The 288,358-nt window shown below is 44.1% G+C and overlaps 2 protein-coding genes across 4 annotated transcripts; one reads left to right on the forward strand and one right to left on the reverse strand.

Annotated features, from left to right (window-relative positions):
* Positions 1-49,559: 49,559 nt before the first annotated feature.
* On the reverse strand, positions 49,560-191,601 carry LOC121003239 (brain-specific angiogenesis inhibitor 1-associated protein 2-like). Of its 3 annotated transcripts, none has more exons than XM_040434918.1 (15): positions 191,558-191,601; positions 188,246-188,444; positions 148,458-148,533; positions 130,343-130,429; positions 105,641-105,702; positions 103,203-103,274; positions 102,951-103,088; positions 83,298-83,450; positions 81,678-81,887; positions 78,168-78,405; positions 73,092-73,293; positions 56,216-56,287; positions 55,795-55,966; positions 54,382-54,422; positions 49,560-53,411 (listed from the first exon to the last, which is right to left on the reverse strand). In XM_040434918.1, the coding sequence occupies exons 2-15, from the start codon at positions 188,291-188,293 to the stop codon at positions 53,339-53,341; spliced, it is 1,644 nt and encodes a 547-aa protein (XP_040290852.1). In that variant the 5' UTR covers positions 188,294-188,444; positions 191,558-191,601; the 3' UTR covers positions 49,560-53,338. The 3 variants fall into 3 exon arrangements, with proteins under 3 accessions (XP_040290852.1, XP_040290862.1, XP_040290846.1); XM_040434928.1 differs by lacking the exon at positions 191,558-191,601 and adding an exon at positions 188,653-188,682; XM_040434912.1 differs by lacking the exon at positions 191,558-191,601 and having other exon boundaries at positions 188,246-188,490.
* LOC121003254 (NADH dehydrogenase [ubiquinone] flavoprotein 2, mitochondrial-like) lies at positions 138,405-139,201 on the forward strand. The gene is given in 2 exon segments (XM_040434943.1): positions 138,405-138,561; positions 138,563-139,201. Coding segments are annotated over 2 exon segments (696 nt in total). The 5' UTR covers positions 138,405-138,433; the 3' UTR covers positions 139,131-139,201.
* Positions 191,602-288,358: the final 96,757 nt, after the last annotated feature.

The following is a 288,358-nucleotide window of genomic DNA, read 5'->3' on the forward strand; positions in this document are numbered from 1 at the left end:
TTTTGGAAATATTAGTGGGTCTCAGAGGTGATATGCCGTCAGTGTCTGAGCTGGGAATACTCCTTTAAGACTGAAACTAAGCATGCAGTTATTGTAGTTCTTGACTAAGAAACTAGTGCTAATTACTAGTCACCTCTCTGTCTTCTCTATCTAACTTGCCCCACTGATGGTGATAGGGATGTAAGGCATCTCTATTATCCAACCTAACGTGAAGAAATATATACCTTGTCAATATAGTTTACAGACATCAAGATTTATCTGACATTGTACCGTTTCAAAGATAAAATATCTTAGTATATATTAATCCTAGATGTGTGGTTTTAGACATTGAAATATATATCTGAAAGCCACATGTTTGTATACTATGTATATTTACTGTATATATGTGTGTATATTATATATGCATGTATAATTACAATTTACAGACATGAACATGAATAACAACCTGCTAAACCCAGTCTTTTTATAGAAACAAATCATGTATCTAGTACTGCTTCTTTAAAATATAATAGTGGTAAAAGTCAAACCGAAACTGATGTCTGTTCGATGTTCAAAATGTTGCATCGTGAAAGTCTATGAAGATGTTGATCTGTTACTATGTATGATTAGGAAAAATTGCAATGAAATGTACGTCCTTCAGTCCTCTTCTGTCAAATGGTTCAAAATTTCATTCATCCAATTCAGAACCTGGGAAAGCTATTTGATAACCCAACATATTACCTGTTATGACCTTCTTAGCCAGTGAATGGTTTATTGCCCAGTTTTCCTTGGCAGATGTTTCCCTCTCTAATGATAGGCAAGCTGAGAGACAACAACTGTGGAATTTCTTATGGTGGCCATCTTAGATATCACCCAGTATTCCCAGAGACAACTAGAGGGATAGAATGGGTTAAAATAGTAAAATAAATAATACTCACCGATCCTCCGCTGTTGCCATTTAAATGGTTATTGTGTTACCAATGGTCTCCACTTCCGAGTCCGAATTTAATGCACAGCAGCAGGCATCTTTTGCCGTTTCCTGGGTGCCAGGCCAGGAGTTGAGATCAGTGGGGTTCATTGAGTTGAACCAATTCTAACTAAAATTATCTTGCCGAACGACCCATATAAAGCTAGAAAGAGGATAATAGAACTTGACAGATGAAAACATCTTATGGACTAAAGGTACTCACACCCCCAATAGCTGTCAGTCAAACGCTATCTACAGGAGAAAGCCGTTGACAGACTTCTCTATTGGCAGCTTTTTTTCCCTGGAGGACAAAAGAATTGTGCATTGAAATTCAACGGGCACAATACTATCCATACACATGTTGGCCGGCCCAGAAAACTCTAATGTGTAGGGGTACCTTAAGGCTTTCTTCACAATGATGATTCATTTCAATTATTGATGGTTCTGCTTCTAATGATTAGAAATTCAGAACGTAGCAGATAATAGCTGAAGCTTTCCATGCATTCAACCAATTATTTCATTGACTTCATGATAGAAATAACTGAATGGCAGTTCTGTGTTTAGAATGGCATAGCAGGCTGTGCTATTGTGCTCACCAAAAATGTTTTCTGATGGAATAGGCTCCTGCAATCACAAAGTGCTTGCAAATTATGAGCCAATATTAGTTAGATATGTACATATCTCCTACTGAAAATTAGGTCATGCTCTGTGTTACACATGTGTAAGGTCATGTTCAGAATTGTCATCAGAAATTAAGAGGAGGTTTGTCAAATCAACTCTGTGACATTTACAACAACTGATGTACCAAGGAGTGATGTGGCCACATGATCAGTTAGATGTTGGCACACTTATTGCTTGGTTTGGGTTACTGCACTTTTCCTATGCAACAGTATTCATAAATATCCACCTTTGTGTCTTTGTTGACCGTGCAGCACTCTAGAATCAACTATATATTTTCGGTTGACTTCACTTACGGTTCCATGATTATAAGCTAATGGCATGTGAATCTGAGGTGAACTAAGACAGACTGACCATCTTCAGTGTAATAATTTTCTGCTTACGGGAGGTATAGTAGGTGACCACTTACTAATCTTAGACATTTGTTGATGTTGTGTTATTAAAATGTCCCACTTATTCTAACGAGGTTTTGGGCAGAAGACAGAAATATGGAATGACTTTTTTCACTGTTTGTTTCTCATTAGGTTCTATAAGATCTGTAGTAGGAGAGCTTTAGCAGATGAGGGAATACTGCCCCTTCCATCATGTATAAAATGGGTTAAAAGAGTATAAAAATATATATATGTAAGAAACCATAAAGACTGCAGTATTATCTCTCAGAAACTCACATTATTTTTACATGGTTAAAATGTGATGTATTTTGACAATTTGTCTGTAAATAGATACATTTGCTGTTCTTAAGTGCAAATTGAAACAAATTTTTTTCATTCAAAATGGTGTTTGTTCGCCAAAATAATGTTTGCCAAAAAGGGAAAAAATAACATTAAAATAAGATCTTATACTGACTGTCTTGCTTTTTCAGTTTTCTGTATCTGCACATTTCCACTTTGTAAATGATTATGTAGGACATAGTAAACTTTTGCAAGAGCAGATATTCTGCCTGTTAACAAGCACCTATTGGCAATAACATCATGTTGATTGGTGCTCGTTAATTGACAATTACATGTGGCAGTGATTTTATAGAGAAGAACAATCCCAGTTTATGTGGGGTGATGTGCTGCTGACAAACAATCATTTTTACTGCCTCATAAAATATGTGATCACTTCATTTATTGGGTAATCAGCAGCATGTTCACATGGGACAATGATCAGGAAAAAGTATTGTTCTTCCCTGATCAGCAGCCAATGTACAAGGGTGGTAAGTGTCTGATAGTTGTGGCTTTCCCCTGATGGTTCTGTTTATGGGTAGTTTAAGTGTGAAGCTCCCCAACCACCATGTGACATTATAATAATAGTGTTCTCCTGTGTGATACAGGGGCCATTGGGAACCTTTAAAAGACCGGGTATGGCTGCAACCTCTACACACACTATCATTATTCCAGTGGTATGTAGTCAGTTACCAGTCTAAGTTCCCCAAGGTATGAATATAGAACATAACCACATCATCTGCTCTTGCCATTGCCTAGAGCCACCTTTGTGTTTTGAGCCACCGGCTGTCTACACAAAGAACCAAAATTAAGCAGATTCAGATAATATGAAGGGTGATTTAACACCCAGATGGTCCCCTGCGCTCTTGGGTTATTTCCATTGATGACATGGAACATAACCACTGCACTGCAGCCAATAAATGGACTCAGTGATAATGCTAACTTGCACGGCACAAGACTGCTGAGACCAGTGATGAGCAGCAGTCATACAGATGTAAAACACCACCGAGGACTAGAGATGTCGCGAACATAAAATTTTCCGTTCGCGAACGGCGAACGTGAATTTCCGCAGATGTTCGCGAACGGGCGAACCGGGCGAACCGCAATAGGCAGGCAAATTTTAAAACCCACAGGGACTCTTTCTGGCCACAATAGTGATGGAAAAGTTGTTTTAGGGGACTAACACCTGGACTGTGGCATGCCGGAGGGGGATCCATGGCAAAACTCCCATGGAAAATTACGTAGTTGACGCAGAGTCGGGTTTTAATCCATAAAGGGCATAAATCACCTAACAATCCCAAATTTTTTTGAACAACGTGGTTTAAAACATCCAGTGTGTGTATACGATCAGGTATGATGTTGTATCGATCAGGTAGTGTAAGGGTTACGACCGCTTCACAGACATTGACAGACCAAACTCCCCTTTTAATGCACCTCAAACAACTGCAAACAGTCCATTTGCCCAACCGCAAACTCCCCATTTGCAGAAGGTTGGATACCAAGCTAGCCATGTCCCGTTGATGTCATTGAAGGTTTCTTCCTCCAGCCAGCCACGTACAACACCAAGAGAAGACAAGAGGAGGGGAGGGGCTGTCACCGCGGCACCTGAGGAGTTAACTACCGCGGATCGCAGCTATCGCTCATAGAGGTCGGGAGTCGGCTATGTGATTCTGCAGCCAGCTCCCGCCTCCTGTATATGAATGAATGAAAGGCTTATCTTCATTGGTGGCGCAGCGGCCACAGCCCCTCCCCTCCTCTTGTCTTCTCTTCTGTCATTGGCGGCAGCGGCAGCAGCAGCACAGGGGGAGGAGACACTGCTTCCTTCTCCCCTGTGCTGCGGAGGGAACACAGAACGCGCTGAGAGCAGCGCGTTCTGTGTTCCCAATACGTTATCGGTATATCGGCAAAATAGATGCCGATACCGATAACGTTCAAAAACCTCAATATCGGCCGATAATATCGGCCAAACCGATAATCGGTCGATCCCTAATATATATATATATATAAAAAAAAAAATTAAAAAGCAGACTGATGTACCAGCCCTGAAAAGGGATTTTTGGGGTGCTGTCAGGACGCTGTCCTTACAGCAGATAAGTCTGTGGACACAGAACACTGCCCTAGCTAACGCTTTCCCTATTGAATCAGCAGCAGCAGCACTGTCCCTCCTCTCACTGAGAATGCAGCTTCCGAATGAATCTAAAATGGATGTTGTCCAGGAGGTGGGAGGGTCTGGGAGGGAGGGTCTGCTGCTGATTGGCTGCAATGTGTCTGCTGACTGTGAGGTACAGGGTCAAAGTTTACTCAATGATGATGTATAGGGGGCGGACCGAACATCACATATGTTCGCCCGCCGCGGCGAACGCGAACAAGCTATGTTCGCCGGGAACTATTCCCCTGCAAACTATTCGGGACATCTCTATCGAGGACCCGTGAAGCAGCAATCTTCCTGCTCTTAGCTTAATTTTTCAACTGATGATATCCCCCTGAAAGCAAATCGGTAAAATTCAATAAAACAGAATATTTTCTTAAAGGGGTTGTCTCACTTCAGTAAGTGGCATTTATTATGTAGAGGAAATTAAGCCACTTACTAATGTAATGTGATTGTCCATATTGCTTCCTTCACTAGCTAGATTCATTTTTCCATCACATTATGCACTTTAGGTAGAGGACCGCGCTGCTTCACTCTCCATCAAGGGATAGCGTCTCACAATAGGATTCTTCTGCACTTTCCAAATGCAGTGACATATGAATCTTCCCATCCGCTTTTACCCTCCTGCTCGTTTCTATGGTTATAGACCACCCTGCAATCCATCAGTGGTGGTCGTGCTTGCACACTATAGGAAAAAGCCTCTCTTGCGGCCGGGACCATGGGATCTCACATAGGCTAGTGCTTTACCTATATTTTTCAAGCATGATCACCACTGATGGATTGCAGGGTGGTCTGTAACCATGGAAACGAGAAGTGTATAATGTGATGGAAAAAGGAATCCAGACAGCAAAGGAGGGAAATTGGATAATAACAATATACTGTATTAGTTAGTGGCTTGTATTAACTTTCTCTACATGATAAATGCCACTTTGTGAAGTGAGACAACCCCTTTAAGTTCCTAACTCGCATTAAATAAAATCTCTAGCTAAATGAACACAATCAGAAATGAGACTAGGAAAATGATTATGATGACATTTAGGGGACTGATTCATTGTAGAAGAACAAACCCAATACATCCAGTAACTACACCACCACCTAGTGAGGATACTCTTTGGTTCCACAACTAGGATGTTTGGTTTCAGGGGTCAAAATTGAAGTTCTTCGGCACCAATTCAAAAGCCTTACAAGTCTTTGCAAATGAGAACACTAAATACCAGCACTCCCAGGTGTATGTGTGTATACAGTCCTGATCAAAAGTTTAAGACCATTTGAAAAATGGCAAAAAATAATATTTAGCATGGCTGGAAGTGGTGAAGACGGCCGCGCGAAGGCCATCTACTGTCTGGAACTGTTGTCCATTTTTGTAAACTTCCCTTGCCATCCATCCCCAAAGGTTCTCAATTGGATTTAGACACTGGGCCCTACATTGCGACCCCAAATCCTTTAGTAATCTTCAAATTTCATGATGCCTTGCACACAGTCAAGGCACCCGGTGCCAGAGGCAGCAAAACAACCCTAAAACATCATTGAACCTCCACCATATTTGACTGTAGGTACAGTGTTCTTTTCTTCGTAAGCCTCATTCCGTTTTCAGTAAACAGTAGAATGATGTGCTTTACCAAAAAGTTCTATTTTGGTATCTACTGCCGACAAGACGTTTTCCCGGAAGGATTTTGGCTTACTCACGTACATTTTGGCAAACTGCAGTCTAGCTTTTTTATGTCTCTGTGTCAGCAGGGGGATGCTCCTGGGTCTCCTGCCATAGTGTTTCATTTCATTCAAATGTCAACTAATAGTTCGTGGTGACCCTGATGCACACTGAGCCTTCAGGACAGCTTGACTGGGGCTGCTTATCCACCATCCGGACTATCCTGCTTTGCAACCTTTCATCAATTTTTCTCTTCCGTCCACGTCCAGGAGGATTACCCACAGTGCCATAGGTTGTAAACTTCTTGATTATGTTGTGCACCATGGACAAATGAACATTAAGATCTCTGGAGATGTACTTGTAACCTTGAGATTGTTAATATTTTTCCAGTCCTCAGACAGTTCTCTTCTCCTCTTTCTGTTGTCCATGCTTAGAGTGGCACACACAGACACACAATGCAAAGATTGAGTCAACTTCTCCCCTTTTTATCTGGTTTCAGGTGTGGTTTTCATATTGGCCACACCTGTTACTTGCCACAGTTGAGTTTGAATGAGCATCACATGCTTGAAACAAAGTTGTTTACCCACTATTTTGAAAAGGTGGCAACAATTTTGTCTGGTCCATTTTTGGATTTTTGTGTGAAATTATGTCGAATTTGCCTTTTTTCTCTGTTTGTTTGTGTTGTTCCAATAGACACAAAGGGAATGAACATGAGTATAACAAAACATGTGTAATTGCAATAATTTACTGGGAGAAATACTTTATTTTATGGAAAAATTTCAGGGGTGCAAACACTTTCAGTCCTGACTGTATATATCTAATATATAAAGCTGAGTGTATGTATGTGTGTGTGTATGTAAGTATGTCCGCTAAAGGAATCCGCAATGTCGCATTTACAATCACGAAATTTGGCACACAGGTACATCAGGTGTCCGGGAAGGTTTTAAAACGGGTCTCAGCTCTCTAGCACTTACCGTTACTGAGATATTCCCAAAAAAATGCCAATATGGCACATCACATGACACACATTAGCCACTAGAAGCCTGCAGGTCTTTCTCTTCATATCCCAACTGCCATACACACGGTCACGTGTCCCTTATCAGCCAATAGAAGCTTGCAGGTCCTTAGTTTCCACAAACACACAGTTTTACACCAGGTTTCCATAACAACCCAGCCATTTTTCTTCACTGCTGCAGGTCAGCTTTAAAGGGGCAGGGCGCTGTGGATGACACTGTAAAAGGAGCAGAGTGCTGTGGAGGTCACAATTCAGGGGGCCACCCTCAAAAGACAGACTCAAAAACCCCGCCCCCAGGTCCTGCTAGGCCACGCCCCTTCCACTCCACAGCCGACAGGGATTGAAATAATGAAGGTAAAAATCAACTTCTGTCAGCTGCAGGGGTGGGAGGTACAGTGAGTTTCTCCCTGTAGCTCACGCTTACCCAGCACAGTGCTGCTGTCTGAGATTGAGCTGTTCAAAAGGACATTCCTGTGTGAGATATTCCCGAAAAATGCATTAGCCAATAGAAATCTGGTCACATGACCCATATCAGCCAATAGAAGCTCGCAGGCCCTTAGTCTCCACATACACACAGTTTTATACCAGGCTTCCATAACAACCCAGCCATTTTTCTTCACTGCTGTAGGTCAGCTTTAACCCCTTAGTGACTACCCATACGTGTTTTTACGGCGGTCACTAAGGGGCCTTAGGCTGGAATGCCGCCTTTTTATGGCAGCACTTCAGCCCAAGCTAGCCTTACAAAAAAGTGCAGGAGCTCTGGAGGTAGCTAAGGGCTGGGGGCAATTATCAGAGACCAGGGGCGTAGATAAGGGGGGGATAGGGGGGTTCAAACCCCCCCCAGAGTGTCTGTCCTCCTAACCTGCCAGAGAACGGCCAGGGCGTGCCGCTGCCTGCAATAGCGGCGCGGGCAGTGCGGCACACAGAGAGGTGATGTAGGCTGCAGGGCGGGCAGCATAGGCGTGCGCACGGGGTGTGCCGGGGTGCCTGGGCACACCCTAATCACACCCCTGTGCTCCGCCTCCTGCACTGCCGCCTGCCAGTCCAGCACTAGTGTCCGACCGGCGACCGCATAGATGGTAACTATGACACAAAGACACATACAGACAGTGTATTCAGTCCACCCCCACTGCTCCTGGGCTCCGCCTCCGTGACTCCGTCTCCTGGCGGCTGGCCACGTAACGTCACTCACTCCGACATCACGCGCCTGCTCCGCCTTCATTAATAAAGTGGGAGGAGCATGAGCCTGCGGCGTGACGTAGTGAGTGACGTCACGTTACGCTGCCGCCGGCCGTCTAGTTTTAGTGTTTGAAGAGCGGGAGCCAGCCTGGAGCCTATCTGGAGTCCTGACAGTCCCAGTCCCAGTAAGTTAGTGATAGATTATTAGATAGTAGTAGTACATATACTTTGCACAAGTAGCTCACTTAGTCACTTACATAAGGAACGGCGGGTCCGTCTTACAATAGGGACACTGTCAGGGACACTGTTATGGGGGGGGGGGGAGATATCTGTGGATGTGGATGATGACTCTTATAATTTGAGAAAGCTGAACCCCCCCCCCAGGAAAAAAAAATATCTACGGCCCTGTCAGAGACTGTGACAAGGTCTCTGATCAAGTGATAGCCGTGATACAGTGTATCACGGCGATCACCGAAAATGCCCCCAAGTACCCCAATTTTTATCTACTCACCAAACTAATGTGGACGTCACCAATTTTACCCCTTATGATTTTTTTCATTTATTTGTGGACGATAAAGTCCTGGAATTAATTGTGCAGCAGACTAATCTGTACGCCACACAATTTGCTGTACAAAAGCCCACGTCTATTTATATAAGACGGTGGACCCCCACAAGTGTCCCTGAAATAAAAAATAAATTGCGGCTTACCCTGGACATTGGCATTGCAAAAAAAGCCATCTGTCCGATCCTATTGGGCTGCAAGTACTGTCCACTGAACCCCTGTGTTTGCAGCAGTTATGTCCCGAAACCGCTATGAAGCCCTAATGTGGTTTATGCATTTTTCACATAATTCCCAAGTCCCACCCAGAAATGACCCAGCCTACGACCGCCTAAATAAATTGAAACCCCTTATTTCCCTCCTTAGGGATTAATTCTTAAAATTATATACCCCTGATAAAAATCTGTCCATTGATGAATCCCTTTTTAGTTTTAAAGGGTGCCTTTCCTTCCGTCAGTTTATTCCCTCCAAGCGTGCCAGATATGGGGTAAAATGATATAAGGTGTTCGAGAGCACAACCGGCTACACCCGCAGTCTGTCTGTATATGAGGGCAGAGACTCCCAACTTAACCCCCCAGGCTGCCCCAAAAATATTGGGACATCGGGAAAAATTGTCTGGGATCTATCTATGCACAAAGGGTACTACGTGTAGACTGATAATTTTTATACCAGCATACTCATTTTTAAATCCCTCCATGCTGCAAACACAGGGGCTTGTGGGACAGTCCGTAAAAATAGAGTGGGAGAGAGGAACATCCTTTGCCCTTGCAAGTGGCCAGCTGCTTGGAGTGAAGTGGAAGGACAGGAAGGATGTCTACATGCTCACCACCGTGCATGCAGACACCACAGTGGCAGTTAGGGAGATGGGGGCTACTGCTGACAAACACAAACCAGTCTGTGACTGTATATAATACATTTATAAGAGGTGTAAACCTCTCGGACCAGGCACTTTAACCCTACCTGGTGAAGCGAAAAAACAGGGCCTGGTATAGAAAGGTAGCAATCTACCTCATTCAGATTGCTACCTATAATAGTTTTGTTTTATTTAACCACCTCCCATCTGCCCATTGACTATAAACGTCCGGGAGGTGGTTCTCTATCTCTGAGTGGATGTTTCTGAACGTCCATTCAGAGATTGCAGCTGCACGCTAATCGTGCAGCTGCAGATCGGGTTGCCCTCTGTCAGTGACAGCAGGTCAACCCAGAGAGAAGGCAGGGACAGTTCCCAGGTTTCCCTGCCTTCTAGATCGCTGTATACACAGCACTCACCGAGCGCTGTGTATACAGAGCAGGAAGCGCCACGCGCTTCCTGTTCCGGCCCGGCGGTCATGTGGCCGACCGGGGCCAGAAGAGTACAGGAGCTGTCGGGTCTTTCACAGACCTCGATCAGCCCTGCACTGAGGCTTTACAGCGCAGTATACCGCTGTACAGCCTCTCTGGGGGGGTGTATTTCCCCTGTAACGGGCTACTATGTCAGCCACAGTTACAGGAGAAAACAATAGTGAAAAAAAAAGTGAAGTTAAGTGTCCCCCCAGAGGTCTTCTATGACCTTATGGGAGACGCAAAGTGTAAAATAAAAATAAATAAAAAAAGTGTTAAAATAAAAAAATGAAAAAAAGGTTTCACATGTAAAAAAATAAAAATTCCCCAAGTAAGGAATAAAAAAAAAGTTGAAAAAAATTGAAAAAAATTAATAAAATAAACATATTTGGTATTGCCGCATCCGTGACGGCTCTATAAATATATCACATGATCCACCCAGTCTGATAAACACCATAAAAAAAAAACTGTGTCAAAAAAAGCCATTTTTGTCACCTTACATCACAAAAAGTGAAACACCAAGTGATCAAAAAGGCATATGTCCCAAAAAATGGAACCAATAAAACCGTCACCTCATTCCACAAAAAATGAGCCCCTACATAAGAAAATCTGTCCAAAAAAAAAACTATAGCTCTCAGAACATGGACACATTAAAACATATTTTTTTGTTTCAAAAATGCTATTATTGTGTTAAAGTGAAATAAATAAAAAAAAGTATAAATATTAGGTATCACCGCGTCCATAACAAACAGCTCTATAAAAATATCACATGACCTAACCCCTCGGGTGAACACCGTAAAAAAAAAAAAAGTGGCACCTTACATCACAAAAAGTGCAACACCAAGTGATCAAAAAGGCGTATGTCCCACAAAATGGTACCAATAAAACATGAGCCCCTACATAAGAAAATCACTTAAAAAATAAAAAAACTATGGCTCTTAGAACATGGACACATTAAAACATCTTTTTTTTGTTTCAAAAGTGTTAGGCAAATTTATTTGCCGTATTTGTGGGAGAGGAGGCTGGTGAAAGGCGCTATTTAGGGCTGTCCTTGGGCCCTACGAGACGTCAACACGCCGACTTTTCCCTTCCGGGTCGGCATGCGGGCAGTCCCGGCAGATTTTGTGGCATCGCACACCATCGGCGGTTTAAGTGCGTGGCAAGAGGGGAGCGTTTTTCCAGCGGTAGGAACCTACGGCTGACTCGGTAGAATCGGGGTTGGTGGGTGGTTGGCCTTACATGTATAACGCCAGCGCTGGGGGCGAAATATTGTTGCGGGCGGTGGCGATCCCGGCTTGGTGCAGCGGCGTCCGTGGTCTTTGCTTGGGGATGTCTTGCCCTCCCTGGAGCAGTGCATTCCATGGTGCCCTGCTCTGTGTTTCCCAGCGGTGGGGATCAGCAGGGCAGGTGTCACATGTCACATTGTATATAAAAAATAAATAAAAATCTGATGTAGATGTCTTAGTAAATACAGTCTAATGAGCCGGACCGTGTGTTCTCGCATTTGCATAGGAAAGCCACACGTAAAACAACATGAAAAAGGAAGAGTTGGTGGTCAGCTCAGGGGGTGGTGGATATGCATGTACTGGTGAAATGCAACATCTGGCAGTCATATTGCCTTCGAGATTTCAAAGCTCTGCATCTTGGTGGATGCCACATGCAAGGAGGCACATGATTCACACAAATAAATCCATGCAGGATACTTACCTTCTGCAGCGTTGCCAAATCGGCAGAATCTGTCGATGATTCGCGGAAATGGGCACACACGCGACGCACCTTCACCAGTAGCTCAGTAAAATTGGGGTAGATTTTGAGAAACCGCTAAACCACTAGGTTAAACACGTGGGCTAGGCATGGTATGCATGTGAGCTTGCTGAGCTCCAAAGCCGCCACAAAGTTACGGCCATTATCAGACACAACCATGCCTAGTTGTAGGTTAAGTGGTGAGAGCTACAGCTCAGTCTGGTCCTTTATCCCCTGCCACAGCTCTGTGGCAGATCAGTTTATGCACGGCCTGTTGCCGATTCCCCACTGCAGTGCTACACTGCTTCCAGCTACTGACTGATGTCTGACTGGTGCTGCAATATGATAATTCAGAGGTGGACGTGGAGGAGGAGGCGGAGGAGGAGAAGGGGGGTTGCAGCCACTAACGTAGGTGTGGCGACGGAAACCCTGATGGAAGTAGGGCCCGCAATCCTTGGCGTCGGTAGCACCTGTGCCATCCCAGGGTACGACTCGCTCCCGGCCTCCACAACATTCACCCAGTGTGCCGTCAGGGAAATGTAGGGACATTCCCAGTTGGTCAGGGCACGGGGGATGTTACGGGACACATGCTGGTGTAAGGCTTGGAATGCACACTGTGATAAATATTGGCAGTTGGGGACAGAGTAACCTAGGACGGCCACCGCCATCAGGCTCAGTGTCCACAAGCCTAAATGGCAACATTTCCAGGGCCAGCAATTTGGAAAGGTGCGCATTTAATGCTATGGCCTGTGGGTGGGTTGCTGGGTATTTGCGCTTTCGTTCAAAGGCCTGGGGTATAGACATCTGTACGCTGCGCTTGGACACAGAAGTGGATGTGCTAGCTGAGGGTGCTTGCGAAGGTCCAGGTGCATGGCAGGAGGCATCCGGGCTTGCGTCTCGGACAGGGGATTGGCCAGCAGGTAACACAGGGGAAGAGGAGGCAGTGGTGTGACCCGCAGACACTGATTGTGGACCCAGGCGTTCGGCCCACCTATTAGGGTGCTTTGATGCCATGTGCAGGATCATGCTGGTAAGGTTGCTAGTGTTCATGCCCCTGCTCATTTTGGTATGGCAGAGGTTGCAAATGACAATTCTTTTATCGTCCGCACTTTCCTCAAAAAAGCGCTAGACTGCGGAACACTGCGGTGCTCCGGGGAACAGTTGAGGGACTGTTTGGTGTGGCCCACCTTCTCCCTTTTGCCACCCCACTGCCTCCTCCAGCCTATTGCGGTGCTGCAGATCCCTCCCCCTCTGTACTGCTGTCCTCGCTCGGCTTGCCACCTTCCCAGGTTGGGTCAGTGCCTTCATCGTCCACCACCTCCTCTTCCACTTCCTCACTCTGGTTATCCTCCTGACTTGCTCACCTAACAACAACCTCAGTTATTGACAACTGTGTCTCATGCTCATCATCAACCTCTTGAGACACTAATTGCGGTTGACTTATTGGAAACTGTGTCTCATCATCAACATCCACCTTGTTAACCACCTCAGCCCCCAGTGCTTAAACACCCTGAAAGACCAGGCCACTTTTTACACTTCTGACCTACACTACTTTCACCGTTTATTGCTCGGTCATGCAACTTACCACCCAAATGAATTTTACCTCCTTTTCTTCTCACTAATAGAGCTTTCGTTTGGTGGTATTTCATTGCTGCTGACATTTTTACTTTTTTTGTTATTAATCGAAATTTAACGATTTTTTTGCAAAAAAATGACATTTTTCACTTTCAGTTGTAAAATTTTGCAAAAAAAACGAGATCCATATAGAAATTTTGCTCTAAATTTATAGTTCTACATGTCTTTGATAAAAAAAAAATGTTTGGGTAAAAAAAAAATGGTTTGGGTAAAAGTTATAGCGTTTACAAACTATGGTACAAAAATGTGAATTTCCGCTTTTTGAAGCAGCTCTGACTTTCTGAGCACCTGTCATGTTTCCTGAGGTTCTACAATGGCCAGACAGTACAAACACCCCACAAATGACCCCATTTCGGAAAGTACACACCCTAAGGTATTCGCTGATGGGCATAGTGAGTTCATAGAACTTTTTATTTTTTGTCACAAGTTAGCGGAAAATGATGATTTTTTTTTTTTTTTTTTTTTCTTACAAAGTCTCATATTCCACTAACTTGTGACAAAAAATAAAAACTTCTATGAACTCACTATGCCCATAACGAAATACCTTGGGGTCTCTTCTTTCCAAAATGGGGTCACTTGTGGGGTAGTTATACTGCCCTGGCATTCTAGGGGCCCAAATGTGTGGTAAGGAGTTTGAAATCAAATTCTGAAAAAAATGACCTGTCAAATCCGAAAGGTGCTCTTTGGAATATGGGCCCCTTTGCCCACCTAGGCTGCAAAAAAGTGTCACACATCTGGTATCTCCGTACTCAGGAGAAGGTGGGGAATGTGTTTTGGGGTGTCATTTTATATATACCCATGCTGGGTGAGAGAAATATCTTGGCAAAAGACAACTTTTCCCATTTTTTTATACAAAGTTGGCATTTGACCAAGATATTTATCTCACCCAGCATGGGTATATATAAAATGACACCCCAAAACACATTCCCCACCTTCTCCTGAGTACGGAGATACCAGATGTGTGACACTTTTTTGCAGCCTAGGTGGGCAAAGGGGCCCATATTCCAAAGAGCACCTTTCGGATTTGACAGGTCATTTTTTTCAGAATTTGATTTCAAACTCCTTACCACACATTTGGGCCCCTAGAATGACAGGGCAGTATAACTACCCCACAAGTGACCCCATTTTGGAAAGAAGACACCCCAAGGTATTCCGTGAGGGGCATGGCGAGTTCCTAGAATTTTTTATTTTTTGTCACAAGTTAGTGGAAAATTATGATTTTTTTTTTTTTTTTTTTTTTTTTTTTCATACAAAGTCTCATATTCCACTAACTTGTGACAAAAAATAAAAACTTCCATGAACTCACTATGCCCATCAGCGAATACCTTGGGGTCTCTTCTTTCCAAAATGGGGTCACTTGTGGGGTAGTTATACTGCCCTGGCATTCTAGGGGCCCAAATGTGTGGTAAGGAGTTTGAAATCAAATTCAGTAAAAAATGACCTATGAAATCCAAAAGGTGCTCTTTGGAATGTGGGCCCCTTTGCCCACCTAGGCTGCAAAAAAGTGTCACACATATGGTATCCCCGTACTCAAGAGAAGTTGAGGAATGTGTTTTGGGGTGTCTTTTTACATATACCCATGCTGGGTGAGATAAATATCTTGGTCAAATGCCAACTTTGTATAAAAAAATGGGAAAAGTTGTCTTTTGCCAAGATATTTCTCTCACCCAGCATGGGTATATGTAAAATGACACCCCAAAACACATTCCCCACCTTCTCCTGAGTACGGAGATACCAGATGTGTGACACTTTTTTGCAGCCTAGGTGGGCAAAGGGGCCCATATTCCAAAGAGCACCTTTCGGATTTGACAGGTCATTTTTTTCAGAATTTGATTTCAAACTCCTTACCACACATTTGGGCCCCTAGAATGCCAGGGCAGTATAACTACCCCACAAGTGACCCCATTTTGGAAAGAAGACACCCCAAGGTATTCGCTGATGGGCATAGTGAGTTCATGGAAATTTTTATTTTTTGTCACAAGTTAGTGGAATATGAGACTTTGTATGAAAAAAAAAAAAAAAAAAAAAAATCATCATTTTCCACTAACTTGTGACAAAAAATAAAAGGAACTTGCCATGCCCCTCACGGAATACCTTGGGGTGTCTTCTTTCCAAAATGGGGTCACTTGTGGGGTAGTTATACTGCCCTGGCATTCTAGGGGCCCAAATGTGTGGTAAGGAGTTTGAAATCAAATTCTGAAAAAAATGACCTGTCAAATCCGAAAGGTGCTCTTTGGAATATGGGCCCCTTTGCCCACCTAGGCTGCAAAAAAGTGTCACACATCTGGTATCTCCGTACTCAGGAGAAGGTTGGGAATGTGTTTTGGGGTGTCATTTTACATATACCCATGCTGGGTGAGAGAAATATCTTGGCAAAAGACAACTTTTCCCATTTTTTTATACAAAGTTGGCATTTGACCAAGATATTTATCTCACCCAGCATGGGTATATGTAAAAAGACACCCCAAAACACATTCCTCAACTTCTCCTGAGTACGGGGATACCAGATGTGTGACACTTTTTTGCAGCCTAGGTGGGCAAAGGGGCCCACATTCCAAAGAGCACCTTTTGGATTTCATAGGTCATTTTTTACTGAATTTGATTTCAAACTCCTTACCACACATTTGGGCCCCTAGAATGCCAGGGCAGTATAACTACCCCACAAGTGACCCCATTTTGGAAAAAAGAGACCCCAAGGTATTCGCTGATAGGCATAGTGAGTTCATGGAAATTTTTATTTTTTGTCACAAGTTAGTGGAATATGAGACTTTGTATGAAAAAAAAAAAAAAAAAAAATCATCATTTTCCACTAACTTGTGACAAAAAATAAAAAATTCTAGGAACTTGCCATGCCCCTCACGGAATACCTTGGGGTGTCTTCTTTCCAAAATGGGGTCACTTGTGGGGTAGTTATACTGCCCTGGCATTTTCCAGGGGCCCTAATGTCTGGTAAGTAGGTAAATGACCTGTGAAATCCGAAAGGTGCTCTTTGGAATGTGGGCCCCTTTGCCCACCTAGGCTGCAAAAAAGTGTCACACATCTGGTATCTCCGTACTCAGGAGAAGGTGGGGAATGTGTTTTGGGGTGTCTTTTTACATATACCCATGCTGGGTGAGAGAAATATCTTGGCAAAAGACAACTTTTCCCATTTTTTTTATACAAAGTTGGCATTTGACCAAGATATTTATCTCACCCAGCATGGGTATATGTAAAATGACACCCCAAAACATATTCCCCAACTTCTGCTGAATACGGAGATACCACATGTGTGACACTTTTTTGCAGCCTAGGTGGGCAAAGGTGCCCAAATTCCTTTTAGGAGGGCATTTTTAGACATTTGGATACCAGACTTCTTCTCACGCTTTGGGGCCCCTAAAATGCCAGGGCAGTATAAATACCCCACATGTGACCCCATTTTGGAAAGAAGACACCCCAAGGTATTCAATGAGGGGCATGGCGAGTTCATTGAAAAAAAAAAAATTTGGCACAAGTTAGCGGAAATTGATTTTTTTGATTTTGTTCTCACAAAGTCTCCCTTTCCGCTAACTTGGGACAAAAATTTCAATCTTTCATGGACTCAATATGCCCCTCAGCGAATACCTTGGGGTGTCTTCTTTCCAAAATGGTGTTATTTGTGGGGTGTTTGTACTGCCCTGGCATTTGAGGGTCTCCGCAATCATTACATGTATGCCCAGCATTAGGAGTTTCTGCTATTCTCCTTATATTGAGCATACGGGTAATGAGATTTTTTTTTTCCGTTCAGCCTCTGGGCTGAAAGAAAAAAATGAACGGCACAGATTTCTTCATTCGCATCGATCAATGTGGATGAAAAAATCTCTGCCAAAAAAAGAAAAAGGAGGGGAAAGGCGTCTGCCAGGACATAGGAGCTCCGCCCAACATCCATACCCACTTCAGCTCGTATGCCCTGGCAAACCAGATTTCTCCATTCACATCAATCGATGTGGATGAATAAATCATTGCCGGGATTTTTTTTTTTATATATACAAAGTGTTTGCCAAAGTATATGAACACCGCCACCTCCTCAGCTCATATGCCTCGGCAAACGTATCTTTTACTGCAGAGGAGAAATCTCGTCTTGCAGCGCCGCATACACCGACTTGCGTGTAATCTGACAGCAGCGCAATGCTTCTGTCCGAATGCACATCAGTGCTGCAGCTAGTCGATCGGTTGGTCCACCTGAAAGGTAAAAAAAACAAAACAAAAAAGAAAAAACCAGGCCGCAAAGCAATAACTTTATTAACTGTTGAACAGAACATAGAAACTTTTTTTAAACTTTTTTAACTGAACATTTAACTTTTTTACTTACCGGTATTTTTTTTTTTGTTTAGTTTTTTTTACCTTTTATAGAACAAACCTCTCCTTCCCCATGGGACAATGTGCAAAGCGCAAATCGCCCAAAGATGTGGCGAAGTACATTATGCACTTTATCCCAGGTGAAAGGAGAGGTTTGCAGCAGCTGTGAGTGAATGGGCCCTAATAGCCCTGTGTGCCTGTCCTGGTGAGATGTGATCCCTATGCTAAGTGTACCTGTGTGTGGTACTTCCGGAAACACTCTCCATAGCATAGGGCAGGGTGGTCAGCACAGTCAGGACAGAAAAAGCGGGTGTCACGCCTTATTCCACTCCTGCTACAGACACGACATCTTTTTCGGGGTGACGGTTGGGTTGAGGTACCAGGAACGACACTGGGGAAATGTCGCTCGTGTAGACGGCTAACTACACTGGTGGATGGGGCCACGGAACCTCCTGGGTAAAGGAGGTTCTCGATGATCTCTTCCTGGAATTTGAGGAAGGATCCTGTTCTCCCAGCCTTACTGTAGAGAACAAAACTATTGTAGAGCGCCAATTGAATTAAATATACAGACACCTTCTTATACCAGCGTCTGGTTCTGCGGGAAACTAAATACGGAGACAACATCTGGTCATTGAAGTCCACCCCTCCCATGAGCGCATTATAGTCGTGGACACAGAGGGGCTTTTCAATGACGCGGGTTGCTCGCTCAATTTGGATTGTCGTGTCTGCGTGAATGGAGGAGAGCATGTAAACGTCACGCTTGTCTCTCCATTTCACCGCGAGCAGTTCTTCGTTACACAAGGCAGCCCTCTGCCCCCTTGCAAGACGGGTGGTTACAAGCCGTTGGGGGAAGCCCACGCGACTAGTTCGCATGGTGCCACAGGCGCAAATCCGTTCTAGAAACAAATGCCTAAAGAGGGCCACACTTGTGTAGAAATTGTCCACATAAAGATGGTACCCCTTGCCGAATAAGGGTGACACCAAGTCCCAGACTGTCTTCCCACTGCTCCCCAGGTAGTCAGGGCAACCGACCGGCTCCAGGGTCTGATCTTTTCCCTCATAGATCCGAAATTTGTGGGTATAGCCTGTGGCCCTTTCACAGAGCTTATACAATTTGACCCCATACCGGGCACGCTTGCTTGGGATGTATTGTTTGAAGCCAAGGCGCCCGGTAAAATGTATTAGGGACTCGTCTACGCAGATGTTTTGCTCAGGGGTATACAAATCTGCAAATTTCAGGTTGAAATGGTCTATGAGGGGCCGAATTTTGTGGAGCCGGTCAAAAGCAGGGTGGCCTCTGGGACGGGAGGTGGTATTGTCGCTAAAATGCAGAAAACGTAGGATGGTCTCAAATCGTGTCCTGGACATAGCAGCAGAGAACATGGGCATGTGATGAATTGGGTGCGTTGACCAATATGACCGCAATTCATGCTTTTTTGTCAGGCCCATGTTGAGGAGAAGGCCCAAAAAAATTTTAAGCTCGGAAACTTGGACTGGTTTCCACCGGAAAGGCTGGGCATAATAGCTTCCCGGGTTAGCGGTTATAAATTGTGTGGCATACTGGTTGGTCTCTGCCACGACTAAGTCCAAGAGCTCCGCAGTCAAGAACAGCTCAAAAAATCCCAGGGCCGAACCGATTTGAGCCGTCTCAACCCGAACTCCAGACTGGGCGGTGAAAGGGGGAACTACAGGTGCGGCTGAAGTTGGTGACTGCCAATCAGGATTTGCCAGCACCTCAGGGACTCTAGGGGCTCTACGGGCCCGTCTTTGCGGTGGCTGCGACGGGGTAACTATTGCACGTGCCACCGTACCAGCTTCAACTGCCCTTCTGGTGCTCGCTACTTCACCAGGTTGTACGGCAGTGCTGGTACTAGGTCCAGGAAGGGCTGCGCTGCTGGTGTATGCCTCACCACGTGATCCGGCAGCGACAGCCCCACTCTGCTGCTCTTGAAGCGGATCCTGCGTAACCTGTGGTCTAGCGACATGGGGCCGGGTACGCCTGGTGCTGCCAGGGACCTCCACCTCCTCGTCCGAACTTTGGGTCAGAGAGCCACTGCTTTCCACAGGTTCATATTCTGACCCGCTAGATTCGTCAGATGAGGGTTCCCACTCCTCATCCGACTGGGTCAGAATCCTGTAGGCCTCTTCAGAAGAATACCCCCTGTTTGACATTTTGGACTACTAAATTTAGGGGTATTCCCTGAGACTACCCAAGAAAAAAAGCAAACCTGTCTTACAAAGGGGAGGCTAGCGAAGTACCGGAGGCTGCTGCGGTTGATAAAAAATATCAAAACTGATTTTTTTATCGCCGCAGTGCGTGTAAAATGAATGTGCAGTGATCAAAAAATAATAATTTTTTGTCACTGCGGTGGGGCGGGCGTGGGTGAACGCACGTGTGGGCGACCGATCAGGCCTGATCGGGCAAACACTGCGTTTTGGGTGGAGGGCGAGCTAAGGTGACACTAATACTATTATAGATCTGACCGTGATCAGTTTTGATCACTTACAGATACTATAAAAGTACAAATGCTGATTAGCGATACGCTAAACAGCGAATAAAAGTGACTGCGGTGCGGTGGGGTGGGCGCTAACTGACGCTAACTACCTAACCAAGGGGCCTAAACTATCCCTAAAACCTAACAGCCAATACCAGTGAAAAAAAAAAAGTGACAGTTTACACTGATCACTTTTTTTCCTTTCACTAGTGATTGACAGGGGCGATCAAAGGGGTGATCAAAGGGTTAATTGGGGTGCAGGTGGGTGATCTGGGGCTAAGGTGTAGTGTTGGTGTACTCACAGTTCAGTCTGCTCCTGTGCTGGATCCAACCGACGAAAAGGACCAGCACAGGAGCAGACAAGCCATATAACAGATCATATTTACTAATATGATCTGTTAGATGACTTTGGATTGGATTTTTTGAAAATCGCCAGCCTGCCAGCCAATGATCGTTGCTGGCAGGCTGGTGACGAACTTGTTCTTTGAATTTTGCCGGCCCGCGATGCGCATGCGCGGGCCGGCTTGGAGCGAAATCTCGCGTCTCGCGAGATGACGCGTATATGCGTGACTCTGCGCAGCGCTGCCACCTCCGGAACGCAATCCTGCGTTAGGCGGTCCGGAGGTGGTTAAACTGTAATTGCCGTTCCCCACCGTCATCTTCTTGTGACTGTGGATGCTCAATAGTTTGGGAATCAGGGCACAATATCTCCTTATGTCCCTCTTCAAGCGGGCTTGTCGAGAGGCCCAAATCAAGGAATGGCGATGAAAAGAGTGTGGGATCACTTGTTTATCAAGACTCTCCGTGGTGGGAGGAAGGAGTATCAGGGTGAGGATTCTTGGCTACTGAGACTGGACTTTGTGGAAGACAGGGTGGTGCTTAACCGACTGGAAGCATTATCTGCTGCAATGCAACCAACCACCTGGTCGCACTAGTCTGACTTCGAGAGTGGTGTCCTGCGCCACCCTGAAAACTGAGACATGAAGCTAGGTATCATGGATGAGTGTGTTTCTTGTGCTCTGGCAGCAGTCACAGTTTCACTGTGCCCAGGGCCACTGCCTCTGCGTGCACCATCAGCAGCACGGCCACTTCTCCGTCCCTTACTGCTTGCCTTGCACATATTAAATTGTATATATGCTTGCAAGTATGTCACACGTACAGTAGCGCAGGTTTTGTAAGTGTATGCGCAAATAAAGTACACAGAATGTCACAAATATTTTTAGAATGCGCACACTTTAAACAGGAGATGTAGAACAGATAAAGTCGCTGTCCGCAGTATCTATGAAAAAAGTACACTGAATGTCACAGATAATTTTAGGATGCGCAAACGTTATACAGGAGGTATAGCGCAAGTAATGTCGCTGTCACCAGCGGCTAAAAAAAAATTACACTGAATTAATGTCACTGATATTTAGGATGGGCAAACATTATACAGGAGGTATAGCGCAAGTAATGTCGCTGTCACCAGTGGCTAATACAAAATTACCATGACTGCGCTAACGTTATACTGGAGATGTAGCGCAGGTAATGTCACTGCCTACAGCAGCAAAACATTTTTTTCAGAATACCACAGATATTTCGGATACGCAAACGTTATACAGGAGATGTAGCGCAGGTAATGTAACTGTCCGCAGCGGACACCGTCTACGGAAAAAGTACACTGGATGTCACAGATATTTTTAGGCTGCGCACACGTTACACAGGAGATGTAGCGTAGATAATGTCGCTGTCTGCAGCGGCCAAATAATTGCAAGCTATTTAGCGCAGGTTGCACTAAAAATATATATTGCTGCCAGATACAACAATAGTCCTTAAAAGGACTTTTGGGTCTCTCTAACAATTCCAAGCAATTTAGCGCAGGTTGCGCTAATAATTATATTACTGCCAGATACCACAATAGTCCTTAAAAGGACTTTTGTGTCTCTAACAAGTTTATTTAATAAAATATTACTATTTCACTTCTTACACTATCTTTCCCTTCTTCAGCACAGCTCTCCCTGACTAAGACTGAGCCGAACACGTGTCCCGTCAGCCAATCACTGTAATGCCAGTAGCCAACATGGCTACGGCATTACAGTGAATGGCAGTACTTGCCTGCATTCTTATTGGTTGCGTAGCAGCCAACAAACGTGCGGGGAGGATACTCGAGCATGGCGCTCGAGCACACACGGTGTTCGGCCGAATATCGCGATGCTCGAGTAAAATTTGTGTTCGGTTTCACTTCTCATCTGTATGCGCCACAAAGATTAGAATGTGGCATATTTCTAAGAGAGGAAAGACAAAGGTAATAGTGGCTCACTGTACCTTTAACAAAGGAGTGGTGCTACAAAGCCCCGTTGATTCACCCAACCAACACAATTATAAATAGAGAAAGTTAAAGATTGGGCTGAGCACTCAAATACTGGAATGCTGCATATATAAGGTAATACATTAAGAATATTTATTCTCTGCAAGGTATACACAATAAAAGCGATTTAAAACTGACATATAAGAACAAACACGGACATATAAGTCCTAAAATAAAACCTAAAATAAACTCTGCATTATATGGATCCAAATAAATGTGGCGATATATTGCAATATAGTATCAGTTAATCCTCTCACATGAAGGGGTTAAAATACATGAAGTAGTAGAATCAGCAAGGTTTGGTATGTATCCACCTCAGGTGGTAAATGGTGAGTGTGTATACACCTCAAGTTCAGTTTGCCAGTGTCATTAATTAATGAATCGACAGGTGTGTTTATCCACCTGCAGGAAAATACCCAACTGTTCCAGGACAGATTAGTAAAATGTGAAGCGGTCATATAATGAACTGTAAAACAGTCATAAAATAAGGCGATATAGCAGAAGGATTCGCGGTGTATTTGTGGCGTCCCACTGTACCGCACTGCCTAAAACGCCTTTTACCTTTCCGGACGGTTTCTATTGCTGTAAGTATCCTTAGTGAACGGGCCCGTTCATATGGTCCTCAATTGACCAAGTTTATGATGAGTAATACATTCAGATGTTCGCAGAAATTTCAAGGTGTATAGTACAGCCAGTATCCGGCAACACCAGGGAGTCGGTGGGATTTCAGAGGGATATCTTTCAATCTGCAATTCTTCAAAGAAGACGGTGGATAAATATACAGTTGCTCATCCTTAAATATAGCAGGGTCTGGTCAAACGCGTTTCGGGGTTTCCACTTTACCCCTTCCTCAGTGGTGACCTGCTGGGGCAACTAACATGCCCTTTATACCTCTTGAAAGGAAAACCAGGATTCAGGTTCCAAGTAAAATCAGGAGTGGATTATCTTAAAAGTAAAATCCGGAGTGGATTGTCTTAAAATGTTCAATATTCTGTGAAATATCAACCAAATAACCATAATCTTCAACTTGCATATCTAAAAACAAGATAAATGAACAAATGCTGTCTAGATTAATGAACAAATGCTGCGGTTTTGATGCGTTTTTTTCTCATAAGATGCGTTTTTATCACCAGAACTGCTTAAATGTAGCATAAAACATTTTAAATGGATCCAAATATACCAGAGATACAAAAAGTGCAATAAATTATATAAAAATGTGCAATAAATTATATAAAAATGTATCAAAAACCAGTACACATGTATTCATAGAGATATTCATAGATGTTCTTTTCATAACCTTATATCCAAAGTTTCTGCATATCTAGGAACAATATAAATGAACAAATACTGGCTAAAAACATAAAAACGCACATGCGGTTTTCATGCGTTTTTTTCTCATATAATGCGTTTTCATCACCAGAACTGCTTAAATGTGTCATAAAACATTTTTAATGGGTCCTAATATAACTAAGATACAAAAAGTGCAATATATTATATAAAATGTATTAAAACCGGTATACAGTTGCAAGAAAAAGTATGTGAACCCTTTGGAATGATATGGATTTCTGCACAAATTGGTCATAAAATGTGATCTGATCTTCATCTAAGTCACAACAATAGACAATCACAGTCTGCTTAAACTAATAACACACAAAGAATAAAATTTTACCATGTTTTTATTGAACACAGCATGTAAACATTCACAGTGCAGGTGGAAAAATTATGTGAACCCTTGGATTTAATAACTGGTTGAACCTCCTTTGGCAGCAATAACTTCAACCAAACTTTTCCTGTAGTTGAAGATCAGACGTGTACAATGGTCAGGAGTAATTCTTGACCATTCCTCTTTACAGAACTGTTTCAGTTCAGCAATATTCTTGGGATGTCTGGTGTGAATCGCTTTCTTGAGGTCATGCCACAGCATCTCAATCGGGTTGAGGTCAGGACTCTGACTGGGCCACTTCAGAAGGCATATATTCTTCTTTTTAAGCCATTCTGTTGTTGATTTACTTCTATGCTTTAGGTCGTTGTCCTGTTGCAACACCCATCTTCTGTTGAGCTTCAGCTGGTGGACAGATGGCCTTAAGTTCTACTGCAAAATGTCTTGATAAACTTGGGAATTCATATTTCCTTCGATGATAGCAATCCGTCCAGGCCCTGACGCAGCAAAGCAGCCCCAAACCATGATGCCCCCACCACCATACTTCACAGTTGGGATGAGGTTTTGATGTTGGTGTGCTGTGCCTCTTTTTTTCCACACATAGTGTTGTGTGTTTCTTCCAAACAACTGAACTTTGGTTTCATCTGTCCACAGAATATTTTGCCAGTACTGCTGTGGAACATCCAGGTGCTCTTGCGCAAACTGTAAATGTGCAGCAATGGTTTTTTTTTGGACAGCAGTGGCTTCCTCTGTGGTATCCTCCCATGAAATCCATTCTTGTTTAGTGTTTTACGTATCGTAGATTCGCTAACAGGGATGTTAGCATATGCCATAGACTTTTGTAAGTCTTTAGCTGACACTCTAGGATTCTTCTTCACCTCATTGAGCAGTCGGCGCTGTGCTCTTGCAGTCATCTTTACAGGACGGCCACTCGTAGGGAGAGTAGCAGCAGTGCTGAACTTTCTCCATTCATAGACAATTTGTCTTACCGTGGACTGATAAACAGCAAGGCTTTTGGAGATACTTTATAACCCTTTCCAGCTTTATGCAAGTCAACAATTCTTAATAGTAGGTCTTCTGAGAGCTCTTTTGTGCGAGGCATCATTCACATCAGGCAATGCTTCTTGTGAAAATCAAACCCAGAACTGGTGTGTGTTTTTTATAGGGCAGGGCAGCTGTAAAGAACACCTCCAATCTTATCTCATTGATTGGACTCCAGTTGGCTGACACCTCACTCCAATTAGCTCTTGGAGATGTCATTAGTCTAGGGGTTCACATACTTTTCCCACCAGCACTGTGAATGTTTACATGGTGCGTTCAATAAAAACATGGTAACATTTTATTCTTTATGTATTATTTGTTTAAGCAGACTGTGATTGTCTATTGTTGTGACTTAGATGAATATCAGATCACATTTTATGACCAATTTGTGCAGAAATCCATATAATTCCAAAGGGTTCACATACTTTTTCTTGCAACTGTACATACAGTACAGACCAAAAGTTTGGACACACCTTCTCATTCAAAGAGTTTTCTTTATTTTCATGACTATGAAGGCATCAAAACTATGAATTAACACATGTGGAATTATATACATAACAAACAAGTGTGAAAAAACTGAAAATATGTCATATTCTAGGTTCTTCAAAGTAGCCACCTTTTGCTTTAAATACTGCTTTGCACACTCTTGGCATTCTCTTGATGAGCTTCAAGAGGTAGTCCCCTGAAATGGTCTTCCAACAGTCTTGAAGGAGTTCCCAGAAATGCTTAGCACTTGTTGGCCCTTTTGCCTTCACTCTGCGGTCCAGCTCAACCCAAACCATCTCGATTGGGTTCAGGTCCAGTGACTGTGGAGGCCAGGTCATCTGGCGCAGCACCCCATCACTCTCCTTCATGGTCAAATAGCCCTTACTTTCAAAGTTTTACCAATTTTTCGGCTGACTGACTGACCTTCATTTCTTAAAGTAATGATGGCCACTCATTTTTCTTTACTTAGCTGCTTTTTTCTTGACATAATACAAATTCTAACAGTCTATTCAGTAGGACTATCAGCTGTGTTTCCACTTGACTTCTCCTCAACGCAACTGATGGTCCCAACCCCATTTATAAGGCAAGAAATCCCACTTATTAAACCTGACAGGGCACACCTGTGAAGTGAAAAACATTTCAGGGGACTACCTCTTGAAGCTCATCAAGAGAATGGCAAGAGTGTGCAAAGCAGTAATCAAAGCAAAAGGTGGCTACTTTGAAGAACCTAGAATATGACATATTTTCAGTTGTTTCACACTTGTTTGTTATGTATATAATTCCACATGTGTTAATTCATAGTTTTGATGCCTTCAGTGTGAATCTACAATTTTCATAGTCATGAAAATAAAGAAAACTCTTTGAATGAGAAGGTGTGTCCAAACTTTTGGTCTGTACTGTATATATTCGTAGATGCTTTCATAGACATTCTTTTCATAGCCTTGTGTTTTATTGATTGGAGATGTAGGCGGAGGCCTTAACCGAAGGGGAGAGCCAGAGTACGTAGAAGCAAAGTACCTCTGCTCACCCGTCAGGTCGAGGCGCCCACCTATAGAAAAACAAATATCTCCAATTCCGCATTTTAACCACCAGGTACCAGTGAGTTAAAATCAAATATAAAATGTGACTCTATACGAGACATTTTTCTACTAAAATTTCCTCCTTTCCAATCTGGATTTACACTCTGTATGGCTGCGTAAGAGAGACCTGAAGGATCCTGGTTGTGGTGGGTCTTAAAGTGTTTGGAGACTGTATGGTTCTCAAAACCATTCCTTAATTTAGTAAGGTAACCCTCTTCTTTAGAGTTTTTTTTGTGGGGCCCACATATTGCTTGTTTCAATACATAGATAACGCTCTTACTATTACAGGTTAAAAACTCGTTTATCTCATATTAAAATGAGCTAGTCGTTGATGAAATCTTCATTGTTTTCTTAGAGAAGTTAGTCACTCTACAGTTACTGCAGCTGTTGCATCTGAAAAAGCCACTTAACTGCAACCAGCTGCTTATAGGGTTCTTTCGCGATTTTTTGGGAGGTTTGATTGTTGGTGCAACTTTCAAACTTAGATTCGCTGCTTTTGTGTAGACTATCCTCTGTGTTTTACTCATTTCAGGGCCTATTACTCTATCCTTCAAAATAAAATGCCAGTGTCTGTGTATTATCCTTTCAATTTTTTTTATAATTGGCGTTAAATGGTAGAATAATCTGTATGGATTCGGAATCTATTTCTCTATTAGAGGGTCTTTTATCAATAGGTTCCAGTTTTCTAACTTTTTCAAGAGATGTCTTTATGTGTTTAACTGGATAATCCTTAATTTTAAATTGTTCTTTCATCTTGAGTGCCTCCAGTTCAAAAGCAGTATTCTGAGTGCAGTTGCGTTTCAGGCGTCTGAACTGTCCTGTTGGCACATTAAGTAGCCACCTAGGAAGGTGGCAACTAGAGTGTAAAATAAAACTATTTTTCGCTGTTGGTTTATAATACGTGCAACAGTTCGGTCTGCCTGAATCAACTTTTTATAGTAAGATCCAAAAATACCACCTCTGTCCTACTGGTACTCGCAGTAAACCTTAAATTGTAATCATTTTCATTAATATCCTCAAGGAAATATTTCAAGGATGCCTCATCACCCTTCCAAACAAAAAAGATGTCATCTATATAATGATGTGGGGGATTGAGTCAGCACAACCTTTATGTAGGTGCACATCACTATGGCGAAATACATATACAAACGCAAAATACAAATGTGATAGCACTCTGCAACCAGCATTCTGCCCTGCCTCTATGCTGGATGAGGCATTGGTGTACATTTTGGCCAAAGCGTAACAAGCCACTCACCACGTCAAGGTCGGCTCTATGGAGTGGTCCCTAACACTATTTCCTACCTGTTTATGATGCCATAGCACCAGGTCCGTCCCCAGTCTATGCCGTATAATGTGATCCTCCCAGTTGGACATATAGAGGTTAGCGTAGCTGGGGGCGAACCTGGTGCCCATGGTGGTCCCGGTAACCTGAAGAAGAAAATCTTATTCGTAGTAAAAATAATTGTGTTTTAAGATAAAGTCTACACCTTCTGCTATATAGTCTATTTGATTCATATAAAACATTTGACTTTTGTCCAGTTATGATTTAAGGGCCATTTTTCCCTGTTCATGTTTGATACTAGTATAAAGTGCTTGGACATCTAGTGTTCCTAGAGACCATTCAGGGTCAAAGTAAAGCTTTTCAATGATTTTAACCATCTGGGTCGTGTCTTTAATATAAGATGCTGTTTGTTTCACTACAGGTTGGAGTAACCTATCAATATATTGTGAGAGGTTGGATGTTAAAGGATATATTTTTTTTTGAGTATTGGATTGTGGTGATTAATATCACCTTGGTGGCCCTAATTAAACTTTTCACTGTGTATTCAATTACCCCTTAATTCCACATTTTTGTTCCCTGTACTGCCTACTTTTACCTGTGCTTAAAATAGGGTTGCTAGGCATGGTCCGTCTATCTGTTGAAGGACGGAGGACGCTGAAGCACGCAGCGTGCAAGGTCAGTGTCATGGTCTTACCTGCTTGCTGCTCTCCTTCGTTTGACATGTGCTGGCGGCCATCTTGGGTCCTGGGTTTCTTGTAGCCTTCCACCCTGCGGCTCCTCCTTCCCCTGGGAGGAGCTGGATGCCTAGCTCATATATATAGGAGGTCTGTGGCTTCAGTTCCTTGCTTGGTCCTCTTGTGTTCACATGCTTCTAAGACTGCTGCTGCTTCTGGTTCCTGATCCTGGCTTCGTCTGACTACCCTGCTGGTTCCTGATCCTGGCTTCGTCTGACTACCCTGCTGGTTCCTGATCCTGGCTTCGTCTGACTACCCTGCTGGTTCCTGATCCTGGCTTCGTCTGACTACCCTTCTGGTTCCTGACCTCTGGCTTCGCAAAGACTCTGCTCGGTTTCACCATCCGTTTGGACTTTTGCTTTACAGCTTTATTTTCAATAAAGCCTTCTTATTTTCATTTATCTCTTGTTGTACGTCTGGTTCATGGTTCCGTGACAGTCAGATTACTGACAGCCAGGGACTGTAAGTAAATGATTAAAGCCAGGTCCTCCCCAGCAGCTGATAACAGTGCCTGGGCTGTGTGCACTTCTCCCTGTCCCTGCGCTTGGCAGACGCTCCCTCACTCAGCAGAGCTGGACAATGCAGAGTTGGAGCAGCGCAGACCAGGGAAGGGAGATCTGCCATCTGCTCAGTGTATAAATGAAAGCAACATGTGGTAAGAGGAGATGAACCCTTTAGGGGGAGAGCTCTGGTTACTGACACTTTTGGGGGGCTATTGTTACTGGCTAGTGAGGGCAGGCGGGATTAGCCTCAGGGTGAGGGCAGTGGCGGCCATCTTAACTGAATAGTGAAATTGCAGTTTTATGCAGACTGGTTGCTAAGGGCTGAATCTTATTAAATATGGGGTAAGTCAGTCTAATAGTAACTGATTCTGGAATATCATGTTATTAGTAACTACACATATGAAAATTGAAATTAGGGTCTAAATGTGACAGTTATCCTTTAATGATCCAACCCCTGACACAATTGGACGGTTATCAAGCTGCTTGTGTACCTTTGGTAAACAGTAGAACATTGGTGTTCTACATTGTGTACTCAAAATAAAATCACTTTTGCGTTCCAACAATAGATTTTCTTGTAGACCCCTTTTACAATAAGCCTCTAATAATGGTAAAAAGTCATCTGTTGGGTCCTTATGTGGTTTTTATAAGTTTCACTGTCCATTAATTGTCTATCACATTCCTGTTGGGTCCTTATATAGTTGTTTATAAGTTTCACTGTCCATTAATTGTCTAGCACATTCCTATTTATAGGAGTCAGTATCTAAAATAACGATTGCTCCGCCTTTATCAGCGGGGCCAATCGCTATATTCTCCATCTTCTGCAGCTGTTTTATCGCAGCAATCTCTTGATTAGATAGATTATTTTTAGAATTACTAGTATTCATACTTCTAATACCTCTCTCTACATTTTTACGAAAGGTCTCAATTTCTGAACTGATCTCCTGTCTAGGGAACATGTGTGACTTCGGCCTAAGTTTAGTGTGTATATGGGTACTTCCTATATCTAAATTCACAAAAATTTGATTTCTTTTAAAGTATTTCTTCAGGCACAATTTCCTGACAAATATTTTGATACCGATATAAGTATCGAACTTATTAAGTGTTGTTGAAGGGGCAAATTTTAAACCCTTATTGAGGAGATCTATTTGGGATCTTGGTAGATGCGTCTTACTAAGGTTAATGATTAAGTCTGAGGTCACATTAGTATCTATAGTCTGGAGTGATTTTGTCTTTTTACGTTTACTTCTTCTGGTTTTTCACTTCCTCCTTGGTAGCGGTGTCTTCTGTGTCTCTACTCCTGTCCCCAATCTTGCGTGTTCAGATCCCGGTGATAGTGTTATTTGTGAGGGGATGTATGATGTGATATCCTGTGTTCCCAATTCTGATTCTCCTGCCTGTTCCGCAGGTTGTATGGACGTGACGTTGGTGATGGTGTTCTGTGTGATCTGTTCGGGGAATATGGTGACAATTGGTAAGTGGATTGTCTGGTGCGAGGTCTGTGGTGAGACGGGGTGCGAACTAAAAAATGATCGCTGGTTAGTGTCTCATATTTTTTTTTAGAAACAGGTATATTGAACTTGAATAACAGTAACAGGGTTACCTATTTATATTTTTTCAGTTTATGTGAAAGGCCCCAGGTGCTCCTTTATGTTTGGGCCCTGCCGTGTGTCAAGACATAAGATTAGGGCCACAACGGGGATATTTCTTAAGACAGGAGAAATGGGGTGATACATTTTGGGGTGTACTTCTTCATTTTCATGTGCTCTGTACACTTTTGGGTAAAAAAATAAAAAATTTTGTTTTCACCTGCTTAGCATTAATTTCTACAAAAAACTACGGTGTCTAAAAGCTCCCTACACCCCTAGATGAATACCTTAGGGGGTCTAGTTTTCAAAATGGGGTCATGTATGGGGGTTTTCTATTGTTTTGGCAGTTCAACGCCATTACAAGTGTGTAATGGGACCTAAAACATTTTCAAGTAAATTTTGTGTTCTGAAAGCCACTGGGTGCTTCTTTATATTTGGGCCCTGCCGTTTGTCAAGACATAGGATTAGGGCCACAATGGGGATATTTCTGAAGACAGGAGAAATGGGGTGATACATTTTGGGGTGTACTTCTTAATTTTTATGTGCTCTGTAGAAATAAAACTGTCTTTAAATTGACACTTTTGTGTAAAAAAATTTTTCACCCTCTTAGCATGAATTTCTTTAAAAAACTATGGGGTCAGAAAACTCATTACACCCATAGATGAATACGTTAAGGGGTCTAGTTTTTAAAATGGTGTCACTTTTGGGGGGTTATATTATTCTGACACTTGCAAACTCTGCAAACTTTGCTTGTTGCAGGAAAAAATATGTACTTCAAAAAAATTTTAATGAATGTAAAATGGTTTCCTAAATTAAAAAAAAGTAAATGTTTTTTGTAAGTGCAACCAAAATTAAGTAAAGATGTGGAAATTTCTGATAAAAATATTGAATAGTATTAATGTATGTATGTGAAATATTGCAGTTGAAAATATGTCAATTTTTACAAAGTTTTTTAATAAAGATACGCATATTATATCAGTAAAATTTTACCACCTAAGTAAAGTACAATATGTGACGAGAAAATAATGTCGGAATTACTTTTATGTGCAAAACCTTTATGAAGTTATTCTTTGCTAAAGTGACACATGCCAGATTTCCAAAATCTGGCTTGGTCATTAAGGCCCAAACAGGCTTGGTCACTAAGGGGTTAAAGGGGTAGGGTGCTGTGGATGACACTGTTAAGGTAGCGGAGTGCTGTGGAGGTCACAGTTCAGGGGCAGGTAGGGTGGCCGTACAGGCCACCCCCAAAAGATGGACTTAAAAACCCTGCCCCCAGGCCCGCTAAGCCACGCCCCCTCCCACCCGGCAGTCGTCGGGGATTGAAAAAATTAAGGTGAAATCAACTTCAGCTGCAGGGGCGGGAGGGAGGGTGACTTTCTTCCTGCAGCTCACGCTCAGACAGCACAATGCTGCTATCTGAGAGTGAGCTGTTCAAAAGAACATCCCTGTGTCCGTCCAGGCCCTACGCCAGATGGAGAAGCCGGACTGTCCAGCCTAAAACCGGACCTCTAGACACCCTAGGGGCAGGCTGCTGTGGAGGTCACAGTTAAGGGGACGGTTAAGAATTGCTAATTAGAGATGAGCAAATCAACTGATGTAATTCTGATTCATTACGAAAATCACAAAAGTTTAGGATTTCAGCTAATTTGAAACTTTAGGGATATGGTCCAAATGAATTGCTCAAAATGGCAGCCAACTTTTTACAGATAAGACAGAGAAGGATCACATGACCTTGGATAATGTCCAAATAGGCTTCCCCATAATTCCTAGCATAGCCAATCATGAGGGACGATAAGTGTGAGCAATTAATGATCAGTGGTTGCATCATGGCCACTACAAAAGGCCCTTTAAACCACGGCACATCGGTGGCCGCTTCGCGGCTATCACAGTGCCGTGGCTTACACCTGAGCCACACCAGCACGCCAACTCTCAAACTAGAGAAATACGGCCTAGGCAGGCTTTATATTTCTGGTGCTATATACATTATCAGCTCCTAATGAAGTGCACTCACTAGTGCACAGAAACGCGTCGAGCCCTGTATTATCTACACTCTGGCCGGGTTGTGCTGATGGTTGGCTGTGTATGAGCCACATCAGCTGTCCACCTCACTGGCCTGAGCGAGGCACCATTGCAGTTGTTCTCAGTGTATGGCAGAGTGCACAGCCATCCGCTGTGTGACAATCGTGTATCCAGTGGCAACTTTATTGTGGTTACTGTATACTGCGCTGGGTACTCTGCTCCAGTCCAGAGGTTTGACCCCATTGAATCTCTGGGACGTAGTGGCATAACATACATTATATGCCACGCATTGCCCAATGTGATATATTTATCATCGGGGTCTTAACCTCTGGTATTGAGGTCCAACCACAGAACTGTGTTCATCCATTGGGCATCTATGATATAGTGGCAATATACACACTACAGACCACAATTTGCTCAATGTACCACTAGAGATAGGGTCTGAATATATAATTGTGTTCACACGACTGGCAGATGCTCTATTGGTATTGAGTGCTAAATCAGTGCTATACCTAGGCAGTCGTAGTGGTCCTCACAGATTAGTTATCTGACCCTTAGTCAGCCCATTATCTCGTACGGTTTTAGGCCATACACCTTTGTTTTGAGTTTTTAATCATACGATCATTATTAAACTTTTTTTGTTTTAGTTTTAACGTCCTTCACTATATATTTGCTCTATCTATGAATTACATGGACGTATACCTTTTCATCACTTCATAATTTTTTTTTTTTCCACTACAAAATAGCCCAAATAGGAAATTCTGCTGCTTGGTAGGGATATACATCGGCGATAGAGGATATCAAACATAAAAAAAGAGATAGTAAAATACAGCTAGATATTTCATTAGCGCTAGTGAGTATGTTTGTTAGTGAGGATAAAAGAATTGATAGTTAGATTTACAATAAATTGATATACATATATTTTACTCCAATGGAGCTCATCAGGTCTCTATTAGTATTGTATTTTTCAGACTATAAGATGCATCTGACTATATGAAGAATTTCGAGACGGAAAATAATAAAAAAAAATATTTTCCATCAGATTTCAGAGCAGTGGCGTGCTAAGGGGGGGCATTGGGGGTGGTCCACCACAGGTGCCTGCTCTCAGGGGGGTTCCAGAAGCAATGAGCGCTTCCATCAATGAAGATGGAAGCTCTCATTGCTGGAGCACCGGGAGCTGCGGTCCTGTCACTCACCGACATCTCAGCTCCCTGCACTCCGCCCCTTCTTCATGCCAGCAGCACACAGAATGGTGAAGCAGATCACGCTGCCGGCCTCTGTGGGCGGAGGCCTGAAGTCTGGGAATCTGCATAAGCTCCACCCACACATTGCTGCAGAGTGATCTGTGTCTGCAGGGGGGAGAGGACTGTGAACTTTAGGAACGGACAAGGTGAGTAGGTACTGTTTTTTGTTTGTTTTTTTAACACAGAGATGGCACAGAGAGGGAAATACTGTGAAGGGGGCACAGAGGGCATTACTATTTTAAAGGGGACACAGAGGGCATTACTGTTTTAAAGGGGGCACAGAGGGCATTACTGTTATAAAGGTGGCACAGAGAGAATTACTGTTATAAAGGGGCACAGAGCGCATTACTGTTATAAAGGGGCACAGAGGGAATTACTATTATAAAGGGGGCACAGATGGCATTACTAATATTAAGGGGGCACAATGGGTATTACTACTGTGAAAGGGTCACAATGGGCATTACTACTACGAAGGGGCACAAAGAGGGCATTACTATTATGAAGGGAGCAAATTGGGCATTATTACTATGAAGGAGGCACAGAGGGAATTACTACTATGAAGGGGGCACAGAGGGAATTACTACTGTGAAGGGGGGCACAGAGGGCATTACTACTGTGAAGCAGGTGGGCATAACTATTATGGAGCACAATGGGCATTACTACTGTGAACTACTGGCTATTTGTTGGACTACTGATTACTCACCTGATCCTGTTCCCTGACGATCCTTTGCCTGCTCCTCCTGTACTGCGCATCCCTCCTGGTATTGTGACCTCGGCTCCCAGCTGACTACTCTTTGCAGACTCCTCTGGTACTTCTCTACTCTCTTGGTATTTGACCCCGGCTTCTCCTGACCATTCTTTGCTTAACCCCTAGTACTGCGTAGCTCTCTTGGTTCTGACCCGGTCCGTTTACATTCCGTTATTTGTATTGTCTGTCTTCCCAGCACGTATCCTAAGTTAGGGACTGCCGTCTAGTTGTCCCCTGTCATTAGGACTTGCGAGGCAAGTAGGCAGGGCCAGGGGTGAGGGTGGAGCGCAGTGGTCACTATCCTCCCCCCTGTGTGTAGTGTACGTGACCGTCACAGATTAACAGGCCGTAACCAAACCACTGTATCATGAATCCTCTGGTGACTCTGACTGACCATGTCTCTAACCTGACGCAGATGGTGCAGGAGCTAGGGGAGAAACTCTGTTCTTTTTAGCTAGGACAAGGTACTTCCATCCCTCAGGCCTCCAGTCCACATTTAGAGCCCCAGATTAAGCTTCCTGAGCCCTTTTCTGGAGATCGGAAGAAGTTTCTTTCCTTTAAAGAAAATTGTAAACTTTTTTCCATTTGCACCCCGTATCCTCTGGCCCCGAGAGTCAACGTGTGGGCATTGTAATTTCCCAGTTACAGGGTGATCCCCAGGACTGGGCATTTTCTTTACCTGCTGACGCCAGTTGTTTCACATCAGTGGAGGTTTTTTTTCAGACCCTGTATGATGAACCAGACAGGACACTGGTAGCCGAGACTGCTCTAAAGGTTCTGGTTCAGGGCGATCTACCTGCGGAGGAGTATTGCACCCAATTCAGAAGGTGGTGTGTTCCCTCAGGATGGAATGAACCAGCACTTAAGAGTCAGTTCAGGTCAGGTCTGTCTGATAACTTAAAGGATCTTCTAGTGAGTTATCAGCTTCCAGAGACTCTAGAGGAGATGATGACCCTTGTAGTCCGACTTGACCGACAGGTTAGAGAGGAATGACAGTTCTCTTCTCAGATGGTGGTCCAGCCTGAGGTCTATCCCAGAAACAACACTGAGGTCTCTACCGAGGAACCCATGCAGGTCGGCATGACTCAAGGGAATTTGCGCCACAGACGTGGAGTGTGTTTTTACTGCAGAGATCCTGACCATTGGATCAACCAGTGTCCTAAGAAGGCCCTCTCCGTTAAGTCTCCCAAGGCAAGGCAACCTAAAGACCAGGTACACCCTGATATTATGAAATGTAAGCTTTTGGTACCTATAACAATATCTCTGGGGGTTAATAAATGGCCGGGTAAGGTTCAGCGGCCAGCTTTATTGACTCTGAGTACGCCATTATACTAGGTATTCCAATGTTTTCTCTTCCTACACCTATCCATGTCATGGCTATTGATGCCACTCCCCTGTTAGGTGGTATGGTGAGGTCATGTACCTCAGAGATTTCTTTAACCAAGGGGGTGTGCCACTCTGAGAAATGTTCCCTCTTAGTCCTGGAGAACTTACCGGTCGAGGTGGTACTAGGGTTGCCTTGGCTCCGATTACACAACCCCACTATTGATTGGTCCAGGGGGGAGTTGGTGAAATGGGGACCTAAGTGTGACTCGTGCTTGTCGGTGGTACAAGCTGGGGTCTCAGTAGAATATTCTGATGTGTTCTCATCACCTACCCCGGAGGTTCTACCACCCCATAGACCTTATGATTGCGCCATAGAGTTAGTAGAAGGTGCCAGGTTTCCTAAGGGGCGTATTTATAATCTCTCTAAGCCCGAATGCAAGGCCATGGAGGATTATATTAATAAAAGCCTCGGTAAGGGGCACATTAGACCTTCTGTCTCTCCTATGGGAGCGGGGTTTTTCTTTGTTAAGAAGAAGTATGGTAGTTTTAGGCCTTGTATCGATTACCGGAAATTGAATAAGATCACTATCCAGAATAGATACTCTCTCCCATTGATTCTGGATTTATTTAACCAGGTTCTGGGGGCAACCTGGTTTTCTAAGATTGAACTGAAAGGGGCATATAATCTAATCCGAATCAAGGAGGGAGACGAATGGAAGACGGCGTTCAATATTCAGGCAGGACACTTTGAATATCAGGTTATGCCTTTTGGACTCAGCAATGCCCCAGCTGTGTTCCAAAACTTTATGAATGATATTATTAGAGAGTTTTTAGGTAAATTTGTCATTGTCTATCTTGACGACATTTTGATATTTTCTCCTGATTTCAAATCTCATGTGTCTCATGTTAGACAAGTATTAGAGGTGTTGAGGGAGAATCAGTTGTCCGCTAAACAAGAGAAATGTGTCTTTGGTGTACAGGAGATACTGTTTCTAGGGTATGTCCTGACCCCTCACGCCTTCAAGATGGATCCCGGTAAGGTACTAGCTATTAAGGAATGGGTAAGGCCTTCATCCTTAAAGGCCTTACAACGGTTCTTAGGTTTTGCCAATTACTACCGTAAATTTATTAAGAATTTTTCAGTAATTGCTAAACCGTTGACTGACCTTACTAAGAAAGGGGCGGATTTGGTGAACTTGTCTACTAAGGCCATTACTTCATTTGAAACACTAAAAAAGACATTCAGTAGCGCTCCCATTCTGATCCAGCCAGATCAGGAGAGACCTTTTATTGTGGAGGTGGATGCGTCTGAGGACGGCGCAGGAGCAGTCCTTTCACAAGGTCCTGCTAGTCTAATTAACCTAAGACCGTGTGCATTCTTTTCAAGAAAATTTTCTTCCACCGAGAGAAACTACGACATAGGGAATCGGGAGTTGCTGGCCATTAAGTGGGCTTTTGCGGAGTGGAGGCATTTTCTGGAGGGGGCAAGGCATTGTGTAACTTTTGTCACTGACCATAAGAACCTTATGCTTCTCAAATCTGCTAAGAGGTTGAATCCCTGTCAGGCTAGATGGGCACTGTTTTTTACTCGTTTTGAATTCTCCATTACTTTTAGGCCTGGAAGTAAAAACGTGAAGGCTGATGCATTATCTCGGAGCTTCCATGCTTTTCAGCCTACAGAGCCACCGCCTGAATCCATCCTACCAGCAAATATCTTCGTAGCAGCCTTAACCCAAGATATATCGGCTCTCATTAAGGCTGAACAACATTTGGCACCGGCAACCACCCCAACAGATAAGTTGTTTGTCCCCATACAATTTCGTCTCCAGGTGTTGGGTGAGTGTCATGATTCTGCCTTTTGTGGACATCCTGGTTTTGAGGGCACTAGAGAGCTGGTTTCTAGATCTTATTGGTGGCCCACTCTATTTAGGGATGTCAAGTCCTATGTGTCAGCCTGTGAGGTTCGTGCTAGGTTTAAGACAATTAGGACTCGCCCTGCTGGTAACCTACGACCCCTACCCATTCCCAGTCGACCCTGGTCCCGTATCTCGATGGACTCTATTACTGACCTGCTGCCGGCGGAGGGTAAAACTGTGGTTTGGGTAGTAGTCGATAGGTTTAGCAAGATGGTTCATTTCATTCCTCTGTCTAAACTCCCGAGTGCCAAGACCCTGGCGTCTATTTTTGTGAAAGAAATTGTACGGTTACATGTTATCCCGGAAAATATTGTATCTGACAGGGGTGTGCAGTTTGTGTCCAAATTTTGGAGGGCTTTCCGTCAAAGATGTCAGATTTCGTTGTCTTTTTCCTCCGCCTACCACCCTGAGAGTAATGGGCAGACTGAACGCCTTAATCAGTCTGTGGAACAATTCCTGAGGTCGTATGTTGCTGATGACCAGCAATTATGGGTTAAATACCTTCCGTTTGGCAGAATTAGCTTTGAATAACCGTGTTAATTCTTCTACTGGGGTCTCCCCTTTCTTTTGTAACCATGGTTTTCATCCCTGTTTTCATTCTGGGTCGTCAGGCTCCTCCTCTAACCCTGAAGCGGATAAACTCTCCTCCGAACTGTGCACAGTTTGGGCCCGGGTTCAATCGAACCTAGAAAAGGCTCAAAGTTCCCAAAAACTCAAGGCCGATAGGAGACGTTCCAAGGGGGTGAACTTTCAGGTTGGGGATAAAGTATGGTTGTCCTCCAAGAATCTAGCTCTCAAGGTAGCTTCTAGAAAATTCGCTCCTCGTTTTATTGGACCGTATAAGATCACGGAGGTGATTAATCCGGTATCGTTTAAGTTGAAGCTGCCCGAGTCGTTCCACATTCATAATGTATTTCATAAATCTCTACTTAAAAAATATTTTAAACCTGTTGTACCGTCGAAAGACTCGCCTCCGCCGGTACTTTTAAATGATGCTGTCGAGTATGTGGTGTCTAAGATAGTGGATGTCAGGAGAGTGCGTAATTTCTTACAGTACCTGATTCACTGGAAGGGGTATGGACCCGAAGAGAGATCTTGGGTTCCTGCTAGGGAGGTTCATGCTCCTAGACTGGTTCAAAAATTTCATTTAGAACACCCTGAAAGGCCATCGCCTGAAGTCTTGGGTCCGGTGGCCACTCGTAAAAGGGGGGGGGGGGTACTGTCACGGGGCGCCAAAGGCGCACTTGGTCTCCCATCAGCCGCAGACCTGCTGCTTAGCTTCGGGAGCGAGGATCTGTGCTTGGCCTCGTTCCCAGGGTGGCTTTGAGTGCCGAGCTGATCACTCATAGGTCTGCCTTGAGTGCCAAGCTGATCACTCGATGCTCGACTTGTCTGTCTGTCGGTCATGTGACGCTGGCCACGTCACATGACCCTCAGACCCCACTATAAATACAAGCAGCCTGCTGGCCACAGGTTGCCTGTTAATTCTAGGTTCCTGGCTATTTGTTGGACTACTGATTACTCACCTGATCCTGTTCCCTGACGATCCTTTGCCTGCTTCTCCTGTACTGTGCATCCCTCCTGGTATTGTGACCTCGGCTCCCTCCTGACTACTCTTTGCGGACTCCTCTGGTACTTCTCTACTCTCTTGGTATTAGACCCCGGCTTCTCCTGACCATTCTTTGCTTAACCCTTTGTACTGCGTAGCTCTCTTGGTTCGGACCTGGTCCGTTCACATTCCGTTATTTGTCTTGTCTGTCTTCCCAGCACGTATCCTAAGTTAGGGACTGCCGTCTAGTTGTCTTCTGTCATTAGGACTTGCGAGGCAAGTAGGCAGGGTCAGGGGTGAGGGTGGAGTGCAGTGGTCACTATCCTCCCCCCTGTGTGTAGTGTACGTGACCGTCACAGGTGCTAGAAAGTAACTTTTTCGGATGATAAAAATCGATAGTAGCTGATTGTCAGTCTGTGCTTCTGCTACTACGTGGCGTCCCACGGAGCGGTCAGATCAGACCTCTTTTACCTCCCTCCTGTAGATGACTCCGGCCGTGATAGTTTGCTGTCCAAGTACGATACCCCGCGTGGTCCTGGAGATGTCAGCTCGGCGTCCCACGTGTTCAGGTAAATTGGTTTCCGGCTATGCGGTCGAGTCTTGGATTTCAGAGGTGGTGTAAAAGTTCCTAGACAAGAAGCACTTCTATTTGTCAGATGTTATATCCATAAAAGTTGAGAGTAGGTCCTGCGATATGGGAATCGAAACCATACGCGTTTCGAAGTGTATGCTCACTCCTTCATCAGTTTTCATCTATTTCACCATACCTTGCCTACTCTTATAGATCGCTAATAGATCACCTGAAGTCCTGGGTGATTTGTAATGTCCGTCCTGGATCACCTCTTTTTGTCTGAATAATTTAATTGTTGTCCATATTTTAAAGTTATTTCAAAAATCCTCAGGGGGTGTGGTTCGCAATAAGTGACAGCCATATGCAAAAAAAACGCACCTGCGGTTATGGTGCGTTTTTGATGCATTTTCTATGCGTTTTTACATTTTTGAATAGTTTTTTGCTTGCCAATATTATATTTGCTCATATTTCGAGAGAGAGTCATTATGTGGTTATTTCAGTATAAGTATTTGTAATATAACTACTCCAATCATGTATAAATAATTCATAAATAATTCATAAATAGTTTGGTGTGTAATTTGTATGAAACCTAAAAATATATATAAAAATCTCATAAAAAATTGCTTGTATAAAAGCCTTTTATAAGAAAATTCTTTATAAAAACTATTATATAAAGATAAGAATAAATATAAGAATTAAATATAGCCGTAAGAATATATAAAAGGTATATATAAAAATATATTTAAATGTCTTGCTATCGTCCTGGATACCTGCATGAATGTTTTCTGTATTTTTCAAAATTATGGTTCGTTGAAGGAGGTATAGGGATGGCGGCCTTAATCCAAGGGAAAATCGGAGAGCTGAAACAAACAGCTAACTGCCGATTCTCCATCGGAGCCGGGCAGCCGTTCAGATCTATAAAAAGCCAAACAGTTCCATTTCTGTATTGAGACCTCCAGGTAAAAGTGTATTAAACTCAAATATTTTCCTAGACTCTAAATGGGACATCCAACTAGTATGGTCTCCACCTCTCCAAGGCTTTTTTACTTGATCAAGTGCTGCAAAGGTCGTTCCTTTTGGGTCTTGATTATGACATTGTTTAAAATGCTGAGATAATGAGTGTTTCTCATAACCCTTTTTTATGTTCGATATATGTTCTGCAATACGCTTTTTCAATGTCCATTTAGTCCGGCCTATGTATTGTTTCCCACATGGACATTTTATAATGTAGATAACATTCATAGAACTGCAGGTAAGGAACTCCTTAATCTCATGTATAAATCCGTTTTGTGTGGACATAATCTTAAGTGTTTTTCTTGGGAATGTTGAAATTTTGCAGTTATTGCATTTTTCACATTTAAAAAACCCTTTCATGTTTACCCACTTATTGGAAGACTGTTTCCTTGTCTGGTTGTTTCTAATTGTTGGAGCTATCTTCAAACCAAGGTTCGGAGCTTTGGTGTATGTTATTTGGGGGGTGTTTGTTAGTATGGGACCAATATATTTATCTTTTAAAATGAGATGCCAATGTTGTTTGATAATTTGTTAGATTTTTTTATATTGTGAATTAAACGGTAAAATTAGGCTTCATGCACACGACCGTTGTTGTGTTCCGTTCCGCAAAATGGGGTTCCGTTGTTCCGTGATCCGTTTCCGTTTTTGTTTCCGTGTGTCTTCCTTTATTTTTGGAGGATCACCAGACATAAAGGAAAGTAAAAAAAAATCTAAGACAGGTTTGCCATGCAAATGATAGGAAAAAAACGGATGCGGACGCACGGATGACAGTCTTGTGTGCCTCTGTGTTTTTTAGCGGTCCCATTCACTTGAATGGGTCCGCGAAGCGTTTTCCACGAAAATAATAGGACAGGTTATATTTTTTTGACGGACTGGAACCACGGATCACGGACGCGGATGACAAAAGGTGCATTAGCCGAGTTTTCAACGGACCCATTGAAAGTCAATGGGTCCGCTGTTCCGTGAGGAAGAACAGCGTCTGTTCGAAACGCGTTGGAGAAAGACACCCCTGGCACCTGTGGTCATTGACGACCACGGTAGTGACGTTACTTGCTGCTCCTAGTGAGCGCAAAAACCTTGTCCAATCCCTACCTGCTTCAGCATCGCCCCACCGGCCGGGGCGCGAAGCAGCACGCCAAACCATATGGAACTCTGACTAGTCTAGAAAAAATAGAAGAAAAGCTCCAGCACCACGATGGACTTTTCTTCTATTTTCTCTAATCATTACTGAGGACTGGCTTGAGTCCGCCCCGTGCACCGCTGTGCAGGACGCGAAGGTGAGCTGGCTGTAACCTTTTCTATACCATCTGACTAGTCTACATCCCGAACTCCAGCATCGGTGATTCGGCGATTGACATCAGCAAAATCGACAATCCCTGACCGCAGGAAGACAAACCACCGCATTGAGCACCAAAGTACAAGCAGGGATCTATACTACAGGCACACTGTTTGAGTTAAATAGACACCTATAGATCGGTATTTATCTATGTGCTACGCGTAACTAACACAGATTATCTCTGTACTAATATATATAAAAAACGTTCATAGTCCCAGAGTGCAGTATCATTATAATTTACAACAGTACCTTTTTTATGCGGCAGATCTTGCGGTTCTGCTGCGATACCGCTGCCACAATATAGTGCACTCACGGAGCGCCTTTGAAGCAACCTCAATACAAGGTTTTTGATAAGTGGTACACATCAATCTATCCTGTTCCACTGTAATTTGTAGGTCAAGGAATTCAACTTGAGATTGACTTATGTTAGCTGTAAATTGTAGGTTGCATATATTTCTATTCAGTTCATGAAGGAATTTTTGGAGTTCAGTCTCATCATTCTGCCATATGAATAGAATGTCATCTATATAACGCTGCCAGAGGACCAGGTCTCCCCCCAGCTTGGGAGTGATATGGTTCAACTCCCACTGGGCCATAAAGATTGGCATAGTTGGTGGCAAATCTGGTCCCCATGGCAGTACCCCTGGTCTGGAGGTAAAAATCAGATTCAAAATAAAAATAATGATCCAAAATAAATTTGACTCCTTCTGCTAAATAATCTATTTGGTGTTCATGAAATTGTCCTCCTTGTTTTAGTTGTGATTTCATGGCTTCAATGCCCTGCTCATGATCTAATATAGTGTACAGAGAATGTACATCAAGTGTACCTATTATCCAATGGGGTTCAAATTTTAGTTTTTCTATAGTCTGAATGATTTGTGTGGTGTCCTTAATGTAAGAATTGATTTCTTTAACTGTTGGTTGTAATAGTTTACATATAACCAAAAAACGGAACAGCACCTCCAGAGACAAATCTCAGGTGCAAGCTACCTGGCGATAATACAGTAAACAAATAAAGTAGCAGCACACCACTAAATGCACTAAGACTGAGTGAACAGGTGAATGTGTGAACAGGGTCAAATACACTCACCTAAAGAATTATTAGGAACACCATACTAATACGGTGTTGGACCCCCTTTTGCCTTCAGAACTGCCTTAATTCTACGTGGCATTGATTCAACAAGGTGCTGATAGCATTCTTTAGAAATGTTGGCCCATATTGATAGGATAGCATCTTGCAGTTGATGGAGATTTGAGGGATGCACATCCAGGGCACGAAGCTCCCGTTCCACCACATCCCAAAGATGCTCTATTGGGTTGAGATCTGGTAACTGTGGGGGCCATTTTAGTACAGTGAACTCTTGTCATGTTCAAGAAACCAATTTGAAATGATTCGAGCTTTGTGACATGGTGCATTATCCTGCTGGAAGTAGCCATCAGAAGATGGATACATGTTCTCATTCTGTTTACGCCAAATTTGGACTCTACAATTTGAATGTCTCAACAGAAATCGAGACTCATCAGACCAGGCAACATTTTTCCAGTCTTCAACAGTCCAATTTTGGTGAGCTCGTGCAAATTGTAGCCTCTTTTTCTTATTTGTAGTGGAGATGAGTGGTACGCGGTGGGGTCTTCTGCTGTTGTAGCCCATCCGCCTCAAGGTTGTGCGTGTTGTGGCTTCACAAATGCTTTGCTGCATACCTCGGTTGTAACGAGTGGTTATTTCAGTCAACGTTGCTCTTCTATCAGCTTCAATCAGTCGGCCCATTCTCCTCTGACCTCTAGCATCCACAAGGCATTTTTACCCACAGGACTGCCGCATACTGGATGTTTTTCCCTTTTCACACCATTCTTTGTAAACCCTAGAAATGGTTGTGCGTGAAAATCCCAGGAACTGAGCAGATTTTGAAATACTCAGATGGGCCTGTTTGGCACCAACAACCATGCCACGCTCAAAATTGCTTAAATCACCTTTCTTTCCCATTCTGACATTCAGTTTGGAGTTCAGGAGATTGTCTTGACCAGGACCACACCCCTAAATGCATTGAAGCAACTGCCATGTGATTGGTTGACTAGATAATTGCATTAATGAGAAATAGAACAGGTGTTCCTAATAATTCTTTAGGTGAGTGTACATGACGCCAATACTTGTGCTGGGTTTTTGTATAACATAAGTCCTTTTGGGACTCTGTTATGATCTATATACTGGTTTAATGATCTAGTCTCCCATCTCTGTCTTAACTGTTTCTGTAGTAGATTTTCTAATTCTTTAAACAGCTCAGATGTACTTCTATTTATTTCTGTATCTCCTTGTATTGTGGCTGATTCATCAAAGATAACATTTTTGGCTTTAAGCCTTTTGTTTTCTGCATGGTTCCAAATGTTCCATACTCTGCGGCTGGGGAGCTTACCTCTAAATGAGTGTTAAAAAATGCAATATAAAAAGAAGGAATAGAGGCTCACCCAACTGGAGGTATGGGTAGGTGCTCTAGTCACGTATTGACCCACCCGGTCAAAAGAGGGAAAATAAATTGAATATAGAATGTAGTGACTGGCACTAAACCTTTGACACCATGCGATAGTGTATATAGAGAATTTATTTCTTTAAAGTAATGGCGGCAGGGGTGGTGCCAGAGAAAGGACCCGCTCTGGGTGCCAAACACCCTAGGCATGCCAGTGCTTCAGAGCAGACCCCAAAATCAGACCCCCATGTGGCAGGTGCAGCACTATGAAGTGCCTTTTACACTGTGGCATTAGAAGAATTCTGATATCTCTGACTTTTCAGTCTAACCAGACTGTTTATTACTCTGCAATTCCTCTAGCGCCGTTCTATGGAAACAGTAGGTTTAAAGAAATAACTTCTTTATTAACTTCAACTTTTCTTCATATATAACACTGCCGCCTCCGCAACAGATAGTCCATGTACATAACACATGTTGAAAAGATCCACACGAGAGCCACGGGTTACATACTTGACGGCCATCAGAAGGTTCACCTAGTGGGCAGTAAAAGTTATGTACCTTCCCTGCCCGTGTTTGCTAGACCATGTGTCTGTGGTCAGATGTATCTTGGCACCGACACTGTGTGCCAGAGATATATTCACTTGCCGCTGAACGTGGCCATATAGCTCTGGGATGCCTTTCTGGGAGAAATATTTCCTTCCGGGGACCTTCCATTGCGGTGTGCCAATGGCCACAAATGTTCTAAAGTCCACCAGTTTATATAGCAGTAGTTGGCGGTCTAGAAGTTCCATCAAGCCAGTGGTCAGCCGTTGGGAAAGAGGGTTATCTGGCATCATCAACTTTTTGCGCTCAAACATTTGTGCCACGGAAGCCTGCCTTCTGCCAAATGAACGCGACAAAGGTACGGTGAAAGGTGGAGTGGAGGACTAATGGGAAAAGAGAGGAGAAGGAAAAGAGGCAGGACTTGGAGCGCCGGGAGTGTGGCTTTGTGGGTTCTGACAGCGTTTCTCCCACTGGGCTCGGTGATGGGAGGCCAGGTGCCTTCTTAAGGCAGTCGTCCCTAAGTGAGTGTTGGGTTTACAGTGACTTATGCGTTAACAGCACAGGCTGCAGATGGCAACACTATTGTCAGCAGCTGACACTTTGAAAAAAGCCAACACTGCGGAGCCATGTGCCGGCGTCCTGGGAGCGCCAGAAGTGACCGTGCATGGTGGATGGTTCGTTCCAGATACATTTGCAGTCTGATTTTTGACACCTGTGCCCTGACTGCTTCTGCTCCTTCTCCTTCCTATCTGCTGCTCCGTCTCTCCCTCTGAACTCCCCTCCTCTTCCTCTCTTGTGGGCACCCACCTGACGTCCAATGACACGTCATCATCATCACCTTCACCACCACTGACATTTGAGATCTTGGAGGAGGCAGCAACAGCGGGGACCTCCCTCCTTGGGCTGATCTGGGTACTGTCGTCAGACCAATGGGTGGCGGTGGTTGCTACCTCCTCTTCCTCATCCGATGTCAAGAATGGCTGCGCATCGGTAAGGTCTGGGAATGGATAGAAAAATAATTTCTCTGACTCGAGTGGAGGGGCTATGGTGGTGGTGGATGGTGCATTTGGGGTGCACACAGCAGAGGTGAGGAGGGTGCAGATACAGAGGATGAGGAGGGTGCAGAAGCGGAAGGATGAGTGAGCCACTCAACCAACTCTAGTGCACCCTTTGAAGTAATTGCACACGCCTTCTCCAACTTACTGCTTAGGCTCCGGCCTGGTGCACCTGCCCGACCCCTACCACCCCTGTGGAACGGCCTGCCTCTTCCTCTGCCTGTCATTTTCAAAATGACCCTGTGCCTAAGTCCCTAGAGAAGAGCAGTATTTGTGGAAGCAGGTATATCGAACCCCTTAATCGGTATTTTGTGGAAGCAGGTATATCGCAGGCCTCAATCAATATTTGGTGGAAACAGGTATATCAAACCCATGAATCAGTATTTTGTGGAAGCACGTATATCGCAGCCTTCAATCAGTATTTTGTGGAAGCCGGTTATTTCAAACCCCTTAATCAGTATTTTGTGAAAGCAGGTATATCGCAGCCCTCAATCAGTATTTTGTGAAAGCCAGGTATATCAATCCCCTTTATCAGTATTTTGTGGAAGCAAGTATATCGCAGGCCTCAATCAATATTTTGTGGAAAAAGGTATATCGAACCCCTTAATCAGTATTTTGTGGAAGCAGGTATATCGCAGCCCTCAATCAGTATTTTGTGGAAGCAGGCATATCAAATCCCTTAATCAGTATTTTGTGGAAGCAGTTATATCACAGCCCTCAATCAATATTTGGTGGAAGCAGGTATATCAAACCCCTTAATCATTATTTTGTGGAAGCAGCTATATCAAACCCCTTAATCAGTATTTTGTGGAAGCAGGTATATAGCAGCCCTCAATCAGTATTTTGTGGAACAGGTATATCAAACCCCTTAATCAATATTTTGTGGAAGCAGGTATATCGCAGACCTCAATCAATATTTGGTGGAAACAGGTATATCGAATCCCTTAATCAGTATTTTGTGGAAGCAGATATATCGCAGGCCTCAATCAATATTTGGTGAATACAGGAATATCAAACCCCTGAATCAGTATTTTGTGGAAGCAGGTATATCGCAGCTCTCAATCAGTATTTTGTGGAAGCAGGTACATCAAACCCCTTAATCAATATTTTGGGGAAGCAGATATATTGCAGCCCTCAATCAATATTTGGTGCAAGCAGGTATATCAAACCCCTTAATCAGTATTTTGTGGAAGCAGGTATATCGCAGGTCTTAATCAATATTCTGTGGAAACAGGTATATCAAACCCCTTAATTAGTATTTTGTGGAAGCATGTAAATTGCAGCCCTCAATCAATATTTGGTGGAAGCAGGTATATCAAACCCCTTAATCAGTATTTTGTGGAAGCAGGTACATCACACTCTTCAATCAATATTTGGTGGAAGCAGTTATATCGAACCCCTTAATCAGTATTTTGTGGAAGCAGGTATATCGCAGCCCTCAATCAATATTTGGTGGAAGCAGGTATATCAAAATCCTTAATCAGTATATTGTGGAAGCAGGTATATCGTACTCCTCAATCAATATTTGGTGGAAGCAGGTATATTGAACCCCTTAATCAGTATTTTGTGGAAGCAGGTATATCACACCTCTCAATTATTTTTTTGCCAGTTATATCACACCACCCTGTTTATTTGGGGCAACAGGTATATCGCAACCCTCAATCAGTATTTTGTGAAAAAAGGTATATGACACCCCTCAATCATTATTTGGTGGAAGCAGGTATATTGAACCCCTTAATCAGTATTTTGTGGAAGCAGGTATATCACACCTCTCAATTATTTTTTTGCCAGTTATATCACACCACCCTGTTTATTTGGGGCAACAGGTATATCGCAACCCTCAATCAGTATTTTGTGAAAAAAGGTATATGACACCCCTCAATCAGTTTTTTTGAGGGCAACAGGTATATCACACCCGTTGCAATTAGATGTTCCAATAGCGCTTGTCTCTCTATATAGCTGCGGTATCGCAGCAGAACCGTACACAACTGCTGCACAATACAAATCCACTATATACTTTATATGTTAGAAAGTATATTATAGGTATATTACACCCCTCAATCAGTTTTTTTTGGGGTAACAGGTATATCACACCTGTTGCAATTAGTTTTTCCAATAGCGTTTGTCCCATACACAACTGCTGCACAATACAAATGCACTATACTATACTTTCTATGTTAGAAAGTATATTATAAGTATATCACACCCCTCAGTATATCACACCTATCGATAGCACACCTATACCAGTCCTAAAATGACTTTTGTGGCCCTATTAGCTAGCGTTTGGTGTCCCTAACAGCCTTTCCCTGCTCCACAAAGCAACCTCTCTCTACACTGGCAAAACACAGAATGTAAAATGGATGTCAGATCGGGTTCTTTGATAGGTGGGGGTGTGTCCATGTCCTGAAACGTCTCAATTGGCTGTTCTGTCCCACCTGATGGATGTGTCATGGGTCAAATTTTGGCGCAATGCAAAAGAATATGGTGACAGCAGACAGCGCCATATGTTTGCATGTTAGGTGAGTCGCGAACGCGCAAAGTTCACCGCGAAACGACCGTCGGGCGAACCGCAAGGCCATCTCTACTGATGTATACAGGCTCCATCTATAGTTACTATACATCACACAGTTGTATCACAGAATGTCACTCAGTCATCACAAAACACAGTGGTCTGGATTAATATAATATCTATTTGCTCAGTTAGTGAAATATTTCAACATAGTACAATGTATATTACAATGTTACACTATGTTACAACAAGCTAACAGGCACTGTACAGTTTCTTCTTGGCATACATATTCATTATGAAGAAACAAAGTCATTGATAAGCCAACACAAGGTCACAATTTATAAATGATTTATTATTATCTCTAGGAAAACCTGTATGAGCAATGCTTGTTGTGTTCATTATGACATTGTGCCACACATTACGTGTAGCAATATTATGCATGATAAGATCCAGACTGACTAAAAATAAAGTTAACAGGAATAATCTTCAACCTACAAGGGTTGCTGCCATAAAAATAACATCTCTTGTCACAAACTTTATAATTTATACGTTGTCCAAACAGAATCTACTAGTATCATTTAGTCCTCCAGTAATATCTAAGATTACAAATGGCACTTCATATGGTATAACTTCAAATGCATTGCTCAATCTTGGATTCAGAAATAATAATATATTTTATATAAATAAATGTGCCTAGAAAACTAAAGAAACATATAGCACACGGCACAATGGAGTCTCTTAACACCTTGCACCTGGTTTGAGACCACCAAACCACCAGCATGCTGTTATGCAGCTGCAGTTTAGGGTATCAAACCTGCCCATACCAAACCCATCTGTCCCCACAGATAAGTAAATTAAATTCAAATTTCCATGGAGAAGAGTACAGGACTCAGGGCTCAGCAGCATCGGGCACATGCACATTCTGGCGATGAAGCCAATGGTGGAACACCTCACCACACTGTGCATACCCGTTGAGCCGTGCATGTGCAGTGAAGCGTGGTGTGCCATCCCTGCCTTCATCGGTGCATGTGCCCAATGCCACTGGTGGGGCATTCCAGACTCTCCCAATAAGTTTGAATGTCATTTATACTCTTTTATGGAGATAGATGGGTTTTTTATAGACAGGTTTGAGGCCTAAACTAAAATAAACTAAAATATACATTAAGGAAAAAGAAATATTTTTCTGAAAACATTGGACTATCTTCATTAGGTCCTGTTTAAATTAAAAATCATGCCTATACCTATTAAATATTTTTTGGTAAAACAGGTCATTGGCATAAGTGAAGCCTGCCTGTTCTTTATATTACAAGACAGAAGACCTTATGGTCTTTCATCTTCTCAACTCAGGCTCTGATGCTCAATCAGGAAACTGTCACCTGGTTTGGAGCCACTAAACCACCAGCATGTTATGTAGCTTGGGTTTAGAGTCCCAAACGTGCCTATAGCAAACCCATCTTAAATTTCATTTACTTTGCTATGGCAAGGTTTGGGACCCTAAACCCAAGCTATATAATAGCATGCTGGCAGTTTACTGGCCCCAAACTAGTTGACAGGCTCCCTTTAAAGGAGTTGTCTGCTTTTCGAAAATCCTGTTTTGTTAGATGGGCCCCCAACAATCAGTATCCCAGATTATTCCTTCACTTGGTCCCCACTGATCAGCCAAAAGCTGTGAAAAAATCTGGCAGCAATGTTCACTTTCCATGCAGCACCATCACAGTTAGAATGAATTGGCTGTCTATGTAATGTATTGACATTAAGGATGAGCAAATTGGTTCCGCCCAGGGAGGGAGAGAGAGAAAGAATCTTTCAGAATTTCCTAATGTGATACTTTTCTAAACATGTCAACCTCTTCAAATATCCACAGGTTGGCTACCTGTAGTAAGCTTTTCTTTATTGATCTTTCCCAATGAAAGTACATAAGACATTGGTTTCTCCCATTAAGGACATTATTAAAGTACCCCATCATATAGAGAAACCATGAACACATAACATTTACCATGTTTCTCACACTTTCCATATGCCTTCAAAAACATTTCAATATATTCAATATCCAAGAGCAGGATATTATATAATACATGTAGTCAACAACATAGAGCGTCCATAGCTGTGAGGACATTGTTTAGTACATAGAGATAAGTCTTATGTCTAAAAATCACCTGACAGTAGACCAGTAGAATCGGGGTATATATGCTTCTTTAGACATGGCTCTCATTATCTCCAAGCCTATACTGCACCTCATGCCATTTCCCAACATACAATGTCAGTGTTGACCAGGGAGATCTACTGAAGCTTGTATTTCTGGAGAGCCCTGGTTGTCTTCTGCTGCCTTAGTTATATAGAATATAGATGGTTTCCATCATATACCTTGGTATAACTCTCAGATGTATGCCCAGCCTAAGGCAGAAACACCACTTTCTCATTAACACCTACTTCCATGTGTGCCTATGAATCCTGCCCTGTTGACTGTTTTACTTTCAATTCACTTTCTATTTAGTCTTCTTTTAATAACTTGATATCCCTCCCCACGCTTTCTTCAACTTCCTTTTACTTTCCATGGACATCGCGTTCACGTCTTTCATTTTTGACTCCTGTTACCTTAAGTTTGGCACATACACAACCATCTTGAAAAAATATCAGGGCAGATTTACTAATGTAATTGCTTCTAGACCTTGTCGAAAATAGAGCACAATTTGGGCACATTTCTGATCACCTTTTAGATAAATTTATGAAGCAAATGCACAAGAAAGAATAATCCACTGCCCCTAGCCTCCCTGTTTCAGTTTTCCAGTTCAAAAGAGGCCATGTCTTGGCAGATAGGGGCATAGCTTAAAGGGTTTTCTGTGAGTTCAATATCACGATAGGTCATCACTATGTTATTGATGGGATCCAACTTCTGGCAACCCTTCCAAGTAGCTGTGGCACTCCAGTGATGTCACATTCATTGGTCACATGGTCTTTATGCAGCTCAGTCCCATTCAAGTTAATGGGCCTGGACTGCAATACCAAGCACAACCACTATACAATGTTCGTCACTGTGTTTGGTGACCTGTGTGGAGGCTGAAGCTCTCATTGGAGTGCCACGAGCTCTTCAAACAGCTGACCTATTCTGAAAATAAGCCATCGGTATTAAATTTCTGGAAAACCCTCATAAAATAAAATAACATGCACCAAAATTTTGGTGCAGACTAAGTTAACCAGTGGTTGGTGTACAAATAAAAAGTGTCTATCCAGGCCCCAAATTTATAAGACAGCCTGAGCCACTCTACATTTTAAACAGAATTAGCAAATCTGCCCCATTGTGCTACATTCATATGGCACACTAAACACAATTTAAATACCTATATATGTTACAGATGTATTCAGAATTGGAATTTCATCTTTTACAGATAGTATGAGAGCGGCAAAAGAGCAAAGACAGAGAAAGCGACCACTCCTTCTTGAACTCCAACCTTAATCTTGTCTATTATTTCTTTTTCTGACAGTTCTGTTGAGCTTTGTAGTGTAGTTACGCCTTCAGAATGCCAACTTGATGCCCGTACTCATGTGTCTAGGCATCTCTTACAGGTAACCCATTTCCAAGCCACATGAAGCAATCTTAAGAATGCATGGCTAATCTACACTCTGGTCATATGATCAGAGAAGGTCACCATTTGTATAATACTGCTGAGGTCATGAATACTTTCAGCTGACAGTGTGTTCACCGAAACGCGTGCTACCATGCATCTGACGGTAAAGTCAACACAGACATTGCTGGGAAATTTCTCATAACTGCTGTAAACAGAATATTTCCATAGTTATATTGTTTGCTGGTTTCAGAAAAGACCAAGCATCATAGTTTTATTTACATCAGGCCTTTCCAGTCTATGGAAGAGATCTGAAGAAACAAATGTCTTCTATAAAGTGTTCCTGAAGCAGCATCTTCTTGAAGGACATCACAAGGTCACTGAATGACAGGGGCTGAACGATCGTTAGTAACTGTTCGCTTCAGTTTAACATGAGCAAAGGGGTTGGTCCTTGAGAAATTAAAGAAATGTGACAATTTTAAGTACAGGAAAACATAACATTTTATGTATGTAGAAAGGTTATTAAAGGGGTTGTTCATTTTCTCCCATGCCAGCAATTGCCACAGAATAATAAAAGAACATAAACTCCCATTTCATCCCCAGCCACTTCCTGCGCTGCCACTCTGATCCTCCCTGCAGCCATGACCTCATCTTCTTGGTTGCATCGGTGACATGCTATTATACACTAGACACCACTGCAGCCAATCACTGACCTCAGCAGTATATACCACAAGACTGCTAAGGCCAGTGATTGGCTGCAGTGTTCAGGTATATTATGCAAGCATGTCTTCGAGGCAGCCAATCAATCAAAGCCCCGCGGGTAGGATGGGAGTGCTAGCGCTGTAAGTGGCACGGGGTGAAATGGGTGAGTATATATTCTTTTATTATTATTTCGTGACCTTGCTGGCTTAGGGTACATTTTGTAAAAAGTCACAAAACCCCTTTAAAAGTTTAGAACTATTATTCATATTATTATTACATATTATTATATAAATATTATTATGTACCGTATATATATGTCTAGATTATATTGGGTAACACAGATTTTTGGTAAATACCCTCTGAAGTGCCACCTGGAGTCAAAGGCACATTCCCTTAGGCGCACTTGCCAATCATCTGTTTGACAGGCTGTGGCGCTTGCAGCTTACTAAGAACGGCGATGTCCATTGGATAACAAATGTCCTTGGTATTGCAGCCCAGCCCCATTCACTTTAATGGGACTGAGCTGCGCTTAGGCCATGTGGCGGAGGAATGTGACATCACACGGCTTAGGTAGAGGATGCGGCGCTCACTGGAGCACTGAGGTCTCTTCAAACAGCTGATCAGCAAGTGTGATGGGAGTCGCACTCCCACCGATCAGATACTGATGACCTGTCCTGAGGATAAGTCATCAATATCCTTTCTTCTTAGTTCTGCTTACCTGGAAGGAGATGGTGCTGGGCTTCCAAATTCATTTGCTAACTAAAAAACAGAAGATTCGTGTTATTGGATTGTTATATAGTAACATAACAGTATAAGGCTACTTTCACACCTGCGCTTTCCCTTTCCGCTACTGATATCCGTCATAGGATCTCAATACCAGAGGAAAACGCTTTAGTTTTGTCCCCATTCATTGTCAATGGGGACAAAACTGAACTGAACAGAATGCACAAGAATGCATTCCGTTCTGTTTGGTTGCGTTCCCATGCCGGACAGAAGAGCGCTGCAAGCAGCGTTTTTGAGTGCGTCATGGGATGCAGTGCAAAACGGATCCAGCATGAAACACAATGTAGTCAATGGTGGCGGATCCGTTTTCTCAGACACAAAAAAAAACGGATCCGTCCCCATCGACTTACAATGATTTTAGAGACGGATCCATCATGGCTATTTTTAGAGATAAAACAACCGGATCCGTTCGGAACGGATGTAGACGGTTGTATTATTCTAACAGAAGCGTTTTTGCTGATCCATGGCGAATCCAGCAAAAACGCAGATGTGAAAGTAGCCTAACAGTATTTGGATCATCGCACAATCATTTTGAATAGTTACACTTGACAACATTTTTCATTATCTGGGATGTCTCATCGCAGACATTGGTGGCATGTCATTAGGATATACCACCCATATCTGATCAGTGGAGGTCAGGATGTCCACTGCTTTCAGACCGTCACCATTTGGACAATGGTTCATACGCTGGCATTATAGTTCTGGCTACAAGAAGAGCGCTATCTACTACACACCCTCCGTAAAGGGGGCCTGTCACCACTCCTGACATGTCTGTACTAGTTAATACTTATATTTCTCATGAAATAACAGTTCTGAAGAATCTATTGTTATAACTCTGCATTGTGTCATTCCTCTGTTATTCCTCCTAAATATTTATGAATAAATTGACAATAGCTGTTATCATTCTCCCTTGTCAAAGTGGTGTGTTTCTGTACGCTCTGACGCTGTCAGCCGTGATTGAATAGTGTTAGAGAGACACCCCAACTGGAAACACAAGGTTGTCAATATATTCATTAATTTCCAGAAGGAATAAAAAAGGAAAGGCATAACACAGAGCTCTAAAAATTATCCAGAATTGTTTCATGAGGAATACAAGTATTTACTAAAATGGACATGTATCTGATGTCTCGTGTCATGCGTAGGGTAGCTGTAAGTGCTGACAATAAATATCTAGCGATCCCCTTATAACATGCAAGCTCAACAGGTACATGAATTCCTGAGGAAGTGGGAGAAAAGAGTGGCGGATCATACCCTTCCCCGCCAATTATTTCAGACAGGAAAAATCCACTTGACATACATGTGTACCCTCATAACAGAATCTCCATTACATTATCATCCACATACTTACTTGCACTAGGTCAGGACTGATCATGCTGTACGGCCGCTGGCGGAAGGTGCTTGTGCGAGGTGAGGGTGTATATCTGACCGCTTCTATCCGGACACTTTCACACTCAGGAATGGACACACCAACTTTATCCAGATTTCCAGTGCTGCTACTGTTTAATTTACTAAGCGGAAAACTGCAAGAAAGCAAGATCATGTTAGATACAGGTATGAGGATGGATGTTTTTTGGAGGGAGAATCAATGTAACAATCACTAAAAGTAAGTAATAAGCAATGACCATCTATTTGGTGGCCATGGCGGTACGGGATTCTTTACAACAGGTTCAAGGCTACTTTTCGCATATCGGTGTTAGGAGTTTTGTCAGTGCTTTGAGGAGAGGACTCAGATGCAGCACTAAACCCACAAACATCAAAGAATGTCTTACTTTGAGCCATGTTTATCTGTGTTATCTGCGGGTGGAAGAGGCCGAGTGTAGGAAAATGGGAACCATCCTTTCCTATCAAGAGAAGAAAAAAAAACAATGTTCCCTTATGTTTTACACACACAATGGACTTCCTGGACACACAGAATAATTAATTTATTAGCTTTGCTTTTAGATCCCATCAATGTGCAGTCTATAGACCCTTTGTAAATACATATAGAATTGAGCTGCACAACCTCTGTAGAGGCCCCGTCATGTGCAGTATGTACAGTCGTGGCCAAAAGTTTTGAGAATTACATAAATATTGGAAATTGGAAAAGTTGCTGCTTAAGTTTTTATAATAGCAATTTGCATATACTCCAGAATGTTATGAAGAGTGATCAGATCAATTGCATAGTCCTTCTTTGCCATGAAAATTAACTTAATCCCAACAAAACCTTTCCACTGCATTTCATTGCTGTCATTAAAGGACCTGCTGAGATAATTTCAGTAATCGTCTTGTTAACTCAGGTGAGAATGTTGACGAGCACAAGGCTTGAGATCATTATGTCAGGCTGATTGGGTTAAAATGGCAGACTTGACATGTTAAAAGGAGGGTGATGCTTGAAATCATTGTTCTTCCATTGTTAACCATGCATCATTGCGTTGGCTACTAAGATTGCACCTCAATCAACAATTTATAGGATCATCAAGAACTTCAAGGAAAGAGGTTCAATTCTTGTTAAGAAGGCTTAAGGGCATCCAAGAAAGTCCAGCAAGCGCCAGGATCGTCTCCTAAAGAGGATTCAGCTGCGGGATCGGAGTGCCACCAGTGCAGAGCTTGCTCAGGAATGGCAGCAGGCAGGTGTGAGCGCATCTGCACACACAGTGAGGCGCAGACTTTTGGAAGATGGCCTGGTGTCAAGAAGGGCAGCAAAGAAGCCACTTCTCTCCAAAAAAAACATCAGCTACAGATTGATCTTCTGCAGAAAGTTTGGTGAATGGACTGCTGAGGACTGGGGCAAAGTCATATTCTCCGATGAAGCCTCTTTCCGATTGTTTGGAGCATCTGGAAAAAGGCTTGTCCAGAGAAGAAAAGGTAAGCGCTACCATCAGTCCTGTGTCATGCCAACAGTAAAGCATCCTAAGACCATTCATGTGTGGGGTTGCTTCTCATCCAAGGGAGTTGGCTCACTCACAATTTTGCCCAAAAACACAGCCATGAATAAAGAATGGTACCAAAACACCCCCCAACAGCAACTTCTTCCAACAATCCAACAACAGTTTGGTGAAGAACAATGCATTTTCCAGCACGATTGAGCACCGTGCCATAAGGCAAAAGTGATAACTAAGTGGCTCGGGGACCAAAACATTGACATTTTGGGTCCATGGCCTGGAAACTCCCCAGATCTTAATCCCATTGAGAACTTGTGGTCAATCCTCAAGAGGCGGGTGGACAAACAAAAACCCACTAATTCTGACAAACTCCAAGAAGTGATTATGAAAGAATGGGTTGCTATCAGTCAGGAATTGGCCCAGAAGTTGATTGAGAGCATGCCCAGTCGAATTGCAGAGGTCCTGAAAAAGAAGGGCCAAGACTGCAAATACTGACTCTTTGCATAAATGTCATGTAATTGTCGATAAAAGCCTTTCAAACGCATGAAGTACGTGTAATTATATTTCACTACATCACAGAAACAACTGAAACAAAGATCTAAAAGCAGTTTAGCAGCAAACTTTGTGAAAACTAATATTTGTGTCATTCTCAAAACTTTTGGCCACGACTGTACACAGATATTCTTTAGAAGCAATGCTTCTATAGGAGAATACTACGTACATAAGCCAACCAAAGGAACATGATTTTTCAGAATCTCACACAAAAAGAAAATCATCATCTATATGAAATCAGAGTCATACAGAAGTGCGGTAGAGGTCTCATGTATCTATATGAAATCAGAGTCATACAGAAGTACAGTAGAGGCCCTATATATCTATATGAAATCAGAGTCATACAGTACAGTACAGTAGAGATCCTATGCATCTATAAGAAATCAGAGTCATACAGAAGGACAGTAGAGGTCCTTTGCATCTATATGAAATCAGAGTCATACAGAAGGACAGTAGAGGTTCTATGCATCTATATGAAATCAGAGTCATACAGAGGTACAGTAGAGGTTATATGCATCTATATGAAATCAGAGTCATACAGTGGTACAGTAGAGGTCCTATGCATCTATGTGAAATCAGAGTCATACAGAAGTATAGTAGAGGTCCTATGCATCTATGTGAAATCAGAGTCATACAGAAGTACAGTAGAGGTCCGATGCATCTATGTGAAATCAGAGTCATACAGAAGTACAGTAGAGGTCCCATGCATCTATATGAAATCAGAGTCCGTCTTATACATCTATGTGAAATCAGAGTCATACAAAGGTACAGTAGAGGTCCTATGTATCTATATGAAATCAGAGTCATACAGAAGTACAGTAGAGGTCCTATGCATCTATGTGAAATCAGAGTAATACAGAAGTACAGTAGAGGTCCTATGTATCTACCTGTAAATAAAATCAGAGTCATTCAAAGATACAGCAGAGGTCTCATGCATCTATATAAAATCAGAGCCATACAGAAGTACAGTAGAGGTCCTATGTATCTATATGAAATCAAAGTCATACAGAATTACAGTAGAGGACCTAGGCATCTATGTGAAATCAGAATCACTCAGAGGTACAGTAGAGGTCGTATGCATCTATATGAAATCAGAGTCATGCAGAAGTACAGTAGAGGCCCTATGTATCTATACAAAATCAGAGTCATACGTAGGTACAGTAGAGGTCTCATGCATCTATATGAAATCAGAGTCATACAGAGGTAAAGTAGAGGTCCCATGCATCTATATGAAATCAGAGTCTTACAAAGGTACAGTAGAGGTCCCATGCATCTATATGAATTCAGAGTAATATAGAGGTACAGTAGAGGTCGTATGCATCTATATAAAATCGAAATCATACAGAAGTACAGTAGAGGCCCTATGTATCTATACGAAATCAGAGTCATACAGAGGTACAGTAGAGGTCCCATGCATCTATATGAAATCAGAGTCATACAGAAGTACAGTAGAGGTCCCATGCATCTATATAAAAACAGAGTCATACAGAAGTACAGTAGATGTTCCATACACCTATATAAAATCAGAGTCATACAGAGGTACAGCAGAGGTCCCATGCATCTATATAAAAACAGTGTCATACAGAAGTACAGTAGAGGTCCCATGCATCTATATGAAATCAGAGTCCGTCCTATGCATCTTTGTGAAATCAGAGTCATACAGAGGTACACTAGAGGTCCTATGTATCTATATGAAATCCCAGTCATACAGAGGTACAGTAGAAGTCTCATGCATCTATATGAAATCAGAGTCATACAGAAGTACAGTAGAGGTCCTATATATCTATATCAAATCATAGTCATACAGAAGTACAGTAGAGGTCCTATGCATCTATGTGAAATCAGAGTCATACAGAAGTACAGCAGAGGTCTCATGCATCTATATAACATTAGAGTCATATAGAAGTACAGTAGAGGTCCTATGCATCTATGTGAAATCAGAGTCATACAGAGGTACAGTAGAGGTCCCATGCATCTATTGAAATCAGAGTCTGTCCTATGCATCTATGTGAAATCAGAGTCATACAGAGGTACACTAGAGGTCCTATGTATCTATATGAAATCAGAGTCATACAGAGGTACAGTAGTAGTCTCATGCATCTATATGAAATCAGAGTCATACAGAGGTACAGTAGAGGTTCTATGCATCTATGTGAAATCAGAATCACACAGAGGTACAGTAGAGGTCCCATGCATCTATATGAAATCAGAGTCATATAGAGGTACAGTAGAGGTCCTATGCATCTATATGAAATCAGAGTCACACAGAAGTACAGTAGAGGTCCCATGCATCTATATGAAATCAGAGTCATATAGAGGTACAGTAGAGGTCCTATGCATCTATATGAAATCAGAGTCATACAGAAGAACAGTAGAGGTCCCATGCATCTATATGAAATCAGAGTCATACAGAAGAACAGTAGAGGTCCCATGCATCTATATGAAATCAGAGTCATACAGTGGTACCGTAGATGTCTCATGCATCTATATGAAATCAGAGTCATACAGAAGTACAGTAGAGGTCCCATGCATCTATATGTAATCAGAGTCATAAAGAAGTACAATAGAGGTCCCATGCATCTATATAAAATCAGAGCCATTCAGAGGTACAGTAGAAGTCTCATGCATCTACAGTTGCAAGAAAAAGTATGTGAACCCTTTGGAATGATCTGGATTTCTGCACAAATTGGTCATAAAATGTGATCTGATTTTCATCTTAGTCACAACAATAGACAATCACAGTCTGCTTAAACTAATAGCACACAAAGAATTACATGTTACCATGTTTTTATTGAACACACCATGCAAACATTCACTGTGCAGGTGGAAAAAGTATGTGAACCCCTAGACTAATGACATCTCCAAGAGCTAATTGGAGTGAGGTGTCAGCCAATTGGAGGCCAATCAATGAGATGAGATTGGAGGTGTTGGATACAGCTGCCTTGCCCTATAAAAAACACACACCAGTTCTGGGTTTGCTTTTCACAAGAAGCATTGCCTGATGTGAATGATGCCTCGCACAAAAGAGCTCTCAGAAGACCTACGATTAAGAATTGTTGACGTGCATAAAGCTGGACAGGGTTATAAAAGTATCTCCAAAAGCCTTGCTGTTTATCAGTCCACGGTAAGACAAATTGTCTATAAATGGAGAAAGTTTAGCCCTGCTGCTACTTTCCCTAGGAGTGGCCGTCCTGTAAAGATGACTGCAAGAGCACAGCGCAGACTGCTCAATGAGGTGAAGAAGAATCCTAGAGTGTCAGCTAAAGACTTACAAAAGTCTCTTGCATATGCTAACATCCCTGTTAGCAAATCTACGATACGTAAAACACTAAACAAGAATGGATTTCATGGGAGGATACCACAGAGGAAGCCACTGCTGTCCAAAAAAAGCATTGCTGCACATTTACAGTTTGCACAAGAGCACCTGGATGTTCCACAGCAGTACTGGAAAAATATTCTGGACAGATGAAACCAAAGTTGAGTTGTTTGGAAGAAACACACAACACTATGTGTGGAGAAAAAGAGAAACAGCACACCAACATCAAAACCTCATCCCAACTGTGAAGTATGGTGGTGGGGGCATCATGGTTTGGGGCTGCTTTGCTGCGTCAGGGCCTGGACGGATTGATATTATCGAAGGAAAAATGAATTCCCAAGTTTATCAAGACATTTTGCAGGAGAACTTAAGCCCATCTGTCCACCAGCTGAAGCTCAACAGAAGATAGATGTTGCAACAGGACAACGACCCAAAGCATAGAAGTATATTAACAACAGAATGGCTGAAACAGAAGAAAATACGCCTTCTGGAGTGGCCCAGTCAGAGTCCTGACCTCAACCCGATTGAGATGCTGTGGCATGACCTCAAGAAAGCGATTCACACCAGACATCCCAAGAATATTGCTGAACTGAAATAGTTCTATAAAGAGGAATGGTCAATAATTACTCCTGACCGTTGTGCACGTCTGATCTGCAACTATAGGAAACATTTGGTTGAAGTTATTGCTGCCAAAGGAGGTTCAACCAGTTATTAAATCCAAGGGTTCACATACTTTTTCCACCTGCACTGTGAATGTTTACCTGGTGTGTTCAATAAAAACATGGTAACATTTAATTCTTTGTGTGTTATTAGTTTAAGCAGACTGTGATTGTCTATTGTTGTGACTTAGATGAAGATCAGATCACATTTTATGACCAATTTGTGCAGAAATCCATATCATTCCAAAGGGTTCACATACTTTTTCTTGCAACTGTATATAAAATCAGAGTCATACAGAGGTACAGTAGAAGTCTCATGCATCTACAGTATATAAAATCAGAGTCATACAGAGGTACAGCAGAGGTCTCATGCATCACTACAAAATGGAACTGTAACACACCCATGTGCATGTTGTCTTAGGCCTCTTTCACACTTGCGTTGTTGGGATCCGGCATGCACTTCCGTTGCCAGAGGTGCCCGCCGGATCCGGAAAAACGCAAGTGTACTGAAAGCATTTGAAGACGGAACCGTCTTCCAAATGCTTTCAGTGTTACTATGGCACCCAGGACGCTATTAAAGTCCTGGTTGCCATAGTAGGAGCGGGGAGCGGGGGAGCGGTATACTTACAGTCCGTGCGGCTCCCCGGGCGCTCCAGAATGACGTCAGAGCGCCCCATGCGCATGGATGACGTGATCCATGCGATCACGTGATCCATGTGCTTGGGGCGCCCTGACGTCACTCTGGAGCGCCCGGGGAGCCGCACGGACGGTAAGTACACTGCTCCCCCGCTCCCCCGCTCCCCACTACACTTACCATGGCTGCCAGGACTTTAGCGTCCCGGCAGCCATGGTAACCACTCTGAAAAAGCTAAATGTCGGCTCCGGCAATGCGCCGAAACGACGTTTAGCTTAAGGCCGGATCTGGATCAATGCCTTCCAATGGGCATTAATTCCGGATCCGGCCTTGCGGCAAGTGTTCCGGATTTTTGGCCGGAGCAAAAAGCGCAGCATGCTGCGGTATTTTCTCCGGCCAAAAAACGTTCCCTTCCGGAACTGAAGACATCCTGATGCATCCTGAACGGATTTCTCTCCATTCAGAATGCATTAGGATAATCCTGATCAGGATTCTTCCGGCATAGAGCCCCGACGACGGAACTCTATGCCGGAAGACAATAACGCAGGTGTGAAAGAGCCCTTACAAAGTAAAATTAAGTAACGGCTGGTGGAATGTTTAAAACAAGTAAAAAAAGATTCACCATATGAAAGCCCCTATGAAAGCGCTGCAGCTCCCTTCTCGCTGTTTCCAGTCTCTGCTGTACTGGAAATGATGACTTGCTGTTGCCATTCATGGAGCCACTGCAGCCAGTGATTGGCTGCAGCAGTCGCAGGAGGTGACCGCTGAGCTCCTTGTTCATATGTGCTGTTCTTGGCACATGACCGCTAAAGCCAGTGATTGAATGCAGCGTTTCTGGGAATGGGAAAACACGCCATCACTTTGGTCAGATGTGGACCAGAAACGGTGAGGATTTGAGCCTCAGCGCTGGAATAGCAGGCCTTTCATAAAAGTTGAGTGACTCCTTTATTTCACTTAATTTTACATTTTGGTCGGACAAGAATAGGCATATTCGTTTAAGTGCCGGCGATGTCCGTGTTTTGCGGATCCACGGATCCGTGGATCCGCAAAACACACACGGGCGTGTGAATGGACCCTGAAAGATAGAACATGTCCTATTATTGCCCGCAAATCACGTTCTGTGGCTCCATTCAAGTCAATGGGTCCGCAAAAAGAACTGAACACATACGGAAATGCATCCATATGTCTTCCGTATCCGTTCAGTTTTTTGCAGAACAATCTATTGAAAATGTTATGCCCAGCCCAATTTTTTCTATGTAATTACTGTATATGCCATACGGAAAAACGGAACGGAAACGGAAACAAAAAAACGGAACAATGGACCTGTGAAAAACGGACCACAAAACGCTGAAATAGCCATACGGTCGTGTGAAAGAGGCCTAACACTGTTTAATCAGTGCAGCCAGGATGTGCAGGGATACGCCCCGTAACTAGCAGCACCCTACTGGCAATACATTCAAACTTCTAATGTGAATAACAGAGGACTTGCACAACATAGGGGTTATTGAAAAGATGCTCCAGAATTTATATATTTTTTTTTTAAAAGACACATGCCCTTTAAATTTAACCTTTATCAGATCAATTATACAGCATTGTCAGACTAATTACAACCCTCACTGCCATGTGCTAGTAGATTCCCAGCCAGTCTCCCATGCTGGTACTTGCCAGGCTGTGTAATGCGATTTTTCCGCGCGAGTGCAAAACATTGTAATGCGTTTTGCACGCGCATGAGAAAAATCGGCATGTTTGGTACCCAAACCCGAACTTCTTCACAGAAGTTCGGGTTTGGGATCGGGGTTGTGTATTGTATTATTTTCCCTTATAACATGGTTATAAGGGAAAATAATAGCATTCTTAATACAGAATGCATAGCACAATAGCGCTGGAGGGGTTAAAAAAAAAATATATTATTTAACTCACCTTAATCCACTTGCTCGCGCAGCCCGGCTTCTCTTCTGTCTTCTTCTTTGCTGTGTGCAGGAAAAGGACCTGTGGTGACATCACTCCGGTCATCACATGGTCCATCACAGCGCTATTTTACTATGCATTCTGTATTAAGAATGCTATTATTTTCCCTTATAACCATGTTATAAGGGAAAATAATAATGATCGGGTCTCCATCCCGATCGTCTCCTAGCAACTGTGCGTGAAAATCGCACCGCATCCGCACTTGCTTGCGGATGCTTGCGATTTTCACTCAGCCCCATTCACTTCTATGGGGCCTGCGTTGAGTGATAAACGCACAATATAGAGGATGCTGCGATTTTCATGCAACGCACAAGTGATGCGTGAAAATCACAGCTCATGTGCACAGCCCCATAGAAATAAATGGGTCCGGATTCAGTGCGGGTGCAATGCGTTCACCTCATGCATTGCACCCGCGTGGAAAACTCGCCCATGTGAAAGGGGCCTAAAGCCTCATGCAGACATCCGTGGACGATCCACAGGACAGCGATACGATAGGTGTGCTGCGGCAGGGCAGGGGAGAGGCGTCTCCCTTCCCCGTTCCTCTGATAGGCTGCAGGCACTAGGCCATATAGCCATATAGGCTGTAGCGATACAGGCCGGAAGAGGCCTGTATCGCATCGCTGCCAAGGAAGTAAGTATAAGTGTTTATTTTTTTATATGGTACTACTTACTGGCACATGATTGCGGGGGGGGGGGGGGGGGGGGCACTTGTTACTGGCACATGATTGGGGGGCATCTATGGGGGCACTTATTACTGGCACATTATTGGGGGGCATCTAAGGGGGCACTTGTTACTGGCACATTATTGGGGGGCATCTATGGGGGCACATCTTACTGGCAAATTATTGGGGGGCACTGTGGGGCATGTATGGGGGCACTTTTTACTGGCACATTATTGGTGGCACATTATTGGGGGCACTATGGGGGAATCTACTGAGGCCACAAAGAAGCGGTATTTTATATTGGAGGCTCTGTATATGGGCATTTTATACTGGGGAACATTATGGTGGGTACTATGGGGAAGGGGAGAGAGGAGTACTATGGGCTCATCTATGGGGGGCACTAAGAAGGGGTATTTTATACTTGCAAATTATGGGGGACACTGAGGGCATCTACTGGGGCACTATATATGGGACATTTTATACTGATACATTATAGGGGGCACTAGAAGGAAGGGGGGAAAGAAGCACTAATTGCTGGGCACAGTTATTTTAGGGTACTGTGTGCCAATAATTATTGAAGGGCACTATCTGCATGGTACTACTATTATCAGGGGGTTTATCTGTTTCTGCAGTATAGTATTGGGGAGCACAGCGGCACAGTATTGGGGGTAGTAGGATGATTTGTCCAGAAGATGGGAGGATGATGGAAAAGTAGTAAACTAAGATTTTGTTTGTCAAACTGCAGAGACGAGAAATGGCTGAAAAATGGTGGTCTGAAGGTCTGAAAGGAGAAGATGAGGAAAGAGAACATCTACATCAGAGGAGACGTCACTGGATGTAAGAGGTATGGGGCACTGTATTACCCTGTATGGTCTGTAGTGATGGGGCGGTGGATATAGAATTTGGCCCACAATGCCGCATCCTGGGCCCCAGACTTCAGGTCACACTGTGTGTTTTCTGAATTCTGGGGGCTCACACCCATCTACTACATTATCTGAAAGTTATCACTGTGTTATCTGCGGTGTTACGTATGACTGCAAGTGATATCTACTACATTATCTGTAAAAAGGGGCGTGGCCACAGGCGGGGGGGGGGGGGGGGCGCAATACTTGGCTTGCCCCGGGTGCTGGCAATCCACGCTATGCCACTGCATTACCAATTAGTATATTTATGGAAAGTGAATTTGTGCTATAAGTAGGTCAGATACATTTTCTAACTGCTATTGGTTATTTACACACAACTATTTGTGGCCAAATTTGTCCCTGTTCTTTCTTGATGCTCTTTTTCGGCATGCAGTATTCAGTTTTTTCCACCAGGGGGCATTAATACTTCAATTACGGTATTACAACAGCAAATGGGTAATTCTATATCAGCAATAAAAGTAAGGTAAAGTAAAATAAATGATGATCTATATCCGTGTGCCATAGCATCACTGGGTTTATTATAAGTATACTGTGATGGGATGAGCTATAGTTTTTATTTATACCATTACACACACATACTGTATATATTATTTATATATTGGTTGGCTTACTTGCACACAGAATTTTAATTAGTTTTGCTATCCCTCTACTAACATCACTGTGTTCATTACCCCTGTACTGTGGCATTACTGTTTTTATTATGCCTGTGCTGTGACATCACTGAGTTTATAATCCATGTACTGTGACATCACGTTGTTTATTATTTATGCATTTTGACATCACTGTGCTTATCTCTATGCTGTGACATCACTGGGTTTATTAAAATTGTTTTATGACATCACTGGGTTTCTTATCTCTTTACCATGACATCACCGTGTTTATTATCTCTGTGCTGTGAAATCACTGTTTCTTATTCCTGCACTGTAACATCACTGGGTTTATTATACATGTACTATGATATCACTGTGTTTATTATCCAGGTATTGTGACATCACTGGGTTTATTATACATGTACTATGATATCACTGTGTTTATTATCCAGGTATTGTGACATCACTGGGTTTATTATACATGTACTATGATATCACTGGGTTTATTATCCAGGTATTGTGACATCACTGGGTTTATTATACATGTACTATGATATCACTGGGTTTATTATCCAGGTATTGTAACATCACTGGGTTTATTATACATGTACTATGATATCACTGGGTTTATTATCCAGGTATTGTGACATCACTGGGTTTATTATACATGTACTATGATATCACTGGGTTTATTATCCAGGTATTGTGACATCACTGGGTTTATTATACATGTACTATGATATCACTGGGTTTATTATCCAGGTATTGTGACATCACTGGGTTTATTATACATGTACTATGATATCACTGGGTTTATTATCCAGGTATTGTGACATCACTGGGTTTATTATACATGTACTATGATATCACTGGGTTTATTATCCAGGTATTGTGACATCACTGGGTTTATTATACATGTACTATGGTATCACTGTGTTTATTATCCAGGTATTGTGACATCACTGGGTTTATTATACATGTACTATGATATCACTGGGTTTATTATCCAGGTATTGTGACATCACTGGGTTTATTATACATGTACTATGATATCACTGGGTTTATTATCCAGGTATTGTGACATCACTGGGTTTATTATACATGTACTATGACTTTTTTTTTTATCCCTATGCTATAACATAACTGGGTTTATTATTCGTATACTGTGACAACACTGAAATGATGGGAACTGCTGGTTCCCTACTCCGCCATTCGGCGCTTTGTTGTGATGCATCACGCCAACTGCGACATTTCTGAGGTGCAGGTCTGGCCAGAAGAGGCCAGGACTACATCACTTGAGGACGTCGTTGGGGACAGGGAAAGGTAAGCATTATAAATGTGTGCACTGCATACATGGGGGCACAGAGAAGAGGCACAGTATGGGAGCACAGAAAAGAGGCATAGTATGGAGGCACAGAGTATGAGGTAGAGTATGGGGGCACAGAGTATGAGGTAGAGTATGGGGGCACAGAGAAGAAGCATAGTATGGGAGAACAGAGCATGAGACACAGTATGGGGGCATAGCGATAAGTCACTGTTTGGTGGCGCAAAGAATGAAGCAAAGTATTGGGGCAGAGAACATACCGCACTATGGAGCCACATAGCAAAAGGCACTAGAGCGGGCACATAGCAAGAATCCTTAAATAAATAAGGCATAAAGTACGAGGCACTATCTGTAGGGAGCACTACCATTAGTAGTACTGTGTGTGGCATTTTATTTTCAGGGGGTATGGTATGTGACATGATTGTTATGTTCAGAACACAGCATGTGGCACTAAGGTGTTTGTGTTAGTATGTAGGGTGCAGATGTGTTGGTAAAGCAACAAGCTGAAGACTTATGGCTGACAAACTATACAGTGACAAGTCGTGGCCGGAGAAATCATCATGATGGTCTGAACCAACGTCACCTCCAAGTCACAAAATTTCCATTTCCATTTCCATTTCCTGTTGTCGGTCTTCCAAAAATGGCCGAGACAGTTCCATGGTCATGAATGCAGGCGACACATATGTGGCTTGCTCTCCATTTTCTTGGGAGCCCCATTCTTGAGATTTAGGTTAGACCTGCACCTATCAGATATTTTTGGCATATCCTATTGATATGCCATAATTGTCCCAGATGGGGCAACACCTTTTAAGCATTATCTGTGCATTCTTTTCTCCAAAAAGTAAGTTAACTTTTAAATTTGATGCTACTAATTTAGTGTATTTAGCACCCTATAACCATTATTGGTGTGTGCTCGCCTGCTGCCGGCTTCCTCACTGCGCCTGCGTTGAATACATCACAGAGCTCCCCGGAAGTGAAGACAGTCGGCACCAGGAGCGCATCCTTCACTCACTGCGCCTGCGCCGAACACTAAACGGGACGGCGCAGGATTTTACTTTCAAAGCACAGAGCAGAGATGTCCATCAAAGCAAAATGGGCGTGCCGTACGGTGAGGAGACGGAGCCTCTAGGTGCTGCATCAACGCCCCAATAGCACCTAGAGGCTCATTTGCATATTTTAAAAGTTAGTTTTCTGTGCGAACGGCGGCATGTAGGCAGATAAAAGTTACACAGTTATGTACTGTTGACATTAGCACATCGCTAATGTCAGCCAGCTACATAACGAATTTTGCGATGACAGAAACCCTTTAATCTACCATCTTCAAGGACACCCAAATCCTTCTCTCTAAGTGACTCCCCCAGTGTTACATCCCCAAGGACATTTGAAGCACAGAGATTATTACTACCAAGATGCATAACTTTACATTTGTCCACATTGAACCTCATTTGCCAAGTTGATGCCCAGTCACTCAGAGTGTTCAAGTCAGCTTGTAGTTTATGACATCTTCCATAGTTGTGGTCCAAGGAGGCACCCGTACCTAGTGTGACGTCACATGGAAGATTTGCTCCCTAAGATTACCAGTGTGGCTTCCCTCGCTCGCACGAGCCACCGGCCAGGGCCGCACATGCAAAATAGAGGAAGCTGAAGACTGAAGATCCACAGCGTGGAAGCGCTACCATCCCTGCGACGTTTTACACCCCGCAACATCACTGGCAAGTACCTATCTTGTGGTATTGTTGATATTTTGATTGTAACCAAGAAACTAGCAACATTATATTACTATTTAGCACCAGCAGTCAGCGCGGGTCTATCTCGTTATCCTTTTTTATCTTCCATAGACTGCACAGTACTACATAGTACTACATAGCTTGGTGTCATCTGCAAAAATAGAAATGGTGCTATGAATCCCATCCTCCATATCATTAATAAATTAATTAAATAATAAAGGGCCCAGCACTGAACCTTGGGGTACACCATTTATAACCCGGGACCATTCTGAATAGGAATCATTGACCACAATTCTCTGGACACGGTCCTTCAGCCAGTTTTCAATCCAATTACAAACTTTACTTATGAGGGACAGTATCAAAAGCCTTTGCAAAATCCAGAAACACTACATCCACAGCCGCCCCTCTGTCCAGGCTACTACTCACCTCCTCATAAAAACAAATCAGGTTCGTCTGACAACTTCTGTCCTTGGTAAACCCATGCTGGTTATCACTTATAATATTATTTATAGTCACATACTGTATACAAGGCACCACATTTGCCTTGCGCCAATCACTTGGCACTGTACCAGTTCCTAGAGAATCTTTAAAAATTATAAACAGGGGCACATCAATGATTGAACTGAGCTCTTTAAGAACTCTCAGGTGTAATCCATCTGGAGCCGGAGCCTTGATCACATTTACTTTATTTAACTTATCTTGGACCATATCTAAAGTTTGAGCATATTATTGGATGTACTAACAGCCCCAGAACCACAGATATCAGCTCCTTTCTCTTCTTTTGTATATACAGAGCTAAGTAACCAATTTAGTAACTCTGCCTTTTCTAATATACATTTTCTAATATACATTAGGGGAGATTTATTAACTGCATCAGACGTCTGCCTTACATGCCCTGCATCAGATTTATTAAAGGGGTTGTCCGAGTTATTTATTTTTTGTCCTTTGTATGTTTCTAACTGGGCAAATGTAAGGGGTTTACAATGCACTTACTGTATCTGCAGTGGCTGCTTTCTCAGATCTCACTGGGGGTCACATGTCATGTGATATCAGCCTCTCTCGCTGCTCTGATGATGTTTCGTGCACAAGCCTGAGAGAGCAGATATGTGTCTGTAAACCAGACTTCACTGTGCTGGCCACGCTCCCCTGAACTGCCGTCTGCTGCTGTCTGCCCTGTGTCTCCCTCTCCCTGGATTCTTCAGGAAACTTTAACCCCTTAAGCAGCAGAGAGGGCTGGAGGCTTTCCTGAGTAGCTGCAGGCAGTGAAGAGACACAGAATCTTTCTTCCTCATCCTGCAGACACAGACAGACTGGAGGAGTTCTGCAGAGCATTGCACAAGCACATGTAGGGGGAAGATCTTGTTTGTATCAGCAGTGTCATTGTACAGCTGGAACATGTAGTCCTACACATATAGCCAGGGCCGGTGCAAGGATTTTTGCCGCCCTAGGCAAAGATCCATTTTGCCGCCCCCTCACTCACTGACAGAAACACACACACACTGACAGACAGACACGCACTCAGACACTCACTGACAGACACACATACACTCACTGACAGACAGACACGCACTCAGACACTCACTGAATGACGTACACAGAAACTTACTGACAGACATACTGACAGACACACATACACACACTGACAGACAGACACACACTCACTGACAGACAGACACACACTCACTGACAGACAGACACACACTCACTGACAGACAGACACACACTCACTGACAGACAGACACACACTCACTGACAGACAGACACACTCACTCACTGACAGACATACACCTACCCACTGAAACACACACACACACACACACAGAAACTCACTGACAGACACTCACTCACTGGCAGACAAACACACACATATACTCACTGACAAACACACAGACACTTACTGACCGACAGACATCCACATGACGTCATATTCCGGCATCATAGAGGGCGTGCGAGGAAGGAGTGGGGAGCTGCTAGAACAGCCTCCCTTGCCGCCTGCCTCCTCTCCTCCGGTAATTTGCTGGCAGAGCAGGCACCTGCCATCAGGGTAAGCAGATGCCTGCTCTGCCATATTTAAGAAGGACCTCCACCTCCTGGCCCCCCTGTCACGGCGCTGGGGGCGTCTCAAGAGCCGCTCGCCCAGGGCTGCAGCCCCAGTCAGGGGGAGCCCACCAGGGCGCCCCCAGCAGGTCGGCCATGTCACTCAGGGCAGCACTGTTATTCACTCCCTTTGCAGAGCGGGGGGAGGGGCATATATATTCAAGAGGAAAACCTCAGAGATTGTTGTTATTGCAGGTAAACAAAGGGCCAGAAGAGAACCAGGGAAATGAGGAAATATAATTTTTTTTGCCTAAAACTTGCTTAGTTTATGTATACTGTATATTGCTGACCCTCAGATTTACAGTGCTATATATTTTTTTCATAACTCGGACAACTCTCACAGTATAAACCCAAGACAGTCTAACTATGCACCAGATGTATCATCCAGATTCAGCCACTGTGAAAACTTTGGCACTCCTTTGGCTGTGTAGGTTTATATTGTCTAAAGGTTAGACGGGATTAGTAAAACTGCAACGCTCATCCCTATGATGTGTAGTGGTTTGCCGGCAGCAGATCATGATTAGACACCACAATCTGCCGCCTGCAAACGATAATTTTTCAACATGTCAAAAGATTTGGATTGCCCGATGATCAAGCGTTTGCTCATTCATCAGGTAATAGGCGGCAGCATTACGCTGAAAGATGATCGCGAACTAGCATTCATACAAACAGGCTTCATAGTGCATTTCTTCTAGAAAGTGCAGTCCTGCATAGGTTCTGCCCACCCAGTAGACAACCAGGGATGATCCCCTATTACAGTCACGTGGTCTGGTGCACACGTCCCCATCTGCCTGCCTCACATGTGAGAAGCGGTAGCTCAGAACAAGTTTTTAGATTCTCAATATAAGCAGGAATGATATAAACCATGGATGTGTCTCATTGCACACAAGGCTGCCATTGTAAGGTATGCTGACTACCTGTCCTATGGATAGAGTGTTGGCTTGCACATACCCGTTTTTTGGCATACAGCCTTTGTGTGATTATATGTTGTCTATTGTATGTTATAGGTAATGATATAGCATCTATAAAAAGAATTCTCAAAGTGTCGATATGCACGATTAAAATTCTCGCACTTGAGCACATTGATAACAAGCAGAGACTTTGAAAATGGTGAGAAATGGAAGCATAAAGTATACTATAAAGCTGCAAAACATTTACATAAAACCAGAAAACTCCTTTAATCCTACCCAAATGAATCTTATGAAATGTTTTATAATATGAAGTATTCATATCTTTGAGTGGGATACACAGGTTCGGGGCTTGAGGATATCCTTCTTACTGCGAGTAAGTGTGCTGTATGAGAAGCCATTGTCATTTCTATGTACCACTTACATTTTGGTGGATTCATTCTCTCCATAGTGCCAGCCATCTCTGGCCTCTGGTACCAACAAAAGGATAACGTCGCCCTCCTGGAAGTTGAGTAAAGTGCTGTTCTCCCCCGCGGTGTGAGAAAAGACAGCCTGGACTCTGCGTCGTTCCACTCGAGGGGGCAAAACAGATAGCGGACTGATCCGAGGTAGAGTTTTATTTTCAACTGCAGGGGAGAAAAAGAAGATTCAGTTGAAATGTTCTAAAAATGACATGAAACTGTATTTGTTTTGTGTGTTGTTAATGGTGTTAACTTTTATACTATAAAGACAACATTCAAGTCCTACCCCGGAAGACACGCTAGAGTTACATAGTTAATATGGTTGAAAAAAGACAAACGTCCATAGTGTTATGCCTTGGGCATAATAAAGTCTACCACACACAGCAGCCTGTACTCTGATTATGGTCATGCAGGCAGTAACAGGGTCTGTCAGGCACCTGTACTTTTAGAGCCCTACCGATACCAGAGCAATACGGTAAAAAAAACTACATTTTGAAATGGTTGCATATGCAATGTGCTTATAATATCTATATAATCATTATCGGCCATATCTAATATGAAATGTAGAAACCACGATTCGATTAGTCATGCATGTTGTGGTCTAATGAAGCAAAGTGGTGTAACACTAAATGATTTATTAAATAAGTAATAATATTCTCATGAGTGCTTAGACTGTGTTCACACTACATTTGTGATGCCTGTTCTACATACACTTTGGGAACAATCTCCCGGCTTATATGACAGATTTCTGCTAAGTAGTGTTGGGTGAGCATGCTCGGCCGAACACCGGGTGTTCTCAAGTGTGAATATTTTAATCGCGAATATCGGCACTTTGAGAGTTCACATCTTTGTAATCTCGAATCCTTATTATGCTATCTTCTGTACTTTTTTTATAGTTTTTATTTTACCTACCATTGATAATTTATTTTTATAGATGCTATATCATTACCTATAACATACAATAGACAATATAAAGACATGGGAAAGACATGCAAATAGTGTTTCAGCTGAAAAACTGATTCTGCTAATTTGCATTCCCATATGCCCATGTTTATGCAAATGAATTTACACGACAAAACAGTATAGAAAGGTTATTGAATATAATTTTAGGACAATTAGAAAACTGAATATTTTTATGCAGACTTCCTAAGCAGTGAGAAAAGAGTAAGCTGGCATCCCAAAAAAAAATATATACTTTTTTTTGGTCACCATAATCATAATGGTCTAGATATGTAGGTCCCCCAAGCCATCCAAATCAGATCAGGCAACTTTGAGGCTTACCAGCTCTCAGTCAGATGAGAGATGCTTGAATGTCTCATTGCACACAAGGCTGCCATTGTAAGGTATGCTGACTATCTGTCTTACGGATAGATTGTTGGCTTGCACATCCCCGGTTTTTGGCATATAGCCTTTGTGTGATTATATGTTGTCTATTGTTACAGGTAATGATATAGTATCTATAAAAACAAATTATTAATGGTAGGTAAAATAATACTTATATTAAGTTTATTAGTGATAGGTAAAACATTTATAATAAAAATGTACTTATGATAGGTCAAATATTTATAATAAAAGTTTATTAATGATAGATAAAATAAAAATTCATGATTAGAATATTCGTGCTTGACACTATTCATCACTATTCTCACTATTACTGAACCATTTTGGTGGTGTTTCCATAAATGTCTGACCTTTTCCTTTGAACCAGACACCCTCCCCTCTTCAGAGCAGGGGGTGCCTGGTTTAATGCTCGGGTTCTCCCATTGACCTACATTGTAGAGCACCCGAACATCCCAAAGTGTTCTACTCGAGCACCCGAGCACTTTGGTGCTCGATCAACACTAGTGCTGAGGTTAAAATGTGCGCCAAAAGAGTTGCCTTTTGGCACATGTTTGGGACAATGCTGTAACATAAAGGCTAGGGATAACTTTGACATGGAGGCCCAAACTCAAAAGGGGCCCGCTGAGAGGAGGACTGAAGAATTTTGTCAGGGCCCCCTCAACACTATTATACAATGACATTATATACAGTGACATGACATACAGTATATACATGTAGGAAACAGACAGAGCAGCTTCTGGGCCTGGTCTGACAGAGCTATCTTGACTAGCCACAAGAGTGAGATTTGCATGGGAGGAGGGTGTTGCTAGTGGGGGCCCATTAAAAAATTTGCTGTGGGGCCCAGTCAGTTCTAGTCACGCCACTGGATTCTAGCATATGTTAGTGGTTACCTTGAATTAAAAAAAAGCTCCACTAAGTTTCAGGCTACAATCTAAGTGTAAATCATTCTCAGACCCCTGATATTCAGTTTGCAACCTGCTCCTAGTTTAAGGCTTTTCTCATGTATATGTGTCCCTCCCAGTAATACATGCTGATCTGTGTGTGCAGGATGCTGCTATCTTCCCCCTGCAAACTGCCTTGTGTGTTCTTTCCTCCCTATCTACAGCCCGTGTGAGCTGTCCTCCTTGGCTCATGCCCCCTCCCCCCCTTCCCCAATGTGCATCTGTTATGTAAACCTCCTGTTCTATCTATAACACTAAGAAAATGGAGGAGGAGAAAAAAGGGAGCCATCAGAAGCAGGACGGATTTATGTTAGATTCAGAAACTGCAGTAACCTTTTACAGAATTAAAATGGTTGGAATTTTTTAATTAAAGGGGTTGTCTCATCATGGACAGTGGGGGCATATCGCTAGGATGGGTCCCCGCACCTATATTGAGAACGGAGCCCTGCAAGTGAAGGAGGGCACACTGCGGATGCGCAGCCGCCCTCCATTTATTTTCTATGGGGCCGGCGAAAATAGCTGAGCGCTGGCTCGGCTATTTCCGTCGGCCCCATAGAAAATAATTGGGAGCGGGGGCCACGCATGCGCGGTACGCTCCTATTCACTTCTATGGGGAGCTGGCTTGGTAGTGGCCGGACCAAAGTTCTCCAGTTCTCGATATAGCTGCCGGTCCCAGCAGCCCTGCTGGGACCCGCACCTATAAGACAATGGGGGCATATCCTAGTGATATGCCCCCATTGTCTATGATGAAACAAACCCTTTTAAGTCTATCTGGATTGTTGTGGATTTTGCATTTAGGAAGCAGATAAACAATTTTAAAAAATAGATAACGGTTTCCATAGCCTTAAAAGCACTTGAGCTCTGATGCAAAAGCCAGGAACAGAGCCCACAATTACTATGTACCTTTTATAATGCTGGTGTCATCTAAAGAGGCAGAAGGGCCTTTGGTACCCAGGTGTGACTACTATCTCTGCACCCCTATAACTACGCCCATAGTTCAGGCTATATACAAAAAGAATAGCCAACTATGCTTTTCAATGCAAGGGGATCCAGCAGAAAAACATACACCTACAAATCTTTTTACAGTGGGAGTCCATGGCAGATATACTGTATAAAAGCATATGATAAAAAAGTGGCATATATTGGAGTTATATGTTCAGCATATCTCCCCAACATGCACCACAAATGTATGTTTGCCCTGTTGTATGCTTGTGGATGTGAACTCTCACTGTTTTACGTGCTTTTGCTAACTTTACTGAAAAACAACTACAGTACAGACCAAAAGTTTGGACACACCTTCTCATTCAAAGAGTTTTCTTTATTTTCATGACTATGAAGGCATCAAAACTATGAATTAACACATGTGGAATTATATACATAACAAACAAGTGTGAAACAACTGAAAATATGTCATATTCTAGGTTCTTCAAAGTAGCCACCTTTTGCTTTGATTACTGCTTTGCACACTCTTGGCATTCTCTTGATGAGCTTCAAGAGGTAGTCCCCTGAAATGGTCTTCCAACAGTCTAGAAGGAGTTCCCAGAGATGCTTAGCACTTGTTGGCCCTTTTGCCTTCACTCTGCGGTCCAGCTCACCCCAAACCATCTCGATTGGGTTCAGGTCCGGTGACTGTGAAGGCCAGGTCATCTGGCGCAGCACCCCATCACTCTCCTTCATGGTCAAATAGCCCTTACTTTCAAAGTTTTCCCAATTTTTCGGCTGACTGACTGACCTACATTTCTTAAAGTAATGATGGCCACTCGTTTTTTTCTTTACTTAGCTGCTTTTTTCTTGCCATAATACAAATTCTAACAGTCTACTCAGTAGGACTATCAGCTGTGTATCCACCTGACTTCTCCTCAACGCCACTGATGGTCCCAACCCCATTTATAAGGCAAGAAATCCCACTTATTAAACCTGACAGGGCACACCTGTGAAGTGAAAACCATTTCAGGGGACTACCTCTTGAAGCTCATCAAGAGAATGCCAGGAGTGTGCAAAGCAGTAATCAAAGCAAAAGGTGGCTACTTTAAAAAACTTAGAATATGACATATTTTCAGTTGTTTCACACTTGTTTGTTATGTATATAATTCCACATGTGTTAATTCATAGTTTTGATGCCTTCAGTGTGAATATACAATTTTCATAGTCATGAAAATAAAGAAAACTTTTTGAATGAGAATGTGTGTCCAAACTTTTGGTCTGTACTGTATAACCATGTACAATGTTCTTTACTAATGCTCTGTATGTCAAACATCTTTTTACCAACAATCACCTGGAAAGATTAGTATGGGAGTCCACACTCTGAAAACTTCTTGAGCTAATGTTGATGTGAAAAAACAAAAAAAATATTTTTAGGGTATGGCCCGATGAGGTGGCTGACCGCATGCAAGCGAGCCACACCCGCCTGCCGCAGCCAACGGCCCCATGACTTTATTGCAAAATCATGTGGCCATTGGCTGCTGCAGGTGGACCTGAATTGGCCACCTACATCCAGTCGCAGCATCAGTCCATACTCTTATAATATCCTAGAAATGTCACAAATGCTTCACCATCTATGGATATGGCTGTTGGAACCACATCCATATGGCGCTGCTTGTAGTAAGTATACCATATATGTCAGCACACACATCCATCATTCGTAAATGAGGTGCTCACTGTGCTAGATAATAATGAAGGAGGTATCATAGGCAGTGAGTCAGTACATATAGTTGTCCCATGCTGGTGATTCCATAGGATAATAAATAAGATGCTCACCTAACGTTGCCAGTCTGTTCTCAGAGGCTGGCTTGCGTGGTATTGGTAGAGTACATGAATACAATTCATTGGCTTTAGGGGTTGGAGGCGTAGCTGAAGTTGGTGTTGATGGATGTGGTGGAATCACTTGATTGGATGGTATTGGATCTAAATGAACAGGGTTTCCTATTTCCCGGGGTCCTTTTGCTCGATGGCTCTCTCCATTAGGTATGGGAAGAACCTCTTGTACAGACATCCGCTATAAATGCAAGATCACAAATATTTTCATGAGCAATCTAATATACTGATAATATTTCAAAGATCAGTCTTATCATGACAACTGCTGTCTTAACACTTGAATGGGGCTACCCTCCAGTTACACAGCAGGTGCCTGGGAGCGCCGCTGTGCAGGAGCAAGTGCTGTGCCCCTTTGATTCTCAGATGGTGGGGTCCCAGTGGTCACAAATTGAAGACATAGAGTGATCCATTGCCATCACTCTATGAGATGAGAATAAACCTTCATGTCTTGTAACTTTGAATTTCAAAGAGGCAACTCTCCAGGCAACAAGGATGAGGCCTGTGATCTAATTAAACAGAAAGTCTAATATATATACAGTATATATATATATATATACACTGCTCAAAAAAATAAAGGGAACACAAAAATAACACATCCTAGATCTGAATTAATTAAATATTCTTCTGAAATACTTTGTTCTTTACATAGTTGAATGTGCTGACAACAAAATCACACAAAAATAAAAAAAATGGAAATCAAATTTTCAACCCATGGAGGTCTGGATTTGGAGTCACCCTCAAACTTAAAGTGGAAAAACACACTACAGGCTGATCCAACTTTGATGTAATGTCCTTAAAACAAGTCAAAATGAGGCTCAGTAGTGTGTGTGGCCTCCACGTGCCTGTATAACCTCCCTACAACACCTGTGCATGCTCCTGATGAGGTGGCGGACGGTCTCCTGAGGGATCTCCTCCCAGACCTGGACTAAAGCATCTGCCAACTCCTGGACAGTCTGTGGTGCAACGTGACGTTGGTGGATAGAGCGAGACATGATGTCCCAGATGTGCTCAATTGGATTCAGGTCTGGGGAACGGGCGGGCCAGTCCATAGCATCAATGCCTTCGTCTTGCAGGAACTGCTGACACACTCCAGCCACATGAGGTCTAGCATTGTCTTGCATTAGGAGGAACCCAGGGCCAACAGCACCAGCATATGGTCTCACAAGGGGTCTGAAGATCTCATCTCAGTACCTAATGGCAGTCAGGCTACCTCTGGTGAGCACATGGAGGGCTGTGCGGCCCTCCAAAGAAATGCCACCCCACACCATTACTGACCCAATGCCAAACCGGTCATGCTGGAGGATGTTGCAGGCAGCAGAACGTTCTCCACGGCGTCTCAAGACTCTGTCACGTCTGTCACATGTGCTCAGTGTGAACCTGCTTTCATCTGTGAAGAGCACAGGGCGCCAGTGGCGAATTTGCCAATCTTGGTGTTCTCTGGCAAATGCCAAACGTCCTGCACGGTGTTGGGCTGTAAGCACAACCCCCACCTGTGGACGTCGGGCCCTCATATCACCCTCATGGAGTCAGTTTCTGACCGTTTGAGCAGACACATGCACATTTGTGGCCTGCTGGAGGTCATTTTGCAGGGCTCTGGCAGTGCGCCTCCTGTTCCTCCTTGCACAAAGGCGGAGGTAGCGGTCCTGCTGCTGGGTTGTTGCCCTCCTACGGCCTCCTCCACGTCTCCCGATGTACTGGCCTGTCTCCTGGTAGCGCTTCCATGCTCTGGACACTACGCTGACAGACACAGCAAACCTTCTTGCCACAGCTCGCATTGATGTGCCATCCTGGATAAGCTGCACTACCTGAGCCACTTGTGTGGGTTGTAGACTCCGTCTCATGCTACCACTAGAGTGAAAGCACCGCCAGCATTCAAAAGTAACCAAAACATCAGCCAGGAAGCATAGGAACTGAGAAGTGGCCTTGGTCACCACCTGCAGAACCACTCCTTTATTGGGGGTGTCTTGCTAATTGCCTATAATTTCCACCTGTTGTCTATCCCATTTGCACAACAGCATGTGAAATTGTCACTCAGTGTTGCTTCCTAAGTGGACAGTTTGATTTCACAGAATTGTGATTGACTTGGAGTTACATTGTGTTGTTTAAGTGGTCCCTTTATTTTTTTGAGCAGTGTATATATATATATATATATAATTATTTGTAATCTACCAATACATACAGCACAACATTGTGAGCCTTTAGACTCATCGGTGCAGTTCCTTACAGGCAATTTACTAGACAATAAGAAATACTGCTATCAGTGGAGTATATACAATAAAGACAGAACATGCGACTACACAGTTGAGTCACATTATTATGACCTCCAGCTAATATCCAGAGTAACTGCCATGTGCAGTATGGACAGCAGCTATATGGACTGGGAGTGATTCAATAAAGTCCTGGTAGGTCGTCACAGGTATCTGGAGCCATGCTGACTGCAGTGCATCCCACAGCTGCTGAGGGGTGTGAGGGGGAGGATCCATTGAGAGAACATGCCGATCGAGATGGTCCTACAGATGCTCAATTGGGTTTAAGTGGGGAATTAGGGGGCCAGGGTGGTACTTGGAAGTCTTGTTCATGTTCCAACAATGTCATCCATTTCTAGCAGTGTGACATGTCACAGTCTTGTTGGACGGAAGGATGGATTTATACCCAAATCAGTTAAAAGTGTCTTCCACATGGATGACACCATGACAGCAATGAGAGATGTGTGCAGACAGCCTTTGACACACCTTATATATCCACCAAGCCAGTCCACGACATGTGACTTTCCTCATTAGCTACGCGGTGCCGACATCCAAAGTAGGAAGTGGTCATAATAATCTAACTCAACTGTACTGTGAGGACCATGGTTTGAGGGGACAAAGCATTGAACAGAAGAATATGATCTAACCCCTATAACATATATTAGGACCCTTTGCTATTGGTTGTACATATGGCTCGTCCTTCTCTGCATAACATATTTATCCAATTAAACACTAATGACTGCCATACACATTCAAGAGTTGTCGCCCAAACGATAATTTGGTTGACAACTAAACCTTCTGACTTCCTCATACATGTTTGGTTTGTTCGAATGTGTATGGGCATTTAATTAGTAGAAAGGAGACAGCGGCTGCCAGACACCTCTGGCTGTATCTTATCTCCCAGAAGAACAAAAGGAGGGGGTGAAAATATTCACTTTTCCCGATCCTTCTCTACCTTGGCAAGATCGGGGAGTTGTCGGAAGCTCTACACAAACATTAGACTGCCATCCAAACCCACAAGTCCGACAATACACTAATCTGTATGGAGGCCTTATGACTTGGCCAAAATAATATAATTCATAACTTATCATGCTGTGCCCTCTTCCTATTAATTCTTCCACACTTACAGAACATGTAGGTCTAATTAAACTGGTTTTCAAGGGTCAAATGATCCAGTTATGCAAAATACAATTTGGAAGACACTTACATGATTCATAGACAGTCCTCCCCCTAGAAGGGGCGCAAGTTCAGGAGGAACATCTAGTGGTTTTGTGCTTGGCACTGGATCTGAGATGACCGGCTCAGTGGAAGCATTAGCAGTTTGTTTCACAAGCATCAGTGCACGCTCTGGAAGTTTAGTGGGCTGAGTACAAGTCTGCTGCCATGACGGGAGCTTGGCACTTAACAACTCCTTCACCTTTTAAAACATCAAGGACATGAATCATACTATCACAGCTCATACATTAGAATGTGAATAGTCAGCATTTTGTGGAGGAAGGAAAATGAGTGGTTCAGTGTCTTCCTGTGTAATGTATTAGTCTTGTCCTCTTCTGTTACATTCCTAAAGAAGTTGCCTATCTTGTGGAAATAAAGTAGAATAATTATGAAAATTAAGGCCATGTTTACATCACGTTAATGGCCTCCACTTAGCATGTACTTAGGAAAAGCTCCCAACATACATGTTGAGTGTGTTTAAAGCGTCCTATTAACCCATCAAAGACCAAAAGAGTGTTATTTATTTGGGATGGTATACATCAGTATAGTACAAAAAATATATTGAATAGTGTAGTAGACTAAACCATTCCATACATAGGCCTCTGATAAAGGAAGGGTAGTAGATAATAGAACATAAGACGCTGGGCAGATTAATATATAGATTTGTAGTAAAAGATTCTATAAAGTTCATTTATTTAAATCCTGTCTCTTTCTATACTTAGGAGTCCAGTGGGCGGTCCTATCAAGTGATTGACAGTTTTCCTTGTATAAGTATACATGTAAAGATGGCTGTCAGTCACCGATAGAACCTCTCACTGGACTCCTAAACATAAAAAGTGGAAAGATTTAAATGCGGAATAAAATACAAGTTAACCCTCATTCACACGTCAGTGTTCAGTCAGTTATTTCCATCATTGATTGTGAGCTAAAACCAGGTGCGGCTCTAAACACAGAACAGATCTTTCCCTTATACCTTATGTCTGTGGAGGCTCCAATCCACGTTTTGGCTCACAATCACTGACCAAAACACTGACATGTTAATGAGGCTTAATACTAAATCCGTCAGTTATCTCTACCAACTCCCTCTCATACACGTTTAGTTCGGCCAAATGTGTCTGTGTATTCAATGGGGAGAAGGGAAAAAGCCACTGACAGACACTTCTGGCGATAGTTTATCCTCAGAAGGAATAAAAGGATCGGGGGAAAATATCAATTTCGCCTGATCATTTGTCAGGGGTAGTTTCGTGACCTCCCCACACACATTAGACTGTCGGCCAAACCCACTATTATCGGTGGGTTCAGCTGACAATACACTAATGTGTATGTTTTAAGAGCCATTATGTATCTGGCTGAATTAGCGACAACTCCATTCCAAGAGAGTTACAAAGAGTAGAATGGATCCTCACCGTTCCAGAGGCAATTCTATGTTAAAGAGGACCTATCAGTTCTCCATACTTGTTAATAAATGTACACCCGCTAGTACAGTAAATTCTGGAGCACCCTGTCTGTTGTTTCTTTGTTAAATGTGGTGTGAACATGGCCTTCACCAGTTTGTTTGATGTTCGTTACAGTTCATTGGGATGGCGGGTGGTAGATAAATATCTTTTAATACCTTGGTGTGGTAGGCACTGAAGTGTTTGGATACAGCACACTGACGGTCCACCAGAAAAGAGTATCTTCTCCGTTCTTCTGTGAGCGCTGCCTTATACCCTTCTGCCACAAACTGGTCCAACTCACACTGTTTGGTGCTCATGATCTCAACATACTGGAAAACATTTATACAAAGTACTTAGATAGTCAGTTCCGTTTGTCATATACCTTTCTAAACAATGCACACAGGACTACCCTTTGGTGGAAATCAACTGCAGTTTGCTTCTGCTCCTAATGGAGACACTAATGAAAAATGGTCTTCATCTGACACTGCTTTTTCTTGGAAAATGTTGCTAGACTGGTATTTTCTTATATAGGGATACATTTCATTTTCAAAGTGGTTGTCTGCTTTCTTTTCAGAAACAGCACCACCCTGGTACATGGGCTGTGTCTGGTATTGCAACCTGATTCGATTGATTAAAATTAATTTAAATGTTTTTATCTTTTTGTTACAGATGCACATGCAATGTTACATGAATGGCATCAAAACATGTTTTGTAGTGAGGCTCAGTGTAAGTGAATGGTTACTGAGTTCGGGCTTATGTCAGGACTATATAAACACATTCCCTGCCATCTGACCACTGCAGAGATATCAGAGGAGCTTTGTTTAGATTCACTGATCAGGACATTTTTAAGGGGTCTGCCAGACATTCCATGTTACTGACATAAAATAAATCCTCCTCTTCTGTCACATGAAGGCATTTTGCCCTGTTCTGGTCACAATCACAGAGCTGATAAACCCCCATTAAGGTTGTTTTAATACATAGGTGTTTAGTGGCGTTTTTCTGCACTCTTGCTCTTTTTTTGCATCTCTTTGCCATGGTTTTTTACGATAATAACTTCAGATCCAGCTAAATATCTATGGCAAATATAAAACATGGAACACATTTTTTTTGTTACTGGTGTTTTTATTGGATAAGTGGTGTTTTTTGTCTTTTTGCAATTTTTTTTTTTCTAAATGTTGCGGCTCTAGGCCTTTTTATTTCCAGCAATTTTTACATCTCTTTCACTATAGGGGAAAAAGCCAGAAAAAAAAAATGCAGTTTACAAAGCCATTTAAAAAAAGAAACACCACTTAAAAGGCAACAAAAACCACACCAAAAAAACAAGTGCTGTAAAAAAAAAAATGCATGAGTATATTCAAATTCATGTTGATAAGGTGCAGAGCTCAGCTATAATTTGTACCATTTTATGTCCTTACTTATAATAAATTTGTCAGAAACTTGCTGGTTCTCATTTAACTACAACCACTTTTCTTGCCAGTTTCAAAAAAGTGGAGGCAGGGGAGAAAATATCAAAACTGTAGCACCAATCTGTTTTTAACACCAAAATAACAGGTGCAGAGCTGTCAATAAATTCCCCTTGATAGTTATTTAGGCCTGTAAAAAAATCCCATGAATTCAATGCACTTTTTACAAGTGTTTTTTTAAATGTATATATTCTTTTACATCCTTTTTTTTTTTTTTCAAACACATGAAAAGAACTAGAGCATACTGGATTTTTGTGGAAAATATTTTTGTGGAAACAAGAAGTTAAAAAATAGTGTTAGGAAAAACTCCATGTGGCATATTGCTAAAAAAAAAACACTGTACGTGAAACCTTTCCAAAGTGTTTTTGTTGCACTTTCATGCCATTTCCATTGGTGTTTTACACAGTTTTTTTTAGGTAAAAATTTTGCTTTAAAGTTTATGTTCAAATATTGAAAAGTCTAACTACAGAGCATTTTAGTTTGTGGCCAAAACACAGCATGCTCCATACCGACCAACCTTGCAGTTAGTAAATAGGCCCTCCCTGGGAATAAACAGCGTGGGACCACGTATTTATGTACAGTACCTATATAAATCACACCCATGTTGGCCAGGGGCAGCCCAAATTTGCAGGGTCTGTCTCTGACAATTAGGGACAGTACCTGCAAATTTGGGATTGTTGTCAACTATGCATACTCTTGTTATGGCATTTTTTTTTTGTACAGTTTTTTCCCCATAGGCTTCTCGAACTGAAGAAATCATATGCAAAAGGTCACAGAATAAAAGAAATGGCACCAAAAACACATTCATAATACTTTTTTGGCAGGTGTTGAAAAACAATAAAAACACTGCATAAAGAAAGGATTCAGAATGAATTTTATACATTTTTAATTTTGGGTGAAATTAGATCAATGAGCTAATAATTTGAAGTTCCCCTTTTTTTTTCTACCATTTTCATGATATATACACATTATTTTGTCTGGACCCAAATGCACAATCCACCTAAAAAAGTATATGAAGTAAAAAAAAATATGAGCAAAGAACTGTTTTCTTAATTTCAGAGGTGAACAGTTTAGTTGGTGGAATTTCTGCCATTAAATCTTTATCTACAAAAACAAAACGACTGGTCACTGATAAGGCTGTCAAAATGTCAGCGGGCAGACAATCCCCAGGTTGCTTCACTTCCACAATGATAACGTTCTTGACAATTGCTTATTTACCAGAGCTCCTGACTAGAACAATTCTTAAACATCTGGCAGTCTCCTATCACAGCCTATCACAGCCATTTTGAACTTAACCAAATGCTTAAGAAAATTAGAAGATGTCTTGCTGAGTCAGAATCTGTCTATGAGGCCTCTGAGCCCTCCAGTAGACTTCAGCAGGATTTAATAAGGCAATCCTCAGCATGAAGGACAATTTGACAGAGAAAGGGTTACAAAGAGGTCTCTGGCCTCCTGATCTGTGATTCAATAAACAGGATGGTACCAAATCATTAAGCTGGGGTAGGGGCGGGGGAGGGAGGGGGACATCCTTACATTCTTTTTAAGAAACAGTAACTATTCATTGCCCCCTCCCTCTTTCTGCTGCCTCCAGCACTGCTCTCATCTTCCCTCCCCAGTTCACCTCCCCCAGACTGCTCTTCTACAAAACTGGCCTCAAGTAGGCAAGCCATGATCCAAAAGTAATGGTTCCCATGACAACCCTGTTTACAAAGGGGATGCAGAGATAATGGCCTAGCCTTTTTAAATCACTGGAGCCAAATGTTGTTCCTCCCTCAGCCCCCTTACACAGCTGACATGCTAATGAAAAATGGACGAAGAGTGAGGCAGAAAGATCTAGGCACACACAAAATCAAAGGCCTGAGCTGGATAATGAAGGAAGGGGCTATTAATATGTGTTGACGATGACACTAGATTCAATTATACTCCATTTCTTCATGCATTCCAGCTGAGATCTTGGCCAAGTGGGTATCAAAGACAATATTATCCTATAAGTCAAGGCTCAAGATTTCACTTCTACTTTTTGGGGTCAACTCTTTTTGTCAGTGATTATAGCTGTGTCTGTGAGGTATGTCAACAGGCTAGTGGCACATATAAAGTGCAATACAGTGCGTATATATATATATATGCACACCAATCAGCCATAACCCTAAAAACACCCCCCATTGTGTTGCTAAAACGGCTCTGACTCTTCATGGTATGGACTCAAGACCTCTGAAGGTATCCTGCAATATCTGGTGCCAAAATATTTCAGGCCCATTCAAACTATGTAATGTGGTTACCTGTTTCCACCAGTGCCGTAGACTTTGAATGGAGTGGCAGGGCGCCATTCCATTCAATCACTTCCTAGCCACAGTCTTAACAGCTGGCTGTAACTTGGATCTCTTATTCTGGCAACTGGGAGTAAGTCATATCAATTTATTCATTTAGCAAATACTGTTCACCTGAGAACATGTCATGATATTGTGCCACATTACAGACTTAGGGCTCATTCAGACGGCCGTATGCTGTCCGCAAAAATGTGTATCCATTTTTTTGCGGATTAGCTGCTGTTCCATTCACTTCTATGGGGCCCTTTTCTTCTGCTCTACGGCTCAGCAAAACAAATGAAACATGTCCTATACTTGTCAGTAAAAATCAGGACGTGGCCCCATTAAAGTGTACGGGGTCAGCAAAAAAACGGAATGCAATCCGTTTTTTTGCGGACATGCTGAACTGTCTCCAAAAAAACGTATCCGCATTTTTGCGGACAACATACGGCCGTCTGAATGAGCCCTAAGGGTACTTTCACACTTGCGTTGTTGGATTCCGGCAGGCAGGTCCGTCGCGGGCAATCTGTATGCAAACGGATACCATTTGTAGACGGATCTGGATCCGTCTCACAAATGCATTGCAATACTGGATCCGTCTCTTCGGTTGTCATCCGGGAAAACGGATCTGGTATTTATCTTTTTCACATTTTTAAAGGTCTGCGCATTTCAATTTCAATGGAAATAATGCCGGATACGGCATTCCGGCAAGTGTCCCGGAATTTTGGACGGAGAAAATACTGCAGCATGCGGCAGTATTTTCTCCATCCAAAAACCGTACAGTGACTGAACTGAAGACATCCTGATGCATCCTGAACGGATTGCTCTCCATTCAGAATGCATTAGGATAAAACTGATCTGTTTTTTTCCAGTATTGAGCCCCTAGGACGGAACTCAATACCGGAAAAGTTTAACGCAAGTGTGAAAGTACCCTAAGCTCTGTAGCTAGCTGTGTCTCTCCACCTATGTAGATCTTCATCTGTACATAAATGAAGATTATACCCAAATATAGGGCTTCTAGTCTACCTTCTATTAATTCTCCCTGTTCTAGGAGTGATATGTCAAACTGGCATGACCTCCAGGGAACCAGTGGAATTGTCATGCAGCAGAATGGAAAAGCTTGCCAGTAATGCAGTCTTATGTGTTCAGAATGAATCACCACAGGAGTTTTGGAAACATGAGTGACAACTGTAAAAATTTAAAAACTTTCTACAGAAACGATTTACAGCATTTTTAGTAGCGTTTTTTTTTTTTTGCGCAACTACTTTTTCCTGAAATGCCAAAAAAGAAAAATGCATCTCCAACATGCTGCATCACAAAAAGAAAAAAGCCAGAGACCCCAAATATCAACTAATTATCAAAAACACCACTAGAGATAAAAGAAAAAGCTTGTGTCTTGCGTTTCATATTTCCCATAGACTTTCAGCTAACATCTGCAGCTGGATGTTTTTTTACCAAAAACCGCTCAGAAGCAAAAAAAATAAGTCACTAAAGCCGCAAAAGTGTCATTAAAAAACCTATGCGTGAACCCACTTGTCTGGAACTTGTGATCTTGCCCACGGTCACACAACCTTCCCGGAAACAGATGTAACAATGAGTTTGTAGGTACTGGAAGTATTCTGATCTCTTCCTAATGACATTGTAGAGAAGACAGCTGGACTATGTATTCAGATCACAGCACATCTCCGTGCACAGGATTCTTGTACGAGGGGTGACCTGGAGGTCACTGTTCAGCTGCACAGCTCCACATCCAAAATGTTGGTGATGAACATCCAAGCCAAGACTACATATCTCTAATGGATTGTTAGCACCGCCATAAGAATGATGTTTATGATGTGCGCTGGAGACATCACACATAGCAATGGAGGCGCTCATTTTTAAACCTCCTATGAAAAACATAGAATCTGACAGGTTGCAACGTCTACCTCCATCTAGATGATCTCTTAGGCAGACTAAAGAGGTTACAGAGGCCTAATTACAGCTAAGAGAACTAGACAACACCAATTAGGACACATTTTTTTATATATACTAAACGATCCAAGTCATGTTCTACCCTGTCTATTACCATGTAAACCATCATTTGTTTTTAAGGACCTATTCCAGATACCACCAGGTCTACAGATGTCATATTCTCCTGTGCAAGCAGGACCTAAATGTCTAATCATTTCAAGATATCATTGAATACAATCCCAGGAATACAGTGAAGATTGCCACAAGAACAACAGTAGGAGAAAAAGAGAGAGTGAGAGGGGGCAGCAGTGTAACAACATTTCAGTCAGGATTTTCAGAAAGCTGGGTAATAAACTCCTACGGGCACCAGAATAGTTGCCAATACAATGTTATCTGGCTTCTTCTCTGCTAAAACAAAAAGGGGGGACTAGGAAAGCTACAATTAAAGGGGCTGTCTTACTTCAGCAAATAGCATTTATTATGTAGCGGAAGTTAAAACAATGCACTTACTAATGTATTGTGATTGTCCATATTGTTTCCTTTGCTGGCTGGATTCATTTTTCCATCACATTATACACTGCTCATTTCCATGGTTATGACCACCCTACAATCCATCAGTGGTGGTCGTGCTTGCACACTATAGGAAAAAGCACTAGCCTATGTGCACTTTTTCGCATAGTGTGCAAGCACGGCCACCAGTGTTGGTTTGTAGGGTGGTCGTAACCATGGAAACGAGCAGTGTATAATGTGATGGAAAAATAAATCCAGCCAGCAAAGGAAGCAATACGGATAATCACAGTACATTAGTAAGTGCCTTGTATTAACTTCCGCTACATAATAAATACTGTTTGCTGAAGTGAGACAACCCCTTTAACCTATTAGATCGCAATTGAAGATATTTATTAACCAGCTAGACACAGAGGGTATAATAACCTTTTAAGCAACTGCCAATAATTATGAAAGCCACTCGACACTATGGATTTGATTCTAAGCCCACTAGGCACCCGAGCTAGAAACAGACAGCACCAAAAATAAAAATGACGAACTACACAACTCAATGTTAACTCACTAGATGACAGTGGTATAAAGGCAGGTCATCGAGGGTGTTATTTTTCTAAGTAGGTGCTAGTGATACTATTATTACTCCTCTAGACCTCAGGGATATTATATCCCACCAGAAACCAACCGCTAACTTATTAATGGCCAGCATTATTCATGAATTAGATACAGTGGATTCATTGAGATGTTAGAGTTGGTTCAGGATAAGGATTCATAGATTTTGCCGTTTTGAACAACTAATGAGGATTCAGTTTTAACCAATTCGCTCAACTAACCATCCCAAGCCAGCATCTCATCTACAGACCGTTCTTGCAGGATGACTGTCCCTCATGAGTGCAGATCAGAGAGAAGTGACTTATTTGGGTAAGAAGCCTTTGTCTGGGACCCAGGAGGTACTATTTCTTCTTGTGTAGAGTGCCTAGTAGTGTAAGGAGTCTTATATACTATGCAATGTTCTCCTGGGAAAAAGGCATGCAAATTAGCTTTCTTTCCGAAGAAGAAAAGAAAGCTGTGCTTTATTTTTTTTGGAACGAGAGCTAATTTGCTTTTTCTGAGAAGAGCATTGCATGGCCTATAAGACTCCTTGTGGCTACTAGGTGCTCTCCACAAGGAGCAATAGTACCCCCAGATAAAAGCTATATGAAATGGGAGATATACTGAGGTACCGCATGTGTCCGTAGATCTATATGGGTGCTGTATTACAGACAATAATAATCTGTAACATATAGCTATATGTATCATATACCATGTATCGTGTACATATAGATTTCCACTTAAAGGGGTTTTCTGGGAGTTCAATATTGATTACCTGTCCTCAGCATATGTCATCAATATCTGATTATTGGGATTCTGAGTCACTGGAGCGCCTTGGCCTCTTCGAACAGCTGAACGGTCAGGGTGCTGGTTGTTGGACCCCCACCACTCAAATATTGATGATCTATCCTGAGGACAGGTCATCAATATAGAACTCCCGTAAAAAAAAAACTTTAACATAACATTATAGAAGGCATAGAGTATGACAACAATTCTATTTGGAAAAGGAAAGAGGAAGTCGTGAATACTAGGTTTACATTGTTACTGTCCTCTAGAACGGATTCATTGCCAGGTCCCCTACTTCACTCCTTCCTGTGCTGATGTGATGTCAATGCTCTTGTTCTTTTTTAAAGGAATTTGGAGGAGCAAAATCCCATTGTTCTCTATTCTATAAGCACATTTCCTGATACAATAAACACTATATAGGGACAAGAGGCGTATTATAAACATAGGAATCTATGGTGAAATAAGGACATAGAATATCATACGATCAGCTCCTATAGAAATGACTAGGCCATGTCATTAAAAGAGGTCTGCAGAGAACTATAAGTATAGGCTTTGGCAGGAAGACCAACATTCTTCTGGGAGTAACCTCCTGACCTTCAGGAATAATACCATAAATGCCAATGCATCACAACTTCTCCTTTGAAGTCTATATCTGGTACCAGAAGTTTACATAAAACAATATGAAGCTTAAAGGCCAATGTATCTAATGATTGATATGGCAATAAGAGATAACCTACCAATCCTAATTGCATCTCTTTGCCCTTAGTTCAGTGGCAGTCTGGGCTGAAGTCCTATGTAATCTGTGACTTTTAGTTTAGGAACTAATGTCATCAATATATTCAAAAACATTGAAGCTGGCAGGGTGTGAATCCCTAGAAATTAGTCTGTCTCAAATGAAATCTGTTCTGCTCAAACCTGGATTGGAACCAAGGGTGGAACAAGAATAGCAGGGCCCAAGAAGTTCTGATTCTGGTTCTCATGGTTCCTTAAGTTTAGAATGATAGTTGTCAGATGGACAATTATTTGTTCGTCTCCAGTTGTACATTTTTTCACCAGTCCCTTTGTATCATTTTTTATATATATATATATATATATATATATATATATATATATACACACAATACAGACCAAAAGTTTGGACACACCTTCTCATTCAAAGAGTTTTCTTTATTTTCATGACTATGAAGGCATCAAAACTATGAATTAACACATGTGGAATTATATGCATAACAAACAAGTGTGAAACAACTGAAAATATGTCATATTCTAGGTTTTTCAAAGTAGCCACCTTTTGCTTTGATTACTGCTTTGCACACTCTTGGCATTCTCTTGATGAGCTTCAAGAGGTAGTCCCCTGAAATGGTCTTCCAACAGTCTTGAAGGAGTTCCCAGAGATGCTTAGCACTTGTTGGCCCTTTTGCCTTCACTCTGCGGTCCAGCTCACCCCAAACCATCTCGATTGGGTTCAGGTCCGGTGACTGTGGAGGCCAGGTCATCTGGCGCAGCACCCCATCTTTCTCCTTCATGGTCAAATAGCCCTTACTTTCAAAGTTTTCCCAATTTTTCGGCTGACTGACTGACCTTAATTTCTTAAAGTAATGATGGCAACTCGTTTTTCTTTACTTAGCTGCTTTTTTCTTGCCATAATACAAATTCTAACAGTCTATTCAGTAGGACTATCAGCTGTGTATCCACCTGACTTCTCCTCAACGCAACTGATGGTCCCAACCCCATTTATAAGGCAAGAAATCCTACTTATTAAACCTGACAGGGCACACCTGTTAAGTGAAAACCATTTCAGGGGTCTACCTCTTGAAGCTCATCAAGAGAATGCAAGAGTGTGCAAAGCAGTAATCAAAGCAAAAGGTGGCTACTTTGAAGAACCTAGAATATGACATATTTTCAGTTGTTTCACACTTGTTTGTTATGTATATAATTCAACATGTGTTAATTCATAGTTTTGATGCCTTCAGTGTGAATGTACAATTTTCATAGTCATGAAAATAAAGAAAACTCTTTGAATGAGAAGGTGTGTCCAAACTTTTGGTCTGTACTGTATATATTTAGTGTGTGTGCAATCTAGCTCTCCTCTAGAAGGAATAAAACTGTCTCTCTAAGGCCACCTATTAGAGGTGTCCAACCGATTAAAGACACATATAACAATACTAGGGTAGGGATTTTAGCCAAGCAAGTCTGCACCAAAAGGAAGACACCCATCTACCTGGACTTACAGTATAATTACCTGTAGTGGCTATAGTAAGACTGTTGTCTCCCACAATGGCTGACAGTGACTCCCTACAACAGCTGGTGGTCTCCACAAGGAAAAACAATAACCCCCAAGAGCTTATTCATGTAAGGAAACAGTAGTAAAAAACATAATAATTCTGCCCCATTGTTCTAACATTGGCCTGAATTTATCCAGGATAAAATTAGACCAGACATGCACAAACGTCATCAAATTTATCACAATGGTGCATGCCCTTTAGAAGGGGAGCCAGTCAGTGCAGCAGTTCTTGTCTATAGCTATTTGGATGAGGGGGAGTCTCAAGATTTGGACAATCCTCTATAACATCCGAATGTCCTAATAGGACATATGGAAAAGCTTTGTCTTGTTGGGACCCCCCTCCTTATTTTTCCTTAGGCAACCTATTACATCACACAATCATACATTACTAATGTTGGCCAAAGTATGAACTATGACCACATCCATATCTGTCATTACCTATGAATTGGAATAACTGGATTAGAAATATCTTCCCAGCTACAGTACAGACCAAAAGTTTGGACACACCTTCTCATTCAAAAAGTTTTCTTTATTTTGATGACTATGAAAATTGTAGATTCACACTGAAGGCATCAAAACTATGAATTAACACATGTGGAATTATATACATAACAAACAAGTGTGAAACAACTGAAAATATGTCATATTCTAGGTTCTTCAAAGTAGCCACCTTTTGCTTTGATTACTGCTTTGCACACTCTTGGCATTCTCTTGATGAGCTTCAAGAGGTAGTCACCTGAAATGGTTTTCACTTCACAGGTGTGCCCTGTCAGGTTTAATAAGTGGGATTTCTTGCCTTATAAATGGGGTTGGGACCATCAGTGGCGTTGAGGAGAAGTCAGGTGGATACACAGCTGATAGTCCTACTGAATAGACTGTTAGAATTTGTATTATGGCAAGAAAAAAGCGGCTAAGTAAAGAAAAACGAGTGGCCATCATTACTTTAAGAAATGAAGGTCAGTCAGTCAGACGAAAAATTGGGAAAACTTTGAAAGTAAGGGCTATTTGACCATGAAGGAGAGTGATGGGGTGCTGCGCCAGATGATCTGGCCTCCACAGTCACCGGACCTGAACCCAATCGAGATGGTTTGGTGGTGAGCTGGACCGCAGAGTGAAGGCAAAAGGGCCAACAAGTGCTAAGCATCTCTGGGAACTCCTTCAAGACTGTTGGAAGACCATTTCAGGGGACTACCTCTTGAAGCTCATCAAGAGAATGCCAAGAGTGTGCAAAGCAGTAATCAAAGCAAAAGGTGGCTACTTTGAAGAACCTAGAATATGACATATTTTCAGTTGTTTCACACTTGTTTGTTATGTATATAATTCCACATGTGTTAATTCATAGTTTTGATGCCTTCATAGTCATGAAAATAAAGAAAACTCTTTGAATGAGAAGGTGTGTCCAAACTTTTGGTCTGTACTGTATATAGGGATGTCCCGATACCGATACCAGTATCGGTATCGGGACCGATACCGGGCATTTGCACGAGTACATGTACTCGTGCAAATGTCCCCGATACCACTGCCGATACCTGTGCGCCGCTTCTGTGTCTGTCCGCGGCCTGCCCCTGCACCTCGCACAGCTGACAGCTTCAGAGGCAGCAGCAGGCAGTGTAATCGGAGCCTACAGTGGAAGCTAGCTCCGCCCCGCCCCTCCCCGCCCTCCAACCAATCAGAGGCAACCAGCACTGACTCACAGTGCAGGGACTCAGAATCGTCTGACAGTTTATTAGTTAAAAGAATCGAATGAGTCAGAGACAGTGTCACCGAGTCCCTGCCAGGCTTCCTGCTCTGCGGCTCCCTGTAAGTCCGTCCGGGGGGAAAGGGGGGGGGGGGCATTATTAGCATAGCATGTAGTGGAGCTGTGTGTGTACAGGGTGCATGTAGCAGAGCAGGAAGCCTGGCAGGGACTCGGTGACCGTCTCTGACTCATTCGATTCTTTTAACTAATAAACTCTCAGACGATTCTCTGAGTCCCTGCCAGGGCCGTCTTTACCAAGGGGCAAAAGGGGCAGCTGCCCCGGGCCCAGTTGCTCCTGGGGGGCCCAAGGCAGCTGCCTCTTGAGCCCTGCTAGCCACTGCCCGGGTGTCAGGCTGTCAGCTCTACCAGGATTCCAGGCATCATGATCGTACTGTGTTAAAGTTGTGATTTAGGACCTTAATGACATCATCACCATGTGACCAGTAACCTAGCAATTACTGGTCACATGGCTATGAGGTCATCACAGGTCCTGTGGAGTGTTGCAGAAGTTAACTGTGGAGCTTTTTTGTGTGAAGATTACATCAGAAAAAGGTGACAGGGGCTGTTATGTTAATATACTGTAAACTACTGTATAGTGAGGTGCTGTATAGTGTGGGGGGCTGTATACTGTGGGGGCCTGTATACTGTGTGGGACTGTATACTATGTGGGACTGTATACTATGTGGGGGCCTGTATACTGTGTGGTGGGCTGTATACTGTGTGGTGGGCTGTATACTGTGTGGGGGGCCTGTATACTGTGTGGGGGCCTGTATACTGTGTAGGGGCCTGTATACTGTGTGGGGGCCTGTATACTGTGGGGGGGCTGTATACTGTGGGGGGGGGCTGTATACTGTGGGGGCCTGTATACTGTGTGGGGGCCTGTATACTGTGTGGTGGGCTGTATACTGTGTGGTGGGCCTGTATACTGTGTGGGGGCCTGTATACTGTGTGGGGGCCTGTATACTGTGGGGGGGGGGGGCTGTCTACTGTGGGGGGTCTGTATACTGTGGGGGGGGGCTGTATACTGTGGGGGGGCTGTTTACTGGGGGGGGGGCTGTATACTGTGGGGGGGCTGTATACTGTGGGGGGGGGCTGTATACTGTGGGGGGGGCTGTATACTGTGGGGGCCTGTATACTGTGGGGGGCTATATAGTGTGGGGGGGCCTGTATAGTGTGGGGGGGCTATACTGCTGTACTGTATACTGTGGGGGTCTGTATAATGTATACTGAGGGTGCGGTATAGTGTGGAGTACTATACTGCTGTACTGTATAGTGTGGGGGGCTGTATTGTGTATTGTTTGGGGTGCTGTATACTGTGAGGTGTTGTATACTGTGGGGTGCTGTATACTGTGGGCTGCTATACTGCTCTACTATATACTGTGGGGTACTGTATAGTGTGGGGTGCTAAACTGCATACTGTGTGGTGCTGTATACTATAGGGTGCTATATTGTATACTGTGTGGTGCTGTATACTATAGGGTGCTATACTGCATACTGTAGGGTGCTGGGGTGCACTGTAACACTAGGGTGAGCCGAGCCCTGGTCTCCTTCCTGCAGAGCGGTGCCCATTTCCAGCCTGAGCCCAGCTGCCCAGAGCACTGATCCTGTGCCGCTGGAGTCTTCAGAACTGGAAGTATTTACAGTCATTCACTGGACTCTACCAGGTGTGTGGATTTTTTGTGTGTGTGTTGTGGTGGAGGGCGTGATTGCCTGCTAAGGTGTGGGAAAGCGGGATCCAGGGGGCCCAAGTAAATTTTTGCCCAGGGTCCAATCAATATTAAAGACGGCCCTGGTCCCTGCAATAACTATACATTGTAATTACATCAGTCTGCTCCACTGCATTCACTGCAGCAGAGCTGTGTTTGCCAGGAGCGAGTCCCTCTAAAGGTGTTGTGTCTGTCTTCTATGGCCCTGGTCCTTCCCTTCCTGCCTGCAAGCTGCACATTGATCTCTAAAAGCAGGCATTAGGGCAAGAAGAAATATACATTACTGTATGATGGCCACAAGACTATTATACTGAGGAGGGGGGGCTTCAAAAATTGTTGTCCTGACTCCTTACAGTAGCATCTCCTTGTGGCCGTCCCATACAGTATAACGTCTCCTTGTGGCCGTCCCATACAGTGTAAAGTCACCTTGTGGCTGCCCCCATACAGTGTAACGTCTCCTTGTGGCCGCCCCATACAGTATAACGTCTCCTTGTGGCTGCCCCCATACAGTATATAACGTCTCCTTGTGGCCGTCCCATACAGTGTAAAGTCACCTTGTGGCCGTCCCATACAGTGTAACGTCTCCTTGTGGCCGCCCCATACAGTATAACGTCTCCTTGTGGCTGCCCCCATACAGTATAACGTCTCCTTGTGGCTGCCCCCATACAGTATAACGTCTCCTTGTGGCCGTCCCATACAGTGTAAAGTCACCTTGTGGCTGCCCCCATACAGTGTAACGTCTCCTTGTGGCCGTCCCATACAGTGTAACGTCTCCTTGTGGTCGCCCCATACAGTATAACGTCTCCTTGTGGCTGCCCCCATACAGTATATAACGTCTCCTTGTGGCCGTCCCATACAGTGTAAAGTCACCTTGTGGCCGCCCCCATACAGTATAACGTCTCCTTGTGGCCGCCCCATACAGTATAACGTCTCCTTGTGGCCGTCCCATACAGTGTAACGTCTCCTTGTGGCCGTCCCATACAGTGTAACGTCTCCTTGTGGCCGTCCCATACAGTATAACCTCTCCTTGTGGCTGGCCCCATACAGTATAACGTCTCCTTGTGGCTGCCCGGCTGCCCCATACAGTGTAACGTCTCCTTGTGGCTGCCCGGCTGCCCCATACAGTGTAACGTCTCCTTGTAGCTGCCCCCATACAGTATAACGTCTCCTTGTTGTTGCCCCCATACAGTATAATGTCTCCTTGCGGCTGGCTCCATACAGTATAACGTCTCCTTGTGGCTGCCCCCATACAGTATAACATCTCCTTGTGGCTACCCCCCATACAGTAGAACGTCTCCTTGTGGCTGCCCCATACAGTATAACGTCTCCTTGTAGCTGCCCCATACAGTATAACGTCTCCTTGTGGCTGCCCCCCATACAGTATAACGTCTCCTTGTGGCTGCCCCCCATACAGTATAACGTCTCCTTGTAGCTGCCCCATACAGTATAACGTCTCCTTGTGGCTGCCCCCCATACAGTATAACGTCTCCTTGTAGCTGCCCCCCATACAGTATAACGTCTCCTTGTGGCTGCCCCCATACTGTATAATGTCTCCTTGTGGCTGCCCCCATACAGTATAACGTCTCCTTGTGGCTGCCCCCATACAGTATAATGTCTCCTTGTAGCTGCCCCCCATACAGTATAATGTCTCCTTGTGGCTGCCCCCATACAGTGTAACGTCTCCTTGTGGCTGCCCCCATACAGTATAATGTCTCCTTGTAGCTGCCCCCCATACAGTATAATGTCTCCTTGTGGCTGCCCCCATACAGTGTAACCTCTCCTTGTGGCTGCCCCCATACAGTATAACGTCTCCTTGTGGCTGACCCCATACAGTGTAACGTCTCCTTGTGGCTGCCCCCATACAGTATAACGTCTCCTTGTGGCTGCCCCCATACAGTATAACGTCTCCTTGTGGCTGCCCGGCTGCCCCATACAGTGTAACGTCTCCTTGTGGCTGCCCGGCTGCCCCATACAGTGTAACGTCTCCTTGTAGCTGCCCCCATACAGTATAACGTCTCCTTGTTGTTGCCCCCATACAGTATAATGTCTCCTTGCGGCTGGCTCCATACAGTATAACGTCTCCTTGTGGCTGCCCCCATACAGTATAACGTCTCCTTGTGGCTACCCCCCATACAGTAGAACGTCTCCTTGTGGCTGCCCCCATACAGTAGAACGTCTCCTTGTGGCTGCCCCCATACAGTATAATGTCTCCTTGTAGCTGCCCCCATACAGTATAACGTCTCCTTGTAGCTGCCCCCATACAGTATAACGTCTCCTTGTAGCTGCCCCATACAGTATAACGTCTCCTTGTGGCTGCCCGCCATACAGTATAACGTCTCCTTGTGGCTGCCCCCCATACAGTATAACGTCTCCTTGTAGCTGCCCCATACAGTATAACGTCTCCTTGTGGCTGCCCCCCATACAGTATAACGTCTCCTTGTAGCTGCCCCCCATACAGTATAACGTCTCCTTGTGGCTGCCCCCATACTGTATAATGTCTCCTTGTGGCTGCCCCCATACAGTATAACGTCTCCTTGTGGCTGCCCCCATACAGTATAATGTCTCCTTGTAGCTGCCCCCCATACAGTATAATGTCTCCTTGTGGCTGCCCCCATACAGTGTAACGTCTCCTTGTGGCTGCCCCCATACAGTATAATGTCTCCTTGTAGCTGCCCCCCATACAGTATAATGTCTCCTTGTGGCTGCCCCCATACAGTGTAACCTCTCCTTGTGGCTGCCCCCATACAGTATAACGTCTCCTTGTGGCTGACCCCATACAGTGTAACGTCTCCTTGTGGCTGCCCCCATACAGTATAACGTCTCCTTGTGGCTGCCCCCATACAGTATAACGTCTCCTTGTGGCTGCCCCCATACAGTATAACGTCTCCTTGTGGCTGCCCCCATACAGTATAATGTCTCCTTGTGGCTGCCCCATACAGTATAACGTCTCCTTGTGGCTGCCCCCATACAGTATAATGTCTCCTTGTAGCTGCCCCCCATACAGTATAATGTCTTCTTGTGGCTGCCCCCATACAGTGTAACGTCTCCTTGTGGCTGCCCCCATACAGTATATAACGTCTCCTTGTGGCTGCCCCCATACAGTGTAACGTCTCCTTGTGGCTGCCCCATACAGTATATAACGTCTCCTTGTGGCTGCCTCCCATACAGTATAACGTCTCCTTGTGGCTGCCCCCATACAGTATATAACGTCTCCTTGTGGCTGCCCCCATACAGTATAACGTCTCCTTGTGGCTGCCCCCCATACAGTATAACGTCTCCTTGTGGCTGCCCCCATACAGTATAACGTCTCCTTGTGGCTGCCCCCATACAGTATAATGTCTCCTTGTAGCTGCCCCCATACAGTATAACGTCTCCTTGTGGCTGCCCCCATACAGTATAACGTCTCCTTGTAGCTGCCCCCATACAGTATAACGTCTCCTTGTGGCTGCCCCCATACAGTATAACGTCTCCTTGTGGCTGCCCCATACAGTATAACGTCTCCTTGTGGCTGCCCCCATACAGTATAATGTCTCTTTGTGGCCCCCATACAGTATAATGTCTCTTTGTGGCGCCCATTCAGTGTAATGTCTCCTTGGAATGTTATAGTTCTGTTTTTGGGCCTTTTGGTTGGTCAGTGGTCAGAAAATACATGTGTGTGTATTTTATTGTTAAAATTAGTATCGGTAATTGGTATCGGTGAGTACTTAAATAAAAGTATCGGTACTCGTACTCAGTCTTAAAAAAAATGGTATCGGGACATCCCTAACTGTATATATTCACTAAGTAAAGTTTGACCAATGTGGCAGTGGTGACGGTTTTCCAGCTGGTGCTCAGTGATTTCCTGGCATCATTTTTTTGGAGTAGCTCTGCTGCATTACCAGGACCAGCACAGACGTTAAATGTCCCCTCCTGTCTATATCCATGCACTTTGTATGCTGGGTGGCTGCTGCGAGCTTTTCTTTGTCGGTTAGCCACGCATGTGATTCATCAGAGGGAACAGTCTGAATTCTGTGAATGAAGCTCTTTGATCCCGGTCTTTGTATGGCTGCTGTTTATATTTATTTGCTTTCACTCATAAGCCACAGTTCCACTAGGCCGCTCGGCTACCTGAATGCGCCCATCCCCATTCATTACACTAAACGCTAAGCGCTGGTATGCACCATTGCCTGGATCCAGCATAGGATTTCAATGTATTACAAAGCCCTTGTATTACTAATGGGATTTGGCCATTTTATGGGACATGTGTTGAGCCTAAAGACTGATTCCCCTCCACATCCCGGTTAATAGATACTTGTATATTGTCTTTTTCATGCTGCTCTTTAAACAGTTATACAGAATATGGCTTCAATCAATCCAACTGTATGCTCGTCCGAAGATCCCGTCAAAAAAATATTCTGAAGTATTCAGCTTGGGTGAGGATTAGCAAACTACAATAAATGCAGTCTGTGCTACTTTTCTCAAATTTGCATTGAGGAGATATACAGTAGGAGAGCACTGTGAGGTCGGGTGTGCTCGCAAAATTTGGATCCAGTCAGACATCAAGCATTTGTACCAATGAGATATCAGATGAATGGGATGTTTTCAGAAAGGGATATTTCCCTGCAGGGAAAATGAAGCAATTTTTTCACTGGAGGGATGGAGACAGAGCCAATCGCCACTCTCGATCACCTGCATGTGTCCTAGGATATATATTATCTTAAAGGAATGTATCATATATTTTTGACTTATTCAAACCAGATACTAATACATATAGTTTTTTATCTGTTTTTAATTTCTGATGGTAAATTGTGAATTATGCTGTTTTCTCTACATGATTATGACCATCCTGCCTGAGTTGTTGATAACAGCATTCAGAAATATGCTCTACGGCAGCCACATGGGCCATAGGGAACTGTAGTCTGGAGACGCCTCCTTGACTTCTATAAGAGAATGTTGGGGGCATACTCTGTGACCTGTACAAAGTCATTGTACAGGGAGGGAAGAAGGTGTGATCCTGTGTTATCTATATATAGTGGTTACTTGTTATTGTAGCACTACCTGTGATGATAATGAAATGACTGCTGAGAAGTAATCTCTACAGACCAAGAAGAGTATTTAGATAATGACATGGAAAATTTCAAAAAAATCACTAATAATCTCTAACATAAAAACTTGATATATCATTTTCTGATGACGTGCTTCCTTTAAAGTTCACATCCTTGTAGCATCCAGCAGCAGCTCCCAGAAAGGATAATCTCATCCTAATTCCAAATACCACAAAGGGCTCTGGGGATTCTATAATATAGATGTAGATCTTACAGTGACCCTAGTCTATACTATACCAATAAGCATGACATATGGTATGCTGAGTCTAGATATAGTTCTGGGGTCTCTCCAGAACCCAAAGAAGAATCTTGTAAGGTTCAAGAACAGGACATCAGATATCTCCTGGTGAAACAAAGGATTGGGGCAATATGGCCGTACTCGTCATGGGCTTATAAAAATGAGCGACACAGCAAAAAATGATAATATCTCGCTAAGTAAAATACAAACTTTGGCTACTGCTTTCTGATTTACTAATCTATGCCATTTTATGTTCTGAGTGGATATGGATATGCAGTACGCCAGAATAGAGTTGTGATACTTGTTTGGAAAAGGGCATTAATACCGTTAGATGCATTAATGGTCTGCACTTTAGTAAAGACAGACTTATTTATTTTAAACCACTGGCCTGGGTACTGACTCTAGCACCATTCGCTGAACACTAGGATAGGTCATCAGCATGAAAAATATATATAAGCGTTGGCAAGTTCCTCACCAAGGACAAGTAAACCAGATACAGGTATGAAAGTACTTTTAAGAAAAAAGGCCGCTGTAAACAGAAATGCTACCAGAACGAAGATCATAGCTTTGGTGAAGACCTTCACTCTCGACTACAGCAGCGCTTCTTTTTACAAGCATCTTTCTTCTCCAGAACTCAGAAAGGGTAATAGGAGTCCAAGTCCAAGGGCATAAACCTGCACCCCAGAAACAATATAAGGGAGGGTTCACACTAGGCTTGCATTGTATGTTGGATGCACACATCAGGATTATTCCCTAACATATGTACAGTACTGTATGGGCCGAGGAGTTCCAACTTGTAGACTAATATACTTTTTTTTGTGGGATGCGTCAAAATAGAATAGCATAGTCTCCTACAATTGTCTATCCAGCCTAAAAAAGTATACCGATGTATCCCGAACTGGACACCCTTTTGGCCTTCATCGGGGCCCATGGATACACTTGACGAATGTGCTTGGAGCTTTCCTGCCATATACTTTAAACCCACACTGCAAACACTGTGTAAATATACGCTAAGATTACAATAAAATGGTAAAGAATGTACATTTTAGGAGCTTGGCAGAAGAGCTAAACTTCTACCTATCCAGCCCTTGAACATACATTTCACTATGACTGTATGATAGGGTAGATAGCATTTTTACACCGACATGTGCTTTATCTGCAATACATATTATTCCACTGTACCTGCACCTCTCTGTCTCCATATTTCTGGGGGTTTTTGCTATTTTGACATTTCTTCCTCAGTTTCTTCAGCTCAGACTGACATTTTTCAATAGACTCTGACTTGGAACGATGCTCAACTTGATATTTTTTCAGTGTCGCCTGGGGATAGTGAAGGAAATGCTATCAGTTAAAAAGTGACAATCCCCTGATACCAAGAAGGTGGGACAAATATCACAATAGACAATGTGACCAAACGGAAGGCAAACTACGCACGGTTAAATACTTAATGTCCAGCTCCAGCTTGTGTTCCAGTTGAGCCAGGAGTTCGGAGTGGAAAAGTTTAAGCTGAGAAAAAAAAGGGAAAAAATATATAATTTTGTGTTTTAATACACTGTACCTTTCCACACAATCTGACAACATTTTCAATGATGAAATACATGCAGCACTGCTTTTTCTACTGGCCAGGGAAGGTTTCATGTGAGATCAGTCCCAAGTAAACAGGAATCTTTAAAGAGGTTTTCTAGGTTGTCTATCAGTGATGAGCGGCAGGGGCAATATTCAAATTCGCAATATTTTGCGAATATTTGGGTAAATATTTGTCATATATTTGCGAATTCGAGAATTCTTGATCTCCAGTCATTATTTTATTGATTGAAAAAAAATAGCGATACGAAAATTTGCTATCAACACTACTCCTAAAGATATTGCAGCCTTCTCATTGGCCCACAAGCAAGAAGCAGTGAGGAATCATGGGTACTGATGAAAAAAAAAATCTAGAATATTCGCGATTACGAAGATATAGCACTATATTCTAGATATTCGTGAATTCTTGAAGTGCCAATAATCGCGATTAGAATATTCGCGATCAACACTATCTAGGATTTTCCATCTGATGGCTTATCTTCAATATCTGATTGATAAGGGTCTACATTCCGCACTCCCAACTATTTTCCGTTCTGCAGTACCCTTGTAGTGGACGGAGCTGATTACTGCAGTGCTGCTGCCATTGAAGTGAATGGAAGCAGTAACCAGCTCCTTCCACTACAAAATGAATGGAGCTGTGTAGTTCAGTCACGAAGACACATTTCTTTGTGCTTCGTGGTAAAGAATAATTTTTTCGTGAATGGTGGTAAAAAACTAAAAAAAATACCTCATCTATTTTCTCGCGGAGAGGCCATCTTGATTGAAGAAAACCCGCTGGTGAATGATGTCACCACGTCATCATGCTGGCCGGGTGTGGTGACGTCATCAGTGAGCACAAGATCGGTCAGCTCGTGTGAGATTTGGAGCATTTTCTTCAATCAAGATGGCCGGGATGGCCTCTCCGAGAGCAAATAGATGAGGTGAGTATGTATTTTATTGTTTTTAACTCCTGATTAACCCCTGAAAGGTCTCAATGTTACTATCAGATTGCCGTTTCCCGTCATTGCGCCTGCTGCATAAAATGAAATGCGATTTGTGACGAGGTAATTCGTAACTAATCAAATTTATTTGTGAACTTTGGCAAAGCAACCAAATCAAATTTTTGATAACTTCGCTCATCTCTACTTGCCAGCCTTAAAAAAAGTGTTATAATAGCCTCCTGATTAGTGGGAGTCTGAAAACCTGATATACCCCTCATCAATCATTATGAAGGGGATGCAACTCCTGGTGGTATCTCAGTAGTTGGACCACTGATTAGGAAGTTATGGATGTTGCAATATACCAGAACTTTGGTGGGAAAACGTATTTATGTCCCAGCGAGAAGAGTACAAGTGCTCGACTATCTCCGGCAGTCCCCATGCTGATTGGAGTGGCAGACACGCATGATTGTCTGCTTCTTCATTGAATTGGGGGATCAAAGAGGGTCCCACCAGTCAGACCCCTGCCAAACAGACACATATTCTCTATCTTGTAATGTATCGGATAATTTATTGTCATGGGACAACCCCTTTAAGAGGTAATCAGGGTTCAGAACTGAACCCGGACTTATGCCCTTTTTCACCCAGGCAGACCCTCTGAGATGAACATCAGAGCATTTTATGCTCCATGCGCTCCCTTGAGCTTAGCTGCATCACGCAGGGTAAGGGCTTTTTTTTACACCGCTAGGTGGAGACTTCTGCCTAGCAGTGTTGCCGGTGACGTCATTGACACTAATGGGCGGGCTTTAGCGCTGCCCTAATTAGTGCCGTTGACATCACCGGCAAGAGTGCTAGGCAGAAACCTCCGCCTAGCAGAGACCCGGTATTTCACTGGATCTGCAGAAAAAGCCCTTGCCCTGCGCATGAAATGCTCCAATGCTCATCTCAGAGGGGCTGCCTGGATGAAGAAGGGGATATATAAGCTGAACCCAGACAACCCATTTAACAGTAGTAATAATGTAATTACACCCAGACCATACACTGTAGTCACTCTAACTACGTAGCTTGTACCGAACTAAAGCTGGCCGTACACTTGTCAAACTGTCGTCAGTAAACTGTCGTGTTTTACCAGTCCACCTTATCTTCAATCAGGCATGTTGAAATTCAACATGCCCAATAATTTCTTCCTCGGACATATGTTGACTAGGCATTTTATACACATTAGATGTTGGACCAGCCAGTCCCTTGCAATGTCAGACCAACTAGTTTTCATGCCACCCTTCATTACAACAAAGAAAGGAATGTGGCCAAGACCTCCTCTCGTGATTTGGAATGTGGGGGATATTAGAAAATACCATAAAAAATACTCACCACTTCCTCCAGCTGGACTTGGATTTGCCGATGGACTTCAGCCATTTGAAATAAAGTATCACCTGCAATCAACCAGGAAGACTAGTAAATGTCCAACAGATCACATGGTTAAACGTGAGCTATACATATACCGGTATATTCACACGCTGCAGATTCGTGCGAATTTCTATATCCGAATGGGGTTTGCAGAAATCTATGCATGATTGCATATGCTGCAAAAAAATACATTCACATGTATGGATTGACAAAACAACAGCAATCATTTATTAAAGGGGACCCGCACCTATATCGAGAACGGAGCCGCGAAAGTGGTGGAGGGCGCACTGCGCATGAGCAGCTGTCCTCAATTTATTTTCTATGGGGCTGCCGCAAATAGCCGAGCACTGGCTTGGCTATTTCCATCAGGCCCATAGAATTGAATGGGAGCGGTGCCCGGTCATGCGCGGTGCGCTCCCATTCACTTATATAGGGATACCGCTTAGTGGTGTCCGGACCGGAGTCCTCCAACTACCACTTTGCAGGGCTCCATTCCTGATATAGGTGCGGGTCCCAGTGGTTGGACCCGCACCTCTAAGACAATGGGGGCATATCCTAGTGATACGCCCCCATTGTCTGAGATGAGACAACCTATTTTAACCCTCTATGCCAGAAAACGGGGGTAAAAAAAAGTCACAAACTGTGAATTTGCAACTTTTTAAATGCATTTTTTTGTGCAAATGGCATTTTTACGCCACCCTTGCTACTTTCCACACTGTGAGCGGTGCCATCAGCTCCAGCAGATTTATCATCATTTATGCCAGTTTTCTGGAGTAAATGATGATTGAGATCTATGCCAGCCACAAGCAAATGTAGATCTGATTCTAAGCATGTGAACTGCCAAAGGAATAAAGGATGTGCTTAATTTAAGACAAGGCCTGCACCTCGTCATAAAGTAAATGCTCGGCATACGAGACGTTGGTCTAGATAAATGTCCCCCATGTATTTTATCTATTACTTTCCATTGCTTTTATAACTCCAACATATTTTGCAGTGTCATACACTAAAGGCATTCATGCACATCAGTATTCCTTATAGCAGGGATCAGCAACCTTCGTCATTCCAGCCGTTCAGAAACTACAACTCCCAGAATGCTTCATTCACTTCTGTAGGAGTTAGAAGAACAGCCGAGCAAGTTTGCATGCTGGGAGTTGTAGTTTCACAGCAGCTGGAGTGCCGAAGGTTGCTGATCCCTGCATTATAGGTTTATACCTGGTTGACTAATGTTATCCCTGAGCAGCTTAGAACTTAGTTTGAACTAGGCTTTAGTTAATGAAAAAATGTTCTAAGATGACCCCCTGGTTCTACAGCAATGAGGATCATATTTATGGAACACTATATGCACTTGTGGAGAGTTCAGAACATGGACACTTAGCATGCACTTCCTACCAGTATTATAATATGCTGATGTATTTTTTGTGTATCATTAATATGCTTTGCTCCATATTATAACCAATATGAGAAGCAGTTTAGCCTCCAGCAGCCTGTCCTAGAATGTGAGCACGGCTGGTTGCCACCATTTGCAGAGCTGCCTAGGGTGGTGAAGGGCAAATTTTTGGGTGAATTTTCTTGTCAGGCTGCTCAGCCATAATAGCATATCGTAGGTAGGATCACATCATTACCATCAATTGTAAAACAGTGTAGTGTGTAGTGAGTTCTTGTCTCTTCACCTTCCCTAGGTGCAAGTGTAAGCAACCAGTCCTGCACATATCCTAGGACAGGTTGCAGGCGGCCATTTTTAATTATTCCTGGGGAGCCCCTTTAAGAACCACTATGAGTGCATCCCAAACCACTGTGTGACTCCTGCTGCGTAGTGTCGGCCACTCACATACAGTACTTCATTATTATCATGGAGGGTTGCAGTTGGCTGTGTGTGTCTCCTGCAGCGGCCACTGAAGGAGCAATGTTGCATTCCATAATGCCCATTCATATCAATGGCTGTCAATGTAATACAAGGTCTTCCAGAGCAAGAGTCACTTTTTGCAGAGGATACAGCTCTATAAATTCCATATATTCTAATAAGTCATATGGATAGAGGTAATTTGTGACTTCTTATGTCACACTGGGCATTATCATGGCATAGGCAGCTAGGCTGTCTGTTACATTACCCCTCTGCTGCTCTCCTCTCTCTATCCTGTACTTACGGATGTAGCAGAGTTAAAAGTGACTGTTACCTGTGCTACATCTGTATAAGGAACGCATAGCATTTTGCTGTGTTCAAAAAGGCCATTAGATCCCTCTTCTTCCTGGTCATGATATAGGCTGGACATTGTCCAATCCAGCATTCCGGTCACGGCTTCAGATTCACATTGAGAAACTCCTGGTGATCATCTGCTACTGTCAGGAGAAGATGAAGCAAAAGATACGTATATACCTCCATGAACTGACGCCACTCTGCTAAGTAATCTGGTGCTATATTTTTACTCTGTCTCACCGCACCTCCACCACATCACCAAATTATCAAGGCCAATAGTTTTGGTAGCTGATATCCAAATGCAGTCATGTAAAGCCAAGGGGGTGGTCAGGGCACTCAGTGCTCAAGGAGGTGTGATCTTTACTGGTGTTATGCTCTTTGTGCTCATTGGACATCATCAGAGCAATGAAGATCACTCCCCCATGTGGACTGCCCACTTGGCTATACACTGCCACCTTTTCATACAGACTGTGGCAGCTAAGCGGGTATACAACCCAGATCAGAACTTTGGTGGTCTCTAAGGGGTAAGCAAAATAATTGCTAATTTAAAAAATTGCAATAAAAAAGTTCACCCTCTGGGCTCTCCTACTTTATCTGACTTCTGTTGGAAAAAGTGGAACGGTGCTTTATAAATATGGCGCTCATTCTGAACATCATATTTCTCAAAGTATTTACACCAGACAATTGGCATTAATACATTCATAAATCTCCTCATACAGCTCTAAAGCCCTTTGCTTTCCTTCACATATTATGTTACAAAATTCGCTGCCTGTAGCCACCACTAGGGGGAGATCAGTGCATAGGAATTTATACAGGTACCATTGACTGCAAATGGAAGTTGTAAAATATCTTTTCACTGAGCTCCACTTAGTGGCAGCTAAATAAAACTGCAGTGTTTTCATGTCGGGAACAGTAGAAGAAGTTCAGTGCTAGGCACCACCTTAGCCCTAGGCCACATAGTAGTCACATGGTCTGCCTACATGGTAGGTATGCCACTGGCCCCGATAATTCAGGAGCCGCAGGCAACAGAGATGAAAACAGCACTACATTACTCAGCAGAGCAGAACCGGTTCACTAAATATGTTGATTTAAAAGTTTTAGAGGATGATAGGACCTCTCTTAAACCATTAGGGAGCGGGCTCATTTTCACCTTAACCCCTTAAGGACTCAGCCCTATTTCACCTTAAAGGGCTTCTGTCAGCCCACTAAACCGTTTTTTTTTTTTGGTTTACTAATAATCCCTATACTGCGAGCTCTGCATACATAAGTTAAATAATCATTTCTGTTCAGTAGAATTTGCTAAAAAGCGATTTTTAAAATATGCAAATTACCTTGCTACCAGCAAGTAGGGCGGCTACTTGCTGGTAGCAGCCGCATCCTCCTATCCTAAAGACGCCCCCTCCGCATTGTGATTGACAGGGCCAGGGAACGGAATCGTTCTCTGCTGGCCCTGCCTGTTAGCATTCAAAATCTGGCGCCTGCGCTGCGGCCGTACGTATCTTCGATCTGCGCAGGCGCACTGAGAGGCGGCCGCTCTCTCCTCAATGCGCCTGCGCCGGGTGTAGATGTGACGTCATCGGCGCAGGAGCATTGAGGATGGAGCGGCCGAGCGAGTGGCCGTCTCTCAGTGCGCCTGCGCAGATTGAAGATAGGTGCGGCCGCGGCGCAGGCGCCAGATTTTGAATGCTAATAGGCAGGGCCAGCAGAGAACGATTCCGTTCCCTGGCCCTGTCAATCACAATGTGGAGGGGGCGTCATTAGGGTCGGAGGATGCGGCTGCTACCAGCAAGTAGCCGCCCTACTTGCTGGTAGCAAGGTAATTTGCATATTTTAAAAATCGCTTTTTAGCAAATTCTACTGAACCAAAATGATTATTTAACTTATGTATGCAGAGCTCGCAGTATAGGGATTATTAGTAAACAAAAAAAAAAAAACGGTTTAATGGGCTGACAGAAGCCCTTTAAGGCCATTTTTTGCAAATCTGACCAGTGTCACTTTAAGTGCTGATAACTTGAAAACGCTTTGACTTATCCAGGCCATTCTGAGATTGTTTTTTCGTCACATATTGTACTTCATGACACTGGTAAAATCCCAAAAATTCATTTTTATTTATAAAAAAATACCAAATTTACCAAAAATTTGTAAAAAATTGCAAATTTCCAAGTTTCAATTTCTCTACTTCTATAATACACTGCTCAAAAAAATAAAGGGAACACTTAGACAACACAATGTAACTCCAAGTCAATCACACTTCTGTGAAATCAAACTGTCCACTTAGGAAGCAACACTGAGTGACAATCAATTTCACATGCTGTTGTGCAAATGGGATAGACAACAGGTGGAAATTATAGGCAATTAGCAAGACACCCCCAATAAAGGAGTGGTTCTGCAGGTGGTAACCACAGACCACTTCTCAGTTCCTATGCTTCCTGGCTGATGTTTTGGTCACTTTTGAATGCTGGCGGTGCTTTCACTCTAGTGGTAGCATGAGACGGAGTCTACAACCCACACAAGTGGCTCAGGTAGTGCAGCTTATCCAGGATGGCACATCAATGCGAGCTGTGGCAAGAAGGTTTGCTGTGTCTGTCAGTGCAGTGTCCAGAGCATGGAGGCGCTACCAGGAGACAGGCCAGTACATCAGGAGACGTGGAGGAGGCCGTAGGAGGGCAACAACCCAGCAGCAGGACCGCTACCTCCGCCTTTGTGCAAGGAGGAACAGGAGGAGCACTGCCAGAGCCCTGCAAAATGACCTCCAGCAGGCCACAAATGTGCATGTGTCTGCTCAAACGGTCAGAAACAGACTCCATGAGGGTGATATGAGGGCCCGACGTCCACAGGTGGGGGTTGTGCTTACAGCCCAACACCGTGCAGGACGTTTGGCATTTGACAGAGAACACCAAGATTGGCAAATTCGCCACTGGCGCCCTGTGCTCTTCACAGATGAAAGCAGGTTCACACTGAGCACATGTGACAGACGTGACAGAGTCTGGAGACGCCGTGGAGAACGTTCTGCTGCCTGCAACATCCTCCAGCATGACCAGTTTGGCATTGGGTCAGTAATGGTGTGGGGTGGCATTTCTTTGGAGGGCCGCACAGCCCTCCATGTGCTCACCAGAGGTAGCCTGACTGCCATTAGGTACTAAGATGAGATCCTCAGACCCCTTGTGAGACCATATGCTGGTGCGGTTGGCCATGGGTTCCTCCTAATGCAAGACAATGCTAGACCTCATGTGGCTGGAGTGTGTCAGCAGTTCCTGCAAGACGAGGCATTGATGCTATGGACTGGCCCGCCCGTTCCCCATACCTGAATCCAATTGAGCACATCTGGGACATCATGTCTCGCTCTATCCACCAACGTCACGTTGCACCACAGACTGTCCAGGAGTTGGCAGATGCTTTAGTCCAGGTCTAGGAGATCCCTCGGGAGACCGTCCGCCACCTCATCAGGAGCATGCACAGGAGTTGTAGGGAGGTCATACAGGCACGTGGAGGCCACACACACTACTGAGCCTCATTTTGACTTGTTTTAAGGACATTACATCAAAGTTGGATCAGCCTGTAGTGTGTTTTTCCACTTTAATTTTGAGTGTGACTCCAAATCCAGACCTCCATGGGTTGAAAAATTTGATTTCCGTTTTTAAATTTTTGTGTGATTTTGTTGTCAGCACATTCAACTATGTAAAGAACAAAGTATTTCAGAAGAATATTTAATTAACTCAGATCTAGGATGTGTTATTTTTGTGTTCCCTTTATTTTTTTGAGCAGTGTACATACAGTAGTAATACCTCCAAAAATTGTTATTACTTTACATTCCCCATATGTCTACTTCATGTTTGGATCATTTTGGGAATGATATTTTATTTTTGGGGGATGTTACAAGGCTTTAGAAGTTTAGAAGCAAATCTTGAAATTTTTCAGAAATCTTCAAAAACCCAATTTTTAGGGACCAGTTCAGGTCTGAAGTCACTTTGCGAGGCTTAAATAATAGAAACCACCCAAAAATGACCCCATTCTATAAACTACACCCCTCAAGGTATTAAAAACTGATTTTACAAACGTCGTTAACCCTTTAGGTGTTCCACAAGAATTAGTGGAAAATAGAGATACAATTAAAAAATTTCACTTTTTTGGCAGGTTTTCCATTTTAATAATTTTTTTCCAGTTACAAAGCAAAGGTTAACAGCCAAACCAAACTCAATATTTATGGCCCTGATTCTGTAGTTTACAGAAACACCCCATATGTGGTCATAAACTGCTGTACGGGCACACGGCAGGGCGCAGAAGGAAAGGAATGCCATACGGTTTTTGGAAGGCAGGTTTTGCTGGACTGTTTTTTTTTACACCATGTCCCATTTGAATCCCCCCTGATGCACCCCTAGAGTAGAAACTCCATAAAAGTGACCCCATCTAAGAAACTACACCCCTCAAGGTAGGGCTCATGCAAACGACAGTATTTTGCGTTCAGTATACTGGCCGTTTTTTGAGTTCAGTATGCGGTACATATACTGAACCGTTAATTTCAATGGTTCAGCAAAAAAAACTGAAGTGTCTCCTTGTGCATTCCGTTTCAGTATTTCCGTATTTCCGTACCGTGAAAAGATAGAACATGTCCTATTTTTGTCCGCAAATGACGGGGCTTGGCTCCATTCAAGTCAATGGGTCCGCAAAAAAAACGGAACACATACAGAAATGCATCTGTATGTCTTCCGTATCCGTTCCGTCTTTGCTGAATCATCTATTGAAAATGTTATGCCCAGCCCAATTTTTTCTATGTAATTACTGTATACTGTATATGGCATACGGAAAAACGGAATGGAAAAACGGAAAGGAAACGGAAAAACAACGGAAACAAAATACGGAACAACGGATCCGTAAAAAATGGACCGCAAAACACTGAAAAAGCCATACTGTCGTGTGCATGAGCCCGTATTCAAAACAGATTTTTACAAACGTCGTTAACCCTTTAGGGGTTCCACAAGAGTTATTGGCAAATGGAGATGAAATTTCAGAATTTTAATTTTTTGGCAAATTTTCCATTTTAATAAATTTTTCCCAGTAACAAAGCAAGGGTTAACAGCCAAACAAAACTCAATATTTATGGCCCTGATTCTGTAGTTTACAGAAACACCCCATATGTGGTCATAAACTGATGTACGGGCAAAACGGCAGGGCGTAGAGGGAAAGGAATGCCATACGGTTTTTGGAAGGCAGATTTTGCTGGACTGGTTTTTTTGACACCATGTCCCATTTGAAGCCCCCCTGATGCACCCCTAGAGTAGAAACTCCAAAAAAATGACCCCATTTTAGAAACTACGGGATAGGGTGGCAGTTTTGTTGGTACTAGTTTAGGGTACATATGATTTTTGGTTGCTCTATATTATATTACACTTTTTGTGAGGCAAGGTAAAAAGAAATAGCTGTTTTGGCACCGTTTTTATTTTTTGTTATTTACAACATTCATCTGACATGTTAGATCATGTGATATTTTTATAGACCAGGTTGTCACGGATGCGGCAATACCTAATATGTATACTTATTTTTTTATTTATGTAAGTTTTACACAATGATTTCTTTTTTTAAACAAAAAAAATGTTTTAGTGTTTCTATAGTCTGAGAGACATAATTTTTTTCAGTTTTTGGGCGATTACCTTGGGTAGGGTATGATTTTTGCGGGATGAGATGACGATTTGATTGGCACTATTTTGGGGTGCATATGACTTTTTGATCGCTATTACACTTTTTGTGACGTAAGGTGACAAAAAATGGCTTTTTTTTCACAGTTTTTTTTTTTTTTACGGTATTCACCTAAGGGGTTAGGTCATGTGATATTTTTATAGAGCAGGTTATTATGGACGCGGCGATACCTAATATGTATACTTTTTTTATTTATGTAAGTTTTACACAATAATAAAAAAATTTAAATAAAAAATAAATTGTGTTTTAGTGTCTCCATAGTCTGAGAGCCATAGTTTTTTTCATTTTTTGGGAGATTATCTTAGGTAGGGTCTCATTTTTTGCGGGATGAGATGACGATTTGATTGGCACTATTTTGGGGTGCATATGACTTTTTGTTCACCTGAGGGGTTAGGTCATGTGATTTTTTTTTAGAGCAGGTTATTACGGACGCGGCGATACCTAATATGTATACTTTCTTAATTTACTTAAGTTTTACACAATAACAGCTTTTTTAAAACAAAAAAAAGATTTTTTTGTGTCTCCATATTCTGAGCCATATTTATTTATTTTTTTGGGCGATTGTCTTAGGTAGGGGCTAATTTTTTTGCGGGATGAGGTGACGGTTAGATTGGTACTATTTTGGTGGGCATACGCATTTTTGATCGCTTACTGTTGTATTTTTTGTGATGTAAGGTGACAAAAAATGTTTTTATTTAGCACAGTTTTTATTTTTTAAGATGTTCATCTGAGGGGTTAGGTCATGTGATATGTTTATAGAGCCGGACGATACGGATGTGGCGATACCTTATATGTCTACTTTTTTTTTATTTTCTATTTTTACCTATTTTTTTTGCTTAAAACTTTAAATTTTTGGGGGGAAAACTTCATTTTTTCAACTTTTTTTTCACTTTCTTTTTTGTCCCACTTTGGGACTTCAACTTTTGGGGGTCTAATCCCTTTTACAATGCATTCCAATACTTTCGTATTGGAATGCATTGGCTGTATGAGCAATACAATGTGTATTACTCATACAGCTTCCGGCCTGTGAGATCCAGGAGGCTGGATCTCACAGGCTCGTCACCAGAAGGCAGCGCCGATGCCTAAGGAAGGCATCGCGCTGCCTTCCGTGCCATCGGGTCCTCCCTACAGCTGCACGGGGACCCGATGGCACCACCACCCGCCGGCGCAACCTACAGTAAAAGCCGCAAACCGCAGGTCTGAATTGACCTGTAGTTTGTGGCGATCGCCGACACGGGGCTTCACGGGACCCCCCCGCACATTGACCTAAGGTGCCTGCTCAATGATTTGAGCAGGCACCTTGTTCTGATCATCGCCCACTGCGCGGCAGTGATCGGAAATACACAGGACGTACAGGTACGCCCTGTGTCCTTAAGTACCAGGACATCAGGGCGTACCTGTGCGCCCTGTGTCCACAACAGGCTAATGTCGGCTAATGAAAATTGCACAATGGGGGGTGACAGAAGCCCTTTAAGGGCATGTTCAAATGGGTCATTTTTTCAAGAGGAAAAATCATCCGTGGAATATGTGTCAGAAATCACACACTGACTCTTGGATTTCTGCCACGGATTTGCAGTTTGAGTTGGTCTGCATGGGGATTAGTCCCACTCCAATGGGGAGAGTCCATTTGTATCTTGCCTGATGAAGAATTGACTTGGCAATTTTTTCTGCCATGTGGATTTCATATCCAGGGCAGAAAATTCCATACCTGGGTGAACTAAGGTGCAGATGCAACGACTCGAAGGGGGGAGAACTGTGAGGAGGATGAGAGTGGTAATGGAGGCACAGATAGTAGTATTGGTTCACTGTGGCTGTCTTCATTATAGCGCCCCTTGGGGCCATGCAGCAGTGAATGGAGGGCGTACCCTTTTTTTTACTTTGTGCACACCCTGTGCCTTTTGGGACTCCCGCGTGGTGATTGTTGGAGTGCCTGTGATGGCGTACAGTTGGCAGGGTGCAAGGCAGGAGGGCAGATGCAGGGCAAAACACATTGGGGGAGACTTATCAAACCAGTGTACACTGCGTGCAGAATTATTAGGCAAATGAGTATTTTGACCACATCATCCTCTTTATGCATGTTGTCTTACTACAAGCTGTATAGGCTCGAAAGCCTACTACCAATTAAGCATATTAGGTGATGTGCATCTCTGTAATGAGAAGGGGTGTGGTCTAATGACATCAACACCCTATATTAGGTGTGCATAATTATTAGGCAACTTCCTTTCCTTTGGCAAAATGGGTTAAAAGAAGGACTTGACAGGCTCAGAAAAGTCAAAAATAGTGAGATATCTTGCAGAGGGATGCAGCACTCTTAAAATTGCAAAGCTTCTGAAGCGTGATCATCGAACAATCAAGCGTTTCATTCAAAATAGTCAACAGGGTCGCAAGAAGCGTGTGGAAAAACCAAGGCGCAAAAGAACTGCCCATGAACTGAGAAAAGTCAAGCGTGCAGCTGCCAAGATGCCACTTGCCACCAGTTTGGCCATATTTCAGAGCTGCAACATCACTGGAGTGCCCAAAAGCACAAGGTGTGCAATACTCAGAGACATGGCCAAGGTAAGAAAGGCTGAAAGACGACCACCACTGAACAAGACACACAAGCTGAAACGTCAAGACTGATTTTTCTAAGGTTTTATGGACTGATGAAATGAGAGTGAGTCTTGATGGGCCAGATGGATGGGCCCGTGGCTGGATTGGTAAAGGGCAGAGAGCTCCAGTCCGACTCAGACGCCAGCAAGGTGGAGGTGGAGTACTGGTTTGGGCTGGTATCATCAAAGATGAGCTTGTGGGGCCTTTTCGGGTTGAGGATGGAGTCAAGCTCAACTCCCAGTCCTACTGCCAGTTTCTGGAAGACACCTTCTTCAAGCAGTGGTACAGGAAGAAGTCTGCATCCTTCAAGAAAAACATGATTTTCATGCAGGACAATGCTCCATCACACGCGTCCAAGTACTCCACAGCGTGGCTGGCAAGAAAGGGTATAAAAGAAGAAAATCTAATGACATGGCCTCCTTGTTCACCTGATCTGAACCCCATTGAGAACCTGTGGTCCATCATCAAATGTGAGATTTACAAGGAGGGAAAACAGTACACCTCTCTGAACAGTGTCTGGGAGGCTGTGGTTGCTGCTGCACGCAATGTTGATGGTGAACAGATCAAAACACTGACAGAATCCATGGATGGCAGGCTTTTGAGTGTCCTTGCAAAGAAAGGTGGCTATATTGGTCACTGATTTGTTTTTGTTTTGTTTTTGAATGTCAGAAATGTATATTTGTGAATGTTGAGATGTTATATTGGTTTCACTGGTAAAAATAAATAATTGAAATGGGTATATATTTGTTTTTTGTTAAGTTGCCTAATAATTATGCACAGTAATAGTCACCTGCACACGCAGATATCCCGCTAAAATAGCTAAAACTAAAAACAAACTAAAAACTACTTCCAAAAATATTCAGCTTTGATATTAATGAGTTTTTTGGGTTCATTGAGAACATGGTTGTTGTTCAATAATAAAATTAATCCTCAAAAATACAACTTGCCTAATAATTCTGCACTCCCTGTAAAGTAGAACTGGCTTACCAATCAGATTCTACCTTTCATTTTCCCAAAGGAGCTGTGATAAATGAAAGGTGGAATCTGATTGGTTGCTATTATCTTTACACAGGATGATGAGAATTGCAGTGTAGTTAGCAGCAATAGGTACAGTTCTGAGTGTTTACTTTTCCCAATGGCTGTGCATTGGCAGTGGCAATGATGGCAGTAATAGTGCCTGAGTCTCTTGTCTAAATACTTAGCAATCTTCCTAAATTTGACCATGGGCGTGAAAGTCCCAGTGTGGAGGGCGCCGAAGCAATATACCCTAAACATGCAAGGTTATCTTCACTGTCCCTGCACATGCACTCGCGGGGTCCTAAACAGTCTGTGGAAATCTGTCCTGCATTCTCTCAGGCTTAGTTTCTCAGTTAAAGGGTTATTCCATCTCAGACATTGGGGGCATATCGTATTTCTTTCCGCTGTCTTTTTTTTGCCGAACATTTATTAAAAGTTTCACAGCAATTGATGAATTAGAATAGGCATATTGCTATTAGGCCTCCTGCACAGAACCGTATGGCTTTTTCAGTGTTCAGTGTATTAATCGGATCTGCTTTTCCATTTTTTGTTTCAGTAGTGGATCCGTTTCCGTTTCGTTTTGCCGTTCCGTTTTTCAGTTTGGTTTCCATTTTTTGCGGATCGAAAACGGTGCGGAGCGGAACCATGGAACGGAACACTACGGAAGCACTACGGGGTGCTTTCTGAGGTTCCGTTCCGTGCTTCCGCACCGCAAAAAGATAGAGCTTGCTCAATCTTTTTGCAGAACAGAGGGATCGCTGACCCATTCAAGTGAATGGGGCCGCGATCCCTATGTGGCTGCCACATGGCAGGTGCCCGTGGTTAACGGACCGCAATTTGTGGTCCACAGCACGGGCACATGCTTCAAAGGGTCGTGTGAACGAGCCCTAAAACAGCATTTTTAGACTAAAACAGGTGCAAATACTTTAGTAAATGTGCCCCATTAACTGACTAGAGGAGGCCAGACCAGCAACCTAAGCAAGACTGCCAGTGTCAACTGTTTTATGTCCAACTATTTTCAATACATAGGGCGTATTTCAGGCACAGATGGTGCCGCTATCTGCAACTTCTCCCAGCTGACGCCAAGTCTAAAATTGTGAGCGTGGATTGAGCGGGGAAGAGGACGGCATTCATCATTTTTTAGGCAGAGAAAATGGTCTAAATGTAAGACAGCAAGAATGCTGTCCTACATTTAGAACTGGTGCTGGATGCGCCAAAGTTATGGAGAGGCCTGCACTTCTTCATAACTTTGGCGATCCACCACCAGCGATGGGGCGTCTAAAATGCTGGTCTTAAATGTGCCCCATAGTGCATAGGGACATAAGTGCTTCTAGCATTAAATCACCTCATTTAACTTTTTGCAAGTATGGTAATTAACCTTTAGCAGTGATCCACTGGGTCACTGCACAGATTCCCCCTGAAAACAATGAAATTCTAGCATAGAATGCACATGAAAAACAACCGTGTGAACATGTAAGGGTTTGCTATCCATTTCCTTTAATGGTAGAACTAGAAATGCTATACCGTACTGTATAGATCACATACTGTAGCTGTTGGTAGAACGTTCTGTATGTTATGACTGCAGCTGTAGTAATAAGGGACACATCTACTTGGCAGCTACAAATAATTATCCTACCGAGCAGAAATAAAGATGAATATTGTTTCCAACTGTTTCTACCCTAATTATGACATTCTTGCAGTTCAACGTGACTCAGATTATCTTCCAGTTCCATTCTATTTAAGAAGACTAAGACATTACTAATCGCTTACTCCCACATAGCTGAAATACTCCGGCCGGGATGCCGATGTCTGGACACATTATAGTGTTATAACGTGGTTGTGGTCTTAGACGGGAGGGTTCACTTCCGATAAGTGGGGTATTCCATGGTAATACAATATTGTAGATGATAAGGAAATTGACATTGACAATAATGTATTTGACTCCGAGTAGGGCTGTGCCAGTTACAGTCCAGCACTTTCCTGATAATCATATTTAAAGGAAAAGATATCTGTACTGGGGTTATTACAGGCCGTTAGACTATTTGTATATTAAGCATGATACATAATGGGGCACATTTATGAAAACTGTATAAAAGGCAAAAAACGGAGGTCGCAGAACGGGCAAGGTGGCTCGCCATTTTGAGTTGTAAAGGTACATTTTGGAGGAGATAACCTGTCTTTGTTGCCCATAGCATCCAATCATGGTGCAACTTTCAGATCCAATGCTGTCAATAAAAAAGTTTTTAAAAAAAAAGCTGCGCTGTGATTGGTTGCTGTGGACAATATAGACAGTTTATCTCCCCTCTCCCCCAAAATGTGTTGCCCCTTCTGTAACCTCAGTTCCGTGCCAGTTTGGCATTACATATAAGTCCTTTGCACGAGCAAAAGGTTCAAAGACTTTTGAGGTTACATTTGGGTCAAAGGGAGGTTTGGAATAAAAAAAAATAAAAAATAAAGTTTTAGGTTTGCTGGTCAGCAAATCAAAAATCTGTATGAGTAATTCACATTAAAGTAGTCTTGGTGCCATTCCCAGAATGGAGGGTATGTCATACAGGCAAAAAAGGTTGAAATTCTCTGGTTTTAAGATGGATAGAAGGTTACTTTCACACTGGCGTTTTGGTTTCCGTTTGTGAGATCCATTTCAAAATGGATCAGTTTTGCCCTAATGCATTCTGAATGGATAAGGATCCGTTCAGAATGCATCAGTTTACCTCCGTTCCGTCTCTATTCCGCTCTGGAAGCGGACACCAAAACGCTGCTTGCGTAGGCAAACGGATCCGTCCTGACACACAATGTAAGTCAATGGGGATGAATCCGTTTTTACTGACACAATAGAAAATGGATCCGCCCCCTATTGACTTTCAACGGTGTTCAAGACAGATCTGTTTTGGCAATGTTAAATATAATACAAACGGATCCGTTCTGAACGGATGCAGACGGTTGTATTATCAGTGCAGATCCGTCTGTGCAGATCCATGACGGAGTGTGAAAGTAGACTAATACCTCATAAAATAGTTATTACTTAACATTCCCCATGTGTCTGTTTTATGTTGGCATAATTTTATAAATGCCGTTTTGTTTTTTAGGACGTTAGAAGGCTTAGAACTAGAGTTGAGCGAACACCTGGATGTTCGGGTTCGAGAAGTTCGGCCGAACTTCCCGGAAATGTTCGGGTTCGGGATCCGAACCCGAACCGAACTTCGTCCCGAACCCGAACCCCATTGAAGTCAATGGGGACCCGAACTTCTGGGCACTAAAAAGGCTGTAAAACAGCCCAGGAAAGAGCTAGAGGGCTGCAAAAGGCAGCAACATGTAGGTAAATCCCCTGCAAACAAATGTGGATAAGGAAATGAATTTAAAAAAAAAAAAAAAAAAAAAAAATGACCCAATATCAATTGGACAGAGGTCCCATAGCAGAGAATCTGGCTTCACGTCAGCAGAGAATCAGTCTCTTCATGCCATAGCAAAGAATCTGGCTTAATGTCAGCAGAGAATCAGTCTCTTCATGCCATAGCAGAGAATCAGGCTTCACGTCACCCACCACTGGAATAGGCCACTGTCACACATTTAGGCCCAGGCACCCAGGCAGAGGAGAGAGGTCCCGTAACAGAGAATCTGGCCTTATGTCAGCGCAGAATCAGTCTTCATGTCATAGCAGAGAATCAGGCTTCACGTCACCCACCACTGGAACAGGCCACTGTCACACATTTAGGCCCAGGCACCCAGGCAGAAGAGAGAGGTCCCGTAACAGAGAATCTGGCCTTATGTCAGCGCAGAATCAGTCTTCATGTCATAGCAGAGAATCAGGCTTCACGTCACCCACCACTGGAACAGGCCACTGTCACACATTTAGGCCCAGGCACCCAGGCAGAGGAGAGAGGTCCCGTAACAGAGAATCTGGCCTTATGTCAGCACAGAATCTGTCTTCATGTCATAGCAGAGAATCAGGCTTCACGTCACCCACCACTGGAACAGGCCACTGTCACACATTTAGGCCCAGGCACCCAGGCAGAGGAGAGAGGTCCCGTAACAGAGAATCTGGCCTTATGTCAGCACAGAATCTGTCTTCATGTCATAGCAGAGAATCAGGAGACATAGAAGTGGTATTGTAACGCTGATAACGGCGTCATCGCCACTGGCCATGTTGGTGGAGTACTCGAAACAACGCAACAGGGCACACAGGTCTCGCATGGAGGCCCAGTCATTGGTGGTGAAGTGTGTCTGATCCGCAGTGCGACTGACCCGTGCGTGCTACAGCTGAAACTCCACTATGGCCTGCTGCTGCTCGCACAGTCTGTCCAGCATATGCAAGGTGGAGTTCCACCTGGTGGGTACGTCGCATATGAGGCGATGAGCGGGAAGGCCGAAGTTACGCTGTAGCGCAGACAGGCGAGCAGCGGCAGGGTGTGAACGCCGGAAGCGCGAACAGACGGCCCGCACTTTATGCAGCAGCTCTGACATGTCGGGGTAGTTGCGAATAAACTTCTGCACCACCAAATTCAGCACATGCGCCAGGCAAGGGATGTGCGTCAAACCGGCTAGTCCCAGAGCTGCAACGAGATTTCGCCCATTATCGCACACCACCAGACCGGGCTTGAGGCTCACCGGCAGCAACCACTCGTCGGTCTGTTGTTCTATACCCCGCCACAACTCCTGTGCGGTGTGGGGCCTGTCCCCCAAACATATGAGTTTCAGAATGGCCTGCTGACGTTTACCCCGGGCTGTGCTGAAGTTGGTGGTGAAGGTGTGTGGCTGACTGGATGAGCAGGTGGAAGAAGAGGAGGAGGAAGCTGAGTAGGAGGAGGAGGAGACAGGAGGCAAAGAATGTTGCCCTGCGATCCTTGGCGGCGGAAGGACGTGCGCCAAACAGCTCTCCGCCTGGGGCCCAGCCGCCACTACATTTACCCAGTGTGCAGTTAGGGAGATATAGCGTCCCTGGCCGTGCTTACTGGTCCACGTATCTGTGGTTAGGTGGACCTTGCCACAGATGGCGTTGCGCAGTGCACACTTGATTTTATCGGACACTTGTTTGTGCAGGGAAGGCACGGAAGGCACGGCTCTCTTAGAGAACAACATGGGAACAACATACTGTGGGACAGCAAGTGACATGAGCTGTTTGAAGCTGTGTGTGTCCACCAGCCTAAATGACAGCATTTCATAGGCCAGTAGTTTAGAAATGCTGGCATTCAGGGCCAGGGATCGAGGGTGGCTAGGTGGGAATTTACGCTTTCTCTCAAATGTTTGTGAGATGGAGAGCTCAACGCTGCCGTGTGACATGGTTGAGATGCTTGGTGACGCAGGTGGTGGTGTTGGTAGTACATCCCATGTTTGTGGGGCGGCAGGTGCCAACGTTCCTCCAGAGGCAGAGGAAGAGGCCGAGGCGACGGCAGCAGCAGCAGAAGAGGCCGAGGCGGCGGCAGCAGCAGAAGAGGCCGAGGCGGCAGCAGCAGAAGAGGTAGCAGGGGGAGCCTGAGTGACTTCCTTGTTTTTAAGGTGTTTACTCCACTGCAGTTCATGCTTTGCATGCAGGTGCCTGGTCATGCAGGTTGTGCTAAGGTTCAAAACGTTAATGCCTCGCTTCAGGCTCTGATGGCACAGCGTGCAAACCACTCGGGTCTTGTCGTCAGCACATTGTTTGAAGAAGTGCCATGCCAGGGAACTCCTTGAAGCTGCATTTGGGGTGCTCGGTCCCAGATGGCGGCGGTCAGTAGCAGGCGGAGTCTCTTGGCGGCGGGTGTTCTGATTTTGCCCACTGCTCCCTCTTTTGCTACGCTGTTGGCTCGGTCTCACCACTGCCTCTTCCTCCGAACTGTGAAAGTCAGTGGCACGACCTTCATTCCATGTGGGGTCTAGGACCTCATCGTCCCCTGCATCGTCTTCCACCCGGTCTTGATCCCTGACCTCCTGTTCAGTCTGCACACTGCAGAAAGACGCAGCAGTTGGCACCTGTGTTTCGTCATCAGAGACGTGCTGAGGTGGTATTCCCATGTCCTCATCATCAGGAAAAATAAGTGGTTGTGCGTTAGTGCATTCTATCTCTTCCACCCCTGGGGAAGGGCTAGGTGGATGCCCTTGAGAAACCCTGGCAGCAGAGTCTTCAAACAGCATAAGAGACTGCGGCATAACTTGAGGCTCAGACAGTTTCCCTGATATGCATGGGGGTGATGTGACAGACCGATGGGCTTGGTTTTCATGCGCCATCTGTGCGCTTTCTGCAGAAGACTGGGTGGGAGATAATGTGAACGTGCTGGATCCACTGTCGGCCACCCAATTGACTAATGCCTGTACCTGCTCAGGCCTTACCATCCTTAGAACTGCATTGGGCCCCACCAAATATTGCTGTAAATTCTGCTGGCTACTGGGACCTGAGGTAGTTGGTTCACTAGGACGTGTGGCTGTGGCAGAACGGCCACGTCCTCTCCCAGCACCAGAGGATCCACTAACACCACCACGACCATGTCCACGTCTGCGTCCGCGTCCCTTATTAGATGTTTTCCTCATTGTTCCCGTTCACCACAATTTTGAGAATGGCAAATTTGGGAATAGTTTTTCAACCCAGGAACAAAAAGTGTGCTTTTACGGTCACTACAAATAACTTGACCAGCTAAAACAGTACAGATTTGGTTGAATAGAAATGTCAGGCCTGTTTTTTTTTTTGCGCTGTGTGACAGGTATAGGTTTAATCACAGAATTAGACTTCTATCTGCACGGTAGCGTGTGTCTTAGGTTTTTATGAATGACACTATCAGCACCTTCAATGTATAATATCCTTTTTGGGATAGATTTCAAGTAGGCCTCATATAGCAGAAACTAGTTATTTTGAGAATGGCAAATTTGGGAATAGTTTTTCAACCCAGAACAAAAAGTGTGCTTTTACGGTCACTACAAATAACTTGACCAGCTAAAACAGTACAGATTTGGTTGAATAGAAATGTCAGGCCTGTTTTTTTTTTGCGCTGTGTGACAGGTATAGGTTTAATCACAGAATCAGACTTCTATCTGCACGGTAGCGTGTGTCTTAGGTTTTTCTGAATGACACTATCAGCACCTTCAATGTAAGATATCCTTTTTGGGATAGATTTCAAGTAGGCCTCATATACCAGAAACTAGTTATTTTGAGAATGGCAAATTTGGGAATAGTTTTTCAACCCTTAACAAAAAGTGTGCTTTTACGGTCACTACAAATAACTTGACCAGCTAAAACAGTACAGATTTGGTTGAATAGAAATGTCAGGTCTATTTTTTAGGCGCTGGGTGACAGGCTCAACTTGCCCCTGATGTAGTATATGGCCAAAAAATAACCACACTATTGATGGTTAAATGCACTTGGGTGACACAGGCTCAGCCTGCACCAGATGTAGTATATGGCCAAAAAATAACCAGACTGTTGATGGTTAAATGCACTTAAGTGACACAGGCTCAGCCTGCAGCTGATGTAGTATATGGCCAAAAAATAACCAGACTGTTGATGGTTAAATGCACTTCGGTGACACAGGCTCAGCCTGCAGCTGATGTAGTATATGGCCAAAAAATAACCAGACTGTTGATGGTTAAATGCACTTCGGTGACACAGGCTCAGCCTGCAGCTGATGTAGGATATAGCACAAAATAACCACACTATTGATGGTTAAATACACTTGGTGATAGCTTGTGCTGGCGCACCACAAGTCACAAAATGGCCGCCAATCACCCCAGAAAAAAGTGATCTAAAAACGCTCTGGGCAGCCTCAAAAAAGTGAGCAAGTCGATATTAGCACTTCAATGATCCACAGCTGCACTTCGATCACAGAATGAAGTCTTTTGGAGGAGTTAATCTGCCTAATCTCGCCCTAACGTCGCAGCTGCAACCTCTCCCTATGCTTGAATCAGCAGAGTGACGTGCAGCGCTACGTGACCCAAGCTTATATAGAGGCTGGGTCACATGCTGCACTGGCCAATCACAGCCATGCCAATAGTAGGCAAGGCTGTGATGGCCTCTTGGGGCAAGTAGTATGACGCTTGTTGATTGGCTGCTTTGCAGCCTTTCAAAAAGCGCCAAGAAAGCGCCGAACACCGAACCCGGACTTTTACGAAAATGTTCGGGTTCGGGTCCGTGTCACGGACACCCCAAAATTCGGTACGAACCCGAACTATACAGTCCGGGTTCACTCATCCCTACTTAGAACTTTAGAAGGAAATTTCCAAAACCCATTTTTTAAAAGACCAATTCAGTTTTGAGGTCACCTTGTGGGGATTACATAATAGAAACCATGCATAAATGACCCCATTTTAGAAACTACGCCCCTCACATTTTTCAAAACGGATCTTAACACTTTAGGTCTCTTTTATAAGTTTAATGAAAATAGAGGAGACATTTGAAAATGTCCCTTTTTATTTTTTTAGCAAATTTCAAACCAATTTTCCTGTAAAACAGCAAGGTTTTACAACCAAACAAACCTCAATATTTAGTACTCTGATTCACAAGAAAAACTTGTAAACTATTACACAGAGTATTAAACAGAATTAAAGGGGACAAAACCAATCAGTACTTAAAAATACCCTTACAATGCATGCAGTTTACAGAAACACCCCATATATGGTTGTGAACTGTGGTGTGGCCACAGCGCAGGGCTCAGAAGGGAGTAAACACCATTTGGCTTTTGGAGGGCAGATTTTACTGGGCCCATGTTGCATTTGAGTACCTCCTGATGCATCTCTACAATGGAAACACCCAAAAAGTGACCCCATGTTTAAAACTACACCCCCCAAGGAATATTTCAAGGGGGGTAGGGAGCACTTTGCTTCATAGAAAAAAGAAACACTTGGCCGTAAAAATGAAAAATGACATGTTTTACAAGAAAATGTCATTTTAGGCTCAAAGGCATAATAGGGAAAATGCACCCCACAATTTGTTATGCATTTTTTCCTGAACACAGCAACACCCCAGATGGTGTCATAAACTGATGTTTGGAGGCACAGCAGTGTTTAGAAGGGAAGGAGAGGCATCAGAAATTTCTAACATGGAATTTGCTGAAATTGTTTTTAGGGGCCATAACATTTTTATTTGTTTGTTGACTGAGCTGTGTGGGAGTTTGTTTGTTGCAGGACAAGCTGTAGTTTTTTTTTTTTTTGTACTATTTTGGAGTACAAATGACTTTTTGATCATTTTTTAGGAGGTGATGTGGGCAAAAATTGCAGTTCTGTCAGTTTTTTTAAAATGTTATTCTGTGGGTTGATATGGTTATGGCAATACCAAATGTATAGTTTATTTTTTACAACTTTTTTTTTTTTTAGCATAAAATCACTTTTGTATTAAAAATAAAATATATTTTGCATCACCGTATACTAACATCCATAACATTTTTATTTTTTCATGAATGTAGCTGTGTTAGGACTTTTTGCAGGAAAGGCTGTAGTTTTTTTTGGTATCATTTTGGCATACATATGACTTTTTATTCAATTTTTTGGGGAAGTGAGGTGAAAAAAACTGTAATTCCCTCATTGTTTTTTAATTTTATTTTTTACAGCGTTCACCATATGGGATTAGTAATATGATACTGTCATAGATCAGGTTGTTATGGACGCGGCTGTAGTTTATTTTTTATTTTAGTTTTTAATCAATATAATGAGCGAATATGGGAAAAGGCAATTTTTTTATTTTATTAAAAAAATGTATTTCATTTTGCTTCAGTTTTTCATTTTTTTTGAAGATAAATTTTATTGAAGATCCAGTGGGCCTGATGGCTATACAGTGCATTGTAATAGTCATCTATTGCAATGCACTGTACATTCAGTTTTACACTGACACTAAGCCTGATCAGACCCTTACGATTTGTCAGGCTTAGACATATGGCAAGCCTTGATGCCTTTATAAGGTGTCTGGTTGCCATGGTAACCATCGGAACGCTGCCATCGTAGCGAAGCAGCCCGAAAAGGGATGGAGGGAGCCCCCTCTTGCTAACCCTATGGATGCTGCAGGTGATTACTGACCGCAGAATCCAAGGGGTTAAACGGGTGGGGATCGGTGCCAGCATCAATCTCTGCCGTTACAGCAGTGTGTTAGCTGTATGGCCATCCTGAAACAGGAGGACAGGCATTGTGGGTGCGGCAGGGCACATTTAGGCCTGGATCGGGGCACATTAGGGGCTGTAGGGGAAGGATAGAGGCACTTTGAGGTCTGAAGGGAACTGCATCGGGCGGGGCAATTATACATTTCACCAGGTTCTGATCGCCACCAGGTTCAGAATCTGTAGCCAGCCTTACAATGCTCTTATTAGCTAGTCTGTACAGACTAGCCAATCAGAGTGATCACTGGCCCGGGACTGCCTTCATTGATCCCAGGCTGGTTAGCTAAGATCTCTGGCTGTGTATAACCGCCGCAATCTCAGCACTGTCACCATGTGTATAGACTTGGTGACAGTTTAGTGCCATGACGAGTATATTCGTCATGAAGTACTAAGCAGAAGTGCTCCATGACGTATATATTCATCATATAGCGTTAACGGGTTAATGAGTAAGGCTACTTTCACACTAGCGCTTGATCGGATCCGTTCTGAACGGATCCGATCATATTAATGCAGACGGAGGCTCCGTTCAGTACGGATCCGTCTGCATTAATAACTTAGAAAAATTTCTAAGTGCGAAAGTAGCCTGAGCGGATCCGTTCAGACTTTCAATGTAAAGTCAATGGGGGACGGATCCGCTTGAAGATTGAGCCATATGGTGTCATCTTCAAGCGGATCCGTTCCCATTGACTTACATTGTAAGTCTGGACGGATCCGCACGCCTCCGCACGGCCAGGCGGACACCCGAACGCTGCAAGCAGCGTTCAGCTGTCCGCCTGGCCGTGCGGAGGCGAGCGGAGCGGAGGCTGAACGCCGCCAGACTGATGCAGTCTGAGCGGATCCGCATCCATTCAGACTGCATCAGGGCTGGACGGAAGCGTTCTGCTCCGCTCGTGAGCCCCTTCAAACGGAGCTCACGAGCGGACAGCAGAACGCTAGTGTGAAAGTAGCCTTATCCCCATCTAAGACATTTATGGTTGAGATCAGAATACCTGTCCTATATGGTGGCCAGAGATGGTGGGGGTTACGGAAACAGTGGAGCAGACTGTGCCACGCTGTTTCCGTAAATCCTATAGAAGTTTATTGGAGCTATATGAGCTACACTGTATGCATAGCTCTCGAGTTACACAAACAGTGCCACATATGACACCCATGATGGGAATGCCCCTTTAAGACGCCCTACTGGAATATCCTGCCTGCAGGTCTGTTTGGACAAAATATATGTTTTCTGGTGAACCACAAGGTGCGAACATTATATGTATTAGATTTCTAAGCATAGAAAACCTCAATTCTCTATATAGTAATGCTGTAGCATTTTACCATGGGTTATATGAGGGAGAAAAAAAAATCTAGAAGTCTCTCCTGGTATTTGAACCTGAGACATGAACATGCAAGGCTGACCACTTACCTCCAGACTACTGCCTTATCATGTGTGCAGACACAGGGGGTGATACAAAAGCAGTGTCCCAAGGATTCAGCCCCACCCCCTGGTGCTCCAAAGTTTGCATATGAATAAAAGTGCAAATATATCCGCAGCTGTTTAACATACAGACAAAAACGGTATCATTTTAATCAGTATGATCAACCCTGCCAGGGTGGATAAAGTCTGACACTTTTGTCTGGAGATAGTACTGCTCTTTCTACACCACCACGTTATTGTTACTGGAGTCCATGACAAGGTGGTAAGTAGTTCGGCCCTGAAGATGTCCGTGAAGGATCCAGGTTTGGTCAGTATGTCTGTTTTTTGCCCTCCATGTTTCATCAGTATTCCACAGACATTGCTAGGCTGAAAATTAATTTGCAGAGCATCTTCTACCAATGGTCCGTAAAAACCACATACCAAACACAGATATTGTCTGTGTTGTGTCAGTGGTTTTCGAAGAACCATTATACTCCAGGTCCAGTATGGTCCAGTATGAAACAGGCTGCTGTTAGAGTAACGCTATTGTGCCCTAACAGCAGGCTTACTGCACAGACAGCCCTGGGTTCTTTCAGAGGGCTCGATTGGAGGGGGAGTCTGGATTGGAAGACTAGATTGGACGGGAAGTTCCCTTTAATCATCGACCACGGCATGATCGAAGGGTTAACAGACAGGGTTAGAACTTCCTCCAACCCCAGCTGTGAAGCTCAGGATGCACTAAGAACCCAAGCTGTTAGTAACAGACGGTTTTTAGCACTTGAGCGCTTTGGCTGCTTTTAACCCTTCCATATCTGCTGCGACGCCAAAAGACGTTAAGGGGTTAAAACTAATGGGTATGTGTGCTGTCCGTGGAGAACACAGACAGGACACCTCCATGATTCACTGACGTGTGAAAGAGGCCTATGACTGAGACAATTCTTTAGGACTTTTTAAAAAGTCTCAGTTGATAAATCTGGCTTAAATCAGCTCAGCTCTTCTGGCTAACCATGCCCACCATTAAAAATGCTAAATGTCTCAAAATGTGTGGGAAAGTAAGCCTAAAAAGTCTCAAAACCCCCTATTTTGAGACTTTTGAAGGCAGAATTCTGGAGTGCATGGTTGATAAATCCCCCTCCAAGCCTAGTGTGGATCGGAAGTTCAGTAGATATCTGAATCGCTGTGAATGCTGCCTGGCTCCCCGATGATAGAAGTCCTCACAGAGACGGTGATTTAAACCGAAGTGTTTTGTATCTATATGAAGGTCACTTGGGCAACAAAAGGTGTTAATGGAAATAAAAAACCCTGGCATGAAGAGGGAGGCCACAGAAAATGCAGGCACCGACTGTCTGTGCACCGCTCACAATCCATTCTAGCACCGAGGAGGTTGCCAGGGCAGCAAAATGGGGAATGTGATTTAAATTAAGAAAAGCCGGGAGCTGGCAGAGTTGTCAAGGAAGGAACAGAGCAGACACTGACGGACGCTTAATTTTACATTCCCCCTGCGGGAGCCACACTATCTTCGACTTCCAAGCAGTTATATGTGAGAGGAGACAGTTAACAGGAATTTCTCCACAGGAAGGCAGGGCTTCCTGTTTAATGAGTCTGGTCATGAATCCCTGATCTTGAAGGGTCCTACACTCTATACTTAAAGAACATAAAGGAGCCAAAAGCAAGAGTAGAAGATATAGATGGAGTGGTGTCGAATAGAAAAATGAACATAGGCAACTCACCCAGCTCCTTAGACCCTTGGCTGATGCTGGCAAGTTCCCCTAGCTTCACCAGGGCATCAAAATAGCCTTTTGCCGCTACAGTAACACCTGCGTGGAGAAAGCACCAGATATAAATTTAGCTTTATAATTGTCTAGGACTATCTGGGGTTATACAGCAGCAGGAACGCATTTTGCTTTTGTCAATTATGTTAACAATGTCTGAAAGTCCCTAAGTTTTCCTCTTAGGTGAAGTCATTTGACATTTTATTTGGCTAAACACATTGGTTTCCTATATCAGTGACTGCTGCTGAATAATAGCACCTTAGCCATTCCCGAGCTTATCGGTTGGTCGCACAGCTTCCCACAGACCCTGAAGTAGACATACATGACCCTTTGCCTTATTCATTCTGTTCTATGACATTACTGCCCATGCCTAAAGGGGTTTTCTGGGATTTTTTAACACCCAGGACCCCCCGCCGATCGGCTATTTGAGAAGACGGCGCCAGCGCTTGCAGTAGAACCACAACCTTCTCGCAGCTTTCCCTAGGCCATCCGACATCATTGGTCACATGACCTAGGCGCAGCTCAGCCCTATTGAAGTGAATGGGGCTAAGCTGCAATAGCAAGCACAGCCACTATACAATGTAGGGTGCTGTGCTTGGTAAGCTGCAAGAAGGCCACGGCGCTACTGTGAAAGCCGGTGTCTCTCAAACAGCTGATTTTCGAGGGTTGGCGGAAGTAGGGTACTACACTAGAGGAAATCTTCTCACCTTCTCCTGCTCTGTAACATGTTGCAAAGGATCAGACATCATGTTCAACGTAACCGGTTTCCTCTTGTGTAGTACCCTACTTCGGCCAACCACCTAATGTGTATGAGGCCTTCTGACTCGCTTCCCATGGGAAGTGCAATATAACTTGTATCCTTTTCATTTAAACCTCTGCTCTTTCTATACATGGGCCTTCTCAGTGATTGACAGGCTTCCCTATAGGTGTGCATTGGGAAACAGCTGACAATCACTGAGAAGGACGTCCACTGGACTTCTTCTTAAGCATAGAGATAACAGAGATTTAAACGAATAAATGACAAGAATATTGTCTCACAAAGCTATATATCAATCTGCTCTATATAACATGCTGGCCACAGATATAACTGCCTGTTCAATGTGACAGGTTTCCTTTAAAGGGTTTATCCTGGAAAAGATAATGACGACCAATCCTCAGGATAGGCCATCATTATCACATCAGCAGGAGTCCGAGTTCCGGCACGCCCGCCAATCAGCTGTTTCTTTGAGCCACTGCTCTCACCAGAGCTCTGGTGAGCGATACAGGTTCCCGGCAGCTCACCAAGCACAGTGCCATACATTGTATAGTGGCAGTGCTTGGTATTGCAGCTCGGCCCCACTGAGCTGCAACTATACCATGTGACCAATGTGTGGTGACGTCATTGGCCTAGAAAGAGGCGGTCCTACTCACGGAGAGTGCCAGGCCTCTTCTAAACAGCTGGTGTGGGTCCCGGGTGTCGGAACCCTGCAGATCTGATATTGATGACCTATCCTAAGGATAGGTCATGAATATCTTTTTCTGGATAATCCCTTTGAATATCAATATAGTGTAAATTTCTCAAACCTAAAAAGACCATAGACGCTGGATATTGGAGCTGAATTTAGGGTCATTATTTGTGCATTATGATATAATTACTGTGTAACTTTACATGGACACACACATTCAACAGCTGTCGGATGAATGATCGCTTGGCTGACAACTAGCTCTTCCAACTCCCCGTTCTGTTTAGGGGAACATGTATGTGTATTCAATAGAGAGAGAAAGAGGCTCTCAGACACTTCTGGCTGCAGCTTATCTCCTGGGAGAACAAAAGGATTGGGTGAAAAAATGTATTTTACCCAAACCTTCTCCCCTCAGACAGATGATGTCATGGAAGAGAAGGATGGGGTGAAATGAAAAATAGTTGGGAGCTCCCCACACACACTGTCAGCCGAGAACAATACACTGATGTATATGGCCTTTATACAGAAACATATAAGGTTAAAATTAATGACAGGACCAATTATTAATAAGACACAGGAACGTGATTCATCCCTTCAGAACCATCTGACAGTGACACAACTTCCTGAAAGCACAGGTTTCTCATCATAAACTCACAGTTTGTCAGAAATTGCTTTCTTCACTATAATTAAATCATGGTAAAATAAGAATTCATACAGCTTTGACTCTGCTCCGTGGACTGGTGTAGTCATACATTTCTAAGGCTAGATGCCTCACTGTGGGCTATGTACTCTCAGCTGTTCACTTCTTTAGAGGATAACCCCTGTTCTCAGGTTTGTCGTTTTGATCGCTCATTAGCTAAGTAAGCCTCTGTTCACATCTGTAGTGTGGTTTCCATTTTGGATGCATACCGCGATACAGTTCTGGATTCTTCACCCAACAGGCACCGACAGCACCCAAGAAACTCCATTAAAAGGGTTATGCCATGGCTGATGTAAAAAATTAAAATCAGACATCATATAGTACATGACAATACCTTTCTAACAGAGCTACAACCAGCCCTGTACCTCACATGGATCCAGAGATCTCTTCAGTTGCTCTGCTAGATTTATTTCAGACTGGCAGCTCAGGGAGTGTGTTCTTTCTGCTGAAGCTCTATCTCTGTAACTGCCACAGCTTCTAACAGAAGATATAGCTGGTAGCAGTTGGAGATTTAAACTGAGCTTGCGCGACCACCTCACTGAGGTGGACAAGAAAAAAGGACAAGAACAAACAGCAGGTGGCACTATGCAGATAGATTTCATTGAATTTCACAGTGGATATACTAAATCTTTAATTAAATGCAATTACAGAAGTATTCAGATCCAGGTGCTGGTTTGAAAAATTTTAAATATGTTTCATGGCCTAACCCCTTTAAAGGTGATGTACACCTTTGGGGGCATTATTTTTTATTAGTGCATTTTACTTATTATGAGCCAAAATATTTTTTTCAATTGGTCTTTATTTAAAATATGGAGTCGTTTTCTCTGTACAGAGCTGAGATGCTCTACTAGCAGGATCTGAATTTCCTCTCTTTTCCATCAGGCAGGGAGCTGACGACTCCTTATCTCTACTCTCAGACCTTATAAACACTCATTAAAGCTCAATCCTTATCTTACTGAAAATAATGTGGCTTAAATAAGTGTTTTAATGTCTGATAGTAATTTAGAGATGCAAAGTAGAATAGTATAACCCGTGAATCAGTCCTGTGTAATGTATGCTTGCCCTTACTAAAACCTGACATCATTCATGTGACACCCTTCACATCATGTGGCCCCTGACATTTAGTAAGCAGTAGTGTTACGTGACATACAGTATATGCTCTGTCTGAATACATGACACATCCATGTAGTAACTAAATAGGACTAGTGGTGAAAACAGATTATTATAGTGGTTATTACAATAACTACATCACTTCATGTGTGTATTTACATGGCCACCTGTCTCTAGGTGATGTTGTAATTTTTAATAAACAACAAGCCCTTTAATTGATTATCTTTTCAAAATTCCTATCTCAGTTTCTCTGGCCTGGATACAAAAATTCTGCCATGAAAAACCATTGCAGAAACACTGCAGGGAGGATTTATCAAAACCAGGGCAAGTGAAACGTGGACCTGATGCTTCCTGCTTCAATACTAGAGACTAGTGGCATGACAACAATAAGTCATCAGCTGTTCTCTAACCTAGAAGGCAACAACACTGGTTTCCACAAAACTACTAAGTCAGACTGAGGTTCCTTGAGCCTACCAGAGAACACAGTTCTGAGGGTCCTCACCCAACTATATAGAAATGCATACATTCACTTTCATCTGCAACATGTTTGCTGTTATTATTACACACACAGGACATATCCTCAGTAAGGTCTAATGAGTTATTTGTAAATCACCCCATAAGAAATAGACCCTTATGGCAAATGATTGCCTTCAAGGTCAGCACCAGATGGGGATTTCTTCTGTTAATACTCTGGGGCTCATAGGGATGAGCGAAGCAAGCCTAGGATCCTAGATCCGAAGTCGCTTCGCTCAAAACTTTGGTTTAATGCTGAATGGAGATCCAACTCAGTACAGCATTAACATGTATGGCCTTCGACAAGGTGAAGTAAGTTATTCCCATAGTTTCGTGAGACTGCAGGTTAACAGGCCGAACTGGATTGACAAATGTCTTTTTTCGGCCTTATGTACTATGTTACTATGTTACTGGTACCTCGGAACCAAAGACGAGTTCGGATCCAAGTTTTAAAATAGTTTTCCAGTTTAAAAATCAAATAACGAAGTTATTCACCGAAGTCTCTCAAGACTTTGGGAATAACAGACTTTGCCTTGTCAGAGGCCATACAATTTAAAGGGAAACTGCCATCAACTTTATGCTGACATCACTGAGGGCAGCATAAAATAGTGACAGAAATGCTGATTTTAGCGGTGTATCACTCATGAGCTAAAAGTAAGTGCTTGCCAAGGACCAGGATCATAATCATTGCAGCACAGGCCTTGAGAAGAGTCAAATCTACCTGAGAAGAGTCATGGTTATTCTTAATCACCTGCACTCCCCGCCCATCTGCTGATGATTGGCAGTTCTCTCCTAGAGAGAAAGGGAGAAAATTAGGTAGAAGACTGTCAGTCATCAGCAGGTGGGCAGGGAGAGCAGGACTTCATGAATAACCATGACTCTTATCAGGTGGCCGTGACTCTTTTCCAGGCCCAGTCTGCAAGGACTGTGATGTTGGTTCTCGGCAACCACTTACTTTTAACTTATAAATGACAGACCGCTAAAATCAACTCACCTGTCTCTACATTATGCTGCCGTTAGTATGGGCAGGATAAAGTTGATGGCAGGTTCCCTTTAATGCTGTATGGAGACACCATTAAACCAAAGTTTTGAGTGAAGCGACTTCAGATCTAGGATCCGAAGCTCGCTTTGCTCATCCCTATCCCTAATTCATTATGTCAGAGCAGATTCTCTGTTATTCTGGCAGACCAGTCCAACCATGTCCAGAATGGTGTATCAACATCAGATCACCAGTAGTTAAAAATATTAGATATGACAACTGAGGCACTCCTTTAGAAATAATGATGATTCTTAGAAGGGTTTCCAGGATTATAAAATTAGGAAATGCTATAGACTTTAGAAAAAAAACTAACCATTGCTCACATTAAATCCCCACCACTACTGCTGCTCCATTGATCTCTGCTGGTTCTGCAATGTTGTTATCACGTACATGTCTGCTGCAGCCAATCACTGACCTCAGTAGTCAAGCACCGTACATGAAAATGTCACCACTAGAGATAAGTGAATCGAAGCTGATGAAGTTGAATTCGATTCAAATTTCAGGAAAAATTCGATTCGCACCGAATGGCTGCTGCACGTGTGAGGACATGGAGCTAGGAACTCTGGGAAGGCGGGATCACCCATAATGCCATGCATGCAGCCAATCAGCAGCCAGCCCTGTGATGTCACAGCCCTATAAATAGCCTCAGCCATCTTGGATTCTGCCATTTTCCAGTGTACTTAGTACATCAGCAGGTGCTAGAGACAGTACTAGAAAAAACTTAATTGTGCAAAAAAAAAAAACGATTTACAAGTGCAGGGAAAGATTATTCAAGGTGTAGGGAAAGGATAGGGATGAATCATTCCACAGCATTTATGTTGAACAGGGTTCAGTAGGGGAGGTTACAGCCTGGGTAATAGGAACAATCCTATTACACCTTGCTGTACTGACTGGGGATCCAAATTGCCATTTTACAGCTCTGTAATTCCAGCAAACTGTTCTTATTAGGGTGCAAGTGCTGTTTGATACAGACATTAACAGGGTTTGCTACAAGGAAATATTTCTACATCTTATTTGCCCTTGTGTGGTACAGTTATATGTTTTAAAGCATTTTTTGGATTGTATAAGTGGGGAAAAAAGGGCTTATTAGCCGTTGTGTGGTTAAGTGCTAAAATTACAGCCCTTTTTGTTGTGTATTAGTGGCAAAAGTAAAATATATTTGCAGTTCAGCGGTGCAGTTATATGTTCTAAAGCCTTTTGTGGCGTGTATTAGTGGAAAAAGAAAAAAAATATTTGCCGTTCAGTGGTGCGGTTATATGTTCTAAAGCCTTTTGTGGCGTGTATTAGTGGAAAAAGAAAAATATATTTGCCGTTCAGCGGTGCAGTTATATGTTATAAAGCCTTTTGTGGCGTGTATTAGAAGAAAAAGAAAAAATATATTTGCCGTTCAACGGTGCAGTTATATGTTCTAAAGCCTTTTGTGGAGTGTATTAGTGGAAAAAGAAAATATATATTTGACATTCAGCGGTGCAGTTATATGTTCTAAAGCCATTTTTGTCATGTAATAGTGGCAATATAAAAATATATTTGACGTTCAGCGATGCAGTTATATGTTGCAAATCCCTTTTTTGCGTGTATTAGTGGCACAAAAAAAGTATTTGCCAATTCTTTTATCGTCCGCATTTTCTGCCAGGGGGTGCTCCGGGAACAGTTGTGGGCCTGTTTGTTGTGGCCCGCCTTCTCCCTTTTGCCACCCCACTGCCTCTACCAGCCTGTTGTGGTGCTGCGGATCCCTCCCCCTCTGTACTGCTGTCCTCGCTCGGCTTGCCACCTTCCCAGGTTGGGTCAGTGATTTCATCGTCCACTACCTCCTCTTCCACTTCCTCACTCTGGTCATCCTCCTGACTTGTTGACCTAACAACAACCTCACTTTTTGACAACTGTGTCTCATCCTCATCATCAACCTCTTGAGACACTAATTGCGGTTGACTTTTTGGCAACTGTGTCTCATCATCATCATCCACCTCGTGAAACACTAATTGTCGTTCCTCTCCGCGAACTTCTTCTGACTGTGGATGCTCAAGAGTCAGGGCACAAGATCTCCTCATATCCCTCTTCAAGCGGGCTTGGCGAGAGGCCCAAATTAAGAAATGGCGATGAAAAGAGCTCCTCAGAATATCACTTGTTTGCAAAGATCACTTGCTTGCAAAGACTCTCCATGGTGGGAGGAAGGAGGATCAGGGCAAGGATTCTGTTGACCAGACTCTTGGCTACTGAGTCTGAACTTTGTAGAAGACAGGGTGGTGCTTAACCGACTGGAAGCATTATCTGCTGCAATCCAACCGACCACCTGCTCGCACTGGTCTGACTTCGAGAGTGGTGTCCTGCGCCGCCATGCAAACTGGGACATGAAGCTAGGTATCGTGGATGAGTGTGTTTCTTGTGCTCTGCCAGCAGGCACAGTTTAACCGCGTCTAGGGCCACGGCCTCTGCGTGCTTCATCAGCAGCACGGCCACTTCCCCGTCCCTTACTGCTTGCCTTTATCATATTAAATGGTATATATGCTTGCAAGTATGTCACACGTACAGTAGCGCAGTTTTTTTAAGTGAATGCGCAAAAAAATTACAGTCAATGTCACAGATATTTGGGATGCGGAAACGTTATATAGGAGAGGTACCACAGGTAATGGCGCTGCAGTCAACAGTGGCTAGGAAAAATTTACAATCTATGTCACAGATATTTGGGATGCGGAAACTTTATACAGGAGAGGTACCACAGGTAATGGTGCTGCTGTCACCAGCGGCTAAGAAGAAATTACAGTCAATGTCACAGATATTTGGGATGCGGAAACGTTAAACAGGAGAGGTAGTGCAGGTAATGTCACTGTCCGTAGCATCTACAGAAAAAGTACACTGGATGTCAGATATTTTTAGGATTCGCACACGTTAAACAGAAGATGTACCGCAGATAATGTCGCTGTCTGCAGCGTCTATGGAAAAAGTACAATGGATGTCACAGATATTTTTAGGATGCGCAAACGTTATACAGGAGATGTAGAGCAGGTAATGTCACTGTCCGCAGCGTCTATGGAAAAAGTACACTGGATGTCACAGATATTTTTAGGATGCACAAACGTTATACAGGAGATGTAGCGCAGATAATGTCGCTGTCTGCAGCGGCCAAACAATTGCAAGCTATTCAGCGCAGGTTGAGCTAAAAATATATATTGCTGCCAGATGCAACAATAGTCCTTAACATGACTTTTGGGGACTTGGGGCCCAGAGCAGCCTTGACCTGAGCCGCCATGTTCCTGTGCTCCAGGCTCGGGGCCGGGGTCACCAGCTCGGTACGACGGTACTTACATAAAACTGCAAGATGCAGTGGAGCTGGAGGAGATTCATTTGTGCATAGAGATACCCCTGAGAACAACCCAGAGAATAGAGGCTATAATTGGCAACTACCCAGAGGGCTACAAAGCATCGGCTGTAATCCCAGTGCTTGATTTGGCACAGAGACAGCATGGATGGCTGCCTATCTCCGCTATGAACAAGGTAGCTGAAGTCTTGGACATGCCTGCCATGAGAGTATATGAAGTGGCAACCTTCTATACTATGTTCAACCGGAAACCTGTAGGAAAGTACCACATTCAGATTTGTACTACAACACCTTGTATGCTTAGAGATTCTGACTCCATACTGGAAGCTATCCAGAAGAAACTTGGAATAAAAGTTGGACAGACCACACCTGACAACATGTTCACACTGACAGAAGTTGAGTGTCTCGGTGCCTGTGTAAATGCACCAGTGGTGCAAATTAATGACCATTATTATGAAGATTTGTTGCCAAAGGACAAGGAAAGTATCATTGATGATTTGAAGGCTGGGAAAGTTCCTGATCCTGGACCAAGAAATGGCAGATTCTCATGTGAGCCTGCTGGAGGACTAACCTCTCTGATTGGACCTCCACCAGGACCTGGCTTTGGTGTTAGGGCAGACCTCTGAATCTTAGTAAATGTATCTGTTTGTAAACCTAAACATTAATAAAGTTATGTCATAAATCACAAAAAAAAAAAGAGAGACTTTTGGGTCTCTAACAATTGCACGCAATTAAGCGCATGTTGCGCTAATAATATATATTGCTGCCAGATGCAATAATGGTCCTTAAAAGGATTTTTGGGTCTCTAACAATTGCACGCAATTTTGCGCAGGTTGCGCTAAAAGTATATATTGCTGCCAGACACAACAACAGTCCTTAAAAGGACTTTTGGGTCTCTAACACCAACCCTGCCTAACAAAAAAATTAAATTCTATTTCCTACACTATCTGTCCCTTCTACAGCACATCTCTCCCTGACTAAGACTGAGCCGAACCACGTGTCATATATACACTGCTCAAAAAAATAAAGGGAACACTTAAACAACACAATGTAACTCCAAGTCAATCACACTTCTGTGAAATCAAACTGTCCACTTAGGAAGCAACACTGAGTGACAATCAATTTCACATGCTGTTGTGCAAATGGGATAGACAACAGGTGGAAATTATAGGCAATTAGCAAGACACCCCCAATAAAGGAGTGGTTCTGCAGGTGGTGATCACAGACCACTTCTCAGTTCCTATGCTTCCTGGCTGATGTTTTGGTCACTTTTGAATGCTGGCGGTGCTTTCACTCTAGTGGTAGCATGAGACGGAGTCTACAACCCACACAAGTGGCTCAGGTAGTGCAGCTTATCCAGGATGGCACATCAATGCGAGCTGTGGCAAGAAGGTTTGCTGTGTCTGTCAGCGCAGTGTCCAGAGCATGGAGGCGCTACCAGGAGACAGGCCAGTACACCGGGAGACGTGGAGGAGGCCGTAGGAGGGCAACAAACCAGCAGCAGGACCGCTACCTCCGCCTTTGTGCAAGGAGGAACAGGAGGAGCACTGCCAGAGCCCTGCAAAATGACCTCCAGCAGGCCACAAATGTGCATGTGTCTGCTAAAATGGTCAGAAACAGACTCCATGAGGGTGATATGAGGGCCCGACATCCACAGGTGGGGGTTGTGCTTACAGCCCAACACTGTGAAGGACGTTTGGCATTTGCCAGAGAACACCAAGATTGGCAAATTCGCCACTGGCGCCCTGTGCTCTTCACAGATGAAAGCAGGTTCACACTGAGCACATGTGACAGATGTGACAGAGTCTTGAGATGCCGTGGAGAACGTTCTGCTGCCTGCAACATCCTCCAGCATGACCGGTTTGGCATTGGGTCAGTAATGGTGTGGGGTGGCATTTCTTTGGAGGGCCGCACAGCCCTCCATGTGCTCGCCAGAGGTAGCCTGACTGCCATTAGGTACTGAGATGAGATCCTCAGACCCCTTGTGAGACCATATGCTGGTGCTGTTGGCCCTGGGTTCCTCCTAATGCAAGACAATGCTAGACCTCATGTGGCTGGAGTGTGTCAGCAGTTCCTGCAAGACGAAGGCATTGATGCTATGGACTGACCCGTCCGTTCCCCAGACCTGAATCCAATTGAGCACATCTGGGACATCATGTCTCGCTCTATCCACCAACGTCACGTTGCACCACAGACTGTCCAGGAGTTGTCAGATGCTTTAGTCCAGGTCTGGGAGGAGATCCTTCAGGAGACCGTGCGCCACCTCATCAGGAGCATGCACAGGCGTTGTAGGGAGGTCATACAGGGACGTGGAGGCCACACACACTACTGAGCCTCATTTTGACTTGTTTTAAGGACATTACATCAAAGTTGGATCAGCCTGTAGTGTGTTTTTCCACTTTAATTTTGAGTGTGACTCCAAATCCAGACCTCCATGGGTTGAAAACTTGATTTCCATTTTTTTATTTTTGTGTGATTTTGTTGTCAGCACATTCAACTATGTAAAGAACAAAGTATTTCAGAAGAATATTTAATTAACTCAGATCTAGGATGTGTTATTTTTGTGTTCCCTTTATTTTTTTGAGCAGTATATATATATATATATATATATATATATATATATATATATATATACTATTTCCTGCCCTTAGACACATTTCTTAAAACTCCAGGCAACCAATTTGTATATCTGTTTTCACCAGGGATTTTGTGAAGTAATCTTTATTATGCAGTGTCTGTTTTTTACGGTTTCTTTTCTAGACCTGGAAACATGATTACATTTTTTTTAGTAATTGCAGAGTTCACAGTGTCAAAGAGAAGCAGAACCTAAGGGCACAGGACAGCTTCAAACCCATCACTATTGCCTTTATATAGTTCCTTGCCCTATGTACTCATCTAAGTCTCCTTATGAGCAATACAGGATATCCTCTTTGCAACTCATATCCAGACCTAGGAACCAATCAGTGAATATAATCAATGTAAGTAGTCCAGCAATAAACTGGCAGACAGCCTGCATTTTCTACCCCAAGGCTTAGAAACTCACTAGCAAAGGAATTAAAGACAGATCCCAACAGGTTTCTGGAAATCTACGGCCAAGTACCACAGAAGAACAAATATACTTGTGCTATTTAGAACTTCCATTCAAAGTAAAACTGTTTGTGCATAAACAGTTGAGAAACAAATGGGAAATCAGATCACTGAACCAACTCTTACAAAGTAAAACTGTGCCCGTAAGCCCTTTTTAAATACATAATACGTAGAAGTTCAATAACTTGTTATAGGAATCATTCCTTGTACCTTCACAAGCTTTCTAATAGTACCATGCATGTGCAGCGGTCCATCGGGGGGGATGCAGGAGGAGGATGTGAGTAATGATTGTGGCCTACATGATGGTATTAATACTGAGCAGTTTATAGTGGCAATCTCCCTTCTGGCTCTCCTTCGGACCATGCAGTCACTAAAGGGATACCTATTTTTCCCTTGGGGCTCACCCTGGTATTGGGGCTCCCGCTTGGTGATAGTTGGGGTGTCCTTAATGTCAGTTGTTTTAGCAGGCTGCAAGGCAGGAGTGTGGGCGCAGCAGCTGAAGTAGGATAGAGTCAATAGCCAGGTCAGTTGGCATTAATAAATAGGTCTGTTTTTACTAAAGTGCAGAATAGGAGTTGTCGTACTTCCAGCAATGACAAGGCAAGGCTCCACGGCATAAAACACAGAGCAATTCATCCCTAATGAAAGTGTATGGACAGCAGCAGAAATTAGGGGTCAAAGTACTCCTTCCCTCTGTCTAAGTCTCTAAACAGAACTGTTTGCTGGCAGTGATGTTTTTGTTAAAGGGGTATTCCCATCTCAGACAATGGGGGCATATCGCTAGAATATGCCCCCATTGGGGTTCCACCGCTGGGTCCCGCACCTTTAACGAGAACGAACCATTCATTTCTATAGGGCCACTGAAAATAGCCGAGCCATATAAGTCAACCCCATAGAAATGACTGATTCAACTGATTCAAACAGATGTTGATGAACCCCATTGACTTTTATGTGGTACATTGGAGTTCAAGTATATTTAATAACAACATTAGCACTGAAGGTGGCACAATGACCTATTAACCCTTAGTGACCAGCCTGTTTTGGGCCTTAATGACCAGGCCATTTTTTCATCAACTTCCAAGAACTATAACTATTTCCAAGAACTATAACTCTTTTTCGCAAGACAAGTTGTAGTTTTTAATGACTCTATTGAGGGGTACACATAGCTTACTGATTAACTCTTATTAACTCTTTCTAGGAGTGCTTGGAGTGGGCTTACGTAAAAAGTCGTATTGGTGGTCACTAATGGCCATACACATTAGTTTAAGGCCTCATGCACACGACCGTTGTTGGGTTCCGCGTCCGTTGTTCCGTTTTCCGTGATTTTCTGCGGATCCATTGACTTTCAATGGGTCAGTTGAAAACTCGGAAAATGCACCGTTTGTCATCCGCGTCCGTGATCCGTGCTTCCAGTCCGTCAAAAAAATATGACCTGTCCTATTTTTTTCACGGACAACGGTTTGCGGACCCATTCAAGTCAATGGGTCCGTGAAAAAACACGGAGGCACACAAGATTGTCATCCGCGTCCGTGATCCGTGTCCGTTTTTTTCCTATCATTTTCAAGGCAAACTTGACTTCGATTTTTTTTCACTTTTCATGTCTGGTGATCCTCCAAAAATCAAGGAACAAACGGAAACAAAAACGGAAACGGATCACGGAACAACGGAACCCCGTTTTGCGGACTGTGAAAAAATACTGTTGTGTGCATGAGGCCTAAAGTTGATCAAAATGGATTATCCACCAAAATTATAGTTCTTTGGGTGACATTTAACAATAAATAAGCATTTTAGCTGACCAATCGCAAACCATTGTCTGAAAAGAGGTTTGCTGTGTTTGACTTTTTCAAGAACAAAGGATGTTTCTTTAAAAGAAGGTTCCCAGAAAGATCTTCCATCTATCATCTGATTTCACTGAAGTATAGGACATGTTCTAAAGGAGATACGGATGTGGAAAGTACACGGATCATCCATATGGTGCATGCCAGATATGGAGTCTCCCCTCTCATTGCGGTTGGTGTCTAGAAGCATGGAATTGTACATGTTCACGATACTGCACTGACTTGATGATGCCAAATGCAATGGGCTAGGCACCACAAGGTAGATGTACATAGCTTTTACCAAATCAAGATTAGCGTGTGTTACCACCTTTACACCTCACCTTTAGGGATGAGCGAACCCGAACTGTATAGTTCGGGTTCGTACCGAATTTTAAGGTGTCCGTGACACGGACCCGAACCCGAACATTTTCGTAAAAGTCCGGGTTCGAGTTCGGTGTTCGGCGCTTTCTTGGCGCTTTTTGAAAGGCTGCAAAGCAGCCAATCAACAAGCATCATACTACTTGCCCCAAGAGGCCATCACAGCCATGCCTACTATTGGCATGGCTGTGATTGGCCAGTGCAGCATGTGACCTAGCCTCTATATAAGCTTGGGTCACGTAGCTCTGCACATCACTCTGCTGATACAAGTGTAGGGAGAGGTTGCTGCTGCGACGTTAGGGCGAGATTAGGCAGTGATTAACTCCTCCAAAAGACTTAATTCAGTGATCGATCTCCAGCTGTGGATCATTGAACTGCTGCTATTCAATTGCTCACTGTTTTTAGGCTGCCCAGAGCGTTTTTTCAGTCACTTTTTCTGGGGTGATTGGCGGCCATTTTGTGGCTTGTAGTGCGCCAGCACAAGCTGCCACCAAGTACATTTAACCATCAATAGTGTGGTTATTTTTTGCTATATCCTACATCAGGGTCAAGCTGTCATCAAGTGCATTTAACCATCAATAGTGTGGTTATTTTTTGGCCATATACTACATCAGGGGCAAGTTGAGCCTGTCACAAAGTGCATTTAACCATCAATAGTGTGGTTATTTTTTGGTCATATACTACATCAGGGGCAAGCTGAGCCTGTCACCCAAGTGCATTTAACCATCAATAGTGTGGTTATTTTTTGGCTATATCCTACATCAGGGTCAAGCTGTCATCAAGTGCATTTAACCATCAATAGTGTGGTTATTTTTTGGCCATATACTACATCAGGGGCAAGCTGAGCCTGTCACCCAAGTACATTTAACCATCAATAGTGTGGTTATTTTTTGGCTATATCCTACATCAGGGTCAAGCTGTCATCAAGTGCATTTAACCATCAATAGTGTGGTTATTTTTTGGCCATATACTACATCAGGGGCAAGTTAAGCCTGTCACCCAGCGCCTAAAAAATAGGCCTCACATTTATATTCATCCAAATCTGTCATTACTGCTTTAGCTGGTCAAGTTATTTAGTGTCCGTCAAAGCACAGTTTTTGTTCTGGGTTGAAATACAATTCCCAATTTTGCAATTCTCAAAATTAGTGGTTTCTGCTGTATCAGGCCTACTTTAAATCTATCCCTAAAAGGGTATATTAGATTCAAGGTGCTGATAGGGTAATTCTCAAGAACTTCACACACACGCTACAGTTTAGGCCGGGGCCTAAAAATATCTGACAGTGGCCTGTTCCAGTGGTGGGTGACATGAAGCCTGATTCTCTGCTATGACATGAAGACTGATTCTCTGCTGACATGAAGCCAGATTCTCTGCCATGGGACCTCTCTCCTCTGCCTGGGCCTAAATATGTGACAATGGACTGTTCCAGTGGTGGGCGACGTGAAGCCTGATTCTCTGCTATGACATGAAGACTGATTCTCTGCTGACATGAAGCCTGAATCTCTGTTATGGGACCTCTCTCCTCTGTCTGGGTGCCGGGGCCTAAAAATATCTGACAGTGGCCTGTTCCAGTGGTGGGTGACATGAAGCCTGATTCTATGCTATGACATGAAGACTGATTCTCTGCTGACATGAAGCCAGATTCTCTGCTATGGGACCTCTCTCCTCTGCCTGGGTGCCTGGGCCTAAATATATGACAATGGACTGTTCCAGTTTTGCGTGACGTGAAGCCTGATTCTCTGCTATGGGACCTCTCTCCAATTGATATTGGTTAATTTTTATTTATTTTATTTTTATTTTAATTCATTTCCCTATCCACATTTGTTTGCAGGGGATTTAACTACATTTTACTGCCTTTTGCAGCCCTCTAGCGCTTTCCTGGGCTGTTTTACAGCCTTTTTAGTGCCGAAAAGTTCGGGTCCCCATTGACTTCAATGGGGTTCGGGTTTGGGACGAAGTTCGGGTCGGGTTCGGATCCCGAACCCGAACATTTCCGGGAAGTTTGGCCGAACTTCTCAAACCCGAACATCCAGGTGTTCGCTCAACTCTACTCACCTTCTTAAAAACATAATGGCTGCCTTACTTTTATTATGAACACTACAGAATCTGGGCAATGGTACACTATTTCAGACTGTGAATTTATGGATAACAGTTTCAAATCCTTTTAGGGGTAGCCTATAGCACTGTTCATTTTAATTTTCCTTGCTCATGAGAATAATGCCAGAGATTTATTTTAGCAATGCAGATTCAGCCGTATAAAACCAGTGACATACCCTTCTGCCATGAAACTCATGAATATACATTTACAATTTTTCTAATTTTTCATGTAAATATACTTTAAATGTTTTTGGACTTATTTTGGATATTTTAAGGGTTCTATTACACAAAAAGCTAATGAAGTGGATTTCAACTGAAGAGTGATATGACATGGTTATGTGACATTAGAAGCCCCAATGAAAATAAGCTACTGGACGGGCTACTTTGGACATATGATGTAGGCTGCTCACTGCATGCCTCTGACTGTGCTGAAGGATACAACATGCAGTCCCCAACAGCTAACTGTATAGATTCTGTATCCATGAAGGATCCTTTGCTGAAAATTTCATACACCACAACAATCCATTACCAAGGAAGGACCTACAGCATGGCTTAGCATGATCTTCATATTAACAGTTAGCTCTTGATGTTGAAGTGTTCGTATCAGTAAAAATAGACAAGGGTAAGATTCTGCGAGACTTTGAAAAGGTCCAGATAGTCAAGACAACTGTGTCAGTGCATCTGGGTCTTGTGAAATGTTCAATAATTAGCAATGCACCTACCTAACGTTTCCAAGGAAGGACAACTGGTGAACCAGCAGCAGGGCCATGAGTGCCCAAGGCTTCATGTTACATGTTTCATTTTACACATCGGGAAAGATGGCTAATTTGTCTGTTCCGATCCCACAGAAGAGCTACTGTAGCACAAAATGCTGAAAAGTTACTGAGGGCTATGATGGAACAGATCTGGATACCCCCAAGACTTACAGTAGGGCCAAACTGCATAACAACAGGATGGTCAAAATATTAGGAACACTGGCAGGCAAATAAATATACTGAAGTAAACTTACTGATAGGTGACACAAATAAAATATTGATGGTAAATGGATGGTGGCACAAATGGATAAAGGAGATGGCAGTCAGGTAATGGAGGAGATGGAAGATGAAAGGTGATCATATACAGTTAGGGAGTGGATGAATGACAGTGAACAGAAACTACCCCAATCTGCAATGCTGACTTGAGCAAGAAAGCCCTAAGACCCAGAGACAAACCAGAAACCAGATTGAGCAAGCAGATAATTAACAGACTTAGCAGAAAAATGCTAACAGTAATCAAGGGGCTAGGAAGGACTACAGCTACCAAGCTACACAAACAGGAAACACATCTATCCTCAGAACAGGGTACAAAGAATACTAAGGATTCTGAACTCATGCTATACCCAGCAACTATGGAGCAAAAAACATAAACATTTGAAGGCAGGCTAACCAATCAAGAACTCCTCCTGAATTAACCAAGCTTAGTAAGGTGGTCATTTGACCACAGACATGTGTAAGAAGGTTGCATAGGAACTGCACCAAATAATGTTAGTAAAGAGGAAAAGAAAGGCAATAGGCAAATCCCTGCTGCTGAAAAGCTACCACTGGTTAAGCCAGAACTGTGTCAGTACTCAGTCATTGCAGCTTGCAAGTTGCTATGTATGTTAGTGTGTAGCTGACAAGCTACCAGAGTGTCCATGCTCACCATAGTCCACTCAAAAGCATACAATGTCACTCATAGTCCCCAAAAAAGCCTACAATGGACATGTGAGCATCTGAACTGGACCACAGACCAATGGAAGCAGGTGGCCTGCTCTGATGAATTTATATTAAGTGAATGGTCAGGTGCATGTGCATTTGTTACCTGGGGAAAAGATGGCACCAGGATGCACTGTGGAAAGAAAGAATATTGGTGGAGGTAGTGTGATGCTCTGGGCAACGTCCTGCTGGGAAGTCTGGGGTCATATATAACGATTAGAAGAGTAAGCCAGCACCTCCACATATGGTGTCTCGTGCAAGGACCTGGTCTAGTCTGTACAGATCCAGAAAAGTAGTAAGAGATGTCCAGCACCAAGATAAATAAAAGTCTTTATTTCATAAATTTAAAAGAATGCAGTTTCTTCACATAGAAGATGGTGACGCTGTCAACACGTTTCCATCTATACGATCTTAATCATGGTATTGAGATCGTATAGATCGAAACGCGTTGGCAGCGTCACCATCATCTATGTGAAGAAACTGCATTCTTTTATATTTATGAAATAAAGACTGAAGATTTTTATTTATCTCGGTGCTGGACATCTCTTACTACTTTTCTAAGTCTGGGGTCATGCCATTCATATGGATGTTACTTTGACACGTACTACCTAAGTAAACATTGTTGGAGGTCAAGTTCATGGGAATGGTATTCCCTAATGGCAGTGGCCTATTTCAGCAGGAGAATGCTGATGCTCAGGAATAGTTTGAAGACTATGACAAAGATTTGAAGTTGTTGACTTCTTCCTAATTTTTATAAGCCAACTTACAGTATATTCTGTATCTATTCCATTAAGTTATTATCAAACATAGATATTATTACAATATTACAATAGTAAATAATACCTGAAAGTGCTTTCTCATAATGTTTCCCCATTGTGACAAAGTTCTTAAGACTTGGGTTGAATTGATCTAATATAACCTGTGAAAGAGAGGAAAAAGGTGTCACTTTGCCATTCATAATTAAACCAAAGGTCATAACTGCATAGTTACATAGGTTGGAAAAAGACATGTCCATCAAGTTTACCCTTTCTCAAGTCATATGACATTAATTGTTAGATTAATTATAATAATCGGTGCCATTTGCCATTAGATAAGCATCTAGCCCTTTGGTAAATGCTGACATAATATCTGCCATTACTACCTCTTAGGGTAGGGCATTCCATAGTTTGAATACTCTAACTGCAAAGAATCCTTTACTGATATCTAAATCACCTTCCCTCCAAATGTAATGAATGTCCCCTGTCCTGGAAAAAATAAGACATGCCAGATCTCTGTATTGACGACACACGCATTTATACATGTAAATGAGATTGCCTCTAAGGCGTCTTTTTCCCCAGGCTTAACAAGGACGATTATTTAAGCTTCTCATTATAAGACAGACCTTCTATAATAATATGAGTGCCAACCTTTGAACCTATTCCAACTCCCCAATATCCTTTTTGCAGTATGGAACTGAACATTGAATCCAGCATTCAACATGTGGCTTTAAAGGGTTTCTACCACCTATTTAGCTGTCTGACACTAGCGATCTGCTGGTGTCTGCTGTACCTAACCATGTTCATGTATTACCTTTGTCTGGAGCGGTTAAGTTTAAAATGTAGTTTTATTGATATGCAAATGAGCCTCTAGGTCTTTTCAGCACCTAGAGGCTCCGTCTACTCACTATTTCTGCCGCCCAGCGCGCTCCATCCCGCCCCTCTCCTCTAGATTGACAGCCTACTTCTCTCCATCTCGGCCGAATTCTTGCACCTGCGCCGGCGCAGGGAGCAGTCCGACAGTCACTGCGCCTGCGCCGAATACAGAAGCACACGGCGCAGGCGCGAGAATTCGGCCGAGATGGAGAGAAGTAGGCTGTCAATCTAGAGGAAAGGGAGGGGCTGGAGCACGCTGGGCGGCAGAAATAGTGAGTAGACGGAGCCTCTAGGTGCTGAAAAGACGCCCCCATAGCACCTAGAGGCTTATTTGCATATCAATAAAACTACGTTTTTAAGCTTAACCGCTCCAGACAAAGGTAATACATGAACATGATTAGGTAGAGCAGACACCAGCAGATCGCTAGTGTCAGACAGCTAAATAGGTGAAAATCTGGTGGTAGAAACTCTTTAAAAGGGAATTATAGAGGGGTCACTTCGCATAGCAATCACAGGATTTTATCTATCTTTTTATACATCCTAAATCTTATTTGCTTTTGCAGCTGCTGTCTGACATTGAGTACTGCTACTTAGCTTGCCTGTAACCAGAATAACCAAGGCATTCTCTTGTTCTATTATATCCAGTTTTACTCCATTTAATTTATATACAATAATACAATTCCTGGGCCTGGGTGCATTACTTTGGATTTATCAACATTAAAAACTCATCTGGTGTTCTTGCCCATGCTACCAGCTTATCTAGGTCTGTCTGTAATATTTTACAAATCACATAATTATGGAAAATGCACTCTTTTTATGTGTGTAGCAGCCTAGATAGTTGATGGGATTTCTGATTTCATGTAGTTGCTATTCAGGAGTCATCAGCAGGACTTTTAACAGAATTTTATTAAAGGGGTTACGTCACTAATGTAAATATAATGGATCCCGCCCCAACAGATATTGCTGTTATATTACGTTCCCCAAATATCACCATTAATCGAAACTGCCTTATTCTAAATTTAGTAGCCTACCATTGTACCCTGTGGCAAATCAGTTGTAATTTTCAGTTGATGCAGTTTACGTCCTGCATTGGAGCCTTGTAATGTAGGACGTAGGAAGTGTCATAGGCAAGAACAAGGGATGTGGTTAGTGTCACATGTCCTACTGATGTCAGGGCACATCTCACTGCTCCAAGGCATGATAGTAGTAGACACATGACAAACCAGGAAGTAGGATTAAAGCATGGGGGCTAAGAGAAAATGGTTAATGGTAAATTTGAAAAAATAAAATAAGAGCTAGAGTACTTGTCAGAGTGAAAAGCAGTTTATGGCTCAACCCCTTTAAGACAATCTGTGAAGAGGATCTTCTCAATTTACGTCTTAATACAACTGAACTTGACCTTATGAAAGTTGAACGCCTCATAATTATCAGCTTCTGCATCTGCTATGGGGCGCCCAATTTCCATAGTACTGAACATACGCATCTCCCTCCTATAGATTTCACTAAATTCAGCATAGGTCGTTGCAACATCAGGAACATTGCTCTAGGGAGATTTCATGGGATTTGAGATTATTAGAACCTAAGCCAAAAGTAAATTCATTTTTGCCTAAAATAATAGTTTAATTGAACAATTAAACAATGCACAATGCAAGGCAATAAGTCTTCCCAACCAGGTCAAAGGCAATAATCAAATGCCTGGAACCTTCCATTAACATGAACCTCATGTCTGTGTATATACAAAATTGGGTGTGGAGTTATGGATGTCAATGTCACGAGTGGAAGGAAATATCTTCTGAAGCCTCCAGCCAATACTTTTATTGATTGTTATACAAATCATTATTCATTCACAGCCAAACTAGCCCTGCCATAGTAGAGCAGGCCTAAACTGGATGGGGGGGGAAGGGATATACACAGTGATCCAATGTCTGAAACAAACTTCCGTTGGGGATTGTCCCTGGTGTCATGATTCACATATTTCCTTTTCTATTGTCCATCAGTCCTAGAACCATGTAAATTATCCCCGATCCCTTCGTGATTCACTCTGCAGTTATATAGCAAGCACCTTGGTTACCACTGTCTGAGAATTTCGGGAGGAAATGCAAATGCAGTAGTGTAATCTACTGTGCGGAAAAACTAGCATCAAAAGTTCTGAGAATTTTTCACATGAATAAAGGCTATTTTAAAGATCATATAAACATAAAACATGAGAAGAACCCGATCTATCTGATTAGGTGCAGATTACAATTCTTCTGCAGTCCAGAATACTATAACTGACTTACACAGTTATGGCTGCAGTCACTGATAGGAGTTACTGGGAAAACACTGAAACTTCTGCCTAGTACCATGTTTGAAAACAAGGGCTATATTACACTTTTAGCTGTTGTGAGGAATATGGATTAATATTTACTGTCAGCCATGTCCTCACACCCCCATGTGCTGACAGATAGCGGAGGTAGTGAACTCCACAGGAGGGCCCTGCTTCAAAGCCCCAGGCCTGATTGTCTTTCTGATGCACCTCTTGGCATGTTCAGTGTACATGCAAAATTAGTTTCCACCCCCCCCCAGCCATCTGAATGTCAGTTGGCAAGGAAGAGAGCCCCCCATGGGGTCCAGGCTTCAAGGGGAAGGTCACACCTCACCTACACCAGTTTGGAGCCAACTGAATCCTGCAGGAAAACCCCCAGCAAGGGGTATCTGCCCTTGCCCAGGATCAATGAGACCTCCCAGACATGTTGGCACCTACCTTCCATAAGGAATTATGAACCGCCTGGCCATCGCAGGCGCAAACCGGATACATATTTGTGTCCCGGTGGCCACGAGGTATGTTCCCATGTTCTTTGTTTAATGAGACAAGGTCAGGGTAGAGAGATATCCATATCTCCCCATAGAAACCACATAACGGTACCAGGTTTGGGCTCTACTTGTAGCCGGAACCCAGGCAGGTCCATTGGTCCCAGAACCATCTCCCTATGACCCTCTGGTCTGGAGCTATGAACCCTAAAGGGTTTTGTGGGTCATTTGCTGCCAGCCCAGAAGAGGGGGAGTGGACCCCTCCCTGAGGCCGGGAGGGGAGGGGCCGGCTACAGGTTAAAAGTCTGGTGCCAGCAAGTAGGCGGGTCTTTCTCTGAAGAGGGGTCACATCCTACAAATGTGTTTAGAGGGACCCAGGAAATAGCTGAGATCACGGCCCTTCATGTGGACTCCAGCAAAGAACATCTCAAAGGAACTTTGATCTTACCCGGTAACTGACTTTTACACTGCTTAACCCTGTTATAACCATATAACCTGTAATCTGTAACCTCAGACCACTGTATATATTTTCTGTGTATATTGTGTTAAATCTAGTGTGCCCATACGGCGATTAAATCTATAATTTAATCTTGTGCTATCTTGTATCTCGATCCCGAATCCCCACGTCCGTGTTTTGGCCTAGTTGTAAGCTACCGCGGGTTGGTTTCTGACCCTATATAATCCCGTTAGCGGACCGGGCTTATATCAAACTAGAACTGGTGGCAGATACCCAGGCTGAGGAGTCGCTGTTTCACTGCGGCAGTGAAAAGGCTCTCTCAGCTTGTTGCCTCTCTGTGCCCGGGTGGACAGGAGGTGTGTGTAAGCTATACCAACCTGACCTTACGTGCTCCACTGGAGGGCGTAACTTCACGTTTTTGGTAGACCCGTGACCATACCACGTCTCGTGAGCTCGACGTAGCTGACGTCAAGTGGGCACGAGGTGTGGCATTCATCACATATTGGTGGCAGCAAAGTGGGATCGAGATACTAGTGTGTGTGAGTGTGAGACCCATACTCCCAGACACTAAAGACGACCAGCAGTAGCTCTTGCCGCTGGAGTCTTAAGATCAGCTCAACACTAGACAGTCTGAGTGCAGATACAATAAGGTGTGTGGGCATCAGGTTGCAGTCTGTGTCAGTGATCATCCGTTGCAATGACGGCCAGTATCACAAGAAGCAAAGCTAGGGAGATGGCCGATGCTTTGAATGGTGGCGGAGAGGAGGTGGAAGGCGAGGGGGAGCACAGCCAAAGCTCCCCAAGAAGCCAGTCGCCAGAGGTGAGGTCCGCGGTGGCCCTCACACCACCTGCCCATCCCCCCAGCCAAGCTGGCTCAGCTGCTCTCCTACAAGCTGCCATGGACCATCTCCAGGCTAGAGACCAGGCAGCATCTGAGCTCCTCCTGGCGGCTGCAGAGCGTCGCGAGCGAGCAGAGGCTGCAGAGCGTCGCGAGCAAGCACAGGCCGAGCGTGAGCACCAGCTACAAATGCTCAAGCTGAAGCTTCAATTCCAGCAGCCCTCCCCAGCCCAATGTGAGTCTCCAGAGGTCCGGATTCCCAAACTGCGGGCGGAGGACTTTCCCCTACTGGACAAAGATGGGGACCTGGACACTTTTTTGTTGGCATTTGAGTCGTACCGGAAAAGGCTCAGGAATTTGCACCGGGGTTCTACTCAGAGCTGGGCCGATCACATGCGGGCCTTGCTGAGAGCGGTCGACCAATGGACCACCAGGTTGGAGCTCTCCACCATCCAGCAGCTGAAGGAGCTCATCGCCACAGAACAGTTCTTGTGGAACTGCCCAGAGGATCTCCAGTAGTACCTCCGTGACCGGAAGCCAAAGGGGGCCTCCGCAACAGCAGCCCTGGCCGATGAATACACCAACAACAGGACTTCAGAGACCCGGAAACCGGTCGGCTGGAGAGGGGGTAAGACGCACGATGCACCTGCTACCCCTGCCCCTAGGCCCAAGTGGGCACCGGCCCCTGCTGCACTTTCCACGTCGGTGGGGGAACCCCGCCTGTGTCACCTGTGTGAGCAGCCAGGACACTTCAAAGCCATGTGTCCCCAGCGCCCGAGGGATCCGTCCCACTCATCAACCCGGAAACCGTCCACTGTGTTGTGTGTGGGTGGGGGTGGTGAGAGGTCCCTTGACAATGTTCAACCGGTCACCGTGGGTCAGGCCGTGGCCATGGGACTTAGACACCGGTGCTGAAATGACACTGGTGCGGCCTGAACTGGTGGCACCCCATGATTTACTGCCCGGAAGATCCCTCATTGTCTCCGGGATTGGAGGAGCAGAACCGGCGCTGCCCGTCGCCAAGGTCTATTTGGACTGGGGCGCCGGTCGAGGAGTAAGGGAGGTGGGGGTATCCGCAAATATCCCCGCCAGTGTTTTGCTGGGGACAGACCTGGGGCGGCTTGTGTCTAAGTATGTGTCACGGGGTTCCGAAGGTGCACTCGGTCCCCCATTGCCCGCAGAACTGTTGCTTAGCTTTTGGAATGAGGTTCTGTGTTTGACCTCATTCCCAGGGCTCCTTGCTCCTAAGTCTGCCTTGAGCGCCGAGCTGATCACTCGGTGCTCGACTGGTTGGTCTGTCGGTCATGTGACGCTGGCCACGTCACATGACCCTCACTCCCCACTATAAATACAGGCAGCCTGCTGGCTACAGGTTGCCTGTTAATTTCTAGGTTCCTGGCTATTTGTTGGACTGCTGAATACTTACCTCATCCTGTTCCTTGACCATTCTTTTGCCTGATCCTCCTGTACTGCGCATCCGTCCTGGTATTGTGACCTCGGCTCCCACCTGACTACTCTCTTAGGACTCCTCTTGTACTTCTCTGCTCTCCTGGTATTTATGACCCCGGCTTCTCCTGACAATTCTCTGCTTGCTCCATTTGTACTTTGCAGCTTTCCTGGTATTGACTCGGTCCGTTCACGTCCTGTTGTTTGTCTGTCTGTCATCCCTGCACTTACTTACAAGTTAGGGATTGCCGTCCAGTTGTCCCCTGTCATTAGGACTCGCCAGGCAAGTAGGCAGGGCCAGGGGTAAGGGTGGAGCGCAGTGGTCACTTCCCTCCCCCCTGTGTGTGTGTGTACGCGACCGTTACAGATTAACAGGCCCAATAACCACTGTATTATGAATCCTCTGGTGACCCTGACTGACTATGTCTCTAATCTGACGCAGATGGTGCAGGAGTTAGGGGAAAAACTCAGCTCTTTTGAGTTAGGGCAAGGCTCTTCCACTCCTCAGGCCTCCAGTCCGCATTTTGAGCCCCAGATTAAGCTCCCAGAAACCTTTTCTGGAGACGGGAAGAAGTTTCTCTCTTTTAAGGAGAGTTGCAAACTTTACTTCCGTTTGCGCCCCGTGTCCTCTGGCCCCGAGAGTCAACGCGTGGGCATTATCATTTCCCGATTACAGGGTGATCCCCAGGACTGGGCGTTCTCTTTACCTGCTGGCGCCAGTTGTTTATATTCTGTGGAGGGGTTCTTTCAGGCCCTAGGTACCCTCTATGATGAACCAGACAGGGCTCTAGTAGCCGAGACGGCTCTAAAGGCACTGGTTCAGGGCAATTTACCAGCGGAGGATTATTGCACCCAATTCAGAAGGTGGTGTGTCCCCTCAGGATGGAATGAACCAGCCCTGAAGAGTCAGTTCAGGTCAGGTCTGTCTGATAAATTAAAGGATCTTCTGGTCAGTTATCAACTTCCAGAGACCTTAGAGGAGATGACCCTTGTTGTCCGACTTGACCGACGGGTTAGAGAGAGACAACAGGAACAACAGTTCTCTTCCCAGATGGTGGTCCAGCCAGAGGCCTATCCCAGAGACAATGCTGAGGTCTCCACCGAGGAACCCATGCAGGTTGGCATGACCCGAGGGAATCTTCGCCGCAGACGTGGAGAATGCTTTTACTGTGGAGATTCTGACCATTGGATCAACCAGTGTCCTAAGAAGGTCCTCTCTGTCAAGTCTCCTAAGGCAAGGCAACCTAAAGACCAGGTACACCCTGAATTTTCTAAATGTAAGCTTTCTCTGGGAGTAGATAAATGGCCGGGTAAGGCATTTATTGATTCTGGCTCAGCGGCTAGCTTTATTGACTCTGAGTATGCTGTTAGATTGGGTATTCCTATGTTTGCCTTACCAACTCCTATCCATGTCATGGCTATTGATGCTACTCCTCTTATTGGTGGTACGGTGAGCTTATGTACCTCAGAGATTTCTCTAACCGTGGGTGTGTGCCACTCAGAGAGATGTTCGCTTCTAGTCCTGGAGAACCTACCTGCTGAGGTGGTACTAGGGTTGCCTTGGCTCCGACTACATAACCCCACTATAGATTGGTCCAATGGGGAGTTGGTGAGATGGGGGCCTAAGTGTGACTCGTGCCTGTCCGTGGTACAGGCTGGGGTCTCAGTAAAGTCTGATACTTTACCCTCTGTTGTTAGAGAATATTCTGATGTATTCTCATCACCAACCCCGGAGGTTCTACCCCCCCATAGACCTTATGATTGTACCATAGAGCTAGTAGAGGGGGCCAAGTTTCCTAAAGGATGAATTTATAATCTTTCTATGCCCGAACGCAAGGCCATGGAAGATTATATTAAGGAGAGCCTTGGTAAAGGGCATATTAGACCTTCTGTCTCTCCTATGGGGGCGGGGTTTTTCTTCGTTAAGAAAAAAGATGGTGGTCTTAGGCCATGTATCGATTACCGGAGATTAAATAAAATCACTGTCCAGAATAGATACTCCCTCCCATTGATTCCGGATTTATTTAACCAGGTCCTGGGGGCAACCTGGTTTTCCAAAATTGACCTGAAAGGGGCATACAATCTAATCCGAATCAAGGAGGGAGACGAATGGAAGACGGCGCTCAATACTCCGGTAGGACACTTTGAATATCAGGTGATGCCTTTTGGACTCAGCAATGCCCCAGCTGTGTTCCAAAACTTCATGAATGACATTCTTAGGGAGTTCTTAGGTAAATTTGTTATTGTCTATCTTGACGACATTTTGATATTCTCTCCTGACTTCGAATCCCATGTGTCTCATGTTAGACAAGTATTAGAGGTGTTGAGGGAGAATCAGCTATCCGCTAAACAAGAGAAATGTGTCTTTGGTGTGCAGGAGATTCTGTTTCTAGGGCATGTACTGACTCCTCACGCCTTCAAGATGGATCCTGGTAAGGTACTAGCAATTAAGGAATGGGTAAGACCTTCATCCTTAAAGGCCTTACAACGGTTCTTAGGTTTCGCCAATTACTATCGTAAATTTATTATGAATTTTTCAGTAATTGCTAAACCGTTGACCGACCTTCCTAAGAAAGGGGCGGATTTGGAGAATTGGTCTACTGAGGCCATTTCTTCATTTGAAAAATTAAAAAAGGCATTCAGTAGCACTCCCATTCTGATCCAGCCTGATCAGGAGAAACCTTTTATTGTGGAGGTGGATGCGTCCGAGGACGGCGCAGGAGCAGTCCTTTCACAAGGTCCTGCCAGCCTCACTAATCTGAGACCATGTGCCTTCTTCTCCAGGAAATTCTCTCCCACGGAGAGAAACTACGACATGGGGAATAGGGAGCTGCTGGCCATTAAATGGGCATTTGAGGAGTGGAGGCATTTTCTGGAGGGGGCAAGGCATTGTGTAACTGTTGTCACTGACCATAAAAACCTTATGTTTCTCGAGTCTGCTAAGAGGTTGAATCCCCGTCAAGCCAGATGGGCTCTGTTTTTTACTCGTTTTGATTTTTCCATCAAGTTCAGGCCGGGAAGTAAAAAAGGTGAAGGCGGACGCATTATCTCGGAGCTTCCAGGCTTTTCAACCTACTGAGGTACCACCTGAATCCATCCTACCAGCAAAAATCTTCTTAGCAGCTCTTACCCAGGATATCTCGGCTCGCATTAGGTCGGAACAACATCTGGCACCGGTATCCACCCCAACAGATAAGTTGTTTGTTCCCGTACAATTTCGTCTCCAGCTGTTGGGTGAGTGTCACGATTCTGCCTTTTGTGGACATCCGGGTGTTGAGGGCACTAATGATCTGGTTTCTAGATCTTATTGGTGGCCCACTCTAACTAGGGATGTCAAGTCCTATGTGTCAGCCTGTGAGGTTTGTGCCAGGTCCAAGACACCTAGGACTCGCCCTGCTGGTAACCTACGACCCCTACCCATTCCCAGTAGACCCTGGTCCCATATCTCGATGGACTTTACAACTGACCTACCGCTGGCGGAGGGTAAGACTGTAGTGTGGGTAGTGGTGGATAGGTTTAGCAAGATGGTCCATTTCATTCCCCTGTCTAAACTCCCGAATGCCAAAACCCTGGCGTCTATTTTTGTGAAAGAAATTGTTCGATTGCATGGTATCCCGGAAAATATTGTTTCGGACAGGGGTGTGCAGTTTGTGTCCAAATTCTGGAGGGCCTTCTGTCAAAGATGTCAAATTTCGTTGTCTTTTTCTTCCGCCTACCATCCTGAGAGTAATGGGCAGACTGAACGCCTTAATCAGTCTGTGGAACAATTCCTGAGGTTGTATGTTGCTGATGACCAGCAATTATGGGTCAAATTCCTTCCATTGGCTGAATTTGCTCTGAATAACCGTGTCAATTCTTCTGCTGGGGTCTCCCCTTTCTTTTGTAACCATGGTTTTCATCCCCGTTTTCATTCTGGGTCGTCCGTCTCCTCCTCTAACCCTGAAGCTGATAAACTCTCCTCCGAACTGTGCACAGTTTGGGCCCGGGTTCAATCGAACCTAGAAAAGGCTCAATGTTCTCAAAAACTCAAGGCCGATAGGAGACGTTCAAGGGGGGTAAAATTTCAGGTTGGGGATAAAGTATGGTTGTCCTCCAAGAATCTATCTCTCAAGGTAACTTCTAAAAAATTTGCTCCTCGTTTTATTGGACCATATAAGATCACGGAAGTGATTAACCCGGTATCTTTTAGGTTGGAGCTGCCTGAGTCATTCCACATTCATAATGTGTTCCATAAATCTCTGCTTAAAAAATATTTTGAACCGGTAGTACCATCAAAAGCCTCGCCTCCGCCAGTTCTTGTTAATGATGCTGTCGAGTATGTGGTGTCTAAAATAGTGGATGTCAGGAAGGTGCGTAATTCCTTGCAGTACCTGATTCACTGGAAGGGGTATGGACCTGAAGAGAGATCTTGGGTACCTGCCAGGGAGGTTTATGCTCCTAGACTTGTTCGTAAATTTCATTTAGAACACCCTGAAAAGCCATCGCCTGAAGTCTTGGGTCCGGTGGCCCCTCGTAAAAGGGGGGGTACTGTCACGGGGTTCCGAAGGTGCACTCGGTCCCCCATTGCCCGCAGAACTGTTGCTTAGCTTGTGGAATGAGGTTCTGTGTTTGACCTCATTCCCAGGGCGGCTTTACTAGCTGGGTGGCTCCTTGCTCCTAAGTCTGCCTTGAGCGCCGAGCTGATCACTCGGTGCTCGACTGGTTGGTCTGTCGGTCATGTGACGCTGGCCACGTCACATGACCCTCACTCCCCACTATAAATACAGGCAGCCTGCTGGCTACAGGTTGCCTGTTAATTTCTAGGTTCCTGGCTATTTGTTGGACTGCTGAATACTTACCTGATCCTGTTCCTTGACCATTCTTTTGCCTGATCCTCCTGTACTGCGCATCCGTCCTGGTATTGTGACCTCGGCTCCCACCTGACTACTCTCTTAGGACTCCTCTTGTACTTCTCTGCTCTCCTGGTATTTATGACCCCGGCTTCTCCTGACAATTCTCTGCTTGCTCCATTTGTACTTTGAAGCTTTCCTGGTATTGACTCGGTCCGTTCACGTCCTGTTGTTTGTCTGTCTGTCATCCCTGCACTTACTTACAAGTTAGGGATTGCCGTCCAGTTGTCCCCTGTCATTAGGACTCGCCAGGCAAGTAGGCAGGGCCAGGGGTAAGGGTGGAGCGCAGTGGTCACTTCCCTCCCCCCTGTGTGTGTGTGTACTCGACCGTTACAGTATGTGGCCGCTGACCCCCTGATGTCCGATTCCCCAGAATGTGATGTACATGTAATGCCCCCCCTGATGATACTGTGAATGTACCTACCATGCCTGTTTTTGGGGATGTGGGGGTGGGGGATGTAATGAGTGCCTCTCCCCTTAGTGGGAGGGGGTCATTCCTGCCAGCTGGGCTGAAACCCCAGGCTGTGGCCAGCAAGCCTGCTGGACCCCGTTGTCCTCCAGTGTGGTGACTGAGGGGACAAGCAGGGGGCAGACATCTGCGGGGGGGGGGATGCAAATGAGGTCAGGGCTGTCCCAGGAGAAGTAGGGCTGCCAGGTGAAGCCTCAGTGCAGGGTTCCTCCCCCACTGGGATGTCAGAGGGCCAGGTTAGTCCGGCTGGACTGGCGACTTGGTCGGGAGCCGAGGGAAAGCAGGCACTGCCAGCCGTGGCAGCGGCCATAGCTGCTGTCACGCACAGTTGGAGTGCTGGGGCCCTAGGGGCCCCTCAGGGGTCTGATGGCTTTCCCCCTTCCGACCAAGTGGCTGCCGAGTCAGAGGGAGGCCAGGAGACAGGTCCCGGGGACCTGACAGGGGACGTGGCAGTCTCGTCCATTCTGGCCACATCCAGTCAGGAGTTTCAGGCAGCGTTAGCGGCTGACGCCAGTCTGAACGCTCTCAAGGAGCAAGCGGAACAGCCCCCTTCGGACTCAGACCTCGAGCGGATGGTCTGGGACCAAGGACGGCTGTACCGGGTCACGGTCCAGCCGGGCTCACGGGAGGCGTGGCCTAGGGACCGACAGCTAGTGGTACCTTATCAGTTCAGGACGGAGTTGTTGCAGGTTGCGCATGAGATTCCGATGGCTGGACACCTAGGGATCACTAAGACAAGGGCCAGATTAGCCCAGCATTTCTACTGGCCAAAGATGGGGGCTGATGTGGTTGCCTACTGCCGTTCATGTGACACCTGCCAGCGGGTGGGGAAGGCGGGGCGGCGCCCTAAAGCCCCACTGGTAAGGCTGCCCATAATTGAAGAGCCTTTCAGGAGGGTGGCTGTGGATCTCATTGGACCGCTGTCCATTCCCAGCAGCTCCGGGAAACGCTTCATATTGACGGTAGTAGACTATGCCACCCGGTACCCGGAGGCGGTAGCCTTGTCATCCATTCGGGCCGACAAGGTGGCTACTGCCTTGCTGGAGATTTTCTCCAGAGTGGGCTTTCCCCAGGAAATGCTCACCGACCGGGGGACCCAGTTCATGTCGCAATTGATGGAGTCCCTCTGTAGGCAAACACAGGTGCAACATCTGGTGACCAGCCCGTACCACCCACAGACAAACGGCCTGTGTGAACGATTTAATGGCACCTTAAAGCAGATGCTTAAGATGTTGGTCGACTCCCACGGGCGTGACTGGGAGCGGTACCTCCCACATCTACTGTTTGCCTACCGAGAGGTCCCACAGGCCTCCACGGGGTTCTCCCCCTTCGAGCTCCTGTACGGGCGACGTGTGCGGGGGCCCCTGGTTCTGGTGAAAGAGGCCTGGGAGGGAGATGTAGCCACCCCTGGAGTGTCGGTCGTCGAGTATGTCATGCACTTCCGGAACAAGATGCAGGCCTTGTCGCAGCTGGTGCACGATAATATGGAGCAGGCCCAGGCCGACCAGAAGCGATGGTATGACCAGAATGCTTGTGAGAGGACCTACCAGGTGGGTCAGAAGGTATGGGTACTGGTCCCCGTACCTCAGGACAAGCTTCAGGCGGCCTGGGAAGGCCCGTACCTCGTGCATCAGCGCCTCAATGCCGTGACGTACCTGGTCACCCTGGACCACACCCGAGGAAGGCAGAAGGCCTTCCACGTGAACATGATGAAGGCTCATCATGAGAGGGAGGCATGTGCCCTCACTGTCTGCAACCTCCCCGAAGAGGGGGAGGAGTAAACCCTCCTGGACATGCTCACCCAGGTGAAGGCGGGTGGGTCCATCGAGGATGTGGAGGTGGGCCAACAGCTCTTGAAGGACCAACGGTCCCAGCTATGGGCCACCCTTCACCCCTTCCGGGAGTTGTTTAGCAACAAGCCCGGAAGGACGGAGTTGGTCGTCCATCACGTGGACACTAGGGATCACCCCCCAATCCGGCGTTCAGCATATAGGGTTTGGAGGTGCAGCAACACATGCGCCAGGAGATTGACGAGATGCTGAAGCTGGGGGTCATCCAGGCATCCAACAGCGCTTGGGCCTCGCCTGTGGTCCTCGTCCCAAAGAAGGACTGCACCACCCGGTTCTGCGTGGACTACAGGGGACTCAATGCTGTCTCGGTCACCGATGGCCAGATACCCCTGACCCAGGAGGCACGGGAACGCTCTGCCTTTATCACTCCCTTTGGATTGTACGAATCCACGGTGATGCCGTTCGGCATGAAGAATGCCCCTGCCACTTTTCAGCGGATGGTCAACACGCTGCTTAAGGGACTTGAAGAGTACGCGGCCGCGTACCTGGATGACATTGCCGTCTTCAGTCCCACCTGGGAGGATTACCTACAGCACCTGACGCAGGTGCTGGGGCGGATCCACCAGGCAGGCTTGACCATCAAGCCGGAAAAGTGCCAGCTGGGCATGAGCAAGGTACACTAACTGGGGCACCGGGTAGGCGGGGGGACCCTTAAGCCAGAGCCTGGGAAAGTGGATGCTATCGCATCCTGGCCCACCCCCAGGACCAAGAAACAGGTGATGTCCTTCCTGGGCACCGCCGGGTACTATAGGAGGTTTGTCCCCCACTATAGTAGCCGGCGAAGCCCTTGACGGACCTCACCAAGAAGAAGCTGCCCTCCGCAGTCGATTGGACGAACGACTGCGAGACGGCCTTCCGAGCGCTGAAGGCCGCCCTCTCGAGCTTCCCTGTACTACAGGCGGTCGACTTCACGCTGCCGTTTATAGTGCAGACCGACGCCAGTGATTTTGGCCTCGGTGCCGTACTCAGCCAGGTTGACACTACGGGCCAGGAACACCCCGTTCTGTACCTGAGTCGGAAGCTCCTGCCGAGGGAGGTGGCGTACTCCACAATGGAGAAGGAGTGCCTGGCAATTGTCTGGGCCCTGCAACGGTTGCAGCCGTATTTATACGGGCGCCGCTTCACGGTGGAGACCGACCACAACCCCCCAGCCGGTTAAACACCGTATCCGGGACGAATGGGAGGCTGCTATGCTGGAGCCTAGCTCTCCAGCAGTATCACTTGACCAATCGCCACAAAAGGGGCCGTGACCACGGGAACGCCGATGGGCTATCCCGACAAGGTGAGGGTGCGGATGGGCGCACGGGGGAACACAGGAATGTGCTGCCCCCTGGCGCCCTCTAAAAGGGGGAGGTGTGAGGAATATGGATTAATATTTACTGTCAGCCATGTCCTCACACCCCCATGTGCTGACAGATAGCGGAGGTAGTGAAACGGTTATGTGCATGAGCCCTATCACTTATACTGAGCACCCATAACAGTGACATCCACAGTGCTCCTGTTACAGTGACGTCCACAGTGCTCCCATAAGTGTCATCCACACTGCCCCCATAACAGTGACATCCACAGTATTCCCATAACAGGGTCATCCACAGCGCCCCCATAACAGTGATGTCCACAGTGCTCTCATAAGTGTTATCCACAGTGCCCCCATAACAGTGACATCCACACTGTCCCCATAACAGTGCCATCCACAGTGCGTCCATAACAGTGCCATCCACAGTATTCCCATAACAGTGTCATCCACAGTGTTCCCATAACAATGATATCCACGGTGCACCCATAACAGTGACGTCCACAGTGCTCCCATAAGTGTCATCAACACTGCCCCATAACAGTGACATCCACAGTATTCCTATAACAGTGATATCCACAGCGCCCCCATAATAGTGACATCCACAGCGCCCCCATAAGTGTCATATCCACACTTCCCCCTATAACAGTGCCATCCCCAGTGCCTCCATAACAGTGCCATCCACAGTGCATCCATAACAGTGCCATCCACACTGCCCCCATAACAGTGCCATCCACACTGCCCCCATAACAGTGCCATCCACACTGCCCCCATAACAGTGCCATCCACACTGCCCCCATAACAGTGCCATCCACACTGCCCCCATAACAGTGCCATCCACACTGCCCCCATAACAGTGCCATCCACACTGCCCCCATAACAGTGCCATCCACAGTGCATCCATAACAGTGCCATCCACAGTACCCCTATTCTGCCATCCAGTGCCCCTTGTGCCATCTAGTGCCCCCTTGTTTTCCATCCAGTGCCGCCTTGTTTGCCATCCAGTGCCCCCTTGTTTGCCATCCAAAGTGCTTACATAGCGCTGTGCAGGAGTCAGTACAGGCTTCACATAGAAGCCTGTACGATACAGACGGCAATCAGCATAGTGCACTTGCGTGGTGAGTGAGGACGGTCGGGCAGAGCTTTTTTTTGCAGGAGGCGGGTGTCCGCCTGGCCGTGCGGAGGCAAACGGATCCGTCCAGACTTACAATGTAAGTCAATGGGGACGGATCCGTTTGAAGTTGACACAATATGGCTCAATTTTCAAACGGATCCGTCCCCCATTGACTTTCAATGTAAAGTCTGGACGGACATCCGTCTGAACAACTTTCAGACTTAGAATTTTTTCTAAACTATAATGCAGACGGATCCGTTCTGAACGGATCCAAACATCTGCATTATAGGAGAGGATCCGTCTGTGCAGACACCAGACGGATCCTCTCTGAACGCTAGTCTGAAAGTAGCCTGAGTCCTATCAAACCCTATAAGACCCTGGTACTAATGGCAGGGATGAGACTACCTGTTCCTCCAAAAGGAGTGACGAACAGGAGTCTCCTTCAGGCCTAATACAAACAATAGGGAAATGCAACACACAGAACCCAAACAAAATACAAAAGGGAAAGGAAAGACTTAACTTCAAAGGAGCAATGGAAGCACCAGGAACTCAGCCAAGATCCAACCACCAACTATCCACTGGTCCAACAGAAGCTATAAACCGCACAGCATTGTGGGAGAAGCAACTATAAATAGAGACGGTTAAATGACAATGACCACAATACCCACACCTGGGGAAAGAAGGTGTGGCAAGCACCAGAAACAACACAGATGTCATTTGATCCAATCGGAAAACATGTCAGATCAAACCACGTGTTGCCAGTCTCGCCATTCTCCTGCCACCTGTCGCGGAAACGTTCGTGACACTTAGATAACAATCAGACCACATTTTATGTGGTAAATCCAGGTAATTCCAAAGGGTTCTGTTACTTTTTCTTATAGCTGTATACTACAGTAAACATATTACAAGCCCTCCATTCACATGTCCGCAACTGTTTTGCGGTCCACAAATTGCGGATCCGCAAAACACGGACATCGGCTATGTGCGTTCCGCACTTTGCGGACCGCACATGGCCGACACTATAATAGAAATGCCTTTTCTTGTCACTGGATGCAGGCAAGAGAAGGACATGTTCTATTTTTTGGCGGGTTTGCGGAGCAGAAGTGCGGATGCGGACAGCACACGGTGTGCTGTCCGCATCTTTTGCGGCCCCATTGAAAATGAATAGGTCCTCACCCGTTCCGTAAAATTGCAGAATGGATGCGTACCCATTTTGCGGACATGTGAATGGACCCTTACTGGTAGTTTACAGAGGAAAAATACACTAGAGGCCTCATGCACACGACCGTTGTGTGCATCCGCGGCCGTTGTTCCGTTTTCCGTATTTTTTTCGCGGACCCATTGACTTTCAATGGGTCTGTGGAAAAATCTGAAAATGCACCGTTTGGCTTCCGCGTCCGTGATCCGTTTTTCCAGTCCGTGAAAAAAATATGACCTGTCCTATTTTTTTCACGGACAACGGTTCACGGACCCATTCAAGTCAATCGGTCCGTTAAAAATCACGGATGCACACAAGATAGTCATCCGCGTCCGTGATCCGTGTCCGTTTTTCCTATCATTTTCAATGCAAACTTGACTTAGTTTTTTTTTTCACTTTTCATGTCCGTGGATCCTCCAAAAATCAAGGAAGACCCACGGAAGAAAAAACGGTCACAGATCACGGAACAACGGAAATCCGTTTTGCGGACCGAAAAAAAGAACGGTCGTGTGCATGAGGCCTAAAGGGAATGTGTCACCAAAAATGTTATCTGCCAGTTAAAATCAGATAGTAGCACATCTCCTTTTTTTTTGTCTGTTTTTATTTTCTGATTGTAGGATTGTTTTATCCTGTTTCCGGAACATTATTATGAGGGCAGCCATCTTGCTTGAGCTGTTCTTAACAGCATTTACAAAGCATTAAGAAAATTGCTTTATGGCAGCCCCATGGTCCATAGACAATGCACAGGAGGAGACCCTATTTACTTCTATGGGAGAGTCTTCTAGACATGCTCTGTGACCTGTGCAGAGGTCATTGTACAAGGGAAGAATAGATTCACCTATTGTGAATGGTGGATTCTGTCTTATCTGTGCACAGAGGTGATATCATTACGGGCAGGATAAGAAAGAGTTAATTGCAGTAATGTGATCTGTACAAACCAATAAGTGGGGCCAATTATTAGATATAGTGGCCAGTGCAAAAACTGCAGGATTATTTTATGATGACATATTCCCTTTAAATAGTTAAGAAAAGGGAGTGTTTGCACATCTGCGCAGACTTCGTTAAGGGCCTCCATCGCAGATTCCATCATATTTGCCAGAAAAAAAATGCGTAATTTATATTTGTTTCATGATTAGCAGAGATAGTGAACATGGTTGAATTCAAATACATAGGGGGCCATTTATGAAGATTTTCTGTATTCCGGTCAGTGCAAACCCGCCCCCTACTCTTCAATTCCCAGTGGGCTCAGCCACTGGAGTTGCTCTGTTCTTCTAAATAGGCTGTGACCTGCTGGCCAGCTAGGCCCCTCTTTCTGGGTCAATAGTGTGCGTGTGCATGACTGCCAGGATAACATCCTTAAGAGTAGCAGAATTCCAGATCTGTTGGTTGACACAGTAGTACCACACCCACCGCCATAACATCTAGTATAATCAATGCCATAATAAATATGCTGGGTCAGATATGGCTACCCTACACCACCAGTACCCCGCTGCTCCCACTTTCTGGAAAAGTGACAAGTGGGGCTTTAAACCCTAAAAAAGTTGAAAAACTTTGTGCAATCATGACATGTACCAAACTTTACAAATTTTTGATGATGGTTTTCTGGTGTAGAAGAATTATATACAGTATGTTCCCCAAAGTATTTTAAGGGGTGGGCAATTACTCTCTTATTTCTATAAGATTCCGACTGTCCAGGTAAATCAGGAGAGAGGAAACGTCAAACAATGAACCAAGATCAAATAGCATGCACAATTAGGGCCCCAGTCACAAATGAAAATCTGCAGTCAAATACACTACAGTATATGAGGTTTTACAAATCCCCATTCACATGCAGGGAAAATGTATGCAGATCTTAGGGCATGCTATCAATTGCCTTATGGAAACAAATGGCAAACTTTTCTGCCCCACCGCTATTGTCTAGTTTTATGGTTTTCAAGCTCACGATAATGCATGTGTATGGCACCAATGTGACGTAAATATGGATACGATTTTGTAGGGATTGTAGCATTTTTACCGGCACTTCCCTGCTGTGAAGGAAAATATTTGATCTTTTTCTAATGAGGAGTAGTATGTTAGTATCTCCAAAAGGAACTGGCAAAAAACCATCTAGATTAGTAGCCAAAATGTAAGTAAAAAAAAAAAGTGAGACATCACCAGGCAGGATGAAGGTTAGACCACTGGCTAAAAAAAGGAGTCCTGGCAACTAACATGTCACTTCTGCATTTGGATTTCCTTCTGGTTTCTCTAGAATAACCCAGCAAGCCAACTCTGCAATATGTTAGCACAAACGCTCCTGAACAGGTTGCAGGTGACTTTTGCCTCCCCTGGCACAATATTTTATAACACTGTGCAATTACAGCAACCTGATGGGAAGAGCATCCATAGGAAGCTTATTAGAACTAAGAATCCCGCTGCTGCAACAAGACAAAATATTTATAATGTACCAACACTATTAAAGAAAATCTGTCACCAGCGACCTCCCTATCCAGTTGTTTGCATAGATACCTAGATGTAGTTCATCTTATTAAAATGCTGTTTTTCTGAGGATCCACTGATGATGCTTTTTCTTAATATGCAAATTAGGCCTTTGGTGCAATGGCGGCACCACCATTGCTCTTGTTGCTCCCAAGCTCCATTCATCTCTGTGGCAAGTCCCTCCCTGGCTGCTTTGATCGACAGGGCAAGACAGTGGTAAAGCTGCCAGGGAGGGGCTGGCCACAGGAAAGAGTGGAGCTTGGGTGCAACAAGAGTAATAGTGACACCTTAAATGCACCAAAACCTTATTTTGCAGAGTCTTTGATTAACAAAAGTAAAACAGCATTTTAATCAGACAAACCACAGCTATGTGTCCATGTAAGCAGTTTGATAGTGAGGTACCTGGTGACAGATTCCCTTTAAATCACTTTAACTCATTCATTATAAAATTGTACCATGTGATATTGCCTGAAATATATCCAATGTTTTACGATAACTCACACCAGAAACTAGCGTAAATTATAGCTAAAGTCTGCACTCGCCCCGGCTGGTGCAGATTTCAGTTTCTGGGGCAGAGATGTGCCTAATTTATTAAGAGGCATCTTAATGACATAAAGGATATGTACACATTCATGGGCAATTTTTGCTATGATTGCATTTTACTCATTTTGGACTAAAAATCTTTTTTTCAATTGGACTTGAGCAGTTCTGTCACAAAGGGTTAACTGTCTATCTGTTTGAATCAAACTTTCACTATGTGTCTAATAACCCTTATCTCTGAATTACTAAAAAGGTCATAAACACTTATTTAAGCCACATTGTTATCAATAAGTAAAGAAATGAGCTATAATGAGTGTTTATAAGGTCAGCGATGAGAGATAAGAAGCCCATCAGCTGAGCTGCCTGATGAAATGGAGTGGAAATAAAGATACTGCTACTAGAGAATCTCAGCCCTGTACAGAGAAAAGGGCTCTACACTGCCTGATGTTCGGGCTAATTATCATGTGCGAATGTTCATACAAACGCTCATTCGCAACAATTGGCCCGTTTAAAGGTGCCATCAATCACAAGATGAATGAGCGAAACAATCGTTCACCAGGTGAAACAGTCATTGATGCAGACAAGTAAATTATCATTTACTTTTTATCACTGGGGAGACAGTATAATTTGCTGCTCAGAAACAATGCTGCTGTATGAGGATCAGTTAGTAGCCATCACTTGTCCTCATACTGTAGAGAAGTATATTTTTTCAGTCCTGCCTGCTGAAGTGCTTATCTTGGCTTATCATGTGTGATTAGCCCAGGAAACACAGTCCACGGCCACGTCTCCTAGGCTGACCACACTCTCCTGACCAGAACTGACTGTATTACAGTGATTTATGATACAGCCAGTCTCCATCTGATTTGGGGTACGTATACATGATGGAGTGCACAACAATCGCCCTGCAGTCAGACAGAGACTGGTTGTATCATACATTACTATCATACAGTTAGTTTGGGTCAAAGGAAGCCGTTTTTGTCCTGGATTCCTGTCTGATTACGGATGTTTGCATGAGCCCTGAAACTCATACTGAGCTCCCATAACAGTGAAATCGACAGCGCCGCCATAACAGTGATATCCATAGCTCCCCCATTAAAGTGACATTATCAGCGCCCCTGTATGAGGACGAGTGAGTAGCCATAGCTACCTCATACTGTGGAGAAGATTACTGCATGTAAATGCAGTGCTTCACCTCCACTGAACGAGCAGCCAATTGTTGGGAAGGAACGGTTCCTTCCCAATATTTGGCTGCAGGTCAGAGTGTGTAAATCAGCCTTCAAAGTCAGTTAAAATAAAAGATTCATCTTACCATTTACCCCTGCCGTTTAGCACTTACCGGTCCTGCTGGTCTCCATTTCCCAGCTTGATACTAGTGTTGAGCGCGAATATTCGAATAACTAATTTTTATCTTGAATATCGCAACTTCGAGATTTCGCGAATATTTCGAATATAGTTCTATATATTCGCGAAATCCTCCCTGCTTCTTGCTTGTGGGTCAATGAGCTATTGGCCCACAAGCAACTGAATTGAAGCTGGAAGGAATCACGTTTTCAGATGGACCGGAATATTCTAAATAAAGAATATATTGCTGTATATTAAACCGGTTATAATATTCAAGTTCACGAATATTACAACAGAAAAATCGTAATGGTTAATACGTGTGCCCGGCACTACCCGACCGCATGACAAAATCGTTATTTAATCAACTTCAGCATACACCTCCCCGACAAGCGTCCCCGTCACCATGGGAACGCCTGTGGGTTAGAAAATACCATCGGATCTGAGTTTTCCCTGAGATCGTAAAACCTCAGATCCGATAGTATATTCTAACCCACAGGCGTTCCCATGGTGACGGGGACGCTTGTCGGGGAGCAGTATGCCAAAGTGGAATATTATTGCTCTAACTTCGTCTTTTAGAATATTCGTAATATTGCTCTAACTTCGTCTTTTAGAATATTCGTAATATTGCTCTAACCGTCTTTTAGAATATTACGAATATTCTAAAAGACGAAGTTAGAGCAATATTAAGAATATTCGTAAAATACACATAGATTGTAATTTAGCTAATATAGTGCTATAATCCTTTTTTTTTTGTCTAATTTTTTTTGCCTCTTCTGAACTTCAGTTTTGGAAAATATGTATACTATTAAAAAAATTACTATGGCAGTATATTAGCTAAATTACAATCTATATGTGTATTTTACGAATATTCTTAATATTGCTCTAACTTCGTCTTTTAGAATATTCGTAATATTGCTCTTACTTCGTCTTTTAGAATATTCGTAATATTGCTCTTACTTCGTCTTTTAGAATATTACGAAGTTAGAGCAATATTAAGAATATTCGTAAAATACACATATAGATTGTAATTTAGCTAATATACTGCTATAGTATTTTTTTTAATAGTGTACATATTTTCCAAAACTGAAGTTCAGAAGAGGCAAAAAAAAATTGAGAAAAAAAAAGGATTATAGCACTATATTAGCTAAATTACAGTCTATATGTGTATTTTACGAATATTCGTAATATTGCTCTAACTTCGTCTTTTAGAATATTACGAATATTCTAAAAGACGAAGTTAGAGCAATATTAAGAATATTCGTAAAATACACATATTAGCCTAGCCATAGTCAATTAGTCATAGGAACGTTGCCTTATACTGTCAAAAGAAAAATCGCAATACGCGATTAATTAAATTGCATATTATTCGCGATAAATGGAATAATTACGAATATTCGATTTCGACGAATATAACACGAATATTCAATCGAATATTCGCAAAATATCGCGAAATTGAATATGGCACCTCCCGCTCATCACTATTTAAAACACAGGAAATGCATGCAGCCAGTAAGTGACAGAGGCGGGACTCCACATATTACGTAGCAGTGGTAGGGCACATATAGAGGTTCATGGGATTTTTTTTTCCAAAATAGCTTTATGTGTTCAGAAGTTTACTCAATATCTTAGTGTAGTATGGAGCTATACAGGCCTCCACATCCCGCAATACAGTTGCTATGGACTGGCGGATGAAACACTGGTCCGAAAATAAGCAAACCAGCAGCAACTAGTTATTGAAGTATTAATAAGGCAAAAGTCAGTGACATAAAACAAGACCTTTGCTTGTAAGTGGCTATTTAATCTGAAGCTGAACAAACAGTGTTAAGATTTTTTTGAATTTTTCCTTTCATATAGCTATATGAGGGCTTATTTTTTCTGGGTTGAGTTGTATGTACCATTTCATTCATTTACCATGTCTGTTATTGGAAAATGGGAAAAAAGTCTTTGTGGGATTTAATAAAAAAATATAATTCCACCAAGGTTTTTGGGGTTTTGACATCACAGCATTCACTTTGCGCCAAGATTGATATAATGTCCGTATTCTGTGGCTCAATACGAATAAGACCATACCAAATTTGTTTTATTACTTTGAAAAAATAAAAACCTTTGAAAAAAATGAAAATGTTCTTTGCATCGTCATTTTCTGTGAGCCATAACGTTTTTATACACTGAACAAAAAGATAAACGCAGCACTTTCGGTTTTGCTCCCATTTTGCATGAGCTGAACTCAAAGATCTGAAACATGTTCTACATACATAAAAGACCCATTACTCTCAAATATTGTTCACAAATCTGTCTAAATCTGTGTTAGGCTGAGTTCACACGGGCGTTGCTGGAAAAAGTTCGGGTGCGTTGCGGGAACATGTGTGATTTTTCCGCGCGAGTGCAAAACATTGTAATGCGTTTTGCACTCGTGTGAGAAAAATCGCGCATGTTTGGTACCCAAACCCGAACTTCTTCACAGAAGTTCGGGCTTGGGATCGGTGTTCTGTAGATTGTATTATTTTCCCTTATAACATGGTTATAAGGGAAAATAATAGCATTCTGAATACAGAATGCATAGTAAAATAGGGCTGGGGGGGTTAAAAATAAATAAAAAATAATTAAACTCACCTTAATCCACTTGATCGCGGAGCCCGGTTTCTCTTCTGTCTCCTTCTTTGCTGATTGCAGGAAAAGGACCTGTGGTGACGTCACTCCAGTCATCACATGGTCCATCACATGATCCATCACCATGGTAAAAGATCATGTGATGGATCATGTGATGACCGGAGTGACGTCACCACAGGTCCTGTTCCTACAATCAGCAAAGAAGAAGACAGAAGGAGATGCCGGGCTCCGCGATCAAGTGGACTAAGGTGAGTTTAATTTTTTATTTTTATTTTTAACCCCTCCAGCCCTATTTTACTATGCATTCTGTATTCAGAATGCTATTATTTTCCCTTATAACCATGTTATAAGGGAAAATAATAATGATCGGGTCTCCATCCCGATCGTCTCCTAGCAACCGTGCGTGAAAATCTCACCGCATCCGCACTTGCTTGCGGATGCTTGCGATTTTCACGCAGCCCCATTCACTTCTATGGGGCCTGCGTTGAGTGGAAAACGCACAATATAGAGCATGCTGCGATTTTCACGCAACGCATAAGTGATGCGTGAAAATCACAGCTCATGTGCACAGCCCCATAGAAATAAATGGGTCCAGATTCAGTGTGGGTGCAATGCGTTCACCTCCCGCATTGCACCCGCGCGGAATACTCGCCCGTGTGAACTCAGCCTTAGTGAGCACTTCTCCTTTGCAAACCGCATGAATATTGCACAGGTGTGCCTTAGACTTCCAGCAATAAAAGCACAGTTTTGCCTTACTGGGGGGTGGGGGGGGGGGGGGTGAGAAAAACAGTCAGTATCTGGTGTGGCCACCATTTGCCTCACGCAGTGCAACACATCTCCGTCGCATAGAGTTGATCAGGTTGTTGATAGTGGCCTGTGGAATGTTGGTCCACTCCTCTTCAATAGCTGTGCGAAGTTGCAGAATATTGGCAGGAACTGGAATACGCTGTCGTATACACCGATCCAGAGCATCCCAAACATGCTCAATGGGTGACATGTCCAGTGACTATGGTGGCCATGCAAGAACTGGGATGCTTTCAGCTTCCAGGAATTGTGTACAGATCCTTGCAATATGGGGCCGTACATTATCATGCTGCAACATGAGATGATGATGAATGGCACAACAATGGGCCTCAGGATCTCGTCACGGTATCTCTTGTGCATTCAAAATGCCATCAATAAAATGCATTCGTTGTCCATAACATATGCCTGCCCATACCATAACCCCACCATGGGCCACTTGATCCACAACGTTGACGTCAGCAAACCGCTCACACGACGCCACACACGCTGTCTGCCATCTGCCCTGAACAGTGAAAACCGGGACTCATCTGTGAACAGAACTCCTCTCCAACGTGCAAGACGCCATTGAATGTGAGCATTTGCCCACTCAAATCGGTTACGACGACGAACTGCAGTCAGGTCCAGACCCTGATGAGGACGATGAGCATGCAGATGAGCTTCCCTGAGACGGTTTCTGACAGTTTGTGCAGAAATTCTTTGGTTATGCAAACCGATTGTTGCTGCAGCTGTCCGGGTGGCTGGTCGCAGACGATCATGGAGGTGAACATGCTGGATGTGGAGGTCCTGGGCTGGTGTGGTTACACGTGGTCTGCGGTTGTGAGGCCGGTTGGATGTACTGCCAAATTCTCTGAAACGCCTTTGGAGACGGCTTATGGTAGAGAAATGAACATTCACTGCATGGGCAACAGCTCTGGTAGACATTCCTGCAGTCAGCATGCCAATTGCACGCTCCCTCAAACGTTGCGACATCTGTGGCATTGTGCTGTGTGACCAAACTGCACATTTTAGAGTGACCTTTTATTGTGGGCAGTCTAAGGCACACCTGTGCAATATTCATGCTGTCTAATCAGCACCTTGATATGCCATACCTGTGAGGTGGGATGGATTATCTCGGCAAAGGAGAAGTGCTCACTAACACAGATTTAGACAGATTTGTGAACAATATATGAGAGTAATGAGTCTTTTGTGTATGTAGAAAACGTTTCAGATCTTTGAGTTCAGCTCATGCAAAATGGGACCAAACCGAAAGTGTTGCGTTTATATTTTTGTTCAGTGCATTTCCATCCAGAGAGCTGTATGAGGGCTTTTTTTTTTTGCGGGACGAACTGTACTTTTTATTGGTACCATTTTTGTGGTACGGTATTTGCGACTTTTTATCACTTATTCACTTTTTTTTTTGTTCGCCACACAGAAAAAGGCAAAAATATTTTAATAGTTCAGACATTTTCAGACGGGGCGATACATAATATGCTTATTTTTTTTATTGTTTATATATTTTATATGTAAAATAGGGAAAGGGGGGTGATTTAAACTTTTTTATATTTTAATGGGTTTAAAAAAAAAAAATTGTAATAACTTTTAACCCCCTTAGGGGGCTAAAACCTGGGATCTTTTGATCCCATGTCATATTCACCCTAATAGAGATTCTATTAGGGTGAATGGGATTTTGACACGCTCCCTGCTGAGCTGTGCTTCGTGCTCAGCTTAGCAAGAGGCTTACCATGGCAGGCCTGGGAAGCTTCAGAAGCATCCAAGCTGCCATGTCTTTCACTGTGAGGGGCACTGATCGGAAGGCAGAAGGAGCTATATCCCTTTACCTTACCTCATAGATGCCATGATCGGTGCTCATTGCGGCATCTTAGGGGTTAAATGACAGGGTTCAGCATGATCGCCATTCCCCATCATTGCGGTCGTGTGCATGGTTAAAGGTTTATTCCAGTTTTTTTTTTTTATTTGTTTGGAAATTACAACATTTTTGAATATAAATGTATTTAAAATTCTGTATACATATCTTTCTTATATCAGACAGTTGACCTCTAAATGCAGCAGAATGTATAATGGCCTAACTGAAACATTGCATCAGTTGTGTGACACTCTTCACATCGTATAATAAATTACATTCAGTAAGCATCAGTGTTACATGATATACATGTGCTGGGTTAGCACACAGGACATTTTCATGTTATAAGTAAATAGGACTAATCGTGGAGTCATAATTTTGTATTGTGGTTATTACAGTAATTGTCACTGTGTGTATTTATATGGCAACCTGTCTCTAGGTGATGTTGTCATTTTGTTAATAATGACTTTGGGCCTAGGACTTCCAGTTCCAGTATGGTGTGGGCATGCAGTTGTAACTTGTAATACATTGTGTAGGTTTAATATGTACAGTATAGATGCACAAGTGATCAGCTACCTTATGTATTGGCACACGTATACCATGTTTTCTGGTATCACTTTGCATGTGCATATTTAATAAAAAATTTTGTTGTGAATGATTTTTGCTGACTGATTTATTGGCTGTCATAATTGTATGTATAATTGTCTGCCCAAGTTGGACCGTGATCTTTACCTATTAGCATTTCTTATTCACTGTTGATATTCGTGTAATTACTATGGTTTCTTGTTAATCCCCGGTAATTATCCATTAAAGCCCTAGCGTTCCTTATGAAAAAGCCGTGGAGTCCTGGTCATTACAATACATCGAGCAAAACACTCAAACCACCTTATGCCAGGCACTGAACAGCCGAGCTGTGAATCCCCATGGCACAGAAGAGGTTACCATAGCTGCAGCTCATTTCACATTATTTTCCTGAACTTCATAACAGCCCGAGGGGGTCTCAAACATCTTCAAACTTGCAAGGATGTTCTAAGCTGACATTATTTGTTTCGTGGTCTTTGTAGTTTGGAACCAGCTGGCATGAACTAGAACTTCCCCTGTGCGTTCACTACGATTCAGGCTTTCTGCCTTGAAATCCTTCATGACACCTCTACAAACAAAACCAGCTTCTGCCTGTAGATCTGCGGCTACATGCAGCAAATAATAATGTACAATATTTATGATACATTGTTACATTTGTGTACACCCAAAGACAGCAGGCAGATGAAAATGTCACAGTATTCAACCTGTTCAGATCATTTGTTTTGGAACCATTGGAGATATATTGCATTAGAGCAGATTTATAACATTAAAAAAAAAGATACTATGGGGCAGATTTACTAAACCTATAGATGGAGTAAACAGTCTGTCTAGACTTGCACCAGATTTATCACAGTGGCTCAGGCTGGATGATAAATGTGATGCAGGGATAGATACTTTTGTATAACTTTACACCAACTATTAGTTGGCTTACTTCGAGACAGAACTTTACACCAGAATTGTGGCGCAATTTTGGAGCAAAAGGTTCAATCAAAGGCCACGCACCCTTTTCCATAACACCATACCCCCTATTCCAGCAAGTGCAAAAAATTTGAGAAACATTAGTTGCACCCAAGAATACAAAAGAATAATTCTTACAATGAAATTAAAGAGTAACTGTCCTTTCACAAAAATGTTGACATGCCATAACAACATGTCAGAAGTGTTGATGAGTAACAGGGCGGCCGGGTCCTCTGTCCCTCACTGATTGCTAGAATGAAGGTGTAGAAGTGGCTGTGATCAGCTCTTTTCATTCACAAAAGACATGCTTATAATTAATTTCTATGAGGAGCCAATCACAGCGAAAGGGGCCCTTTCATTTTAGAGATTGGTGGGAGCCTCAGCACCTGGACCCTCAATACTTCTGAGTGCATCATATCACTTAAAGGATAGTTGCACTTTAAAGAATACCTACAGTATAGTGGAAAAACTATATGTCACCTTTGAGAAGCCTTTCCCTTTGAAGCTCCGTTGTCTATGCTGCAGACCTCTCCTTCCTGACTAGCAGGAATTTGTTAGTTATTTGCCATATTACAAATATAATCAAGCTGTGGCCTGGTGACCAGTCACTGTTACTACAAGTCTACTTGCTCACATTTCACTTACTCCTCACACTGTGCTTCTCACTTCTTCCCTCCCTACACACTACTTGAATTACTGCTGAGGCTGCCGTAATCACAGGACTTTATTATCTAGCAAATTCCCTTTATGGGCAGTCAAAACTGCTGATCATTCCCTGCTTGGTAAGACATGCAATTTATTTTATGTCTGTCAACTTGGGCCAGTTTCACATGAGAGTGTTCGGTCCAGGAAAATAGCTCCATTTCCTAGACCAAGTGCTACTCATCTGACCTGAACTCACAACATTGTAGTGCTTAATGTTGTGAGTTCCTGCTCAACTGCGAGTTTAATGTACTGTACTCACAGAATCATGTGAGTACTGTAGACCCGCGGTTGGATAGGAACTCACAGCATCATAAGTACCTTTAATGTTTAAAGTTTGGACCAGGCATGCAGTGGTCAGTTTGGGAAATACGGCCATCAAAGGAGCATGTTTTGTAGACAGGCTTACTTGTGTGAAATTGGCTCCTGCATAAAGGACTACAGCAAATCTGAACTTCCTAGAAGGTGTTGACTGGTATAACTGATGGTAAGCTTTTATAATTGTAGGGTGGTGTTCAAATTTGAGTGTTGGAGGTTCTGTCAGCAGTTCAAGTGGAATCCTTTGTCTGCATGCATCCCTAGTCTTCCTCTCAAAACAACAGAAAGCACAAAGGAACCCCCGACAGACCCTATTGTAAGTCCATGGAGTCTAACAGGCAGCATTGGAATCCATTACATGATGGATCTGGAACTGCATTGTTACTTCCATTATTAATGCCTAAAAATGTAGTCATCTGTTTATTCGAAAGATGTTAGCTTATTAAATTATCATTTGATGTGATGTTGAGTCTAGTTTCAACTTACGATGGTTCAGAAAAGAGCACTGTATGTTGAAAATATTGTATCCAGAGGCCATTGTATCTTGAGGGATCACTGTATGTCAATGCCCTCTATCAGAGCTATGTCTGGCAATACTGTTGATAGATCTGATGGAAGGATCAGACATGATGTGAACAGAGCCTTATGTGTTCACTATTGTTCTTTTTGCTTCACCATTTATTCCAGGGTGCTGTACATACAGTACATAAATGAACATAGATAAGCACAATAAACGAACTGAGTGACAGACTAGTACAGAGGGAGAGCAGTACTTTATGGCCTTGTTGAAAGAAAGATATAAGCAATAGGCTACATACAGGGTTGAAGAGGTTGCAGTTGCTCCAGAGCTTGGATGCCTGAGGGAGTTCATACACCTCTCTGCTATAAAGGAGAACAGCAGTACTATAAATGACACGTGAATGTCGGGGGGGAGGGGCTGGTACATATTTGGGCTTCGGGGGCTTCAGGCTACACCAATGTTTTTGAGATATTTGCATTAAATACAACAGACTTTTTTCCTCATCCCTGGGAAATGAGGTTGTTTATCCTGCAGTGGGTATCCTGGTGGATATAACAGGCTATTCATACTGGCCATCTTTATACGGCAATAGCAGAAGATCCTGCGGACCAGCACTGTGGGAACAGTAAAGCACTGTTTCGGTTTCTCATACTAATCTCGGCGTCTGATCCCTTTTTTTGGCAAAAAAGATGTAGTCTGCCATGCTTCCATTTCTGCAAAAGTGCAGCAGTTTCTCAAACAGCTAACACATGCACTGGTCATGCTCAATTTACCACTAAAATACATGCTGTCCCTGGTTTTACAAATTATACCGCTATATGAGGATGTTTAGGAACCTCAATATGTTAGGCTACTTTACTTGCGTTGTTAATTCCGGTATTGAGATCCAGCCTTTGGAAATCAGTTGGGTATTCATAAAATGCATTGATAAGCCAGGTCTTCTAGAGCAAAAATTTCCTCAACAATAAGTCATGGTTTGAAAACATCCCATAGAGAGAAGAGGTTTGCAGTGCCTGGTGCTCTGACTATACTAAGGAAATCCTGCAGACATGGCCTGTTGAGGAGAACTTTAAGAAACATTGCTCCAAAGAGAGAGCTACATGTTGCAGTGGTTCTCTGCTTTAGCTAACAGAGGTTCCAAGTGGGTAAGCTCCCTCTATTATATCTAAGAGCCTTTAGAGGGTCTACAGAGAGCAGTCACCGGGGTTTACAATGCAGTAAAAACAGAGGATCCCAACTTTCTCTGTTATCTTGTGTTATTCAATAAACTGAAGATGTCAGCGGCATCTGTCATCCAGTATGTACAGCGCAAGCACAATCATGGTTCTGGCAAATTCTCAAGAACACTTTATAGACAACAGCCCACCCCATGTGACTAACGGCCAACAGGTCCCCCTTTAAGCGGCAATGTGTTGCTAAGGGGCATCTGTTTAAATCTCATGTAATTACACCAAAAGGAATATCTTTCATATAATATTTCCTGTCTTAAAGTGTAGATGATGTCAGTAACCGCAGATGTAGGGTGGGTCTGAGAAGGTTCTGGTCTGTCTACACACATTCTGGGCACATGAACAGTGATGATCCTTAGTCCATGGAAAAGTTGTGGGTTAGCAAGTTTTGGGGAAAATATCCCCAAAAAGTATATAATGGATGTACACTCCATAAGCAGCATGAACATTTGGCAATGGCTTGTGCGCTTTTGTTCTAGGGATGTTTATTGACCTCATAGACCCCCTGTAAAGCGGATCTGTAGTCTACTCAGTTACAGAAGACTATTTACCTCACTATATTGGATCACACAGGTAGCAATGCCATATATATGGCCCCTATACAGCGGTGCAGATTTCTTACAGATCTATACTGCTCTCACCTACCCTACATTCCTAAACCAAACAAACCAGAGCAGGTCTGATCCGCTATCCTATCGGGGCTGTCTGTGGCTAGGCGCAGCAGGCACGATAATGTTACTCCGTTGTGCCTGCACTGAACCACTGAAAGCTGGGGAATGGTGGAGCAGGGACCTGAGGGCTCACATATATGTATTACCTATTATCTTTATCATTCAGTATACTTTCCAATTTGTTCGTAAAAAATGTTGGTTGTCTGTGATTTTTGGATAAGTTGTCCAGAAGAAAGCATAATTCAGGCTGGCAACTCTGCTCATGAGTATGAGTCCCATGTGTGACAGTTCCCTGATAATAATGTTCACAGATGATTTAGTTGCTTGCAGTTTATAATCATTCTTTCCTTGGTGTACCTTTGCAGTGTAAAAAAAAGCAGAACTGCAGTGTAAAAGGATTGGTGGAAGAGCAACATTAGCCTCTGTTAGGAAAACGGGATTTTAGACCACCTCAGACTTAATTTTCATACTGCTAATAAATTGCTACCATAAATCATAATAGTGGCCTAATGGAAGAAAACTAAAAGGCAGCAAGCATCCAAAACCGAAAGAAGAAAACTTCTGACTCTCAGTACCCAAGGGTAGCACATTTTTAAGACCACAACTGGATATAAACTATAATGTTCATCCTACTCTTATGTACTCAGATAGCAGCATCTTAGGCCAAGTTCACATGCGTGTTGTAAAGTTTATACTTTCTCTCTTTTTAAGATCCACTCCTGATTTTAGCTTCCAAAACTTCGTCAGGAAACCTTACCGTGTGGAGGTACCCTTAGTGGTCTACATATGATAAGTGATCTAATGGCTTGCTGTGAGAAAGTGCATTTGTCATTTATTTGCCTGGAAGACCCCAACCCATTCAGTGTCCTAAAGTGAAAAAGCGATAGCAAAAAGCAGCACAAAGCATATGGTGTGTCCTCAATATCTGTGCAGCCTAGGCATTGTTCTCAGACAGCACTGCTGGCCAAACAATGACCCCATAGGCTGTGATTTATGCTGTCTCTTTAGCTGCAACTTACAGTGATTAGCAGCACACAAAGGGGAGCAACTATTTTAAGAATCCAGTACATTTATAATGCATGCATGCAATTATACTAAGCGTATTAAGGGTGGATTCACACACAGTGTTTTGGGGAAAAACACCACATTTCTTGTTCTGTTTGTGACCTTTTTCTGGCTTTTTGCACCTTTTTTGGGGTCCATTGGACTTTTTTTTTTTTTAAGACAGCTTGGGTATGCTTTTTTTCTGCTATTTTTCCCATAGGCTTCTCTATAGAATAAAAAATAATAATAAAAAATTTGCATGGTTAAAATGTCATCAAGATTAGAAAAAACATCACAAAAAAAATTTATGTTGTTTTCTTGCAAGCCCAAAATATCATTGCTCACTTATATGAGGAGCAATCATAAATACCGATAGATATTTGTAGTTATTATAGTTATTAGTGTTAGTCGAGCACCAAAGTGCTCGGGTGCTCGAGTAGAACACCTCGGGATGCTCGGGTGCTCTACTGAGCACCCGAGCACAATGGAAGTCAATGGGAGAACCCGAGCATTAAACCAGGCACCCACTGCTCTGAAGGGTGGAGGGTGTCTGTTCACATGAAAAGGTCAGAAATTGATGGAAACACCACTGAAATGGCTCGGGAACAGCATGGGGAGGATGTCTGGATGCATCTTGGAGTCCTAGGTAGAGATGTCGCGAACATAAAAATTTCCGTTCGCGAACGGCAAACGCAAATTTACGCAAATGTTCGCGAACGGGTGAACCACCATAGACTTCAATAGGCAGGTGAATTTTAAAACCCACAGGGACTCTTTCTGGCCACAATAGTGATGGAAAAGTTGTTTCAAGGGGACTAACACCTGGACTGTGGCATGCCAGAGGGGGATCCATGGCAAAACTCCCATGGAAAATTACGTAGTTGACTCAGAGTCGGGTTTTAATCCATAAAGGGCATAAATCACCTAACATTCCTAAATTGTTTGGCATAACGTGCTTTAAAACATCCAGTGTGTGTATACGATCAGGTATGATGTTGTATCGATCAGGTAGTGTAAGGATTATGCCGGCTTCACAGTGACAGACCAAACTCCCCGTTTAACGCACCGCAAACAACCGCAAAGAGTTGTCAATAGTTGACACACTCATGACATAAATTTTATTCCTCTATGCGTCAATCTTGGTGTAGTGATGACTGTGCTCGTGCGCACGTTCGGGAGATTGCAGGCGATGGCGGTTTTTCAAAGCCTATGGTCGTGCTGAGGTAGTTCAGTGACAGTTAAGTGACCCAGAAAACAATGATTCTGCAGTGTGGGACCATTGTTGGCCTAGTAGGCTTTAATGATCACCTTAGAAACAAAGAAAATTAATGTTTTTTCTATGAAAAATTATCCAGCCGATCGCTTTTGGTCTGTTCACAATGAAGCAACGACCTTATCTGGGGTGTGTCAACATTGCCAACACACTTCACCACAACAAGGTAATGATCACGAAGGGGAATTGACACATGTATGTGCCTTTTTTTTGTTTTGTTTTTGCAGCCACAGTGCAGCACCAGAGGCCAGAAAAATTAGGCATGTACACATGCCTGAAAAATTAGGTATTGTTGCAGCCGCTGCTGTATCAGCGGCCGGAAAAATTGATGTTTTCCAGGCAGAAAGTGCACTAAAACATTGCGGCTTGAACCCTAGTTGGTGGCGGAGAAGTCACGCAAGTCATCCGGCATGCAGAGATTAAATACAGCAGCGTGGGGACCATTTTTAGCCCAAGGCATCTCATCAGGCCTTTTTTAGTCAAATGCATCCCCCACTGTCAGTCCCTTCGGGATCCATGCCTCATTTATCTTAATAAAGGTGAGGTAATCTAGAATTTTTTGACCGAGGAGACTTCTCTTCTTAGTGACAATACCTCCTGCTGAAGGTCCTTTCTGACAGGACACTTGAAGCGGGGCAGGCCAGAAGTTCTATCGCAAATTGGGATAGCTCAGGCCGCAGGTCAAGCCTGCACACCCAGTAGTCAAGGGGTTCATCGCTCCTCAGAGTGTCGATATCTGCAGTTAAGGCGAGGTAGTCTGCTACCTGTCGGTCGAGTCGTTCTCTGAGGGTGGACCCCGAAGGGCTTTGGCGATGCGTAGGACTTAAAAAGCTCTGCATGTCCTCCATCAACAACACGTCTGTAAAGCGTCCTGTCCTTGCCGGCGTGGTCGTGGTAGGAGGAGGATTACTTTCACCTCTTCACCTGTTAGATTCCCATTGTGCTGTGACATCACCCTTATACGCTGTGTAAAGCATACTTTTTAACTTGTTTTGGAACTGCTGCATCCTTTCCGACTTGCGGTAATTCAGTAACATTTCAGCCACTTTCTGCTTATACCGGGGGTCTAGTAGCGTGGCCACCCAGTACAGGTCGTTCTCCTTCAGCCTTTTTATACGAGGGTCCCTCAACAGGCATGATAGCATGAAAGACCCCATTTGCACAAGGTTGGATGCCGAGCTACTCATGTCCCGTTCCTCGTCCTCAGTGATCTCATTGAAGGTCATTAAATGACTTTTTATGTGCAAGGTACTGTGCCACCCTATATGAGTGATGGGCAGTGGGCACAGTACAGTCAGTGGGCCTGACACTCACTGGCAGGCAACTGCAATTATATTACAGAGGAAAAATTTAATTACTTTTTTATCTGCAAGGTACTGTGCCACCCTATATGAGTGGCGGGCAGTGGGCACAGTACAGTCTGTGGGCCTGACACTCACTGGCACGCAACTGCAATTATATTACAGAGGAAAAAGTAAATGACTTTTTTATCTGCAAGGTACTGTGCCACCCGATATGAGTGGTGGGCAGTGGGCACAGTACAGTCTGTGGGCCTGTGGCCTCTCACACACGGGCAGGCAACTTCAATATATATATAGAAAAAATAAATAAAAGCAGACTGATGTACCAGCCCTAAAAAGGGCTTTTTGGGGTGCTGTCAGGACGCTGTCTTTACAGCAGAGGAGTCTTTGAGGACTGGAGTGGACATGGAACACTGGCCTAGCTAACGATTTCCCTATTAATTCAGCAGCAGCAGCACTCTCCCTGCTCTAACTAACACTGCAGCTTCAGAATGAATCTAAGAGGGCTGCCGTCCTATTGCGGACAATAATAGGACATGTTCTATTTTTTTGCGGAACGGAAGTGCGGACCCGGAAGTGCGGATACATAGGAATGAATGGGTCCGCAAAACGCGGAACGAAATTGCGGACGTGTGAATGGAGCCTTAGACAGGAGATATAGCGCAGATAATGTCGCTGTCTGCAGAGGCCAAACAATTGCAAGCTATTTAACGCAGGTTGCGCTAAAAATATATATTGCTGCCAGATACAATTATAGTCCTTAAAAGGACTTTTGGGTCTCCAACAAGTTTTGGCAATTTAGTGCAGATTGCATTAAAAATATAAATTGCTGCCACACACAATAGTCCTGGTGCAGGCGGGAAGCAGTGATCCGCACAATTGTTCCCTATTTTATTGGTCCATAGCCCTGTTTAACACTGCGAGAAGCCTCACAAAGCATCATATGGCTTATATTTAGTTATTAATGTTTTTTTGCTGTTGGAATTTAAGAAAATCATTTCACATCTGTTATTTCTAGGATCCAACCTTTCTTCCTTGGCAGCCCCTACGTTTAAGCACTGGAGAACTGCTGGAGGCAGCGTTAGCCAAGATGAGGCCCTGTTATAAACAGAACGGTCTTAGACTGCTCAGACACCACTATTTGATGTCACTGGGTGCCATGAGGGGCAGTAGCAGGCAGGCACGGTGAATGGAATTTCCTGCGTGACTTGTATACTTGGTGTTAAAGGGAAACTCCAGTAAAGAGAGAGTTTGCCATTCTACTTATTTATTGACAAATTCTATTTTTGTGTTGAATAAAATCAAGCTGTTGCCTAGCAACAGGAGCTACAGCCAGTGGGTGACTACACTGAATCTCCATGCTTCTGTAAGGGCTCGTTCACATCACCGTCTGGATTTCTGTTCTATTCATCCGTTCAGAGGATGAATAAAACGCAAATAAACAGATCCGTTGTAAATCCCATTTTCTTCTATGGAGGTGGTAAAGTGTCAGTTACACTCCGTTTGGCTCCTTTCCGTCAGCTTCACGTTATTTTAGACAGAAAAAAAAATCCTACATGCAGGACTTTTGCTCCCGTCTAAAAAAAACGAATTTGTGACGGATCCGTTTTGTTTTTCATTAAAGTCAATGAGTGCCGGATTGTAACGGATTGCTTTGTATGTGATCCGTTATGCAATCCGTTTTTCTGTTCCGTTTTTTTTTTCTGAGCATGCTCAAATGAAATTTGAAAGAAAAAAAAAAAACATTTGAAAACAATGAATAACGGAACATAACGGAAAACGAACGGATGCATTGTGTCCGTTTTTTTAAAACTGATCCGTTTCGTCAGTCCATTAAAAAGACAGAAAATATGCTTTCCGTTAGTGTCCGTTGGCTTTTCGGTATTTATTTACTTTCCGTTATTTTGAACGGATTACAAATATAACAGACAAGCTTAGCGGTGATGTGAACGAAGCCGAAGCGCAGCGCCTTTTGCAATGGTGAAGTGGCCTCTGGTCTCCAGCACAAGATATTGGAAAATCAATGGTTAGAATTAGGGCACAGAGTGTGTGTGTGGGGGGAGGGGGCACTCACAGGTAGCAATTATCTGCGAAATATTAGCAGATGGAAATTCTATCCTTATTTTATGGAGCGAAGTATTCATAAATTCGATTTGACTGCTTCGCCGAATAAAAAAATTAATAATCAGCTCCGTGACAAATAACTTTGTCGCAAAGCGCATTTCTTTGTAAGAAGTGGGTGCAGTGAAAGGGAGCAGCGATTGCGCCGCTCCCCGTCATTGTATCCCTCAGATGTCACGTTCATACACGATTGCGGCATTTGATTTTAACAACAGTGTTGTAATACTTACCTGATCCATTTGCTCGCAAGGGGCCGACCCCGCCATCTTGGTTAAAGGTCTATGCAAAATATCGCATGGGCTGAGATGACGTCATCACAATGGCCAGCGTGGTGACATCATATGTCACCGCACACGGGATTTCGGCCGACATCTTCAAGCAAGATGGCGGCAGCCGGCCCGTCACAAACAAATGGAGCAGGTAAGTATTATTATTATATATTTTTTTACACTATTTCAATTTAAATTGATTCGCTATCGTGAAGCACGAATAAATTCGGCTTCGCAGCATATCAAATTTATCCTGAAATTTGGATCACGGACTTTGATTTGCTCGTCACTAGTTTTCAGGACAGGGAATATTTGACATCATCTTTCTAGATGGAGTTTATATCATCTCCCTGTGTTTGTGTGGGTTTCTACTGGTTAGGATGGGTTCACACTAGCGTTAGAGATTCCGTTGTGGCTTTCCGTTATAACATGGTTATAGCAAAAAATAACGGAATGCCCAGACAAAATGCAAAACGGAAGCCTTTCAAAGGCATTCCGTCTGCCTTCCGTCCTAATTAGAAGTCTACGGGAAAGCATAACGGATCCGTCTGGGTCCCGTTATGCAAGACGAAAAACAAAGTCCTGTCGACAGGATTTTGTTTTCCGTCTTGCGTAACGGGAACCAGACAGATCCGTTTTGATTCCCATAGACTTCTATTAGGACAGAAAGCAAACGCAATGCCTTTTAAAGGCTTCTGTTTTGCATTCCGTCATAATACAAGTCTATGGGCAGAAGAATGGATCCGTCCTTCCGTCTTATAGATTCCGTTATTTTCCATAACGAAATCCCTAACGCTAGTGCGAACCCACCCTTACTTGTGTTCCCTCCAAAAACATACAAATAGGTTGAAGGGGTTCCTGAGCTACAGATGTTGATGACCCATCCTCGGGAGATTGGTGGGGGTCTGGCACCCTGCTGGCCAGCTGTTTTGGGCTGCAGAAACTATGTAGTGTACAGCACAGAAGCAGAAGGCTTTGTACACTTACTTGAATGAAAGTTGAGCAGCAATACCCCAACTACCACATTGTGTATGAAGCAGTAAAGTTTCCTGCTCGGCAGCCGATCGGTGGGGGTGCCAGGTTCTGGACCCTTACCCATCTGATATTGATGACCTAGAATCTAGATTATAAGCCCCAACGGGCAGAAGGACTGATGTTCATGATGGCAATCTTTGTACAACGCTACAGCGTATGTAAGTGCTATGTAAATGAATAAATACATAACCATCAAGGAAAGTATCGGTAGGTTATCTATATGTTAATTATTCCAAAATGTATGTAGCATTCATTCTAGATCAAACCTGACAATTAGAGACACATTAAGGCTCCTGATTAGGGAACCTTTTTGCACCAAACGAGGGACTCGTACTGTAACTTCAAGACATTACAGAGGAAGACTGCTGGGACCGTGTCAGGATACAATGAAAATAGCTCCCTTCCCCCATCCTAAATGACAGAAGGGTTAAGTGGACCACAGCAATCCATGCACAATGCCCCCATTAGCCGATGATTAGTCTACCCCAAAACAGTCTGTCCGGTATGAGTCCATAGACAGCCCTGTGAGAAAACTAAGAGGGTCTTTCATGCTAGGCTGTGTAAACTGCAAACGTCATATGATCAGAGCGAGTTATTAGTTATATCTTTTATATTGACTTTTATTAAAGTTTCTTTATTAAAAAGACAGATGTCCGTCCAGTTCAGCCTATTATCCCACAATGTTGAACCAGAGCAAGGCAAAAAATCTATGTCTTACAGACATGGCACAGATGGAGGACTGTAGAACGTTCCCAGTATTGCTATCAAAATCTGACCTTTGCTTGGTAATATTTTACATGATTTTTATCTGTAATTTACCGACAGTGTCTCCAGAGCAGAGTTTGACTTATTATGGTCGGTAGCCTGCAGCATTATCATGGAGCAAGCGTGCAACCACAAAGAGTTAACTGACAAATTCAGCTCCTCTACATCTGTACTCACATCATAAAAAAGAAGCAGTATAAGAAGAATGAACGGTATGCAAAGGGTGAAGACTAAATGATCTCTTCAAAGAGTACTTACTCTGTATACATTCTCTGTCAGTCTGTTCACCTCATCGGACCTGGACATGTTGCTTGGCTTGAAGCTTTTCACATGGACTTTAGATGCCGGACACAGAGCTGGATCCCTGGAGATGGGGAGGCAGAAGGTGTCTCTGAGATGCTGACCACTGACCACTGCTCTGGTGTGGAGGGCTGGCTGTGGGAGGGAGGAGAAGGGCCTGGGGAGGAAACAGGATGGGAGGGAGAACACAGCCTCAGACAAAAGTTCTGCTGCTCAATATAAAAAAACTTCCAACCAATAAGGGGTTTGCTCGGCTGTCACCCAGCTGACTATGTGCATTGCATAAAGGGAGGATTCTGCCTGACAGAAAGGGAGGGGCCCCTTCTCCAGACATCTGGGAGAGACTGAAAAGAGGGTCTCTTAACCTTCAAGCCTTTGACTTCATCCATAGTCCCTTTCATCTTTCCCCTGACACACCAATTTCCCCTGTGAATGAATGGGAGACGTGAGATTGTAAACAGTTTAATTCTGGAACCAGAAGTCTCCACGTTCAAGTCATGAATGGAGCTATGTTTTAAGGAATTATTTTGGATTTTCCTGAGTGGCCTTTTTGGACAAGAGTTTACTTGTCTTGTGTGAGCCGTATGAACGTGTACTTGAAATCTATATAGCGTTCAGAGCAGCACTTATATTAACCAACTATATGGGTCCTCATCTCCCGATGAGCTGGAGATATATTAAGAAACCGCATTATCAGCAATTGCCCAATGGATTCACCACCGATCAACATACACCTGTATATAAAAATCGTATCGATTACAGTTCCAGAGTGAGGGCTTAGTCTATTATTTTAGTGAATTATTTTCCATGACTTTATAAATGTAGCCATGCACATCCGCATATTTACGATCATATCGTGCAGGATGTTTTATATCTTTTTCCGTAAATTTTTTTGATTGGTACTGAAGGATTGGCACCTTCAGGTGTGAATGCGCTTCTATCTTGGGAGTAGCATTCTTGTGCACTTTTGCCCCTCCTATCTAATAGGCGACCTTGATTAGGTGGTACATATAGATGTGCTTGCTCCTCCTCTCATCGGTTGCTGGATGCACATAGAGGTAACTAGGAGCAGCACACTATATGTGCGGGGTCTGCTCTCCTGCATGTAGGTGCCCAACGGCATAGATAGGTTTAGAGTACGACCTGCCTGACTGAGACCACCTTGGCACTGGTAGGTGGACACAGATGTGTTTTGATCAAAATATATTGGCTGAGAGTCTCAGATTTTATCATATCAGAGTGAGGACTTAGTCCATATATTATGTTTGCATCGATTATTTTAGTGCATTATTTTCTGTGACTTTAGAAATGTAGCCATGCACATCCGCATATTTACTGTCATATCGTGCAGGATGTTTTGTATCTTTTTCTGTACATTTTTTTGATTGGTCTTGAAGGAGTCGCACCTTCAGGTGTGAATGAGCTTCTATCTTGGGAGTAGCATTCTTGTGCACTTTTGCCTGCCCCCCTATCTAATAGGCGACCTTGCTATCTAATTGTCACGGATGTAGTAGGGGAGAACACCAAAAGACAATCAAGAAGGAAGGGAAAAGACACTAGGCCTCACCGCTAGGGAAGGAAAAGGGTCACCACCTATAAAACCCTGCTCCTGGCCCTAACTCCTATCCGTATGGGCACCTCTCGATGGTAGAGATACCCATACACGGGAACCTAGAAAATCCTGGTGACCCTCAGATGCCCTAAAGATAATGACAGGGAAGAGACCACCTGTTCCTTCCCTGGTGAAGGAACTAGCGTCTCACTGAGGCCTAGTAAACAACTGGGGGGGGGGGGGGAATACAAAACAAGACAAGCAGAACACTTAACTTCAGAGGATGAAGGATGAAGGATGAAGGATGAAGGATGAACAGGACTTCAACACGAACCACACTCCAGCTCTTCCAAGACAAAATTAAGCTATCCCAAGCAAGGAGTGATGGGAAAAGTCAGACTAAATAGGGTGTGGTAGAGGTCACATGATCCACACCTGAACAGGAGGTGTGGACATACCAGCAACACACAGACAAAGTGAAACCAAAAGAGGCTGTCAGATCACTAATGCATAGATAATCTTTCAGACCTTCTGGGACCTGTCACAGATGTGACACTAATAGTCGACCTTGATTAGGTGGTACATATAGGTGTGCTTGCTCCTCCTCTCATCGGTTGCTGGATGCACATAGAGGTGACTAGGAGCAGCACACTATATGTGCGGGTTCTGCTCTCCTGCATGTAGGTGCCCAACAGCATAGGTAGGTTTAGAGTACGACTTGCCTGACTGAGACCACCTTGGCACTGGTAGGTGGGCACAGATGTGTTTTGATCAAAATATATTGGCTGAGAGTCTCAGATTTTATCATATCAGAGTGAGGACTTAGTCCATATATTATGTTTGCATCGATTATTTTAGTGCATTATTTTCTGTGACTTTATAAATGTAGCCATGCACATCCGCATATTTACTATCATATCGTGCAGGATGTTTTGTATCTTTTTCTGTACATTTATTTCAGTCTAAGATTGCCCAGATAAATATATATATTTTTTGGTGTGCATAGAAAAATATGTTATTCAGGTCAAAGCAATTTTTAAGTTATTCCACTTTCAACAAAAAACAGAAAACACTGTGGGGTCTGATTTTGCATAGTTTATAAAAAAAATGGTGCAGCTTGATACTCATCTCTATAAAAAACAATGGAAAGCAGTGATCTGAAATGTTACAACACAACATCTGGTTGCAAATTCAGCGAGCCCCTGAGGAGCCAGAGCAGAGGATGTGAGTGGTAGTGACCCTGATGATGATGTGTCATGGTGTACACCCTCAGGCCGTCAATCCCTGTGGTTGGTGCAGTGAAGGAGAGGCACCCTCTATTCCCTTCGGGCACTTAGTAGCTGTGAGCTCCCTGCCTGATGGTGGTTTGGGGGGGCACATGATGCTAGGCAGGACACATGTTAGAAATGCAATGGCGAGCATGGGGTGTTAAGAGAGTCTTTATTTACTGTGCTCACAATAGGAGTTGTAGTACATCCAGAAGTTATCTGCACACAGTGCAAATTCTTCCCAGATGTCCAAGCATGAGCTAGGTCGCTTGTTTTAGCAATGGCCCTATAGTTACACATTCTCTTGCTAAAATCTCTGTTACTGGTATCTCTGGCTAGCAAGTACAATCTGGCAACAGTGGCTGTAGTGTCCACTAGTCTGGGGTGCAAAGGGTGAGTTAACTTGTTATCCCTCCGCAGCAGCATCTGGAACTATTTAAGCTGGGTTACCTTGCTGAATCTCACGCTGTAGTTCTTACTTGCTTGCATTTCCTGGAGCTCATGGAGGTGACTGAGGCTCCAGGGCCTGGAGCTAGAGTATATGGGAGTGGAGCATAAGGAAACTACAGCTTCCTCCTTCTGTACAGCTACTCTCCTGACTCACTGTAATCTGCTGGAACTAGGGCATGGAGCCAGTCCATGCCCTGAGCTCCAGAAATGGGTGAGCTAGGATTGTTAACTCTGGCCATGCCTGGCTCATGCTGGAACAACTTAGTGTGTATTACATAGCATTAATATTACTAACGTTCCATAACAAACCAAAACTTTGCAGATACCCCAGGGGTAGAGATGGTCTTGCGGTTCGCCCGGCGGTCGTATCGCGGTTTATTTAGCTCATTCGCGGTTTGCTGAACAGGCGAATATATGGCGATGTCCGCCGGCGCCATATTCTTTTACATTGTAAAGAACTTGGACCCATGACACATCCATCAGGTGGTACAGGACAACTAATTGAGACGTGCAGCAGTTGTGTGCGGTTCTGCTGCGATACTGCAGCTACACAGAGGGACAAACGCTATTGGAACAAATAATTTCTACTGGTGTGATATACCAGTTGCCCCCTTCCCCCCCCAAAAAAAAAACTGATTGAGGCAGGGGTGTTATATACCAATAATATACTTTCTATATAGTGCATTTAGGTAGTGCAGCATTTGTTTGCGGTTTTGCTGTGTTCCCTCTGCTACACAGAGTGACAAACGCCATTGGAACAAATAATTTCTACTGGTGTGATATACCAGTTGCCCCCCAAAAAAAGTGAAAATAAAAGTGGGCTACAGTGAAATTGTTATTCAGTGACCGCATAATGAACCTCTAGCCACATAATCACAATTTCAGGTGAATGCTTAATTTTTAAGTCCCGTACTCCTGTGGCCTAAAATATTATTTTTCTAGGCTCCAGCAGGGCACATTTCAGAGAATTTCCCTTTAAGACGCATAAAAATGTCCCCTGATTAAGACACATATTTTTTGTTGGAATTTTTGTCATTGATCCCCCTCTAGTATGTCACTGTCCATGTTGTGGGACTATTTGTACACTTCACTAAGTATTTGGTGGCTCCAAATATGAGCTGAAGGTTTTTCAGATTCGCCTGCCATTAAAGTGAATGGGGCCCGCCGCGAACTTGCGGTTCGCGAACATTTGATCGCGTTCAAGCGATCGCATTCGCTAACTGTCCCGGCCGATGTTCGTCCATCACTAGTCAGGGATACTGCACAAACACCCATGTACTTCTGCATAAGTTTAGAAGGGTTGTCCGAGTACTGATGACTTATCCTCAGGATAGGTGATCAATATCTGATCAGTGTGGGTCTAATGCATACCCCACCGCTATTTGAAGAGGCTGTAGTGTTCCTGGGAGCATTGCAGCCTCCTTGCAGCTTACCAAACACAAAGCCATCCATTGGATACCGGCTGTGCTTGGTATTGCAGCGCAGCCAAATTTACTTGAATGGGACTGAGCTGCACCTGGGCCATGTGACCAATGAAAGTGATGTCACTGGCCTAAGAAGAGTCTCTGTGAGTGCCGCAGTCTCTTCGAACAGCTGATTGTAGAGGGTGTCCTGAGGATAGTTCATCAGTATTAAACACTCAGACAGCCCTATAAAACAAGGATAAGGGGCAATTAACCCTTTCAGCCCCAGAAGAATTTTAATTTTTGCATTTTCATTATTCACTCCCTGCCATTCCAGAGCAATAACTTTCATATTTTTCCATTCACTTAGCCATATGAGGGATTATTTTTTTGTAAGCCAAGTTGTACTTTCCAATGGCATCATTTATTGTTTGATACAATGTAGTGGGAAGCTGGAAAAAATATTCCAAATGGGGAGAAAGTGGAATTTTTTTTTTTTGTTTAACGTCGATTCCTATGTGGTAAAATTGACCTGTGCCCTTCATTCTCAGTCAGTACGATTACAGCTATACCACATTTGTATTATTATTTTTTTCTGCGTTGATACTGAAAAAAAGAACTTTTTTTATTTTTTCATTGCCATATTCTGACCCCCATAACTTTTTTTCTATTTACCTCCATGGAGCTGTGTGAGGGCTCATTTTTTGCGAGACGATCTGTAGTTTTTATGTACCATGGCAGCTAGAAGTCTCACAAAGTCTTCTGGGTCTGCCAGCCTTGGAAGCTTATGAGGCCTAGCCCTCAGGCTGGATCTCGTAGGAAACTGTCAGTGTGAAACTGACAGTTTCAAAGCAGTACAATACAGCATGTTATTTAATTACAGAGGAGAAACAAGGGTGGACCTTGGCTAAGAGAATATTGGGTGTTGACCACACTCTGTATCTTGGTGCCATAATAGGTGTGTGGTGATGGTCACGTGACACAACCACACAAATCTCACACCCCTTCTGGTTAAGCCTTATAATGGCTATTACTTAACCTTATACATTTTTAGATGTACTGTCTCTTTAAGGGACTTATGTTCTTCCGACATTGATGGCTTGATATCCTTATTTCACCAGGATTTACATAAATCTGCCTATCAACAACCTAATCATTCCCTATATGGTACTTCATCTCCCTGAATGGTCATAATTGCGGTGCTCTGTCCAGCTTCGGATGCTGGTGACGAGCCGATATGGTGGACGCTTCCAGGTTGCCGAGCGACAGCGCACATGATGCCTTGAGGATTAGTGATTATGGCTTCACAATGTATATGCACCAATGATTTGATATATGCTGTATACAATTTGTTCACACTGGATCATGTATTTTTGATATTTTCCCTATTTTTGTATAATCGATCATGTAATTGTCACTTATTATTATCAATTGACCCATAAGGATTGTGGGTATAACAGTGGATACTTTGACACCAATTGTTTGCTTGAGAAAGACTACAATGAGCAGTTGAAACATTGCAGAGGGGAATAAAGCGGGTCATTTTACCTTTACATTTGGAGTGCTGCCTCTTTTTTGGATAACTATATATATATATAGAATAAAGAAAGACACCGCAGCACGTCCGTTTGGTGAAGAAAGTGGGACCCTTTATTCACCTGTGCGACGTTTCGGTCCGCTTACTGGGACCATTTTCAAGCATTGCTTGAAAATGGTCCCAGTAAGCGGACCGAAACGTCGCACAGGTGAATAAAGGGTCCCACTTTCTTCACCAAACGGACGTGCTGCGGTGTCTTTCTTTATTCTACATTGTACACCTTGGTAAGGTGTTTTTCGCCGCTGGCACCCATACTTGATTACCAGGAGTGCTGCCTTGATTTCTTTTCCTATATATTTTTTTTTTCTATATATATATATATATATATACAGTGGGGGAAATAATTATTTGACCCCTCACTGATTTTGTAAGTTTGTCCAATGACAAAGAAATGAAAAGTCTCAGAACAGTATCATTTCAATGGTAGGTTTATTGTAACAGTGGCAGATAGCACATCAAAAGGAAAATTGAAAAAATAACTTTAAATAAAAGATAGCAACTGATTTGCATTTCATTGAGTGAAATAAGTATTTGAACCCCTACCAACCATTAAGAGTTCTGGCTCCCACAGAGTGGTTAGACACTTCTACTCAATTAGTCACCCTCATTAAGGACACCTGTCTTAACTAGTCACCTGTATAAAAGACACCTGTCCACAGAATCAATCAATCAAGCAGACTCCAATCTCTCCAACATGGGAAAGACCAAAGAGCTGTCCAAGGATGTCAGAGACAAAATTGTAGACCTGCACAAGGCTGGAATGGGCTACAAAACCATTAGCAAGAAGCTGGGAGAGAAGGTGACAACTGTTGGTGCGATTGTTCGAAAATGGAAGGAGCACAAAATGACCATCAATCGACCTCGCTCTGGGGCTCCACGCAAGATCTCACCTCGTGGGGTGTTAATGGTTCTGAGAAAGGTGAAAAAGCATCCTAGAACTACACGGGAGGAGTTAGTTAATGACCTCAAATTAGCAGGGACCACAGTCACCAAGAAAACCATTGGAAACACATTACACCGCAATGGATTAAAATCCTGCAGGGCTCGCAAGGTCCCCCTGCTCAGGAAGGCACATGTGCAGGCCCGTCTGAAGTTTGCCAATGAACACCTGAATGATTCAGAGAGTGACTGGGAGAAGGTGCTGTGGTCTGATGAGACCAAAATAGAGCTCTTTGGCATTAACTCAACTCGCTGTGTTTGGAGGAAGAAAAATGCTGCCTATGACCCCCAAAACACCGTCCCCACCGTCAAGCATGGGGGTGGAAACATTTTGCTTTGGGGGTGTTTTTCTGCTAAGGGCACAGGACAATTTATTCGCATAAACGGGAAAATGGACGGAGCCATGTATCGTGAAATCCTGAGCGACAACCTCCTTCCCTCTGCCAGGAAACTGAAAATGGGTCGTGGATGGGTGTTCCAGCACGACAATGACCCAAAACATACAGCAAAGGCAACAAAGGAGTGGCTCAAGAAGAAGCACATTAAGGTCATGGAGTGGCCTAGTCAGTCTCCGGACCTTAATCCAATCGAAAACCTATGGAGGGAGCTCAAGCTCAGAGTTGCACAGAGACAGCCTCGAAACCTTAGGGATTTAGAGATGATCTGCAAAGAGGAGTGGACCAACATTCCTCCTAAAATGTGCGCAAACTTGGTCATCAATTACAAGAAACGTTTGACCTCTGTGCTTGCAAACAAGGGTTTTTCCACCAAGTATTAAGTCTTTTTTTGTTAGAGGGTTCAAATACTTATTTCACTCAATGAAATGCAAATCAGTTGCTATCTTTTATTTAAAGTTATTTTTTCGATTTTCCTTTTGATGTGCTATCTGCCACTGTTACAATAAACCTACCATTGAAATGATACTGTTCTGAGACTTTTCATTTCTTTGTCATTGGACAAACTTACAAAATCAGTGAGGGGTCAAATAATTATTTCCCCCACTGTATATATACAGTGCTGCCGATAATTATTCATACCCCTGGAAAATTTTGACTTAAAGTTACTTTTATTCAACCAGCAAGTAATTTTTTTGATGGTAAATTACATAGGTGTCTCCCAAAAGATAATAATGTACAATGACGATGTACAAGAGGCATTATTGTGGAAAAAAAAAACATTTCTCAGCTTTTATTTACATTTGAGCAAAAAATACAAGATGTTCCCCACTGTGGAAAATCTCAGAGGACGTGGTTGGAAGCCAAAAGTGACACCTGTGCTGGCCAGGAGGATAGTTAGAGAGGTGAAAAAGAATCCAAGGATCACCACCAAGGCCATCCTGGTGAATCTGGGCTCTGCTGGTAGCAATGTCTCAAGGCAGACAACCCAACAGACACTGCACACTGCTGGGTTCCACTTCTCCAGATAAGGCACACAAAAGCTCGCTTGGCCTTTGCAAAAGCTCATCTGGACAAAGAAGAAGACTTCTGGTCTTCTGTGTTATTGTCATGCCCTGTTCGGATGGTATACGGAGGTCTTTCAGATTGGCAGCACGTGTTTAACCTTTTGTTTGTTTTGGAATCATGCTGAATCCGGCTTCCTTCAGGTGCTCTGGGTGGGGTCATTGGCTTAAATTGCCTTCAATCCCAGAGGGCTGTGTGGGTTATACAATTCATTCTGGTCTTGGATTCAGGAAGGAAGGAAGGATTGTCTGTTCCAGCTCAGATAAGGTTTGTTTCTGTTTGTGTTGTTTGCGGTCTAGGCTATTTGTGTGTCTTCTGCCCCTTCTCCCCTTTCACCATCTCAGGGACTCTAGGGTGTTTTGCAGTCCAGGCACGAGGACACTTCATACCTACCATCAAGGTCTGAATGTGGGCTTAGCAGCATAGAGAGAGAAGTCAGGGATGTGCTAGGAGGTGACCTGTCCCCAGCATCTAGCCTAGACACTTGTGTATTTGGTTGTCTGTGTATCTGAGTTCCTGTCCGCCGTGACATTTATGGTCAGATGAAACAAAAATTGAATTGTTTGGTCACAATGATGTTTCCTTCATTTGGCGTAAAAAAGGAGAAGCCTTCAACCCAAAGAACACCATCCCCACTGTCAAACATGGTGGTGGGAACCTAATGCTTTGGGGTGTTTTTCAGCCAATGGACCAGGGAACCTAATCACAGTAAACGGCACCATGAAAAAAGAGAAATACATGAGGATTCTCAATGACAACATCAGGCAGTCTGCAGAGAAACTTGGCCTTGCGCACCAGTGGACATTTCAGCATGACAATGACCCAAAACACACAGCAAAAGTGGTGCAGAAATGGTTAGCAGACAACAACATTAACGTTTTAGAGTGGCCCAGCCAGAATCCAGACTTGAATCCAATTGAGAATCTGTGGAGGGAGCTAAAGATCAGGGTGATGGCAAGAAGACCTCCAACCTGAAAGATTTGGAGCTCATTGGTAAAGATGAATGGGCAAAAATACCTGTGGAGACATGCAAAAAGCTGGTCTGCAATTATAGGAAGCGTTTGATTGCTGTAATAGCCAATAAAGGCTTTTCTATTGATTATTGAGAAGGGTAGGAATAATTTTGGACTGGACACTTTTTGCTCAAATGTAAATAAGCCGGACTTCCCACAGGCTACCCCAGCGGAAGAGCTGGCATCGGGGCAGAGCGCAGTCGGCCTCTGCCCACCAAGTACCTACAGCTCCAAGCTAGAGAGCAATAAGGAAGCAAGGAGTAGCAGATGCCCCCTCAACAGCTGGGGACATACAGAACAGAGCCAGGCTCCAAAATTCAACAGGTCCAGTATTGGGTTGTGGGTGGACTGCCAGACTAACTCAGATACCGACCGGCATGAGGTCAGGTATCTGGTTAGTCTTCCCTGGGAGGGGGAGATATGTGGCGAAACCAACCTCGCCACTGGGTTTCGGAGGGGCTTGGCTACCAGCCTCTTGCCTCAGGATTATGGCCCATACTAACTTTAAAGGAGCAGACAGACCGGCCGCACAGCTTAAATCTGTCTTTGCAATTGTATTTTGTTATGTGAGGATATCCAGATAGCTCATTTTATTGTATTCATGTTTTCTAAGTGCCATTCACCTAATAATATGCACTCAGTCCGTGGAAAAATTTACCCAGTACATTAACAATATATGGCCCGAGTTGTGCTTTACAGTGCAGCATGACCATGACAAAATTAATTTTTTAGATACTTTGGTGATAAAGGGTCATGATGGTTGTGTACAGACTGATTTATACATCAAAAAAACGGATAAGAACAGTTTGTTGTACTACTCCAGCAACCATTCACCGGCGGTGAAAAGGTCTTTACCCTCCTCACAGTTTAAGCGTATCAAGAGGATTGTGTCAGATCCATCAGTGAGGGAGGTCAGATTCAATGAAATGGCAGAAAAATTCTTGCTAAGGGGATATCCTAAACCCCTCTTAGATTCAGAGATAGAGAAATGTAAGATTGAGACATTTAAGCCCCATGTTAAAAATAAGCGGTTACCGTTTATTGTCAAATATCACCCCTGGATAAATAAGTTTCGTCATGTGGTTAATAAACACTGGGGGATTATGCGCTCAGCTTATCCAGATGTTGCCGAATTCCACGATATCCCTATGATCTGCTATAAGAGAACCAGGAACATTAGAGACACTATTGTAAAAGCGGACATAGGTGGTACTACTAGCATGCCCCGTCAACTTTTTCTTTCCACACCAAAAAGAGGCACTTTCCCTTGTCTACAGTGTGTTCACTGTTCTGCGGTAATTAAGGGCGAATCCTTTTTTCATCCGCACACTGGTAAGAAATTTCCAGTAAAAGGTTTCTTCACTTGCGATAGCAATTTTGTTGTATATCTGCTAAAATGCCCTTGTGGCTTATTGTACATTGGTGAGACATCTGTCCGAATGAAGGACAGGTTCAGTAATCACAAATCCACCATACGTAAGAAAAATTTGCTATTGCCTGTTCCCCTTCATTTTGACAGGTGTGCTCACAATGTCTCACAATTAAGGTTTCAAATAATTGAGCAGGTACTGCCACCGCGCAGAGGTGGCAACAGGTTGCTATTACTGAAAAAACGTGAAAGTTTTTGGATTCACACCCTGCAGACCATTGAACCGAAAGGTTTAAATCGAGAATATGATTTGAGTGCATTCCTGTAAGATCCAAAAGGAAATTCTACTGCAATTACATTTTTAATGTACTATATGTATTCTTTATTCATTCAGTCACAGAGAAAATGAAAATAATGAAGCATCTGAAAAAAAGAAAAAAGAGCAGCAAGATTTAATATGTTGATATTTTGAGACAGCCAGTGGGTTATTTAGTTCTCAAATAGATGATTATTATTATCATTACATTGAATATGTTTATTGTAATTTCTAGATTTATTGTATCCCATGTCTACTATTGATTTCTCTTTTCTGTAATACTCTTAAAGATGTAATTGTATCACATACAGCATAGTACCTTGTTGCAACAATGTAGAGAATTGTTGCACCTTATGATTTGTATCTCCGTTCCCATGGTGATGTGACTTCATCACGTTCGACGCCCATGTAGGCGGCCTATTTAAATGTGTTTCATGCAATAGTTCATTATGCTTGACAAAGGCTCACACCTGAGCCGAAACACGTGTCGCATCTGTGCTATTTCCTCCTATGCTGAAATAAAAGTTTGAAGATTCCACCTGTGAAGTGCCGGTCTTCTGTTCCATATTGTAAGTGGGCTTTTCATACCCTGGACGCGTGCACCACGACTCTGCCAGAGGAGTGCCGACTGCTTTCCCCTTTTTGATAATATGCACTCAGACTTGAGCTATCTGTGGATATGTTAAATGTCTGTGTTTACTGTAAGGGTTGTGACATTGTATGTTTAAATGGTGATTCCTGTCCTGTTGTTCCCACATGTGTATTGGTGATTTCCCTTTGTCCTGAGAGATAATTGAATTGCTCCTCGGGTGTCTCCAGGGCAGAGAGGAAGAAACCATGATGCATTGTGGGGATGTATTGTGTCTGTCTATCCTGCAGTGCTGCATATCTGTCCTGTGTCATAGTCTTCATTCTGGTCCCCTAGGGGCGTGTCCACCAGATGGGGACCTGCATAAATACGGGCGGGTAGCCCTCAATAAAGTGTTCTTGTTTTACCCTTTATCATGTTGAGGCTGATGTTTGGGTAACTGATTGACGCTGGGGATTGTTATACGCTGGGAGATTTGCTATACTCCCCTGGCTATAACTACTAGCTCTTTTAAGAGCTGTCCCTGCTCTCTGGTTTTAGGAGAGGTTCACCCACTGGAGCCTGGAGCCTTGTTGTAGGTCCAGGGTGGGTAGGAGACGGTGAGACCTCAACCAAGCTTCGGCGGTTCGTGGGGTCTGCAGTGCGTACGGTGTCAAGTGGAGTGCTTGGAGTCCTCGGAAAGCACTAGGAGCATATATCAATGGAGGTACCCGGTCGGGGTGCTAGGAGTTCCGTTACATTTGGTGGCAAGCAGTGGGATGGCGTCCTAGTGTGAGGAGAAGGATCTCGGAGACACCGTTCGTGGATTTACTAAATTTAGGGCAACGCTAGTATCCGTACAGCGCCCCTGGTTACAGCAGGATGGAATCGGCTAGTCTTCGGACAGCGTTCTATGACGAGGAGGAGGAGGCAGCCGCAGACTACAGGGATGCAGACAGAAAGGAAGTCTGGTATGATGCGCTGGAAAATGCCCAGCTGCGGCAAGGTGAGAGTCTTCCCAGTTATGAGCTACAGAAGCATGTGGCGATGCCGATGGGTCTCTTGGGAGAGCAGCCCCTGGATGACTGGGTAACAGAGCTCCAGAACCTGGTATGTAAGGAGCTTTGGCTAGAGGACGCTTACCAGGCCCTAAGGTGGCATGTCATTCAACATTCCCCCTGGATGACTGAGCACGACAGACCCGAGGGTGAGGAGTTTGATGGACCGGGGTTACTATGGGATGCCTTGGAGGAGGACATTGATGTTGGCAGCACGGAGGAGTCTAGGTTTTGGGATATCTACGACTACCGGATGGGCATGCATGTTTATGCTGACGGAAGGGAGGTGAGCAAAGACATGACCCACCTGGTAACAAGGGAGTGGGAGCTGGAGCAGACCTACCAACACCTGCTCAGCTCCATTCATCCCCAACCTACTGGACAAGCAGAGCCAGATCTGCCCTCCTGTAACTGGGAAGACTTGCCGGCGATACCCCCTGCTTCCCTACCAACTCCCAAAGTAGGGAACTTCATCGACTGGTTCTGGGAAGACCTCCCGATGGCAGGTGGAGAAGAGGATAGAGATGGGACCGAGGTCTCTCCACCGGCCCTACAGAGATGCTGGACGGCCGGTTCAGATCCCCCACCAACCCTGCAGGAATGCCAGGAGGAGGAGGTAAGCGATTCCTCCTCTCCACAGCCGATCTGCAACAAGGTCCTGGGGATAGGATTCCCTGACCACATCCCAGTAGAAGAGCTGGCATCTGGGCAGAGCGCAGTCAGCCTCTGCCCTCCCCTATCCTCTTCTACAGAGCCGGACATCCCACAGGATACCCCATCCCACAGGCTACCCCAGAGCGCAGTTGGCCTCTGCCCTCCCCTATCCTCTTATCCAGAGCCTGACTCCCCACAGGCTACCCCAGCAGAAGAGCTGGCATCTGGGCAGAGCGCAGTCAGCCTCTGCCCTCACCTATCCTCTTCTCCAGAGCCGGACATCCCACAGGCTACCCCAGCAGAAGAGCTGGCATCTGGGCAGAGCGCAGTCAGCCTCTGCCCTCCCTTATCCTCCTCTCCAGAGCCGGACATCCCACAGGCTACCCCAGCGGAAGAGCTGGCATCTGAGCAGAGCGCAGTTGGCCTCTGCCCTCCCCTATCCTCTTATCCAGAGCCTGACTCCCCACAGGCTACCCCAGCAGAAGAGCTGGAATCTGGGCAGAGAGCAGTCAGCCTCTGCCCTCCCCTATCCTCTTCTCCAGAGCCAGACATCCCACAGGCTACCCCAGCGGAAGAGCTGGCACCTGGGCAGAGCGCAGTTGGCCTCTGCCCTCCTCTATCCTCTTATTCAGAGCCGGACATCCCACAGGCTACCCCAGCGGAAGAGCTGGCATCTGGGCAGAGCGCAGTTGGCCTATGCCCTCCTCTATCCTCTTATTCAGAGCCGGACATCCCACAGGCTACCCCAGCGGAAGAGCTGGCATCTGGGCAGAGCGCAGTTGGCCTCTGCCCTCCTCTATCCTCTTCTCCAGAGGTTGACTTTCCACAGGCTACCCCAGCGGAAGCGCTGGCATCTGGGCAGAGCGCAGTCGGCCTCTGCCCTCCCCTATCCTCTTCTCGAGAGCCGGACTTCCCACAGGCTACCCCAGCGGAAGAGCTGGCATCGGGGCAGAGCGCAGTCGGCCTCTGCCCACCAAGTACCTACAGCTCCAAGCTAGAGAGCAATAAGGAAGCAAGGAGTAGCAGATGCCCCCTCAACAGCTGGGGACATACAGAACAGAGCCAGGCTCCAAAATTCAACAGGTCCAGTATTGGGTTGTGGGTGGACTGCCAGACTAACTCAGATACCGACCGGCATGAGGTCAGGTATCTGGTTAGTCTTCCCTGGGAGGGGGAGATATGTGGCGAAACCAACCTCGCCACTGGGTTTCGGAGGGGCTTGGCTACCAGCCTCTTGCCTCAGGATTATGGCCCATACTAACTTTAAAGGAGCAGACAGACCGGCCGCACAGCTTAAATCTGTCTTTGCAATTGTATTTTGTTATGTGAGGATACCCAGATAGCTCATTTTATTGTATTCATGTTGTCTGAGTGCCATTCACCTAATAATATGCACTCAGACTTGAGCTATCTGTGGATATGTTAAATGTCTGTGTTTACTGTAAGGGTTGTGACATTGTATGTTTAAATGGTGATTCCTGTCCTGTTGTTCCCACATGTGTATTGGTGATTTCCCTTTGTCCTGAGAGATAATTGAATTGCTCCTCGGGTGTCTCCAGGGCAGAGAGGAGGAAACCATGATGCATTGTGGGGATGTATTGTGTCTGTCTATCCTGCAGTGCTGCATATCTGTCCTGTGTCATAGTCTTCATTCTGGTCCCCTAGGGGCGTGTCCACCAGATGGGGACCTGCATAAATACGGGTGGGTAGCCCTCAATAAAGTGTTCTTGATTTACCCTTTGTAACTGATCGACGCTGGGGATTGCTATACGCTGGGAGATTTGCTATACTCCCCTGGCTATAACTACTAGCTCTTTTAAGAGCTGTTCCTGCTCTTTGGTTTTAGGAGAGGTTCACCCACTGGAGCCTGGAGCCTTGTTGTAGGTCCAGGGTGGGTAGGAGACGGTGAGACCTCAACCAAGCTTCGGCGGTTCGTTGGGTCTGCAGTGCGTACGGTGTCAAGTGGAGTGCTTGGAGTCCTCGGAAAGCACTAGGAGCATATATCAACGGAGGTACCCGGTCGGGGTGCTAGGAGTTCCGTTACAAAAGCTGAGAAATGTTTTTTTTCCCACAATAATGCCTCTTGTACATTGTCTTATCATCTTTTGGGAGACACCTATGTCATTTCCCGTCAAAAAATTACTTGCTGGTTGAATAAAAGTAACTTTAAGTCAAAATTTGCCAGGGGTACGAATAATTATGGGCAGCACTGTATATATATATATATATATATATATATATATATACACATACACTCACCTAAAGAATTATTAGGAACACCTGTTCTATTTCTCATTAATGAAATTATCTAGTCAACCAATCACATGGCAGTTGTTTCAATGCATTTAGGGGGGTGGTCCTGGTCAAGACAATCTCCTGAACTCCAAACTGAATGTCAGAATGGGAAAGAAAGGTGATTTAAGCAATTTTGAGCGTGGCATGGTTGTTGGTGCCAGACGGGCCGGTCTGAGTATTTCTCAATCTGCTCAGTTACTGGGATTTTCACGCACAACCATTTCTAGGGTTTACAAAGGTGTGAAAAGGGAAAAACATCCAGTATGCGGCAGTCCTGTGGGCAAAAATGCCTTGAGGATGCTAGAGGTCAGAGGAGAATGGGCCGACTGATTCAAGCTGATAGAAGAGCAACGTTGACTGAAATAACCACTCGTTACAACCGAGGTATGCAGCAAAGCATTTGTGAAGCCACAACACGCACAACCTTGAGGCGGATGGGCTACAACAGCAGAAGACCCCACCGGGTACCACTCATCTCCACTACAAATAGGAAAAAGAGGCTACAATTTGCACGAGCTCACCAAAATTTAACTGTTGAAGACTGGAAAAATGTTGCCTGGTCTGATGAGTCTCGATTTCTGTTGAGACATTCAAATGGTAGAGTCCTAATTTGGCGTAAACAGAACGAAAACATGTATCCATCCTCTGATGGCTACTTCCAGCAGGATAATGCACCATGTCACAAAGCTCGAATCATTTCAAATTGGTTTCTTGAACATGACAATGAGTTCACTGTACTAAAATGGCCCCCACAGTCACCAGATCTCAACCCAATAGAGCATCTTTGGGATGTGGTGGAACGGGAGCTTCGTGCCCTGGATGTGCATCTCTCAAATCTCCATCAACTGCAAGATGCTATCCTATCAATATGGGCCAACAATTCTAAAGAATGCTATCAGCACCTTGTTGAATCAATGCCACGTAGAATTAAGGCAGTTCTGAAGGCAAAAGGGGGTCCAACACCGTATTAATATGGTGTTCCTAATAATTCTTTAGGTGAGTGTATAAAGATTAATATAACTTGAAGCCTGAGAAGTAACTGCAGGAAAGAAAGAGATGTGGGATTTCTGAAAATTAGCAGTATTATGTCTGGTTTTGGTACATTTTTTAGAGACTCATATTTCTTCTTTTATTATATCTACTCCTCTGGTTTAACTAAAAATTCCATTTGTCTCTAAGTTTTAATTGGGAAAACCATAAAATATGATCTTCTTTTTCATTGTACATTTGTTGTTACATAACACATTATTGTAAGGACATACGCTTGCAAATGTAAAGGGGCTGTCCAGGATTAGAAAAAATACAGCTGCTTTATTCTAAAAACAGTGCCACTCCCAACTACAGGTTATAAATGGTATTGCAGATCAGCCCCATTCAGTTCAATGCACTGAGCTGTAGTATCAGATGCAACCCATGGACAGTTCTGTTTTAGAAAGACACCGGTCCTGTTCTTCTGATGCAGGGCAACCCCTGTAACTCCCTCCATATGTTTTTGCCCAATGTTTGTACCGTGAGCTAAGAAGTGCCTCTACCGAGTTAGATGGAGCTGGATGCTATCAGTTATAGCATCCAGCTAGGGCGTAGCTATAGGGGGTGCAGAGGTAGCAGTCGCCAAAAACTCTTATGCCACATAGGAAGACACCGGTATTATAGAAAGTGCAGGCTGATCAAGTTACACCTCTGGCTGGATGGAAGGGGTTAGGTCAATAATTTGGGGCATTGGGGAGGTGCCGTTTAAATTTTTGTCTCAAGCAGCATGAAGGTTATCTGGCCAAAAAGCGAGGGAAGGGGGCCCCAAGCTGAACTCTTGCACCAGGGCCCATGAGCCTTTAGCTACGGCCTGGCATCCAGATCCATGCATTCTGCAATAGGTGGAAGCTCCCTGCTGCCAAATGTATGTAGTCAGAAAGGAAGACCAGGGTACCAAGGCTGAACTTTTAAGGCCCATTTATACATTGGACGTTTTACATAATTTTATTGGCAGCACATTACCCTGTGTAAACAGCTATATACTGCCATGAAACTCTATGCCTAGACAGCAAGTTCCTGTATAGTCATCTCGCTGAGTCTGTCAATCAAAGGAGAGGGAGGAGCTTGCAGAGGAAGCCAGAGGAGCAAGGGTGCACAGTATGTCCTGGTTCTGCCTTCGATGCACTAACTGACCATTTGCATATGGATTAGGCCTCATGCTCATGGTCCGCATCCTATTGCTATTTTTTGTGGATTGCACATGGACCCATTCCTTTTTATGGGTCCGCAAATAATGTGATCCGCACACGGATGTCATCCATGTGCAGTTCGCATCCGTGTGGCCATTCCTCAATTTAAAAAACATGTATTATTCTTGTCCATTTTGCAGACCAGAATAGACAGTTCTAGTAGAAAAAAGCAGCATGTACATGGCCAGTATCTGTATTTTGTGGATCTGCAGTTTGCAGACCGCAAAATAGATACGGTCGTGTGCATAAGGCCTTAGGGTACGCTTACACCAAACACTGCTGGTTCTTTCGCAAATCTGTGGGTCGCGCTAGGGATGAGCAAATGGACTTCGGATGTTACCACTTGCTGTATTACACTGGCCAAGGGTCGGCCAGGGTATTGCTAAGAAGAGTTTGCAGGAATGCTTGTTAGTGATGATCTGCTGGTGTAAATGTACTGCCGATTACCCAATGAACAGGTCAACGATCGGACAATCACATCTTTTATGTAGTCACAAAAATTATTGTTTGCCAGCTGCAGATCGTGCCATCTAAACACGCTCTACTGCCGACAAATAATGATTCTGTATGGGGACGACCAATGGCACAGTGATCGCTCCTCCACATACTGTAATAGCAGCGCTCTCCTTCACTGACGAGCAGGTGATTGTGGAGAAGGAACGCTTTCTTCCCGACAATCATCAGCCACATCTTCTGGTGGAATACAGCTCTAAGTTGAGGTACACAGAGCATTTATTGGCAGGGGCATGGGCACTTTGAAAACTAAAGCCCACTGCCTGATAGTGATGAGCGGCAGGGGTCATATTCGAATTCGCAATATTTCGCGAATATTTTGTAGAATATTCGTGGAATATTCGAAAATTCCAGATTTTTTTTTTTTTACAAAAAAAATCGGAAAGGTAATGATTGTGTAATATGCGAATTTTCGTAATAAGAATTTTCGGATTCGAATTTTTATTGCGAATTTTCAACTTACAACTATTAGACAAAGAAGATTATGGCACTATATTAGCTAAATTGCTCTATATTAGATTTTTTTTGAATATTCACTATATTGCTATAACTTACCGTATTTTTCGCCGTATAAGACGCACTTCCCCCCCCCCCCAAAAGTTAGGGGGAAATAACAGTGCGTCTTATACGGCGAATGCTGCTGATTTTGCTGAGTTTTCAATGATACACCCGCCGCGATGCCGTGCGGCAGGTGTATCAGCTGTGAGGGAGGCGGGACTGGGGGCCGGCATCTGCTTTTATAATGACAGCGGGGCCCGTGCAGTGACTGTATTCTACTACACGGGCCCCGCTCACTGTATAATCCTATGTCTAATAGTTAATTGTAATTGTATGTAATCGCATAAGGAGCGCTGTGTATTACCGGTACTTACAACTACAAGCGCTCGCCGCTCGGTAGGTAGCAGAGAGGAGGGAGGAGGCAGGCCGGGAGGACGGACGCTGGCAGCGTGAGTCATACGTCATGCGCCTGCGCAGCCCACTTTATGAATGAAGCAGGCGGCGTGGGCGCATGATGTATGACTCACGCTGCCAGCCTCCGTCCTCCCGGCCTGCCTCCTCCCTCCTCTCTGCTACCTACCAAGCGGCGAGCGCTTGTAGTTGTAAGTACCGGTAATACACAGCGCTCCTTATGTGATTACATACAATTACAATTAACTATTAGACGTAGGATTATACAGTGAGCGGGGCCCGTGTAGTAGAATACAGTCACTGCACGGGCCCCGCTGTCATTATAAGAGCAGATGCCGGCCCCCAGCGTGTATTGAGGGTCATTCACTACAGGGACACTTATGGAGGGGATCTGTGGATGACACATAGCATAAGATGCTATATATGTGTCATCCACAGATCCTCCCCATAACTGTGTCATACACAGATCCCCATAACAGTGCCATCCAGAGAGCCCAATAAGAGCTACCCACAGATCCCCCATAAGTGTCACCCACAGATCCCCCATAAGTGTCACCCACAGATCCCCCATAAGTGTCACCCACAGATCCCCCATAAGTGTCACCCACAGATCCCCCATAACAGTGCGTCACCCACAGATCCCCCATAAGTGTCACCCACAGATCCCCCATAAGTGTCACCCACAGATCCCCCATAACAGTGCGTCACCCACAGATCCCCATAACAGTGCGCCATCCACAGATCCCCCATAACAGTGCCATCCACAGACCACAATTAGTTCAAAACCCACCAAAAACACACCTTTTGGTTCAAAATATTTTTTTTGTTATTTTCCTCCTCAAAAACCTAGGTGCGTCTTATGGGCCGGTGCGTCTTATAGGGCGAAAAATATGGTAGTTTTTTCGAATATTCGTAATATTCTAAATCAAGAATATATAGCAATATAGCGACTATTTGAAAAAAACGAATATAGAGCAATTTAGCTAATATAGTGCTATAATCTTTTTTTTATAGTTGTAATTTTTTTCCAATCTGAACTTCAGATGAAAAAAAAATTACAACTATTAGACAAAGAAGATTATAGCACTATATTAGTTAAATTGCTCTATATTCGTTTTTTTTCGAATATTCGCTATATTGCTATAACTACGTTTTTTCGAATATTCGTAATATTCTAAAACAAGAATATATAGCAATATAGCAAATATTTGAAAAAAACGAATATAGAGCAAAATTCGCAAACACTACTACTCCTAAAGTCAAGTATATTGCAGCCTTCTTATTGGCCCACAAGCTAGAAGCAGTGAGGGATCATGTGTACTGATAAAAGAAAAAGAAAAAAAGAAAGAAAAAAAAGAAATTCGAATATTCGAAATTACGAATATATATAACTATATTCGAAATATTCGCAAATTTTTGAAGTACCTATATTCGCGATAAAAATTCAAAATTCGAATATTCATGATCAACACTACTGCCTGAATACTTTACAACTGTTTTCAAAACAGCGGTGTACAGAGTACCAAGTCTACAGTTTATCAATGGGCCCGCAGAGAACAGAGTACGGGCAGGAGCACACGTTGCTGCTCCTGCCTGTGACCCTCCCTGTAACCATGTGCTATGCCAGAATTAGATGAGCGGGCTCCTGCCTGTGCCTGCTTCGCTAAGCTAAAAGCTTACATGCTGGACTCTTAGCTTAGCAAAGCAGGAACAGGCAGGAGCCCTCTCAGCTAATCCTGGCATAGGACATGGTTACATGGTACCCATGTACTATGCCTGAATTTAGTAAACGTTGGGGGGGGGAGGCAGGAGCAGCAATGTGCGCTCCTGCCCGTACTCCGTTCTCTGCAGCCCCATTGATAAACTATAGACTCTGTAATCCATACACTGAGAAGTCAGTGGTGTGGAGAAAAGTAAATTTAAAGCGCACAGGAAAAGAGCGCTTTAGAGGAGAAAACTCTATTAACCCCTTAAGGCCCTATTTCACCTTAAGGACCAGGCCATTTTTTGCAAATCTGACCAGTGTCACTTTAAGTGCTGATAACTTTAAAACGCTTTAACTTATCCAGGCCATTCTGAGATAGTTTTTTCGTCACATATTGTACTTCATGACACTGGTAAAATGAAGTAAAAAAAAATCATTTTTATTTATAAAAAAATACTAAATTTACCAAAAATTGGTAAAAAATTTCAAATTTCCAAGTTTCAATTTCTCTACTTCTATAATACATAGTAATACCTCCAAAAATAGTTATTACTTTACATTCCCCATATGTCTACTTCATGTTTGGATCATTTTGGGAATGATATTTTATTTTTTGGGGATGTTACAAGGCTTAGAAGTTTAGAAGTCTTGAAATTTTTCAGAAATTTAAAAAAAAAAAAAATTTTATGGACCAGTTCAGGTCATAATAGAAACCACCCAAAAATGACCCCATTCTATAAACTACACCCCTCAAGGTATTCAAAACTGATTTTACAAACTTTATTAACCCTTTAGGTGTTCCACAAGAATTCATGGAAAATAGAGATACAATTTCAAAATTTCACTTTTTTGGCACATTTTCCATTTTAATAATTTTTTTCCAGTTACAAAGCAAGGGTTAACAGCCAAACCAAACTTTATATTTATGGCCCTGATTCTGTAGTTTACAGAAACACCCCATATGTGTAGAAACTCCATAAAAGTGACCCCATCTAAGAAACTACACCCCGCAAGGTATTCAAAACAGATTTTACAAACGTCGTTACCCCTTTAGGTGTTCCACAAGAATTATTGGCAAATAGAGATAACATTTCAGAATTTCAATTTTTGGGCAAATTTTCCATTTTAATCCATTTTTCCCAGTAACAATGCAAGGGTTAACAGCCAAACAAAACTTAATATTTATGGCCCTGATTCTGTAGTTTACAGAAACACCCCATATGTGGTCGTAAACAGCTGTACGGGCACACGGCAGGGCGCAGAAGGAAAGGAATGCCATACGGTTTTTGGAAGGTAGATTTTGCTGGACTGGTTTTTTTCACACCATGTCCCATTTGAAGCCCCCCTGATGCACCCCTAGAGTAGAAATTCCAAAAAAGTGGCCCCATTTTAGAAACTATGGAATAGGGTGGCAGTATTGTTGGTACTAGTTTAGGGTACATATGATTTTTGGTTGCTCTATATTACACTTTTTGTGAGGCAAGATAACAAAAAATAGCTGTTTTGGCACCGTTTTTATTTTTTGTTATTTACAACATTCATCTGACAGGTAAGATCATGTGATATTTTTATAGACCAGGTTGTCACGGATGCGACGATACCTAATATGTATACTTTTTTTATTTATGTAAGTTTTACACAATGATTTCATTTTTGAAGCAAAAAAAATCATGTTTTAGTGTCTCCATATTCTGAGAGCCATAATTTTTTCAGTTTTTGGGCGATTACCTTGGGTAGGGTATGATTTTTGCGGGATGAGATGACTGTTTTATTGGCACTATATTGATGTGCGTGTGACTTTTTGATCGCTTGCTATTACACTTTTTGTGATGTAAGGTGACAAAAAATGGTTTATTTAGCACAGTTTTTATTTAAAAAAATTTACGGTGTTCATCTGAGGGGTTAGGTCATGTGATATTTTTATAGAGCCGGTCGATACGGATGCGGCGATACCTAATATGTGTACTTTTTTTTATTTATGTAAGTTTTACACAATAATATAATTTTTGAAACAAAAAGAAATCATGTTTTAGTGTCTCCACATTCTGAGCCATAGTTTTTTCAGTTTTTGGGCGATTATCTTAGGTATGGTCTCATTTTTTGTGGGATGAGATGACGGTTTATTTAGCACAGTTTTTATTTTTTATTTTTTGCGGTGTTCATCTGAGAGGTTAGGTCATGTGATATTTTTATAGAGCCGGTCGATACGAACGCGGCGATACCAAATATGTATACTTTTTTTTTATTTATGTAAGTTTTACACAATAACAGCTTTTTTCAAACAAAAAAAATGATGTTTTAGTGTCTCCATCTTCTGAGCCATAGTTTTTTTTATTTTTTGGGCGATTGTCTCAGGTAGGGGCTCATTTTTTGCGGGATGAGGTGACGATTAGATTGGTACTATTTTGGTGGGCAAACGCCTTTTTGATCGCTTGCTGTTGTACTTTTTGTGATGTAAGGTGACAAAAAATGGTTTATTTAGCACAGTTTTTATTTTTTATTTTTTACGGTGTTCATCTGAGGGGTTAGGTCATGTGATATGTTTATAGAGCCGGTTGATATGGACGCGGCGATACCTAATATATATACTTTTTTCCCCCCCTATTTTTTTACCATTTTTAACTTTATTTGGGGAAAATTGAGTTTTTGTTTATTTTTACTTAAAACTTTAATAAATTTTGCGGGAAAACTTTATTTTTTCAACTTTTTTTTCACTTTTTTTTTTTTGTCCCACTTTGGGACTTGAACTTTTGGGGGTATATTCCTTTACAATGCATTCCAATACTTCTGTATTGGAATGCATTGGCTGTATGAGTAATACTGTGTGTATACAGCTTCCGGGGCCTGTGATATCCTTCCATGCCATCACGTCCCCTTCACAGCCCCATGGGGACCTGATGGCACCACCGCCACACCAGGTAAAAGCCGCAAACTGCAGGTCTGAATTGACCTGCGGTTTGCGGCGATCGCCGACACGGTGGGGTCGCGGGACCCCCCCCGCGCATTTAGCCGAGGTGCCTGCTCAATGATTTGAGCAGGCACCTTGTTCCGATCACTGCCCGCCGGGTGGTGGTGATCGGAACAACACATGACCGGTCATGTGTCCTTAAGGACTCAGGAAACATGCTGTACCGGTATGTCATGTGTCCCTAAGGGGTTAAAAATCTATTAATAAAAAATATTACAAAAAGTATTAGGGCATTTAGAACATTTTATAAAAAAAATGACAATAGTTACTCTTTAAAACTGTATGTCGAGCATGCTTGAGAAAGGTTCTGCTGGCCATTGCTGATAGTTTAACCACCTCAGCCCCCAGTGCTTAAACACCCTGAAAGACCAGGCCACTTTTTACACTTCTGACCTACACTACTTTCACCGTTTATTGCTCGGTCATGCAACTTACCACCCAAATGAATTTTACCTCCTTTTCTTCTCACTAATAGAGCTTTCATTTGGTGGTATTTCTTTGCTGCTGACATTTTTACTTTTTTTGTTATTAATCGAAATTTAACGATTGTTTTGCAAAAAAATGACATTTTTCACTTTCAGTTGTAAAATTTTGCAAAAAAAACAACATCCATATATAAATTTTGCTCTAAATTTATTGTTCTACATGTCTTTGATAAAAAAAAAATGTTTGGGGTAAAAAAAAAAAATGGTTTGGGTAAAAGTTATAGCATTTACAAACTATGGTACAAAAATGTGAATTTCCGCTTTTTGAAGCAGCTCTGACTTTCTGAGCACCTGTCATGTTTCCTGAGGTTCTACAATGCCCAGACAGTACAAACACCCCACAAATGACCCCATTTCGGAAAGTACACACCCTAAGGTATTCGCTGATGGGCATAGTGAGTTCATAGAACTTTTTATTTTTTGTCACAAGTTAGCGGAAAATGATGATTTATTCTTTTATTTTTTTTTTCTTACAAAGTCTCATATTCCACTAACTTGTGACAAAAAATAAAAAGTTCTATGAACTCACTATGCCCATCAGCGAATACCTTGGGGTCTCTTCTTTCCAAAATGGGGTCACTTGTGGGGTAGTTATACTGCCCTGGCATTCTAGGGGCCCAAATGTGTGGTAAGGAGTTTGAAATCAAATTCTGTAAAAAATGACCTGTGAAATCCGAAAGGTGCTCTTTGGAATATGGGCCCCTTTGCCCACCTAGGCTGCAAAAAAGTGTCACACATCTGGTATCTCCGTACTCAGGAGAAGGTGGGGAATGTGTTTTGGGGTGTCATTTTATATATACCCATGCTGGGTGAGAGAAATATCTTGGCAAAAGACAACTTTTCCCATTTTTTTTATACAAAGTTGGCATTTGACCAAGATATTTATCTCACCCAGCATGGGTATATGTAAAATGACACCCCAAAACACATTCCTCAACTTCTCCTGAATACAGAGATACCAGATGTGTGACACTTTTTTGCAGCCTAGGTGGGCAAAGGGGCCCATATTCCAAAGAGCACCTTTCGGATTTCACAGGTCATTTTTTACAGAATTTGATTTCAAACTCCTTACCACACATTTGGGCCCCTAGAATGCCAGGGCAGTATAACTACCCCACAAGTGACCCCATTTTGGAAAGAAGACACCCCAAGGTATTCCGTGAGGGGCATGGCGAGTTCCTAGAATTTTTTATTTTTTGTCACAAGTTAGTGGAAAATTATGATTTTTTTTTTTTCATACAAAGTCTCATATTCCACTAACTTGTGACAAAAAATAAAAACTTCCATGAACTCACTATGCCCATCAGCGAATACCTTGGGGTCTCTTCTTTCCAAAATGGGGTCACTTGTGGGGTAGTTATACTGCCCTGGCATTCAAGGGGCCCAAATGTGTGGTAAGGAGTTTGAAATCAAATTCAGTAAAAAATGACCTGTGAAATCCGAAAGGTGCTCTTTGGAATATGGGCCCCTTTGCCCACCTAGGCTGCAAAAAAGTGTCACACATCTGGTATCTCTGTATTCAGGAGAAGTGGAGGAATGTGTTTTGGGGTGTCTTTTTACATATACCCATGCTGGGTGAGATAAATATCTTGGTCAAATGCCAACTTTGTATAAAAAAATGGGAAAAGTTGTCTTTTGCCAAGATATTTCTCTCACCCAGCATGGGTATATATAAAATGACACCCCAAAACACATTCCCCACCTTCTCCTGAGTACGGAGATACCAGATGTGTGACACTTTTTTGCAGCCTAGGTGGGCAAAGGGGCCCATATTCCAAAGAGCACCTTTCGGATTTCACAGGTCATTTTTTACAGAATTTGATTTCAAACTCCTTACCACACATTTGGGCCCCTAGAATGCCAGGGCAGTATAACTACCCCACAAGTGACCCCATTTTGGAAAGAAGACACCCCAAGGTATTCAGTGAGGGGCATGGCGAGTTCCTAGAATTTTTTATTTTTTGTCACAAGTTAGTGGAAAATGATGATTTTTTTTTTTATTTTTTTTTCTTACAAAGTCTCATATTCCACTAACTTGTGACAAAAAATAAAAACTTCCATGAACTCACTATGCCCATCAGCGAATACCTTGGGGTCTCTTCTTTCCAAAATGGGGTCACTTGTGGGGTAGTTATACTGCCCTGGCATTCTAGGGGCCCAAATGTGTGGTAAGGAGTTTGAAATCAAATTCAGTAAAAAATGACCTGTGAAATCCGAAAGGTGCTCTTTGGAATGTGGGCCCCTTTGCCCACCTAGGCTGCAACAAAGTGTCACACATCTGGTATCTCCGTACTCAGGAGAAGTTGAGGAATGTGTTTTGGGGTGTCTTTTTACATATACCCATGCTGGGTGAGATAAATATCTTGGTCAAATGCCAACTTTGTATAAAAAAATGGGAAAAGTTGTCTTTTGCCAAGATATTTCTCTCACCCAGCATGGGTATATATAAAATGACACCCCAAAACACATTCCCCACCTTCTCCTGAGTACGGAGATACCAGATGTGTGACACTTTTTTGCAGCCTAGGTGGGCAAAGGGGCCCATATTCCAAAGAGCACCTTTCGGATTTCACAGGTCATTTTTTACAGAATTTGATTTCAAACTCCTTACCACACATTTGGGCCCCTAGAATGCCAGGGCAGTATAACTACCCCACAAGTGACACCATTTTGGAAAGAAGAGACCCCAAGGTATTCGCTGATGGGCATAGTGAGTTCATGTAAGTTTTTATTTTTTGTCACAAGTTAGTGGAATATGAGACTTTGTATGAAAAAAAATAAAAATAAAAAAATCATCATTTTCCACTAACTTGTGACAAAAAATTCTAGGAACTTGCCATGCCCCTCACGGAATACCTTGGGGTGTCTTCTTTCCAAAATGGGGTCACTTGTGGGGTAGTTATACTGCCCTGGCATTTTCCAGGGGCCCTAATATGTGGTAAGTAGGTAAATGACCTGTGAAATCCGAAAGGTGCTCTTTGGAATGTGGGCCCCTTTGCCCACCTAGGCTGCAAAAAAGTGTCACACATCTGGTATCTCCGTACTCAGGAGAAGTTGAGGAATGTGTTTTGGGGTGTCTTTTTACATATACCCATGCTGGGTGAGATAAATATCTTGGTCAAATGCCAACTTTGTATAAAAAAATGGGAAAAGTTGTCTTTTGCCAAGATATTTCTCTCACCCAGCATGGGTATATGTAAAATGACACCCCAAAACACATTCCCCACCTTCTCCTGAGTACGGAGATACCAGATGTGTGACACTTTTTTGCAGCCTAGGTGGGCAAAGGGGCCCAAATTCCTTTTAGGAGGGCATTTTTAGACATTTGGATACCAGACTTCTTCTCACGCTTTGGGGCCCCTAAAATGCCACATGTGACCCCATTTTGGAAAGAAGACACCCCAAGGTATTCAATGAGGGGCATGGAGAGTTCATTGAAAAAAAAATTTTTTGGCACAAGTTAGCGGAAATTGATTTTTTTGATTTTGTTCTCACAAAGTCTCCCTTTCCGCTAACTTGGGACAAAAATTTCAATCTTTCATGGACTCAATATGCCCCTCAGCGAATACCTTGGGGTGTCTTCTTTCCAAAATGGTGTTATTTGTGGGGTGTTTGTACTGCCCTGGCATTTGAGGGTCTCCGCAATCATTACATGTATGCCCAGCATTAGGAGTTTCTGCTATTCTCCTTATATTGAGCATACGGGTAATGAGATTTTTTTTTTCCGTTCAGCCTCTGGGCTGAAATAAAAAAATGAACGGCACAGATTTCTTCATTCGCATCGATCAATGTGGATGAAAAAATCTCTGCCAAAAAAAGAAAAAGGAGGGGAAAGGCGTCTGCCAGGACATAGGAGCTCCGCCCAACATCCATACCCACTTCAGCTCGTATGCCCTGGCAAACCAGATTTCTCCATTCACATCAATCGATGTGGATGAATAAATCATTGCCGGGATTTTTTTTTTTATATATACAAAGTGTTTGCCAAAGTATATGAACACCGCCACCTCCTCAGCTCATATGCCTCGGCAAACATATCTTTTACTGCAGAGGAGAAATCTCGTCTTGCAGCGCCGCATACACCGACTTGCGTGTAATCTGACAGCAGCGCAATGCTTCTGTCCGAATGCACATCAGTGCTGCAGCTGGTCGATCGGTTGGTCCACCTGGAAGGTAAAAAAAACAAAAAAGAAAAAACCAGGCCGCAAAGCAATAACTTTATTAACTTTAGAACAGAACATATTAACTTTTTTTTAACTTTTTTAACTTTTTTACTTACCGGTAATTTTTTTTTTGTTTAGTTTTTTTTACCTTTATAGAACAAACCTCTCCTTCCCCATGGGACAATGTGCAAAGCGCAAATCGCCCAAAGATGTGGCGAAGTACGTTATGCACTTTATCCCAGGTGAAAGGAGAGGTTTGCAGCAGCTGAGAGTAAAAGGGCCCTAATAGCCCTGTGTGCCTGTCCTGTGAGATGCAATCCCTATGCTAGGTGTACCTGTGTGTGGTACTTCCGGAAACACTCACCAAAGCATAGGGCAGGGTGGTCAGGACAGTCAGGACAGAAATAGCGGGTGTCACGCCTTATTCCACTCCTGCTACAGACACGACATCTTTTTCGGGGTGACGGTTGGGTTGAGGTACCAGGAACGACACTGGGGAAATGTCGCTCGTGTAGACGGCTAACTACACTGGTGGATTGGGCCACGGAACCTCCTGGGTAAAGGAGGTTCTCGATGATCTCTTCCTGGAATTTGAGGAAAGATCGTGTTCTCCCAGCCTTACTGTAGAGAACAAAACTATTGTACAGCGCCAATTGAATTAAATATACAGACACCTTCTTATACCAGCGTCTGGTTCTGCGGGAAACTAAATACGGAGACAACATCTGGTCATTGAAGTCCACCCCTCCCATGAGCGCATTATAGTCGTGGACACAGAGGGGCTTTTCAATGACACGGGTTGCTCGCTCAATTTGGATTGTCGTGTCTGCGTGAATGGAGGAGAGCATGTAAACGTCACGCTTGTCTCTCCATTTCACCGCGAGCAGTTCTTCGTTACACAAGGCAGCCCTCTCCCCCCTTGCAAGACGGGTGGTTACAAGCCGTTGGGGGAAGCCCACGCGACTAGTTCGCGTGGTGCCACAGGCGCAAATCCGTTCTAGAAACAAATGCCTAAAGAGGGCCACACTTGTGTAAAAATTGTCCACATAAAGATGGTACACCTTGCCGAATAAGGGTGACACCAAGTCCCAGACTGTCTTCCCACTGCTCCCCAGGTAGTCAGGGCAACCGACCGGCTCCAGGGTCTGATCTTTTCCCTCATAGATCCGAAATTTGTGGGTATAGCCTGTGGCCCTTTCACAGAGCTTATACAATTTGACCCCATACCGGGCACGCTTGCTTGGGATGTACTGTTTGAAGCCAAGGCGCCCGGTAAAATGTATTAGGGACTCGTCTACGCAGATGTTTTGCTCGGGGGTATACAAATCTACAAATTTCTGGTTGAAATGGTCTATGAGGGGCCGAATTTTGTGGAGCCGGTCAAAAGCAGGGTGGCCTCTGGGACGGGAGGTGGTGTTGTCGCTAAAATGCAGGAAACGGAGGATGGCCTCAAATCGTGCCCTGGACATAGCAGCAGAGAACATGGGCATGTGATGAATCGGGTGCGTTGACCAATATGACCGCAATTCATGCTTTTTTGTCAGGCCCATGTTGAGGAGAAGGCCCAAAAAAATTTTAAGTTCGGAAACTTGGACTGGTTTCCACCGGAAAGGCTGGGCATAAAAGCTTCCCGGGTTGGCGGATATAAATTGTGTGGCATACTGGTTGGTCTCTGCCACGACTAAGTCCAAGAGCTCCGCAGTCAAGAACAGCTCAAAAAATCCCAGGGCCGAACCGATTTGAGCCGTCTCAACCCGAACTCCAGACTGGGCGGTGAAAGGGGGAACTACAGGTGCGGCTGAAGTTGGTGACTGCCAATCAGGGTTTGCCAGCACCTCAGGGATTCTAGGGGCTCTACGGGCCTGTCTGTGCGGTGGCTGCGACGGGGTAACTAGTGCACGTGCCACCGTACCAGCTTCAACTGCCCTTCTGGTGCTCGCCACGTCACCATGTTGTACGGCAGTGCTGGTACTAGGTCCGGGGAGGGCTGCGCTGCTGGTGTATGCCTCACCACGTGATCCGGCAGCGACAGCCCCACTCTGCTGCTCTTGAAGCGGATCCTGCATAACCTGTGGTCTAGCGACATGGGGCCGGGTACGCCTGGTGCTGCCAGGGACCTCCACCTCCTCGTCCGAACTTTGGGTCAGAGAGCCACTGCTTTCCACAGGTTCATATTCTGACCCGCTAGATTCATCAGATGAGGGTTCCCACTCCTCATCCGACTGGGTCAGAATCCTGTAGGCCTCTTCAGAAGAATACCCCCTGTTTGACATTTTGGACTACTAAATTTAGGGGTATTCCCTGAGACTACCCAAGAAAAAAAGCAAGCCTGTCTTACAAAGGGGAGGCTAGCGAAGTACCGGAGGCCGCTGCGGTTGATAAAAAATATCAAAACTGATTTTTTTATCGCCGCAGTGCGTGTAAAATTAATGTGCAGTGATCAAAAAATATATTTTTTGTCACTGCGGTGGGGCGGGCGTGGGTGAACGCACGTGTGGGCGACCGATCAGGCCTGATCGGGCAAACACTGCGTTTTGGGTGGAGGGCGAACTAAAGTGACACTAATACTATTATAGATCTGACCGTGATCAGTTTTGATCACTTACAGATACTATAAAAGTACAAATGCTGATTAGCGATACGCTATTCAGCGAATAAAAGTGACTGCGGTGCGGTGGGGTGGGCGCTAACTGACGCTAACTACCTAACCAAGGGGCCTAAACTATCCCTAAAACCTAACAGCCAATACTAGTGAAAAAAAAAAAGTGACAGTTTACACTGATCACTTTTTTTCCTTTCACTGGTGATTGACAGGGGCGATCAAAGGGGTGATCAAAGGGTTAATTGGGGTGCAGGGGGGTGATCAGGGGCTACAGTGAAGTGTTTGGTGTACTCACAGTGATGTCTGCTTCTCTGCTGGATCCAACCGACGAAAAGGACCAGCAGAGGAGCAGAGAAGCCATATAACAGATCATATTTACTAATATGATCTGTTATATGGCTTGTGATTGGATTTTTTAAAAATCGCCAGCCTGCCAGCCAATGATCATTGCTGGCAGGCTGGTGACGAACTTGTTCTTTAACTTTTGCCGGCCCGCGATGCGCATGCGCGGGCCGGCTTGGAGCGAAATCTCGCGTCTCGCGAGATGACGCGTATATGCGTGACTGTGCGCAGCGCTGCCACCTCCGGAACGCGATCCTGCGTTAGGCGGTCCGGAGGTGGTTAATGGGTGAACATGAGGTGACAAACTCCCTACCATTGTGCACAATTTATCAGTGAATTTCCTGGTGACAGACTCCCTTTAATGTCAGATCAACACAACCACTGCCCCCAGTGAGCTGAATTGGCTAGTACTTAGAAGTATTATTAACAGTTTTCCAGTTGGCAACCAATGCCCTTAATTTACAAACACACCAAAATTCTTAAAGGATAACTGTCACATTTAGACCCTAATTTCAATTTTCATATATGTAGTTACTAATAACATGATATTCCAGAATCAGTTACTATTAGACTGACACCCCATAGTTAGGCTACTTTCACACTAGCGTTCAGAGCGGATCCGTCTGGGGTCTGCCCAGACGGATCCACTCATATAATGCAGACTTGGGATCCGTTCAGAATGGATCCGTCTGCATTATATTGTAGAAAAAATTCTAAGTGTGAAAGTAGCTTCAAACGGATCCGTCCAGACTTTACATTGAAAGTCAATGGGGGACGGATCCGTTTGAAAATTGAGCCATATAGTGTCAAATTCAAACGGATCCGTCCCCATTGACTTACATTGTAAGTCTGGACGGATCCGTTTGCAAGCAGCGTTCAGGTGTCCACTTGCTGAGCGGAGCGGAGGCTGAACGCTGGCAGACTGATGCATTCTGAGCGGATCCGCATCCACTCAGAATGCATTAGGGCAGTACAGATGTGTTCGGGGCCGCTTGTGAGCCCCTTCAAACGGAGGTCACAAGCAGAGCCCCGAACGCTAGTGTGAAAGTAGCCTTATTAAGATTCAGCCCTTAGCAACCAGTCTGCATAAAACTGCAATTTCACTGTCAGTAACCAGAGCCCTCCTCCCTAAAGGGTTAATCTCCTGCAGCACAAAGGGGTCCTCTTACCACATGTTGCTTTCATTTATACACTGAGCAGATGGCAGATCTCCCTTCCCTGGTCTGCGCTGCTTCAACTCTGCATTGTCCAGCTCTGCTGAGTGAGGGAGCGTCTGCCAAGCGCAGGGACAGGGAGAAGTGCACACAGCCCAGGCACTGTTATCAGCTGCTGGGGAGGACCTGGCTTTAATCATTTACTTACAGTCCCTGACTGTCAGTAATCTGACCTTGCACGCAGCGTGCTTCTGCGTCCTCCGTCCTTCAACAGATTGACGGATCATGCCTAGTACTAGCAACCCTATTTTAAGCACAGGTAAAAGTAGGCAGTACAGGGAACAAAAATGTGGAATTAAGGGGTAATTGAATATACAGTGAAAAGTTGAAATAGGGCCACCAAGGTGATATTAATCACCACAATCCAATACAAAAAAAAAAAAAAAAAATACGACAGTTATCCTTTAAAGGGAATGTAACCCCCACATTTATGTGACTAATTCAAATCAGATAGCAGCACAAACATTTTTCTAATCTGCGATTTTCTGATTATCGGGGCTGCCATCTTGCCTGAGTGTAACGCCATTTACAAATACGCTTTACAGCAGCCACCATGAACATGACACAATGGAGTTTTCTAAGAATGCTCTGCAGAGGCTATTGTATAGGAAGGGAGTATATAAACCATGTCAGTGTTATGTATATGATACCTTTTATTGTAATCTTGCCTGTGATGATAATGAGATGACTGCCAAAAAGTTATCTGTGCAGAACAAAAAGCGATGTTTATTATTAGGCTTAGTGGCCAGTGCGAAAACTGCAGGATTGTAGACATTTTTTTATATAGTGAAATGGAGAATTAAACTGTCACAATTCACGGATCCATTCAAGTCAATGGGTCCGTGAAAGAACACGGATGCACACAAGATTGGCATCCGTGTCCGTGATCCGTGGCCGTAGGTTAGTTTTTATACAGACGGATCCGAAGATCCGTCTGCATAAAAGCTTTTTCAAAGCTAAGTTTTCACTTCGTGAAAACTCAGAACCGACAGTATATTCTAACACAGAAGCGTTCCCATGGTGATGGGGACGCTTCTAGTTAGAATACACTACAAACTGTGTACAAGACTGCCCCCTGCTGCCTGGCAGCACCCGATCTCTTACAGGGGGCCGTGATCAGCACAATTAACCCCTTCAGGTGCGGCACCTGAAGGGGTTAATTTTGCTGATCACGGCCCCCTGTAAGAGATCAGGGCTGCCAGGCAGCAGGGGGCAGACCCTCCCCCCCTCCCCAGTTTGAATATCATTGGTGGCCAGTGCGGCCCCCCCCTCCCTCTATTGTAATAATTCGTTGGTGGCACAGTGTGCGGCCCCCCCCCCCCTCCCTCCCTCTATTGTAATAATTCGTTGGTGGCACAGTGTGCGCCCCCCATCGCCCCCCCCCCAACCTCTATAGCATTAACAACATTGGTGGCCAGTGTGCGGCCTCCCATCTCCCCCCCCCCCATCATTGGTGGCAGCGGTGTTCCGATCGGAGTCCCAGTTTAATCACTGGGGCTCCGATCGGTAACCATGGCAACCGGGACGCTACTACAGTCCTGGTTGCCATGGTTACTTAGCAATAGTACAATAGTAGAAGATTCATACTTACCTACTGCTGGCTGCTGCTGCGATGTTCGTGTCCGGCCGGGAGCTCCACCTACTGGTAAGTGACAGCCTCAGGTCTGTGCGGCGCATTGCTAAATGAACTGTCACTTACTAGTAGGAGGAGCTCCCGGCCGGACACGAACCTCGCAGCTCCCAGGTAAGTATGAATCTTTTACTATTGTACTATTGCTAGTAACCCGCTGCCACCAATGATAGGGGGGGGGGGGAGATGGGAGGCCGCACACTGGCCACCAATGTTGTTAATGCTATAGAGGGAGGGGGGGCCAATGGGGGGCGCACACTGTGCCACCAACGATTTATTACAATAGAGGGAGGAAGGGGGGGGCGCACACTGTGCCACCAATGAATTATTACAATAGAGGGAGGAAGGGGGGGGGGGGGGGCGGACACTGTGCCACCAACGAATTATTACAATAGAGGGAGGAAGGGGGGGGGCACACTGTGCCACCAACGAATTATTACAATAGAGGGAGGAAGGGGGGGGCCGCACTGGCCACCAATGATATTCAAACTGGGGAGGGGGGGGGTCTGCCCCCTGCTGCCTGGCAGCCCTGATCTCTTACAGGGGGATATGATAGTACAATTAACCCCTTCAGGTGCGGCACCTGAGGGGTTAATTGTGCTGATCACGGCCCCCTGTAAGAGATCGGATGCTGCTAGGCAGCAGGGGGCAGTCATGTACACAGTTTGTAGTATATTCTAACTAGAAGCGTCCCCATCACCATGGGAACGCCTCTGTGTTAGAATATACTGTCGGAAATGAGGTTTCACGATCTAACTCATATCCGACAGTATATTCTAACATAGAGGCGTTCCCATGGTGATGGGGACGCTTCAAGTTAAAATATACCATCGGATTGGAGAAAACTCCGATCTGATGGTATAAAAGGGACTCCAGACTTTACATTGAAAGTCAATGGGGACGGATCCGTTTGAAATGGCACCATATTGTGTCAACGTCAAACGGATCCGTCCCCATTGACTTGCATTGTAATTCAGGACGGATCCGTTTGGCTCCGCACGGCCAGGCGGACACCAAAACGACTTTTTTTTCATGTCCGTGGATCCTCCAAAAATCAAGGAAGACCCACGGACGAAAAAACGGTCACGGATCACGGGAAATTGGAACCCCGTTTTGCGGACCGCAAAAAAATACGGTCGTGTGCATGAGGCCTAAGTGTGAAACTTAAGCTTGAAATATTGCAATAATTTTATGTGTTTTAAAAAACACCCTTTTTGGGCAAAATTCTAAATTTTACAGCCCTTGCTGCACTATCAGTGTGAAATACAAGCGTTAGATACTGCTGGCATATTCTGTTATTAAAAAAACACCCATTTTGGGCAAAATACAAAATTTGCAACATTTGCTGCATCTGTCATTGGTAAATACAAGCTTGAAAGACTGAAATAATTTTCTGGGTTTAAAAAAGCACCCCTTTTTGGAAATACCCTCCATCTGGGGCCTATGCAGCCTTTGTCAGTATGAAATTCAAGCTTGAAATACTGCATTAATTATCTGTGTTTTAAAAAACACCCTTTTTGGGCAAAATACAAAATTTTACAGCCCTTGCTGCACTATCAGTGTGAAATACAAGCGTTAGATACTGCTGTCATATTCTGTTATTAAAAAAAACACCCATTTTGGGCAAAATACAAAATTTGCAGCATTTGCTGCATTTTTTATTATTAAATACAAGCTTGAAATACTGCAATAATTTTCTGGGTTTAAAAAAGCACACATTTTTGGCAATACCTTACATCTGGGGCCTATGCTGCATTTGTCAGTTTGAAATATAATCTTAAATTACTGCAATAATTTTCTGAGTTTAAAAAAGCACCCATTTTTGACAATACCCTACATCTGGGGCCTATGCTACATCTGTCAGTGTGAAATACACGCGTTAGATACTGCTGTTTTCTTCTGTCATTAAAAAAACACCCAATTTGGGCCAAATACTAAATTTGCGGCCTTTGCTGCATCTGTCAGTGTGAAATACCCCCGTTAGATAATGTTGTTATCTTCTGTTATTAAAAAAACACCCATTTTGGGCAAAATACTAACTTTGCGGCCTTTGCTGCATCTGTCAGTGTGAAATACACGCGTTAGATACTGCTGTTATATTCTGTTATTAAAAAACACCCATTTTGGGCAAAATACAAAATGTGCAGCCTTTGCTGCATCTATCAGTGTGAAATACACACGTTAGATACTGCTGTTATATTCTGTTATTAAAAAAACACCCATTTTGGGCCAAATGCTAAATTTGCAGCCTTTGCTGCATCTGTCAGTGTGAAATACACGCGTTAGATACTGCTGTTATCTTCTGTTATTAAAAAACATCCATTTTGGGCAAAATACAAAATTTGCAGCCTTTGCTGCATCTATCAGTGTGAAATACACACGTTAGATACTGCTGTTATATTCTGTTATTAAAAAAACACCCATTTTGGGCCAAATGCTAAATTTGCAGCCTTTGCTGCATCTGTCAGTGTGAAATACACACGTTAGATACTGCTGTTATCTTCTGTTATTAAAAAACACCCATTTTGGGCAAAATACTGAATTTACCGCCTTTGCTACATCTGTCCATGTGAAATACACGCGTTAGATACTGCTGTTATCTTCTGTTATAAAAAAAACTCCCATTTTGGGCCAAATACTAAATTTGTGGCCTTTGCTGCATCTGTCAGTGTGAAATACACGCGTTAGATACTGCTGTTATATTCTGTTATTAAAAAAACACCCATTTTGTGCGAAATACAAAATTTGCGGCCTTTGCTGCATCTTTCAGTGTGAAATAGAAGCGTTTAATACTCCTATTATATTCTGTTATTCAAAAAAACACCCATTTTGAGCCAAATACTAAATTTGTGGTCTTTGCTGCATCAGTCAGTGTGAAATACAAGCGTTAGATACTGCTGTTATATTCTGTAATAAAAAAAACACCCATTTTGGGCAAGATCCTAAATTTGGGGAGAATGAGGAGAGCGTTGAATAAGGGACGTTGCCCCGGTGGTGGTGCTGCTGGTGGAGCTCCTGTTGCAGGGAGAGGACGTGGTCGATCTGTGCCAGCTACACGTGCAAGTTAAACACCTTCCTCAGGTGCGAGTAGGCGACAGAACCTTCAGCGTTACTTGGTAGGGCTGAATGTGGCTCTACGAATGGTGAGGCCAGAACAAGTACAGGCGATAGTAGATTGGGTGGCTGACAGTGCCTCCAGTTCCTTCACATTGTCTCCCACCGAGTCTCCTGCGAAATGATCAGAGTTGGCACCTGCAGCCCATGTCCATCAGTCCTTCACCTCACCCCCTTGCAAATCAGCCAAGCAGTCTGAGCCCCAAGTCATGGAGCAGTCTCTTCTGCTTTTTGATGACTCTGCTAGCAGGGTTTCCCAGGGTCATCCACATAGCCCTGCCCCAGAAGTGGAAGATATTGAGTGCACCGATGCCCAACCACTTATGTTTCAAGATGAGTACATGGAAGGACCACCGCAGCACGTCTTGGATGATGACAAAACACAGGTGTCAACTGCTGTGGCTTTCTGCAGTGTGCAGACCGACAAGGAGGGCAGGGGTGAAGACTGGGTGGAAGATGATGTGGAGGACGATGAGGTCCTCGACCCCACATGGAATCAAGGTCATGCGAGTGACCTGTGTAGTTCGGAGTAAGAGGCGTTGATCGCACAGAGCCACCAACACAGCAGAAGAGGGAGCAGGGTGAAAAAACGGAGCGGCCGTCCCCTTGACAGTGCGCCTGCTACTGCCCAACGCAGCAAGGGACCGAGCACACCAAAGCCAGCTCCAAGGAGTTCCCTGGCGTGGCAGTTCTTCAGACAATGTGCCGACGACAAGACGCGAGTGGTTTGCACGCTGTGCAATCATAGCCTGAAGTGAGGCATAAACATTCTCAACCTGAGCACAACCTGCATGACCAGGCATCTAAGTGCAAAGCACGAGCTGCAGTGGAGTAGACACCTTAAAAACCAAGAAAGGTCTCTAGCTCCTCCTGCTTCCTCTTCTGCTACAGTCTCAGCCTCTTTATCCACCTCTGGAGTGACAGTGGCACCTGCCACCCCGCAAACAGAGGATCTGCGAGCAACACCACCACCTGGGTCACCAAGCATCTCCACAATGTCCCACGAAAGCGTTCAGCTCTCCATCTCCCAAACGGAGAGAAGTACCCCCCTACCCACCTGCGATCCCTGGCCCTGAATGCCAGCATTTCAAAAATACTGGCCTTTGAAATGCTGTCATTCTGTCTGGTAGAGACGGAGAGTTTTAAAAGTCTTATGGCGGTGGCTTTCCCACAGTACGTCGTGCCCAGTCGCCACTACTTTTCCAGGCGAGCTATCCCTTCCCTGCCCAACCAAGCGGGGGACAAAATCAGGTGTGCACTGCGCAACGCCATCTATGGCAAGGTCCACCTAATCACGGATACGTGGACCAGTAAGCACGGTCAGAGACGTTATATCTCCCTAACAGCACACTGGGTAAATGCAGTGGCTGCTGGGCCTGAGGCCGATAGCAGTTTGGCGCATGTCCTTCCACCACCAAGGATTGCAGGGCGCTTCAGTTTGCCTCCTGTTGCTTCCTCCTCCTACTCCGCTTACTCATCCTCTACCAGCTCCTCATCCAGTCAGCATAACACCTCCACTGCCAACTTCAGCACCGCCAGGGGTAAACGACAGCAGGCAGTTTTAAAACTTATCTGTTTGGGGGACAAACCCCACACCGCGCAGGATCTGTGGACGGGCTTGGAACAACAGACCGAAGAGCGGTTGGTGCCAGTGAGCCTCAAGCCCCTCCTGCTGGTGTGCGATAATGGGCGAAATCTCGTAGCAGCTCTGGGACTAGCCAGTTTGACGCACATCCATTGCCTGGCGCATGTGCTGAATTTGGTGGTGCAGAGGTTCCTTAAAAATTACCCTGACATGTCAAAGCTGCTGCAGAAAGTGCGGGCCGTCTGTGTGCGCTTTCGGCGTTCTAACCCTGCTGCTGCTCGCCTGTCAGCGCTGCAGCGTAACTTCGGCCTTCCCACTCACCGCCTCATATGCCACGTGCCCACAAGGTGGAACTCCACCTTGCACATGCTGGCCAGACTGTGCGAGCAGCAGCAGGCGATAGTGGAGTTTTAGCTGCAGCATGCACGGGTGAGTCGCTCTGCGGAACAGCACCACTTCACCACCATTGGCTGGGCCTCCATGCGAGACCTGTGTTCCTTGTTGAGCTGTTTCGAGTACTCCACTAACATGGCCAGTGCTGATAACGCCGTTCTCAGCGTTACTATCCCACTTCTATGCCTCCTTGAAAAAAAACTCTTCTGGCGATGATGGAAGAGGATGTGGCACAGGAGGAGGAAGAGGGATCATTTCATAGGGTTTCCGGCCAGTCATTCACAAGTGTCTCAGAGGGTGGGTTCATGCACCCACAAACGCCAGGTACTGAATTGTTTAGCCAGGGCACAGTTCTGGACGATGATGAGGTGGAGGATGAGGAGGAGGAGATGGAGGAGGAGGAACCGTGTTCACAGCAGGGTGGCACCCAAACCAGCTCCTGGCCATCACTGGTGCGTTGCTTGGGGGATACAGAGGACACAGACGATACACCTCCCACAAAGGACAGCTTGTCGTTGCCTCTGGACCTCGTCCTCCAAGATCAAGATTATTTTTTATTTTTACGTATTTTATGTTATTTTAAGTCATTTGAATTTCCCTATCCACATTTGTTTGCAGAGCACTTGCCATGCTCTTAACCACATTTTGCTGCCATTTGCAGCCCTCTAGCCCTTTCCATGACTTTTGTACAGCCATTTTAGTGCTCCAAAGTTCGGGTCCCCATTGACTTCAATGGGGTTCATGGTCAAGTTCGGGTCCCGTCCGAACCCGAACATCCAGGTGTCCGCTCAACTCTAGTCATTGTCCATCTGCACTGTGAAGCGCCGTCCAATGAGTTCTGAAGGCAAATAGTCATCACCCACTGCATACAATAAAAAGTATTCCAGTTGGTGAATTTATAAGAGCAAAAAGAAATTGTAGCACAGATGCGGCTTTCCATGGGGAATGTGCAAATATCTGGGACCGCCTCAAAAAACGAGGTTACCCACAATGGATGCTACATAGGGGTCTGAAAATAGCGAAAAACAGGTCTAGAACAGATCTATTGGGGCTTAAAACCAAATATAAAAAAAGATTGCCCATCAGGCATAATTATCCTCAACAAGATGAGAAGGAAAATGGTGGGCATAATAATACATGTGCCTTATTGGAAAAGGCTCAAACTAATAAGCCCATACCAACATTGGTCTTGACTTATAGTAGACAATTTTCCGAAATTAAGAAGATAATTCAAAAATGTATTCCCATCTTGTATGAGGATAAAGTCCTGAGAGAAGCCCTACAGAATGGATGCCGTGTGGTATCAAAAAGACCTAATACTTTGGGCAAGTCGCTTTCACCCTCTATGTATAGTCCAATTCAGGTTAAAGATCCACCTACGTGGTTAAAATACACGGGTTTTTCAAAATGTGGGGGCCCCAGATGTAAAACATGCAAATTTACTATAAATACTAAAGAATTTTTTAATTCATCTCATTCAGAAAGATTCCCCATCAGAAGCTACATAAATTGTGGTACAACTGGAGTTGTCTACATTATTACATGCACATTGTGCGATCTAATATATGTTGGCTGCACAAGCAGAAAATTCAAAGATAGACTGAGAGAACACCTGAATTACATTTGCAATCCACTAGCAACAGGCATATCGAATGCAGCCAACCACTTCATAAATGTGCATGGACGTAATGTGGACAATTTCAGTACATTTGCCTTCGAACGTGTTGCTTTGCCAAAAAGGGGTGGGAATCTGAAACAAAAAATTCTTCTCAGAGAGGCGTTTTGGATATGGAGATTGAGCACCAGATATCCTCTGGGCCTCAATCTCAAAAAGGAACTAATGTACCTGTATTGAAACTGACTTGCAGCATTTGTCTGGTTTGCTATATGTTTTTATACCCAACATATATATTTATATGTTCATTTTAATCCCCAGTTTTTCTTCTTTCCTCTTGTGTCCATTTTTCTCTCCCCACTGACATGCTCCCATGAAACAGATGACATCAATGTCAGAACCAAAGACGCATATGCGATATATGGTATTCACACTGACCAACTCTATAGCGGGTGGGACATGAATCTTCTGCACACCTTGTATATTAGAACACAGAAATGATGACTGTAGAACACTTGTATATTACAGGTTGATCTCTGCAAGTTGTGAATGACATATAGCACAGCACAAACGCATATGCGCTTTTGGGTTTTTATATATGTCGCTCAAGTTTCACGTATCATAAATAATTCATGTTCTAATGATGTGATGGGATTACGAACAATACATATATTGCATTTTATATCAGGATCCCCAATGTATTTTTCTGGGATCAATGTTATTGCCGTATCAAGCAGATTTAAATAGAAACAGACATAGACCCTGATTTTGGGAATATCTGGTGTGCAAAATCCAATTGCACTTACCAGATAATTGGCTTTATATGTATGATATACTGCAACCACGTTATATAACTAAATTTTGAATGCATGTTGTCCGATAAAAGTTTCTTTTTTAGCATAGAGTTTGGTCCTAGTTCACACCATGCGACTTTCAAATGTGACGGAGACAGACAATTATCCTATACCGATATATCAGATGGATAGTGAAACCAACAGATGGACATATGAGTTATAAGAAAATTTGATTAAACAAGAAAATAAGGAATATAATATTATGAAAACTGCTCTGTGGCGCGGAACTTTGTTTGGAGTTTTTCTGCCCGTCACATCTTTTGACATTTTTCTTATTGCCATATTACTTGCACGAAACAAAAGCGCTGTTTTGGATATGTGTGGAGAGAAGGATTACAGAGGATTTTATATTGGTTACTCATGTACATTGAAAGATGTTTGTTTGTGTATACGTTTTCTATGCAACTTTGTAATGTTTGTATGGAGCACTATTGGGATTTGAATTGTTTAACATGTGATTGGGTTTACACAGGTGTCTCCCATGGACCCAGCTGATTGTACTGTACGCCTTGCTTCACCATACTCCTCCCTTACTAGGCGGTGATGGTGGCAGGTGAACAGTATTTTAGCTTGGAACATGAGACACACTTAGGATCATGACTAAGAACACGACTGTTTGAAACGCGTAGATCCGGGGAACCGGGGAACACCAGTGTTTTTTGTGATTGCTGTACTCACCTGGATTCTTGGTGACATTAAAGACCGGGACTTTTATACCACCTACCGTAGTGCTGGAGCATTTCTTTCATTTTCTCCGAGTTCTGAAGCATTTGGCTTATTATGAGCAGATAATATTGCCCGAAACACTTCATAATTCATCCTGCTGCTTTTGTCAGCAGTCACATCATCAATAAATACAAGAGAACCAGTTCCATTGGCAGCCATACATGCCCACGCCATGACACTACCACCACCATGCTTCACTGATGAGGTGGTATGCTTAGGATCAAGAGCAGTTCCTTTCCTTCTCCATACTCTTCTCTTCCCATCACTCTGGTACAAGTTGATCTTGATCTCATCTGTCCATAGGATGTTGTTTCAGAACTGTGAAGGCTTTTTTAGATGTCGTTTGGCAAACTCTAATCTGGCCTTCCTGTTTTTGAGGCTCACCAATAGTTTACATCTTGTGGTGAACCCTCTGTATTCACTCTGGTGAAGTCTTCTCTTGATTGTTGACTTTGACACACATACACCTACCTCCTGGAGAGTGTTCTTTATCTGGCCAACTGTTGTGAAGGGTGTTTTCTTCACCAGGGAAAGAATTCTTCGGTCACCCACCACAGTTGTTATTCTGGGTCTTTTCTTGTTGCTAAGCTCACCAGTGCATTCCTTCTTTTTAAGAATGTTCCAAACTGTTGTTTTGGCCACGCCTAATGTTTTTGCTATCTCTCTGATGGGTTTGTTTTGTTTTTTAAGCCTAATGATGGCTTACTTCACTGATAGTGACAGCTCTGTGGATCTCATCTTGAGAGTTGGCAGCAACAGATTCCAAATGCAAATAGCACACTTGAAATGAACTCTGGACCTTGTATCTGCTCATTGTAATTGGGATAATGAGGGAATAACACACACCTGGCCATGGAACAGCTGCGAAGCCAATTGTCCCATTACTTTTGGTCCATTAACAAGTGGGAGGCACATATGCAAACTGTTGCAGTTCCTACACCGTTCACCTGATTTGGATGTAAATACCCTCAAATTAAAGCTGACAGTCTGCAGTTAAAGCACAACTTGTTTGTTTCATTTCAAATCCATTGTGGTGGTGTATAGAGCCAAAAATGCTAGAATTGTGTCAAATTCCCAATATTTATGGACCTGACTGTACCTGTTGCCCCCCAAAAAACTGATTGAGGTGTGTGATATACCTATAATATACTTTCTAACATAGAAAGTATATAATGCATTTGTATTGTGCAGCGGTTGTGTGCCGTTCTGCTGTGATACCACAAGTATATAGAGGGACAAGCGCTATTGGAACAACTATTTGCAACGGGTGTGATATACCAGTTTCCCCCCCAAAAAAAATGATTGGGAGGTGCAATATACCTGCTTCCACAAAATACTGATTAAGGGATTTGATATACCTGCTTCCACAAAATACTAATTGAGGGTGTGAGGAATATGGATTAATATTTACTGTCAGCCATGTTCTTACACCAACCATCTGCCGAAAGATAGCAGAGGTAGTTAACTCCACAGGAGGGCCCTGCTTCAAAGCCCGACAGATTGGAGAGAGCCTCTATCAGTCCACCTTTGTTTACATTTCTCACCTCCATTCAGTCAGCCAGCCAGGCCATGGAACCCAGCTAATGTAACAGGAAAAACTTCCCTGAAGGGGGTCTAGGCCATTCCCCAGTTCAATGAACCTTATTAGACATTATATAACCGGTGGTTCATAAGGAATTATGAATCGCCCGTCCATCACAGACATAAAACAGATGCATATTTGTGTCCCTGTGGTCACAATGAACAGTCCCGTAGTCCTAGCTTGGTGGTGGGATGCCAGGGAGGGGAGATATACATATCTCCCCACAGAAACCAAATAAAGGTACCATGCTTGGACTCTAGTGGTAGCCGGAACCAAGTTGGATCCATTGGTCCCGGAACCACCTCCCTGCGACATTCTGGTGTGGCGCCATGAGCCCTAATCGGTTTTGTGGCTCATGTGCTGCCAGCCTATCGGAAGAGAAGTGGCCCCTCCCAGAGGCCGGGAGGGGAGGGCTGGCTACAGGTTAAAAGGCTTGTGCCAGCAAGCGGGCGTGTCTTTTTCTGAAGGGGGGGTCACGCTGCATCAGGTGTTTGGAAGGGACCTGGAAACAGCCAACATCACTGCCTCCCAGGTGACGATGCCCAAGGATTACAACCACTATTATCCATCACAACCCAAAGGACTCATATACCTGGTAAACTGACTTTTTTCTCTGTTTAATCCTGTGTGTACCATACTGCCTGTATTTGTAACCTCAGACCACTGTGTATATTGTTTGTGTGTATAGTGTTATTTCTAGTAAGCCCTTAAGGCGACTAAATATATAATTTAATCTTATGCTGTCTTGTATCTCGATCACGAATCCCCATGTCCGTGTTTCGGCTTAGTAATACGCTACCACGGGTTGGTTTCTTACCCTATATAATCCTATTAGCGGACCAGGCTTATATCAAACAAGAAACTGGTGGCAGTATACCCGGGCTGAGAACGTGCTGTTTCACTGGAGCAGTGAAAAGGCTCTCTCAGTTTGTTGCCTCTCTGTGCCCACGTGGACAGGAGGTGTCTGTGTAAACTGTATCAAGCTGACCTTACCTGCTCCTCCAGGAGGGCGTAACGTGATGCCTTGGTAACCCGTGACCATACCGTATCTTGCTGGCTCTACGTAGTTGACGTCCGAAGTCAGTCTGGGTACGATACTCGTCATATATTGGTGGGAACAAGTGGGAACAAGATAGTAGTGTGTGTGAGTGTGGGACCCATACTCCCAGACCCTAAAGACTACCAGCAGTAACTTTTGCCGCTGGAGTCTTAGGATCAGTTCAACACTAGACAGTCTGAGTGCAAATACAATAAGGTGTGTGTGTGTGTGTGTGTGTGTGCATCACGTTGCAGTCTGGGTCAGTGATCATCTGTGGCAATGATGGCCAGTATCACAAGAAGCAAGGCTAAGGAGATAGTCGATGCTTTGAACGGTGGCAGGGAGGACACATTCCAGATAGGGGGTTAAGAGAAGGTGGAAGGCAACTTTCTTCAAGGCTAGGGGGAGCACAGCCAAAGCTCCCCAATGAGCCAGTTGCTGGCAGTGAGGCCCGCGGTGGGCCGCACTCCACCTGCCCATCCCCCCAGCCAGGCAGGCTCGGCTGCTCTCTTACAGGCTTCCCTAGACCGTTTCCAGAGACCAGGCTTCCTACGAGATCCTCATGGCGGCTGCAGAGCGTCGCGAGCAAGAACGTTGCAAGCAGGCCGAGCGCGAGCACCAGCTATAAATGCTCCAGCTCCAACTCCAGAGCCCTCCCCAGCCCGATGTGAGTCTCCAGAGATCCGGATTTTAAAACTACGGGCGGAGGACTTCCCCCTACTGGACAAAGATGGGGACTTGGACACTTTCTTGTTGGCATTTGAGACGGCCTGCCATCAGTGCCAGCTGCCAGAGTACCAGTGGGTCCGATTCCTAACACCCCGTCTCAGGGGAAAAGCCCTTGAAATCTTTGGGTTTATGCCTAGCGAGACCATCCTGAGCTATGAGAACATCAAGCAGGCTCTGGTCCGGCAGTACAACTTAACCCCTGAGTCGTACCGGAAAAAGCTCGGAAGTTTGCAGCGGGGTCCTACCCAGAGCTTGGCCAATCACATGCGGGCCTTGCTGAAAGCGGTTGATCAATGGACCACGGGATTGGAGCTCTCCACCGTCCAACAGCTGAAGGAGCTCATCGCCACAGAGCAGTTCTTGTGGAATTGTCCGGAGGACCTCCAGCAGTACCTCTGTGACCGGAAGCCAAAGGGGGCCTCTGCAACAGCAGCCCTGGCCGACGAGTACACTAACAACAGGACTTCTGAGGCGTGGAAACATGTTGGCTGGAGAGGGGGTAAGACACACTCTGCCCCTGCTGCCCCTGGCCCTAGGCCCAAGTAGGCACTGGCCCCGGCTTCACTTTCCACATCGGTGGGGGAACACCGACTTTGCCACCTCTGTAAACAACCAGGACACTTCAAGGCCATATGTCCCCAGCGCCCGAGGGACCTGTCCCAGTCATCGACCCAGAAACCGTCCACTGTGTTGTGTGTGGGTGGCACTAGTGGGAGGTCCCTTGACAATTTTCAACCGGTCACCGTGGGCTAGGCCGTGGCCATGGGACTTAGAGACACCGGAGCTGAGATGACTCTGGTACGGCCTGAACTAGTGTCACCCTATGATTTATTGCCCGGGAGATCCCTTACTGTCTCCGGAATTGGAGGCATAGAACCGGCACTGCCCATTGCCAAGGTCTATTTGGACTGGGGCACCGTTTGAGGAGTAAGGGAGGTAGGGGTATCCTCAAATATCCCTGCCAGTGTTTTGCTGGGGATGGACCTGGGGCGGCTTGTGTCTAAGTACGTGGCCGCTGACACCCCGAGGTCCGATTCCCCAGAATGTGATGCCATGTCCACCCCTGTTGATACTGTTTATGTTTATAACATGCCTGTTGATGGGGATGTGGGGGTGGGGGATGTGATGTGTGCCTCTCCCCTCAGGGGAGAGGGGGTCATTCACGCCAGCTGTGCTGAGGCCCCAGGGTGTGGCCAGAAAGCATGCTGGAACTTGTTGTCCTCAGGTGTGGCTACTGAGGGGACAAGCAGGGGGCAGACAGCTGTGGAGGAGGAGGATGCAAATGAGGTCAGGGCTGTCCCAGGATAAGTAGGGCTCCCAGGTAAAGCCTCAGTGCAGGGTTCCTCCACAAGTGGCATGTCAGAGGGCCAGTTTAGTCCATCTGGACTGGCGACTTGGTCGGACGCCGAGGGGATGCAGGCACTACCAGTGGTGGAAGAGGCCATAGCTGTTGTCGCGCGCAGTCGGAGTGCTGGGGCCTTAGGGGCCCCTCAGGGGTCTGATGGCTTTCCCCCCTCCGACCAAGTGGAGCTGAGTCAGATGGAGGCCAGGAGACAGGTCCCGGGGACCTGACAGAGGATGTGGCAGTCTCATCCATTTTGGCAACGTCCAGTCAGGAATTTCAGGCATCTTTAGTGACTGACGTCAGCCTGGCCGCTCTCAAGGAGCAGGGGTGGCACAGCCTCCCTCGGACTCAGACCTCGAGCGGGTGGTCTGGGACCAAGGATGGCTATACTGGGTCACGGTCCAGCAAGGCTTACCGGAGGAGTGAACTAGGGACCGGCAGGTAGTAGAACTGATAGGGGACGTGGCAGTCTTGTCTATTCTGGTCACGTCCCACCAGCGGTTTCAGGTGGCATTAGGGGCTAGCGCCAGCTTGAAAGCTCTCACAGAGCAGGTGGCGATCTGGGACCAAGGATGGTTGTGCTGGGAAACGGTCCAGCAAGGGTCAGCAGAGGAGTGGCCTAGGGGCCGACAATTTGTGGTACCCTATACATTCAGGGTGGAGTTTTTGTGGGTTGCGCACGAAATTCTGATAGCCAGATACCCAGGGGCCGCTAAGTCAGAGGCCTGGTTGGGAGACGTAGCCACACCTGGGGTGTCGGTCACAGAGTGTGTCGTGTGGTTCCAGGAAAAGGCACAGTTGCAGTTGCTGCACAACAGAATGGGGCAGGCCCAGACCGACCAGAAGCGGGAGTACGACCAGAAGGCTTGTTAGAGGACCCACCAGGTGGGTCAGCAAGCGTGCATACTGGTTCCCGTGCCTCAGGACAAGCTTCAGGCGGCTTGGGAAGGCCTGGCGCACCAGCGGCTCAATGCCAGAATGTACCTGGTCACCCTGGACGACGCCCGGGGAAGGCAGAAGGTCTTCCCTGTGGACCTGATGCAGGCGCATCATGAGCGGGAGGCAGGTGCCCTCTCGGAATGCCGCCCCTTCCGGGAAATGTTTACCAAGATGCTTTTGGGCATGGAATATGTCCCTGCCACTTCTAAGCGGATGGTCAAGCTGCTTAAGGGACTCGAAGGGTACGTGGCCGCGTACCTGGAGGTCATTGCCGTCTTCGGTCCTACATAGGAGGATCCCCGAGAGCATCTGGCGCAGATACTCGGGCAGATATGCCAGGCAGGCTTGACCCTTATGCCAGGAAAGTGCCAGCTGGGCATAAGCGAGTGGCACCGGGCAGGCGTGGAAACTTTTTAACCAGAGCCCAGGAGTGTGGATGCCAGAACATCCTGGCTCACCCTCTGGGACAAGAACCAGGTGATGTCCTTCCTGGGCACCGCCGGGTACTATAGAGGGTTTTTGCCCCACTATAGTAGCCTGGCGAGACCCCTGACGGACCGCACAAGAAAGAAGCTGCCCTCCGCAGTCGATTGGACAAATGACTGCAAGGCGGCCTTCCAGGCGCTGAAGGACTCCCTTTCCAGCTTCCGGGTACCCCAGGCCGCCGACTTCACGCCTCTGTTTATAGTACCGACTGATGCCAGTAATTGTGGCCTCGGTGTCATGCTCAGTCAGGGGGACTGCATGGTTAGAAACGAATGGGAGGTACCCGCCGTACCACTTTGCCAATCGCCAACAGGGAGGGTGCAAATAGGGGGAACGGAGAAACACAGCAATGTGCTGCCCCTAGTGCCCTCTAAAAGGGGGAGGTGAGATAAGTATGGATTAATATTTAATGTCAGCCATGTACCCACATCAACCATCTGCTGAAAGATAGCAGAGGTAGTGAACTCCACAGGAGGGCCCTGCTTCAAAGCCAGGCAGATGGCAGAGAGCCTCTAGCAGTCCACCTTTGTTTACATTTCTGACCTCCATTCAGCCAGCCAGGAACCCAGTTAATGGAACAGGAAAAACTTCCCTGAAGGGGGTTTATGCCATTCCCCAGTTCAATGATCATTACCAAACATCATGGAATGGGCGGTTCATAAGGAATTATAAATCGCCTGCCCATCACAGACATAAAACAGATGCATATTTGTGTCCCTGTGGCCACGATGAACAGTCCCGTGGTCCTAGCTTGGTGGTGGGATACCAGGGAGAGGAGATATACATATCTCCCCACAGAAACCAAATAAAGGTACCATGCTTGGTCTGGTAGCCGGAACCCAGTCGGATCCATTGGTCCCAGAACCACCTCCCTGCGACATTCTGGTGTGGAGCCATGAGCCCTAATCGGTTTTGTGGCTCATGTGCTGCCAGCCCAGCAGAAGGGGAATGTACCCCTCCCGGAGGCCGGGAGGGGCTAGCTACAGGTTAAAAGACTTGTAGCCGCAAGCCGTGTGTCTTTTTCTGAAGGGGTGTCACGGTGCACCAGGTGTTTGGAAGGGACCTGGAAACAGCCGACATCACTGCCTCCCAGGTGACGACGCCCAAGAATTACAACCACTATTATCCATTACAACCCAAAGGACTAATATACCTGGTAAACTGACTTTTTGCTCTGTTTAATCCTGTGTGTACCATACTACCTGTATTTATAACCTTAGACCACTGTGTATATTGTTTGTGTGTATAGTGTTATTTCTAGTGAGCCCTTAAGGCGATTAAATATATAATTTAATCTTATGCTGTCTTGTATCTCGATCACGAATCCCCACGTCCGTATTTCGGGCTAGTAATATGCTACCGCGGGTTGGTTTCTTACCCTATTTAATCCCGTTAGGGGTCCGGGCTTATATCAAACAAGAAACTGGTGGCAGTATACCCGGGCTGAGAACACGCTGTTTCACTGGGGCAGTGAAAAGGCTCTCTTAGCTTGTTGCCTCTCTGTGCCTGCGTGGACAGGAGGTGTCTGTGTAAACTGTATCAAGCTGACCTTACCTGCTTCTCCAGGAGGGCGTAACGCCACCCCTTGGTAAACTGTGACTATACCGTATCTCGCTGGCTCTACGTAGTTAACGTCCGACGTCAGTCAGGGTATGGTATTCGTCACAGAAGGGTGCGATATACTTATTTTCCCAAATATTAATTAAGGGTTTCTATATACCTGTTTCCACAAAATACTGATTAAGGGGTGCGATATACCTGCATACACAATATTTATTAAGGGGTTTGATATACCTGCTTCCACATAACACAGATTAAGGGGTGCGATATAACTGCTTCCACCAAATTATGATTATGGGGTTCTATATAACTGGTTCCACAAAAAACTGATTGAGGGGTGCGATATACCTGCTTCTAAAAAATACTGATTAAGGGGTTTAATATACCTTCTTCTACAAAATACTGAATAAGGGGATTGATATACATTCTCCCACAAAATATAGATTGAGGATTGCGATATACCTGCTTCCACCAAATATTGATTATGGTGTTCTATATACCTGCTTCCACAAAATACAGATTGAGGGGTGTGATATACCTGCTTCCACAAATTAGTGATTAAGGGTTTTTTATATACCTGCTTCCACAAAATACTGAATGCGGGGTACGATATACCTGCTTCCACAAAATATTGATTAAGGGGTTCTATATACCTGTTTCCACAAAATACTGATTGAGAGGTGCGATATACCTGCTTACACAAAATACTGATTATGGAATTTGACATACCTGCTTCCGCAAAATGCTGATTGAGGGGTGAGATATACCTGCTTCCACAAAATACTGAATAAATGATTTGATATACCTGCTTCCAGAAAATACAGATTGAGGGTTGCGATATACCTGCTTCCACCAAAAATTGATTAAGGGGTTCTATAAACCTGCTTCCACAAAATACTGATTAAGGGGATTGATATACCTGCTTCCACCAAATATTGATTGAGGCCTGCGATACAACTGCTTACACAAAATACTGATTAAGAGGATTGATATACCTGCCTCCACAAAATATTGATTGAGGCCTGCGATATAACTGCTTCCGCAAAATCCTGATTAAGGGGTTTAATATGCCTGCTTCCACAAAATGCAGATTGAGGGGTGCGATATACCTGCTTCCACAAATTAGTGATTAAGGGGTTTTTATATACCTGCTTCCACAAAATACTGAATGCGGGGTACGATATACCTGCTTCCACAAAATATTGATTAAGGGGTTCTATATACCTGTTTCCACAAAATACTGATTGAGAGGTGCGATATACCTGCTTACACAAAATACTGATTAAGCGGTTTGATATATCTCCTTCCATCAAATACTGATTGAGGGGTGCGATATACCTGCTTTCACAAAATACTAATTAAGGGGATTATTATACCTGGTTCCACAAAATACTGATTTAAGGGTGCGATATACCTACTTCCACCAAATATTGTATAAGGGGGTTTATATGCCTGCTTCCAGAAAATACTGATTAAGGGATGCGATATACCTGCTTCCATAAATACTGATTAAGGGGGTTTATATTCCTGCTTCCACATAATACAGATTGAGGGGTGCGATATAACTGCTTCCACCAAATTATGATTATGGGGTTCTCTATACCTGCTTCCGCAAAATAATGATTAGAGGTTTAATATACCTGCTTCCACAAAATACAAATTGGGGAATGCGATACACCTGCTTCCACCAAATATTGATTAAGGGGTTCTATATACCTGCTTCCACAAAATAATGATTCAGGGGTGCGATATACCTGCTTCCACCAAATATTGATTGAGGCCTGCGATATACCTGCTTCCACAAAATACTGATTGAGGGGTGCAATATACCTGCTTCCACCAAATATTAATTAAGGTGTTCTATATAACTGCTTCCACAAAATACAGATTTAGGGGTGCGATATACCTGCTTCCACAAAATATTGAACGAGGTGTGCGATATACTTGCTTACACAAAATACTGATTAAGAAATTTGACATACCTGCTTCCACAAAATACTGATTGAAGGGTGCAATATACCTGCTTCCACAAAATACTGATTAAGGGGTTTGATATATGCCTCCTTCCACAAAATACAGATTGAGGGGTACGATATGCCTGCTTCCACAAAATATTGATTAAGTGGTTCTATAAGCCAGCTTCTATAAAATACTGATTGAGGGGTGCGATATACCTGCTTATACAAAATACTGATTAAGGAATTTGAAATACCTGCTTCCACAAATTACAGATTGAGGGGTACGATATGCCTGCTTCCACAAAATACAGATTGAAGGGTGCGATATACTCTCTTCCACCAAATATTGATTGAGGCCTGCGATATAACTGCTTCCACAGAACACTGATTGAGGGGTGTGATATACATGCTTACACAAAATATTGATTAAGGGGTTCTATATACCTGGTTCTGTAAAAAAAAAATACAGACTGAGGGGTGTGATATACCTGCATCCACTAAATATTGATTCAGAGGTTCTATATACCTGTTTCCACAAAACACTGATTTAGGGGTTGCAATATACCTGGTTCCACAAAATATTGATAAAGGGGTTCTATATGACTAGTTCCAATTAATACTGATTGAGGGGTGCGTTATACCTCCTTACACAAAATACTGACTAAGAGGTTTAACCTAACAGGTTCAACAAAATACTATAAGGTTTAACATACATGGTTCCACAAAATACTGATTGAGGAGTGCAATATACCTGCTTCCACAAAATACTGAATAAGGGGTTTGATATACCTGCTTCTACAAAATAAAGATTGAGGGTTACGATATACCTGCTTCCACCAAATATTGATTAAGGGGTTCTATATACCTGCTTCCACAAAATACTGATTAAGAGGATTGATATGCCTGGTTCCACCAAATATTGATTGAGGCCTGCGATACACCTGCTTCCACAAAATACTGATTAAGGAATTTGATATACCTGCTTCCACTAAATATTGATTGAGGCCTGCGATATACATGCTTCCACAAAATATTGATTAAGGGGATCTACATAACTGGTTCCACAAAATACTGAATGAGGGGTACGATATACCTGCTTACACAGAATACTGATAAGAAATTTGACATACAATACCTGCTTCCACAAAATACTGATTGAGGGGTGCGATATACCTGCTTCTACCAAATATTGAATAAGGTGTTCTATATAACTGCTTCCACAAAATACAGATTTAGGGGTGCGATATACCTGCTTCCACAAATTACTGATTAAGGGGTTTTTATTAACCTGCTTCCACAAAATACTGAATGAGGGGTGCGATATACCTGCCTACACAAAATACTGATTAAGGAATTTGACATACCTGCTTCCACAAAATACTGATTGAAGGGTGCAATATACCTGCTTCCACAAAATACTGATTGAAGGGTGCAATATACCTGCTTCCACAAAATACTGATTGAAGGGTGCAATATACCTGCTTCCACAAAATACTGATTAAGGGGTTTGATATATACCTCCTTCCACAAAATACAGATTGAAGGGTACGATATGCCTGCTTCCACAAAATATTGATTAAGGGGTTCTATATAACTGCTTCCACAAATAACTGATTGAGGGGTGCGATATACCTGCTTCCACCAAATATTAAGGGGTTCTATTTCCCTGCTTCCACAAAATACTGATTGAGGGGTGCGATATACCTGCTTCCACCAAATATTGATTGAGGCCTGCGATATAACTGCTTCCACAGAACACTGATTGAGGGGTGAGATATACCTGCTTACACAAAAAACTGTTTAAGGGGTTTGATATATACCTTCTTCCACAAAATACAGATTGAGGGGTACGATATGCCTGCTTCCACAAAATATTGATTAAGGGGTTCTATATGCCGGATTCCATAAAATACTGATTGGGGGTTCGATATACCTGCTTACACAAAATACTGATTAAGGAATTTGACATACCTGCTTCCATAAAATACTGAATAAAGGGTTTGATATACCTGCTTCCACAAAATACAGATTGAGGGTTGCGATATACCTGCTTCCACCAAAAATTGATTAAGGGGTTCTAAAAACCTGCTTCCACAATATACTGATTAAGGAGATTGATATATCTGCTTCCACCAAATATTGATTGAAGCCTACGATACACCTGCTTCCACAAAATACTGATCAAGGGGTTTGATATGCCTGCGTCCACAAAATACAGATTGAGGGGAGCAATATACCTGCTTCCACCAAATATTGATTAGGTGGTTCTATATACCTGCTTCCACAAAATACTGATTGAGGGGTGCGATATACCTGCTTCCACAAAATACAGATTGAGGGTTGCAATATACCTGCTTCCACCAAATATTGATTAAGGGGTTTTTATATACCTGTTTCCACAAAATACCGAATAAGGGGTGCGATATACCTGCTTACACAAAATACTGATTAAGGAATTTGACATACCTGCTTCCACAAAATACTGATTGAAGGGTGCAATATACCTGCTTCCACAAAATACTGATTAAGAGATTTGATATATACCCCCTTCCACAAAATACAAATAGAGGGGTACGATATGCCTGCTTCCACAAAATATTGATTAAGGGGTTCTATATAACTGCTTTCAGAAATAACTGATTGAGGGGTGCGATATACCTGCTTCCAAAAAATACTGATTAAGGGGTTTCATATATCTGCTTCCGCAAAATACAGATTGAGGGGTGCGATATACCTGCTTTCACCAAATATTAAGGGGTTCTATATCCCTGCTTCCAAAAAACACTGATTGAGGGGTGAGATATACCTGCTTACACAAAATACTGATTAAGGGGTTTGATATATACCTTCTTCCACAAAATACAGATTGAGGGGTACGATATGCCTGCTTTCACAAAATATTGATTAAGGGGTTCTATATGGATGATTCCATAAAATACTGATTGGGAGTTCGATATACCTGCTTCCACAAAATACTGATTAAGGAATTTGACATACCTTCTTCCACAAAATACGGATTAAGGGGTACGATATGCCTGCTTCCACATAATATTGATTAAGGGGTTCTATATGCCGGCTCTCATAAAATACTGATTGAGGAGTGCGATATACCTGCTTCCAAAAAATACTGAATAAAGGGTTTGATATACCTGCTTCCACAAAATACTGAATAAAGGGTTTGATATACCTGCTTCCACCAAAAATTGATTAAGGGGTTCTATAAACCTGCTTCCACATTATACTGATTAAGGGGATTGATATATCTGCTTCCACCAAATATTGATTGAGGCCTACGATACACCTGCTTCCACAAAATACTGATTAAGGGGTTTGATATGCCTGCGTCCACAAAATACAGATTGAGGGGTGCAATTTACCTGCTTCCACCAAATATTGATTAAGGGGTTCTATATACCTGCTTCCACAAAATACTGATTGAGGGGTGTGATATACCTGCTTCCATAAATTACTGATTAAAGGGTTTCATATACCTGCTTCCACAAAATACAGATTGAGGGTTGCAATATACCTGATTCCACCAAATATTGATTAAGGGGTACTATATACCTGCTTCCACAAAATACTGATTAAGAGGATTGATATGCCTGCTTCCACCAAATATTGATTGAGGCCTGCGATATACCTGATTCCACAAAATACTGATTGAGGGGTGCAATATACCTGCTTCCAACAAATATTGATTCAGTGGATCTATATACCTGTTTCCACAATATTGATTAAGGGGTTGTACATACCTGGTTCCACAAAATACTGAATGAGGGGTGCGATATACCTGCTTACACAGAATACTGATTAAGGGGTTTAACATACCTGGTTCCACAAAATACTGATTTAGGGGTGCGATATATCTGCTTCCACAAAATACTGATTAAGGAATTTGACATACAATACCTGCTTCCACAAAATACTGATTGAGGGGTGCGATATACCTGCTTCCACCAAATATTGATTAAGGTGTTCTATATAACTGCTTCCACAAAATACAGGTTTAGGGGTGCGATATACCTGTTTCCACAAATTACTGATTAAGGGGTTTTTATATACCTGCTTCCACAAAATACTGAATGAGGGGTGCAATATACCTGGTTACACAAAATACTGATTAAGGAATTTGACATACCTGCTTCCACAAAATACTGATTGAAGGGTGCAATATACCTGCTTCCACAAAATACTAATTAAGGGGTTTTATATATACCTCCTTCCACAAAATATAGATTGAGGGGTACGATATGCCTATTTTCTCAAAATATTGATTAAGGGGTTCTATATACCTCCTTCCACAAAGTACTGATTGAGAAGTGCGAAATACCTGCTTCCACACAATAGAGATTGAGGGTTGCAATATACCTGCTTCCACCAAATATTGATTAAGGGGTTCTATATACCTGCTTCCACAAAATACTGATTAAGAGGATTGATATGCCTGCTTCCACCAAATATTGATTGAGGCCTGCGATATACATGCTTCCACAAAATACTGATTGAGGGGTGCAATATACCTGCTTCCAACAAATATTGATTCAGTGGATCAATATACCTGTTTCCACAATATTGATTAAGGGGTTCTACATACCTGGTTCCACAAAATACTGAATGAGGGGTGCGATATACCTGCTTACACAGAATACTGATTAAGGGGTTTAACATACCTGGTTCCACAAAATACTGATTTAGGGGTGCGATATACCTGCTTTCACAAAATACTGATTAACTAATTTGACATACCTTCTTTCACAAAATACTGATTGAGGGGTGTGATATACCTGCTTACACAAAATACTGATTAAGGAATTTGACATACAATACCTGCTTCGACAAAATTTTGATTGAGGGGTGCAATATAACTGCTTCCACCAAATATTGATTAAGGTGTTCTATATACATGCTTCCGCAAAATACAGATTGAGTGGTGTGATATACCTGCTTCCACCAAATATTGATTCAGGGGTTCTATATACCTGCATCCACAAAATACTGATTGAGGGGTGCGATATACCTGCTTATACAAAATACTGATTAAAGAATTTGACATACCTGCTTCAGCAAAATACTGATTGAGGGGTGCGATATACCTGCTTCCACCAAATATTGATTCAGGGGTTCTATATACATGTTTCCACAAAATACTGATTGAGGGGTGCAATATACCGGCTTCCACAAAATATTGATTAAGGGGTTTGATATACCTGGATCCACAAAATACAGATTGAGTGGTGCGATTCACCTTCTTCCACAAAATATTGATTAAGGGGTTCTATTTATCTGCTTCCATAAAATACTTATTGAGGGGTGTGATATACCTGCTTACACAAAATTCTGATTAAGGAATTTGACATACCTGCTTCCACAAAATACTGATTGGGGGTGAGATATACCTGCTTCCACAAAATACTGAATAAGGGGTTTGATATACCTGCTTCCACCAAATATTGATTCAGGGGTTCTATATACCTGCATCCATAAAATACTGATTGAGGGGTGCGATATACCTGCTTATACAAAATACTGATTAAAGAATTTGACATACCTGCTTCCACAAAATACTGATTGAGGGGTGGGATATACCTGCTTTCACCAAATATTGATTAAGTAGTTCTATATACCTGCTTCCGCAAAATACTGATTGAGGGGTGCGATATACCTGCTTCCACCAAATATTGATTCAGGAGTTCTATATACATGTTTCCACAAAATACTGATTGAGGGGTGCAATATACCGGCTTCCACAAAATATTGATTAGGGGTTTGATATACCTGGATCCACAAAATACAGATTGAGTGGTGCGATTCACCTTCTTCCACAAAATATTGATTAAGGGGTTCTATATATCTGCTTCCATAAAATACTTATTGAGGGGTGTGATATACCTGCTTCCACAAAATTCTGAATAAGGAATTTGACATACCTGCTTCCACAAAATACTGATTGGGGGTGAGATATACCTGCTTACACATATACTGAATAAGGGGTTTGATATACCTGCTTCCACCAAATATTGATTGAGGCCTACGATATACCTGCTTACACAGAATATTGATTAAGGGGTTTGATATGCCTGCTTCTACAAAATACAGATTGAGGGTTGCGATGTACCTGCTTCCACCAAAGATTAAGGGGTTCTATATGGTCGCCTCAAGAAACACTAAGTTCTTATGATCGGTGAAGACAGTAATACGGTGTCTAGCCCCTTCTAAAAAATGCCTCCATTCCTCAAATGCCCATTTTATGGCCAGTAATTTGCGGTTTCCAATATCGTAATTTCTCTCCGAAGGAGAGAACTTACGACAGAAGAAGGCGCATGGCCTTAAATTAGTGAGGTTAGAAGACCCCTGAGAAAGTATGGCCCCCACACCATCCTCTGAGGCATCAACCTCCACCACAAAAGGTTCCTCAGTATCGGGCTGAACCAAGACTGGAGCCATCTGAAAACAATTTTTAAGGGTATCAAAGGCCCAACAGGCCTCCAATGACCAGTTAACCGGATCAGAACCTTTTATTATTAAGTCAGTAAGGGGCTTGGCAATAACAGAAAAATTCTTTATGAATTTACGGTAAAAATTGGCGAATCCTAAAAAGCGTTGGAGGGCCTCCAGAGACTCTGTGCTCTGTGGTCATCCAGGTATTGCTGCCACTAAGGAATTGCTGCTGAGGTCTTTCTGGTGGCTAACTTTGTCTAAGGATGTACGGTCTTATGTTTTGGCTTGCGATGTTTGTGCCAGGTCTAAGACCCCGAGAACACTTCCCGCTAGTGAACTACAACCACTACCCATTCCCTGCAAGCCATGGCCTCACATTTCCATGGATTTTATTTCTGATCTGCCCCCTTCTGAGGGGAAATCAGTGGTGTGGGTAGTGGTTGACCGTTTTAGCAAGATGGTGCACTTTGTTCCTTTAAATAAGCTCCCTGATGCGAAGACCTTAGCATCCTTGTTCATTGAACATGTGGTACGTCTGCATGGTGTCACTGAGAATATCGTCTCTGATAGAGGCGTTCAGTTTGTTTCTGGTTTCTGGAGGGCTTTTTGTCGAAGAATCAACATTTCTTCATCCTTTTCGTCTGATTTCCATCCACAGACCAATGGGCAGACGAAACGGTTAAATCAGGCAGTGGAGCTTTTTCAAAGGTGCTATGTATCACATAATCAACTCTTATGGGTGAGATACAGTCCTGATCAAAAGTTCAAGACCACTTGAAAAATGCCAAAAAATCATGTTTAGCATGGCTGGATCTTAACAAGGTTCCAAGTAGAGCTTCAAAATGCAACAAGAAGAAATGGGAGTGAGACAAAACATTTTTTGAGCGTTCAATTTAATGAAAACAACGAATAAAGTAAAACAGGCTGTTTTTCAGCTGATCAAAACTTTAGGACCACACCTCCAAAAAAAAACTAAACCCCTTCCCAAAACAGAAATCCAGCTTCCAAACATGAACTCAGTAATGAGTAGCTCCGCCGTTATTGTTTATCACTTCAAAAATGTGTTTCGGCATGCTTGATGCAAGCGTTTCCATGAGGTGAGTGGGAACATTTCTCCAAGTGGTGAAGACGGCCGCACGAAGGCCATCTACTGTCTGGAACTGTTGTACATTTTTGTAAACTTCCCTTGCCATCCATCCCCAAAGGTTCTCAATTGGATTTAGATCAGGGGAACACACAGGATGGGCCAAAAGAGTGATGTTATTCTCCTGGAAGAAGTCCCTTGTCCTGCGGGCATTGTGTACTGTAGCGTTGTCCTGTTGAAAAATCCAGTCGTTACCACACAGACGAGGGCCCTCAGTCATGAGGAATGCTCTCTGCAACATCTGGACATAGCCAGCGGCCATTGAACGCCCCTGCACTTCCTGAAGCTCAATTGTTCCACTGAAGGAAAAAGCACCCCAGACCATTATGGCGCCCCCTCCACTGTGGCGCGTAGAAAACATCTCAGGTGGGATCTGCTTGTCATGCCAGTAACGTTGGAAACCATCAGGACCATCAAGGTTAAATTTTTTCTCATCAGAGAATAAAACTTTCTTCCACCTTTTGAATGTCCCATGTTTGGTGCTCTCTTGCAAAGTCCAAACGAGCAGTTCTGTGGCGTTCAATGAGATGAGGTCTTTGAAGATGTTTTTTGTTTTTGAAGCCCTTCAGTCTCAGATGCCGTCTGATGGTTATGGGGCTGCATTCAGCACTTGTAAGGGCCTTAATTTGGGTCGAGGATCATGCAGTGTCTTGACGGACAGCCAATTGGATCCTCTGGCTCAGTGCTGATGAAATTTTTTGGGGTCTTCCACTTGACTTTTTTGTTCCATAACCCTCAGGATCATTTAAGAAATTCCATATGACTGTCTTACTGCGTCCCACCTCAGCAGCGATGGCGCGCTGTGAGAGACCCTGCTTATGCAGTTCAACAACCCGACCACGTTCAAAAAGGGAGAGTTTTTTTGCCTTTGCCATCACAACGTGTGACTACCTGAAAGAAAATGACAATGAATCCACATCTTTGCACAGATTTGGCCTTTTAAAGCCATGTGGTCCTAAAATGTTGATCAGCTGAAAAACAGCCTGTTTCAGTTTAATCATTATTTTCAATTAATTGAATGCTCAAAAAATGTTTTGTCTCGCTCTCATTTCTTCTTGTTGCATGTTGAAGCTCTACTTGTAACCTTGTTAAGATCCAACAATGTAAAATATGATTTTTTGACATTTTTCAAGTGGTCTTAAACTTTTGATCAGGACTGTACCTCCCGTTGGCAGAATTCGCTATTAACAATCGAGTTAATTCTTCCACGGGGGTGTCTCCTTTTTTTGTAACAGTGGTTTGCATCCTCACTTTTATTTTAGTCCCTCTGTATCCTCACTCAACCCGCAGGCAGATTCTTTTACCTCTAGACTGTGCACAGTCTGGGCACAGGTTCAAACGAACCTGGAAAAGGCCCGGAAACCCAGTGTAAACATGCCAATAACAGACGTTCCAAAAGGGTAAATTTTGTACTTGGCGATAAGGTGTGGTTGTCGACTAAGAATCTTGCTTTGAAACAGTGTTCTAGGAAATTCTCTCTGCGTTTCATTGGACCATACAATATTATTGAGGTTGTTAACCTAGTGTCCTTTAGACTTAAGCTACCCGACTCCTTTCGTATACATGATGTGTTTCATAAGTCGTTGCTTAAGAGATATGTGTCACCAGTGATTCTGGTTAAAAAACCTCCTCCACCTGTGGAGGTTGAAGGTCAGGAGGAATTCATCATCTCTAGAATTATTGATGTTAGAAAGGTTAGGAACTCCTTTTAATACCTGGTCCACTGGAAGGGCTATGGACCCGAGGAGAGGTCTTGGGTCCCAGCTACTGCAATAAAACGAAAAAATTCAGACCTTTCTAGGTGGCGCTGATGCAGAAGAAGGTTATTACTCCAATGTTACCAATACAAGGTAATCTTTTATTCAGAAAGGTCTACGTGTTTCAGGGGCAAAACATCCCCCTTCATCAGGACAATAAAATTATTACATTTAAACATGTAATAATTTTATTGTCCTGATGAAGGGGGATGTTTTGCCCCTGAACCGCGTAGACCTTTTTGAATAAAAGATTACCTTGTATTGGTAAAATTGGAGTAATGAGCTTCTTCTGCATCAGCGCCACCTAGAATGGTCTGAATTTTTCCGTTGTATTGCATATATACTATCACGATAACCGTTGTTACGGCAAGGGACACAGACCAGGGGCAGCAGATGCAGTCTTTCCTCCCGTGATGGATGGATGGGTAATTATCCAGCAAAACGATTTGGAGGTGTTGTGACCCATCACAACCCCATTTGGTAAGCATAATCAGTGTATTCTCTATAACCGAGTACTGTAAGGTTCTACACACGAGGCGCTGCCTCCTCTCTTCTTTTTTCTCCTTTTATGGGTCCCAGCTACTGAGATCCACACCCCGAGGCTCATCAAGAAGTTTCATGATGAGCATCCTGGGAAATTTGTACCCGAGGGCTTGGGTCCGGTGGCCCATCATAAAAGGGGGGTACTGTAACGGGGCGCCGAAGGCACACTCGGTCTCCCATCAGCTGCAGACCTGCTGCTTAGCTTCGGGAGCGAGGATCTGTGTTCGGCCTCGTTCCCAGGGCGGCTTTTGCTAGTGTGAGACAGTGACAGGTCTCACGCAGGTTAGAGGCAACGAAGGGGTGGATAGTTCGGTCCACACCCCTATTCCACCACAGGCGAAACCAGCTGGAAGTAATCAGGCTGGCACAAAGCACCTCCCAGGGTGTTAGCAAGGGGGGAGTGTGTTACCTGTGGACAGAGTGTCCACAGCCAGGAGGGCTGAGAGACCACGATTCCCCAAGAGACACTGGACTGGAGACAGTGGGCGTACTGTGCTCTGTACAGCCAGGAGGCTGTGGGACATTGGCTCAGAAAGCCGCATGTGTTCACAGAGTGTCAACAGGGACTTGGGTGAGTCAGGAATCTGTTTGTTTAGTTAGAGCCTAGCCGGGCGAGTGTTTATTATTTTGTATTATTGTTTATGTTTATGCGGATGTGCGCAATAAAGCACCGTGTTTGGATCCTAAACTTGGTGTCCTGAAGATATCTGTGAGAATGACCCCCAAATAAGAGGCGATCCCTTACAATTGGAGTCGGATGCGGGCAAGTTGTCCATGAGAGAAGGGCAACGGTCGGTTGCTAGGAGCAACGATGAGAAATGTAACATCCCACAGTATGTCACTAAACTCTTTCTCCCTGCTACAACATGTCAGGTGCATATGTATTGTCATCTTGTGTAGTCTAACATTGCATTTTACATTATATGTATTTTCTATGCCTGTTTCATATATTATGCTGTAATTTCCATGTACACCAGCAGGTGGCAGCAATGTGTTTAGTTCAGTTTAGTATACCTAGACTGGAATAGTACATTCCAGTCTAGTCCCCCCTCCTCTTTGAACAGAAGTGGGCTGCCCAACGCCCTGCAGCAAGGGAGAGAAGAAACCAGTTAGATCCAGTGTGTACCAGCCCCCCTCTTGGGGAAGACTGTGTTAGTAGGAGTTCCCAGAAATAGGGATCCCAAGACAGGATCAAGTCTCGGTTGAGGCCAAGATCACTCTTCCCAGCCTGAGCCATCAGCCTCAGCTGGTTGACAAGAAAAGAAGCCATCTCCAGCCTCCAGGAAGAAGCATTCCCTGTGAGCCAAGCTGTGAGTACAGATCCAGAGACCAGGAGAAGCCAAATTCCTCCTCAGCTAGTCAGGCCCATATCAAGCAGAAGACAGACAGAGCAGAAGATAGATACCTGCCAGATTCTCCAGGCATATAGTATAGGAGCAGAAGAGGCATTAACCCCTGCCATACATTGCCAATACCTGCTCGGACCTAAAGACTATTGCTGTACTCATATGGATTTATGCTGCACCCATTAAGTAAAGACAAGTTGGATCATATTACCTGTTTGGATCTCATTCATTCCTCAATTACTCCTACTGACCACACTCAATTTATTGCATGTGAGCCAGGATCCAGGAGTCCAGCCGTACCAAGGTAGGAGACACCGTTGACATTACACAGAGACATTATCCCCCTCTGGCATTCCTCACCTGGTACGTGAGTTATTACATCTTAAAGGGCCCTGAGACTATTACCTGCGCATATTTCAATTGGCGTCACAAACTAAAAACCATTAATATTGCGCCAGTGTGCATTGGTCACAATCCGGCTTACTGCAGAAAGAGCAGGTGCTGCTGAATCCTGCTGTGCTGGAGTTAAAGGGCTGGAAGCCTGTTTGTTCGGTGGAGCAGGTGCTGCTCATGCTTTTGTGGACTATTTTTCTGTAGTGCAAGTAAAACTGTAGTGAATTAAAGGGCCAGTAGCCCAGCAAAAGTGGACTTGTGGCTGAAAGCTTTTCCTGCTACCATGGGTCTCGGGGAAGAGTACTTCCGGCAGCGCTGGCGCATACAGCAGGCAGAAGAAATGGCCATAGCAATTGGCTACACTAAAAATGAATTGGCGAAATTTGATGCAGAGCGAGAGGCTTTGGAGGCGCAGTTGCAGCTGGCCTTGAGAAATGGGTTCTCAACACTGTATGGACCCTGTACAAAGTTCCAAGAGGTTGGTGGTGTGCCGGGACTTTCGGAGGAAGAGCAAAGATATGCCGTTGCCAAGGGCAACCGTCGGGAAGATAAAGAGGGGGAGAGCGGTTCGGCTCTCAGGAGGTCGAGTGTTTCCTACCAGTGGATACAGAGTCCTAGAAAGGATGTGCCGAGGATCTGCGAGGTGGTTGCTAAGGGCGATCAACCACAACAGCGTGCGGCTGTCCAGCAGTTATGGAGCAGAGCAAGTGGCTCATATTCTGCGGCTGGAGTATCCTTGGCTCCCAGGACTGCTAAACCCGTGACATCGCAGGAATCTGCAGGGGAGAATGTTCTTGTGTTACCCAAAATGCCCGGAATCAAGGCTAGACATGGGATGACAAGGATCCGGGATCCCATGCTAGCCCGGGTAAGAGGTAGCACAATATTGAAACCTGAGACTGGTAAAATAATAAAGGTGCTGGATAGTCGTGCTGATAAGGACTATCCGCTGATTTCCACTGAGCGTGAGACTGCAATGAGAACAGGGACTTATGAACTTGATGTTAAAGATATGCTCATGCTTGAGGGAGTATTGGGCCGTGATATCGGTTTGTTAATGTGGGGTAAGGTAGACCCTTCTGCAGATAGTGACAAAACTCCTGCAGAACCTGTACCTGTCCCTTTAAGTGAGGATCTAAGGGAGCTACACTTTGACCTGCATGGGGAAAGAATATTGACCATTGGAAACAATGGTGCTGGCCAAGTGCAAAGTGATGGTTACAAAAGGAAAATGTGATGTCATATGAAATATGTGGGGATAGTGATATATTTTTTCCGTTGCAGGTTGTGGTCAGGGGAGAAGCGCCCCCTGGTGGTAAAAATGTAAATGATGAGGAAACTTTATTTTCTGCATCTGCTATGTTTCATGAAGCGCTATATAACTTGATCAAAAGGTTTGAAGACATGCCTATAAATAGTGAGGAGCAAAGCCCAGCTTCATCTCAGTGTTTGAAGGTGCAGGAAAATAGGATAGGGTTAGAGGGTGTACCGCACGTACCAGAGGGGGAAATGCAGTCTCCACAATGTTGGTTGGTTACTAAGGAAGTGTCCCAGGTGGGAATTAGCTCATCGGTGCCCCTAGAGGTCAGAATTAATAATGACACGAGCGGTATAGGTGACTTATGTGCTGTGACCGATATCAACCCAGAGAGTGAAGCTACTGTGTCAAGGTCCTGCGAAACAAAGGTGGTTACTAGTAGCGACCAGGCAGTTATATCTGACGAGATGAGAATTAAGTCGGGTGACGTCAGCCTAGGGTCTGAAGCCCATATCCAGACAGTTGTAGGTGACCTGACACGACAGTACAGATGCAAACAGGAGGATGATCTCTCTCTCTCCTCACGCTCCCTAGAAACGTTAGAAACGGGACTAACTGTCTTCACAGAGCAACTGAAGAAGGTTTCAGAAAGGACAAAGAAGGAGAGCCAGAAAAAGAATGGTGATACTCCTACATCTGCTGCAGCAGAGCCGAGCAAGGAGCAGCTGGAACCGGAGGCCCAAAAGGGACCTTCCCACAAGCTTGTGCACAAAGCTGAAAAGAAACGGCTGAAAAACATGGAGTTGATGGTTCAGCGCCTGGAGAAACAGGGTGTGACATACAAAAAGGTGGAGAAAACCAAGAACAAACTTCAGCGAGAATTGGATGATCTGATAGTGGACCTGGACCATTAGAAGCAAATTATGTCTAATCTAGCGAAGAAACAGGAGAAGTTTGACTGGCTCCTAACTGAAGAGAAATGCATCTCGGCTCGATATGATGAAAAACTTGACCAAGCAGAGACTGTTGCTTGGGAAAAAGAGACCCAGGCCCTCTCCTTGGCTATAGCCCTTGAAGAAGCGCTTGAGGAGCGTGCTGAATTGAAGAGGCTGAACAAGCAACTCAGAACAGAGATGGAAAATCTCATGAGCTTAAAAGATGAGTTGGAGAAATCTAAGAGTGCTCTCGAGCAGCAGGTGGAAGGTAAAAAACCTGAAGAGGAGAGTTCTCTGGAAGATGTCAAGATGCCAGAGCCTGTTAAAAATGAGACTGGAGATGGTGGCACTGTGGTGCTGGCTGTGGCAGAGAAGATGGAAGATGCTTCTGCTGAACCAGTTAATGCGGCTGATGTGGATGCTGAAGACCACAGACCCGTGGTAGCATGTAGCCCAGGCCTGGAAGACGCCCCCTCTGCATACAAGGCCTTCCAATTACCCAGCAGCCTGCTGGGGAAGAAGTAAGAGGAGGTGAACGATCAGTTTTTTGGATCCGGGCTATTACGATGGGCTGTATCTCCTGACTCCTCCACAAAAGAAGAACAGTGTCCTGGGTGAGCCTCTGGAGAAAATGACAGAAGACGAGGAGTCTGCTGAAGACCCTGGTGCCTCCTGCCTCGATGAGAAAGAGGGGGAGGGGTTAACAGGGCAAGTGTATGGTGCCATGTCCGAGAAGGATGAGAAGGCGGTCAAAGAGACTGGAGACTTCGAGAAGACAAAGGCTGAAAAAGTTAAGGCCGATGTGTTGGTTGAAGTGAAGTCCCCAGGTGCTACAGAGACCAAAGTTAAGCCAAAGGGAGCTGCGGCTGAAGTGGAAAAAGCCACTAAAGCAGAGGTCTCTGAAACTGCCATAGTAGCTGTCGTAACTACTGCTGGAAAGAAGGAAGAAGTGACCCAGATGCACGTAAAAGAAGCGAGCTGGGGCAAGCATGCTCTGCTGAAGGAGCCCTTCAAAGCAAAGGAGAAAGTGTCGGGTCATGACCATGACTGGGAACCAGGGCCGGTACAAGGCAGGGGCCGAAGGAGCGGGTGCCCTGGGCGCTACCATTTGCGGACATGAGGGGGGCGCAGGTGAAGTGCCAGCAGCAGTGGCGTCGCCAGGGGGGGGCCAGAGGGGGCCACGGCCCCCCCTACATCATGCTGTGCCCCCCCATGTGCCCCCCCAACTAAAATGACCCCCCCCCCAAGTGAGCAGCCGCCGCCAGGCACAGGGAGATGAGCGCTTCCATTGCGCTCATCTCCATTGTAAACTGTCTGTGCCAGCGGAGGTGCAGGGGAGGGAGAGGCGTGTCCCTTCCCTTTCCTCTGATAGGCTGCAGGCAGGCACCGAAGTGGAGGAGAGGCCCCGCCCCCTAATTACTCCTGTTTACCTTTCTAAAGCTAAAGGACCTTTGATGATGTCATCACAGGTCCTGTAAGGGAACTGCACAGTGTAAAGTGTAGTTCCCAGGTTAGAACAGTGCATCTGCCAGGACCTGTGATGACATCATCTTCAACATCACAGGTCCTGCAGAATCTAGCAAAGGAACTGCACCAAAAATGGTGTAGTTCCTAGGTTTCAAAGGTACATCTGCCAGGACCTGTGATGACATCATCACAGGTCCTTCAACCCCTAACAGCAAGTATTAAAAGTTCACAAGCAGCTCTGTATTGATCCATACAGACTGGAATGGAGAGGTAAGAGGAGGTCCTCCACTTTTCATCCTTTCCCCCCCCCCCCCCCTCCATGCCCTGTTTTTACTCATTGCTCACTCATGTATACTACTTCAGACAGTTACCACTACCTCATGTACCTCACAGTGACTATAATGCATAACTGACCACATATTTCTATAAACACTGCATCTACAGTATTATACCTTCTATGTGTCACATCAATACACTGCTCTGTATATATATATATATATATATATATATATATATACACACACACACATACATGCACACACACTGCATATATTACACAGTATTATACATGCAATATGTACAGATATATAGTATATACCGCAGTGCACTGATATGTGAGGTATGAGGTATAATAGATGCTGTGTGTACAGATATCAGTACACTTCTGTATATACTATATATGTGAGGTACGAGGTATAATAGATGCAGTGTGTACAGATATATAGTATATACAGCAGTGTACTGATATGTGAGGTACGAGGTGTCAATACACTGCTGTATTTACTATATACCTGTACACACTGCATCTATTATACCTCGTACCTCACATATTACACTACTGTATATACTGTATACACTGCATATATTATACCCCGTACCTCACATATCAGTACACTGCTGTATATACTATATACCTGTACACACTGCATCTATTATACCGCGTACCTCACATAACTGTACACTGCTGTATATAATATACATCTGCATCTATTATACCTCTTTTGTGTGCCAGGGCTGTTTTGTAATCCCATTCCGGCCCTGATGGCATAAATTATAAAACGCAGCAGCAAGAATAGTTCATGGAACAAAGGGAGGGGCTATAAAAGGGGAATGGGGGCCCAATTTAGATTCCTGCTATGGGGCCCAGTGATTTTTATGTACGCCCCTGGCTGCAGGCACTAGGCCGGCAGCCTATCAGAGGCCGGCGCAATGACGTCATCGTGCCGCCTGAGCCTTACATTACAGCGTGGGACACAGGAAGAGGCTGCATCGCATCGCTGACACTTAGGTAAGTATAAGTGTTTTTTTTTTGTTTTTTTTTACAATAGTGTTACTGGCACATTGGGGGGGCTTATTACAAAACTGGCACATGATGATGGGGGGGACTTTATACTGGCACATGATGATGGGGGGGAACTTTATAGTGTCTGTGACTTTCAAAGTCCCACAGTCCTTTGTTCTATTGCTTTAAGTATATTCTTGTTTTGAAACAACATTGATTCTTTCTTAAAAACGGGGGGGGGGGTTTCGCAGTTTGCCATCTTCGCCCTGAGCACCAAATGGCCTTATCCCAGCCCTGCTGGGAACAGTTCAGTCAAGAGTTTCAGCAGTCCAAGAAAGGACGTGAGGCGCATGTACAGGAGCCAGAGGATCTAAAAAGAGAGAGATCAAAATATACGACAGCGCATGATTATCACTCGGGAAAGCGTAGAAAAAGAGTATCTGGCCATGAGATGGGCACACTGCCGTTAGGCAGTTTCTGTTAGGCAAGATGTTGGTTTTGGTGGTAAACCAAGCTCTGCTGGCGTGGGTGTGGAAGAACAAGGGGAAGGTACGTGTCACCAAGGTTCCTGGCCTCGGTGAAATAAGAACCGGTAATTTTCTGTGTCAGCGGCAGCTAGTGCTCGCTGACACTGGGTTACTTAGTGTGGCTGTAAAGCCAATCTGGGCCGGTTCTTATTGGGAGCAGCCAAAGAGCAGGGTGGGTGGCTGTTCCCCACGTCCAGGCCAGGTGGATGCCCTCTCACCAGCCTCCCGTGGTTATGCAGGTGTTCACCCTCACAGACTTGAACAAAAGGGGGGGATATGTGAGACAGTGACAGGTCTCACGCAGGTTAGAGGCAAGGAAGGGGTGGATAGTTCGGTCCACACCCCTATTCCACACAGGCGAGACCAGCTGGGAAGTTAATCAGGCTGGCACAAAGCACCTCCCAGGGTGTCAGCAAGGGGGGAGTGTGTTACCTGTGGACAGAGGCCTGGAGGCTCTGTCAGTGTGGTCCAAGCCAGGAGGGCTGAGAGACCACGATTCCCCAAGAGACACTGGACTGGAGACAGTGGGCGTACTGTGCTCTGTACAGCCAGGAGGCTGTGGGACATTGGCTCAGAAAGCTGCATGTGTTCACAGGGTGTGAACAGGGACTTAGGTGAGTCAGGGATTTGTTTGTTTAGTTAGAGCCCAGCCGGGCAATTGTTGATTATTTTGTATTATTGTTTATGTTTATGCGGATGTGCCGCAATAAAGCATCGTGTTTGGCAGAGGCGGCTCTTCCATTAGGCCACTTAGGCCACCGCCTAAGGCCTCGCGCTGGTGGGGGCCTCGCTCTGGCTCCCACCCGACACTGCCACAAGTACTTGCGGCGGTGTCGGGTGGGAGCGTCCTTAGGTCAAAACATTCCAGGCCCCGAATGCTATTCCCCACCACCCTTGTACTTGTCTGTCCACTAATCTGCTAGGCTGCTGCGCGGTCATGAATCGAGATGAGCGAACTTCTGTTTTAAGTTCGGCGTCTAAAGTTTGGCTTCCGGTTAGCGGAGGATCCCGATATGGATTCCGAATTCCGTTGTGGTCCGTGGTAGCGGAATCAATAATGGTCATTATTGATTCCGCTACCACGGACCACAACGGAATTCGGAATCCATATCGGGATCCTCCGCTAACCGGAAGCCGAACTTTAGACGCCGAACTTAAAACAGAAGTTCGCTCATCTCTAGTCATGAATTCAGTCACTTGACAGCGCAACCCAGTCGTGCGGTGCGTAATCCCGCAAGACCGGCGGGAGGTCACGGGTCTCGCAGAATTACGCGCCACAGGATGGGGTTGCGCTGTCAAGTGACTGAAGTTGAACTCATGCCCGCGCAGCAGCCTAGCAGATCAGCGGACAAGTACAAGGTGGGGGGGAAATTTCATAATATGAAGCAGTGTGTGGGCAAACTTGTGAGGCAGTGTGGGGGGGGGGGACAAATTACTTAATGGGGGAAGTGTGGGGGGATAAATTACTTCATGGGGGCAGTGTGGGGGGGACAAATACTTAATGGGGGCAGTGTGGGGGGACAAATTACTTAAAGGGGGCAGTGTGGGGGGACAAATTACTAAATGGGGCACTGTGGGGGGGGACAAATTACTTAATGGGGGAAGTGTGGGGGGACAATTACTTAATGGGGGAAGTGGGGGGGACAAATTACTTAATGGGGCAGTGTGGGGGGACAAATTACTTAATGGGGGGCAGTGTGGGGGGACAAATTACTTAATGGGGGCAGTGTGGGGGGGACAAATTACTTAATGGGGGGCAGTGTGGGGGGACAAATTACTTAATGGGGGCAGGGGGGGGGGCAAAATAATTAATGGGGCAGTGTGGGGGACAAATTACTTAATGGGGGCAGTGTGGGGGGACAAATTACTTAATGGGGGCAGTGTGGGGGGACAAATAACTTAATGGGGGCAGTGAGGGGGCGAATTACTTAATGGGGGCAGTGTGTGGGGGACAAATTACTTAATGGGGGCAGTGTGGGGGGACAAATTACTTAATGTGGGCAGTGTGGGGGGACAAATTACTTAATGGGGCAGTGTGGGGGACAAATCACTTAATGTGGGCAGTGTGGGGGGACAAATTACTTAATGTGGGCAGTGTGGGGGGGGCAAATTACTTAATGGGGGCAGTGTGGGGGACAAATAACTTAATGTGGGCAGTGTGGGGGGCAATTTACTTAATGGGAGCACTGTAGGGGGCAGTATTACTAGTGAGAGCATTCTAGAAGGGAATTACTATTGGTGGGACTATGAGGAGTACTATTACTATGGGGGCACTAATATTTCTTCAGGATAGTATTGGGGGCACAGCGAGCAGCAGGATAACACTGTGGGGACTCCAGGTTGGGGGATGTTGATAGAAATGTGAGGACCCTAAGATGTCTGGGTGTCACACTCTGCAGACGAGACGCTGAAAGAAGTGTCCGGACTGAATGGAGAAGACGTAGACAGAGAAGATCTATATCCGAGGAGACGTCTCCTGGAGGCCCTGGATGTGAGAGGTACGTGCTGCTGTATAGCAAGTACAGCACATTGCGGTGTGTGGGGGGAGGGTCGAATTTAGAGAACTGGGCCAGGGTAATGCAAAGTGTTAATATGCACTGTGTATATAAGCCCAGTACTGTGTTGTCACTGTGCATATTAACCCTTTACTGTGATGTCACTGCATATTAAAGGGGGTACTCGGGGATAGGAAAAATAAATCCCCCTATCCAAAGGATAGGAGACAAGTGTCTGATCAGGGGGGTCTGGTCGTTGGGATCCCCCACGATCTCCTGTATGGTACTCCGGATCTCCTTGTGCCCAAAGCGGTGGTCAACACTCCCTCTCCATGTATCTATGGGAGAGCCACAGAAACAACACTTGTGTATCTCCGAGTCCTCCATAGAGATACATAGAGGGGGAGTGTTGACCACACCACCGCTCCGTGCGGTGGTTGACACAGCTTATTTCTTGAGGATTGAGGCGGGGCGCCGTACAGGAGATCACGAGCATCCCAACAAACTTTGTGGGGGCCTCATGTTCGAGTTTCGCCTAAGGCCTCACAAAGTCTAGAGCCGCCTCTGGTGTTTGGATCCTAAACTTGGTGTCCTGAAGATATCTGTGAGAATGACCCCCAAATAAGAGGCGATCCCTTACACTAGTTAGGAGACTCCCTGCTCCTAGGTCTGCCTTAAGCGCCAAGCTGATCACTCGGTGCTCAACTTGTCTGTCTGTCGGTCATGTGACGCTGGCCACGTCACATGACCCTCACTCCCCACTATAAATACAGGCAACCTGCTGGCTACAGGTTGCCTGTGATTTTGGTCCCTTAGGCTGTGTATTATTATTGTTATTTAGCTTACCTTTGGATTTGACCCTTGATCTGCTTCCTGACACCTCTTTTGCCTGCTCCCTGAACCTTGACGCTACCTCTCGGATTTTGACCTCGGCTTGCTTTTGAATTTTGTCTTTGCCTCTTCTCTTGTACTGATGTGACCTCCCGGATTTTGACCTCAGCCCGCTCTCGATCTGTCTCTGTCTCCTCCTCGTACTGACGTGACCTCCTGAACTGACCCCGGCTAGTTGACCAGCCTCGCCCTTCCGTTTTTGGTGGTACCTTGCTTGTTCCACCTCTCTGTCCGCTCGAGTGCTACCTCTCATTGGCTGTCCGCTTCCCTGCTGTCTCTATCTCTCTGTTTGCACTTACTCAGGTCAGAGACTGTCGCCCAGTTGTGCCCCATCACCTAGGGCGGGTGGTGCAAGTAGGCAGGGACAGGGAACCGGGTGGCAGCTCAGGGGGTGCACCTCCGCTCTATCTTTATACCCGTGACGCTACCCCGTGACAACCTGCTTCCACCAAATATTGATTGAGGCCTGCGATATACCTGCTTTCACTTATTACTGATTGAGGAGTGCGATATACCTGCTTCCACCAAATATGATTAAGGGGGTTCTATATACCTGGTTCCACAAATATTGATTCAGGGGTTCTATATACATGTTTCCACAAAATACTGATTGAGGGGTGCAATATACCGGCTTCCACAAAATATGATTAAGGGGGTTCTATATACCTGCCTCGACAAAATACTGAATAAGGGGTTTGATATACCTGCTTCCACAAAATACAGATTGAAGGTTGCGATATACCTGCTTCCACCAAATATTGATTAAGGGGAATGATAGGCCTGCTTCCACCAAATATTGATTGAGGCCTGCGATACCCCTGCTTCCAGAAAATACTGATTAAGGGGTTTCATATACCTGCTTCCACAAAATGTTGATTAAGGGGTTCTATATACCTGTTTCCATAAACTACTTAATGAGGGGTGTGATATACCTGCTTAAACAAAATACTGATTGGGGGTGAGATATACCTGCTTCCACAAAATACTGAATAAAGGGTTTGATATACCTGCTTCTACAAAATACAGATTGAGAGTTGCGATATACTTGCTTCCACCAAATATTGATTAGGGGGTTCTATATACCTGCTTCCACAAAATTCTGATTAAGGGGATTGCTATACCTGCTTCCACCGAATATTGATTGAGGCCTGCGATATACCTGCTTACACTAAATATTGATTAAGGGGTTTGATATGCCTGCTTCTACAAAATACAGATTGAAGGTTGCGATATACCTGCTTCCACCAAATATTGATTAAGGGGTAGAGTTAAGCGGACACCTGAATGTTCGGGTTCGGCGGGTTTGGCGGAACTTCAGAAAAAAGTTTGGGACCCGAACTTGACCCTTAACCCGAACCCCATTGAAGTCAATGGGGACCCGAACTTTTGAGCACTAAAATGGCTGTAAAAATGTAATGGAAAGGGCTAGAGGGCTGCAAATGTCATCAAAATGTGGTTAAGAGCATGGCAAGTGCTTTGCAAACAAATGTGGATAGGGAAATGACTTTAAATAACATAAAATACGAAAAAAATAATAATAATAATCTTGATCTAGGAGGACGAGGTCCATATGGAGTAGGAGGTTGAGGAGGCGGTGGATGTGGCGGTGTAGGTGGAAGTGGCGGAGGAGGAGGTAGCCTACACTGGTTTTTGGTTTAAAATTTATTTTTATATTTTTAAATTAGGGTACACCCCAAAACATTGGGAAATATAACCCTCCAGTCATGCTAAACACACGTTCAAACAATACACTGGCTGCAGGGCAGGCCAGCACCTCCAAGGGGTAAAGGGCAAGCTCAGGCCATGTGCCCGATTTTGAGACCCAGAAGTTGCAGGGGCTGACCCCTGTCAGTCAGTATGTGTAAGCGTGTGCATACTTAGTGCCCCACCATGTCCCCGTGATGTTCACGATACAATTTGATATCTGCTTTATCAACTTTCGATGTGCCTACCATGGTGATCACGGGTGGCGAGAAATCAGGGTTCCAGGGCGGAGAGGGAGCGTGAGAAAAAGAGACCAAATTTAAGGGAGATAAATTTATTTAAAAAATTTGGGATCGAGCAGAAATGTGGGAAAAGCTATTGAGGTGCAAATGTGGGACAAATTACAGAAGCCCAAATGTGGGCCAAAACAGTCAAGCGGAAATGGGGGAAAAGCTATTAAGGCACAAATGTTGTACAAATTACAGAAGCCCAAATGTGGGCCAAACGAGTCAAGCGGAAATGTGGGAAAAGCTATTGAGGCGAAAATGTTGTGTATAGCGGAAATGTGGGACAAATTATTGAAGTGCAAATGTGGTACAACTTGTTTAAATTTAAGCATTGAATCAAAGGAGGTGGCTCGCATCAATTTAAGAAGCATTTCAGAAATTTTATTCCCTGTCACCTATGCAGAGCAGGGGTTTATTCACGTCTAAAATTGTATAATGTCAACCCAAGAATGTAACAGAAAAATTACAGAAATGTATTAACCTGTCTACTTGGTAGAGCAGGGGTCTATGAGAGAAAAAAATTGTTAACTGTCACCCGAAAATGTAAAATAAAAATTATTGAAATTTATTAAGCTGTCAACTAGGTAGAGGAGGGGTATATTACACCCAAAAATTGGTGAATTTGACCCTAAAATGTAATTGACAAATGTTTTTTTTTTTTTACCGGTCTACTAGGTATAGCAGTGGTACTTCACACCCAGAAATTGTTGAATTTCACCAGAAAATGTAACTGACAATTATATATTTTTTTTACCTGTCTATTAGGTATAGCAGTGGTACATCACACCCAAATATTTGTGAATTTCACCCAAAATAACTGACAATAATTTTTTATTTTTTTTTACCGGTATATTAGGTATAGCAATGGTACTGTACACCCAAAAATTGGTGAAATACACCAGAAAATGTAACTGACAATTATTATTATTTTTTCTTCGGTCTACTAGGTATAGCAGTACTTCACACCCAAAAATTGTTAATTTCAGCTGAAAATGTAACTGTCAATTTATTTTTATTTTTTAACCGGCCTACTAAGTATAGCAGTGGTACATCACACCCAAAAATTGGTGAATTTCACCCGATAATGTAACAGACAAATTATTGAATTTTTTTACCGGTCTACTAGGTACAGGCAGTACTTCACACCCAAAAATGTGCGAATTTCAACTGAAAATGTAACTGACAATTTTTTTTATTTTTTTTTAATCGGCCTACTAGGTATAGCAGTGGTACATCACACCCAAAAATTGTGGAATTTCAACTGCAAATGTAACTGACAATTATAATTTTTTTTAAACGGCCTACTAGATATAGCAGTGGTACATCACACCAAAAAATTGGTGAATTTCACCCGAAAATATAACACGCAAATTATTGTGTTTTTTTTTTTACCTGTCTACTAGGTATAGCAATGGTACTATACACCTAAAAATTGGTGAATTTCACCAGAAAATGTAACTGACAAAGTAGTCAAATGATATAAAATAAAATACATACAAATAAAAAAAGATATTTGATTTATGAGGTGGAGTTCCATATAGAGTAGGAGTTTGAGGAGGTGGTGGACGTGGTGGTGTAGGTGGAAGCGGCGGTGGAGGAGGATGAGGTAGTCAACACAGGTTTTTGGTTTTAATTTAAAAAAATTAAATTAGGGTACACTCTAAAAGAGTGTGAAATATTCAAAATACAAGAATAAGCAATTGCGCTGCAGTATAACAATGGCTAGTTAGTGCCAGTAAGCATGTCTATTCTGCACAAGGTACAGACAAGTCCTGAGGGATCCATGCCTGGTTCATTTTAATGAACGTGAGCTTGTCCACATTGGCTGTGGACAGGCGGCTGCGCTTGTCTGTGATGACGCCCTCTGCCGTGCTAAACACACGTTCAGATAATACACTGGATGCAGGACAGGCCAGCACATCCAAGGGGTAAAGGGCAAGCTCAGTCCATGTGCCCAATTTGGAGACCCAGAAGTTGAAGGGGGCAGACCCATCATTCAGTACGTGTAGGCGTGTGCAAACATACTGCTCCACCATGTTGGTAAAATGCTGCCTCCTGCTAAGACATTCCATATCAGCTGGTGGTGCTGGTTGTTGTGGCGTGCTGACAAAGTTTTTCCACATTTCGGCCATGCTAACCCTGCCTTCTGAGGTGCTGGCGGTGCCCCAGCTGGGTTGGCGACCTCTTCCTCTGCCTTCGGCTTGTGCTTCTACTGTGCCCCCGCTGTCAGGTGGGAATGCCACCAGCAGCGCGTCTACCAGCGTGCGCTTGTACTCGCGCATCTTACTCATCACGCTCCAGTGAGGGAATTAAGGACGGTACTTTGTCCTTGTAACAGGGATCCAGCAGCGTGGCCACCCAGTAATCAGCACAAGTTAGAATGTGGGCAACTCGGCGGTCGTTGACACTGCAGCATGTAATCGCTCATGTGTGCCAGGCTGCCCAGGGGCAACGAAAAGCTGTCCTCTGTGGGAGGTGTATCGTCTGTGTCCTCTGTATCCCCCAGCAACGCACCAGTGATGGCCATGAGCTGGTCTGGGTGCCACCCTGCTGTAAACATGGTTCCTCCTCCTCCATCTCCTCCTCCTCATCCTCCACCTCGTCATCCTCCAGAACTGTGCCCTGGCTGGACAATTGTATAACTGGCGTTTGTGGGTGCAGAAACCTACCCTTGGAGCCACTTGTGAATGACTGTCCGGAAACCCTACAAAATGATCCCTCTTCCTCCTCCTCCTCCTCCTGTGCCACATCCTCTTCCATCATCACCAGGAGCGTTTTTTCAAGGAGGCATAGAAGTGGGATAGTAACGCTGAGAACGGCGTTATCGGCAATGGCCATGTTGGTGGAGTACTCGAAACAGCGCATCAAGGAACACAGGTCTCGCATGGAGGCCCAGTCATTGGTGGTGAAGTGGTGCTGTTCTGCCGAGCGACTCACCCGTGTGTGCTGCAGCTGAAACTCCACTATCGCCTGCTGCTGCTCGCACAAATCTGGCTAGCATGTGCAAGGTGGAGTTCCACCTTGTGGGCACATCGCATATGAGGCGGTGAGCGGGAAGGCCGAAGTTACGCTGCAGCGCTGACAGGCGAGCAGCAGCAGGGTGAGAACGCCGAAAGCACGCACAGACGGCCCGCACTTTATGCAGCAGCTCTGACATATCGGGGTAATTTGTAAGGAATCTCTGCACCACCAAATTAAGCACATGCGCCAGGCAAGGGATGTGCGTCAAACCGGCTAGTCCCAGAGCTGCTACGAGATTTCGCCCATTATTGCACACCACCAGGCCGAGCTTCAGGCTGACTGGCACAAACCACTCATCGGTCTGTTGTTCAAGGCCCGTCCACAGCTCCTGCGCGGTGTGGGGTTTGTCCCCCAAACAGATACGTTTTAAAACTGGCTGCTGTCTGTTAACCCTGGCTGTGCTGAAGTTGGTGGTGAAGGGATTACGCTGACCGGATGGGGAGCTGGTAGAGGATGAGGAATCAGAGTAGGAGGAGGAAGCAACAGGAGGCAAACTGAAGCGCCCTGCAATCCTCTGTGGTGGAAGGACATGCGCCAAACTGCTATCCGCCTCAGGCCCAGCCACCACTGCATTTACCCAGTGTGTTGTTATGGAGATATAACGTCCCTGACCGTGCTTACTGGTCCACGTATCCGTAATGAGGTGCACATTGCCACAGATGGCATTGCGCAGTGCACTCCTGATTTTGTCCCTACTTGGTTGTGCAGGAAAGGGATGGCTCTCCTGGAAAAGTAGTGGCGGCTGGGCACGATGTATTGTGGGAAAGCCACCGCCATAAGGCCTTTAAAACTATCCGTCTTCACCAGACGGAATGACAGCATTTCAAAGGCCAGTAATTTAGAAATGCTGGCATTCAGGGCTAGGGATCGCGGGTGGGTAGGGGGGTACTTCCTCTTTCTCTCCAGCGTTTGGGAGATGGAGAGCTGAACACTTTCGTGGGACATTGTGGAGATGCTTGGTGACCCAGGTGTTGGTGTTGCTGGCAGATCCTCTGTTTGCGGGGTGGCAGGTGGCACTGTTACTCTAGAGGTGGATGAAGAGGCCGAGACTGCAGCACAAGAGGAAGCAGGAGGAGCCAGAGACCTTTCTTGGTTTTTGAGGTGTCTACTTCACTGCAGCTCGTGCTTTGCACTTAAATGCCTGGTCATGCAGGTTGTGCTCAGGTTGAGAACGTTTATGCCTGGCTTCAGGCTCTGATTGCACAGCGTGCAAACCACTCGTGTATTGTCGTCAGCATATTGTGTGAAGAACTGCCACGCCAGGGAACTCCTTGGAGCTGGCTTTGGTGTGCTCATTCTCTTGCTGCAGTGGGCAGTTGCAGGCGTACTGTCTAGAGGACGGCCGCTCCGCTTTTTCACCCTGCTCCCTCTTCTGCTGTGTTGGTGGCTCTGTGCGACCACCGCCTCTTCCTCCGAACTACATAGGTCACTCGCATGACCTTGATTCCATGTGGGGTCTAGGACCTCATCGTTCTCCACATCATCTTCCACCCAGTCTTCACCCCTGCCTTCCATTTTCGAAAGCCCCAGCAGTTGGCACCTGTGTTTCATCATCATCCGAGACGTGCTGCGATGGTCCTCTCATGTACTCATCTTGAAACATAAGTGGTTGGGCATCGGTGCACTCAATCTCTTCCACTTCTGGGGCAGGGCTAGGTAGATGGCCCTGGGAAACCCTGCTAGCAGAGTCATCAAAAAGCAAAAGAGACTGCTGGATGACTTGGGGATCAGACTGCTTGGCTGATTTGCAAGGGAGTGAGGTGAAAGACTGATGGACATCGGGGCAGGTGCCAACTGTGGTCTTTCAGCAGGAGACTGGGTGGGAGACAATGAGAAGGAACTGGATCCACTGTCAGCAACCCAACCCTACCTGCTTCCACAAAATGCAGATTGAGGGTAGCAATATACCTGCTTCCACCAAATATTGATTAAGGGGTTCTATATACCTGCTTCCACAAAATACTGATTAAGGGGAATGATAGGCCTGCTTCCACCAAATATTGATTGAGGCCTGCGATTCCCCGGCTTCTCGAAAATACTGATTAAGTGGTTTTATATACCTGCTTCCACAAAATACAGATTAAGTGCTGCGATATACCTGCTTTCACCAAATATTGATTAAGGGGTTCTATATCCTTGCTTCCACAAAATACTGATTGAGGGGTGCGATATAACCTGCTTTCACCAAATATTGATTGAGGGGTGCGATATACCTGCTTCCACCAAATATTGATTGAAGCCTGCAATATACCTGCTTCCACAAAATACTGATTGAGGGGTGCGATATACCTGCTTCCACCAAATATTTATTAAGGGGTTCTATATACCTGCTTCCGCAAAATACAGATTGAGGGGTGCGATATACCTGCTTCCACCAAATATTGATTATGGGGTTCTATATACCTGTTTCCACAAAATACTGATTAAGGGGTGCAATATACCTGCTTCCACAAAATATTGATTAACCACCTCCGGACCGCCTAACGCAGATCGCGTTCGGAGGTGGCAGCGCTGCGCACAGTCACGCATATACGCGTCATCTCGCGAGACGCGAGATTTCCTGTGAACGCGCGCACACAGGCGCGCGCGCTCACAGGAACGGAAGGTAAGAGAGTTGATCTCCAGCCTGCCAGCGGCGATCGTTCGCTGGCAGGCTGGAGATGTGTTTTTTTAACCCCTAACAGGTATATTAGACGCTGTTTTGATAACAGCGTCTAATATACCTGCTACCTGGTCCTCTGGTGGTCCCCTTTGTTTGGATCGACCACCAGAGGACACAGGTAGCTCAGTAAAGTAGCACCAAGCACCACTACACTACACTACACCCCCCCCCCCGTCACTTATTAACCCCTTATTAGCCCCTGATCACCCCTAATCACCCCTGATCACCCCATATAGACTCCCTGATCACCCCCCTGTCATTGATTACCCCCCTGTCATTGATCAACCCCCTGTATAGCTCCATTCAGACGTCCGCATGATTTTTACGGATCCACTGATAGATGGATCGATCCGCAAAACGCATCCGGACGTCTGAATGAAGCCTTACAGGGGCGTGATCAATGACTGTGGTGATCACCCCATATAGACTCCCTGATCACCCCCCTGTCATTGATTACCCCCCTGTCATTGATTACCCCCCTGTAAAGCTCCATTCAGATGTCCGCATGATTTTTACGGATGCACTGATACATGGATCGGATCCGCAAAACGCATCCGGTCGTCTGAATGAAGCCTTACAGGGGCATGATCAATGACTGTGGTGATCACCCCCCTGTCATTGATTACCCCCCTGTAAAGCTCCATTCAGATGTCCGCATGATTTTTACGGATGCACTGATAGATGGATCGGATCCGCAAAACGCATCCGGACGTCTGAATGAAGCCTTACAGGGGCATGATCAATGACTGTGGTGATCACCCCATATAGACTCCCTGATCACCCCCCTGTCATTGATTACCCCCCTGTCATTGATTACCCCCCTGTAAAGCTCCATTCAGATGTCCGCATGATTTTTACGGATGCACTGATAGATGGATTGGATCCGCAAAACGCATCCGGACGTCTGAATGAAGCCTTACAGGGGCATGATCAATGACTGTGGTGATCACCCCATATAGACTCCCTGATCACCCCCCTGTAAAGCTCCATTCAGATGTCCGCATGATTTTTACGGATGCACTGATACATGGATCGGATCCGCAAAACGCATCCGGTCGTCTGAATGAAGCCTTACAGGGGCATGATCAATGACTGTGGTGATCACCCCCCTGTCATTGATTACCCCCCTGTAAAGCTCCATTCAGATGTCCGCATGATTTTTACGGATGCACTGATAGATGGATCCGATCCGCAAAACGCATCCGGACGTCTGAATGAAGCCTTACAGGGGCATGATCAATGACTGTGGTGATCACCCCATATAGACTCCCTGATCACCCCCCTGTCATTGATCACCCCCCTGTCATTGATTACCCCCCTGTAAAGCTCCATTCAGATGTCTGCATGATTTTTTACGGATGCACTGATAGATGGATCGGATCCGCAAAACGCATCCGGACGTCTGAATGAAGCCTTACAGGGGCATGATCAATGACTGTGGTGATCACCCCATATAGACTCCCTGATCACCCCCTGTCATTGATCACCCCCCTGTCATTGATCACCCCCCTGTAAAGCTCCATTCAGATGTCCGCATGATTTTTACGGATGCACTGATAGATGGATCGGATCCGCAAAACGCATCCGGACGTCTGAATGAAGCCTTACACGGGCGTGATCAATGACTGTGGTTATCACCCCATATAGACTCCCTGATCACCCCCCCTGTCATTGATCACCCCCCTGTCATTGATCACCCCCCTGGTCATTGATCACCCCCCTGTCATTGATCACCCCTCTGTAAGGCTCCATTCAGATATTTTTTTGGCCCAAGTTAGCGGAATTTTTATTTTTTTTTCTTACAAAGTCTCATATTCCACTAACTTGTGTCAAAAAATAAAATCTCACATGAACTCACCATACCCCTCACGGAATCCAAATGCGTAAATTTTTTAGACATTTATATTCCAGACTTCTTCTCACGCTTTAGGGCCCCTAGAATGCCAGGGCAGTATAAATACCCCACATGTGACCCCATTTCGGAAAGAAGACACCCCCAGGTATTCCGTGAGGGGCATATTGAGTCCATGAAAGATTGAAATTTTTGTCCCAAGTTAGCGGAACGGGAGACTTTGTGAGAAAAAAATTAAAAATATCAATTTCCGCTAACTTGTGCCAAAAAAAAAAAATTTCTATGAACTCGCCATGCCCCTCATTGAATACCTGGGGTGTCTTCTTTCCAAAATGGGGTCACATGTGGGGTATTTATACTGCCCTGGCATTCTAGGGGCCCCAAAGCGTCAGAAGAAGTCTGGTATCCAAATGTCTAAAAATGCCCTCCTAAAAGGAATTTGGGCACCTTTGCGCATCTAGGCTGCAAAAAAGTGTCACACATCTGGTATCGCCGTACTCAGGAGAAGTTGGGGAATGTGTTTTGGGGTGTCATTTTACATATACCCATGCTGGGTGAGAGAAATATCTTGGTCAAATGCCAACTTTGTATAAAAAAAATGGGAAAAGTTGTCTTTTGCCAAGATATTTCTCTCACCCAGCATGGGTATATGTAAAATGACACCCCAAAACACATTCCCCAACTTCTCCTGAATACGGCGATACCACATGTGTGACACTTTTTTGCAGCCTAGGTGGGCAAAGGGGCCCACATTCCAAAGAGCACCTTTAGGATTTCACAGGTCATTTACCTACTTACCACACATTAGGGCCTCTGGAAAATGCCAGAGCAGTATAACTACCCCACAAGTGACCCCATTTTGGAAAGAGACACCCCAAGGTATTCCGTGAGGGGCATGGCGAGTTCCTAGAATTTTTTATTTTTTGTCACAAGTTAGTGGAAAATGCTTTTTTTTTTTTTTTTTTTTTTTCATACAAAGTCTCATATTCCACTAACTTGTGACAAAAAATAAAAACTTCCATGAACTCACTTTGCCATCAGCGAATACCTTGGGGTCTCTTCTTTCCAAAATGGGGTCACTTGTGGGGTAGTTATACTGCCCTGCATTCTAGGGCCCAAATGTGTGGTAAGGAGTTTGAAATCAAATTCTGTAAAAAATGACCTGTGAAATCCGAAAGGTGCTCTTTTGAATATGGGCCCCTTTGCCCACCTCGGCTGCAAAAAAGTGTCACACATCTGGTATCTCCGTAATCGGGAGAAGTTGGGAATGTGTTTTGGGGTGTCATTTTACATATACCCATGCTGGGTGAGAGAAATATCTTGGCAAAAGACAACTTTTCCCATTTTTTTATACAAAGTTGGCATTTGACCAAGATATTTATCTCACCCAGCATGGGTATATGCAAAAAGACACCCCAAAACACATTCCTCAACTTCTCCTGAATACAGAGATACCAGATGTGTGACACTTTTTTGCAGCCTAGGTGGGCAAAGGGGCCCACATTCCAAAGAGCACCTTTCGGATTTCACAGGTCATTTACCTACTTACCACACATTTGGGCCCCTAGAATGCCAGGGCAGTATAACTACCCCACAAGTGACCCCATTTTGGAAAGAAGAGACCCCAAGGTATTCGCTGATGGGCATAGTGAGTTCATGGAAGTTTATTATTTTTTGTCACAAGTTTGTGGAATATGAGACTTTGTATGAAAAAAAAAAAAAAAAAAAAAAATCATCATTTTCCACTAACTTGTGACAAAAAATAAAAAATTCTAGGAACTCGCCATGCCCCTCACGGAATACCTTGGGGTGTCTTCTTTCCAAAATGGGGTCACTTGTGGGGTAGTTATACTGCCCTGGTATTCTAGGGCCCAAATGTGTGGTAAGGAGTTTGAAATCAAATTCAGGAAAAAATGAGGAGTGAAATCCGAAAGGTGCTCTTTGGAATATGGGCCCCTTTGCCCACCTAGGCTGCAAAAAAGTGTCACACATCTGGTATCCCCGTACTCAGAGAAGTTGAGGAATGTGGTTTTGGGGTGTCTTTTTACATATACCCATGCTGGGTGAGATAAATATCTTGGTCAAATGACAACTTTGTATAAAAAAATGGGAAAAGTTGTCTTTTGCCAAGATATTTCTCTCACCCAGCATGGGTATATATAAAATGACACCCCAAAACACATTCCCCACCTTCTCCTGAGTACGGAGATACCAGATGTGTGACACTTTTTTGCAGCCTAGGTGGGCAAAGGGGCCCATATTCCAAAGAGCACCTTTCGGATTTCACAGGTCATTTTTTACAGAATTTGATTTCAAACTCCTTACCACACATTTGGGCCCCTAGAATGCCAGGGCAGTATAACTACCCCACAAGTGACCCCATTTTGGAAAGAAGAGACCCCAAGGTATTCGCTGATGGGCATAGTGAGTTCATAGAACTTTTTATTTTTTGTCACAAGTTTAGCGGAAAATGAGACTTTGTAAGGAAAAAAAAAAAAAAAAAAAAAAATCATCATTTTCCGCTAACTTGTGACAAAAAATAAAAAGTTCTATGAACTCACTATGCCCATCAGCGAATACCTTAGGGTGTGTACTTTCAGAAATGGGGTCATTTGTGGGGTGTTTGTACTGTCTGGGCATTGTAGAACCTCAGGAAACATGACAGGTGCTCAGAAAGTCAGAGCTGCTTCAAAAAGCGGAAATTCACATTTTTGTACCATAGTTTGTAAACGCTATAACTTTTACCCAAACCATTTTTTTTTACCCAAACATTTTTTTTTTTATCAAAGACATGTAGAACTATAAATTTAGAGCAAAATTTCTATATGGATGTCGTTTTTTTTTTGCAAAATTTTACAACTGAAAGTGAAAAATGTCATTTTTTTTGCAAAAAAATCGTTAAATTTCGATTAATAACAAAAAAAGTAAAAATGTCAGCAGCAATGAAATACCACCAAATGAAAGCTCTATTAGTGAGAAGAAAAGGAGGTAAAATTCATTTGGGTGGTAAGTTGCATGACCGAGCAATAAACGGTGAAAGTAGGGTAGGTCAGAAGTGTAAAAAGTGGCCTGGTCTTTCAGGGTGTTTAAGCACTGGGGGCTGAGGTGGTTAAGGGGGTTCTATATACCCGGTTCTACAAAATATTGATTGAAGGGTGCGATATACCTGCTTACACAAAATACTGATTAAGGGGTTTAACATATCTGGTTCCACAAAATACTGATTAAGGGGTGTGATATACCTGCTTTCACAAAATACTGAATAAGGGGTTTGATATACCTGCTTCCACAAAATGCAGATTGAGGGTTGCGATATACCTGCTTCCACCAATTATTGATTAAGGGGTTCTATATCCCTGCTTCCACAAAATACTGATTGAGGGGTGCAATATACCTGCTTCCACCAAATATTGATTGAGGCCTGCGATATACCAGATTCCACAAAATACTGATTAATGGGTTTCATATACCTGCTCCCACAAAATACAGATTAAGGGGTGCGATATACCTGCTTCCACCAAATATTGATTAAGGGGTTCTGTATACCTGCTTCCAGAAAATACTAATTAAGGGGCTTCATATACCTGCTTCCACTAAATATTGATTGAGGCTTGCGATATACCTGCTTCCACAAAATACTGATTGAGGGGTGCGATATACCTGCTTCCACTAAATATTGATTAAGGGGTTCTTCATACCTGCTTCCGCAAAATACAGATTGAGGGGTGCGATATACCTGCTTCCACCAAATATTGATTCAGGGGTTCTATATACCTGGTTCCACAAAATACTGACTGAGGTGTGCGATATACCTGCTTACACAAAATACTGATTAAGGGGTTTAACATATCTGGTTCCACAAAATACTGATTAAGGGGTGTGATATACCTGCTTTCACAAAATACTGAATAAGGGGTTTGATATACCTGCTTCCACAAAATGCAGATTGAGGGTTGCGACATACCTGCTTCCACCAATTATTGATTAAGGAGTTCTATATACCTGCTTCCACAAAATACTGATTGAGGTGTGCGATATACCTGCTTCCACAAAATACTGAATAAGGGGTTTGATATACCTGCTGTCACGGCTGAGGATGGGGGAAACCCTCAGCCGTGCGATGACAGAAGATAATGGTCGCTGCTAGGCCAGGACAGGAATCAGGAAGCAGGTCACCTCCTATCACATCCCTAATTCTGACCCTGACTCCTAGCTGTAAGAGCCAACCCTGAAGGTAGGAGGGCTCATACTCTGGAACCTAGGGTCCCTACTAGCCCTCAGAGTAGCCCTGGACTAGGAGCAGGGTAAGACGACCTGTTCCTCCTAGATGCGGACGAACAGGAGTCTCACTGGCCAAGCTGCAAGGAAAGGGGAAACAAATACAGCATATGGATATGGCAGGTGAACTAAAGCAGTTCCAAACCTACCTCCACAGACACGCTGACTGGAACCCGTGCATGACTACTGATGTCCACACAACACTAAGGGACACAGCACACAACACATATCACACAGTTAACCAGGACATCCATAGCTGCAATAAACAGATAGACCATAAAGACATCTTCTAACATCAGACATATAGTTTATGACCACAAGGGTGGCCCTCACTGTCAGATGGTATAAGAGACCAGGAGGATGACTCCAGCTTACTACAAGGCTGGAGTACCCCTCAGCTTCAGGTCTCAGCAGAGGCTAAATAGCCCAAGTGGCCACACCCACACAAACACATATTGGAAAGGGAATTAACCCTTCCAAGTCCAGACAGGGTAGTGAAGCCACTTAAAGGGAAAAGCACAAACAAGCATTCCATTGCACCTGTTACCACCGGCAACGGCATGGGTGGCAACCATGTCCTGGGGAACAGCCAGCAGGCCGAGACACTGCCACCACATGCACACAACACCACACGTTGACGCGGACAACCGCAAGTGAAGGGAGGTGTCACAGTGCACACATACAAAAACCTTGTGCACCACAAACAGGGAAAGTGCACACATACAAAGATAGATTGTCAGGTGGAACCGCCTGCCCTTGACAGCAAGCTGCCTAGCAACAGCTCAGGCTGCTATACTGCCAATACTATTATGTTGCCAGCGGCAACCACACGTGAGGCAACATACTTCAGCCCTCACCTGTGATTGAGAAGGAAACCAGACCGCAGGCGACTGCACGCGGTGCCAGGAGTCACAACCATGACCATGGTCGTGACACCTGCTTTCACAAAATACAGATTGCGGGTTGCGATATTCCTGCTTCCACCAAATATTGATTATGGGGTTCTATATCCCTGCTTCCACAAAATACTGCTTGAGGGGTGCAATATACCTGCTTCCACAAAATATTGATTAAGGGGATTCTATATACCTGGTTCCACAAAATACTGACTGAGGTGTGCGATATACCTGCTTACACAAAGTACTGATTAAGGGGTTTAACATATCTGGTTCCACAAAAAACTGATTGAGGGGTGCGATATACCTGCTTCCACCAAATATTGATTAAGGGGTTCTGTATACCTGCTTCCAGAAAATACTAATTAAGGGGCTTCATATACCTGCTTCCACCAAATATTGATTGAGGCTTGCGATATACCTGCTTCCACAAAATACTGATTGAGGGGTGCGATATACCTGCTTCCACCAAATATTGATTCAGGGGTTCTATATACCTGGTTCCACAAAATACTGACTGAGGTGTGCGATATACCTGCTTACACAAAATACTGATTAAGGGGTTTAACATATCTGGTTCCACAAAATACTGATTGAGGTGTGCGATATACCTGCTTCCACAAAATACTGAATAAGGGGTTTGATATACCTGCTTTCACAAAATACAGATTGCGGGTTGCGATATTCCTGCTTCCACCAAATATTGATTAAGGGGTTCTAAATCCCTGCTTCCACAAAATACTGATTGAGGGGTGCGATATACCTGCTTCCACCAAATATATTGATTGAGGCCTGCGATATACCTGATTCCACAAAATACTGATTAATGGGTTTCATATACCTGCTTCCACAAAATACTGATTGAGGGGTGCGATATACCTGCTTCCAAAAAATACTGATTATGGGGTTCTATATACATGCTTCCGCAAAATACAGATTGAGAGGTGCGATATTCCTGCTTTCACCAAATATTCATTAAGGTGTTCTATATACCTGCTTCCACAAAATACTGATTGAGGGGTGCGAAATACCTGCTTCCACAAAATACTGATTAAGGGGATTGATATACTTGCTTCCACAAAATACTGATTGAGGGGTGCGATATACCTACTTCCACCAAATATTGATTAAGGGGTTCTATATACCTGCTTACACAAAATTCAGATTAACGGTTTTGATATACCTGCTTACACCAAATACTGTTTGAGGCCTGTGATACACCTGCTTTCACAAAATTCTAATTAAGGGGATTGATATACCTGCTTCCACAAAATACTTATTAAGGAGATTGATATACCTGTTTCCACAAAATATTGATTGAGGCCTGCGATAAACCTGCTTCCACAAAATTCTGATTAAGGGGTTTGATATACCTGCTTCCGCAAAATATTGATTGAGGCCTGCGATACACCTGCTTCCACAAAATTCTAATTAAGAGGTTTGATATACCTGCTTTCGCAAAATATTGATTGAGGCCTGCGATATACCAGCTTCCGCAAAATAACTGATTAAGGGGTTTGATATATTTGCTTCCAGAAAATACAGATTGAGGGGTGCGATATACCTGCTTCCACCAAATATTGATTACGGGGTTCTATATACCTATTTCCACAAAATGCTGATTGAGGGGTGCGATATATATGCTTCCACCAAATATTGTTTAAGGGTTTCTATATGTTTGCTTCTACAATATACTGATTAAGGGGTTTGATATACCTGCTTTCACAAAGTACTGATTAAGGAGACTTATATACCTGCTTCCACAAAATATTGATTAAGGCCTGCAATAAACCTCCTTCCACAAAATACTGATTAAGGCGTTTGATATACCTGCTTACACCAAATACAAATTTAGGCCTGCAATACAACTGCTTCCACAAAATACTGATTAAGGGGATTGATATACCTGCTTCCACAAAATACTGATTAAGGAGACTGATATACCTGCTTCCACAAACTATTGTTTGAGGCCTGCGATTAACCTCCTTCCACAAAATACTGATGTAGGGGTTTGATATACCTGCTTCCACCAAATATTAATTGAGGATTCCTAAACATCTGCTTCTACAAAATACTGATTTAGGGGTTTGATATACCTGCTTCCACAAATACCGCTCTTCTATAGGGACTTTGGCACAGGGTAATTTTGAAAATGACAGGCATAGGAATTGGCAGGCCGTTTGGCAGGGGTGGTAGGGGTCGGGCAGGTGCACCAGGCCGGAGCCTAAGTTGGAAGTTGGAGAATGTGCATGCGATTACGTCAAAGGACACACCAGAGTTGGTTGAGCCTTCCGCTTCTGCACCCTCCTCATCTTCTGTATCTGCACCCTCCTCACTCTCTGCTGTGTGCACCACCAAAGACACCACCACCACCATAGCCCATCCACTCGAGTCAGAGGAATTATTTTCCCATCCATTCCTAGACCTTACTGATGTGCAGCCATTCTTGGCATCGGATAAGGTAATGGAGGTAGCAATGGCCACAACCCAGCAGTCTGACGACAGTACCCAGTTCAGCCCAAGGAGTGTGGTCCTCGCTGTTGCTGCCTACTCTGAGATCTCTAATGTCAGTGGTGGTGAAGGTGACGATGATGACGTGTCGATGGACGTCATGTGGGTGCCCACAAGAGAGTAAGAGGAGTGGAGTTCAGAAGGAGAGATGGAGCAGCAGATAGGGAGGAGAAGGAGGAGAAGCAGGCAGAACTCGCAGTGCACAGGAGGCAAAAAGCAGACTGCAAATGTATCTGGAGCGAGCCATCCACCATGCACGGTCACATCTTGCGCTCCCAGAATGCCGGCACATGGCTCCGCAGTGTGGGCTTTTTTTAATGTGTCAGCTGCTGACAATAGTGTTGCCATCTGCAACCTTTGCTGTCAACGCGGTAAGCCCAACACTCACCTAGGTACGACCGCCTTAAGAAGGCACCTGGCCTCCCATCACCGAGCCCAGTGGGAGCAACGCCATCAGAACCCACACTCCCGGCGCTCTACGTCCTGCCTCTTCTCCTTCTCCTCTCTCCTCTCATTTGTCCTCCACTCCACCTTTCACTGTGCCGTCGTCGCGTTCATCTGGCAGAAGGCAGGCTTCCATGGCCTAAATGTTCGAGAGTAAAAAGTTGATAACGCCGGATAACCCTCTTGCCCAATGACTGACCACTGGCTTGTCAGAACTGCAAGCCCGCCAAATACTGCCTTATAAGCTGGTGGACTCAGAGGCCTTTCAAAAATGTGTGGCCATTGGCACATCACAATGGAAAGTTCCCGGAAGGAAATATTTCTCCCAGAAGGGCATCCCAGAGCTATATGGCCACGTTCAGCGGCAAGTGAATATATCTCTGTCACACAGTGTTGGTGCCAAGATGCATCTGACCACAGACACGTGGTCTAGCAAACACAGGCAGGGAAGGTACATAACTTTTACTGCCCACTGGGTGAACTTTCTGACGGCCGTGAAGCATGTAACTCGTGGCACCAGTGTGGATTTAGTGTTACCGCCATGGATTGCATGCATGCCTGCCTCTTCTTCTCCTCCTTCTACTCCATCCTCCGTCTCCTCCTCCTCAGCTGATTCCTCCTTTTCCACTGCTACTGCCTCTACCGCCGCACCCCCCAAGCTCCCCAGAACCTATTCGACATGCCAGGTGAGGCGTTGCCATGCTGTGCTGCTGCTGTTGTTCCTGGAAGCCAAGAGCTACACTGGTTCTGCACTGCTTCCAGCTCTGCAGTCACAGACTGATCAGTTGTTAAAGTGGTGTGGAATAACGGTGCCAATCTGCTGAGTGTGCTGAAACAGGGCAAAATTACACACATGCCGTGCATTGCACACGTCCTGAACTTAGTCGTGCAGCAATTCGTTGCCAAATACCCCGGGTCCAGGACGTCTTGCGGCAGGCCAGGAAAATCGCTGCCCATTTTAGATGATCTTACACGGCCATGGCTCGCCTTGCTAACGTTCAGCCACGACACCACCTGCCCGCCAGACGTCTAATTTGTGACAGCCCCACATGCTTTAACTCCACTTGTATATGCTTGATAGGCTGCTCCAGCAGCAATGTGCCGTTAACGACTACCTGTACGAACTCTGCAGTAGGATAGGTTATGGGAAGCTTGGTTTCTTTTCACCACGCCAGTGGCTGCTCATGCGCGACGCATGCAGACTTCTGCGGCCATTTGATGAGATCACCAAACTGGTCAGTCGCAGCCAGGGCACCATCAGTGACATTGTACCTTACACCTTCTTTCTGGAGCATGCATTGCCTCGTGTCATTGATCAAGCCGTCGAGGAGCAGGAGCTGAAAGATGAGGAAGTCGCAATGCTGAATGAATTCCCACGGGGGGCTACTCCATCTGAGACAAGCCAACGGGAGTCTGAAGAGGAGGAGGAGCCAGAAGAGCAGGCTTTGAGGGGACTTTAAAGTTTTCAGGGATCCCTGGTGTTGTCCGTGGGTGGGGGGAGGAGAACGAGGAGAACATTCTCCTGGGCGATGAGCAGGAGTAAGGGCGCTCCACCGCTTCCAATTTAGTGTAAATGGGGTCCTTCATGCTCCAGTGTTTGAAGAGGGACCCCCGTATAAAAAGCATAAAGGGCAAGGACAAATACTGGGTGACAATGTACTTAGACCCCAGGTGTACAAACACAAAATGGTGGACATGTTACCAGCATCACAGAGAGCTGTCAGAATGCACAATTTCCAGGCATCGCTGTTAGAGACGCTGCATTCTGCTGTTGCGGGCGCTGGCAGAGGAATTTCCACCCACAGCGAAAGAGGCGCGTGTACCAATCCTAGCGCGCCTGCAAGAAGAGGGCGGTTTGAAGATGTGTTGGTCACTTCGGATATGAAATCATTATTGCAGCGAACCCATCGACAGCCGTCCTCCGGATCCAGCCTCAGGGAACGCCTAGACCGACAGGTGTCTGACTACATCGGGTTAACGGCCGATGTGGACGCTCTGAGAAGCAAGGAACTCCTGGACTACTGGGTGTGCAGGCTTGACCTGTGGCCAGAGCTGGCACAATTTGCCATGGAACTCTTGGCTTGCCCCTCGTTGAGTGTCCTGTACGAAAGGACGTTCAGCGCAACAGGGGGAATCGTGACCGATAAGCACACTCACCTAGCTCACAACAGTGTGAACTACCTCAAATTTGTAAAAATTTTCTGAGGCATGGATCTCAGAGGAGTTCAACACCTGTGACGACCACGTGCAATTGAATTTCCTCATGCCAGCCCACACATACCATCAGCCACATAATCACTTGTTCTTTTCTGTCAGGTGAATGCCTAATTTTTGGGGCCTGTACTGGCCTACAGTAAAATAGTTATTAAGTGACCGCCTAATGTACCTCCAGCCACATAATTACTTGTTCTTTTCTGTCAGGTGAATGCCTAATTTTGGGGGCCTGTACTCCTGTGGCCTAAAATAAAAATTTTCTAGGCTTCAGCAGGGCACATTTTTGAGAGTTTCCCTTTAAGATGCATAAAAATGGCCCCTTATTAAAATTTATATTTTTTGTGGGAATTTTTGCAATTGATCACCTTTGGTATGTCACTGTCCATGTTGTGGGACTATTTTGCACTTCTAGTAAGTATTTGGTGACTGCAAATATGACCTGAAGGTCTTTCAGTTTCGCCTACCATTAAAGTGAATGGGGCCCGCCGCAAACGCGCGGTTTGCGAACATTTGATCGCGAACACGCGTTCGTGAAACGTCCCGGCCGATGTTCGTTCATCACTAATGGTGACTGCCTTCCCCGCTGTCTGTATAAGCAGTGCAGGTAAGGAAGCCCCGTTACCCCTGAAGATGCTGGTAAACCGGCAAAACATGCGGGGGAGCTAGATGCGTTTGTATATACTGTATATAGAGAGACTTTAGATTGTAGCCAAGCTGTTCAAAGCACATCATACAGGCTGCATAACCTCATATGCCCAGGCCTTTAAGACTGCGGATTATCCTTATCTGTCTCCTGAACATATCAGCCCAGGGCTGAGAGATTTCAACTTCCTTTTCAGTTCCCAGATTTAATTGTTTAAGTAAAAGCTAAGTTCTAAAGCAGTTTTCTTTGATTAAATAGCACAGTAGATTTGTTAGCAGTCCAGATTTCACCAGATTCAGTCAGTGTGGCGCTGTTAGATTTTCGCAGTAAACAGGATTGTAGCCAAGGCAGTCGGCGATTACATACAGGAGCGTCCCTCTTTCTTTCTCCAAGTCGCAGTTACACATCGCTGTGGCTGTTCCTTTGCTTTATGGAATCTATTTAATTCTGTAAGTAAAATTTCAAGCGTGTTAAATAAACTCGGATCCCACCCAGGGTGCGCTTGTTGGTTTTCCAATTCTGCAGTAAACTCCAGACAGGAACATCCACAGTTATGTGTAACTGCAGCGTTTGTGACTGAACCAGCTTGGAGAAGGAAAGAGGGACCTAGTAGCCGACTGCCTTGGCCACAATCTGGCTTACTGGGAACATCTAACAGCACCACACTGACTGATCTGGTGAGATATTGACATTGCCAGAATTTTCCTTTTTAACTGTTAACAAATATACTGTGCTATTTAATCAAAGAAAACTGCTTCAGGTCCAGGCTTTATTGTTTTCATTGTGTTCAGTATCTGGTCCGTTTCACAAGCACTTATTTGGACTTGTTTTTGAGCCACATATAAGATTCTATGCTGTCCTTCTTTATTTGCTATGTTTTTTCCCGAATTTGTAAAACAAGAGCATTATTGGTTGCCAATAGAAAATTGTATAATTGTACAGTATAAGACACAATGAGGTTAAAGGGATTGTTCTGCCATATATATTGACGACCTATTGTCAAGATCTGATCGGCAGGATCCTGACACCCAGCACCCCACCGATCAGCTGTTTGAATAGAAGGCGGCACTCCATGCGGGCTCTGCTTCCTCTTTATTACACTACTCATCTCTGAAGTGCAGTGTGATGACAACTTCTCATTCTTTTCACTTGAATGGAGCGAGTACTCTCTTAAAACAGCTAATCAGATCCTGAAGATAAGTCCTCAATATATATGGCAGGACAACTCCTTTAAAAGATGTGGGAACAAAAAAAAAAAAAATTATAATAATAGTATACTCCAAATTATGGGCAGACTCACCTAATTAACGAGACAAAACAAAGAGTCGCTATAGTGCAAAAATACAAACATGAACTGTTTACATCATATGGGTGAGTAGTATAGTGAATATCCCAATATAAAATGTTAACACAATTAACAGACTGCCAATGTCTATAGTAGTAATCAGGCAGATACATCAAAATATATGGATAACAATTGCAGCGAAATGCCTGCAAACATCAAGAAAATGGAAACTAGAAAATTATAAAATTATAAAAGAATAGTAATACCACTCCGGGGTGTTACAGATATATCTTGTAAACATTAAGAATAGATAAATTAAAACTGTAGAAAATTATAAAAGCAATGTGTCCACTTGTGCTCAAATAAAAATACAAAAATTGAGCACAATGTAAGATATGTATATTTTCTTGTAGCATTCTTGCCTGCATTTTTTTGGTTACATACACAAGCTAATTTTGCAAAGTTGATAGACATATATACCTTTTCAGACACATATTTTTCTATTTCTGTCTATATTTGTATTTATTTTTCTAATCTTTTATTTTTATTTTGAGCACAAGTGGACACATTGCTTTTATAATTTTCTACAGTTTTAATTTATCTATTCTTAATGTTTACAAGATATATCTGTAACACCCCGGAGTGGTATTACTATTCTTTCACCAAGCTACTGTCTTTTATTGCTAACACCGATGTCATTCTTGTATTTATTTCCAGGTCCTTCACAAGTGTGCATTGATCTTACTTTAGTGTAACTGTTTTGTTCATGTAATATGCCTGGTTCACCAGCAGGTGGCAGCGTATATGTCTGGAGAGAGAGAGAGACAGATACTTAGATAGAATGGAACTCACCATTCTATTCTCCCCCCTTTGGGCAGAAGTGGGCCAGTCCTGCTTCCTACCAGATGGGAAGGGCAGCAGTGCTAGATTATTCTAGTCTAGACTAGACAGAGGGTTTAAGCCTGGGCACGGTCACAGCCAGACGTGTCTATAATAGCCAGTGCAGGCTAAACTATGCTTGCCATGGAATCAGATGTATGGAAGATATAGCAACCAGAGGAAAGTGTTCTTCGGTCGCCAGAAGATATTGCAGCAAGGGGAAATTGTTCTTCGACTGGAGCAGGAGCCACCAAAGGGAAGTAAAAGGGGGAATAAGAGGGGGACAACAGCCAAAGGCACCCCAATCCATGCATACCGGAACCGATCAAAAGTCCAGTAACCAGACCCAGGCAGAGTTTAGCACAGCAGAGAGAAAGCAGAGTTATTAAGCATGCCTGTCAGCCCAGCAGAGAAAGAGAGAAAGCAGAAGTATCAAGTTGGCCTGCCAGTTTATGCCAAAGCCTGCTGGAACCAAGAGAAAACCTGAATGTAAGAAAAGTATGAAATATTGTCTGGAATCAAGTCTACCCAAGTAAAGCTGCTGCTAAAGTTTACCAAGGTCTGGACTCAAGTTATTCCTCATCCCCTAACTCAACTCTATCCAGGTAGGAGCACTGGGACACATATAGACCGCACCACACCACTCGGCATTCCACAAAATACCTAGGTTGCGATAGGGCCCTGGGGGGCGGCATGTTGCATATCTATCAGTGCATCTGTCAAACGCTCATTCATCAGGTAATTGTATCATTTGTGCAGCACTAAAGATCATCGTTTCCCAGTGGCAAATTGTGCTGTGTAAACACGAACGATCTCCTGATGGGAAACAATGAGTCAGTATGGGGAAGAGAGATGGCATTAGCGATCACTGCTCGCTGCATGTAAATGCATCGGTCTCCTCCTCTAACGATCAGCAGATTGTTGGGAAGGAACGCTTCCTTCCCGACAATCTGTTAGATCGTCGTCCCATGTTAAGGGACCATCACCCATATGATGTATAAAGTTCATGTGCCTCTTGAGAAATGCTGCATTTTTCTCTTGTTGGTGTTTTTTATTTATTAATATTATCAATAAAGTATTTAGTATTTCTGCACTTTGGGCTATAGCAACTCTATGTTTTGTTTGTGTCTTATGTTTCCCAGAAGTAGTTGGTGTCTGGGGTTGATCAATTAAACCTTTTAACAAGTAAGGATTGTCCACAATGAGGAACTCCTTTAATGATTAATTCACACATTGGTTTATGCCCTCGGAATTTGATATGGTTTTCGCGGCAAAAATTGTGGCCACAGGGAAACCACCTCCCTGGCTGTGGTGCTGCCATACGAGGTGCAGCATCTGCTCAGATGGCGCTGGAAACTGCAAGTGTCTGCTAGTGGTTTTACTCCATTCAGTGGGGCTAAACTGTAAACAGGTCTGCTGCATTCACATTGAAAAAACGCAACAGGCACAATCTGCTGTGTGAACTAGCCCTAAGCACGTCAATGGAGTATACCTTTCATTCCATGTAGCTTTAACCCTGCACATTTCTACCATTTTACCCTCTCTGTACATGCATGTGTGTTAACATAATACATGCTTTATATGGTACATGTAACCATTGTCTTGTGGGACTTTTTAAATCGCATCTTATATTTCTCTCTCCAGAGCAAAGTCCAAATGTTGCATGAAGGTGCTCCCTTCCCCTCCCCGGGCTACTGCCCCATTCATCATTATGAGCTGCCAGTGTAAAGGGGAGAATGATATGGGGTAGGGTGGAGGTTATGTGAAATGAAAGAGTATAAGAAAACGAGGAAGACAGATTCCTTAGGTTCGTTACAATTGCTTACATACATGCAAATCGAATATGCCTTAAGTGTTTTTTTCTTTGCACTTCTCCACCCATTAGACACATCATATCCAGTATTGCTATTCTTGCTTACAAATCTGCATGATTCTATATGTGATGAATCATATGTGTCTCAAAGCATGTGGTTCAATGTTTTGGATCTTGCTATAGAACCCTGTATACAGACGTCTCAGGTAAATCCTATTTTCTCCATGCACACAATACATTCTGCTTATGAATACTCTATTTGCATGATTGTCGGTGATAAGGAAGCAATGGATTACATACCTCTGCACAGGGCATTCCTCTAGCCTGCAGGCCTGGGCTTAGCTCCTTTTGCAAGGGGCTGATTCAATATACTCTCTGGCAGCTCAGAACAGTACTGCAGTGTGATCATCTGAACTGAAGTATATTAAATCAGACCAGTATTATGTGTGAGTGCGTGTCTGCATGTATTTTACTAATCCAAAAAAATACACACCAGTTTTAAGAAGAATGCATTTGATGGAAGGTTAGATTATGTCAATATATATTCCATTCATAATGCAAAAACTGTCATCTTTTAATAAATTTCACTTTGTTTCGTAGGTAATTTTCTGATACATTTCCAATGTATTACTCTGTAATGATGTTTTTAATAAAAGATGCAAAAAAAGAGCTAGCTTTTATGCAAAAGAAAGAGAGCTAGCATTTGTGCAAAATAAAGAGAGCTAGCCTTTTCCCCTGCTATTAACCTCTATCACCTGTCCACAAAACAGGTGATGCATGTTAGATCAATGGAGGTTCACTTACTAGAGCCCCCATTAATGACTAGTACACTTTCAATATTTTTGGTTCAGAAAAGCATGAGAGGTGAGTAAGCCAACGCTAGGTACCACTGACAATGGCTTATTGCCCATTAAAACAAAGAACCAGACATATTTAAGTACAGCTATCCGATTCTTTCTTTCCATAACATCAGTCATTCAGCACAACCTCATGCACATAAGATAGTCGGCAAGTCCTGGTTTAATCGGTTCAGTCATCTTTGCTCTTAGAGTATTTGTATGGGTCCATTCTTCTTCCTTGAGGGCAGATACTAGCAAAGCATGGACACCTTACCTTTTATTGTTTCAGTCCTATCATCAAATTTCCAGAGCTCTCTTCAGCTTATTAGGTAATTGAGGTGTTTGTGAATGAACAGTAATGAGAGGAAGGAAAATTAATATTAAATATTGTCCTCATTATGATTCTTTAAGTTTGTGGACAGCTATGGGGGAAATCTTTTATCATTGCATTTTCCATATTATGGGGTAAAGTAAAAAAAAATTCAATTGGCCTTGATTACAAATTTTCACGTTTTTCCTGTACACCCTTCACTTTACGTACAGACTATTGCTATCTGTCTCACACTGAATCGGGGAAACACACACCGCCAGGTCTTCTAACATTAGACGGACTGAAACATGATGTGAGCTGGAAACAATTGTGTATGAACTGTATAACATTTCTTGGTAACAAATCAGAAAAACTTTCACAGCATACTAAAATCCTCTTCCCAGTCCATCATTATAAATGAGAGTTTCTCAAGAAGTAACTTGAATGGGAGGGTGTAGGCTCTATCCAGGTGTGGAGGATAGTCTTAGCTCCAGCAGCCACCATCATAAATAGCAATTTCCTGCTGCCTGGCAACATCTAGTAAAATTAGGGTCAATGTACCAAACCATAGCCCAGATAAGGTCCAATGGTGCTGCTGATGTCAGATGAGCAGTTGTAAATGTATTCTGTGCCAGAAAGATTGCATCACCTGGGAAATTCTCAAACAATGAAATAGGCCCACCCCTGTAGTTCTGCATCAAATTAATACATTTTTAATAAACTGACTTATAATGGAGTCTGTTGGGTTCTGCTGTGGTGGTCAGCTGTTCTGATCGACAAAACAATCTCAGACATTCATCCTAGAGCCAATTTCTTTGTAAGTCATTAGTATGTTTTAGTACAAGGTATAAAGTGTGTATTAAAACTTCACTTTTAATTCGACATAATGATAAAACGGCTGTGAGCCATAACAAACAATTAAAACACTTTGTTTCCACCCCAAAGAGTTGACAACTTAGTTGCTGCCAAGGTGAGTGAGATGTGCACTATCTCCTATTCACCACAACTATATCTGCAGAGCTTGAACGTAGGGGGGCAATGTGTGGCTAGACTAATATTGTTAGGCAAGCAAAGCAGGAAAGGGAGGTGGATGTTATTGTCCATCTTGGGACAAATTATCTGGCTTGCAATGAGGTTTCAAAGGTAAAGGAAGCTTTTCACACACTTGGAAATGATATACGGGAGGTTGCATCAACTGTTTCATTCTCTGCAGTTTTGCCTGTGCATAACCTTCAACATGACAGGAAGATGCACATTAAGGAATTCAATGTATGGCTTGGTGAATGGCGTCTGAACCAAGGGTTTGGCTTTGTGTCTCATGTTAGCTCTCGTTGGAA

Source organism: Bufo bufo, chromosome 1, assembly GCF_905171765.1.
Source record: "Bufo bufo chromosome 1, aBufBuf1.1, whole genome shotgun sequence".
Taxonomy (NCBI): Eukaryota; Metazoa; Chordata; class Amphibia; order Anura; family Bufonidae; genus Bufo; species Bufo bufo.

Bases quoted from the DNA above. Each gene is read 5' to 3' on its own strand.
- LOC121003239 (XM_040434918.1), bottom strand. From the start codon at position 188,293: ATGTCCAGGTCCGATGAGGTGAACAGACTGACAGAGAATGTATACAGA. The intron at 148,534-188,245 runs GTAAGTACTCTT...TCTCTTTCACAG, and splicing joins TGACAGAGAATGTATACAGA to GTTATATTAGATCAATTCAA. The intron at 78,406-81,677 runs GTAAGTGTCTTC...TTGCATTTATAG, and splicing joins GAGGACTGTCTATGAATCAT to CGGATGTCTGTACAAGAGGT.